Here is a 264902-nt window from a genome sequence, read left to right on the forward strand (position 1 = left end):
TGGTTACACACAATCCACAGACACACACAGACTCACACGTTTACACATAGTCCACAGACACACACTCACAGGATTACACACAGTCCCACAGACACACACAGACTCACACATTTACACACAGTCCACAGACACATTCAGACTCACACGGTTACACACAATCCACAGACACACACAGACTCACATGATTACACACAGTCCCACAGACACACATAGACTCACGGTTACACACAGTCCACAGACACACACAGGCTCACATGCTTACACACAGTCCACAGACACACACAGACCCACACGATTACACACAGTCCCACAGACACACACAGACTCACAGGGTTACACACAGTCCCACAGACACACACAGGCTCACACGGTTACACCCTGTCCACAGACACACACACAGGCTCACACAGTTACATAGAGTCCAGGGACACACACAGGCTCACGTGGTTACACACAGTCCACAGACACACACAGGCTCACATGGTTACACCCTGTCCACAGACACACACACAGGCTCACACAGTTACATAGAGTCCAGGGACACACACAGGCTCACATGGTTACACACAGTCCACAGACACACACAGGCTCACATGGTTAAACACAGTCCACAGACACACAAGCTCTCATGGTTACACACGGTCCACAGACACACAGAGGCTCACACGGTTACACACGGTCCATAGACACACACAGGTTCATGCGGTTACACACAGTCCACAGAGACACATAGACTCACAGTTACACACAGTCCACAGACACACACAGGCTCACATGGTTACACACAGTTCCACAGACACACACACAGGCTCACATGGTTACACACAGTCCACAGACACACACAGACTCACGCAGTTACACACAGTCCACAGACACACACAGGCTCACACGGTTACACACAGTCCACAGACACACAACTCACATGGTTACACACAGTCCACAGACACACACACAGACTCGCACGGTTACACACAGTCCCACAGACACACACAGGCTCACACAGTTACACACGGTCCACAGATACACACAGGCTCACACGGTTACACGTAGTCCACAGACACATACAGGCTCACACGGTTACACACAATCCACAGACACACACAGGCTCACATGGTTACACACAGTCCCACAGACAAACAGGCTCACACGGTTACACAGAGTCCACAGACACACAGACTCACAGGGTTACACACAATCCACAGACACACACAGACTCACACGTTTACACATAGTCCACAGACACACACAGACTCACAGGATTACACACAGTCCCACAGACACATACAGACTCACACATTTACACACAGTCCACAGACACATTCAGACTCACATGGTTACACACAATCCACAGACACACACAGACTCACATGATTACACACAGTCCCACAGACACACGTAGACTCACGGTTACACACAGTCCACAGACACACACAGGCTCACACAGTTACACCCTGTCCACAGACACACACACAGGCTCACACAGTTACATAGAGTCCAGGGACACACACAGGCTCACATGGTTACACACAGTCCACAGACACACACAGGCTCACTTGGTTACACATACTCCCGAGACACACACAGACTCACACATTTACACACAGTCCACAGACACATTCAGACTCACATGGTTACACACAATCCACAGACACACACAGACTCACATGATTACACACAGTCCCACAGACACACATAGACTCACGGTTACACACAGTCCACAGACACACACAGGCTCACACAGTTACACCCTGTCCACAGACACACACAGGCTCACTTGGTTACACATACTCCCGAGACACACACAGGCTCACACAGTTATACACAGTCCACAGACACACAGAGGCTCACACGGTTACACACAGTCCACAGATACACTCGGGTCACACGGTTACACACAATCCCAAGACACACAGACACAGTCTCTCCAGAGGCACACATGCAGTTTGGGACTGGATGTAGCCTGGGATTTCCTGACCAGCCTGAGGGAGAAGTTGCTTAGCCGAGAGACCCCCTAGGCCTGTTTCCAGCATCCCCCCTTGGGTTTCATTTGGGATCATGGGGCCCCCGTTCTGCCCAGAGATGCTCTTCCTGAAAGGGACACATAGTGCCCAAACCCCACACCCAGAGCCCCTCAGACACATATCCACCAACATGGGGTCCACACCCAGAGAGCAGAAGATGGCTCAGGCTGTGAGCACATGCCCACTCCACACATACACACAGCCCAGGTGGCTGGCCAGCAGCCCCTAGACCCCTGCAGCCCTGAAGGGCCAGGCAGGTCCGGCTCACAGGCCAGCTGCCCTGTTTCAGTCCCCTGTCAGGCCCTGAGCATGTATCTCCCCACGGCCAGGCCCTGTACTTCTCCATGGACCCACCCTGATCCTTCCCCTGGAGGTCTCTCAGCCTATAGCCCCCCCGCCCCACTGACTACCATCTGCCACCCTGAGGATTGTTCCAGAATCACAGCAGATCATGGCCTCCAGCACTCTTGGGGCGAATCCTGACCAAGCCCTGCCATCCTGCCCAGCCCCCGTCAGCCCCCTGGTTCCACACACCAGCGTGGCGGGGTCTCTGGGGCAAGGTCTGTGCATGGAGCTGTGAGGGCCCCAGCCCGAGAGCAGCAGGTGTGGGTATGATCACCACTGCCTCTTGCCCCCTCCCGCTGAGCCCTCGGGCCAGCCTAACACTGGTCCAGGAAGTCTGGTCACCAGCCACCACGGCACCAGCCTCGGCTGAGCTCTCCCGCCGTGACCTGTGCCCCCAGCTCCAGGGGACTGGAGAGGTACAAGGCACCCTCGGAACGCAAGGCCTTCCTTCGGGGGGAAGGGGCTGCTCTGGGTGCACCTAGGGTGGGTGTGCATCTTGGTTTGGGGCCCTATGCTGTGAGAATGGGACATTTCACAAAAAAAGGAACGATTTTTCTGCCTATCCTGGGCAGAGCAGAAGCAGGGGCAGCCAACCTAGGTGCCTTCAGTGAGTTTGGTCCAAAGAAAAGGGAAGGACAAATGGTGACGAGCTCCAGGGGCCAGGAGGGCCCACGAGGGGGCGGGGCAGGCTGGGGCCAGGGGAGCCTTTGAGGGTCCCATGGGGATGGCAGGTCTGGGCACCGCCCAGAAGTCTCCACTCTCATCTCCTTCCTCCTTCCCAGCCCTTCCCCCATTGCCCTTTGGCTGGTGGGAACAAGGTTCTGGTGACCCTGGGGGTGGAGGGCACTGCCCTCAGAGCCTCCTGCTAGCCCCCCAGCCCTGCCCCACCTGGGAAAGGGAGGGGCTGCATGCAAGACAGGAACCCTGGGACACTCCCAGGACTGGCTGGAGGAGGGACCACCATCCTGCCACTTAAGGGGGGCCATTCACCTGGCCTCACCACAGGCTCTCACTGCATGGTTAGAATACTGATGTTGTTTTGTATTTTTCTGTGTTGAAAACACTAACTTCTAATACTGCTCTCATAAAACTTGGAAACCACCTTATCTACAGAAATTATTCAATAAATAATTGTTGAATAACTGAAAAAAAACTTTGAAACCATATAGCACAACTTGCAGTCATGCACACACTTTGTGATCAGATTTTCCCAAAGGGAAAGGAAGACAAGCCCCAGGGGTGTCCTCACTGGAGAGGGGCACATCTCCAGCCTTTTCCACAGATCCAGTGTGTTACCTTTCCAAATATAATTAGACACAGGGGGGAGCATTGTGTCTCCAGCAGGGTCTCTGGAACAGCCCCCTACCCAACCCCAACACCCCATGGGCTGGGGGCTCCCTCCCAGGGCCCTTGTCTGGGGCAGAGGTCTGGTAAGTTGGAGGCATAGGTTGGGTCAGCTGGGGCTTGGGTTGGGTGAACTGGGGCCTGGGTCAGGGGAATTTGGGGCAGAGGTCTGGTAAGCTTGGGGCCTGGGTCTGGTGAGGCTGGGGCCTGAGTCTGGGGAGCCTGGTGCCTGAGTCAGGGTGACCTGGGGCCTGGGATATGTGAGCCTGGGGCCGGGGTCTGGCAAGCCTGGGACCTGGGTCTGGTGAGGCTGGGACCTGGGTCTGGTGAGGCTGGGGCCTGGGTCTGGTGAGGCTGGGGCCTCAGTCCGGTAAGCCTGGGACCTGAGTCTGGTAAGGCTGGGACAGAGATCTGATAAAGATGGGGCCTGGGTCTGGTAAGGCTTGGACCTGGGTTGGTAAGGCTGGGGCCTGGGTCAGGGTGAGCTCAGGCCTGTGTCAGATGACCCCGAGGTCTGGGTCGGGTGAGCCTGGAGTATGGGTCATAGGTGACCTAGAGCCTGGGTGGGGTGACATGGGGCCAGAGTCAGGTCAGCTGGGGCCTGGGTTGGATGACCTGGCACCTGCACCCAGTGACCTGGGGTCCGGGTCAAGTGAGCCTGGCACTGACCTCAGTGCACCCCCCCCTCCCCGGCTTTCTGGTCCACTCCCAGCCTGGGCGCCCAGCACAGCAGCCCAGGAGCTGGACCTCAGGCACCTGCACACGCCAAGCTCTGCTGCCCCCATGTGGCCGTCAGCAGCACTGCATGCACGCTGCCAACAAGGCGCTGTTCCCAGACCTGGGACCAGGGCAGGTGGGGGAAGGGAGCAGGGGCGAGAAGACACGGATCAGGGGCAGGAGGTGTAGGTCAGGGGCAGGGGCAAGGAGCGGGGGATGAACAGTGCAGGGGGCAGGGGACATAGACCAGGGGGCATGGGACATGGATCAGGGCGCACGGGGTACAGACCAGGGGACAGGTGGCATAAACCAGGAGACAGGTGGCATAGATCGGGGGCAGGGGGCATAGATCAGGGGGCAGAGGGCATGGATCAGCGTGCAGGGGGTACAGACCAGGGGGAAGGGGGCATAGACCAGGGGGCAAGGGGCATGGATCAAGGCACAGAGGGCATGGATCAGGGGGCAGGGGGCATGGACTAGGGCACAGGGGACATAAACCAGGGGGCAGGGGGCATAGGGGCTCAGCCCCAGGGGAGACCTGCCGTAATACAGCCCATGGTCTCACACCTCCGGTGTCCCAGGAGTTAGAGGGCCAGGACAGGCCAAACGGAAGACCCTGGCCCAACATCGGGCTCGGCACAGACCGCGCGGGCTCAGGCTCAGGCTGGGGGCAGCCAGGGCTCATTCCGCTGGGTCACACCGGCAGGCCCACCTGCTCAGCCACGGTCCATGCCCAACCCAACAGTCTGGCCACAGCAGCCACACTGTGGGGTTCGGGCGCCCCCCGGTGGCCATCCTGTGCCACCGCACGTGCCCCAGCCGGGCAGGACAGAGCAGGGCAGGGGGCTTCTGCTGCCACCGCCCACACCCCGCAGCGCCGCCTACGCGAGCCGGACAAAAGCGGACACTTCACACGACCAGCGGCGTGCCCGAAGCCAGAAGATGGCCCTGGAGGAGGCCCCGAAGACCGGGCAGACAGAGGACCCGGAGGAGCCGCGCCCAGGACCCGTGGCCAAGCGCGGGGCTGAGCCATGGACACGCCAGGAGGGACGGTCACGTGGCGGGCAGGCCTGCGGGGCGGCCAGGGGCCACGGTGCACTGACCACACTCTGCCTTGCTCACTCTCAACCACGCCCTGAACTCTGTGTGTGCACGTTACTGGGGTCACCGTATTGCACTCGTGCTGGTTACTCATCACATGAATTGTACTAGGAAAGAACAGCCCTAGATCAGCTAAGTCTGTCCAACACAATGACACAGGGGACTGAAAAGAACTGCCACCATCGGCTGGCCCCGAAGCCACCACCAGTCAGAAATGTGTCCAGTGGGCGGTTCAGCACATGCCCCAATGCTCATGTGTGCTTACACAGAACATCCCCTGGCACACACAGTGCCCCTCGGCTAGGCGTGGTTGTGTGCCTCTGCTCTGCACAGCACGGCTGAGATGCTGCCACGGACACCACAGGCTGACCTACTCCATGTCCAGGGCCAGGGTTCCGGGTCCGGGGTGACAAGCATCAAGTTCATGTGCAATTGAGCTCAGACACTTGATCTATGATGAGGACCATCGGTCAGGCAGACAAGCCCCACAGGCTCGCACAGTTACACACGGTCCAAAGACACACAACTCACACGTTACAGATGGTCCACAGACACACAGGCTCGCACGGTTACACACGGTCCACAGACACACACAGGCTCACACGGTTACACACGGTCCACAGACACACACAGGCTCACATGGTTACACACGGTCCACAGACACACACAGGCTCGCAGTTACACACAGTCCCACAGACACACACAGGCTCACACGGTTACACGGTCCACAGACACACACAGGCTCGCAGTTACACACAGTCCCACAGACACACACAGGCTCACACGGTTACACACGGTCCACAGACACATACAGGCTCACACGGTTACACACAGTCCACAGACACACACAGGCTCACACGGTTACACACGGTCCACAGACACACACAGGCTCGCAGTTACACACAGTCCGACAGACATACACAGGCTCACACGGTTACACACGGTCCACAGACACACACAGGCTCACACGGTTACACACAGTCACACACAGACACACTGTGCACAGAGAGGCAGAAGCAACAAAGTGTATTCTTGCCCTCACTCCATGTCTTGCATGGGTCTGCAGGATAAGCCCCACATGGCCACTTGGGGACCCAGGATGAGGAGGTCACCCTTCTTCAGTGGCCCCCCAAACTCGCAGCTTTGCAGGTCACTACAATTCAGCCGACGGCTTATGCATCAGCCCAGATGTTACACACAAGCCACTTCTGTCCTCAGCCCACTGGCCAGGTCCTCGCTGCAACAGGGCAGCCAACGGGGGTCCGGCGACCATCCCCCAGCTCTACCAGACCAGAATCAAGGTCTCACTGACAGGTGCACCTGTGACCCCTGGGTCCGCCTGGCTGAGATGAGGCTCGGGAGCCCCCTTGAGGCCAGCCCTTGCCATTGCACGTTCTGCCAGCAGGCCGGGGCTCTGGGCAGGTGAGCTTTGTGGGCAGGAAAAGGTCCCCCCTCCCCCGCGCCGTCCCCTAGCCAAACCTGCCCCTGGTCAAGCCCCAACAAAGCATCCCCTGGTAGGGAGGCTGCCCCTGCTCTCCCTTGCATGGCGCTGACCACCCGCCTGCCGAAGACCGGTCTCTCCCAGGCCCAGAGCCTCACCTCCCAGGGAGGGACAATCGGCACAACCTCAGCACCCAGCGATGACCAGGGGCAGGCCCTCAGGTGCGTCGTACCTGGGTCTGGGGAACACACAGGCCCGCGTGCGGCTCACAAACCCAGGGCGTCTCCGCTCTCTCCATACTGCCCTCACACCCTTCCCCATGCCCTCCGTTGTCAGCCGCATTCATCAAAATAGTAACGGTTCTCTTCCTCATCGATTGTACACTGAGGACTTGATTCGTGGCTAATGTTCGCTTGCACCCCGTCTCGCCGAATCGAGGCTCCCGTCACCGTGGGCTTTCTTTCGTGGCCTCAGTGACTGTCCAGTGTGACCTTCCTGGGTAAAATCTGGCAGCAGCAAATTCTGGGAGAGACTGTGGGCTCCCTGCCGAGGCTTGGCGGAAGCAAGTGTCCCCGTGTGCGGACTTACGCTCTGTCGTTCGATGCGTTTATTGTTTCACACACGATATACCTCTTCGATGTAATAAAAGGTTGAAAGTTTGTTTTTTGAGACTCCCAGGGGAGTGTAAAGGCTTGAATGTGTGCATCACTCGCGCTCTCGATTTCTGGCGCAGAGACATCACTGCGCTGGGCCCCACGGCGGAGAGAAGCAGAGCCGCACACAGTTGGTGCATCAAGAACATGGTAGACAAATTCCCCACGAAGATGCAGCACTCTTGGAAAGCCATGTGGCATCGCCTCGTGACGGGTAACATCCCCTTAGCTGCGCCCTGCCTGGTCGACTGCTGAATGTGTGCAGCCAAGAAAGTTCGCCCGGTAGGAGGGCTGTGCACCGGTGCAGTGCCCAGCGCTGCTCACGCCGGCAAAACCCCGGGCAGAACCACGGCCCAGCCACGGGGACAGAGCGCGTGAGAGGGGTATGTGCACACCGTGGAATTAACCCAGACCCAAGGCAACACAGGTGCACCTTCGTAAAATGCGGACCGAAGAGAGGAGTCACAGAAGGACACAGCATGACACCCTTTCCATGAAGCTGAAGCAACTGGAACCAAACGCGGCTCGCGAGGATGTGTATGGATTCTGTCTGTACGGAAGGAAGCTCCTGGCCTCCGGGTGAATGAGGTTCGCTCCACGTGGTTATTATCAAGTTTCGGGGGGTTTGTCTCCAGAGGCAGAAGATGCTCATCCTCGGGAACCCTCAAGGCCAGGTGAGGGGGACAGAGCTTCTGGAGCCCCCAGACTCTCCTGCCAAGAACGCAAATGAGGGCAAAGGTTTTGGAGGGAAAAAAAACTAAAAACTGTAGTCAAATTCCGAGGCGCTGCTCTCTTGGAGACCCATAAGTGTCCCCCCACACACACAGAAGCAGAATGTCACCCGGACACCTGGGCACCTTGCAGCTCGATGCGCCCACGTGTCCAGGGTTAGGACGGCGGGGTGAGAGCCATGCAGACGTCCCAGTGAAGGAGCCGCAGGAGCAGGCCTCACACAGAAGCATGTCCTTGACAGGCTGGGGGGGGGGGCACCCAGCCTGGACAGCCTGCCGGACTCGCATGCAAGAGGGGCGTGAATGCCCACGTCACCCAGTGGCCATCATCCGGGGGGACACGGACAAGGCCACGGTCAGTGGGAGGCTAGCGCCTTCCCCAGCGACTGACAGACGGAGCCACGATCATCAGAGAGGATGCAGTCGGTCCCAGACTGACCGCTGGGCTGAGGAGAGACACAGGGGCGACCCCGGGGCATCCATGGCAATGCCCGGCTCGCAGCCCAGTGAGCACCACCCCGGCCGACCTCCCTCCAGCACCCAGTCCGCCCTCTGCTGTGCCTCCCACGTGTGGGCTGCCACCCCACGGTCCTCCCTCCGCACTTCAGAGTGTCTGCGCGGGTGTCTCCGGAAGAGATGGGCCCCACGTCAGTGGACACAGTCAGGCAGGCGGCCCTCCCCAGCACCAGGAAGGATGAGAAGGCTCCGGGAAGGGAGCACTCCGTGCCGGAGCTGGGGCAGACCTTCAGGCTTGGACTGAGCTGCCCCACAGGCTCCCCTGGGCCCCACCTGTAGACCCAGACAGTGGGATTTCCCAGACCCCAGGTCTCCTCACACCTCCGTGGTCCATCTGTCCCAGGGGCAGTTTCCCTGCAGGACGCTGACTGACCACCCACCTCCAGAGCCTCTGCCCCTCCGCCCTTGGCGCCCGAACAGCTCTCCCTGCAGCCGCTGCCGGGAGGGATCCTTCTGAACGCGGCTGTTGCAGCACCAGAGCCCCCACCCCAGGCTGGACCCCTCAGGCTGTTTCTTCTTAGTCTCGCTGGTTCCACGCAGTTACCTTTCCAGGCATGGCTGCTCTGTCCCTCCCCCCTTGGCCTGGGGCCACCAGCCAACTGGCCTCCCCCACCCCGGGGAGCAGACACGGCGACCACCCTGAACTGGACAGGGGTGCCCACGCCATCAGTGAGTGCAGCTCGAGCACCCAGCCGCACAGAACGAAACTGATGGAGTGAGCAGTTAGCAACTCAGTGAGCAGGTTCGATTTTGCCAAATTGTGGCCATTTTGCTACAGAAAGTGTGAATGTGCTTTGGAGGGAAGATGAAGGGTCAGAATTCACGTGTTTTGTCTTTTCAAGTGACCGGCCTGTATCTGCAGTGTGATGTGCCCCACAGGCAGGTGAAGGTGGGTCTGCCCCACCCCCCGCCCAGGGGGAGGACAGGGGCTGGGGGCGGGGGGGGGGGGGAGGCGGGGCTCTGGCCAGGGACACCCCAGAACCTCCCAGAGGCTCAGTGGCAGCTCGAGCCTTGCTGTCAGGAGCACTTGGGAAGGGGCTGAATAGCATGATGGTGCAGACCCCCGAGAGTGAGTGGCCCTTTGGGGCTTCCCTGCAAGTTTCTCCATTTGGGGACTTGGATGTGTGCTGGCGTCATGCAGAAAGTCTCAGCACCGGAACTGGGGATGAGTACGGCTTCGACCCGGTCAGAGGTCTGCAGGGGAGCTGGGCCCACCTCGGACACCTCCGAGACGACCCCGTCAGCGGTGTGCCGTGCACCCGCTGGGCCCTCCCCTGCCCCCCCGCGGGCCCCTGAGCAGAGAGACCAGCTGGAGCTCCTGCTGCACCATAACGAGGTCCCGAGTCTCGGACCCTGCGTGTCGTCAAACCCCAGGCCCAACAGGTCACGAGGTCACGGCCCCCCAGGCCCCGCGGCCAGCTGTCAGGAGAGGGGCCATCAGAGGAGCCAGACCTGGACCGTGGGGCCCGAGGGGACCCACGCTGGGGACTTCAGAAAAAGATTTTCCTACCAACAGGAGGGGCCTCAGCCCTCTTCTCCTGCACTTGGATGCTGCTCGGGAGCTGATGTGAGCACGGTGCTGTGTGGACCCTTGGGACCACCCAGGCAGACATCGCCAGCCCTCCAAGACAGGAAGCACACGCACACAGAGCCTGGTCCTGACTGACGTGGCCGACCTGCTGAAGCCACCCTGGGAGGGCTTGCCTCAAAGTCTGAGCAAGGTGACAAATGTTCTCAAGGCCACAGTCTGACCTTCCTACCTGAAGCAAGCTAAGGCCAAGCTCTCTGTTGGAGGTTATGGGCTGGGGCTTTCTCAGAGCAGGACCGGTGGTCCTGACATCCCAGGGGCCCACCGAGCTGGGGCTGGAGCACCACGGTGGGCAGCGAGGCCCGCTGGGGACCTCAGTGTCCAGACATGACTCATCCGGTGGGCTCGGGACGGGACCTCAGATCCTGATGGGGCCAGCTCCCCGGGCGTCTCTGGCCAGGACAGCCCACGTCGGGAGGAGGGCACACCCCAGTCCAACACACGGGCACAGATCGCGTCCAGCTCTTATCATATTGGGGTTTTCTCCTAGGACACTCCATGCACTCTCTTGTTGGTAGAGGATGGGGGAAGGACGTGGCATCTGACCTGACCCCGGAGACAGGCAGGCTGCACCCATGGGACGGACACAGCTCCCAGAAACACCCCTCCTCTGGACCCCACTGCCCAGGTCCTCCCCTCTGCCCCCCTGCTGCCCCTCCCCACGGAGCTGGCCACACCCCCCTCACTCTCCTTCCCACTCACGCCTGAGCAGCCCAGCCCGCTGCCACCCGGAATCTATGGGTGCAGTTCTGTCGCCAATGGCCTCCCAGGTGGACCATGGGCGTCTCAGTCCACCCCGTGTGCCCGGCCCACCTCTAAGCCCCTTGCCCTGCTGGCCCAGTCCCCACCACCTTCACCCCAGCCCCTCCACCGACCGTCTGAGAAAGGCCTCCCTGCTCTTCCCAGACCCAACCCCTCCCTGCAGGAGCCTCGCACAGGGTCTGGCCAGCCCACAAGTCCACCCCCACCTGCACAGGGACGGTCTCTGCCTGGACTCAGCACCAGGGCCTGCACAGGACCAGCCCCAGCAGACACTGCATCAGGACCTGGGAGCTCACCAGCAGGATGATGAGGGACAAGGGACCAGTGGCTGGCTTCTCTGCCACATCTGGCCACCACAGGCCACCTCGGGAAGCCAGAGAAGGGCGGACTGGAACGCAGCCAGGTCCGCATCTTGTTGCCAAGGCAGACCCCAGAGAACAGACACCTCAGGTCACAAGCCTGCCAGACGCCCCCAGTTCCCGGTCCTGCTGCAGCCAGAGCCTAGCTCCCCCATGAAAACAGTGGACGCCGGCCACAGGCCTCTCCGCAGGGAGGAGTCCCTCCCTCGCATCCCCCACATCTGTCCAGATGCCCTCAGAGACCATCAGGAGGGCATGTGGGCCCCTAAACCAAGGCAGGACAGGGTGGGGCCCGAGTCCTCCACACTAAATGGCCTGCAGAGGCCAGCGGAGCAGAGATGGGAGGCCATGACCAGTGCTGAGGGTTTACTTGGAAGTCTGACCAGTTCCCACCTCTGACACTGGACGCAGGGCCTCGCAGCAAAGCTGAGCCCACAAAATGTTCCTCAACCCGAGGGCCAGCAGGGGTTCCTCTGAGAACGGGCTTCCAAGGTAAGGGTCAAAACAGGCCGTGGGGAGAGGGCAGCAGGAACCCGGAGCCTGTCAGCCCCCCTCTCCCACGCACCCCTCACAGCATCCGTTTCCACAGGACTCACCAAGGACATACCCCACAGAGACCAGGGTCGGGGGAGACAGGGTGGGCAACACTGCCCCCGCCCCAGACCACACACTCCCAAGACCGCACCCACCCTTTGCCGCACTAGCAGGCTGGACCCCTTGCAGCCCCCCACTCTCTCCACATCTCACCTGTGGTCTTTCCAGGACAGCTCCCCACCAGCGCCCCCTCTGCTCCTCCTCCTCACCCCCCTCGCCAACCCAGGAGAGAGCACCCCTGCTCCCCACCTGGGCTCCCCAGGCTTAGAGAGACACCGCCGAGCTTGTGGTCAGAAGGTGGAGCCGAGGGACCGTGTTGGAAGACACGAGCAGGGCTGTCGCCATGAGTAGTCCCTGGGCATCTGAGGACACTGGTCCCCCAGGCCCCTGGCTGGGAAACACACGACTCCCAAAACCAGACCCCAGGCAACCGCAAGCTGGGGGAGAGCAGAGATGGGGGGCAGGGAGCCACAGCCTGCTGAGGGGGCCCAGTGACCAGCCTGCCACGCCCTGAGCAGTGGTCAGCAGGAAGGGGGCTCAGTCACGACCCTGCTCTGCACCCACAGCTCTGAGCCCTTCTGGGAGCTGTTGGTTCTAGACACAGACAACGGCGATGGTGGGCCTTGCCCCCCAGCAGGGCAGGTGAATGCAGGAGCACAGGCCTGGCCCGCCACAGGGCTCCACAATGGGGGCCGCCTGGCATCATCGGCCAGGAATCTTGTAAGGTGTCCTCAAACAGCCACCTCAACAGCCTCCTAAGGACTGAGGCAAAGGGCCCCCTCCCCAAATGCTATCAAAACCGTCCTTGGCTGGGTGGGTGCCCAGCGCCACATCACAAGGACATGGCACCAGGCAAAGGCCAGGAGAGAAGTCATCTGCACCTGGTGTCCTGAGCTCTCAGTGACAGGTCAGGCAGCCTCAAGCGTCCTCTCTGCCCCACCAGGGCCCAAGTGGCTTAGGCCACACTGCTGTGGGCTCCATGGGTGTCTGTCCCCGAAGGCCCAGGTGAGGTGGGGCCAGGCTCCATGCTCCCGGCCTCAGCCTACAAAGTCCACCTGGGAGCAAAGCCCAGACCTGCTCTCACACCCTGCCCCCCCCTCCCTCTTCCCACCCCTGTCGCTGCGGAGAGAGCCAGGGGCTCGGGGTCACTTCTGGGGCTCAGGTGTGGGGGCGGGCACGCGGTTAAGGTATCCCAGGAAGTGCAGAGTCGGGGTTCTGGCAACTCTGCGGGTGCGGACGGTGAGGTTGGGGGGTCAGGGTATCTGTGACAGCGCGGCAATGGTCCGGCACCCAAGAGCTGGCCCAGACCCCTCGCCACCGCCCCCTCCCACCCCCTCCTCCCACCCCCTCCTCCCACCCGGTCCAGCTGCCAGAAACAGGACTCAGGAAACACAGGCAGGGCACGGCGGCTTTGGATACAAAACTGTAAACACGAGTCTTTAAAATGACAGCGGCCTCCCTGGCCCCAAACTCTGAGCCAGAGGCCCCCACCAAGGGACCCCCAAGGGACCAGACCTCCGCCCGCTCTGTCCTCCCTCCTGCCCCAGGCCCCCACAGGAGGGGCGCGCCCAGGCCAAGCACACACCGGCCCACGCGCTGCGGAAGCGGGGCTGCGAGTCCACGGTCCAAGGGATTCCTGAGATGAAGAAGCGGCCGCGGGCCCCGAGCCCTGTGGGGAGCCCGCCCCCACCCCATCCCATGCAAGCCGCGCGGGCCCTGTCACGTGCCCAGGGCGTCACGCGTGGGCGAGGGCCCGCGGGGGCGGCCAGGCGGACCGTGCAGCGGCGGGGGCGGCGGCACGGAGTTGCGCTGCGGGGGCGGCGGCTGCAGCTCCAGCGCGAGCGCTGGCGGCGGGAAATCGCGCACCTGGCGACGGTACTCGAGGAACGTGCAGGCCTTGGTGGCCAGCGCCACCACGTTCTTGCCCACGAAGATGGCCGAGACGCGGCTGTCACGGAAGAGCGCCATATTGGCGGCCCGCGCCAGCACGGCCACCACGTTGACGGTGGCGAGGCTGAGCACGGGGTAGAGCATCATCTTCTGCGGCGCGATGTGCTCGCCCTGCATGCTGACCTCACTGAGCGCCACGCACGGCAGCACCAGCAGCAACATGTAGCAGTAGAAGAAGGTGAGGCCCTCGGCCCACAGCGGCAGCCCGGTGCGCGGCGGCTCCCACAGATTGGCCTGCATGTCCAGCAGGTCCAGCAGGTCCAGCGCCACCCAGAAGAGGCGGCCGCGCAGGTCCTCGCGCTTGCGGAACGTGCGCACATACTCCATGCGGTCGAGCGCCACGAGCAGCAGGAAGAGGCCCGGCACGCACACCGACAGCAGCAGCGTCAGCGCCTTGCGCGCCACCGGGTCGGCCGCGCCTCGCCGCGCCGCCTTGTAGTTCTGGAAGATGAAGTAGAGCTTGATCTCCAGCACGAAGATGTAGAGGAACCAGAGGATCATGGCGTACCCGCGTTTGGCCGTGCGCACCTCGGCGCCCACCCACACGGCCACGTAACGCAGCACCAGCAGGAAGCACACGTCGCCCACCAGCACGATGATGCACACGCCGATCTTGCGCGGGCCCTGGTTCTGCTCTACCAGGTACGCGTCCATGACGGCCATGCTGCCCATGATCACCAGCGTGGTCAGGCACACGTGGCGCCGGTCCGGGGGCGGCAGCACCATGGTCGGCCGCCGGGGCCCCGGCCTGGGCGCACCCGGCCCCCACGGGAGGCGGGACGAGGCCCTACGGCGGCGGCGCTCAGCCCGCGGGCATGGCGCGACGGGGCCTGTCCAGCCGCTCTGAGGGCGCCACCGCTGCGGCGAGCTCGGAACCTGGGGAGACCAGAGGACACAGTAAGGGCGCAGTGCCGGGGCAGCCTCCGCCCTCCCCGGCCCCCGCGACGTGCTTCCTGCGCGGGGCGCTGTGCGCGCGCCGGGCGCCCGGGGCCTCTGTGGCACGCAGGCGCCGAAGCGCGCGGGGGACGGGGAGCCGGGAGCAGGGCCTCCAGGGGGCGCTGCAGCCCCACCTGAGACCCGAGACCTGGTTCCCGCCGCCGCCAGGAAGGAAATGGAACGGAAGTGGTTTCTCCCCGCTGCGCGCGTCCCCGGGCCCCACTGGTTTGTCCCTGCTGGGCCCATGCCGCCGGCCCTCCGGCGTTCTCTCCCCGCCGGGCGCCTTGCTGGGCGGGGAGGCGGGCCCGCGGCCTCCGCTCTGCGCGCTCGGGGAGCGCCGGAGGCCCACGGGGGCCCAGGCCCCATCCCCGGCGCGGCGCCCGCGCTCCCGGCATGTTTTCTGGTCCGGGACTGAGGATCCTCTCCCACAAGCCTCCTGCCTTGCATGTCTTCTCCCTGCCTCGGCCGACTCAGTACCCCCTACACACCCGTCCACTCTCCCCAGGCCGTGTAGACCGTTCCCAGCCCCGCTCCCACCAGGGCTCCCCTTGCCTACGGAGGCTCGCGCCCCAGCCGCATCTCCCGCCAGGTACACCGCCCCGCCTGCGCGCCCGCACACCCACACTGCCCTGTTACTGTGAAGGGGTGGACCCCTTCCAGTCCCTCCCCTGCACCTTTAGGGCCATCTCAGGAAGCCCGCCCTCCGCTGTCCCCACCCGACCTTCTCTGGGCTCTGCAGCCCCCTGCCCCTCTCACAGCCTTGGCACACAGGCTGTCATGACTGCGCGGGTCGGTGTCCCGCTGCAGACTGGGTCCCCACACCTGGGCCCACAAGCCCGCACCCTCTGACCGTCACTTGCAGACTCGCTTGCACGCACTTCCAGCCAGGCCCCCTCACCCCGCCTCCCCCTTCCGCAGCACCCCTGGCCCTGGGCTCTGTTTACTGCCCTGTCTAGACAAGGACATAAAATTTAATGTCACCCGTGACTGTGAAGCGAGTGCTCAGCCTGACCCTGGTAACACCACTGCCCCCAAGACTGGGGAAGGAGGCCCTCCTCCAGATTGGCACCTCCATTCCCGACCTCAACGAGGCTGCTGCCCCACCCAGCACCCACCTCCCAGGGGCCCTGCAGCCCCACACAGGACCCCCACACTGTGAGTTCAGACACCTCGAGTGGAGGTACCTTGCTACCTCCAGAGTTCCGGGAGCTCCTGCTCCCCACCCATACACTCAGCCCATCTTCACCGACCAGGTGGAAGCCCCCTCCCACCCGGGCCTCCTCGGGCCGCAGCAGCCTTCCTGCCAGGCCAAGTAGCCAGAGAGCCACTGCACCGCTAACCCCTCCCCATCTACTCCTCGGCGTTCTTGTTCCCTCTCTCGGTCACTCGTCACACCCGGGCTGAGGATGCCAGGACAGACCCCATCCCGACGGGAGCCCGCAGGGGGAGCCCCCGCCCCTGCCCCAGGAAGCCAGAGCCAGGGCCTCACCACCCCTCCCGCACACCCTTCCCGGCCTCTCCCCGGGGACCTGGCCCCAGGCCCTCCTGCCTTGGCTGTCCTGGGCCGGCCTTGCGGTCTCCCGCATGCCCCCTGCCCGCTCCCTCCGCTAGCCACCTCCTCGGTGCCCACTGGTGGGGGCAGACAGAAAGGGGCCTCCAGCCCCGACCAGACCGAGGCTGCTCCCGGCAAGCTGCGTCTCCGCCCTACTGCCCGCACTGCCCGCGCCCCCGGCCGGGGCCCGCCCTGCAGCATCGCTGCGCATCCCAGCCCCAGCGCCCGGGCCCCTGCTCGCCCCACTCCCGTCGGCGGCCCCGCGCCTACCCACCGCCGGCCCGCGGAGCCTCCGCGCCGGGCAGAGGCCGCGCTCCCTCCGCTCTGCTCGCTCCCCTCGCTCCTCGGCACGGCCCCCACCAGAGGCCCCGCCTCCGCCCAAGGCCCCGCCCCACGCGGTGGTGGTCCCGGCGCGCTACCCGCGCCCCGCAGCGCCCGTTGCCACGGCGACAGCCCTGCACCACGGCGGTGCCCGGGAGCCATGGCCCGGGGGAGCTGGACCCCGCCGGATCCGCGCGCCATCCCTGGGAAGCCTCTGCACCTTGCTTCACCCCACAGCCGGGATTGATCGCCCCGCGGACCCTCAGTCCCTCTCACGCTCTGAAATCCCACTGCAGCCCCACGCAGGCCGCCCACCAGGGTGACCCCACTCGCCTTCGACAGACAGCCTGAGGACCCCGTTCCCTGCCGCGGAGCTGGTCCCGACGTGGGGCTGGGCTGACCACTGGCCCTCTGCAAGTGGCCTGTGGGGACAGAGAAGTGCGGTGGGCCTCTGGGCGCCGCATGTCAAAGACGCCCCGAGTCCTGGATTTCTTCAGACTTCCTGACTTTCTTCTGAGGGTGGAAGACAGGAGCAGCGGGTGGTCCTCGTCTTCTTGTGCCATCCTGGGGCACGCTTTCCCCCAACCCCAGCATGTCCACCCTGAGCCCCCACACCCCACCCTGTCGCTCTTACGGTGGAGGAGGGGAGTGCACCTGCTGCTCTCCCCAGAACTGCTCCGACCCTCCCTCCCTCAGAGAAGGAGATGCAGGATCAGAGAGGTGAAGGGTCACCCAGGATCCCCCTGATGCACAGGGGTGAAGCATGACTCACACCCACGTCTGCTGACATTGAGGCCCTGAGCGCTTCCTGGGTCTGTGCAGGTGACCTGTCTGGCCACCCTCCCTCCACACCAGGACCCCAGGGACATGTCGGTGCCGTGGGAAGCGAGGATAGCTGGCCACTGTGGCCATCCAGGAGCCCCACAGCTGAGGTGCTGTGAGAAGCTCGAACCCTCGGGATAACTGGTTGGAAAACCAGCCCCCACACCCACTCACACAGTCGCCGCCACTTCCCTGCCTTTGTGCCCAGGGAGGGGCCCCACAAACCTCGGCATGGTTCATCTCTCCCAGGGAGGCCTCCAGAAGCCCCAGGCCTCAAGGGACAAAGGGCCTGCATTGAAAGGCCACACATACAGCATGGAGGGAGGAGGCTCGGAGGCGGCTCGGGGCATACAGGTCCCACCTGGGCAGTGGGCAGCTCCAGCTGCCCCCGGGGCGGATCCACCTGGCAGGCCCAGGAGGCAGAGGAGGGGCAGGTGGAGTAGGAAGAGAGCCAGAAGCACCTCCCTGTGTCCTCCACCCTCAGGGAAGGGCTGCCCCCCCATCTCAGCAGCCTCTCTCCCTCTGCCCTCCCCCACATCCCCCAAGGGCATGCTCAAAACCCTCGTCTTTAGCCCCAGACCTGCAAGGCTGCTTTGGTGCCCCCACCACCCCAGCACCCTGTTCTTGCCTCCAGTTAGGTAAAGCCCAGGCCCGTGAAAGCCTGCCCTGTAGTCTGTGCTGACTCTGTGTTTCCATCTCCTCCAGGTGGAGGGGTGAGGGGGTGGGAGGTGGAGGGGTGGGGGGTCGGGGGGTGCAGGGGTGAGAAGGTGGAAGGGTGGGGGTAGAGGGGTGAGGTGGTGGAGGGATGAGGGAGCTGGGGGGGTTGAGGGGGTGGAGGGATGAGGGAGCTGGGGGGGTTGAGGGGGTGGAGGGCTGAGGGGTTTGGGGGCGTGGAGGTGTGTAGGGGTGAGGGGTGGGGGATGGAGGGGTGAGGGGGTGAAGGTGTTGTGGAGGGTGAGGGGGTGGAGGGTGGAGGCGAGGCCCTTGAGGGCAGGCCCAGAGCAGTGGGGGTTGCAACCCCAGGCAGGGGCAGGGCAGGCTCCTGGGGGACAGTCCGTTCCTTGGCTCTTCATGCTTAGGCTTCCTCAGCTTGTGGATGCCCCACCGCCATCTGCCATGGACACTGTGGGGCCTTTTCCATGTGGTGAGGACACGTGTCATGCCGGAGAGGCCCACCCTGGTGACCTCATCTTCACTTGACAACGTCTGCAAAGCCCTTGTTTCCAAATAAGGCCGCCTTTGGACGTGCCAGGGTTTAGGACTTGAAAGTACATTTTGGGGAACATAGTTCAACCCTGAAACGTTTTCCCAGCTTGCTGGTCTACCTCCCACTCCTAGGCCTGGCTGACACACTGCCCCTCAGCAGGGCTGGCCCTGCCAGCCCCCCAGCCCTGTCTCTGATGACAGCCCCCCATGGCCTGGCCAGGCCTCGTTTGCCCACCACGCACACTGTCCTGGCGTCTCCCCGAGCTGCAACACCACTGCCCTCGTTTGCGTGCAAGCCCGGCCCCACGCACCTCACTCCAGGCCAGGCTTCCACCCAGCTGCCACCTCCATGCTAGGGTCTGGCCACCTAGCCGCAGCCCCTCCCCACTGGCCAGCGCTCGGTGCGGTGACCCGGCCCACCTGGAAGGCTCATGACGCTGAACCAAACCCACAGGGAGAGCGTGGGGAGCCTCACGGTGCCTGGATTCCCCCAGGAGAGAGCAAACCCTGTTTCTGGCCACTGTGCCAACTGAGCTGAGTGCAGGTCATCAAGCTCTTGGAGGGCCCAGGGTGACAGCAGCTCGGCCCAGAGGGATGGGGTCTCGGGCCCTGACCTGGCTGCAGGTGACTGGGCGGGCCTCACCTCCAGTGCCCAGCAGGAGCACTGGAACTGCTCAGGGACAGAGGGATCTCCACACAGCCCTCAGGCATCCCAAACACAACAGGCCAGCACACGGGCCTCTGGGATCGAGCCAGCAAAAACACTGACGGAAGGCGACAGAGACTGGAGGCGCCAGCCAGGGTCCCGAATGGGGCCCTGGAAACCGTGCATGCCACGGAGAAGACCAAAACTAAGGATCAAAGGAAGCGTTAAGAGCAGAGTGGACATCCTGGGGGAACCCCGAGGATGGAGAAAGGGTGGTATGGAGGGCAGCGCTGGGGACCACGGAGGAAAGAAGCCATGAAAATGGCTGGAAACTCTGCCCCGTGTGTCCTTGGAAGCCCAAGGCGCCCCCCACCCCAAGGCACAGTGGCACTCTGAGGAGGTGGCTGAGAGGTTTCTCTATCTGTTGAAAGCTGCCAAACCCCGAAAAGCCACCCAACCCCTGGCATTATTAAAAACAAAAACAGAGCTGCACACCTCATATAATCTTTGTCTTTGCTGAAAACCAGAGACAAGGAGAAAATCTTAAAAGCCGTCCGATGGCAGAAGTCTGAGTGTTCCGTGACGGCTGACTTCTCGGCCTCAAGAACAGAACCCGCCCAACAAGGGGGTGACTGGAGTGACGTCTTCCATCCGCTGAAAGAGAATAATCGCTGTGTCGGCAGAGTAACTGCCCCAGAGACGCCCTAATCCCCGGCACGTGGGATCGCACTGCTCAGCACGGCAGCCGGGACCCACGGCTGTGATGGGAAATTGTCCGGGGAGCCATGAGGCCGTGAAGGCTTTGCGGCGCTGGCAAGACGGAGGCTGGGCCATGAGCCCAGGAGTGTCTCTGGAAGCTGGGAGGGCAGGACAGCAAAGCCTGCAAGGGGGTGAGTCCACGTCCCTCTCACGCGAGACCCCGCCATACAGCTGCAACCCCTAGCTCACACTGTTGCTGGCCAACAGCACTTCTTCACTCAAACAGGAACCAGGGGCATCTGCAGCAAAACGGGTGTAGAAGATGACCTTCCGGCGAAGAAGAAAATCCCAGAACGAGGCCAGGCAGGCAAGGAGAGCAGAGAAGGTGTCGTCGTTGTGATGAAATGTTGAGAAATGATAATGTGTAGAACACGCAAAATTAAAGTGTGACCCAATGGCAGCACATCAGGCCAGAAGGAAACTGGAGAGGGTGTCAGAAAGCTCTGGGGACAGAGCGAGCCCCTGGACTTCCCGCTGCAGCAGAAGGAGCCCTGTGGAAGTGTTCGTACAGTCGGCCCAACAACAAATGACGGGGAAGAGAGAAGGAGCAGGTGTGGAAACGAGAAAACCGTTTAAAGTGGCAGATGGAAACGCTATTAGCAAATAGAATCAATCAACATAACAAAAAAGTAGCGCAACCACATGGCCCGTGTCCCAGGAATGCAAGGCTGGTTCGATCCAGGAAAACAAATCAGTGTGGCCCACCATGTCAACATCTAAAGGAGAAAGCATGTGATCCTCGCAGTTGATGCAGAGAAAGCATCGCACAGAATTCAACACCCATCCATGATGAGCACTCTGAGCAAAAGGAAACAGAAGGGCATTTATTTAATCTAATAAAGGGCATCTACAAAAAGCAGCAACAAAACCAAACAAAAAAAACTACAGCTGACATAACACCGAAGGACCAAATGCTTTGCCATAATTATGTATGAATTAACGAGGACAATGTACGTTCTAGTTAGCTACAGTAGAGGAATCTGGCAGATGCCGTTCCGACCGCGTAATAAAAATTAGTGGCACCAACCGCAGGGGCAGATTGGCCTCATGGGCTTCCTGGCGTGGCACACTGAGAAGGCGTGGCATCCCTCATGTAATACCCGTGCCCACCAGTTGGGGGACACGATGGAGGGGCATTCTACAGACGGGTCATGAAAGTCAGGAACACACAGAGGAACATTCCAGATGAAAGAAGACTAGGGAGCGGTGACCGGCAATGCACACAGGAGCCAGGCCTGGTCATGGACCCACGAAGGACATGGGGAAGCTTGCGTGGCCTCTGCAGATTAGACGGGGACACTGGCCCCAGTGGCTTCCTGATTCTGAAGGTGGAACTGAGGTTATGCAGGAGAAAGTCCTTTTGCTTCTGGAATACTCTGAGGTTTAAGGGGAACAGGTGTATGTCTGCAGCCAGCTCCCCAGAGGTACAGAACCACACGTGTACAACGTACTTATACATACTGTTCGTAATACCGAGGAATAAATCTAACAAAGGAAGTATAATACTTCTATCCAGAAAACCAGAAAACATTAATGAGTTACACCTAGACAGATGGAGATGTGTTCATCAATTGGAAGAATCAATATTATAAAGCTATCATGCCTCCTCAAACGGATCTATACAGTCCACGTAATTGCAAGCAAAAAGCCAACAGTTTTTCCCAATATGTGACAAAGTGATTCTAAAATATGTATGGAAATGCGAAGGGCCAAGAAGAGTCAAAACCTTCGTGAAGGGGGCGCCTGGGCGGCTCTGTCGGTGAAGCATCCGACTCTTGATCTTAGGGTCGTGAGATCGAGCCCTGTGTTGGGCTCCACGGCAAAAGTAGAACAGGACAAGCTTACCTAACACGGGTGGAGACCTGCAGTAAGGCTGGGGTCATGACCACTGCGTGGCATTCACGGAGCGTGGGGAGAGAACGGCAGATGCGGCCAGGCACGGAGGCACACCACCCAGATGGTAAGAAGGCAAATCACAGGCAGGAGGTGCTTTCTGCAGCAAGAAGGAGCGACAGAGGACTCCCATCCAGAACGCACTAAGAGCCTCCACCTATCGGTATGAGGAAAGACAACCCAAGGGGGAGAATGGGGGGAAATGCAAAGAGACACTTCCCAAAGGGTCAGTCGTGAGATGGCCAACATCTCTCGCCATCGGTGGGGCTGCAGTGAGACCCCACCGCACACCCCCGGGCGTGGCCGCACAGCCGAGTGTGGACGGGGGTCTGAAGCCGCTGCAGCTCTGCATGCCGATGGGGGGTGAGCCAGGGCACCTGCCTAGGAAAACGGGCCTCGCCTCCTGCAGCCGAGCACAAGCACACGCTGCGGCCGGGGTTTGCACGGTGGGTACACACGAGCCACCGACGGCCGTGGAAGCATTCCTTGAAACCACTAAAACTGCAAACAGCCGTGTGTCCCCCCAGCACGGAAAGAGGCCGATGAGCCGAGGGTGTCTGCACCTGCATTCCGTGTGCAGTGAAGATGATGGCCGTGCAACAATATGCATGAAGTTCACAAAGGAAAGAAGCCAGACCCAAGGAAGCAGAACATAGGACTTCCTGAGGCTCAGGAACAAACGAACTAAGTTACAGCGTTGACAGGTGCATGCTTAGGTGTCAGCCATGCAGAAAAGTGCTCGAGCTCCGCGGACCGTGTCTAGTTCCTGTCCCGCGGGGGTCCCACGGTGTTCGTTTGGGGTCACTCACTGAGCTCCGCCCCGAGAATTTGGAGCTTTCTGTACACACATGTGCTGTCATTCACAGTAAAATGCTCCAAGGAAAAAATTAACAGAAAAAGAAGACAATGGATAAAACATTTTTTTTTAAGATTTTATTTATTGACTTGAGAGAGAGAACGAGCAGGGGGAGGGGCAGAGGCAGAGGGAGAAGCAGGCTCCCCGCGGAGCAGGGAGCCCAATGTGGGACTCGATCCCAGGACCCTGGGGTCACGACCCGAGCCGAAGGCAGGCGCTTCACCGACTGAGCCCCCCAGGTGCCCCAGTGGAGAAAACATTTTTAAGTATGGCTCAGTCAGATCCCGGCAGCAGCTGCAGCGGCTCTCATCTCTTCTAACTCTCCTTGCTCTCTCCCTTTCGCTTCCAGAAACATGGCCTCGGGCGTGGCGGTCTCTGACGGCGTCATCCAAGTGTTCAGTGACGTGAAGGTGCGCAAGTCCTCAACACCAGAGGGGGTGAAGAAGCGCAAGAAGGCGGTACCCTTCTGCCTGAGCGAGGACAAGAAGAACATCATCCTGGAGGAGGGCAAGGAGACCCTGGTAGGGGATGTGGGCCAGACTGTAGACGACCCCTACGCCACCTTCGTCAAGATGCTGCCAGACAAGGCCCGCTGCTATGCCCTCTATGACGCAACCTATGAGACCAAGGAGAGCAAGAAGGAGGACCTGGTGTTTATCTTCTGGGCACCTGAGTCTGCAGCCCTTAAGAGCAAATGATTTATGCCAGCTCCAAGGATGCCCTCAAGAAAAAGCTGACGGGGACCAAGCAGGAATTACAAGCAAACCGCTACGAGGAGGGAGGTCAAGGACGGCTGCACCCTGGCAGAGAACCTGGCGGGCAGTGCTGTCCTCTCCCTGGAGGGCAAGCCTTTGTGAGCCCCCTCCGGGCCCCTGCCTGGAGCATCTGGCAGCCCCAGACCTGCCCATGGGGGTTGCAGGCTGCCCCCTTCCTGCCAGACCGGAGGGGCTGGGGGGATCCCAGCAGGGGGAGGGCAACCCTTTCACCCCTGTTGCCAAACAGCCCCCCCTCGCCCCCTGGACCTTCCTCCTCCCTCCATCCCTGACGGTCCTGGCCTTCTCAAACTGCTTTTGACCTTCTGATTCCTCTTGGCTTGAAGCAGACCAAGTTCCCCCCCGGGCACCCCAGTTTGGGGGGGGCCTGTATTTTTTTAACGACACCCCAATCCCCCACCTGTTCCTCCCTTTTCCCATGCCGCCAACTTCTAACCACAACAGTGACTCCGCGCTTGTCTGTTTAGTTCTGTGTATAAATGAATGTTGTGGAGATGAGCCCTCCTTGCGCCACCTGGCTCCCCTCCCCTTTTCCCCTGGTCTTGGCCACCCATGGAGGCAGGACCAGTGAGGGACCTTCAGTTAGAAAAAAAATTCTGTTTAAGTATTAAAGGGAAATAACCAGGTGCCTGGCTGGCTCGGTGGCAAAGCGCACGACTCTTGATCTCAGAGTCATGGGTTTGAGCCCTGTGTAGGGTGTAATGATTACTTTAAAATATTTTTTAAAATAACAATAATAATAAAGGAAAATAACTCTGAACCTGGAATTTTATATCCAAACAAGTGTTCATTCACATGGGGGGGTGTGACGGAGGTATTTTCAGGCACAAAGGGGCCCGGAAAGTTTGCCACAACTGGATTACTTGAAAATATGTGTGGATTCAAAGCAGAAACAAATCTAAGAGATATGAAAAGTAAGGATAATCACAATTTTAGTAAAGTTTATGGTTATCTTAAAGAAAATATATTCATACTAGCTGAGGACTAAAATCTCATACAACACAAATAAGAATTTGGGAGAACAAAGGACATGAAAACATGCTGAAGTATTTATTTTGTTGGAAAAGGTAGAAATACAGATAAGTGTAAAAAAGTCATCAAAAGACATCATAAGACAAAAAAGTCATCGGGCGCGTGACTGGCTGGGTCGGTGGAGCGAGCGGCTCTTAGTCTCAGGGTTGTGAGTTCGAGCCCCACACTGGGCACAGAGATTACGTGAAAATAAAATTTAAAAAAAAAAGTCATCTGTAAATAAACATGAGAACAGCTTTTAAGTTAGGGCAACTGCCATGAAAACAAAAACAAAATATATGATGTTCAAGCCAACAAAAGAAAACTAGATCTACCCAATGGAAAGCAGAAAACAAGAAAAAGAAGGAGACAAAGAAAAGCAATGAAAGATAAAAATAAAATGCAGGGGCGCCTGGGTGGCTCAGTGGGTTAAGCGTCTGCCTTCCGCTCAGGTCGTGATCCCGGGGTCTGGGGATCGAGCCCCGCATTGGGGTTTGCACTGAGTGGAAAGCGTCCCTCTACCCTCTCCCTCTGCCTGCCCCTCCCCCTGCTTGTGCTCTCTTTCTCCCCCTAAAAAAATAAATAAAATCCTTTATTTTTTTTAAGATTTTATTTATTTATTTGACAGAGATAGAGCAGGAACACAAGCAGGGGGAGTGGGAGAGGGAGAAGCAGGCCTCCCGCCGAGCAGGGAGCCTGATGCGGGGCTCGATCCCAGGACCCTGGGACCATGACCTGAGCCCAAGGCAGACGCTTAACGACTGAGCCACCCAGGCGCCCCAAATAAAATCCTTTAAAAAATAAGTGTACAATTAATCAGTTAAGACACAGAGATTCTTATGTTGGAATAAAATAAGTGAACAATATGCTGTATAAAAAAAAAGTCATGATGTTTTTTAAGACACAGTAAGGTTGAAACATAAAGGGCAGACAAGCCTCTACCAGGCAAATATGAACCAAATAAGAGCTCTCATACCATCTCAGTATACAGCTAAGTATACCTTAAAGCAGAAAAATAGCCTAAAGGACAAAGAATGAAGTTGTGTACTGGTAAAAGGAACACTAGGGGCGCCTGGCTGGCTCAGTCGCTGGAGCATCTGACTCCTGATTTGGGCTCAGGTCATGATTCAGGGTCGTGGGATCGAGCCCCACATCGGGCTCTGTACTCAGCTCAGAGTCTGCTTAAATCTCTCTCTCTTTCTGCCCCCCACGTACACACTCTCTCCCTAGAATAAGTAAATCTTTAAAAAAAAAGTGGGGCACCTGGGTGGCTCAGTCGTTAAGCGTCTGCCTTCGGCTCAGGTCATGATCCCGGGGTCCTGGGATCGAGCCCTGCATCGGGCTCCCTGCTCGGCGGGAGGCCTGCTTCTCCCTCTCCCACTCCCCCTGCTTGTGTTCCCTCTCTCGCTGTGTCTCTCTGTCAAATAAATAAAATCTTTTAAAATTAAAAAAAAAAGTTAAAATAGGCCTTTTTACAGGAATGCAGGGATGGCTCGACGTGGGAAGGAGTGTTGGTGTAGTTGATGCAACGTATTTCATTACAAAAGGGTGAAGGAGAAAATCATATGATTGTCTTGATTAGTGAAGACAAAGCATTTGAAATCTATGATCTAAAAAAGCCCTTGGGAAAACAAGAGTGGAAGAAAACTTTCTAAAAGTCACAAAACTTCACGGAAAGCACACAGCGAGTGCAGCAGCTAATGGAGAAGCCTTGGGTGCACGGCCCCCGCAGAGGGAGATAGGAATGCCTGCCGTCCTGCTGCCAACGGGTGGAGCGTTAGCCCCATGGCCAAAGTGAAACCACAGCCGCCACGGAGGCTCTCTACACCAGCAGTAACGGGGCATTTCGCGTCTCTTCGCCCGGAGCCCCTCCTGCCTGTGCTCAGCAGGCTGCGTCCTGACATGGAAACAGAGCCGTGGGACAGACGGGAACTGAATTTGGAGGACGGGCCAGGGCAGATCAAGGAGGAAAGGGCACGTCTGCGCGGAGATGGTGTTTGGGAACTGGCTCACCCTTTGGGAAACCAGGACACCACCCACATGGCAGACTCTGGAGGACAGAAAATGTGAGAGTGAAGGAAAAACCCGGGGAAGGAAACAAACGGAGAACATGGTGTAGGAGAGGCGGCCTGTCTCCAGACGCTCGCCAAAAGAACCAAGAAGCAACAAGACGATCGATCTGGTGAAAACGGAATTTGAGCTCTCTGTTCAGCAAAGCGGAAGTACCAGCAAGCGTTTAACCAGATGACAGAATGGAGAAGATGCTTACAATGAGTGAAACCAGGGAGGGATGTGCAGTCCCAAACACAAGTGACCAAATGGTTCACGCAGTCACATCAGAGGGCGCCTGAGAAGCGAAGCAGGTGCCGGTGAAGACGCTCCCGGTGAGTGTGCGGATGTCAGGTAAATTCGGAGACCGCTTGATGCCCATTCCCCCGCACACCTGCGGAAGCCAGACTGTGCTGAGGGAGGCTCTCGGGGACAGGAATGTCATGGCTGGTCGGAGTGGGGGCTGGAAGGGGGCACAACCAGGCGTCCCCAGCCAGGTGCAGGGTCCCGCTGCTCTGTTCCCGGGCTCCTGGCCCTTCTGTGAGGTTTGAGAAGGCGCGCAGAGCCTTGCAGGTTCCGATATCCTATGGAAGTCATTCTAGAGATGTAAGAACTCATGTTTTCAGTTTATGGGTAGTTGGGTTTTTGTTTTGTCTTTTTCGGAACTGCTGCTACATTGTTAGGACCTAAATATCTATTACACTTTTGGGTCCCGATGAGCAGACCTGTTAGATATTTATTCCGAGCAGTGGGTACTGGGAAGAGCCCCGGGGGAGAGCAACGCCAGACCCCAGGACGTGACCTTGGGGGAGAACCACCTGCCGCTGCCAAGCTCCCCCCAGGGAGACAAGCCCCAGGCCCATCCAGCCTCTGCTCCCGCTCACATCCTGGTGTCGCCATCACAGCCACATCTGGCCCTCGACGATCCAGACAGCCGGAAAACTAAACCAGAGGAGGGGTGTTTGCAAAGCCAGGAGCACCACGGCATTATCCACAACAGCCAGCGGCTGGGAGACGCAGAGGGAGATGTGGTCCGTTCATAAGTGGAATCTTCCTCACTCTTAGTTTAGGGGAGAGTCCTGAGCCCTGCAAGGCTGAACCGCGGGGGCACCGAGCACGGAGTGACCTCAGCCACTCACAGGACGACACACACCGTGTGACCCACTCATCGGACGTCCCTAGAGGAGTCCGTCCACACGGACAAAGTGGGGTGGGGGTGCCAGGGGCTGGGGGGGGCTGCGTGTGGATGGGGCCAGAGTAGCACTTGGGGAAGATGAGAAGGTTCCGGAGATGGTGCCTGGGGGGCTCAGTCGTTAAGTGTCTGCCTTCAGCCCGGGTCATGATCCCAGGGTCCTGGGATTGAGCCCCGCATCAGGCTCCCTGCTTCTCCCTGTCCCACTCCCCCTGCTTGTATTCCCTCTCTCGCTGTGTCTCTGTCTCTGTTGAAAAATAAATAAAATCTTTAAAAAAAAATTAAAAACTGTCCCCAACGGGGAGGTAACAAATCTTGGGTGTTATAAATAATAATCTGAGTAAACCAGATGGAAAAACAAGAGAGCCATCAGTTCACATGCCACACAACCAAGACAGCCACAGACCCTGGATCCAAAATCTACCAGAACCCACCCAGCCCCGCCTGCCCCCCCACCGCCTCCTCGGTGACCCCCAGCACGTCTCACCCTCCCTGACTCCCTCTCTGAGCACTGTGCGGCCCCACAAATACAGACCCCGTTTCCTCTGTCTGACCACCCCCTGGGCTCACTCGGTGCCCGTCCTCTAGGCCTCTGACCACCACACTAACCCCAATGACATGGCCGTGGCCACCCTGTTTATGGGGTTTAGTCTCTGCACCCCAGGGCACTGTGTGAATCCTGGTTGACGGATGAGTGGGGAATGGCCAGTTCAGCCAAGAAGGGGCAGGGAGGGGAGGGTGGTGCTGGCCTCGCTCAGAACCCAAGACCCTGTGAGGACACAGGAGCATGGGCACCCATGTAGGTCTGGGGGCCACAGCCGCAGGGCAGGACCCGGCGGGGGGTGAGGGGGTGGCTGTGCACCAGACCACCGGCTGTGTCTCTCGGGAACACCTACAGGTGTCCACAGGAGGCGTCCTGACTGCCCAGGTCCAGCCAAGGTCGACCAATGGTGTGAGGAGGCCCTGAACTGAAGGGACAGGAAGCGAGCCAGTGGGTGGTGAGGTCAGCGCCAGAAGCACCCTGGAGCTGGCACGGGAAAGGTGGCCGTGGTGCAGCCAGTGAAGTGGATGCACCTGTGTGCAGGGCTCGCCCGTGGGTCCTGCTGGCACTGTATTCAATAAAACACCAAAGAGGGCGGCACGGGTGCAGCAGACGCAGGTCCACAAAGCCCACGGGCCATGCCACCGAGACCCCTCCCCGGCCTGTGTGGCTCCCGCTCTCGGGGTCTCCTCGTGGGTCACCGTCTGTGACCTGCTCTGCCTCCCACGTTCCAGGAGGCCTGGTCACCGTGCTGCCCGCGGTCCACTCCTACCGGGCCGGCTGCTGTGCGGGCGGCCATTGGCAGGTCACAGAGCGTTTCCCAGCACTGGCTCAAGCCCCCCGCCCCTGGCCTGCGCTGGCCCTGCGCCCACCCAGCGGGTCTGGGTCACATCGTGACCCCGGACCCTCTTCTCTGGGGTGCCTGCCTCTGTCTCTGCACAAGTCTTCACAGGCACAGGGGAATTCTACTCTGGCTCATCTGTCCTTGTCTCTGTGGGGTCTTCTGAGAAGCAGGTCTCCGGTGTCCCTGCGGCAAATGGAGCGTGGTGTCCTTCCCTCCCGCGGCCGCACTGTCCTTCACATCTCCCTGGGGAGCCGGGGGCTCCCACTGTGCCGACCTCACAGAAGCCTGCCTGCCCAGAGCAGCCCGCTGCCCCTCCTGACCCCGCTGCCCCCCGCTGCACCCCCCCTGACCCCACTGCCCCCCGCTGCACCCCCCAACCCCTGCTGCCCCTCCTGCCCCCCGCTGCACCCCCCCTGACCCCTGCTGCCCCCAGCTGCACCCCCCTGACCCCTGCTGCCCCCAGCTGCACCCCCACTGTCCCCCGCTGCCCCTCGCTGGCCAGGCCAGGCCGCAGCCTGCACCTGCTTCTGTTCCAGTGGCTGTCTCAGGCCGGTGGACCTGTCGCATCAGCGTAGGGGAGGCGGGGGAATGTCAGACGGCAGCCTGTGGACAGACTCGCTGGTTCTGCCCCGCGCCTCCTGCCCACCACTAAGTGTTTGCTAACTTACCATGGCCTTCATAAGAGCCACACAGGGCGCACCTGCTCCCCGGGCCACCATGAGTGTGCCTGGCCTCCCCCTAGACTGGGCCTCTTGGGGCCTGTCCCACCCACATACCCCGGGGTCCACACCAAAGTCACAGACACCATAGGGTTTTGAGTGGCATGTATTGGATCCACACATCAGCTTGACAAGGGGCAGCTCCGTAATCCTGAGCTTGCATGTGGCTGCTAAACCTCAAGTTCCCAAGGGCCAATGGGTGTCCTGGCTCAACAGCGGTCCCCAGAAGGCAGGGGGCTCTGGGTGGACTTGTTTCCCAGATGAGGAGGGTCCCATCGGTGGTTGGGATGGCTGAGGGCGTGGCAGGCAGAGAGGGGCGGCTGCAGGGAGTCCAGAGGGACTTCACACATTCGGAGGGCTGCAGGTGGAGGGTCGAGGCCCTGCGGGCCCTGGACCACAGCTGGGGCCCTGAAGAGGAGCTGGGAGAGGGGCTGTGGTTTGGAGGGAGGGACCCCAGCCCAGAGACTGTCCAGGGGCCAGGCCTGTGAGGAGAGGGTCAGGGATGCCCTCCTGACCAGTCTGCCTGGACTGACCAGTGCAGACGGAGCACTGGTGTGTCCCCCAAGGGACGGGGAGGGGCCGGGGTGGCTGAGACCAGCCCGGTGCTTCTGGGTGTGAGCGGTCACTCCAGCAAACCCCCAGCCAGCCAGGAAAAGCCAACGAGAGAACGTTCTGCCGTGTGTCCTTGGGCCTGACCTGGCCGGCCAGAGGCAGCCAAAAGGCCCCTGTACTAGCCCCGCAGGAGGCTGGGGTTCAACTGCCCTGAGCCAAGGGGAGCCTGGCGAGGGAGGCAGGATGAGTCTGTCTGTGCCTGCTGGGTGAGGGGTGCCGAGAAGCTGGGCCCTCTGGGATGGAGGGGGGCCTGTTCCGGCAGGCTGGGGGCCACATCCCCCGGACACAGATGGCTCTTTGTCAGGGCCGAGCCCAGTTCCCCGAACAGTCTCATGCACAAAGCCCCCTCTGTCCACAGTGGCCTCCCCCTCACCCCCAGCACCACCCCCAGGAAAGGAACAGCATCCCCCACCCCCAGGCTCCCAGCCAGCATCCCTGCCCAACACACGCACACACACCAGGCACAGGCTCAAGGTGGGGCGTGCAGTGGGGCCAGGACGCAGTGTGTATGGGGGCATCCAGGGCTATCCCTTCCCCCAGGACCCTGATGCCCAGCCCAGGCTGCAGGCCGTGCCTGACCCTCCAGCATGGGGGCAGCCCTGGACCAGCCCAGCTTTGGCCAACCACTACCCAGGGTCCCGTTCCCCTGGGCCTGAGCACAGACCTGACCCTCCCCAGGCAGGAACCTGGAAGGGTGGCCTGGGGAGGCCAGGGCAGAGCTTCACCCCTGCAGGGAGGCCTCTACAACTTATTTCTGCATACTCTCTTGATCCTGAATGCCCACAGACCCCACACTGGGCCTGTCGTGCCTGCCCCCAGTATGGCTAGCCAAGGGCCCGGGCTGTGCCCAGAGCAGGGACATCCAGGGCTCAGGGGAAGCACGCCACAGGGTTGTGCCTGCATCATCCCTGGGGCCACCCTGAAACCTGCCCCTCTGCGGCCCAGCCAGGGCGTCAGGGCAGGTCCCCCTCAAGGAGGCCACACCCATGGGCCCTCAGCGACCGGGTGGCAGGATCCAGAGAAGGCCGGGCCGGGCTCCCGCCAGCCTGGTCAGCTCCTGCCAACACCGGGTCTGCAGCCGGCCCAGCACAGCCTCCAGGCAGGTTTCCCGGCTCCTCAGCACCCCAATCAGCTCGGCAGCCCGCAGGCCTGGGCCCCCCGAGGCTCCGGCGTCTCTCTTCACCAGCCGGCGGGGCCCATGGGTCTGGGCCAGGGCCTCACCTTGCTCCCAGGCCCGCTGAAGAGTGGCCAGCTCCCGTCCCACGGCCTCCTGTGAGGCCCGCTGCACAGCAGTCCACTCTGGCCCCCAGCCTCCAGCCTGCATGGGGGAGAAGGTAGCTCTGGAGCCTGCCCAGGACACCGGCTTTGCGCCCCCTTGGCCCCAGCACCAAGCCCCAGCAGCGCCCTGAGAAGGGCTGACAGCCCAGACCCTGCTCCTTCCCGGGAAAGGGGCCGGCCCCAGTGCCAGCTCTCCGGCGCCGCCCTTCCAGCCTTCACATCACCGGCTCCGGAGCCCTGAGCCAGCAGAGGGGCCCCGGGGACACAGCCAGCAGCCTGATCCCCCGAGGGCCCTGCAGCACTACCCAGCTGCAGGCCCCACCCGCTCACCCAGGCCACCAAGTCCTCCCGGGGCCCGTTCAGAGCCAAGCAGACCCTCGAGCCACACCCCCAACACTACCCAGCACGCCGGGGTCAGTGTCAGCCTCGCACACCCACCGTCCTCTGCTGAATCGGCCTCTCCCGCCTTCCCAGTGCTCCCAGGACAGGGGAAGCATGCAGCAGGGCTGACCCAAGGGGACACTGCCTGCATTGGCCGCTTCTGACCCTCCAGAAGGGCCCGTCCCAGCTGGCCTGGGGCGGGGCAGTGAGAAGAGGCTGTGCCCCCAGGTGGTGGCCCTGACCCTGGCCCTCGGTGGGCTCTGCCCCAAGGACCTGCGCCGTGGCGGATGGCTCGTGTGAAGCGCCCACAAGCATCAGGCACGCCCCAGCGGCCACCACAGCAGAGGGGAAGGGGCTGCTAGCAACACCCCCGCCCCTCACAGTGTCCTGGAGACTTTAGGGTTAAACTGCCCGCAAGTTCCTCAAGATGCTTCAGAAAACTGAAGGGGCTGTGGCCTGCGCAGTGCAGCGTGGGCAGGGCTCACGTGAGGACACTGGGGACTCCTCCTCACGCACCCCCCCTAGGCCGCTGCAGTCGCCCTCCCAGCTTCGGACTCAAGGTGAGTTCCACGAGGGGCTGTGTCAACACACCCTATGTCAGCGCCCCAAGCCCTCACCCTGGCCTCCCAGGCCACCCGCCGGGGTTCTGCCACTCCCCGCAGCTCCTCATGCAGGGCCTGCAACTCCCGGGCCACCAGCTCCAACTCGCTGGCCCCCACCGTGGGGATCCTGGGCAGAAACGTGGGCTGTGAGGCCTCCAGGGGGCAGGCGCCCAGGACCGTGTCCTGCAGAGAGACCCAAGTAAGAGGCAGGCAGCAAGCCCGGGCCTCGTAAGCACAGGCCCAGGCCCAGTGGCACAGCCAGCGGGGACAGATGGCACAGAGGCCCGGGGACAGTGCCCACCCCCCGTGTGGACAGCCACCCATCATGCCAGCAGGCCTGGAGCCAGGGAGGGCACAAAGGCCAGACTTCTGGAAGGCTGGACCCCTCAGGGCAGGTGAGGGGACAGACATCTGGGAAGGGCCCCTGGCTCCAAGCCAGCAGGCCTGGGTCCTAACGCCAACCACACAGTTGGGTGTGCATGTGGCCTCCCCGTCTCCTGTCCTGTCCGGGAAGGAGGGAGACGCCCCCCGCCCCCCCAGGAAGGCTGTGGTCAAGGCTGGGAGCAGGGAGAGAGCCAGTCACACCATCCACTTCCAGAAGACCAGCTCCTGCCGCCACCACACCAGGGCGGCCTCCAGGCGCGCATTCTCACTCTCCAGCCTCTGAAGCAGCTGTAAAGCAAACCATAAGCCGTGGCCAGGTCAGAACCCCACTTAGGACCCCCAGCACCAGCAACGCAACCAGCATGCCCACCAGTCCCTCTGGCCTGCCAGCCGGTCATGTCAACCACCCACCTGCAGAGCCACCTCCCCACAGGCAGGACAGGGCAGCCCCACCTCCAGGCACCACCAGGCCGACCACACCTGCGGCCCCCACACTGGCCCCAAACGTGAGTCCCCATAGGGCCAGGAGCTGACATGGAGCACCCTCGACTCGGGACCTCTGCCCCACACTCTCACTAACTGGGCGCTGCACCCAAGACACAGGCAGAGAAGAAAGCCCCAGTCTTTCTTCTCTGCCTGTGTCTTAGAATGGGGAGCCCCTCCTGTGGGACCTAGGAACCCCAAAGGCAGGGGGGAGGCTGGGCCTGCACAGCCCCACACCTGCAGACCCCACACAGACACGGGGACCCACAGACAGCCAAGTGCTCTGGTTCTGGCTGTGGTAACACCTGCCCAGCCTTGGCCTCCAGAAGCTGGGGGCAGGGGGAGGGAGGAGGCAGGAGTTAGGAGTCCCACCACCAGAGGGCCCACTGACTGCTGTAGAGGTGCAGCGCAAGCCGGCCCCATCTCCCCCGCCCCGCCCCTGCCACCCCCACCAGGAAGCCACAGGCCTGCCCCTGCTCCTCTGTGAATGCAGCAGCCAGCACACACCGGCCAGGCCACAGGCTCTGCTCCTTCTAGGAGAGAGGTGCTGGGCTTCCTGAACCCAGGACAAAGGGCCAGCTAAGAGCTCTGCCAAGCCACCACGCCCGAGGGCTGGCGCACATGCCCCACACAACCGGCACGCATGGCCCGGGGTCCCTGCTGGCCAGGAAGGGGCCCCTGCTCCACAGCAAACAGACGGCCAGCCAGGCAGCCAGGAGCCTACTTGCTGCAGCTGGAACAGGGGCTCCGGAGTCAGGATGGAGGCTCACCCGCAGAAAGAACCACCATGGGCCTAGGGGAGCACAGTCTGGGAGTGGGGCATGGGGAGGGTGCAGGCCACACGCATGCACACAGTTCACGTGGCTTCCGACCACAGACCCCAGGTGCGCCCCAGCTCCCCGGCTTCAGGCAAGGCACAACAGGAAGAGGCAACAAATCCCCTGTGCCCCCCCACTTTCGGGCCCAGTGCTGGAGGCTCCTAAGGCAGCCACCACCCTGGGTCCACCCCACTGCCCTGTGGCCAGGCACAGGGACGTGAGAAGGCTGCAGGCCCAGCTACTCTGCCGCATGCCTGGTCACGCACAGCAACCACAGATCACTCCAGAAGCTTCTGGGACCCATCCCAAGAGTGCAGGTCCTTTGGGGACACTGGCCCAGGCTTCTGCCAGTCCCCCCCTCCAGAAACCTTGGAAGGAAGCCAAACGTGACCCCATCCACCTCAGGCTGTCTAGAGTCCTGCGGCACCAACACAGCCCAGCTTCAGACAGGAGGGGGAGCCACACAGGCCCCCACGCCACAGGGCCCAGGGCCCCAGGCAACACCTGGCTGGAACTGGTGCAGTTTCTGCTCTGCTCCAACCCGGGGCGGGGGGGGTGGGGGGGCAGGAAGCCTGGGCCTCGCTGAGTCACCTGTAGAAGGGGACCTAGCCAAGGGCACCTCAGGTCACCGAGATCCCGCCTCGACACCGTGGAGCCCTGGACAAGTGCAGCCCTGCCTGAGCAGGGCCAGCCAGGGATTGGCCGGGGATGCAGGCCTGGCAGGCACCCTCAGGTGGCTACCCCAACCCCACAAAAGGGAGCACATGACCCCAGAGCTGGGATCTGCGGGAACTGGAAAGAGGGCCCACACCAGCCCTGAGCCTCAGCCCTCCTGCCTGGCCAAGTGCCCCCAGGCTGGACAGTGCCAGCCTCACATTCTGGGCCAGCCAGAGCCCAGCCCTCAGGTGACAGCCAGCCCTGGGCCTGCCCCAGGACACCCTGGCCATGCCAACCCAAGAGAAAGAAACAATCATGACAGATTAGGGTCTCCTGAAAAGAAAGTCAGCAAAGTGTGGGGCATGCTCAACAGCCCTCCTCTTACGACCTCGGTCACCAGACAACCCCTGCATGGGCTCCAGGCCCCAACACCATACGCTTGAACGCTTAAGCAGTCTTCCTTAATTCCAGAGGCTCCCCCCTCACCCAGCTGCCAGCCCAGCCTAGACACCTGTGCCTCTGGGGCCCTAACCATGCCCAGCCACATGAACACACAGCAGCTGGTCTGGATTCCTGCACCACTGGATGGTCTAGGGAGCTGGGGGAGGCCCTGAGGACGTGCCTGTCCCCCACACCAGCAAGATGGTACGTTGGGCAATCACCCAGAGCTCATAGCTGGTTGGCTGGGTCCTCCTCAGGCCCCTCCCCACCTCAACCCCCACCACCTCACATCTCTGCAGTCCTACACACCAACACACACCAGCCTCAGACAGGAGGGGGCCCCACGCCAGCCCTCACCTGCCGGCCGCCCTCTGGGTCCCTGAACAGCTCCGTCTCAGCAACAGACAGGTGGCCAAGGCTGCGGTCACTGTGGCAGCCACGGGTATAGGAGTGGATCTGAAACAGGCAGTGCAAACCCCAGGATGAGCAGGAAGGGGCACCTCTCCCAGCACTGAGTGAGGTTTTTGGAGCCTGCCTTGTAGGCAAGGAAATGGGCCACGCCTCACCAGGGTGCTCCAGGGAAGGCCAGGGTCAGGCTCAGGAGAGTAGTCAGTACTGCTGGGCCACTGGTCCAGGGCCCAGGCCCCTCCAGGAGGCCCCTGCAGTGGGAGGGGCCTGGGCAGTCCCGCCTATAACCTCCCCATCCCACGCAGTTCCCGGGGGTATGGTGGGGATGGAATGGGGCACCAGTGCTTCTCCCTAAGCTCACTGACTGCCAGGTCCATGTGGCGGGAGAAACAGCCTCTGGACGGGCTAGGTGGTCCAGTGGAGCCAATGGCGGGGACAGAGAGTGACTGTTTGGGTCTGGGGGGCAGAGAAGGCTTCCCAGCAAGATAAGACCTGAAGGCATCACAGAGGTTAATGAGTAGCTGTGTCCCAGCAGGAAGAGCAAGTAAAGCCCAAGTCAAGCAAGAGAGACACAGGTTCCAAGAAGGGCTGAGGATGCAAAAAGCCTTCTGCAGGGGTGCAGGGGTGTACAGGTACAGAGGTGCAAGGTGCAGAGCTCAGAGATGCACAGGTGCAGGGTGCAGAGGTACAGGGTACAGAGGTGTACAGGTGCAGCATGCAGAGGTACAGAGGTGCACAGGTGCAGGGGTGCAGAGATGCAGGGTGCAGAGATGCAGGGTGCAGAGGTGCAGGGTGCACAGGTACAAGGTGCAGAGGTGCTGGGTGCACAGGTGCGGGGTGCACAGGTGCAGGGTACAGAGGTGCAAGATGCAGGGTGCACAGGTGCAGAGGTGCAGGGTGCAGAGGTGCTAGGTACAGAGGTGCTGGATGCAGAGGTGCAGGGTGCACAGGTGCAGGGTGGAGAGGTGCGGGGTGCACAGGTGCAGGATGCACAGGTGCGAGATGCACAGGGGCAGGGTGCGCAGGTGCAGGGTGCACAGGTGCACAGATGCACAGGTGCTGGGTGCAGAGGTGCTGGATGCAGAGGTGCAGGGTGCACAGGTGCAGGGGTGCAGAGGTGCTGGGTGCAGAGTTGCAGGGTGCACAGGTGCGGGGTGCAGAGGTGCAGGGTGCACAGGTGCGGGGTGCAGAGGTGCAGGGTGCACAGGTGCGGGGTGCAGAGGTGCAGGGTGCACAGGTGCGGGGTGCAGAGGTGCAGGGTGCACAGGTGCAGGGTGCAGGGTGCAGAGGTTCTGGGTGCACAGGTGCTGGGTGGACAGGTGCTGGGTGCAGAGGTGAGAGGTGCACAGGTGCAGGGTACAGAGGTGCAGGATGCAGGGTGCACAGGTGCAGAGGTGCAGGGTGCACAGGTGCATATATGCAGAGGTGCTGGGTGCAGAGGTGCTGGATGCAGAGGTGCAGGGTGCACAGGTGCATATATGCATAGGTGCTGGATGCAGAGGTGCAGGGTGCACAGGTGCACAGATGCACAGGTGCTGGGTGCAGAGGTGCTGGATGCAGAGGTGCAGGGGTGCACAGGTGCAAGGTGCACAGGTGCAGGGGTGCAGAGGTGCAGGGTGCACAGGTGCACAGATGCACAGGTGCTGGGTGCAGAGGTGCAGGGTGCACACGTGCAGGATGCACAGGTGCGGGGTGCAGAGATGCAGGGTGCAGAGGTGCAGGGTGCACAGGTACAGGGTGCAGAGGTGCTGGGTGCACAGGTGCTGGGTGCACAGGTGCGGGGTGCACAGGTGTGGGATGCAGGGTGCACAGATGCAGGGTGCAGAGGTGCAGGATGCAGGGTGCACAGGTGCACAGATGCACAGGTGCTGGGTGCAGAGGTGCTGGATGCAGAGGTGCAGGGCGCGCAGGTGCTGGGTGCAGAGGTACTGGATGCAGAGTTGTAGGGTGTGCAGGTGCAGGGGGCACAGGTGCAGGGGGCACAGGTGTACAGGTACAGAGGTGCAGGGTGCACAGGTGCTGGGTGCACAGGTGCAGGGTGCAGAAATGCTGGGTGCAGAGGTGCTGGGTGCACAGGTGCACGGGTGCAGAGGTGTGGGGTGCACAGGTGCAGGGTGCAGAGGTGCTGGGTGCACAGGTCAGGATGCAGAGGTGCAGGGTGCAGAGGTGCATGGCTGCACAGGTGCAGGGGTGCAGAGGTGCTGGGTGCAGAGTGCAGAGGTGCTGGGTGCACACGTGTACAGGTGCAGGGGTGCACAGGTGCAGGGTGCAGAGGTGCATGGGTGCAGGGTACACAGGTGCAGCGTGGGGGGGCCCAGCACTGAGGAGCCCTATGCTGGTGGGGGTCCCAGCCTCCCTGCCCAGCCACTTCTCAGCCTAGACTTTGCACTAGACCTGTAAGAAAGACCTGTGCCCCCACAGCTAAGCCTTACCAGCCCTCAGGAACCCTACAGAAGCTGCCCACTGCCCATCAGCCTACACCCAGGATGTGGCAGAAGGAAGGGGTACCTTCCTCCCGGAAACAGGCCCAGGCAACAGCGGCTCCCCCAGGGCCCAGAGCCCATTTCTGCTCAGAGACAGAGCCTGAGGCCCCTGATGACTTCCGGGTCCATCCAGGCCTCAGGCAGAGAGGGAGCTGACAGCCTGTACCACGGAGAGTAAGTGTTCCTGGGTGGACAATCCTCAGGTGACAATACCTTGCCCAGGAGGGCACACTGCTCCTGCTGACTGGTGATCAGGTTTCGCCACTGGAACCGCAGCTTTCCCATCAGCCACTGCAAGTGGCGTATGTCCACAGGGCCATCTGCTTCCTGGCGGGGTGGGAGTGGGCCAGCACTGGCCAGGGCTTCACACTGGAGAGGGCACAAGGGTCACACCCTGTTCCCATATCCCGTGCGGAGACCCCAAGGGGGACAGAGAAAAGAGGCTCCTGGAGGGAGAGCCGTGGGCCCCCAGGGGTGCCAAGGGGAGACTGTGAGCACACACACCCCACCCTGCCCGAAAGGAGGGGCAGGGGAGAAGGCAGGGGCAGGGGGATGGCAATGCCGACCCCCACAGGGCTGCCCTGAGGGCCGGCCCAGGCTGAACCCAGGCTCCCCACCAGGACCCAGCCCCACGCCCCCTTACAGCATACGCACCTCGCACAGGGGTATCTCGTCGCCCAGCCGCACGCGCGTCTGGGCCAGCAGCTGCTCGAGCAGGGGCCCGCGGGCCAGCAGCCAGGCCAGGGCCAGCAGCAGCTCGCGGCTGCCCTGGGAGCCGTCCTCGGGGAGCTGTGCCAGCGCCCTCCTGGGGTAGCCCTGGGAGCGCAGCGCCGACTTCACCAGGTGGACTTGGGCCTCTGGGGATGGGGGACCGCCTGCTCAGGGGGCTGCCCACTGGGAGAGACCTCGCATGACTCCCAAGCAGAAGCCAGGTTTGGAGGGAACGATCGGGACTCAGGATGAACGGGCCGGGGCTAATACGGTGGGCGGGGCTTTGCCCGAGCAGGTGGAGTGGGCGGGGCCAGGGCCTGCAGGGGCGGGTTCTTACCAGGGAGGCGGGGCTAACCGGGCTCGAGCTTTACAGGAGGCGGACCCAGCCACAGGGTCTGTGAGTGGACAGAGCTGGAGCCCGCAGGGGCGTGACTTAATGTGGGGGCGGGGCTAATTGGGGCAGGTGGGCTAACCGGGGGCGGGGCTTGCGTGAGCAGGTGGACCCCACGGTGAGCGGGCAAGTCTTACAGGGAAGGCGGGGCTTACCCAGGGCCGGGGAGGTCGGGGAGGCCGGGGAGGCCGAGGCGCCGTCGGCGGGCAGCGGCGAGAGCACGCGGAAGAGCAGCTGCCAGAGCGCCGGGGCCTGGAGGGATCAAAGAGCGGCATTCAGCGGGGCCGGCCGCCTCCCTGCGTCCGCCCGGGCCCCCGCCGCCTGCCCCGCGGGCCTCACCGCCTCCGGACGGTCGAACTTGGCGCGGCGGAAGATCTCGGGGCTGGGCCCGGCGGGCAGCGTCTGACTCAGCGCGGCGATGGCCTCGGGCAGGGCCCCGACCGCATCTCCCCGGTGCCCCCGGAGCCGCCGCCGCCCCATGCAGCCGGCTTCCCTCGGATCGCGCGCCGCGGCCGCCGGGAACTCCCGGCGTCCAATCACCGCGCAGGTGCCGTCCCTGCTGGGCCGTCGCCCAGTCACCGAGCGGGCGGGGGCACGCCTCCAGCGCCGGCCCAATGAGCGGTGCCGAGGCCTTTGAGTGCAGTCTGTTCTGTCCAGTGTGGAGGCATTTCCTGTGCGGCAGAGACCAGTTGGCGTCGATAGCTCCGCGGGGTCCACCCTTGCGGCCCAATCGCGTCGACACCCGACACCCGCCTAGCTCAGACCCCACCAATCAGCGCCTCAGCCAACCTTGAGCCAAAAGGCAGCCTAGGAACCGCCGGAGTGCCCGCGGCCCCGCTCCGGGCGCCCCCTGCGGCCGGGAACGCAGCGCAGCCGGGCGCCACCGACCCGCGCGGGAGCCCCTCGGCTTCCGCGAAGCCCGGCCCGGCCGGCGCGCCAGGGGCTCCTGCGGGATGCGGGCGGCCCCCTCCGCACCCCAAGCCCACACCCGGACTCCGGCGCTGGCCCCCCGGCCTGGCTGCGCTGCACGCTGAGCCGCTCCTTCCGCAGCCGCCTCGGCGCGGCCACTGGCAGAGCAGTCTGGCGGCTGTCGGACGCGGTGCTCGCCGCCGCTGTGGCGGCGGTCCCAGAGCCCGGCAGTGCGCACGGACGCCCCGGCGCGTGAAGGAACCCGGGCGCGCAGCGCTGCCGCGTGTCTACGGTGCGCGCGCGAGATGCCCCAAACGGCAGATGGCCCGCACGGACGGCGCTCGGACACCAGGGACGGCTGCAGAGCCCTGCGCATTGGTTAAAGCCGGCGAGCCGCACGGGAGAATTTTGAATGTGTGGCGTGTAAATTACACCGCCCCGAAGCGGTGGAAGGGACCGAGCTGCCAGCCCTGCCCACGCACCCCTCCACCCGCCGGCCGTGGCCACACCTGAAGGAAGTGCGTCCGGGCGGGTCCCGGCGGCCCGCCCCCGGTCCTCACCTTCGCCCGCTTCCCTCTGGGGCACTGCCGGCTACTACCGCAACCTCCCAGGAGGCCCCGCCCCCGTGGAGCCGCTCACCTCCCCCTCCCCGGCCCCCACCTTCGGCCCCCTTCAGCTCGGCCCGGTCTGGTCTCCGCAGGCCACTCTGCGGACGCCAGGTGGAGTGCCCCGGGGCCTTCAGGATAAAGACCACATTCTTGACCCACCCGCCCAGCCCACCAGCCCTTCTCTCTGGGCCTTCCATCAGAAGCGCTTTTCTCCACCTGGTCCTGACCCCCTCCGCCCGCAGGCGTCAGATCTCAGCACTCACCCTGCATCTGCCCCACCTGGCTGCGAGCTACACCAGAGCCCAGCCCCAGAACCGGTAGGAGGCGGGAGCCTTGTTCAGCCCTGCCCCTCCCAGCACTTGGTGCAGATTTTCCTGTGTACCCGGACTCCTCACTCTGGCACAACACCCCACTGAATCTCCAAGCCCCCAGCCCCCACCCTCCCACTGTCCACTGAGAAACCCTGCCTCACCTTAGCACCATCTGTTCCTTCCCACCCGGTCCCTGCAGATGAACTCTGGCTCCCACCTCTTGGAGTTCTGTAAGTCACCCAGTAACCTAACCCCACCCTACAAGTGGCCCTTGAGACCCCTCAACAGACTGTCCAGCTCAGGCCTGCAGCAGGGCCGACGCCTGGGAGGGGTGGCCCTCTGCCAGGGCTGGAGTCTGAGTGGCCAGGGGGGGATGGGGAGGGCTCTGAGTGAGGCCCAGTCTGCAGATGCTGCCAGAATTGACATGGGAGTTTCCAGAAAGCCCCCAACTATGCAGGCCCAGCCAGTCCTCCAATTCTCCATTTAGTGGCTGGCCACTCAGTACTGGGGGGGAGAAGGGGGGGTGTCCAAGCGCATGCTCCAGCAGGAACGTGGCTGGCCTGGTCCATCCAGGCCGGTGGGTTAGGGGGACAAGGGTGGGGCAGGAAGTGGAGAGAGCAGGCAACGACTCCCCACCACAACTCCCCCAGAGCTCAAAAACGGAACCAGGGTGAGCACAGCTGATTCACCCTGTGGCCACCAACCACTGACTCTTGGGCCTCATGTTGACCCTCCCTCTTGGGCACATCCCAGAACCTCTGGAGGTCTGGGGCATTTGCGGAGCTGGGCGCTGGAGAGCTGAGCCACATGGGGCCTTCCAGGGTGGCCAGCCGCCTGCCTTGTAGAGGAAGCTTCAGGCTGAGGTGGCCCCCAGCACAGCACCCCGCCAGGACGATGGGCAGCAAGGCCGGCTGCTGCAGGAAGAGCCAGGGGCCCTGGGAGGGCTTGGAGACGGCCGCAGCCCCCTCCCCCAGCCCCCCCCCCCACCTCCACACACGAGGGCAGGGCTTCTGAGTGTTCAGCTTTATTGAGGGCATGGGAGCCGACAGGGGGCCCCGGGTGCCTGGGGATAAGGCCTGCAATCAGCCTGGAAGGGCAGTGGCCGGGTGGGCAGCCAGGGATAGCGTTTCCATGACCTGCGCAGAGAGAGACAGAGACAGAGGTGAGTGCAGGCCCAGTGAGCAGTCAGACCGCATTCGGGCGTGGGGGGGCCATCCCAAAGGCCTGATGGTCTGGGCTGGGGGAGATGTACCTGGGTTTACTTGAAAGTGTGACTCTCAGCTCCACCCCGCCCAAAGCCTGCAGACAAAACAAGTAGGCAGGTTAGGGGTGGCCAGGGGCTGGGTGGGGGGCCAGGCCAGGGGCCGGGGAAGCATACCTTTAGGCCCGAACATGGAGGCATAGCAGGGGTGGTTGCAGTAAGGCTTGCCTTCATGCTGCAGAGAGAAGGGCCATGAGGCGCTGTCCACCCTCACCCTGCACCCCTGCTGCCCTCCAGGCCCCACACCTACCTCAGCGTGGCCCCCTGATGTCAGCGTCTTTCCACATTTCTCACACTTAAGGCAAGGCCGATGCCAGTCCTTCCCCAGAGAGGTCACCCGCTCAGCTGCAGAGGCACAGACAGCACCCCCCACCCCCAGTATGAGACCCTGCTCTGGGGTCACAGGGCACACACACCAGCCTTCACCAGTTGCCTCTGCCCTTGGTCTCACCCATGCCCGCCTGGTGGCCCACCCCGGTCTCAGCCCTGTGCCCCGTCAGTAGGGAGGGGCATCCCCAGTCCCCTAGGCCAATCCGGCCAAACAAACGGGAGGGGGCGCTGGGTGGTACTGCAGGAGGAGGCCTCGAGGGCCAGGGGTGGTGGCCTGGGTGACCCCCCGTGGTGTAGTGGGTGGGGAGTGCAGGGCGCCCTTCTCAGGGGCGAAGGCGGGAGAGACACTTCCCACTTCCTCCCGCCTCTCCCCTGGGTGGGCCCCGGGGCGCGGGACAGGGAGGCTGCACCCGGTCCACAGCGCGCCCGGGATCACGCCTCGGGCGCCGGTTTCCGCGTCTGTTTCTACTTAGCGATGGGAGGGGCGGCTAGAACGCAGCGTTTCTCCCTCTGTCGCGCGGTCCCCTCCCAGGGCACGCCGAGGGGGGACGGGAGAGCTGGGGAGCCCCAGCGACCGGGAGACCCGGAGAAGGAGCACCCAGACAAGGGGAGACCCAGCGGGACCGAGAGGAAGAGACAGCGGGGCGGAGACACCGAATCAGCAGAGACAGAGGGCCATCCCACGCCGGGGTCCTGACCCGCACACCCAGGCGGTGGGCGGCAGCGCTGAAGTGTCGGCTCTCGGCACGCAGCCCCAGGGTCCCCCGGCGTGCCCGGCCCTCCGGAGAGGCCCGGCCGGGTCGTCCCTGGGCCGCGCTTCCTAGTGGGGGCGGCGCGGGGCGGCGCGCTCCCGGCCGGGGGTGAGCTGGGGTAGGCGGGGAGCGCTCACCAAAGTACACCTCCTTGTCGCACTTGGGGCACTTAGGCATGGCGGCTGGGGGTCCCGCGCGGACGTCTGGGCAGGAGCAGACAGGAGAGCTGGACTGGGTGGGTCCGGCCGGGTGCGCGCCTTTCAAGGACCCCAAGACCCCGCCCCTTTGAGACCCGCCCTTCGAGACCCGCCCCCTGAGTCCGGGATCTGGACCCAAGGACCTGGGTTCCAGGCCAATCAGCTAAGAAAGGTCATCTGGTCCACCCCCACCTTCGGGCTGCACCCGGGCCTAGCCGACTACCGAGCGGGGGTGGGGTGGGGTGGGGTCGGGGGGGCGTGTCCAGGGAGCGCTCGGGATCCGTGGGGATGTACTGAAGGGGCGGGGATCCTCCCGGGGCTGCAGCCCCGCCACTCGCCTAAGGTCCAGGATCTAGGGAAGGGGCTCCCCAGGGCCAGGAAGGCGCTCCCCAGCCCTAGTCCCAGCCCGCCGGCACGTGCCCGAGCCCCCAGATATTTGGGAGCCAGGGAGGGGACGAGTCACCGCCAAAATGCAAATAGATGCAAACCAGCGTGGGCGAACTTCTCCCCACACACTTTGACCCGACCCTGTCCCAGACAGAGAGTTGGGGACAAATTACCAGGGACGTCTCAGCCTGGTAGCCCCCCAAAACTGCCCGCCGGCCTTAAGCACACGTGGAGCCAGGAGGCCCGCCGCTCCCCAGTTCCCCATCCCCACGGGACATCCCGGGCTCTTCGAGCCCCCCACCCCCGCCGCTGCCTGGGAAGACCATTGGACAGCAGCCCGGGGAATTTAGAAGAGGGGACTCCGAGACGGGGAGTCCCCTCCCTCCGCGGTAACAGCGATCCGTGCGGGGGCGGGGGACTTTGCTGGGGATGGTGGACGCGGCCACGTCCAGGGCATCTCGTGTAGGGAGGGCTCCTTATCTCTGCGGGAAGCGCCCCAGCGGGCACGGCGGGAGTGGTTCCTGTCCGCCGCCCAGGGCAAGTGGGGGCTGGTGCCAGGTGGAGACAGTCCGACACCCTGGGAGAGGGCCCAGGGGCCCGGTGGGGTCTCCCACCCTCCTTTTAGCCCAGGCCTGGGTGGGTGGAGTAGGGCATTGCTTCTCTGAACTGTCCTCCCTCCTGGTCGCTGGCAGCCAGTCCACCTTCCCCCCCTCCACTGGGGAGGGGCCGTCCCCCCTCTCTGAGGACCCTTCACCTCCCCTCTCAGAGGCCCACACCCAGCTTCTTGGCTCTTGGGCGCCTACTCCGCTTCTCTGTCAGTCCAGGCCCCAGCGAATCTGCTCCTGCCCTGCCTCCCCTTTGTCCGCGGCCCCTCCCTTCAGCTACCATCGTCCTCATCTCCCCATGACACACCCGTCTCTCAAAACAAGAGGGCTCAGCGCCTCTCCAGGCCCCATCTTCATGGAGACCATCCTCTAACAGGACCCAGGGGCTCCTGGCCTCCCACAAAGGCACTCAGCCCTGACAGCACCCAGTGCCTCCAACCTCACCCTCCCTAAAGCCCACCTACCCCCCATCGGCCCCTTGCCTGGCACTGGGAGAGGGGAGGGAAACCGTGGGTGCCCCCATCCCCCGCGCCCCTGTGGGGTCTGGCTTGGGGTGAGGGTGGCAGCCCCCGGGGTTTAAGGGCCAAACCCCCTGTGAGGATGGCACACCAGACCCCACACCCTCATGCCCTGCTCCTCACGCTTCCCTCCAGTTGCCCCCTGCTCCCCGGGACCCCCTTTCTGAGGCCACAGCTCTGCCCCCACCTGGACTCGGCAAGCCCTGGCGTCTGCAAGGCTTGCACCACATCCCAGAAACCCTCAGTGGCTGGCTGCCCATTGCCCTCGGGAGCTGGGGGGTGCAGCCCATGCACTGGCGGAGCCCACAGACTCCCTGCCATGGACACTGGCCTGCTCCAGCCTTGAAGCCTCGACGCTGTCACGTCTGTGCCCGGCGCTGGAGCACCTCAGTATGGGTTCTGCAGGTAAGACCACCAGCCCAGCCTCCCCCACCACCCCTGCCAGTCCCTCGGTGTGTCCCTGGCCTGCGCCCAATGCTGCTGCAGACTGGTGGGGGTAACTGGGCTGGGTCCTGACTTCCCTCACCTCCTGGCTCCAGATCTGGGGGAGAGCAGGAGAGCGGAGGGCGAGGCAGAGGGACTCACAGAAGCACGGACACAGCAGGGGACAGAAGTGTAGACAGGCCAGAGAGGCAGGGGCGGCTGCAGGACGCCAAGGTCCCTAAGGCCCAAGACCACTGGTGAGGCAGGGGTGGGGGGTGGGCTTCTGTCACAGTGGACCCCGGGGCTCTGGCCACACTGGTCACACGTACCCCCTTGCAGCTTCCTGAGAAGGCTGCCCTGCAGGGGTGCGCTGGGCGGAGGCCTGGGCTCCAGGCAGGGCTGCCTCCACCTCTAGCAGGATGCTGGACCACGCACGGGGTGCTGGCTGCGCCCACGTGGGTCCTGCTGTCCGCGGACACGGCTGTGTATGAGTGCATCTGTCTGGGCATCCCAGCTGCCTTGCCATGTTTCCCCATCCAGCCCACACCCCCAGCCCACGTGCAGGCTCCAGGCAGGTGGGGCCGGGAGCCAGCCCTGTCTGCTTCTCCACCCACCTGCCGTCCCAGGGATGCCCCGCCTCACTGTGACCACAACCCCGCCCACCATAGGGGAGCCCCCCCTTTGAAAACTGGGGTGATGAGGTTCTTGCCAGCTTTCCTTGTTGTTGTTTCCCGTTGCCATGGTCACAGGACTGCAGAGTGAGGGGTGGATGCCAAAGGGGGCCAAGGGCCATGTGACTGGCCCTCTCGTTGGTACACAGCACAGTTGTTCCAGACACTCAGACACACTCTCACGCACACACACACTCACACTCACTGAAACCCTCCCAAATCGTCAGCCACAGACTGGCATGCTCCTCCAATCCCCCCGAGCTCCCCAACCATCTTGCCTGCCTGTGAGGATGGGACCCCCTCAGCAGCAGCAGCCCCCATCACCCCCCAGACTCTATGTCCAGGCGCACCCCCATCTCAGGCTTGCCTGGGTACCAGTCGGGGCCCCAACAGCCTACCTGGAGACCTGGGCCCCACCGCGTGCAAGACCTCCTGCTCCCATCAGCTCACCTGGCTCCAGATGCACCTGTGGCCCAGGCGGTCAACCTGACCGAGAAACCCCAGCCAGTTCAAGACCTAAATCTACCCTGCCCAGACTTCCACCCCTCACCCCACTCCTCTGGGGGTGCGGTTGGCCTTTGTTACCTGAACAAATGGAGGACACAGTGAGCCTCCTCTAACGTGCCCTGCTCCCTCGCCCCTCCCAGTGCGGCCAGCAGGCACAGGGGCTGTGTCTGGAGCCTGAGGGACAAAGTGGCCAGGTCAGAGCAACTCAGCGGCTTGCCCCAGGCTGCCTCTGCCCAGAAGGCCCCGCCTGGCACCAGAACAGCATGAGGGCACCCCAGGACCCTGAGACCTGGGGGAGGCAGCGGTGGGGTTCTGGGTGCACCAACCGAGGCCCCCTCTGTCTGCTCACCCTTCCCTCTGCACACCCCCATGGCCTTTCCTGTCCATGCACCGCCCAGGCCTGGCTGGGGACCCAGATGGCAACCCAGAGGGACCTGCCCTGCAGGACAATTGCAGACAGGGCCCAGAGGCAGCTCCCCAGCAGTGCTTGGGCTCCAGGCACCTGAGAACCAGTGAAGGCAGGGCCGGACCCCAGTGACCACGGAGGAATGCACCCGTGGGGCCGGCCACCCACCCCCACTGGTAAAATTGTGCTGCTGGAGCTGGACAGCCCCTCCTGCACTCCCTCCCTCTGCCGTCTGTGATACTTGCTCTGGCCTCCTCCACCATCCTCCAAGCCCCCACCTCCCAGTGCACCTTCCAAGCTCCCCAGGCCCCTTCCTCAATGTGGACAAGTGGGGCTGTGGACAGGTGTAAGGTTGTTCCCTCCTAAGGCTGAATGGCCAAATGCCCCGGGGCAACTGCTGGGCTCTCTCTCCAGTGTCCACCCCCTGCCCCTCCCCCAGGCTTGGCTGAGTCATGGACACTCAGACATTCCCAGGGCCTATTTTCAGCTGCTTGTCCCCCGGGACCCCCTGTCTGCTCTGAGGTTCCTGCCCCAGAGTGGGTCTGCTGAGCCCTGGATGGCCCCTCCTTGCCCCCTCAGACGCTGCACTTTCCCAGAAGGACTCTGCTCCTGTCCACCCGGGCCTCACCCAGGACAGGTGAGAGGGCAGTGCCCTCTTGGAAGCAGGAGTGGCATGCAGACACAACCTTGAGCTCCCTCCGGCAGCCCTGCCTGGGATCCACAGTCTGGCCAGATCGGGTGACTCCTCCTCTCCCTGAAGGCTGAGCCTTGTTCCAAGAATCTATGTCCTGGAGCCAAAGCCCATGCAGATTCTAGCCTCACCAGTCCAGCGGCTGAGCCTTTTCATGGGCCCCGAGCCCCCTCCCCCCACTCCGGGAAGCCAGCCAAGCCCTGGGAAAATGTACTGCCTACACCTGGTTGTCCGGGTCCCCTGCCAGTCTTCACCTGGCCCAGCCCCCAGCAGTCCACCGATTCCTTGACACTCAGCCCCCGGGGGCCGCAGCTGGTGGCCAGTGAGCTGGTGCTTAGAACCAGGGACAGAAAGCAGTCCTGCCCCCCTCCAACAGTCCCAAAGAAATTCAGGGGGGCTAGCCTGAACTGGGTGGGGTCCTCAGGGAGGCTCCAGCTGGGGAAGGGCTGCTGAGGGCTGATGCTTGGGGGGTCACTGACCCAGGGGAACCTGGGCAGGGCCTGGAGGGAGCTGGGCTAGGGATCCAGGACCCGGGAATCTGGGATCTGGACCTCAGGGAAGTGGGGGCAGAGGGAGGTGCAGGCAGAGCAGGCCCCACAGCAACTGGGGACACCAGCCAGGGCCACCCTGTCCCAGGTCAGAGGTGGAAGGCACACCACCTTGGAGGGGCAGGGCTTTCCCAAGCTCTAGAAGCCTGGACTGGTGGGAGGTGGGGTTCAGTTGGGGAGCAGGTCGGTGAAGCAGGCCTGGGCGCCACGCGCAGCCCTGGGCTTCTGGACGGGGAAGGAGGCTGTTAGATGGCATTTCAGGGCCGCCTCACTGGCTGGCATGGAATGGAGGGGTGGAGGTGGAGGCCGGGCGAGGGGCAGCGGCCGAGGCGAGCGCCAGAGCACACAGGCCCATTCCCGCGACCCCTGCAACTTGCCGGAGCGTCGGGGGCTGCGGGCGTCGGAGGAGGCACCTGCCTTGTCGGGGCGTCTTGGAGCTGGTGCCACCGAGGTGGTCCCGGCAGCGCAGCGGCACGGGCTGTCCCACCGACACGCCTAGCGATGCGCGCCCGACCCAGGGGAGCGGCACCGCCCCGGTTTCCATGGCAACCGCTGGGACACAAACAAGGCAGCGCGTCATCCTCGGCCCGCAGGAAATGGGACGCGCCTTCCCCCGCCAGCGCCGGAGGCTGGGGCGCACTGTGTCCCGGGCGGGGCCGGGGTTCGTCTTCCCTGAGGCGATCCCTGCCCCTCACCCCGCGCTGCCAAGCGGGCTTTCACCCACAAGAGGCCGCGGCCGCTCTGGGTTTGGGGAAAGGGCGCGCTGCCTACCACGTCTCCTCCCCACATAGTTTCCACTGGAGGCTCCCGAGGGAGGGCCCGAGCTGTGCCCTTAGCAGCTCCCCACGCAGCAGGGGGCAGGAATTTCCCGTCCAACACCATAGCTAGGGTGGGCAGCCTGTGCTCAGGAAGTCTGGAATCTTCCCCAAATGTCCCCCCCGACCAGGAACTCAGGCCTGGCCGTAGGTGGCGGCTTTCTGCTGAGCTTGCCCCAAGTGCCCGTACCTGCCTGGGGTGGACGCTGGCTGCCCCTGGGGTACCTGCTCCAGTGTCGTACCCACCCCCCCCCCACCGCAGGCCACTTGCCCAGCACATTCTGGCTGCATTCCCAGGCTGGCCAGCTGGGAGGAAACACTGCTGCCCACAGTGGGCACCTGGATTGGACTGCCTAGAAGGAAGGTGACCTGGCGTCGCTGGACACTGGAGCCAGCCGATCCACCCCCAGGGACACGGATGGCTGTTTGCAGGACAATGGCCACTGCATCCAGCTCGGCTAGGTCTGAGCCAGTGGACTGGGGGTTGGGCCAGGGAGGGGCCAGTGCCAGGGGCTGGGGCACAGGGAGCTGGTCCTGGGGAGCAGGGTACATGAACCCGGAAGGGCCAGGGTGGGTCCGCCTGGTTTCTGCCCCAGCGCCAAGAAAGAGAAGCTACGCCCTCTGGTGGGTTGTCCAGGAGCGGCAGATAAAAGGGAACAGGCCGTGAGGAGGGGCTCCTGGCAGTAGCCAAGGGGTCCTGGTTCAAAGGGCAGAGCCGGGACTGCCTGGGGAGGCTGGGGGTGACTCCATTATCACTGCAGACCCAGACACGGGGACACTGGTTAGGCGGGAGCACCTGAACAGGGGCACTCGAGCCTCACGTCCTGGCCTTCAGACTGCCCGCATTCTGCCCCCGCTAGTGCTGAAGCACGGAGACCAGTCTCATCTGACCACTCCCCTCCCCCATCCAAGCCACTGCACTTCCGGGCTCAGTTCTGCACTGAAGGCCCACCTTGTCCCTGCCTACCACTGCCCAGCTCCCTGCTCTCCCGAAGAGGACCCCTCCTCTGGCCCCCTGCCCCGTCCCCCACGTGCCAGGCCCTGGGCTCTTTCCCGAGGCTGACCCCTCCCTTGCCGTGGGTCTCTGATAGATCCAGGCGTCTCCTGGCAGTTCTGGGGACCAGGACCCCAAGCCCAGAGCGCTTGCCATGCTCCCACCTCTACGTGGCCTGGTCCCCATCTCAGCTGCCTTTCCAACTTAGTGTTGGTGCCACAGCCCAAACCAGAGTTTCCCTGCCTCCCACCCACCCCTGCCCACCTTGGAAACAGGACCCCACCCCCACCAGGTGTCGGGAGCATCTGGGGATGGCCCAAGAGATGCTGTCCTGGATTCACATCCATCCCACAACCAGAGACACAGCGCTCGGCCCCCCCAGTCCTCGAACCTTTTATTGACAGTCTCAGCAGGTTAGTGTGAGCCACGTGAGGGTGTCAGACAAGCGCTTGCAAGGCAGTGTGGGTGTGGGACGTGGGCGGCGGGCTCCTGGCAGGGACACCCTCAGTCGGCCCAAGCAACACCGTGAAGAGCATGGCTGTGGCCCTCACCGGCAAGGGGAGCAGAAAGAACACTGTGGGGCAGGGCTGGGGCAGCAGGAGGGGAGAGAGGGATGGCCACCCCAGAGAGACCCACCCAGGGCCACGGAGACACACACACAAGGGACACACAGGGACACATGGGTCCATGCGGACACAGAGCCATGAAGACACAAAAGAGGATCAGGGGCGGGGGGGGGGGGGGGGGCGGGGGGGAAGGCAGACACAGCCAGAGAAACGGGGATGGGCGGGCCTGGTCTAGAGACAGCCCAGCGGGGTCTCCTCCCCCACAACACGCAGGCCCTGGGCTTGCAAGGCAGGACGAGCCGAGGAGGACGGGACAGCTAGCTGCTGTCCCTCACGGGGCCAGGCGGTGGGCTCCGGAGCAGGGGCCGGCAGGGGGCGGATGGGCCCATGCCCCTGGGAGCGGGGGCTGCTGCAGGCCTAGGGCTGCACTTTGCCCTCTGGGTCTCTGTCGTAGATGTAGCTGCCGACAGCTCCAGTGTTCACCCCTGCAGACAAAGGCGCAAGGTGGCGGGGCGCCGTGGGGTCAGGGCGCCCGAGCCCCCGCCCTCCCAGCCACACTCACCCTTGGGTCCGAAGAGTATTCCATAGCAGGGCTTGTGGCAGTAGGGCTGGCCATCGTGCTGGGGGCAGAACGGGGACTGAGCGGGGACTCCAGTCCTCCCCCCCAGCCCCCCCAGGCCCCCTCCCCGCCCCACTCTCCCGGTGGAGAGGGAGGGGCCTCGGAGCATCTGTGCACCCGCGGGCCCCCACTCTGGCCACCAGGGGGCAGCACGCGCGCGCGGGTCGCGCGCACGCGCGCGCGCAGCCCTGCCCCCACCAGGGCGCGGGCGCTCCCGCCCCTCACCTCCGCGTGTCCGCCTGGAGTGAGTGTCTTCCCACAGCGCTCACAGCGCAGGCACGGGCGGTGCCAGTCCTTGCCCAGGGAGGTCACCTTCTCGGCTGGGAAGGGGGTGAGACGGTGAAGCTGGGGACCCTCCCGGGCAGACCCCCCAGGGGCTGCTGCGGGGCGGAGTCACTCACCAAAGTAGACCCTCTTGTTGCAGCGAGGACACATGTTGGGTTCCCCCGTGAACGTGGTGACGCTGGAGGCTGGAGGAAACACCGCGAGTGGCAGCCCGAGTCAGGGCGCGGCCGCAAGGACGCCCCTCCTCCCCCACACCGAGCCCAGCCCACCTTTGCTGGGCCCCTTGGGAGGACCGCTGGCCTTGCGCTCCTCAGCCCGGACCACAGGCACCTCGATGGGGCCAGTGACCTGAGGTCCTTCGGCGGAGGGCTTCTCATAGATGTAGGAGCCCGCGCCTCCGATGTTCACACCTGTGGGGAGCTAAACGCTGTGGTGGGGGGAGGGGTGGCCAGCGGCCACGCCCACCCCCAGCCCCCACACCCCATCCGCCTTCTCAGAAAAGGGCCCTCCACAGCCCACTCTGTAGGGTCAGGACCCCCCACCCCGAGGGTGCCGGCCGGCCGGGTAGATTTCTGAGAAGGGCATGGAGGGTACTAGAATTTCAAGGGTGGAAGGGATTGCGGGGGAGGGTCGAGAGCGGGCAGGGGGAGAAGGGGCCAGGGGGCTGTGTGGGTCCAGGATGCACGCTGGCCGCCCCTCCTGGTGCCCTCCTGCTGCCAGTTCTCAGGCTGAGGAGGGGGACCGAGCTCACCTTTGGGCCCAAAGAGCGTGGCATAGCACGGCTTGTGGCAGAACGGCTTCCCGTCGTGCTGGGCAGAGGAGCACCGAGTGAGGGCTGGCCCACTGCCCACAGCCCTGCTCCCCGCCCCCAGCCCCAGGGGAGGGGGCTCACCTCGGCGTGGCCCCCGGGGGTCAGCGTCTTGTTGCAGCGCTCACACTTGAGACAGAACTTGTGCCAGTCCTTGCCCAGAGAGCTCACCTTCTCAGCTGGGGGCAGGAGGGGAAGTCAGGGCCAGGGCCCAGAGCCCTCCCATGGCAGCCGCCTCACCCCTCCTTCCACCCCACACAGGAACCCCCAGCGCCCGCTGCACGCCCTCTGCCCCTCAGGGTGCCTGCTCTCTTGCTGGGTCTCGGTCACCCTCCCACCCCAAGGATCCCTGCTGGAGCACCTGTTAGTCCTCTCCGCATCACACCTCAAACACCTGCTTCCCATTCAACACACCTGGCCCTCCCTCGCAGATTCCTGAACCCTCCTAATCGGGCCCTAAAGGAGTTGGCAGAGCCCACCGCTGAGGGGAACGGGGGGCCCCCTGTAGGGGGACTAGTGCCGTGCCCTCCCACCCCATGGGGTAGAATGCCTACCTGCCTATACTCGGTTTCCTCGGGATAAGCCCTGAGAACCCCCACCCCACTGCCTCCAGCTGCTAGGGGCCCAGTCACCACCCCCCCAGCCTCCCCGCCACCACCCCGCCGGCTCACTGGGCCACCTCCTAAAGGACGGAAGTGTGGGGGGCCTCCCCAGGAGAGCACAGCAGGAAAAGGGTGGTGGAGGAGAGGGCAGGAAGAAAGGCTGGAGCCAAGCCGGAATTCCGAAGGGAAGGGGCCTGAGCAGAAGCGTCAGGGAGGAGGAGGTCAGGCGCGCTGGGCCCCTGCCACCCTGGCAGAGCCCCAAGAGGAGGCCAAGGACCAGCAGATATCTTCTGGTCCCCTCACAGAGAGTTTGCAAGCCAGGCTTCCCCGAGGGCCCCGGCAGAGTGGGCAGGAGGGTCTGGCCAGCTCACTCCCCGCCCCCAGAGGCCCATGGGTGCTGCTGCTGGTGGCCCAGGCTCAGGGCCCTGGGTGCTGGCTCCCCACAGCCCTGGCAGAACCTGCTGGGCCCAGCCAGGCCAGGGCCAGCCTCCAGGACCCAGCCCCCACTCCCTTCCCAGAGGCAGCACGGGCTTAGATCCCCATGGCCACTCTACCCAAGCATGCTGGGACAGGCTGGTCAGCCACCCCTCCCATGTCCAAGGCGGGCTTGGGTCCCCTGGCAGCCCCGCACCCTCTCCCAGGGCTCCTGCTGGCCAGCAGCGGCCGTGGCAGCTGCAGCTCAGGGTGGCCAGAGCCATGCTGCACTGGCTAGCTCTAGCATTCAGCCATGCGGGGGCACGGGAAGGACCCTGAGACCCACTGGGTGGGTAGATGGCCGCACATTACCAGCCCAACTGGGAAGAAAGAATTGATTGGGTCTATCGGCTTAGAAGGGAGCTGGTTCCCCACTGGGCTGCACCATTGTTAAGGACACAAAGGCAAGGCATTCTGAGGTCATTCTGGGGTGTCCTGGCCCAGGTTCCACTCTGCTGAAGGGTGTTGGCTGCTGTTGGGGGGCGGGGAGGGGGAAGAGGTGCCTGACTGGGGGATGGGCAGGATCCCAGCCCAAAGGCTCCCTCCGCCGCCCCGCCCTCCGCTAGCGCCTTCTGCCCAGGACAGAGAAGCCTGCCGAGAGTCTGAGCTGCCTTTGTTTTCTGCTGGGAGCCAGCTACCGCCCAAGCAGGCAGAAGCCCTTTCCAGGCTGTCCACAGGACTGCCGGCCCCAGCCCTAGAGAGCCCTGAGCTGTCCTGGCTGGGGGCAGACTCGTGGGCAGTGGCGCTGGCAGGAGGACCCTAGCGCTGTCCCCTCCCCTGAGCCTTGCAGGGATGAGCCCCCTCTGGGATGGGGACCGAGGACTGGGCCAGCTCCTGGGGAGGCAGCCGGAAGCCCCTAGGCTCCCAGCCAGGCCAGAAGCACTCCAGGCCAAATCCGGTCCCTCCCCTCTGGGAACAGCAAACAACCGTCCACCTCCTTCTCCCTCCCGTGAGCAGGGAAGCCAAGTGGCTTCCTTCACCTTGGCCTTTCCCCATACCAGACACTGACGACTGCTCCCACAGTGACCAGGGAAGGGTCCCCTGTCTGCCCCCACCCTTCTGACACTGTGTGCCCCTCTATTGAGGGTGTTAGTGGGAGGATCAGGGGGGGCAGAGCCGGGAGAGGATCAGCCAAGAGGAGAGAGAGTGGCGGAGTAAGCCAGACAACCCGGAGTGAGCGCCAGGGGTGCCGCATACCCAGGGGGCACATCGGCAGAGACCTGCTGCCCCCTCCAGTCCCGGGCTGCTGTGACCTTGAGGAGGCAGGGGTGCTCGGCCACCTGGGCTCCAGTGCCCTTTCACGCTTGTGGGGCCCCGCTTGTCATCCCACCCCACCCACAAGAAAGTCCTGGAGGAAACTCCCGCCAAGCAAGGGAGCACGTTGGGACACGCAGGAGTTAAGAGGCCAAGGTCGCCCCCGCATGGACTGAGTCCAGACAGAGCCCATATCTGGCCTGGCCCGGTGTGGGCAGAGGTCGAGTTGGAGGTTGGGGGGGAGGGGTCACTGCTCCCGGCCACGCTGTCCCGGCCACGTGTCCGCGGAGAAGGGCCGTGAAAAGCAGGAGCGCAACGGGAGGCTCCCACAGCGTGAGTGCGCCCCGCCCGACACCTCCCCGCTCCGCCCCGGCGAACCCCCAACCTGACCCCCAACCCGGCCTCATCCCGAGGATCGCGCACCCCCGCCCGGCCCCACCGGCCGCTGCGGGGTTCGGGCGTGGCTGCCCCCACCTCGTCCAGCTCCACCCTCCGGCCGCACCCGCGTGGGCAGCGCGGCGGGCCGGGCTCGGGGCCGCGCATCCCGGGACTGCGCATCCCGGGGCGGGGCGCGAGGCTCTGCGGCCGGGGGCTGACGGGCGGAGGGCGGTGGACGCTGGTCCAGCCCAGCACTCACCGAAGTACACGGTCTTGTCGCACTTGGGACACTTGGAGGCCATGGTCGGTGCGCCCGTCGGCCCGCGCCCTCAGCCCGCGCCCGTCTCCGCGCCGCCGCCACCGCGCCGCTGCCCCGCCCCGCCCGCCGGCTGCCCGCGCACCCATTGGCTCCGCGGCCGGGGCGGGGCCTCGGGAGCCCGCTCCCCGGGTCCGGCTGGGGGCGCCGCGGGGGCGGGGGCGCACCTGCCGGGGCCGCGAGGGTGGCCCGACCTGCCAGGCGCCCCGACGCCTGTGCCTCGCCCGTGTCCATGGCAACGTCGGAGCCGGGGCGGGGCGGGAGGGGGTCTGCAGCCCCCACGGTTCCGGGGCATTCCTGGCTGTAAGGGCCTCGGCCCGGAAGGCCGGCCCCTGGACACGCAGACGGACGCCGGGCTTCGGCGCCCGGTCCCCACCCCTGGAGGACCCCACCTACCCCGCTGCGCGCCCCCCCCCCCCGCCCCGCCCCGCGTCCCTTTGTTGCTCGGTTTCTATGGCAACGGCCGCGCGGTGGGATCGGAGCCGGATTCCGGGCGGGCGCGGCCACCTGGCCCGGTCCCGGTCCTGCCCCGCCGCCCGCCCCCGCCTGACACCGTCGATGGTGCTGACGGCTAAGTGGGTGGAGGGCAGGGCGCCCATCACTTCCAAAAACAGCGGGAGAGAAACTGCTGGAAGCGGGAGAGGGGGAGGGCGCCACGCTGTGAGGGGACCTGGGCGTGCCGCAGGCGCGCAAGGCACTGTCCCCAGGCTCTCCACCCAGGGGCGGTAGGCAAGGGGTTAGAGCCCGGGCGTGCTCGCTGTGCAGGCGCTGTGCCCCAGTGGGCTGGTACTGCCATCTTCTGCCTGCTCCCCCCTCCCCACGACTCCTGACTCCCGCCGTGGGCACCCCTCCTCTGGACCCACTAGCTCGGGGCCCAGGGCCTCTGACCTCCAGCTTCCAGGCCCCAAAGCGGCAGTGCTAGGCATCCGCCAGCACTCAGGGTCCCCCTTGCCGGGCTCCACAGTCCTTCTCCCAACAGGGGCGTTCCTGACCCCTCCCACCCCTTCCTGCCTCCATCCCCGGGCCTGAAGAACCTGGTCCTACCCCCCCTGGGGTGGGGGACCCAGGAGGACCACTTCCTCTCCTCCCTGGGGCTCTGCCTCCCAATAAGCTCTTCCCTGGGCCTCCAGCCCAGCTGAGCCTCAAGTCCAGCAAGTGGACAGAAACCCCAAGCCCAAACGACCCCACCCAGTCTGGGCAGCTCCCTCTGAGCACCCCTTCCCCCACCCCCCTTTCCTCTGCCCCATGTACCGGCCAGGCTCCTGGGGTCAGGTGTATTTGCACACTGGAGGAGAGTCTCAGTACCACCATCTCCAGAACCCAGACTTTCACCGCAGCCCTGCCTTGGCCCAGCTCCCTGGGGCCCCCCAACCCCCTGCACTCACACCCTATAGCCACTGCTGTTCCTGCGAGGACAACAGCCCAGAAACGTGTGGTCCCCCCACTCCAGCCTGATCTGACCAGCCTGACCAGCCCCCCTTCCCGTGCGCAGCCTGACTCTGGCCCCTTGCCAGGCAAGGCAGGAGATGGGGGCGGGGAGGCCTCAGCAGTCCTCTCTTCCTGGGCAGGATGGCCAGCCGTGGGGCTCCCCCACAGGTCAGGCATTTGCAGCCCACTCCTTGCTGAGGCTAGGCATCAGGTATCTTCTGTAAGGAGGTTATGTGTGGGAAGAGCCTGGCGCCCAGCCCTGCGGGGACAGTGATGGGGCATAGCAAAGTAAAGGCGTTGGAATGGGCCAGGCACCCCTGGGCAGAGTGGGGGGACAGATCCCTCATGTGACAGGGCTCTTCTGGATCAACGGACACTGAGTAGCAGTGTCCACCTCTGAAACCACAGAGGGCTACAGGCGGGGGCAGAGACAGGGCAGGACAGGCTCCCAAGTGAGCAGGACGGATGGGGACAGCAGGGTTCCAGAGAAGCCCACCCGTGGCGGGGCCAACCAGCCAGCCAGGTGTGGGGGCAGGTCTGTCCCCTGGAGCCGTAGTGGCGTGGTGTCCTGGCAACGTGGGTAAATAGCACCAAGGACCATCTTGGCTCTGTGGCAGGGACCCCCGGGCAGGACGGGGGCGGCGGGTTTGGAGGTACAGCCCCTGTGGGTCTGCAGGCAGGCCGCTCCTGGGGATGACTCTCGCACCCGAAATCCCCCGTGTCTGGGGAGGGAGGAGATCCCTGCCCCGTCTTCAGAGCCCAAGGTTGGGAAGGGGCTCCTAGGCAAAAGCTCCTTGCTGAGACACCACAACTCAGTCTCGGGGCAGGGTGGGGGCACGAGGACTCCAGCCGGTTACAATCGGCTGGGAGGGGCTGCTTTTTCAACACCCTGGCCTGTCACCTGACAGGGCCCCATCACGGGCTGGGGGTGAGGAGCCAGGACTCCCGTATCTGTCTCCAGCGAGGAAGCAGAAGTGGTTTCTATTTTAATTCCCTGGCTGAGATGTGAACACATCACGGCAGGACTGGGGGGCAGGAGGCAGAGCTCACGGAGACAGGAGGAGGGAGCCCCCCCCCCCAGGGAGGGCCCAGCTCGCCCCTCTGCTGGAGGGCTGGGATGGCACAGACTGAGAGGTGTCCCCCCCAGACACCTCTCTCCACTGGCCAGATAGCTCCGGCTTGCAAGGGTGGGTGCAGAGGGATGGCCAGAGGTAGAATTTCTGAGAACAACGTACTTGCTGAAATCTGAGCAAATCCTCACTCTGGAAACTCCACACCTGCTGGGGGTTGGCCCTACGGCTCTGGGCAGAAATCCTCGGACAGCTGGGGCAGGGCTGTGCCAGGAGCAGGGTGGTGGGCTGGCCTGACCCAGCTGTGTTGGCTGCCCCGGTGGGAGGGAAGCCACGCTGAGCCAGAGGAGCCACGCACCTGCCAGTCTGGGTCCCAGGCCACGTCTGGGCCACCCACCCCCGTCTCAGCCAGACACAAGGGGTCTCAGCTCCACTGTGGGAGGGCCCTGAGCTCTGGCGGGCCCTCTCCCGACCTTGGTGGGAGAGAGGGCGTCCTGGGGCCAGACCCTGCACGAGGCAGGTGTGTGGGACAGAGGCAGAGAGACGACAGAAACCCCAGCCCAGCCTGGAGGCCAGGAGAGCCGAGGGTCCCCCGGTGCTCACGGGGGCTTTGCCCCTGGCCTGGCGCACTGGCGGGCCCGGGATGGCCGGAAGCCCCAGGCAAGGGGAGGGACGGGGGACAGAAAACACGGGAAGGGCTAGTTGGTTTTTTCTTTTTATGAGTTTTTTTTCCTTTGTTTTTTTTAATATGAAAATTACTTGAAAAGACCAGGGGCCAACCCCACCAGGCAGCTCGGCCAGCCGCTGGCCGTGCCGATCCTAACATTCCAGATGTAAGTTACAGAGCTTAAGTTCATCTACAAAAAAAGTAATAAAAATAAAATTTAAAATGGCACCTTCAACAGAACACAACAAAACCTCCGGCCGGCCCGCGAGGCCCGCAGCGCGGTGCAGGCGCGCAGGGCAGCTCCTCAGCTCCGCTCCGGCCAAAAAGTAAACACAAAGCTAAAAACGAGTCCTCGGCATTCTGGGAAGCAGCTAAACGGTACTTCTTCCCGAGGTGTCCCGAAGGAGCAGTTTCTCTGCAGTGGGGGCGAGAGGGGGTACTACCAAAACCGGGCGGCGGCGGGCGGCGGGCAGGGGGCGGGCTGTGGTTGCGGTGGCCTCGCGGGGCAGCGGGGCGCCTAGTCCTCGATGACGATGGGCTCATCGTTGACGGGGGCCGGTGGGGGCGGCCGCAGCGGCAGGGCCTGGCTCTGACGCAGGGCGATGGGCTTGTAGGGCCTGCGGGCAGCGCGCTTGGTCTCCGAGGACGATAGCAGCTTGCGGATCTTCCTGTGGACAGAGCGACGCCCCCAAGTGACAAAGGTGCGGCGGCCACCCCCCTGCTCACCCGCGGCCTCGGGGAGACCCCCACCTGGTTTCCTCGGTGGCCATGTAAAACACATCATCAGGGGCGTCGATCCAGTTCATCCTCCGCCGCTTGACGGGGGGCAGGGAGCCCCCCCGGATCAGGCGCACTTTGGTGGGGTAGGACTTCCCGTTGAGCAGGAGGTTTCGGCTTGGTCCCTGCAGCAGGGGGAGGTGTGAGGGGGACACCGCGGGGACTGCACGCTGCCCCCGACACCCAGCAGGAGGCACGCGGGCCTGGCCATCTGGGCCACCTCCCAGACTGCCAAGGGAGCGGTGTGCGAGCAAACGTCGTGTGCCCACATGTGCAGGGGTAGGGGTCCTACTAGGCCCCGTCCCGTCACCAGCTCGCCCTCTTACCATGTGCCTGGTCTGTCCGTGGTTCGCCAAACCTGACAAGAGGAAGAACGGAACGTGAGGCCCGGCAGCCAAAGGGCGGGAGACCTGGAGCCACAGCCTGTACCCAGGGGGCGCCTGGAGGACACGGGTGCCTCTGCCTTCCCCGGCCCCGGCCCAGCCCAAGCAGCCCCCAGGTGATCCCACAGCTGCTGGGGGCTCTGAGGACCGCCTCTGGCCTGGCCAGTAGGAGGGGCACCGTCTCGGGCTCGAGACAGAAGGCCAGGAGGCTCGGGTCTGACAGCCCGCTCCCTGGCACGCAGGCCGCCCGCCCAACTAGGCTGACACAGATGAAGCCTGGTTTACACAGTAGCTGAGCAACGCCGAGCCCTGCTGTAAACACCGTGCTACCAGAACCCCCTCTGCAAGGCGGCCCCTCCTCAGGCAGCACTGCACAGACCCTGGGAGGCCAGGCCGCACTGGGCTTCTTCCCAAGGGGCTCCAAGCACCCCTCACTGACCCCAGGGCTCGCTGCCTTGGAGGAGCGGATGGAAGCATCTAGAAGTGGCCAGAGCAGACGCTGCCACCCTACGGGCTGGGGGTCTGGAGCTGCAGGTGTCTGCCAGTGCCTCCAACTGAGAAGGCACCGTCCTAGGGTCGTGGTCCACATGCCCCCAGAACCCAGCCAGGTGACCCCAGGGCCATCACTGCCTCCCCGGCTCTGCCTGCAGCAGTGAGCGCACGCGTGTGGGAGCGTGCACACGAGCACAGGAACACACCCGTGTGTGAGCATGCGAGCCTGTCCTGCCAGAGACCTTCCAGAACTAGCTCTTCCCAAATACGCTTCTTGGCCGAGGGCTGTCTCTCAAGCAGCTAGCCAGCCCCCCCGGAAACCCCCTGCTGGCTGGGGGGGGGGGGGGGACGGCCCTGGGCAGGGCGAAGGGAGGGGCTGCCACACCTGGCCTGCAGCCCCCAGGCCCGGTGCTACTTACCCAGGTAAGTGCCTATCAGAGCAACCGGTGCAGAGGAGAGAAAACACACGGTTAGTGTTGGTTAGCACGTGCACTGCCACGGGCCGAGGAAGGTAGGTGCGGAGCGGACGTGCCTGGCTGGGCTGGGTTAGTGGGTTAAGGCCCCAAGGGTGCCCCGCAGTCTGGCACTGCCCCAGGAGGCCCTGTGCTGTCTCAGGGGGGCCAGCTGTGGCCATCGCAGTGCTCCTGGGGGTGCGCCCACCAATGACGCCCTTGGGGCCCCGCATACTGCAGCTCAAGTAGACACGGAAGCATACCGATGTGGAAAACCGAAGAATACGAGTAAATTAACCTTATCCACCACACTGGCTACCAGCTTTTTACAAAACAAGCCCCAAGCCCAGAGACGGCGGCTGACTAGCACTGGCTTCCACTTCCGTGGGACGTGACCCGGTGGTTCCCGGGGCGTCTGCAGCAGAGGGCAGGCGAGCGGGCCAGCCCCTGGTGCTGACGCAGGGCTCGGTGGCAGGCCCTGGCTGGAGGGCTGTGGGGGTGGCTGCCAGAAGGGTGGGCGGGGCCCGGGGCAGCATCCAGGGGCTGGGCCAGGCTGGACGGCCGCTGCCCACTGCCATCTCGCAGGTCCCTGGGCCTGGCACACACCCCCTCAGGGGCAGGGGACTCTGGGCACATCCATGCTCGCTGGCCCACGGTGTCAGGGTGCCCACACATGACCCTGAGCCTCCCATCACCAGGGGCTCTGAGTGCATTTCCCCCTTCCTTCCCTCCGGCCTGCTTCCCCTCCGCCTCCCTTCTGCACGGATTCTGCCGCAGGCTGACCCTGGGGAGCCGGAGCTTCTGGGACCCACAGGCCCCTCGCTGCCACCACGGCCGCCCCTCCCTCAGCACCTCATTCTGGAGCAGCCTCAGAGCCCACGGACGCCCCTCGCATCCATTGTGGGGGGGCCACTGTGGATGGGTCTGGACAATCAAGAGTCCAGCTCCTGACGCGCTGACAGCCTGGGCACCTGAGGGTGGCAGGTTCCCACCTGCTTCCCGTGCCCCCTCGGCCAGCCTCTCAGTCCCTTCCCCTGGGACCCCACCCCTGCGGGGCCGAGGCCTGGACATTTACCTGGGCCTTGAGTATCTCCCCAGGCCGTGCCGACCACACCCACCACTCGGTCCTATCTGCCCTCTCCCCCACCCCCCCCACCCCCCCGCCCCGGAGAGGCCAGGGTCCCGAAGCCCCCCCACCGGGCAGGGCGCACAGGAGGGCCATAGGCACAGCACGGCGGCCCCGGGAGCAGAGGCTGATGGCATGCGGGCGATCACAGCGCGGTGGCGGAGAGTACAGGCAGGCGGGGGCGCCAGGGCTACCCGAGCGAGGACAGTCCACTGACCGGGCACCGGGCCGGGGAGGAGGGGACAGCCCATGAGCCAGAGGCCCCAGGGGAGGACACAGCACTTGGGGGCCTGTGAGGCAGCACTAGGCCCTCTGCCCGGTGACACGGGAATGGGGGGGCGCGTGGGGAGCGGGGTGCGGCCCGGCCCGCGTGGACTGCCCCATGGGCGTGCCCGGAGCCGCCCGCCGTGCACCATGCACGCAAGAACACAGCACGCAGAGGCACCGCACGGGGGCTCGCACGGCACCCTCACCAGCGGCCACCCCAGGCCTTACCCCTACTGGGCATCAAGAGGCGCTTCTTCATGTTGCCTGCCAGCGCCCGGCGGCGGGAGAGAGAGGAGAGAGAACACGGTCAGCAGGCATGGGCGAGGCAGGGACGGGGCTGGGCACCCCGGGGCCAGCAGGCCGCACCGGCCGAGCGTGGAGGCCCCACCTGGCCGCCCCAGCAGAGACTCACCGTCCACCCCGTTGTGCTGTTCATAGCTCCTCTTGCCCAGGATGGTGGGGGAGCCGTTGTTGATGACAGGGGCCGACTTGGCAGGGGTCAGGCCGCCGAGCACGCCGGACACGCTCTTCACGGGGTCGGGCTTGGGGGGACGGGGATGGGTCTCTGTTGGGAGCAGCACGGGGGGGGGGGGGGACACGCTTTGTGGGAAGCAAATGGCAACAGCCGCCCCCCAGGCCCCACCGTGACGGGGGACGACCACGGGGCCCACCGGGGCGGAACACAACCAGTCCTGCCCCTCAGCGTGTCCTGGGAGCAGGGAAGAGCCACGTAGGGCCGGGCCCCACAGGCGACTGGGCGCCCGCCAGACACAGCCCCATAAACAAGCAGGCCCATCAGAGGTGTCCAGGTCCGGGCCACCGGCGTTGATGGCAGGGGGCTGGCCGCTGGCCAGACGATGAGTTAACAGCCAGGCCGGTCCAGTCAAGGACACGCCCCACGAAGGGCTGGGCCACGGCAGGCTCAGGCCTCTACCTGCCAAGGCTCCCCAGACTCTGGTGGCTCTCAGGATGGGGCAAGGCCCAGTCCCACGATCCAGAGCCTAGACATCCGATGACGCCAAATCCACTTGTGTCCACACAGAACACACTTAGCTCATGGTTCTGGAATGTCCTTCACAGAAGGTCAGCCACCTCCATGCTGGGAGGGACTGGCTCACTATCCTGCCCTGAGCCCAGCGAAGTGGCCGCCCTGCTCCCTCCTGCCCTAGCTGCCAATGGCTGGCTGAGCAGTGGGTAAAGCTGAGCCAAGTGCTGGCCGAGGGCCCCCTTCACCCCCAGCCCTGTGAGCTGCTGACCAGGTGTGTGTGCCGCTCAGGCAGCAGTGGACCTTCCTTTGGGGTTGGGGGTGAAGAACCGTCCTGCAGGTGCCTGCAGTGGACGCCTGTCCTGGATGCATCAAACCCAAATCCTGGGCTCCCCCAGGGCTCCCCCCACCTTGGGCTGCAGCAGGATGTGGGGTGGGGGGACAGGGACCACGGCAGCTCAGGCCCCAAGGGCCCCTCCAGGCCTGGTGCGGAGCAAGGTACCACAGAGGCAGGCCAGGGGCCTGGGCAGCGGTTGGGGCTGTGGGGGCGCTCCCGCCAGGCAGCAGCAGCATGGGGGCTGGCTCCCTCCCTCGCGGGCGCCTGCGCACACATCACCCACACTGTGCTGGGGTGGGGCGGGCTCACCGAGATACCGGAGCACAGCTTCCAGGGGCTTCCGCACGGCCTGCTTCAGCACCAGCGGGCTCTGGGAGGCTTCGGGCAGCCGGGCCGTGCCTGTGGGGGCCCCACACGTAAGGGGGGCCCGGGGCCAGGACTCCCGATGTTCCCTGCCCCCCCCACAGGTGAGCCCCCCCTGCAGCGACAGAGCCCGGGGCCGGGGGCGGGGGGACGACACTCACACTCAGCCTTGATGGCCGCACTGTTGATAGGCATGTAGGGGTGGCGGGCAGCGTGCCACGGGCGCAAGATCTCTCGGCACAGGCGCCGGGCGATGCGCGTGAGCTTGGTGGTGTGCAGGTAGAAGGCCTGTCTCGTCTTCATTGCAAACTTGGGACTCCCGCTGCTCCGGGCTGGGATGCCGTGGGGGCTCTGCGGAAGGGGGCGCGCCGCCCCAACACAGCGCCATGACCATGGGCCGGGCGCCCGGCCATGCGTGGGGGTGGGGAGGGGTGCCCACTTACCATGTTACTGCGGTTTGGTCCTGGCCTCTCTCCATCTAACCGGGTTGGCATTTTCAAGCCACCATATTTCTTCCAATATGTCCAGCAAGATGCGCAGAGGCGACACTGCATGTTAGGGGGACCCCAAGAATACCACTGGTAAGACTGGGCGGCTACGGACAACAAAGTTGGAAATAGACGGGTCCTTAAGCAGAACCAGTGACGGCAGAGAGCATTACACAGTGTTGCCCGCCCACCCACTGAGCCACCCCGCCGCGGGCCCAGGCACCCCGCAGACCCGCCAGGAGGGTTTCCCGGGGAGGGAGTGGCCCCCGCCCGCCACGACCCCGGGACGGTGCAGGGCGCCCAGTGCTGCGGGGGCCCCGATGCCGGGCGGCGGGCACTTACTGTAACAGCTCTCGCAGGCTCGGCCGGCCCCAGGGCTCTGGCCTGGCGCCCCCGCGCCATTCACCACGCCTGCCTTGACGTTATTGACGCTGATCTGGTTCGGATTTGGCTTGTTACTTAGGGTAAGGGAGAGAGGGAGGGCGTCACGGGAGCGCCACGCCGCTGGTGTACAGCTCCCAGGGAAGCGAGGCTGTTGGGCACTGGCAGCCCCCACCCACGCGAGGTGGGGGGGGGGGGGGCAGCCTCCCCTGCAGTCCTGGACGCCGGCTGCAGCGAACTTCGAGCCCGGTCTACACCCCAGCTCTGGCTGGCTCGAGCTGTGTTTGGCTCCGCGTGGAAGCGCAGGCAGGGTCGCGTGGGCTTGAGTCCTGACACCCGTACTAGCCGGGGGCCACTGCCCACCCGCCCAGCCCGCGGTCCCCAGGGCGGCGAGGACACACCAGGGGCGCACGCCGGGGCCGCACTTACTAGTTGGGAATATACACTTGCTTTAACTTGCTCTCCGCTTCAGCTGCTTTCAAGCGTTTCTGGAAATGGGAAACAGAGTCAAGGGCCTGGGCGGGGGAAGGGCTGCCCGGCGGGCGCAGGGGCGCGGCTGGGTGCTCACCTGCTGCACGTATCTGTCGGTGGTCTTCCACATGTAGTAGTACTCAATGATGCTGGTGAGGGACTTCCAGGGGAGCTGCACAAGAGGGGGCCGCGCGTCGTGGGGGGGGGCCCTCCCCGAGCAAGGAGACCTCCCCTGTGGCAGCGGCGCCCCGATCCCTCCTCCCAGCCCCGCCCGACGGAGCTCCGCCTGAGGTCGGCAAGGTCCCTGTCACGCCGCTTTCCCGGGCCTCCCAGCCCTTCCTGCTCCGCCTACAGAACCAGTGTCCTCTGAACACAGTGGAAGCATCTGTGGTGTGGACGGAACCCTGAAGCCTGCCTCACCGCGTCCAGGATTCAAACCCCGTCTATACTCAGTCCACCCGACCTGCCGCTGAGGCGGCCGCATGCTCACAGTGGGGTCCCCGCCCCGCGGCCTCCGTGTGTGTCTGGCCGTTACCTGCGGCCCCATCTTCTGGCTGTCACTCTTTTTGGGGAAGGTCTGGCTCACTGTGTCTGGGATGTCAGCAAGTGACTCCACCTCAGACTCGGGGTGAGTGAGGACAGGGGCTCCCCGCTCTGCCCTCCGTGGGCCTCTCTACCTTTGGCGGGTCCCTTCTGCCTTCTGGAGGCTTATCAGGATCCCGCCTGTGACCTGTGATACTCCTAACTGGACACTGGCCTGCCCGCCGTGTCCCGGCCCCGCCCAGGGGCTCCTGGCGGCCCTGCCACCTGACAGACGCGCTCCCCGCGGGGTTCGCTGTGGAGGCGGCGGCGCTGCCCTCAGCTGAGCACTTGTGTGGCTGAGCGGAGCACAGGGGCGGGAGGGGTGCGTGAGGGCACGGGCCCTGCCTGAGCTGCAAATCCCACAACACAAAACGAGGACGTGTGAGGAGAGGCTCAGCGGCTTAAACAGAACCAATTAACTGCAACAAGCCAGGAGGACCCCGGTGGTGCCCGGCGCTGACCCCTGACCTGGCGGCAGGAGCAGCTCTTAGCCCGGGGCCTGCTGGGAGCCGCAAACAGATGCAGGGGCGCCGCGCACAGTGGCTCTGGGGAGGGGTCCGGCACCCGCCCTGGGGCACTCACGAAGTCCTGCTGAATGTCTGTGAAGTCTTTCCCATACTTCTCCAGGGCCTCCTCAAAAAGGCTGGCCTCGGAGGCCGACCACTCCTCCATCTCGTCCCTGCAGAGCACGGGCCCGCCCTGCGGCACCAGCGCCGAGATGGCTTTGGCGACGTCGTACACGCTCTTGTGCAGTGTGTCCATGGCGTGGAACTGCAGCGGGACACACGGGGGTCACCCAGGCTCACCCACCCGAGAGGAGATGGGACAGTCCGGGAGGCAGCTGGGGGTCCGCAGGGGTGCAGGTGGGCTGGCTCCTGGGACGAGCCTGCTGGGCTCTCCCGGAGGGCAGGGGGTGGACGTGTCCCAGCCACATGAGGCCAGCAACAGACGCTCGACCTGCTTCCTCGCCGCCATCTCGTCCCCACCTGCCCTGGCTCATGCGGCGGCCCGAGGGGCACATGTGCTCTGGACGGGGCAGGGATGGGGCAGCCCAGGCACGGCAGGCCCCGGGCAGGTGAGGGTCCTGTGCAGATGGCCCAGCATGTGGCCCACTCACCAAGGTGATGTCCCGGGAGGCGGCTGCAGCGCTCATGTGCAGGCTGGGCTGCCGGACGGAGCTGCTACAGTCCAGGGCTCGCGCAAAGGTGCCCACGGAGCTGGGGGTGGCGGGGAGACTCTGACCACTGGAGCCCGACGCACAAAGGCATCCCAGCCCAGCCCAACCCACAGCACACCAAGACCGTAGGACACAGTGGGCCGGGAGGCCCCAGGGACAGAGCGTGGCAGCCACCGCCTGCGGCTCAGCTTCCCGAGATCCTGGTAGGGCACCCCCTCCATAGTGAAGGCTCAGGGTCCAGCTGAGAAGCAGGGAAGCTCCCTGCACCCTCACAGGGACTCCCCTCCCACTGGCCCTGCCCCAGGGCTCCACGGGGGGAGGGGGTGGGGGTGGTGTCTTCCTTGGAGCACTGCCTCCCTCATGGCCCCAAGGCCCCGGGTCCTTCCTTCTCAGCTACGCCTCCGCCACCCTCCCCCCCGCCCCAAGTCTGCAACAGCCCACAGCTCATCCGAAGATAGACACGCATCTCTGCCCAGTCCCGGGGTCCTGGGAACAGCCCGATCTGTGCCCGGCTGCTCGCCTCTGCAGGCAGCGGCCCCACAGGGACGCGGGCGGGTGCACAGGCCCCACCTCTCAAAGCCGGAGCCGCCCCCAGGCTCCCACAAGCAGTGTCCCTGTCCAGGAACGGGCAGGGCAGGGCGGCCATTTGGTGCCCAGGCCCAGGGTCCGGGCAGTACCCCGGTGCCCAGAACTCACCGGGCCACCACCAGGAACTGGTCGATCTGCTTGTCTATGAGCGGGTTGTGCGCCTCCCACACCTTGGTCTCCAGCCTGGACTGGTCCCGGCCGTCCTCCTCACCTGCAGGCACCAGAACAGTGACGCCAACGAGACCCGAAGACCCCCGCGGCTTGCAGCAAGGCCTCTTAGAGCCGAGGGTCCGCCTGCTTCCGGGGCCCCGGGGGACGGGCCTGAGGGCCACACATCTGCCTCCCTGGCGAGCCCGGGAGGTGAGGCTGCCGTCGGTGTGCACGCACACTTCCAGGCCTGCTCGGCACACAGCGCCCCGCGGCTGCCCCGTCAGCCCGCCTGACGGGGCGGGGCCAGGTGAGCCCCGTGCGGCACATGCTGCAGGCCGAAGCAGCCAGTTGTGACGACAGGGACGGAGGAGGCTCGCTTTGGCTTTGCCGATCACGCTCCCGATCCGGAGACAGCACAGAGGTCCTGCAGCCGTGGCAACAGTGTGCCCGTCGACCAGGACACGGGACGCCGACATGACCGCGTCCAGCGCGGGTGTCTGCTACAGTGCCAGACACGGTGCACTCACAGTGCCAGGCAGGCCATGTTTCCATGTACCCCCTTCACCCTGCAGACACGAGTTGGGGCAGGGCCCCACCATCCGGCAGGCACAACGGCTTCTGGGGAAGGACGCTAACTGGCAGAGAACAGCCCAGACACTGCAGAAGACGCTGGGGAGGGTTCGCGCCCCTGCGTGGCCAGCCCCGCGTGAGCAGGACACCCCACAACCGTCCCTGGCCACGGCCACAACCAGCTCAGGCTCGCAGGCTGTGCATGTGCCGGCAACCCACTCAGTGCCCCTTGCTGGCGGGGACAGCAAACTCCAGACCAAAGACAGGGACCCTCACGGCCGTGTCCCACCCATGTCAGTGCCCAGCTAGCCCACCGTGGGGCCTGCATGAGCAGGTGGCTCAAGCTGGGCTCAGAGTTGCTGGGGAAACACGTACTCCCTCGCCTCAGGGAAGGTCAGGCCTTGCGGACCCATCTGGGGTCACGGCACGAAGGCCGCCCACCGCAGGGGTGCGTGACAGATCCGGGGCCGAGGATGCAGACATGGATGGCCCAGATGGAGGCTGGGGTTTTGGGGGCCGTACGAGGTGCAGGTTGAGTATGGGTGGGGTGTTCCCAGGGTCATAGGTGCTGTCCTTCCTGGGGGGACTGTGCGCTGAGACCCCCCCCCCGCAACTGGGGTCCAATGCCTCCTGGCATCGAGAGTCTGGGGGCCACCCTAAGCTAAACCTCTTAGCAATTTCATTCCCTGGGAGGGTCCTGGGCTCCAGGGCGTGTGGAGACCCCCTCGCTGCGGCACCCAGGAGCTCACTTGACCCAGGTCTGGGCCCCGCACCCCCGAGGCAGCCCTCACAGCTCAGCACCCAGGTCCCTGCCCAGAAAACCGAGAGCCTCTGACATTCAAGCCACTCTGTTGTCACCAGAACCATCACCCTCAGCCAGAGAGGGAAGGACAGAGGTTCGGAACCTGTATGCTTCCTGGCTCCCCCGCCCCGACCTCCAACTGGCAGGACCGCCCCCCCCCCCCCCCGACAAAAACCAACCACCAAAGAGAGGAAGCTGGCGTGCGAGCGCACATGTGTACACATGGGGTCATGTGGGTACGTACGTTGGGGGGGGCACACGTGCATAAAAGAAAGTAACACTCATAAGCCGACGCCAGACGTTTTTAAAAAAAACTAGACCAGCCTCAGAAAAATGGGACATCGCATGCGTGGAGGAAACAGGAGGCCACGGGAAGGGACCATCCACACTCAGAACGTGTCCGCAGAGAAAAACAGAGAATGGCAGACGTCGGAAAGGAGACCCGGGACCTTGTCTGGCCGGCCCAACAGCACAGGGGGCCGGCCGCGGGGCCCGGAGACCCTGGCTGGGCCTGGAGCAGGGGTGCAACACTGGGCGTGCTGAGAGCAGCAGAGAACGCAACGCGGATGGGGGCTGGGCCAGCTCTGTAGGAGCAGCTCAAGTGATGAGAACCCCCAAAAAGATCATCACGGCTGACTGGCCGCGTGGTTAGCTGCGGGTCCTACGTCATGACCGACGACTGTTCAGCAGAGAGAGAAGCAAGGGCAGGAGGGGCGATGGGGGACGGGCTGGAGCCGGGGAGACCGGCAGGGCAGTTCCCCAGCAGACAGACGGCCACGGGCAACACCTGGCCGTGAACGCCCCAAGCCCAGCACCCCTGCGCCATCTCGTTTCTCAGGGACCAGCCACTGACAGCCGCGTCCCGCCCACCAGCCGTGCCAGGCCTCCACCTCTACCTGCCGCCGACACAGGATGCGCGGACCCTCCGCTCACTGTGGGCTGTGCTGGGTCACCGACGGCACCGCCCACTGGCAGAAGTCGGTGACACGGGCAGATTCATTCAAAGAAGTTTTTTCAGAGAAAAAGCTTAAAAGAGCCTCCCAAAGGAACCTCACCCTGCTCACCCTGCTCACTGGCTGCCGCCCTGCACCCTACCTTCCTTCAGCAGGTCAGTGATGTCCGCCTGGTACCGGTTTCCCACGCGGATCTCTCCCTTATCAGCCAGCAGGGTCTTCTGCTGGGGGTCGTAGACTAGAGAATAGAAGAAGAAATCCTGAAAGACAGCACACGAGACCACGTCAGCAGGGCGCCCCAAGGCCTTGCCTGGAGCCCGCCCCGGACACAGGGAGCCCACTGCGCGGCCGCCGCACAGGACCGTGGGACTGAAGACCGGAGAGTGTCCAGTCAGCGACACAAATGCCACAGCGCTGCTCACGTGCAGCCACCCCAGGACACGCACATGCGGGGCCGCAGAACGTTCCGGACCGGACGCCCAGGGCTGCCAGCCCTTCTGACCCCAGCTGCTTGTGTCCTGACGTTCAGCTGTGTTTCTCAGAAACCGCGTCACGCTGGCTGGCTTGTTTCCCAACGACAAGCTTGCTGACCTAGGCCACAAGCGGAGGCCGGGCCGGCGCACATTTGGGGTTAGGGCGCCTGGGCCTCCTGCTCACCCCTGGATGCTGCCGTGACCCTGTGTCCTTGGCCCCCTGGAGGCCAGGCACGGACACGATTCACGGCATCTTCACCACGGCTCGGCGGCCTGTTTTCTCCATTGTGAGAACAATGTGCTTCCTAAGCAGGTGAGCGGACACTGGTGGGAAGAGCCAGGCCCTCACCCTCGGGACACACACGTGCTGCCGTTACACCATTACGTGTCACAGCGGGCCATCGTGCTCAGTCTCTGCACTGTGTCCCGTGAGCCCCCCCACCACGGGGACCCTTGGAACAGCAGGCAGCACCCCCACCATGCTCCCTCCAGCCCACCGGCGTCCAGCGCCTTCTCCAAACATCTCCCTGCCTGCTCTGCGGGACTGACTGTGGGCTTGTCCCCTCCTGGTGGCTTCCCGGGCCCCCGACTCTGAGTCAGGCCTGCGCACAGCCGCACCACGTCCCCCTGCAATGCACCAGGCTCTGCACGGTGGGAGGGGGCTGTGCCTACAAACACAGGTGCCACACCTTGGGCCACCCGCCCCTTACCTGTCCCTCTTGTCGCTAGTGTGCCCCCGCCCCTCCAGACCCCACCTGGCCTCCCCCGGGGCCGTTTCTCCACCACCTCAGTACAGCCTCTGCCCAGGCCATGCTGCTCCCCAGGGACACGTGCGTTGTTTGCAGACATTTTTGGCTGTCACACTGGGGGGTGGCCTCGGTGGGTAGCATCCTACAAATGCATGAGGTCCCCACTCGTCTGTGAAACAAGAAGGCTGGTTCCATGGCCCCAAGCCCCTGACAACGTGGATGTTTCTGGTTTTGCAGAAGTAGAAACCCTTCCTGTTGCCTGGCCAACATGGCTCTGGATCAGCACAGTGAGGGCTCGAGGTGGCAGCCAGCGTGGGTCCCTGTCATGATCCCTCCAGGCCGTGCCCCTGCCAGTCCTCCAGAGATACAGACGCGACCCCGGGAAGCCAAGCAAAGCACCCAGCACCTAGCCCCAGGGTGGCTGCAAGCCGCGAGGGACTGGGCCCTGAGGGACGGAGGCAGGGGTTGGGGGGCGGCCCCAGGGCCTCTGCGGCTGGCCTCACCTCCCGCTCCAGGTAGGACTTGAGGGACTCCGTCTCGTTGAGCAGGGTGACACTGCACTTGCCTCTGCAAGAGGAGGGCGCGCCGTCAGCGAGGCAGGGCGGCCCCCGGGCACCCTCCGGGCCGCTGGGTACCTGATGTGAGTGGCAGGCAGCGACTCCAGCTGCCGGGACAGGAACAGCTCCCGATGCCGCAGCTGGTGCTTCAGCTTCTCGGGCAGGTCCACCATCTCGGGGTTCTCCATCTCCTCCTCCATCTCTCCTGACGGGTGGGGGGGTTCCTGTGAGCCCGCTGTGCGGCGCTGGCCCTGCCCGCCTGCCCACTGCCCCCGCACCGCACAGATGGACAGAGCAGCGGCCATGGGGCGGGCAGGTCAGCTGCTGCCGCCCGCCCAGCCGGCACACGAGGACCCCCCCCACGAGAGCGGCTCACCTTCCTCGCCGTTGTCGGTCCCCGGTCCGGTCTTATAGCAGACTGACAGGGCTAGACAACAGACAGACAGCGCCCAGACGGCGGGTTAGCAACAGCACCGCCCGCCCGTGGGCCGAGGAGAGGAAGCAGGGAGGGTGGGGTGGACACGGGGTCCAAGGGGCGGGCCCAGGTCAGGTCAGCGGTGCGTCTACCACCCCAAGCGCACCGACCCGGGGGCCTCGGCCACACCTCCAGGGCTGGGACAAGGATGCCCACTGGGAGCACCCAGGACTCGCGTGTGTCTGCACACGTGTGCGTGTCAGGGTGCAGGGCAGCCCAGCTCACGGCACTGGGGGTGCGGGGCCCCTGGAGGCACAGTGGAGGTCCGGGGCCGTGCGGGGGCCGTGGGGAGCCATGCCAGGGCAGGGGCATGCAGAGGTCAGCCAACCCACGGGGCTGCGGCACCTAGGCAGCACCTGGGCAACCCTGGGTCTCTATCCCGGGGCCCTAAGCCAGCACGCAGCCCTCTGCCGCCCCCCTGTGGTGACTGAAGGGAGTTCCCAGGCCCCCCGGGGCTCAGACACAGGTGGGTGGGCCACTGGAGCGGAGTGTCCACACTGCTGGCCTTGCACCTCCCTGCCCACTCCTGCAGACCCCACAAGCACCCTGCACCCCCAGCCTGAGGACGCCATCATGTCCAGACACCCACCAGTCAGCCCACCTGATGCTCGCGCCCGTCCTGGGACGGCACCACGGGCCTGGGCAGCTGGCTGGGAACGGGCCAGAGACCGTCATCCTGGGCCGCTCCCCAGCCTGATACAAGCGCACCGTGGCCCCGAGACCCCACCCATCAGAGCTGCCACCAGCAGGGGTGAGGAGTGGGCAGGGCTTGGGTGACATCAGCACCCCCAGGAGACGGGCAGAGAGAGCCCCCCACAGCTCTGTGCCCCCCACCCCAGCGCTTCAAGCCTTCCTTCAGGCCCGGTGGACGCTGCAGTGTGTGTGGTGCTCGACCTCCAGGAACCCAGGGAGTCACGTCAGGGGCGGCACAGAAAACCTGCCTCTGGGATCCAGTGTGTCCTGGGCTCCGAGTGGGGGGCTCTGTGCTCCCACCCCACCTAGCTCTGACACACACCCCAAGAGCCCCCCACAGCTCACTCTGGGGCGTCTAAGGAGGGCCTGTCAGCTGTGCCTGCCGCTCTCCCAGGGCCAGAGGGCCCTGCTCTCGGGACAGCTCTGCATGCACGTGTGTGTGCAAGCGCAGGGCAGGGGGCCGTGGCCACTAGGGGCCAGGGCTGAGCAGAGTGGCTGGAGGATCCCAGGAAGGCTTCACTGCTGCGAGTCACCCATGTGGCCCGGGGGCATCTAGCCGATGCTGGGGCTGGAGGCCTGGCCGTGGAGGGCGGGGGCTTCTGTCTCCCGGGCCCCCAGACCCAGAAGAAGCCCTGGTCAGCTGATGGGCTGTTTGGGCCAGAGGCCTCCCTGAGCAGTGGCCTCCTGGTCTCTGGCCAGAAGAAGGCGCCCCAGAGTGTCCTCACACCTGCCCCTGACGCCGGGCTGGGGCCTGGGCAAAAGGGCAGACCCGTCTCACCCTGGCTGCACCGGCCGAGACGGCCCCACGGAACATGGTTTCTGGGAAAACCACTACAAGACAAGAGAAGCCCTCACAGAGCACGGGGACACCAGGAAAGGGCAGGCAGGGTCCTGCCCTGAGATGGACCCCGTCATGCACCCCACTGCAGCACTTTGGGGGGCCTCGGGGCCACCGCCCATCCCATCCGCTCCTACCTGGTCCATCCGGCAACACTGCCCCCCCACCAGCTCCCTTCACGTAACACTAGCCCAGCGCCCTCCTGGAGCTGCCCTCCACGGCGCCCCACAGCAGGAGAGCCCGGCCATGGGGCCACTCTGGGCCCGGGGGTGAGGACCGCGGCACTCTGGGCCAGGCAGTGGACACGGGTGAGGAGATCCTTAAGCACCAACACCCCAAGTCAACAGTGACCCCCGTGTCCCACCTCTCATGATTCCCCCGGGTGGGCAGCTTCAACATCTACGGCTAGACCCAGAGCCACCTGCATCACAAGCACACAGTGGCCCATGAAACCAGAGGAGGGCATAAAACGAACCGAGGCCCAGACCCACGGCAGCCCCCACGAGCACAGAGACGCCCAGTGGTATCACCTGGGAGGCCAGGCACGGCCAGCCAAGCACCAGCTCTGCTATCCACCCCTGTGTGGTGCAGGGGCCTGTCCTGGGGCCCAGCTGAGCTGTGCTAATCCTGGTGAGGACCCTTAAATGCACCTCAGTGCTTCGCCCCCTCATCCCTGAGGCTCTGGGAGACCCAGGCCTGGACCGACCGCCTCGAACCCCTCCAGGACCCAGGGAGAAGGCCGGTATGGCCTGAGTATCCAGTCCCTCACACCAGCATGCTGGGGGCACAGGCTTGAGTCCTGCCTTGACCTGGGGCCCAGAGGACCAGGTGGGGCCTGCACCCGCCCAGACATACCTGATGAACTCATGAGGACAGTACCTGTCCCCAGGCTGGACAGCCCTGTAGACAAGCACCTGGGGGACCAGGGGCAGGCACATTCCACGCCTGCTGGGAGCCGCCCCCCCCCCCCCAGAGGCCAGAACCCCCACCCAGGCTCAGGCAGATCCCACCCTGAGGACGGGGGCTCTGGAACTCCTCCCCTGTCACTGCTGGCTGGAGGAGCTGCGTGGGACCCCAGGGCGTGGAAGCAGGTACAGGCCAGGCTCCAGACTGGGAGGGGGATCCCGGTGCTCGTGCTAAGCTGCTGGGAGTCCCTGCACGTCCACGCTCTGACACTCAGGTTCAAACGGCAGAAAGATGGGAGTTTGTTTTTGAACACACTGCCGCAAATAGCAGTGGCTTTTGGTGAGGTCAGCAGGAGCAGCAGAGGGCCCCACCCCCGCAACATCCAGGGAGTGCTCCCCAAAATCAACCATGCGAGAGAGAAGCCCCAGGGCAACGACACCGGGCCGGGTGTCCTCAGCCTATAGCCAGCAGGCAGCAGGGCAGGTGGGGGCCGATCCTGGGGAGGGCACAGGGCAGGTGGGGCCCGCCGCAGGGTGGGACGCCCCCCGGAAAGGCCAAAACTCACTGGCGTGCTTGTCAGCCAGGGCGATGAGGGTGCTGGAGATGTCCCTCCTGCGGTAGAAGCACACCACCTTGGCCTCCACGTTTCCGTTGGCCGTCTGCAACAGCAAGGCAGGGTCTGAGGAACACGCCAACCTACGGCTCCCCGCAGGGCCAGCCCCAGACAGGACCTGGGTGGGACCACAGCTTCCCGGGACCTCAGACCTGGGGAGGGGATTAGCACGGCGCACCTCCACCCTCCAGGTCTGTCTTCCCTCCACCCCTGATGCCAACCTGTGGACACAGGTGGACACCCCAGCCCGCCGGCCCAGGTTCCCTCCTGTTGGCCCCTGTGTCCCTCCCCCAGGTCTTGCTTGCTCAGGACCAGAACCTGGCGGACATCTGGCCACCAGAAAGGACAACTGTGCCCAGAGGTCAGCCAAAGCCTGCCGTGCCTTCGGCCTCTGGGGCACCTGCCTTCCGGCACCCCTCTGGGCCTGATCAAGGCCAGCACACCCCGAGCAGACCCTGGTACCAGGGGCCTGGATCCGTATCAGCAACAGAAGCAGCCAGGGGCGCCTGGGGGCCAGTCGGGTGAGCGTCCAACTCTGGATTTCAGTTCAGGTCCCGATCTCAGGGTCGTGGGATCGAGCCCCACGTCGGGCTCCACGCTCAGTGGGGAGTCTGCTCTAGATTCTCTCCCCCCTCTTTCTCCCTGCTTGTGCTCTCCCTCTCCCAAGTCAATCAGCCTTGAAAAAAAGAAACAGAAGTGGCCCACGAGGGCTTGGAGCAAGCAGTGGACGCACCAGCCCTGGGGAAGAGGTCGCCATCCCAGGGCCCAGGGACGCCTTTAAGGACTCGAAAGAGCTCCACACACAGGACAAGAACAGGACGCGGAGGGAGTCTGCTGGGCGGAGCCTCACAGGAAGGATGGACCTTCCCTCAACTCAAAGGACTTATAAAACTTTAACAGTAACACGAGGCTGATCTGCCGCAACTCTGTACGACTCGGCACGCGGCCACTTCTACCGTCGAACAAAATCGTCGTTGCAACCTGAAGTTTTAGTTATTTAATTCCACGAAGCCAGCAAGCTTTCAAGAAGTCTGGGGGCTGTTCACACATGGACATGAAGTGGAGGCAGGACCAGCTCTTGGCCCCGTGTGCTTGCACACGCACACAGAGGGACATGCACGCGCTCGCACACACGGGCAGGGACACGCACGCATGCTCGCACACGCACGCACAGGAATACACACGTGCAGGGACACATATGCGCAGGGCCATGCCCCGACAGCGACGGCCCTCCATCGGGAGAACGAAGACTCTGTACCCACTATCAAGACGAGGGCGGCACAATGCTGGGTGGCGCCCTAGTCTGCAGTGCACGGACGCTAAACCGCTAAAGACACCATTTGTCATGATGTCGGCTACAGACCTGTGGACACCTTGCATCCAAAGGCTTCACAAGGCTGCCCAAGCCACAGATCCCAGATCACAAAGTTTCTCCTAGGAACGGTTCCAAAAACTGCCTGCCGGGCTCCAGACGACGAGCCACATCCACTGGGCCAGGGGCACCCAGGACCGTCGTCAGGGCCACACGGGCGTGGAGGGGGAGGTCTGACATAATGGCCACCGGGACTTCATCCCTGGGATGGGACGGCAGCCTTGTGTCTGCAGGGCACAGCCCGCGGCTCCCACCCCCAGGCCCTGCTGGGGTTCCTGCACCCCGGCCCCCGGAACGGGTGCTGCTTTGCACAGCCTAGCCCATGTGAGGCCTGGCTCGGGCCGGGCCCTGCAGACCCAGGACGTCCAGGACTCCCCCTCCCATCAGCTCCCCCCACTGGTGCTCAGGACTCTCAGGGGCCCCACCCGAGCTGCGGTCTGCACACATCCAGGCAACTGTCTCCTGTCGCAAGGGCAACATGCAGGGCCGGGGGCAGGCACTCTGGGCAGGTCCCCAGACCCTCCCTGTGGGGGCCACAGCCCCAAATGGTCTACCTTCGGTGCTTTGTTGTACTTTTCTGAGACTCCCACATCCCATGTTCCAAACCAAACACCGATCTAAAATTCAAGGATTCCCTGTCGGGCCTCTGCTGCCTTCTGGGCACCTCTGGCCTGGCCGCCACTCCAGACCCCTCCCCACACCTCCTCAGCTCCCCTGCCCCAGGTCCCTGCTCCTTTTCTTCCAAAACAGCAAGTTCCCCCAGTGCCGTGCAGACCCAGCACACTTCTGAGAAGAAACCGTGACAACTACTTTGAAGGTCTGCGACAGCCCAGGGTCACTGCGCTAACACAAGCCAGGCTTCGCAGGAGGCCTCAGGGAAGGAGGCCCCAAACGCAACACGACCATTGCTACGGTCTGTAGAGAAGACTTACTCTCAAACTGTTTTTCCATTTACAGAAAAGGGGTGGAACATGGTGTCTCTGCCCCGACACCGCCCCCGCCCCCCGGGACCAGTTCTGCCCAGCCCCCACCTGCCACCCGGCCTGGTTGTTGGGCCTGGGCTGGTCTCCTGCACTTCCTACTGACCGCACGCTGGACTCTGGGTTTCCGGGGGCCCTCTGCTCCTCAGCTAACCCCGGGCTCTGGCTCTATTCATGCCAACAGCTCTGGGTCCTCCCTCACACCCCGGACCTGCTGCCCCGCCGCATCCCAGGACCCTTTCTCTGAGGCACCAGCGCTCCTGCCAGGCCCTTCATTTCTTCTGTGGCTGGTCCGCCAGCTCCTCTCTGTGAGCGTGGACATGGCTTTCCATGTTCAAGGCCTTCCTTGAACGCCCGGCACCTCTGGGCTGTTTCTCCTGTGCCTGAGGGGCCCTGGGGTCCTAGGGGCCCGTGGGCAGGGTGGCCCCACCAGGAGGGCCCGCAAACTGACCTCGTAGCAGCCTCCACTGGAACTGTGCCTGCCGGTGAGGCCTGGAGGCCGAGGATGCGCCCGACCCACGCCCATGCCTATGGGCCAGCACCCCTGCCCCGCTCAGCAGCCCCCACTCTCTTCGCCCTCTCTGGTGCAAGGAGGGTCCCGAGGCCTCCTGCCTGGAATGCCCGCTGCTGGGGCTATTTTGCACCGCTCGGGGTCCCCCAGCCACCCACCCCCGACCTGACCTGTAACGGTCAGGCACACAGATGCGGATGCCAGCGTGGGTTGTGGCCACTGCTGGGCTGGGCCCCTGCTCTGTCTGTGCCTCACTATCACCCACTGGCCGCCACAGGCAATGCGACCTGCCCTCTCGGTGTCACATCCAGAGCGAGGGGCAGGGCTGTGCTGGCCTGCTCAAGAAAGCCACCTCCAGCCACCTGCCTGGCCCCAAGACCCACCGTCCGCGGCAACTCCAGGGGCAGCCCCCGGCTGCCCCCACCATGCTCGCCACTGCCATGGGAGGGGTCCCTGAGTCAGCACGTGCCGACGGGTGGCTGGGTGACCACGGGCACCTGTCCAGCTGAGATGCCGCCCGCCCCTTCTCCTGCCGGCACTGGCAGGCGGCCAGCGGGTTCCCGCCAACAAGGCGCCTGCAGGGCACACGTCCCAGCAGGGGCCCCCCCCCCCCGACGTCCTGGCGCTTCCCTTGGCCCTGCCACCTCCGGACATGGCCCCAGGCTTGCCCCTCCCCCCCACGTGGCACGTGCCACAGGAGGCTCTCGGTGAGCAAGGACAGCGAGTCAGGGCTCAGCTGATCTTCGGGGGACCAGCGCCCTGATCGCCCCACCCCATCCTGCCTGACCCCAAAAATCCCCAGCCACACTGCCAACCCAGCCTGAGGTCCCAGAGAGCAGCTCCTCGAGGGCTGGCCTCACGGAGCACGGCGAGGTTTCTCCCCGCCCAGTCAGGGACCACAGGTCTCTCCCCAGGGTGGAGCTGCAGCAGCCCCGCCCCACACGAGCCAAGGGAAAGGGGCTGCGGGGCCAGGGACTCTGCTGACCCGGGGCCGCGGTGGCCCTGCAGGACCTGCTGGCCTCTCCCCCGGCACTGCCCAGAACGCCTCCGATCAGGAGGCCAGCAGGAGAGGTGGGGAGGGTGGCCGGCGGCTCACACCTCTGCACCTGGAGTGAGGGGGACGAGAGCGCCTCGGGGAGTGGGAAAGAGACAACAGGTGCGCAGGGAACCCCCAGCCGGACGCTCCTGTCCTGCTCGGGGCATTGCAGAGCACACCCCTCTATGAGGCCGCAGGGACTCCACTGACCAGCTCTCCAAGGAGAAGGACCCAGGTCTAGGCAAGTGACCCTGGGGACAAATGGACCAAAACATCTGAGGCAGCCCTGAAGCCCCAGGAGGCACCCCAGCCCCACCCCTGCAAGGCACGCCTGCACACACTACCTTGTTGAGCTCCTCGATTCTGCGGATCAGGTACGGGTTGCTGGAGGAGTTCTCGAAATAGACGTAGTCTGCAAACAGGAGTAGAGAGTGAAACCCCATAGCACTGAGCCCCGGGGACCAGGGGAGCCCCAACCCCCCCACACCCACACGCTCAGTTCTAGGGGCCAGGAAACTGGAGGCAGTGAAGGAGAGGGTGCCCCCGCCATCTCGGTGGGGAGCCGAGGGAACCAGAGACATGCTGGTGGGTGCTGGGCACGGGTCCAAGATGGGGGGGAGGGGGCTGTCCCAGGCAGAGGCCTGCAGCCACCCTGCCATCCCGGGGGTCCTACACTGGCTGCCCCCAGGACCTCTGTCCCTCCTGGGAAATGCTGTACAGGTCAGACTGCAGCCTCTGCCGGGGGACAGCTTCCCAGGGGCTGCTGTGGGCCTGAGAGGTGGGCCCCAGTCATGCAGGCTGGTGGGCAGACAAGCGAGCGTGGCCAGCAGCAGTCCCAAAGACCACATCAGCATGTGGGGGGGCTGCCGGGCCCCTGCACCTCCTCCCCCGGCCCCATGTGCCCCTGGCAGTGAACGGAGGCCAGGGCTTCCTGAGCATCCCGGGTGGAGGCAGAGCTCAGTGGCATGGGGATGGCGTCAGGTGCCAGAGGAACGCGGTCCAGAGGTGCGGCCGCCACCTGCCAGGTCCCCCAGAACGCCATGTTGGCACGAGCATCCCTCTGGCTCCGCAGTGGGCAGCCTGGGCTCTGTCTCAGGGTGGCTGGCAGTCACCCGAGATTTCCCAAGAGGCTCCTGGAGGGAGGCTGGCAAGTTCCCACGGAAAGCCCAGAACAGCCATGAGGCCACCCAGTTGTCAGCCTGGCCGCCGGGCTGACACCTTGATGTTGCAGGTAGTTCAGAGCAGGTGGGGGGGAGTCAGCGCCAGGAAAAGGCCAGGCTGCAGTCCCCACCAGTCTGCACCAGGAACACCTCCCCCCTGCCCCTTGGTGCCCACACGGAAGGCCTGCAGTCCCTCCCCAGGACAGTTCTGCAGGGGACGGCCAGGCAGGAAGCTCGTCTCAGCTGGAACCCACTTAAGGCCTGGATACAGCCAAACGCCCACACCGAGCAGTCTCTCCCGAAGGGCCTCAGCCAGCTCCAACCCCAAAAGAGGTCCTAAACAGGCATCTGCCCCCTGCTGCGGCTGCGCACCTGCCCTGCACCTGTCAAGGCTCACCTGCTGTGTGCACTTACCCGGTACCTGTCAGGGCTTACCTGCCCTGCGCACCTGCCCTGCACCTGTTGGGGCTCACCTGCGCTGCCTGAGGACACAGCTGGCTCAGACGTGGCTGTGCCCTCACAGAGACTAAGAACCCACAGGGACCATGGCTACAGTGCTCAGAGGGATGTGCTCATAGGGTAGCTGAAAAAAGGGAGGTCTACAGGAGGGGACCATTGACGGGCACGAGGTTGGCTTGAGGGCAGTGGAAACGCTCTAAACACAGACGGTGGTGACGCCGTGCAGCTCTTGAAATACGAAAATTCAGTGAACTGCATGCTCAGGATGCGTGAATTTTATCACATAAATCATTACTCAAAACGCCGCTTTTATACAAAGTTACATCACTCTTCAAAACCTTCATTCTAAGAAACCAAGGAACCAATTAAACAAAGGCTGTTATTCACGTCTAACCTGGTCACAGCCCAGGAGAAGCCCCACCGCACTGACGTGGTGCTGCCAATGCCTCCGAGCCCGTGTCCTGGCTGTCCTGGTGGGCAGTCCCACCCCTGCGAGTGCCCCGCCCACTCCCAGAACTGTGCACTTCTGAGGAGTGGGTTTGGCTGCTCTCATAGGTTATGCTTTAGTAGACGGGAAAACTAGCAAAACAACAACACAGTGAAAGCCGAGCAAACACCAGTGCACATGAAAACATGCTCAACAGGGAAAAACCAAAGGAACCAAAGCTGCTCACGAAAACCAGCGGTGAGTCGATAAACCTCAGGTCGGGCTGACAAAGAAGAGAGAGAAACTACAACCAGCGTGGGCAACGCTCTGTGCCGGGAGGTCTGGCAGCTCAGATGCGATGAGGCATGGGCCGGACAGACACAAACCCCACAAGCTCACCCCGGAGAAACAGGTAACACTGCCCCGTTGAAGAAATCAGGCTCAGGTCGTGATCCCGGGACGCTGGGATCAAGTCCCATGTCGGGCTCCCTGCTCAGCAAGAAGCCTGCTTCTCCCTCTGCCCCTCCTCCCACTTGTGCTCTCCCTAAAATAAGTAAATAAATCTGAAAAAAAAAAAAAGATATTGGCTCATAAATGTAAAAAACCTTCCAATGGCAACCAAGAAAGTAAAAACAAAAACAAAGAAAGGAAAGAAGGAAAGAAAAAGTGGCCCTCCAGGCCCAGGCGGCGGCCCTGGTGAATGCCGCCAACACCGCAGGGGGACCTGACACCAGGCCCACGCCCGCTGGGCCGAGAGCAGACGCAGAGACCACGCGGGAACCCCACAGATGCAAGGGAATGGGCAAGACATCGCAGCCACCGGGATCCATCTGAGAACACGAGGCTGGCTCAACATCGAAAATCACAGCAGCGCAAGGAGGAAGGCAGGCCGTGCAGCGGTCCAAGCAGATGCGGGAGAAACATGCGGTGCTGACAAACTCTCCGGCAAACTGGAACGTAAAGGGAGCATTGTCACTCCCGCCACAGGTGCACAGCGCACCTACGGCTAACACCGCACTTCTCGCACTCCTCCCAACCAGGAAGGGATACGGGAGGCTCTCTCTGCCGCATGCACCGCCAAGTCCTACGAGGAAGAGAAACGACACGCAGCAGGCACAACCCCGGGCGGGTCTCTCCATGCGCAGAGATCCCCAGAGTCTCCACGGAAGCGAAGGAAACTCGTGAGGGTCTGGCGAGCTCACGGGACACACGCAGCACCATTTACAGGAGCGCCGAGGAGCATCCCTTTCACCAAAGACGGACAGACCTGTAAGACCCACGGTCCTGTGCAGAGATGTGGGAATGACAAAACAGCGGGGGAGGGGGAAGAAGGAAGAGACAAAACAGCGGGGCAGGGGGGAGAAGGGAGAGCTGCACACACAGGACGGCTGAGGGGCCGCACGCGGGGTCGCACGCAGGCTCACTTGGTCTGGGGCCAGACCAGGCAGCAAGGGCCTGGGGCCCGAGGGGCAGGAGGCTCCGCCCAGGGATTAACACAGTATTGCACACGCCTTCCGTCCATGACGGGCAAGTAAGACATAAGAACCGGCCGCAGAGCTTCAGAACAACACCCGTCCACTGAGGAGGAGAACCGAGGGGTTTTGGGGGGAGGACCCTCCGCGTCCCTGGGGTCCAAGGCCAGTGCTGTATGCCATGCAGACCGACCGTGATGCCCACTAGTGCCGACATGGGGTGCAGCCGACGCGTCTCATCCTCGTGTCCGATGAGAAAACCACTGAGTGTGTCAACAACATCGTGACCATGTGGCCGCCTCGGGCAGGCGTCCAGAGAGTCACGTGCTGTCCATGGATCCCTGGGAGAGGCCTGGGCCCTGACCGGAGTGCTCTCTCCTTCTGCTGACTTTGGCCTGAACGCTGCTGCCATAACCAGCCATGGCGAGGGGCCTGCGGTGGACGCGGCGCCGACAGTCACCACCGAGCCCCCTGAGTGCCCGGGTCGGGAGGGCCTGCTGCAGCCCTCGATGAGGCCCACGTCCCTCCCTGCGGGGGTCGGCTGAGCTCCACCTCCCGCTGTAGCCTCGACCGCGCAAACACCCCACAGGGCAGCCTGAGCTTCGAACGAGGTTAGTTGTCGCCACGATGGCCTCACCAGGTGTAAGTAAGCGTGGCTTGGGGGCAAGCGCGCAATCACACAGGGCCTCACAGAGGACGGTCGGCAAGGACCGCCAAGAACTAGTTTCCACGGGCACACAGGGAAAGCGGTGGGTGGCAGCAGTCCTTCTCCTTCCCCAGAGTTTCAATTTTTGCCCCGGATTTAAGAAATCGCAGCAAAATTTAACCCCTGAGCTGCTGCATGGCAGGGCAAGTCAAGTGAAGACCCTTGGTGTCTACTTGGGGTCAGAATCCACAGAGCTGAGGACAGTGAGGTGCACGACGTCAGAGGAGGTCGTGTCGCCCACAGGTTCCACGAGGCAGGAGAGACTCAAACACTCCCCACAAACCACCGGCCAGGAGCACAATGGCTCTGAGCACGCGCACCATCGGGAGCCTCACACCTGTGCCAGCCGGGCCCCCGAGACACGGCCGGGGCAGGATGGTCTCTGGCCGTGGCCCACGGCGGCTCCCCTCCAAGAACAGCGTCTGAGCAGGCCCACTGCCACGTGCCAGCAGACCCCACCCACAAACTCGCTCGGGTACAGCTGGTCCACGCACACCCCTCGGGGCCCACTCCTATGTGACTTCGCGCCACCCCGCATGCGACAGTGAGCCCGTCGGCACTGCCGCGGTCACGTCCCCATCCACAAGCGGCCGCCCTGCTGGCTGATCAATGACGGTCCGGAGGCGGGGACGGCAGCGTGTTTCAGTTACTTCCGAGAAGCTCAGCCGTGACGAGACGCTCCGCTGTAAACCTCCCACCTTTCCTGCCCATTATCTGCCCGAGAGCAGGAGAAACGCGGTGGAGCCAACACACACACACGTGCTCTTGCAGCACAGCAGATGCACCCCCATGGACAAGCATTTACCCCCCCCCCCCCCAGCCAACTAACTGTGCTGCCTGCACCGCTAGGGTCAAAGTGCACGCTCCCTCCCTGCTTTCCGGGATGGGGCGTCCCAGCATGGAGGCCCACATGGTGCTCCAAGCGCCGCCGAGGCACGACCGTGTCCGCGGGAGTCACGGGGTGGCGTGGCGACCGGCCGCAGGTGACCCCGGTGCAGCCACTCAGCCCACCATCGTGGCTCAAAAGCAGCCATCACGTGGCCTGTAACTGCACCGGCGAGGCTGCGTCCCGAGAGAATTTACTGCGGGCACTGAGACAGGAGTCTCACGGAGCTCTTGTGTGCAGGACACGACGCCATGCTGCAGGTGTCCACTCTCCGCAAACGGACCTACACGACAGCACGCACCATCCCAATCAAAACCCCACCAACAAGCCAACGCTAAGCCTCGCGCGGGAGATCCAGACATCACAGCCAGCAGGATGAATGGGGCAAAGGTCGGAGAACCCGCGGCAGGAACCGCAGACACGTGGGCGACTGATCCGACGGAGCCAGCACGTCCGGTGAGAAAGGACAGTCAAAATTCCAACAAATGACAAAGGACCACAGGACGTTCGTGAACATGCAGAAAGAAGTGAGAGCCTCACAGTTTACCTCACACAAGACCTAACCTAACACGCATCACAAACTTCAAAGTAAAACCCACGGGGGGGCGCCTGGAGGCTCAGTCAGTTGAACATCTGACTCCTGATTTCGGCTCAGGTCACGATCTCCCGGTCCTGGGACTGAGCCCCGTGTTGGGCTCCGCGCTCAGCAGGGGGTCTGCTTGTCCATCTCCCTCTGCCCCTCCCCCTGCTCACGCGCACACACGTTCTCTTACTCTCTATCAAATAAAATCTTAAAAAAAAAACACTGAAACACAAAACTACAAAAATTGTGAGAAACAGAATAAAATCTTTGTGAACCTAAATCAAGCAAGTTTCTTAGATACGCAAAATGCACAAATTATATAAAAGAGAAAAATCTGCAAAGCACACACGTGAAACCCAGAATCATGAACAAGCTCTCAAAACTCAACAATAAGAAAGCAAATAACCCAAGTTTTAAAAAGGGAAAAGGCACGTGCACACACGTGAGGAGCAACTCAGGGCCACTGGCCACCAGAAAGGGCCAGCAAGGGCCCAAGGCGCTGTCAGCCGCAATGCGAGATGGTACACTCGCCGTCCGGCCAAGCAACTCCAGTCCTGGGTGTTTTCATCCTTGAGAAACAAGGATGTCTCCACAGAAGCAGCACAGAAGCCCACACTGGCTTTCCTCGTCGTCACCAGAAACCGAAGATGGCCCCGCCAAGATCTGCCCATCTGTGTGCCTCCAAAACGCACGCCGAAACCCTAGCCCTCCGCCCCGTGACGGTCCAGGCGGCAGGCCCCTGGGAGGTGCCATGCGTGGGATCCGGGCCCTCAGGAGCGACCCCAGGATCCGCTCACCCAGGAAGGCGGCCTCTGGGGCTGTGAACATCAGTGCGTTGTTTACAAGCCACGCGGCATGTGGTACGGTGTTGAGGCGGCCTGAGCGGGCGGAGACCAGCCCGAACGTGCACCGGCTGCGGACATGCGCGAGAGCGTCGGACATGGCACATGGCACACACAGTGAATGGGGCCGACTTGGAAGGCTGCGTCCGGGGCCTCCATTTCCAGGACGTTCTGCATGGCGGAGGCTGGTGGGGCCCGGGGCGGGGGGGGGGGGGGGGCGCGGGACAAGGAAGCTCATGGGGCTGTGGAATGTTCTCTAGCGCCGCAGAGGATGCACTGCCGCGTCTGTCAGAACCCAGGGCTGTACCCACGGAGCGCGTGCGGCAGACGGGCCGACTCCAGCAGGCCTGACTGTAAGTGGTAAGACCGCACACACGGCGCGCGCTCAGCACACAGTCCCCGCTAACACCAGCTACAACCCTGGAGGACACAGGGTCAGGGTGGCCCGCCTGATCAACATGTGACCCGGTGCCGTGCGGGTTTCTGCTCAGAGACACCTTAGTGTGCGCAGCGGGCTCGCTCCTTCCGAGCTCCGGCCAGCCGCTCTGTAACCGGCCCCTGAAGGAAGCCTCCTGACACAGGTGTTCTCAGGACGCGTGCCCCAGCCATTTCAACGGCGAAATCTCCAACAAAAGGACAAAAATGTGGAACACACGTTGCTGGACAGGCGGAGAAGGGCCCTTGCTCACAGTGTGGAATGAGACCAGGAGGCAGGGCGTCGCCTCCTCCGGCCTCAGCTGGGGACCTGCTCGTCGGGGATGCGAGTCTCAGAGCCCGGCGCAGGTGCCCGGAGTCCTGATTTGGGTCACAGATCAAGGTGGGGAGTAGGCAGAGGCAGGGGTATGCGCTCCGCAGGAGTAACGGGGACGGTGCCCGAGGGAGAGCAGAGCCAGCGCGGCAGAGAGCGGTCACAGAAAGGAGACTAGCCCACGGGGTCAGGGGCCATGCGCAGCCGGGGTGGGGGACAACAGGAGGTCCCACAAGAACACGGGTATAGCTCAACCATAGCCAGCCACCACGGCAGGGCCCGGCCGACGACCACCCGCCCACCACGCCCCACTTGTCAGAATCCCTCCAGAAGCCACTCCCACCGGCTCTGCTGGGGACGGGAACCCCCCAGCCCCAGGCTCCCCCTCTGCTCCTCCACAGTGGGGACACCTGCAGGCCTAGCATTTTTTTTTTTTTTTTTCAAATTTAGGGATGGAGTCGAGAGGAACACAAGCAGGGGCCAGTATCCCCAGCCTGGCAGGGGCAGAGCAGGGCTGGGCACACAGCCCTGGAACACAGGACACTGGGGGAGGCCTGACTCCTGTCTGCAGGACCAGCTCCCAGACGGTGCACGGGGGTCCCAGCACTTCTACCAGCTAAACCTAGGCGCCCCCGCAAGCCGAGGGCCTGGCCACCCTCCTGCAGGGACCCTCGCCCTGTCCTCACCTGCCGGGCCTCCCACCCACACACCCTACTGGGCTGGGGCACAAGGGGACCTTGTCACCCAGAATATAGTGGACAGGCCTGCAAGGGCAGCCAGCAGCGTGGCCACATCACCGTCCCCACAGAAGCCTGGGGAGCAGAGCCTGCCTGCAGGGGGGTACGCAGGCCGGAGAGGCAGAGGCCGAGGTCTACTTCGGGCAGGTGGTCAGGCAGTGGAGGGCTCACAGACACTGGGGCCTGAGTGGGGCAGGGTCCCCCACGTTCCTGAAGACACACGCGCTGGAAGGCACTCCCCTGTTCCCACCCAGACCTCCTCTGCCACCCCCCCTTCTCTGAAGATCCTGCTGGTTCTGCTGCCTCCAGTGAAGGGTCAGTGGGAACTGCGCCCACGGTGGCCCACCGCGGGCTCTGAGGCTTCTCCCGGCCCATCACAGGGGCGCCCTGGGAAGCCCTGCCCTGCAGAGGGCGGGGCGTGGGGGGCTGTCCAACAGGGCCAGCCCTGTACCTGGGGGCCTGCAAAGGGTCACTGCACAGGGGCGGGGCGGGTTACGAGGCTTTGGACTGGACACTCTGCTCCGCGGAAGCCGTTAAGCAGTTCTAAGCAGCGAGACAGAGCTTAGAAGGATCATCTCCTCAGACCGCAGAGCCAGGGGCCAGCCCGGGGGCTGCCAGGCAGCTGAGGGTCAGGGCGGGGCCGCAAGGGCCCTGAGAAGCGGCACAGCTCCCACCCCTATCGCACTGATGAGGAGGGAGGAGGCCTGCTGGCCCCAAGAACCTGGACCCTGCGCGTGGGGAGGGCAGGCAGTGGGGACTGGAGCACCTAGCAGCGTCCTCAGAGCCCAGCCCAGACCCCCTCCCATCCCCGCTCCATCTGCGCAAACAGCCCTCGGGAGCCCTGGGAAAGCTGCACCCCAAGTCTGTTACCGGATGGGCGGGGGGACACAAGGGTCCCAGGGAAGCCGGGACCCTTCAGAACGTGAAACTCGGCAGAGCCGGCAGGCTGGGGCCCTGGGAGCAGAGCACCAGAATCCTGCAGGACAGGCCAAGTGCAGCCCCTTGGCCACCGCTCCGCCCCGCCCCCAAGGCCCCCCACCAGCCCAGCGTGGCCAGCCCCGCATCCACACCCCCAGACACCCGGAGTCCTGCTCTGAGCTGGCGGCCCCTCCCAGAGGCGCCAGGCATGAGGGATTCCCTTCTTTGGACCATTTACTCCAACTCCTTGATCAACAGCTTCTTTTTTATTAATCCTAGAGTTTAATGGCCAAATTCTTCTCTCAGAAGAGACATGGAAGCCAAGGCAGCGCAGGCTGGCCGCTGAGAGCCCACACGAGGGACAAGACAAGGGGCCGCAGACGCAGCAGGGGGCCCTGAGCGCTGTCCCGACACCGGCCTTTACAAGTTCGGGGTTTTCACAGGTGTGGACTTGTCACCTGGTCAAAAGTTTAAATCACACAAAAAGCAACAGAAGTGTGTCTGACGAGAGGTCGGGGCCGCAAGAGGCACAGAACTCAGAGCATGGCCGAGGAACTCTGCCCGGCGGCCAGGAGCCTTGGCGTACTCCTGTCACCTTTTTAAAATACATTTTTAAAAAAAGCAAATTACCGTCCAAAAGAATGGGTGTGAACTCCTAGCAATGAGAGGAAAAAGGGGGAACCCCAAGGGAAATGGTTACAGTCTGTCCAGCAGCGAGCGTCCTGGCAGGTGGCTCGCGGCCCCGAAGCCCTCCTCCCACCTCTGTGTGAAACGTGCGCCAGGAAGACTCACCCCACGGTGCCTGCGGCACACCGCCCGCCCCAGAAGCCTGTCGAGGCCTCGGGAGGACAGACCCCAGAGGAACAGAGTTGTGCGCCCTGACCCTGCCGCCCACAGCCGGGCCCCGCCTTGCCGCACTCGGAGCCGCCAACAGAAGGCCTCTGTCGGCAGCCAGGTCACTTCCCTGGGAAGAAGTAGGCCCCGTCCCCTCCCAGGCTGACCCACTCCACCCAGCTGGTCAGCTGGCACAAGGCGGCCACCGGGCCTCTGCCCCGCCCAGGCGTCCTGGCAGGGCCTCGGAGCAGCCTGCCAGGTAAAATACAGGACGCCCAGATAACGCTGGATTTCTGCTAGGAGTTTTCTAGCGTAAGTATGTTCTCTGCAATATTTGGGACGTAGTTAGACTCAGAAATCGCTTATGTGACATTCACATCTAGCTGGCGTCCTTTATTTCCCTCGCCGAATCCGGCACCTTTGCAAAAGGCTCTGCCCTTAGGGTTCTGAGTGGAGATAAGAAGGTGGGGGGGTGCCCCCTTCTCAGAACATCCCTGCAGCACTCCCCCAGACCAGAGCTGCCCAGACGGGGCCAAACCCCGGGCCGCAATCAGCTCTGAGAGACAGGGGCACGTGTTCTAGCGCCCCTTTCCTAAGCAAGCCGCACCGAGGGGCAGGATGCCAACCGGCCCTCTCCCCACCCACCATGACCACCAGCCCTGCCAGGTCCCCGAGTCCCCATCCACAAGCCACGAGTCAATGCAGCTTCCTCTACAGAGACCCCTAGGGTGCTCCGAGGGGTAGCCTGTGGTCACACCTGCGGAGCTCAGAGGGGGGACCAGCAGACGTGGGGCAGGCCAGGCCTCTCCTGGAGAAGATCCTCGTCCACTGTGGAAACTGAGGCAAGGAAGGTCTGGGGGGTGGTCAGGCCCCGCCAAGTTCTCAGCCAGACAGGCCTAAAAACCAAGCAGCACAGCCCACACAGCAAGAGGGCCTATGGCCTGGGTCGGGGCTCTGCTCAAGCCCACTACCCCAGAAGGCGGGAGCCAGTGGAGGGCCGCCAGCGCCGTGCAGGGAAGGCGATGCCCAGGGGCCCACAGCCCACCACCCTGCCAGGCCCCTCTCTCATCGCCCTCCAGGAGCTGGGTGCCCCTGTTCTGATGATCATGCCTTCATTTATTCAACAGACCTCCTGGCCCAGACAGCACGTGGGGACCAGGTGTGGGCTGGGGACCTGCAGGGCCTTGTCACAGTCAGTGGGAGCTGTGGCCTCCCACCAGTAAAGAGGAGTTCTGCACTGCAGAAAGGTGGTTCCAAGCGGGCACGGAGAGGGGGAACAGAAGAGAGGGAGGAGCCCTGAGCCACAGCAGTGGGGGGAGGGGGCCTGAGGAAGGGGCTGGTGGCTACTGGGGTATGGAGGCAGGTGAGTCACCCCTGGGGTCTGGGCATCTGTCAAGGTGCCTCCCTGACAGTGTGTTGGGGAAAGGACCTCTGCGGTGACACTCCCGCCTTGCCCCCAAAGTGGGAGATGAACAGCCCCTCCCTGGCAGGGCCCCTGCACCCCTGCCTACTGCCCACATCTGTCCCCTAGGGGCCTGCTGCTAAGTGGGGTGTAGGCCCCCATTCCCATGACTGCCCCTGAGCCAGAGAGGGCAGGGGAGAGCCTGACGGCCAGGCGGGTGCTGTGCTGACCCACTACACAGATGAGGGCAAGCCCAAGGTCACAAGGCTGGCCCGGCTGGCCGGAGATGTGAGTCCCAGGCTCTCGGGGGGCCAGCCAGCCAGTGAGGAGGGCAGACTGGGACAGAGATGTGACTTAGAGTCTTCTCACCCCTGACACACTCCGCCAGAGAGCCAGTGAGCGTCTGAAAGTCTCAGAGATGGTGGGCACCAACGGAAAAGGGGAACAGTAAGGGTACCCCAACCCCCTGTGGAGGAGCCAACTGAGGACCGGCCCAGGACCCCAAGGCACAAAGTGGGGCAAGGCCCAAAGCTGGGGGCTTCCTAGGACTCAAACCAAAGGAGGAAGTGAGGGAAGCCCCCAGGGCCCCAGCCAACTCAGCACCACCCCCATCCCCACCCAGAACTCCTTACCTCTCCCCAACCCTAGCAAAGTACCTCCTTGCTGGGCTGGGGCAACAGAAAGTAATGAAAAGTTTGGGGGTGCAGGAGAAGTGTGCTCAGGGTGAGCCGGCCAGCTGCTGAGGGCTCCCGGGGAGGAATGTGGCCCAGAGCATGGGGCTCGCCACCCCTGCACACCCCAACGGCCCCGAATCTTGGTCCCAGGAGGTCAGCCAGCACCTCCCAAGGCCATGTGCTTCAGCTCAGGGGGAGTGGGGGCTCAGGCCAGCCCCAGCCCCAGGAGCTCAGCCCCCGCAGGCCCAAGGATGCTCCGCGCTGCCCAGCCTGTCCCCCCAGCTCCTGCGCCGGGCCCCCAACAGGTGGGCAGAGCACACCGCCCCCCCTCCCGGGAGCCAGCTCGGCCACCAGCACCCGCTGGCCCCCACTGGGGCCCGGCCAGGGGCCATTTCGGGCTGCGGGCCGGGGCGAGCAGGGCCGGGGCCGAGGTGGCGGTGGAGAAGCAGGCTGCTCAGAGAAGATGGAGTGGGAAGGGGAAGGCGGCGGGGGTGCAGCAAGGCGGGGGGGCCGCCAGGGTGGGAGGAAGGATGGTCGGCGCTGGGGCGGGCCTGCGGTGGGGGAGGGGTGGAGAGGTGGAGGGAGGGGACCAGAAGTGGGCCGCGGGGGGGCTGTGCGGCCGGCGCGGCGGGCGGAGCGGGTGGGGGAGGGGATGGAGGAAAATGGGGGAAGGGGAGGGACGAGCCGGGGGCCCGGGCCGCGGTGACGGGTGCCGGGGTGTTGAGGGGGGTGGGGGGGAGGGATGGCGCGGGCCCGGGGCGGCGGTTTGAGGACGGAGGCCCGGCGGGGGCGGGGGGCGGGCGGCCGGTGGGGTCGGGGGCAGAGGGCGGCCGGCGGGGGCCGGGGGCCGGGGGGCCGGGGCCGGGCCCGCGGCGCATAAAGGCGGGCGGCGGGCGGCGGGCGGCGGGCGGCGGGCGGCGGCGGCCTTACCTCCGACCCTGTACATGTTGGCGGCCATGTCCGGGCCGGCGGCGGCGGAGGGCCGGGCGCGCGGGGGCGCAGGGCGCGGGGCCTGGAGGCGGAGGCGCGGGGCGCGGGGCGCGGGCGCGGGCGGGGGGCGGGCGGTTTAAAGGGGCCGCCGCCGCCGCCGCCGCCGAGGCCGCCGAGGCCGCGCAGGGACCGAGGGCCGCGGCGCGGGCGGGAGAGGAAGAGGAGGAGCGGCCGCGGGCAGGGGAGGGGCCTCGGGCGCCACCGCCCACCGCGCGGCCGTTACCCGGCCGGCCCTCCCCGCGCCTCCGCGCGCCCGGCCCCCGGCGGTCGGCCCTGCGCGCTCCCCCGGGCGCTTCCTTCCCCCGGAGCCCCTCGCCGGGCCCTCCCCGCGTCTCCGCGCGCGCCTGCCAGGGTGAGCCCTCCCCGCGCGCCCCCTCCTGGGTGGGTCCTTCCACCCCCCCCACCAAGGTCTTCCCTGTGCCTGGGGCTTCCTGGCGTCCCCGGCGCCCTTTCCCCGGATGGGTCCTCACCCCCATCCTACGCCCCCTCTCCCCAGGTGGGTCCTCCCTGTGCCTCCACACGTGGGTCCTGCCAGCAGCATCCCTGGTGCCCCCTCACGCAGTGGTTCTCATCACACCCTCCACGCTGGTCCGGAGTCCTTTCCAGGGCCTCCCGCCCCCTCGGTCCTACTCTCCCCTCCCTGGGGAGGGTGGCTCTCCCAAGTCCCCCACTGCCCTGAAGCTCAGTTGCCCAGCCTTGACCACATGGCCCCGTTCCACACCTCCCTTCCAGGCCTGGCTCTCTCCACTCACCCCAGGGGTCTTTGTCCCGGCCCTTACTGTCCAGCCCCCATGGCCATGCTTGGACAGTGGGGGTGCCCCCAGCCACCACCATGTGGGCTAGTTCCGCAGCTGGTGCGGCCTCCCTGAATTGCGGCCGGATGAAAAAGCCAGAGGATCGGAGGTGCTGCTCCCAGAGGACACCCTTGTGGAGCAGGCAAGACTGGTGGCCCCGGGCAGGACGAGCATGAGGTGGAGGGTTGGAATCCCCCGGTGGGGGGGGGGGGGGTTGGGGGGAGAAGCAGGCCCCAGCCAGAGTTTGGAGCCAGGAGGGACATCACTGCTGGGGGGCAAGAAAAAGGAAGTGTCTGGGCTCCTAGTTGCTGGTCTGAGCGCTACCGTGGGTTAATGCCCTTTCCTCAGAGGGGGCAGGTGTGTGGCTGGAGGGGATGATGTTGAGGGACATACCTATGGGGCAAGGAGGGAAGCATCCAGGGGACAGGGCTCCCCAGCGGTGGGGGAGGCCCCCAGGGACAGAACCCACAGGCCCCTACAAGGGACTAGGAAGGTGGGCAGGAGCCCAGAGCAGGTGCTGGGGTAAAAGCCAGGGGTTCCAAGGAGGGCAGTGGGCTGCAACCACAGGCTGTTGAGCAGCCCAGCTCTCCAGAAAAGGAAATGCCCACCATGCAGAGCGGGCCACCAGCTGTCTGAGCAAGGGCAGCCAAGGGAGCAGCGTTGATGGTGTTTGGAAGGGGAGAGGAGAGGAGGGGTTTAGGTACGGGGCAAGGGGTGAACAGGTTGAGCAGGTTCTCCAAATGGGGAGGTGGTGGTGGTGTCCCTCCTTCCCCGTAGGCCCCCTTGTTAAGGCCCTGGCCTGAACTCCGAACCTCCTCATCTGGACGGTGACGCTGCATCATAAAATCTTCCAGTACTCAATAATTGACTGAAAAGTTAGAACTACCAAAAGATACCCAGGCAGCCTTTAGTCATGGAGAGAGCCCGAAACATCATGCCTTGTGAAGAGCCTGCTTCCGCCTCCATCGCAGAGACAGGATGGGCTTCATCCTGAGAAGGAGGGAAGCCGACTGAGAGGTGCAGGCCGACTTCCTCCCTGCGATGCGGACAGAGGACAAGCGCGGCTGGGGAATGGGCAGCAGGGCCACTGGGGTCCAGGGTCTCAGGGAAGACATCCAGACCCCAAGCTTCCCCAGGAAGGGTAGGGATATGCCCCTCACAAAGCAGAGTGACATTTACTAAGACCTGGGACCCCACGGAGCCCGGCGGCTCCGGCTGGGGCCTGCTTTCTCCCCTTTCCAGACTAACAAGAGGAAAGGGGACGTTGCATGCAGTGCCCTGCCCTGCTCTGAGGCAGTCAGTAGATCTCAGATGGGTTGCAAATGAGATTTAGGAATCCATTCATTTATTAGCAGGGCAAATAGACGTTCAGGAGATGGCTCCTCGCGTCAGAACAGGAATGAAGGCCTGGTGGCCACCTCCAGCCACCTCCACGCATCCAACAACAGAGAAACTGGAGGAGGGAGGGGGCAAGGGGCCAGTGGAAACCCTGCAGGAGTGCCGGAGGTCATGGGAACGTGGTCCACACATGCCATCGGTCATCAGAAGCTCCAATACTGGATGACAAAACAGCAGGATGGGAGTGAGAGTTAAGAGCTGAGGAAACACATTTCCTCAAAATCACACCATTGCTAGAATAAGTCAGGAACAGCAAGGGGCAGAATGTTGGATTACTAGTGTGGGAAAGGCCGGAGATGATCTGGGGGCGAGACAAAGCAAGTAAAACAATAACTTATTCAGTTATGACTTGTTAAGCACCTACTTCATGCCACACTGTTTAGACGGGGCAGGGGGTGGGGAGACAGGGTCTCTGCCCTGGGGGAGCATGCAGGCTAGTGCGTCGTAAATAATACACGGATGCCAAAAACGACGAGGGCAAGGGGACAGAGTGGTCATACTGAGGGGCACGGTTGTTGAAAGAGATCAGGACATTGGGGAAGGAGGGACCCGCGGTGGAGGCGGTGGCCACTCGGGGGGACTACGGTCCTGTACAGGTGCAGCGCCCCATGGGGCCACACTGAGGGCTCCGAGTGACCGTTCTTCGGGGGCCCCTCGGCGGCTGCGTAGTGAGGGCTGGGAGGAAGCGGGCCAGGACACACAGGGAAGCACGTGGCGCCAGAGGCAGAGCCTTTGGAAATCTGCAAGTGAGTCCGAGGGGCCCGCACGCCCTGTTCCAGAAATCCCGACGGAGTGGCGTCCGCACTGAGGCCCATCTTGCCTGAGTCACCGGACTTTCGGAAAGAGCAGGTCACGTGCAAGACAGACCCGCCGCTGGGCCTGCGTTCCTGCCCAGCACTCAGTGTGCGAAGCCGGCTTGGAGGGAAAGCGAGCAGCGGCTAAGGAAGGACGGGTCACCCGCCCCGACTCGCGCGAGTCGTACAGGCAAACGTCTGTAAGCCGCGAAGAACCCGAGGGACGAAGTCTTTCATGGAAAGCCAATGAGGATACAGGCAAAGCAAAGACTGAGTGGCCACGTGGGGGTGGAGACCTCCCCACGGCCTGCGCGGTACAGGGGGACTGGTGGGTGCAGGCCCGAGGCCGGTCCAGCCCCGAGTGGGAATGACGGCCTCGGCGGGCGGGGGCGTCAGCTCCTCAGCACTTGAAGCCGGACGTCAGCCAAGGCTGTCTGAGGGGAGGGCGCTGCCAAAGCCACGTGACACCGTCTCTTGATTTTTGCAATTTCTAAAAATAATCTTAGGAGAAGCTTTTAAACTTGGGGTGAAGACGCATTCGTCTAATTCAGCAATCATGTTTTCCCTTAAAATTAAAATCTTTTAAATTTGCAGGGAGGAGCTCTGTACTTATTCTGTATTTCCACATGCTCTCTCTTCACTGCCTAGATCTCTAGAAATACTCCGAATGTCAACAGCCTTATCTTGATGAAATTGTGGGCGAGATTTTTAAAACTTCAGTGTTGGATTGTTGAATAGTGAGTGTGTTCTTGCAAAGCCCACGAAGTCATTTTTTTCAGCAGGGGCAGTGCTGGGTCGTAGTCGTCTGCTGGCCCTCACTCGGGAGGGCACAGACGACACCCCCCAGCACACACCTCCCTTCCTCCTGTCCTTCCTCCTCTCTCTGCTCCCTGCTCCAGGCTGGCCTCCCTCGTGAGCACACACAGGTGCAGGGCGCGAGGGACATCATGCAGCCAGCCCGGGCAAGCCTGCGTGTGGGACACTGTCCGCCCTGCCACCAGAGCACCCAGGGATGTCCCCAGATGCCCCCCCGGGATGTCTCTGAGAGTCCTGGGGAGGTGTGTTCCTCCTGGAGCTTGAGGAGAGACCCACCTGGCTGAAAGGGAGGGAATGGGCAGTGACGAATAGACATGGGGGGTAGCGTCTGGCTCTTGATTTCAGCTCAGGTTGTGATCTCACGGTTGTGGGGTCGGGCTCTGTGCTCACTGGGGAGTCTGGTTGGGATTCTCTCTCCCTCTGCCCCTGTGCCTGCCTGTGCTCTCTCAAAAGAAATACAGAAAATAAAAATGAGACAAAGAGTGGACGTGGGGGGGGGTGCTGCAGTGTCCGTGGCCGGGGGTGGCCCAGGTGATGTCCTCGCCAGACTGATGCTGCCCCAAGACTCTCCCTCTCTGCTCGTCCTGCTGACGCCCACTCTGCTGGGTGGACCCTCTTCCCTTCCTGGGACTCTCGGCGGGAGTACTGTTCCCATTTGGGGCCCGATCATCCTTGGTTGTTGGGGGCAGTCCTGTGTTCTGTGGACGTGAAGCAGCGATGCCAGGAGCCCCTGTGGAAGGCACAGTGCCCCCCCCCCCAGACGATGTCCACGTCTCACCCCAAACCTGCGAATGTGCCAGCAGGAGGACTGCTCAGCCATGACCGGGGCCTGGCGCGGCTCTGAAGGCGGAGGGAGGGGCCCCGTGCCACGGCATGCGGGCAGCTTCCAGAAGCTGGAAAAGGCCAGGAACAGATTCTCCCCAAGGGCCTCCAGAAGGGCAGGCAGCCCTGCCCGCGGCCTGCTCTTAGGCTGGGAGGCCCATTTTGGACTTCTACAGAGCCCCCAGCCAGGGAATTTGAAGACATGAAGTCTGCAGCGGTGGTCGGTTGGGGCAGCAGTAGAAGCCAGCCCTCCCGGTGACAGCAAACCCGTCCCTGGCTGGTGAGTGACACCTGTCCTGGGCACTGCGCTCTACAGGAGGAGGCCACCGGGCTGGTCCTGAGGCCTTCGTAACCACGGTAACCACGGAGGAGGCAGCAGAGGATGCTGCCCAGCTGGGGGCCTCAGCCCTCCCAGGCCCCTCCGCTCTGCCGCCGTGGTGGGAGTGCTGGGTGCTGGGCCCCCCGGGCAGCCGGCTGCCTGCTGGGCGGAGGCACCGAGAGCACGTGAAAGGCAGAGAGCTGGCCATCCGGGCATCCTGGACTCACCACCATCTGACTGCAGCCTCATGACCCGCCCCAAGCAAGACCAGAACTGGTAGGTCAGCCGGGTGAACCACCGGATCTCTGGTGCCAACATGGGAGTCCTTTAAAGCCACTCCGTGACAAAAAACTCCAAAGCCCTTGTCACCTCTACCCCGACTGTTGGCACTTTAGCTCCCACTCTGCACTGTGAGCACTAGTTGGGGTGGGGGACTTCCTGCCCAGCATGGAGCCTGGCCCATGACGCCCACCCCCCACTTCATCAGGGTCCCTGAGGGGGAGGGGGAGGAGGCCTGCACCTCACCCCTCAGGACACTTCCAGTGACCTGTGGGCCAGCAGCCTCTCAGAAGCAGGCTCCAGGACCAAGGGAGGCCACTACAGGCAGGTGCCCAGCTGCGTGCCCTCACCCCAGGCCTGGGGTTGGTCACCTCCTCTTACCCAAAGTCCCCTCCAGCCAGCTACCCCCACACAGGAGCCCGTCAGGCCCTGAGAGTCAGGGGCCAAGTCCCGGGGAGGGCACACCCCGCCGCCCCCCGCAGCTGTCCTTCCGTGGCCCCTGAGGGCTGGGAGCCTGCATCGTCCCCTCCTTCCCTCCTCCAGCTTCCTCTCCCCGAATGCAGCTCTGCCTCGTCACCCCCAGCTCAGAACCCTTCCGCCCACCCCTCAACCTCCAGAAGCAGACACCTCTGCGGGCCCAGGGCCAGCTCCTCACAGCTTCCCCAGGCCCTCTGCCCACGCTGCTTTCTTGGCCTGTTCACCAACCACTGTGCTGAGCTGGGGAGGCACCACCTCGTCCAGGAAGCCTCCCTCTGTGTTCAGCAGCCCCTGACTTCTGCTCCCCCGGGGGTTATGTGTGCCCTTTTGGGCCTCCCACAGGCAGGGCCCAAAATGAGACCCAGTGCCCCCAAGCTGGGTGGGCATCAGTACCCAGCAGTTCATGACCTCAAAATCCCCATCCTCCTGGAGGAACAGCAAAGGAGTTGGTCACGAGCCAGGCTCTGTAGGGGGGCCCCTGAGCCATCATGGCCCCCTCCCTGCTCCCAGGCCATCCGCAGCTGCTTGACCCCAGGAAGGTTCGGGCAGGCTCTCCAGGTGGCAGAGGGCTCTCCTGGAAGGCCCCACTCTGCCCTGTCCCCCAGGCCCCTCCTGGTGGCCTCCTGGAGGCTGGGCCGGGGCAAGGCACCCCTCCCTGAGGTGGCCTCCAAGTCCTCAGGGCTGCGCATTCTAAGGAAGGGGCAGCCAGAGGGTCCTTCTGGGCCTGTGTTCTCATCCCTGGGCTCACGAGCCCCCGGAGGGAGGTGAAGAGGACTCAGCCGCCGCCTACCCCAAGACCCTCAGGAAAGGCGCTGCAAGACAGACACTGGGCTAAGTCGGCTCTCGGAAGGGTGGTGAGCTCGAGACCTGCGCCTCCAAAGTCACGGTCCGCCAGAAAGGCGCGCTCCGGGCCAGGAAGGCGTGGAAGGCGTTGGCGGACTCAGGAGACCTCAGAGGGTGGGGGAGGAGCACGTCCTTGTCCACGTCCTCGGACACCAGCTGGGCCACGAGCTGCGCGATGTCCTGAGGGCAACCGCGGGGTCAGGGGGCGGGGCGGGGCCGGGAGGGGGCTGTGTGTCGCCTGAGCCCGTCCCCGGGTCCTCCCCCCCCCCACCCCCGCACACCCTGCACGGGGTGGGGGGCGGGTAGCGGTGCCCGGTCTCTCCCAGCCGCCCCGCGCCCCGCCCCCCCTCCCCGGGCCCCCGGCCGCCCCTCGCACACCCTGCAGTAGCGGGGAGGCCCGCCGGTGCCCGGCTCCTCCCAGCCGCCTTGCGTGGCCAGCCGCCGACGCTCGTCGATGCTGACGCTCCAGTGGCGGTTCGGGCACCTGCTCTCGGGCGGCTCGCACACCTGCGGGGACAGGGAGGCGGTCGGCGCTGGCCACACCTGCGCGCCGCGGGTCCCGCGCCCGCCGACCCTCCGCACTCGGCCTCCAGGGGCCGGGGCGCCTGCCGTCCCGCGGCCTGTGGCGGCTCTCCGCAGCGGCTCTGCGCCCGGACGCCCAGGCCCCACCCCTCCAGCCCGCTTTTCTGCGCGAGGGTCGGGCCGGGCACTGGGAAGTCCTCACAGCGGCCACGGCCCTTCCCGCTGGGGCCAGGAGGCGGCAGGCGGTAGCGGTCCTCCGAGCTGGCCTGCGAGAGCCTCAGGAGAGGTGGGGTGGGGGGCGCTCTTCCTCAAAACCCCTCTAAAGTAAAAAAAAAGCCACAGGAGCCGTGAGGACACACCGAGGTGGCAAGGGGCCGGTGGAGGAGGGGTCAGCACAAGGCAGGAGGCTGGAAAGACGTCAGTAACGGAAAGGCCAGCAGCCCGCCGCACCCATGCAGGACTCCCCCCCACCCCGCCCGTCAAAGAATTTCCTAGGTGGGCTGTCTGTGAAAGACCCTCGGAGAGCCCCCCAGACTCTGCCCAGCCCTGGGGGCCCCCTGCTACCTCCTAGGGGGGTGAGACAGCCAGTCACGGTCTGGAATGCCATGGGGGGGGCACGCTAAAAACAGAGGATAAAGACAAGAGCAAAGTCCCCATTCCTCAAAAAATTAAAACTAGAATTTATTAGACTGCTCATTAGAATGAGCCAGCAGTCCCACTTCCGGGTATTTAGCGAAAGGAACTGAAAGCAGGTCTCAAGGAGATACTGCATGCCCAGGTCACGGCAGCATGACCCACAACAGACAAAAGGTGGAAGAACCCAAACGGCCACTGATGGGTGACAACATTCCCCAGTGTGGTAAGCCCACAGAGTGGAATATCATTCAGACTTAAAAAGGAAGGAACATGGGCGGACCTTGAGGACACTATGGCGAGTGACACAGGCAGGTCACCAAAGGACAAACACCCTGTGTGAGTCCACTCACAGGAGGTCCCGGGAGGGCTCAGGTGCACAGGGACAGGAAGTAGATGCGGGTGTTGAATAGGGACAGCATCAGATTCGCAAAACAAAAGAGTCCCGGAGATCTGTTCCCAACAATGTGAATATACTTCATGCTGCTGAGCCACACACTCAGAAACAATTAGCAAAACCAAAACCAAACCCCCCAAAGTGCACATCAGGACCCAGAGACACACACACAAGGAAGATGTGAGGGACACAGACAAGAGGGTCAGCTACAAGCCGAGGAGGAAGCCTGGAAAAGGGACCAGCCCGGCTGACACTTGCGCTTTGAACTTCCAGCCTCCAGACTTTGAGACAATACGTTTCTGTGGTTTAAGCATCCTCCTTCCCCAACTCCCGCAAAAAAAAAAAAAAAAAAAAAAAAAAAAGTGAAGTCCCCAGCCCCTCTTCCCACTCCACCACTCTGCACCAAGATCCGCAGGGCCTGGCTATTCTCCCTCTCCTCCCAGCAGAGGAGGGTTCCTTTCTGGGGGGGATGGGCAGCCCAACAGACCCCAAGGGTGCGGCGCCCAGGGCAGAGCCCCCAGAAACCTGCCCCAGCCCAGCCCGAGTGCCTGACTGCTAGCAAGGCGGCACCTGCGCACGTGGAGCCTCCGCTCTTCAGCACTGACCAAGAGCAGGTGCGGCCTCTGCCAGGGATGAGAGAGACTCGGGGGACAGGAAAGAGCCCCCCGCCCCATACCTGTTGTTCTCCTAGACACGGGAGTCCATGAAGCAGAAAAGGGGGTGGTGTGGGAGAGGAGAGCTCCGACGGCAAGCCGGAACTCTTTAAACACGTAAGTGTGGTGTCCGCACGGAAAGTTCCCTAGCAGGTGTGGAGGGGGTGGGGGGTCCCTCCCTCCCGCCTGGCAGTAGCGCTAGACTAGACCCACTACACTGTATCCTGCTCCCCCACGGGGCAGGGTCAGCAGAGCACCTGCCCAAAGCCCACCTCTCAGGTCTCCGCCATCCACTATGGGTGCAGCGTCCCCCGAGGACCTCTGAGACTGGGGGGCAAGCCGAGGACACACAGATTCTGCAGACCTCAGACCCCTGATGGAGAGCGAGAGCAAAAGTGCGCGGTTGTGGCTCAAGGAATTCGTCACAGAGCGTCATCACACAAATGCTGACTGATAATGCAAGGGCTGGCCAAACACCAAAAACGAAGACATGGTGAACGGGTAACAATTCATGAGAAAACTGGAAAATCAACCATGTGGGCTGACATCCAGCTAGTCAAATTTCCAGGAGAGAGAGCCGAGAAAATGAGTGCACAACACACACTTCCCAGAGACAGAGGGGACACGGCTCCAGACCAGGAAAGGAAACCCCTGCAGCAGGGGTAGTATGGGAATTCCAGAAACCTGCAGAGATTGACACGCAGCACACGTGCAAAGGACCCGAGGTGCACGCCGTCTAGGGCATCACGCAGCAACAGCAGGGCTTAGAGGCAACAGAATAATACCTTACAAGTCCTGAAAGAACATGATTTTCCACTGAGAATTTCCACCCACGAAAGCACCACGCAAGTGTGGAGGCAGAATAAAGAAACTTGAATAGCTTTACAGTCGAGAACTCAAGCATCTCCCAGGCCCTCCCAAGAAAGCTACTGGATGAGGCGCTCCACCCAAACAGGGGAGTAACCGGAAGTGGGGGGACCGAGGGCCCAGGGACTGGGGTCCTGCAGAAGGGGGCTGGCAGGGGCGCTCCGGATGAGCAGCCTTGGGGAGCAGCCCCCCTGGGAACAGAGCTGGCCCCTGGGCTCCCCCAAGTGTGGCCTTTGGGGCCCCGGAGCAACCATGGGCCGTTGTCCGCATGCCTGGGGCTCTGAGGAGGACGGAGCTGTGTTTTCGGCGTGGGGCTTCGTCCCCAGAGATGCACCAGCTCTGGCTGTGGCTGGTGTCCCCAGTGAGAGTGTGCACAGTGAGGACAGGCCCCTGAATCTGGAATCACAATTCGCGGTGGGGACAGCTGCGAGAGCTGGAAGCGATGGGCACCGGGTCGTGCCGCTTGTGACCCCAGGAGCTGGGGCAGAGCCGTTGTTCTCAGTGAGGTGTGCACCTGTGTTAAAAGCAGCCCAAATTTTTAAAAATAAAGATTTAAGTGCTTAAGCAGAGTGATCTAATAGACACAGAACATGCACACACCTCTTTGACGCACAATCATGCTCTCACCAAACAAATGGATCATTGCACACATCAGCCACCAGCCAAACAGATGTGCAACTTGGGACTCGTCTGGGTCACATCAGGCAACCGCAAGGCAATGCAAGTAAAAATTAACAGCAGAAGCACATTGGGGCGGGCCTTCTGAAGCACCCCTGATCCACCCCTGAGTGAAAGGGAAAATCAAGGCTGCGAGCTGGCTCACTTAGAAATGAGCGAGGGTGCAGGGCACACCAGCTGCAGCTGTCCTGTGAAGACAGAACTCCAAATGCTGGAAAATTAGGAAAAAGTCCCGGAACAGGTGAAGCAAGCAATTCAAGCAGCGAGGAAAAGAACAACCAAAGAACTTCAGTGAAAGCTAGAGGTGGGGGCGCCTGGGTGGCTCAGTCAGTTGGGGGTCGTCTGTCTTCGGCTCAGGTCATGATCTCAGGGTCCTGGGATCGAGTCCCGCATCGGGTTCCCTGCTCGGCGGGGGGTCTGCTTCTGCCGCTCCCCCTGCTCACTCCTTCCTCCCTCCCTCTCTGTCAAATGAATAAATAAAATCTTTTTTAAAAAAAGAGGCAAAAGGAGGAAAGATTAATGCGTAACTTAAAAACAAAAACAAAAACCAACAGCGGACAATTCTCAGCAGTTGGTTCTCTGCACGCCAACGCAACAGAAGGACTGGAGGCCTCGCAGGCCCAGGCACATCACGTCGCGCAGCCTGTCTCTCCCGCCCAGTATCCGTTCTGCTTCCTTCATGACCTGAGTCACACGCCTCGTTTTCTTCCAGAGTTTTGTGTCTTGGCACCAACCTTTAAAAACTGCAGTCAGACTTGTAGGATTTCCTGTCGTGGATTTAGCACGTGGCCCCAGGTGGGAATTTTCCCCTCCGAGATTCTGACGCTGCTCTGGCACATTCTCCTGGCGTGTCTGTGGTTTGGTCTTAATGTTTGGTGCATGTCTGGTCTTCTAAAGGGGCAGCCGGTCACCGCACCCCCACTCATGGAGAAGTCTGTCCCCACGGCTCCGCACTGCCATGCAAAGCCCACATTAAGTCCCCAGACTCACACGGGGACCCATTTCCGGACTATTTGCACTGCATTGTGGATCACTTGCCCGTGTCTGTCTGCCCCAATGCCATACAACTTTATTTTACTTTTTAAAAGATTCTATTTATTTGTCAGACAGAGAGAGGGAACACAAGCAGGGGGAGCGGCAGAGGGAGAAGCAGGCTTCCCGCTGAGCAGGGAGCCCGACAAGAGGCTCGATCCCAGGACCCTGGGACCATGACCTGAGCCACAGGCAGGCACTTAATGGACTGAGCCACCCAGGTGCCCCTATGTCATACAATTTTAATTGCTGGAGCTTAGAGCAGACAAGCAAAACCTGCTCTTATCTTTCAAAACCCTTGCATGGTTTCTTTTCTATGTAAACCTTCCCCCCCCAAAAAAAAATCCTTATTCTTTTGAATAATATCTTTACCATGCAGTAATATATCCACGTTTTTGAACTCTGACTGAAGGAAGCCACACTGCACACATCATGCCGCTTGCTTCTTTCACCCACGACTACGTCTATTGGGTCACCCTGCTGCCCGTGGAGGGGCACCCACTCGCTCTGACTCCAGGCCCAAAGGCAGAGCTTGGCACCAAAGCGCGCCAGGAACAGATGGGAGGCTGTTCACGGGAGGTCTCCATCCCCTGGGGCTGGAACATTCCCATGTTCGCTCCGTGCACGTTCATGTGCAGGTCGAGGGACTGGGTTGTTTTTAATCCGCTCTGGCGACGGCTGCCTTGTGAGTGGGGTGACATTGGTCACTGCACCTGCTGCCAGACCTTGTGCTTTGTCTTCCAGTTCCACAGACCCTTCTTTGGCCTCTCCTCTCTCCGCCACTTCCCCTTCACTTGTTCAAAAGTCACTGTCTCTGCTCTCTTGGTGTCAGCCCCGCGTGCATGCACACTCAACCAAGTCTAAGTTAACAAACGGGCCCCTCACCTTCTTGGGACCAGACGGAATCTGGAAAACTTAGCTCCAGTGACAGACCCCGTCCTGATGCTCGTGCCATGGTGGGTGCACGTGCTCGTCTACCCTGAGTCTTCGGTGTGTGGACCCCGTGGGGTGTTGTGGTGCCTGTCCACGTTAGTTTCCATGTGCCCCCACGCAGAAGCTGCCCCCTTCAGTCTGAGCTCACCTTCAGGCTACATGAGCTCTCTTCTTCACATCGAGGGTGAGGTCCTGCTGGGGCAAATTTTTGTGCATCATTTTATTCATTTATTTTTCCCTCTTCTTAAAAGATTATTTTTGATGGGCATGAAGTTCCAGGTTGACGGTTACGTCCTCCACCGTACCGAGATCTCTCTGCTGCTCCTTTCAAGACTCTGTCTTTCCTCTCTGATGGCTTTCGAGAGCTTATCTTGACTGTGATGGTTCTGGGGACAGATTCCTTTCACTGCTCCTGCTTGGGGCTGTGGTTGGACTGCGCGTGTCAGCCGGCCTCTGAGTGGCACCCGGTGAGGAGCAAGGCTTCCCGCCCGAGACCGGCACCGACTTGCCAGCCACGTGAGCCAGCCTAATCCAGCTGTCCGGCGACTGTGGCTCTAACGTCCTGACAGACCAAAGCCACCCCCTGAGCTGCTCCAGAGTTCCTGACCTACAGAAACTGGGACAAACGTATTTATTATGGTTTTAAGTTGCTAAGTCTCAGGGACATTTGTTAGGTGCAACAGATAACTAATACACGGACAGAGACGTAGGTACATTTAGGATAAGACTGTCAACATTCATGAAGAGTTTGTTTTTTTTAAAAATTGGTATTGCACCAAATCAGGTACTTTGGGGAAATTGGGCAGGTTTAAAGCATTAACTCGTCCCATCAGATGAGATGGTATAGTTTTCCGTTAGGCGTGCCTACGCTCCTCCGTTACAGTGTCCTTCACAGAACACATTCGGTCTTAAGCGCTTTGCAGTATCTGCTGTTAAAGGGAATGGGTCCTTTTCTCCCCACTACATTTTCTGGTTGGCTATTTTTGGTATATTGAGAAACTATTAAGTTTTATTTTTTTAAAGATTTTATTTATTTATTTGACAGAGAGAGAGCACAAGCAGGTGGAGAGGCAGGGAGAAGCAGGCTCCCCGTGGAGCAGGGTCTCGATTGCAGGACCCGGGAATCACGACCTGAGCTGAAGGCATATGCTCAACTGACTGAGCCGCCCAGGTGCCCAAGAAACTATGAGGTTTTAAGTGGAGATCATCTCCAGCCTTCCTCTTAGTGGTCTTCTTTCTTAACGGGCTCACAGGGATTTTCTAAACAGACAATAGATTAGCTGCAAATAGTGACCATTTCATGTTTTCTTTTCAGGTATTTATAGCTCATTTCATTTTCCTGACTTCGGCACAGCCTCGGTGTCTGACAGGCTCATTGTCATGGCGACACCCCGCACCTGCTGAAACACTCCTGGGGAAGTCCCATCAAGGCTCTTGATAGCTCCCTTTATCTATCAGGTTACAGAAACGTCCATCTCCTCCTACCTTACTTGGAATCAGTAGGTTTTCACTGGCTTAATTATGCTTCAATTAAAAAAAATAATCAATAGGTTTTTATGTTTGTTTTAAGGAAAGATACTGGAATTTATTAACATTATTTTTCCATATCTATTGAGATAATCATGTGGTCTTCCTCCTTTGTTAATGTAGAGAATTTTATTAAATGGATTTCTAAATTCGTTCGTCCTTGGGGTACAGTTTTTCCATATATACACAACTTTATCTATTCACTGAGCACCTACTCACCACTCACGCGCCAGCACCAACCTCGGCACTAGGAGGATGTGAGAGACCAAGTCCCTGCCATGCTCGGGGCAGAGGTGTCAGGGGCTGGGGGCATCACGGTGGTGAGGTTTAGTCTTTTAGAGGCTGCCTGGTTTTTGTGTTTTTTTTTTTCTTCAAGATTTTATTTATTTGACAGAGAGACACAGCGAGAGAGGGCACACAAGCAGGGGGAGTGAGAGAGGGAGAAGCAGGCTTCCCGCGGAGCAGGGAGCCCGATGTGGGGCTCGATCCCAGGACCCTGGGACCATGACCTAAGCCGAAGGCAGACGCTTAACGACTGTGCCACCCAGGAGCCCCGATGCTGCCTGGTTTGATCTATTTACCACATATTCAGGATTTTTCATTCTGTGCCACAGCTCTATTGGCGTGTTGTTTTCTCTCTTTCCCCCTCTCCTGCGGCACTGGTGTCAAGGTGAAGCTGCTCCACGTGAGCCAGCAGTGACTCTGGACAGTTTCCACCTCCCTGGTGGGGGGACTTATTTCCTAGCTGCCTGGGAGTGCCCACCTGTAGTTCCTTCCCTCAGGGAGTTTCTGGGACCACTTTAGAAGTTTACTGTGTTGTCATCGGTGTCTTCAGGTTTTTAAAAGTTCATTTTGTTTAAAAAAAAAAACTGGGGCGCCTGGGTGGCTCAGTCGTTAAGCGTCTGCCTTTGGCTCAGGTCGTGATCCCAGGGTCCTGGGATCGAGCCCTGCACTGGGCTCCCTGCTCCGCGGGAAGCCTGCTTCTCCCTCTGCCCACTCCCCCTGCTTGTGTTCCCTCTCTCGCTGTGTTTCTCTCTGTCAAATAAATAAAATCTTAAAAAAAATAAAAAAATAAAAGTTCATCTTGGGGGGTCCCCGGGTGGCTCAGTCAGCTGAAACTCTGACTCTTGGTTTCGGCTCTGGTGGTGACCTCAGGGTCATGAGATGGAGCCCCACGTCAGGTTCCGTGCTGGACGGGGAGGCTGAATGGGAGTCTCTCCCTCCCTCTGCCTCCGACCCTCCCCACTCTCTTTCTCCCTCTCTCTAAAATAAAATCTCTCCTAAAACGTTCATCTTGGTAATACAAATTCAGATACTCACCTTTCACCCCCGCTGACGACGCGAAGTGCTGTCCTGCCTGCACCACTCGGCCGGCCCGCCGGTCTCTGCCCCCGAGCGGCTCCTTCTGCTCTCGTTTCTCATCTTTTCTCCCACATCCCACTTCGTGTCTCTCTTCCACTTTCCAGGCGACTTCCTCAATTTCATATTCCGACCCCTCCCCCGAACATTTCAATTCTGTTCTATTTATGAAGAGCTCTTTGTGATTTTCTGCATGTTTCTTTTTAAAAAAACAGAATCCTTTGCAAGTTGGACGGAGCGAGTGTTTCCCTTCCACTTCCTGGGGTTTCACTGAATGATTCCGGAGGCTTCTGCCCCCTGCACGGTGCGCCCCTCGCCCTTCGAGTCCTGCTCCACGGCCCCTGAAGGGGGCACCCGCCGCTGCTGCGAGCTCCGCGGGAGGGGCAGGGCCGGTCATCAGAGGGGCGGCGGCAGGGACATGGGGCACCCCTCGGTGCCCTACCCGCTCCCACTGTCCTCTCTGGGGGATGTTTCAGGGCTTCAGGAGGGACGGGGCTGTGTGATGTGCTGACTCCCTAAAATCCAACGGAAAGAAAAGGCAATTCTCCACTTGCTGCGCTCAACATTTCGGCACCAAGTAAGTCAAACGTGTTGGCAACTGTGCTCCTCAAATCTACCGTGTCTTCTTTTTTCTTCACTGACTTTGTCACTTGGTCATTTTCTTCAGAGAAAGTGTGTGAAATCCACTGGGACTGGGACTTTGGTCGTTTCTCATGGAATCACTAGAACTTTATGCCTCAGGTATTTGCAAACTCGATCGTGAGGGGCCCCCACCCTGGGCCTCCGGGCGCTGCACCCGGCTGCTGTCTCGGTGCCTGCAGGCGAGGGAAGGGCTCTGTCCACCGCCTGGGTTGGGGCGTCCCTGCAGCCTGCCCTTGGAAGGGCTCTCCCACCCCAGCGGGGCCCTAAGCCTGAGTTCAGTGTATAAAATGGAGAACCACCACCACATGGGAAAAGTAGAAATGATTTTAAAATGCAGGAATCCACTATCCAAAGTGAACGAAGCCGTATTTGCTTAGCTTTTTCTCCCTAAGAAATAGATCATGACTGAGAAGAACTCTGTGTCTAGGATTCCTCCCCCGGCCAGCGGCGCTGAGCCCCAGGGCCAGCTCCAGGCCCGGCCACTTTTGGCCACAGTCATAAACACTAGGAGGCCCGGCGCTGGCCCCACGATGTGGACGAACGGTCCCACAGCGGTTCCCCCGCCTGCTTCTCACCCTGCATGCTTCTGAGATGCTCCCAAGTGGGTTTGGGGGGGTTCACTCCAGGTCCACGCTCCGCCACCGCACGGCCACGCAGGCTGCCACCAGCAGGGGGCACTGGCTCTGCTCCCCGCACCCCTGCCCACACCTGTATCCGCCACCTTTTCACACTTTGTCCAACGACTTCATTTATAGCCCTGACACTGAACACCTTTCACTCCCTCCCAGCGATCGCCTGTTTGCTGCAGGTGCGCGTGCCGCACAAACCACACGCGGTCTCTGCCATCCAGGTTCGTGCCTGGTGACTTCGTCAGGGGCTGGGTGCCAGGGCAGGGACTCGCCTGGGGGCAGCTCCCGTTCGCTTCCGTTTCCAGGACAACCTGCCGGCCTCAGTTGCCCCCGGGGCCAGTTCAGACTGGCCCAGGCCCTGCAGGGTCAGCTGGGGGGGCGGCCTCGCTCAGTGTCCCCCTGTCCTTGAAGAACTTCTGTTTGGCACTCGTGGCTCTCCGGTTCCCCTTGGTGCCTGGAGCTTTGCTTCCACGCCCGCCTGCTGTGTCCTGAGGTGTCTGGGACCGGCAGCAGCTTCGCCCTGTTCCCCATGGGGAGCTGCATGTCCCCAAATGACGTCTTCCCCATCTCTTCTCCTCTCATGCTTTCTCGTGTGCTAAATTACACGTAACTTTTACCATTTTAAGGTGTACAGTTCAGGGCCACTAAAGCACATTCACAGTGTTGTGCAGCCACTGCCACCGCCCGTCTCATCTTCCCAAACTGAAACTCTGTCCTCCCCACACACTAAGTCCCCAGCCCCTCCCCAGCCCCTGCTGCCCCCACTGTGCTTCCGGAGTCTGACCATTCTAGGGGCCTCACGTAAGTGCGTCATACGGCGTTTGTCCGTCCATGACGGGCTGATAATTTAGCACAATGTCCTGAAGGTTCATCCGTGTCGTGACATTTGTCAGAACAAACTTCCTTTTTTAAGGCTAAATCATATTCACCGCACGTACACTTCACATTCCTCCTCCGACGGACCCCCGGGTTGCCTCCACGTTTTGGCTATGTGCATAATGCTGCCGTAAACACGGATGTACATCTGTGTGTGCGAGTCCTTCCAGCTAAGCTCTGGAGGACGCCATGCTGTTTCCCACAGTGACTGCACCGCTTCACACGCCCACCAGCGCTGCACAGGGTTCCACTTTCTCCACATCTTGGCCCGTACTTTTCTTTTTTTAATTAAAGACTTATTCATTCATTTATTTGAGAAAGACAGAGAGAGAGCACAAGCAGTGGGAGCGGCAGAGGGAGAGGGAGAAGTAGACTCTCCGTGGAGCAGGGAGCCCGATGCGGGACTTGATCCTAGGACCCTGGGATCATAACCTGAGCCGAAGGCAGATGCTTCACCTGCCAAGCCACCCAGGCGCCCCCCTTTTTTTGAGAGGAGTTACGGTCCCGGGGCGGGGGGGAAGTGTTGTCCCCTGTGGTTTTGATTTGCATTGCCCTAGGACTGATGATGTTGAGCATTTTACATACTTGTCGACCCCTGATATAACGGGAGAAATGTCTGTTCAAGTCCTTTGCCCATTTCTGCCTCAGGTTGTTGTTTGGTTTAGAGTTTTAGTTCTCTATGCATTCTGGACACTAATCCCTTACCAGGTATGTGATGGGCACAGGTTTTCTCCCACCCCACGGGCTAACTTTTCACTCTGTTGATGGTGTCCTTTGAGGATCAAAAGGTTTTAATTTGATGAACCCTCATTTATCTACTTTTACTTTTGTTTCTGGAGCTGTTGGGTGTCATCCAAGAAATCAGGGCCAAGTCTAATATCATGGAGCTTTCCCCTGTATTTTCTTCCCGGAGTTTTGTACTTTTATGTCCTTGATCCATTTTGAGTTAGTTTTTGTACGTGGCATTAAGTAAGAGTCTGACTTCATTCTTTTTGCAAATCCAGTGTTCCCAGCACGGTGTGTGGACATGACCGCACCCCACCCTCCCCCCAGCGTCTTGGTGCATTGATCAGCTACCTCTTTGTTCGTGGTGTTTTGCCTCCCTAAAAGTTTTGTTGGTTTTCCACAGGTGGTTAAATGTAACCATCTATTCTTTCTTGGCTTCTGGACTTGGACGCTAGGTTAAAAGTCTGCCCCTATGCATCTGGGGTTCATCCTCGTGTTCAGTGAGAGGCACACCCACAACTATCTGTCTTCTAGATAGCTACACCGTTGCCCCGCATGACAAAGTCCATCTTCCCCACTGATCTGAGATATCATCTTCATCCTACGCTAAGTGTCTGTGGGCATTTGGGTCAATTTGCAGACTTACTTTTCCGTCTTGATATTCATGCATCACACGCCAGGACCCTTGCTTTGCTAACTGACATTTTGTGATATGAATTCACATCTGCTAGGACTGAACCTATTTTTGATTATTTTTTCTATTTTACCAGTTTGGCATACTGAAAAAGAGAAGACAAGCATTTACCTTTTTTTTAAGTTTATTTTTTTCTTAATGATCTCTACACCAAATGTGGGGCTCAAACTCACGACCCCAAGATCAAGAGTCGAATGCTCTTCTGACCAGGTGCCCCAAACATTTAGCATTTTTACTGTTGATGACACTGAATTGTGAAATCCCTGAGGAGGACCCCTGGTGCTGGGGAGTCTTCCCCTCCAAGAACTGGGTGTCTCTTCCTGTTGCCAAGGCTCTCGGTAATGCTCCAGGATGTTTTAAAGGTCTGCCTGTTTCCTATTAAGTTTATTCCCATTTTCAGATTGGCCTTTTTCATTTTTCTTCTGGAGTCTGTTTATAACCATGCAGGCCACTGCTTTGCACGAAGTTGTGTGGACCCTCTTCCCGAACCCTCTGCTGTAGACTGGTTCCGGTCCATTCTCCTACACTGAGCAGGCACACTCACATTCCTCCGTGGTGCTGCATGGCCAGTTCTTCCAAGATGGCACAGGTCACCGTGAGGATGGTGACTCGCCTGCAGCTCTGTTTTGTTTTGCTTGGCACTGCTGTGGTTCTGGTTGTTTCTAGTTTTACTCCTTCAGGATAGAGATTTTCTGCAAATGCCTGGTGCGCTTAGCCGTCAGTTGGTATGGAATAGGGCACCAAGACTGGATTAGCAATGTGGGTGGACTGGGGCTCAGTAGCTAGGGCAGCAACCTGTTTCTGCTGCACCCCACCACACAGCTCTGCCCAATCTGTGACTGCCCACCAGAATGTGACTCCTGTTGACCAGCCCTGCCATCCTGTGCTGTTCTGTGGGTTCTTGACTTCTTCAGAACACTCTGCGGTCATTTCAGTGAGATTGTTAGGAAGCATAAGCTTGTCTAGCCCTTGCTGAGAGGCTGGATGTTGGCGGACCCTCCGTCGGGGGAGGTCTCCTTAGACCTTGGCCTCAGCCTGAGCTCCTTGCCCCTTTGTGAGCACATGGCCTCACTGTGTGAGGCAACGGGGGCCCACGGTGAACACTGCAGATGAAGGTAGGTCTTGTGGGTCTTAGGATAGGATGACACAGGGACGAAAGGAATGGTCAGCCAGGCTGGAGGCGATGCCTGACAAGGGGCCAGCTGCAGGCCGGCCTGCAGGAACAGCATTCCACACTGAGGAGCACAAAGAGGAAGGACACCATGCAGGACAGTGAGACAGAGAGTAGCCCAGGGAATCCCTCAGGCTGCAGTGAGCAGCTGACATTCCCGGAGGGCTGGGAGCAGAGGAGGGAAACAGGGAGGGGAGAGGGACTCCCTGCCCCCAAACCAGAAACCTGAGAGTCTGCAGAGATGGGTCTGCACTCTCTTCCGGCCGCCACCCAAATCCCTCCCCTCTGGACACCACCCACCGGGCCCTTCTTTCCCACTTCCCTGCGGCCCCACTGGCCCCCACCCAGCTCTCAGAACCTCGAGCTTGGGGGCGGGGGTTGGCTCTGCCCAAGAGCTGCCAGGAGTACGATGGTCCCTGCCACCCATTCAGGAAGGGGGCCCCCGAGTCACGCCCTGCCTCCTGCCAGGTGACACATTTGTGTGTTTATGTTCTGGTCCAGCAAGTCGAGGGGTCTGTGGCTTTGGCCCTCCAGGACCCTCACAGCCCTCACACGTACTCGGGCAGGGGCCGCGGCTGGAAGAGCACACGGTGGCCACAGGGGGCAGCTAGGAAGCCTGCTTTCCTGCCACCTTCTTACAAAAACCTCGGACCACAGCGAGTGTCCACACACACGAGCCTAAGCGCACAGCTTGACAGGCTCCCACTCGCCACGCTGGCCACCCCGTCACACTTGGCATGTGTCCGACCTGGCTCTGACCCTTGCACAGAGGGAACCACACACAACTGCAGGCGTCTGGCTTCTGTGGTCCTGAAGCATCCCCGGGGGCTGGAGTAGCTGTGCCCCCTTTCGTGGCTCGGTGGGAACCAAGTAGCTGCTCACCCAACTGGTGTGAGACAGGGGGACGGAGAGGTGCCTCCAGTTTGGGGCTGTCACAAGCAGAACCCCTGGGAATGTTTTGGTCACCACTTTTGGTGACAGTCCTGCTGACTGCCTGCTTACCTTGTCCCGGAGCTCTGCTGTGGGGCAGAGGTCCCTGTCACTGGCTCCCTCCTTGGGGTGCCACCCTCCACACCCAGGGTGCAGGTGCTAGGGAGACCGAGGCAGGCCCCTCTGAAGTGCCCAGCAGAAACGGCCAGGGCCCAGTATGGGAGGCAGAAGGGGCCACCTAGGTGCCCACTCAGGGCCCCGGGAAGAGAGCTGATGCTCTGTGAGCCTCCCAGCAGGCACCGTTCAGCCCTCCCCAAGGCCCAGTCGCTGCTTCTGCATCCCACCCGGACCAGCCCACCTGCAAAGCTGGTTGCTAGGCTTCAGCTTACCCAGTCCTGCGTCTGCGGCTGCTGCCTTTCGCCCTGGGCACCGGGCTGGTCCCAGGCCATGGTCGGGCTCAGAGCTGGAGAGGGCTCTTGGGGCAGTGGCAATTTGGGCTTCTTCCCCAAGAGGGCATTAGACAAGGGCTTCAGACGGTCCATCTCCAGCCCCACAGGCTGCGTGTCTGCACCTCCCGGGCTCTGGAAAAGGTCACCACCGCTCCCTGGGCCCCGCAAGCAGATGGAGACAGTGTCAGGCCCTGCTAGGCTCACCTTCCAGCTGCTGGCCAGCCAGTGCCGGGCAGGCCTCAGGCCAGTGGGTGACCCGGGTCCCCAGCTGCTGCTGCCGTTTTTCTCGACATGGTAACCCTGGCAGGAGCAGCTACTGCACCCCGCGCTGTCCCGCCCCCGGGGCCCAGGCCTCCCACCTTGGCTCCAGCCCTGCGGGCATGTGCCCTCAGTCGGCTGCTGAGGACCCGCACAGAAGACCCAGACAGAATGAAGGGCCCTGGGCTCTCCCTGCCTCCCCACTCCCGCCCCCTGTGACCTCACCTCGACGCCGCGCGGACCACACCCCAAGGGGGGCCGTGAGCCAGACGATGCTGCCCGTCTCCCCTCCAGGGGCTCTGCGGGCAAGGAGTGGGCTGAGGGGGGCTCAGGACAGGGGTCAGGAGGGCACATCGTGGAAGGTTGGCAGGAGGGAACCATTGGGGGTCCCCACTGATGGAGGAGCGCGGTACTTGGGGGAACCGAGGTGGGGGAGCGGCTGGGTACGGAGGGGTGCAGGAAGGGCGGGGTAGGCTAGAAGTACGTGCTGGGGTGCGCCGGGCGTGCGGGGCGGGGAGAGGTGGGGCCTGCGGGGAGTGCGGGCTGCAGGGGCGGGGCAGGCCTGGGGTGCGGGGAGGGGGCCCCCCAAGAGTACGCGGCGCACAAACGCGGAGAGATGGGGTACCGAGGCAGGGAAAGGTCGGTACACTAAGGAGCTTCGGGGGGGTACGCCGGGGGGGTACGGAGGCGGAAGGGCGGGTCCTCCACGGGGGGGGGCGGTCAAAGAACAGGGGCGTGGCGCACAGCGGTTCGGAGAGCCTGAGGAGGCGGAACCGAGCCCGGCGGAAGTCCCCCTGTGGCTGGCCCCGCCCCGCCGTTTCCGCTTCCGGCCTGCGCCGCGCCTGCGCTGTGGCCCAGGGGCCCCAAGGCTGGGGCCTGGTGGCGGGCTGGTGTGGAGCGTGACTCCGCGGCGCTCGGAGGGGTCACCTGTCAGATGCCTCCCTTCTCCGCCTCTGGGGAGTCTCCGAGGCGTAGTTCAGGGCCCCTCGGCCGGAGCCCCGCCCCCCGTTCGGCCTACAGGTTCTGTACCCTCCGTGGCCCCCCGCCCCCCCGGGCGGAACCCACCGGCCGCACCCACGCCCCCCGGCGTCCCCCCCACGTACCCCCGCTCCGGGGATCGGTGCCCCCCACGCCCCCCGGCGTCCCCCCACGTACCCCCCGCTCCGGGGATCGGTGCCCCCCACGCCCCCCGGCGTCCCCCCCACGTACCCCCGCTCCGGGGATCGGTGCCCCCCACGCCCCCCCACGTACCCCCGCTCCGGGGATCGGTGCCCCCCACGCCCCCCGGCATCCCCCCCACGTTTCCCCGCCCCCCGGGAATGGTGCCCCCCACGCCCCCCCTGTCGGAACCCACCGGCCGCACCCACGCCCCCCGGCGCCCCCCCCACGTTCCCCCGCTCCCCCGGGCGGTGTCCCCCCATCCGTTACCCGGGGGCGTTCGCCCGCCCGCGGAGTGCGCGCCGGGGGTGGAGCCCCGGGCTCTGCCGGCTGTGGGCCCTGGAGGAATCACACAGTAGGGAGGGAGGAAGGCCTGGGGGTGCCCCCAGGTTTATTAGTGTTGCATCAGCACCTTAAAATAGTCCACGAGGTCACATACGTGACAGATTAGAATCTGTTCCCCAAAGAGGCTATTTACATTAATCCTGTTTTCCATTTAATAAGAAAAAAAACTAGCAACACGTACATCCTCGAAACTAAACAATGCACGGTGAGCTGGACGGGGTCTGCAGAGACGTAGGGCGGCCCTCCTCGGCCTACAGGTTCAGGTCCCCCGCGGCGGCCGCCAAGCGCAGCCTCGGGCTCCCGGCTCGCGCGGGCTCCTGCGGGGGACACGCTCTCCCTCCTCCGCCCACGGAGGCCAGGTGCGGAAAGGGGCGAGGGGCAGGCACAGGAGCTCCGGCAGCCCGCAGAAGCAAGTGGCCCTGTCTCCTAACGAGGAATCTGCTCCAGGACAATGGCCAAACCCCAGAGAGTACTCTGGTCTTCCCATCTGGGGGCAAGGACAGTGCAGCAAGGCTGTCCGTGGCCATCCCCAAGACGCAGCCATGACACTGACTCAGGACCCTAGCCGGCCCGCCCTGGGGAGACAGTGACCCAGGGGACGGGCGTCGGAGGAGCGAGGAAGCAGTGGGTCCCCAGCCGGCCTGGCCCAGCGAGGCCCAAGTTGCAACTGGTCACCTGGTGGGCTGAGAGCCCTTGCTGTGAGGGGGCTGCTTCTGCCCGGGGCCCACACACCTCACCCCCATGCCAGCCCCACGTGCTGACAGCTGCATGGTTCTGTCACGGATGGCTTTGGCTCCTGCATCCTCTTCCTGGGAGGGACAAAGTGCTTTTCCGTGGATCCTCAGAATAGCTCCATGAGGTAGGCAGGGGAAATGTGACCATCCCTGTTTAGCCATTGGGGAAGCCGAGGCACGGGGGTAAGCGCAGCCCAGGTCTCTGAGGGAGTCACGGTGCCTGGGGCTGTGTGCGTGACCTCCTGGGCCTGGGGACGGTGTGGCGGGTGTGCCCCATGGCACTTAGGAACAGGACAGACCGCAACTGGGCTCTGTAGGCCCCGGGGCAAAGGCGCTCCCCTTGCATGGATGAGGGCATAGCTGTATGAAGTGGATGGGGGGGTGGGGGGAAGGGATGGTCCCAGGAGAGGGACTGCCCCCCATTTGGCCCCTTCCTCTAAAGTCAGTTCTGCAGCTAGAAAGTGAAGTCAGGAGCCTCACCTGTACCTCCTTCCTGCTGAGTGTGACTTTTGGAAAGGAAACTTGAGGCCCAGTGACCAAGGCCCTGAGGCCCAGTGGTGGGAACCAGGGCAGGGAGGCTCAAGGTCCCAGGGCCTGCTTCTGAGGGTACAGGCCACCCGAGGCACTGGGGCTCAGGGGCCTGCACCCTGACTCCGTCTTCCAAGCCAGGGTTTGGCTTAGGGCCCCTGGTCCCAGGAGCTGTCAGGGGAGGAGTCTGGGCCCTCATGGGGAAGGCCCTCTGCCCAGAGGCACCCCCGAGGCAGAGCCATACACAGGGTCAGGCCCGTGTCCTCCTGTTCCCTAACTAGCCCAGGGCCACTGGCTGTGAGGCTCGCCCCCTGTACTGCCTTGGGGGCGGAAGGAAGCCGGTAGGTCACAGCCAAGAAGGGTGGGCCATTGCTCACTCCCCCAGGGGCCGACCTGTCGGTGCCATGGGCTGTTGGTGAGGCCTGTCCTCTGGAAGAACAGGACTGGCCTGCAGCCTGCCCTGCATTTGGCACTGTGTTCTGAGCATAGCCAGCGTGGCCCGCTGGATGGGCTACCAGGATCCCAGGGCCACAGCTGCCAAAGGGTGGGAACTGGTGGGCTCTTCCCATGCAGAGTGGGCTGCAGGGTTGCGGGGGAAGCCGTGGGACTGGGTTGGACTCACTGCAGGTCGGGATGTCTCTTTCCTGTTGCATGGAAAGGCAGGGGGTGATGCTACCACCCAGGGTGGGACCCAAACCCAAAACCTTGCTCTAGGGAGCGTGGCCCAGGGAGGCCAGGGCTCTGTGCCTCTTCAGGGTACCCCCAGCTGCACCTACAGGTCCGGGGGTGCCTGGCCCCTGAGGCCAGCCTGCCCTGCCTGAGCTTTCACTGGCCACGTAAGTGCTGTATGGGCCCAGACTCCCCCCCCACCCCCACCCCTGCCAGCCGGCCTGGGGGCCAGGTGGGAGGAGAAGGCTGAGTGGGCTGGGGCCAGCTGTGGGGGCCACTGTGCTTGCTAAATTTGGGGCAGGGACAACCAGCAGAAGCATAGTGATGGCTCAAGAACAGCCAGAGGGAGAGTGAGGCGGGTGGGGGCTGGGACGCTGGCTGGCTCTGCCCGAGCCCCAGGGGCCACTGGGACAGCGGAAGAGCACTGTCTGTTTGGCAGCTACATTATAACGTGTATTTAAAAGCATTAAAAATATCTGCTACTATAAAACCTCCACTGCCCCTCGAGGCCGGAGTTTATTGGGAACCACAAGTGGGCGGTGCTGGGGCATCTCTCGGCTGGTGGGCGGCTGGGCCCAGGCCTGGGCTGCCCGACCACCATATTCTGCTCGGGGCGCCCCCAACAGGAGGCCGGCCTTCAGCCTCTGGTCACCCAGCTCTGTGTGTGGGCACACAGGCAGCCCGTGGATCTGTGTGGCCGCCCGCCTGGCCCCAGCTCCCTGAGGAAGCAGAGTCCTGGCTTTCTGGAAGGACGGGACACGAAGGCGAGCACCCTTCTTGCGGGGGGGCTCGGGGGGGTCCTGAGGCCAGAACACACCTTTCGTGCCTCTCAGAGCTCAGCGCTGTGCACCTGGCCTCCCACCCCGCCGGCACGTCTGGTTAATGAGCAGAGCAGTTAATGGGCTCCGGGGGGGCAGCCTCCCCATGAGCTTCCAGGTTGAGAGCACGTTCATACTTAAGACTGTTTCTCTTTGTGTTTGTCAGGGTCTCTGTAGTCAACTGAAATGTTAACACAAAAGCCGCTGGGCCCTCCCGGCGCTCGCCATCCAGGGCTTTGGGGCAGGGCTAGCAGGCGGACTTGGAGTGTCCGAAGATGCAGATGGGGAAGTGCTTCACGTGAGAAGACCACTGGGCCGCCAGCTGGAAGAACTTGACGTCGTTCCACTCCACACCGTCGATGAGGACTGTGGGGACAGACCGGCTGAGCCGCCCGCCCGCCGCGCCCAGCACCCCCGGGGGCCCCGGGCGCCCACGGGACACCTGCCGGTCAGGCCTCCGCCCGCCCGCCCTCCCCTGCTTCCTGCCACCCGTGCCAGCTTCTCCCTGGTCTGGGGGACCTGCTCACCCACGGCCCCCCACCCCAGCAGGGGTCTGCAAACTGGGTTCAAACAGCCTCCGCTTAAACCAGAAAAGCCACGGAGGAAGGCGGGGCAGTTCTTGACCACAGTGGTCATCGGACTCGAACTCATGAAGAGAAGACCGTTTGGGCTCCATATTCTGAAATAACTAGTTATAGAATATCTCTTATAAAAGGTCTGAGATGTATAAATCAATCTTAAAAGAATGGAAAGGATTGAGAAATTATTTCTCAGGATTTAAAAAGCTGTTCTATGCGTACAAACGCTTTATCAAAATGGGTTCGAAGCTCGAACTATGTGATATGCATTCCATAGCAAGACAAAAGTGTTTCCAGAGATGAATTTTAAAAAGCAGTCCAGCCTCCTCTGGTTTCTTTTCACATGTCAGACACCTCCCCACAGGCTCTGCACTGAAGGAAGGACATCTGCACAACTGGCCCCCCACGGGTGCTGGGCCCCGCGGGTGCTCACCCCTCAGCATGTTCTGCTGGTGCTTGGCTGTGCAGATCAGGCGGCTGATGCCCTCGATGCACTGGCTCTTGGACTCCACATCCTTGTCCTTGGTTTTCTTGGGCAGAAACATCACTAGGAGGGAGAGGGCTGCAGGGTTCAGCCACGGCCCTCGGAGCCCTGCTGTCCTGTGCCACCCACGTTCCACCGTGACCATGGCTGCCAGCCCTCCCAACCTGCCGAGGTGACCTCCGCTCGCTGCTTGTGGCCGTGGTCAGAAGCGGTCCCCAGACCTGTGGCAACCTCAGGGCCTGCATGGCCACCCCTCCAGTTCCCCCAGCAGTCAGCCCATCCCCCCACCTCACCCTTCTTGTTCTTCTCCTTGGTGACCACGGTCATGGACATGGTGGGCGTGGCCGCGGCCTCGCCACTGCTGGGCAGCCTGCTGACCTGGAGAGACCGGAAGGTGCACTTGAGCGTGTTTTTGGTGGCGGGCAGGTCCTTCTTCTCCACCTCTCTCTTCCTGTCTGCAGGCAGGGCTGCCGTCCAGTAATCCACCTGCAGCCCCATCAGCTCAGCACCGATGCCCTGGCTGCAAAAAGCAGAGGGGACCTCACTCCTCTGTCCTCGCCTGGCGGCTGGCACAGGCAGGAGGAGTTGCCGGTTGGCGCCTGTGTGGCCCACTGCCGGGGGGCCGCCTGCGGCAGCTAGCCTGCAAAGGGGAGCCCCAGCCCTGGAGCCTACTGCAGTCCCTCCCTGGCCTCCGGGGACAGCCCAGTCTGTGTCTGTGGGTGGGCATGGCTACAATGCTGATGTCACCCAGGAGTACCTGGGCCTGCTGCCTGTCTGCTCTCAAACCACCCCTTTGAGTCTGGAGGGCCAAGGTCAACCAGCCTCATCTGAGGTGTGGCCTCCATGGGAGTCAGGAGCAGCCCTAGGACCCTGTGGCCCATGGGGGTGTGGGTGAGTTCTGCTCACCAAAGACCCGAGGGTGGCTGGGAGGGGCTGCTGACCACCCCACCTCTTGGCTCCCACAGCTTCTACCCACACATCTCAGTCTCCTGAGCCCCGTCTGCGTGCAGAGTCCCCCATTCACTTACTCCCTGTGGTTTCTGTCCCTAGTGCCCCCAAGGCTGGGGGGAGGGGGACAAGTCTCCTAAGCCAGCCAGGACCTGGGCCACCCCCAGCCAATGGGGCACCTGGCCCCAGCAAGCCCGTGTCTTCCCCATGGCTGTTCTGAGCGCCCCCTCCGGCCAGACCCTCAGCTTGCTGGCATCTCAGAGGTGCGGCCACGAGTGGTTCTCAGTGCTCTCTAACCCAAGGCCCCGCTGCATCAGGGGTGCGCTCAAGTCAGGATGGGGTGGGGTGCCTGCCTCGTGCGGCCCCGTTTACCTGGGGGAGGACAGGCCCCCGCTCACTGAGGGGGAGGAAGGCGGGGTGGGTGAGGCCTCCTTGGCCGCGGGAGACGTGGACGGTGGGGTGGATGAGAGCACGCTGGAGCCCGAGGGGGCCGCGTCATCTGAGTCACCTTTGGGAAGGAGTTGGGCAGCACTGAGCTCCCCTCTGCCTCTGTCCCCCCGAGCAGCCGCGGGGGGAGGGGAGGGGCTGCCAGGCCTCCCACGGTGGGGCGCCCTCCCCTTCCTGGCCCCGTGGGCAGGGAGCATGGGGCTACCTGACGTGGCTGAGGATGGTTCCACTATTCCAACTTTCACCACCTGGAAGGCAACGGGACGCCGGCTGGCAGCAGCCTGGGGAATCACCAGCCCTCCCGCCCGGGCGCTGGGCTCCAGACAGACGCCGAGTGCTGTCTCCCCTAGGGCGCCCAGCTGCCATGCCCCACCCTTCTGGGAGCTCCAGGGTGGGGGCAGGGTCCCGGTTCTTCCTGTCCTTGCAGCACAGCTGAGCCCAAGGTGGCATGGGCCGTGGATGCATGTCCCTGTGCGGGACAGGGCTGCAGAAGCACCCTCCCAGGTCATCCTGCACACCGGGGTGGGGGCACAGAGCCCACACTGCGGCCCCTCCACAAACCCTGAGCCCACGGCTGGCCTGGTATGAGGGACCCCTGCCCAGCTAGGGGCCTGCACCGGGCACCGCGTGGGCTGACCGGTGTGGGAGCCACGTAAAATTAAATGAAGTGACAACTTATGTCTCAGTCATGTGGGTGCTTCCAGTGTCCACAGAGGGTTTGGAGCTGCTACAGAAGGTTCCCCGAGACAGGCTGCCCTGGACTAATTCCGTCCCAAGAGGGCCACTAGCTGCCCTGACGGCTGGCCAGGGTAAGCGACAGCGTGGACATCCTGCTCTGCCCAGTGGCCCCGTCTGCCAGACTGCCCGTGGCTCTTATGGCAGATGCTAGGGCTGGAGGCCACGCAGCGAGGTTCTTGGCTATGAAAACTCACGGCAGTGGCCCAGCCAGCACGGAGCAGCTGTTAATCGTCAGCCGTGGGAGAAAGACAAACCTCCCAATTCACAAACCACACTCCCAGCTGGGCAGGCTGGTACGGGAGGCACCCCTTCCTGTCCTATAGCTGCTCCTAAGGGACAGGAGCACCCCTCCGCCCCATCCCGGTGGGACCTATCCCCAGACCCTGCTGACACTGGGCGCCCACCCACAGCCGAGTCTGACACCGCCCGTGTGCCCAGGACGTGCTGAGCACTGAGCACTCGCCTCCAGGTGAACTGTGTGCTTGCACCTGTCAGCCTCCAAGCAGAGCTGGGGGCAGTGACCACCTCTGGGCCTAGCCCTACTCAACATGGGAAGGAAACAATGAGTTTTAAGATGGGGGGGTTGATTTAAAGGAGCACTCAGCTCAAATTGGTGAAGAAGGCTCTCGAACATATCAAGTTAATGCAAAACCAGACATTATAAAAAAAAGTTTGGCAGGTTGATCATTTCCCACGCAGGTAAAGCCAGCCACACAGGAGGAATGCCTCGGGTACGGCAAGAGCCCCACCAGAGAAGTACTCACCCCTACGAAGGGAATGAACTTTTGAGAGGACTCTTCGTCAGGGCTAAGAACAAGAAACACAGACAATTACCTCTCACTCCACCGGGCAGGCAGCAGCCAGGGCCTCATGCTGCCCATGCCATGCCCACACCCAGCCCTGCAGTGCCTGGCCTGGCCCTCCGACCCTCAGCTCAGCTCCCTGCAGCTGAGGTCAAGAGGCCCGTGGGAAGCCGTGTAGGAACCAGCTTCTCCAGGCCCAACTGCCTTTCTGCTAACCCTGCAGGCCTCCGTTTCCACACAGCTGCAAGACGACAGCTTGCGGCGTGTGCCCCAGGACCCGCCATGGGACAGTCTGGGCTTCCTCCAGCGACTGGAGGCAACCAAAAGCCAGAGTGTGGAGGTTGTCTCCTGGACAGTCTAGGTAAAATCCACACCAGCCAGAGAGACGGGGCAGGGGTAATTTCCAGGCCTCCGGCCTCAGGGGTGGGGTGCACACACCATGCTCTGGCAGAGTGCCACCCCAAGAGCAGCCTGAAGGGGAGACTGAGGCTTCGGGGCCGTGCTGCACTGTAGGAGGCCGGCCAGCATGGGCGGCCGTGAGGTTCTGTCTGGACCGGGCACCCCGTGTCTTCTAGGAGAGACTCAGATTCCCTGGGATCGCTGGGGCAGGCAGGCATGTCGGAGGGGACGCAAACCAGCATCTGAGTTCCGTGGGCCAGGCCAGTCCTGCAGCTCATCCCTGCAGCTGGCTCTGCAATGACTGGTCTCCACCATGGGGCCGGGGCCTGAGTGGCTCTCCGGGTGGGGGATGGGGTGCTCGGGCACCAGGCTCCCAGGCTGACTTTAAGAGCATCTCCTGGCCTTTGGGAAAATCCCCCGGGCAGGGCCAGTTCTGGGCCTCCTGTGACCTCAGAGAAGGGGGGCGGGGGGCGCCTCCTTGCCCCAGCTTCCCTGGCTCTCAGGCCATCCCCCAGCTCTGCTCCTGTGGGGAAGGAGGCGGGCGCCTGGCCAGTGCTCCCCAGGCAATGTGCCCCGGGGCCGGCACAAAACGCACACCTGGCGCCCAAGGCCGGTCCAGCAGGAGGCACTGTCCTCACCCTGCGGCACAGCACCCACACGAGGGGACCAGGCTGGCAGGCCCCTGGGCGCCACCTGGACACAGGGACCCGTGGCCTCTGCCCTGGCACTGCCCATCACACCCGAGGACAACCTGGCAAGTTTCTGGATAAAAGAACCTACAGATTTGGGCCATCCTGCTGAATATGGCCACATCCCCAGCCTTTCTGACCTGAAGGGAACAGAGCTTATCCACAGATAACACAGCAATTCGAACCCCGTGCCCAGGCTGGCTTTCGCATGCAAGGTCCTCATGGGCCCCCGGCCAAGGGCGGGGGAGGCTCCAGCCCACAGGGGTCCAGGACCCTCCCCATGAGCAGCACGCAGGGAGGCAGGTGAGGGCCTGGCGGGGCCGCGGGGGAACGCCACCATACAGGGATGCTGCCGGACTCTGCGAAGCCAAGCTGAGCCCGGGCCATGCAGACAACATTCAGCACTTGACACACGCCCAGCGGGACAGGGGTGACACCGGCTTGCCACTGAGACCTCGCCACCTGAACTCTGGACGCAGAGGGAGCACGCGTGTCTTGGGTGGGGCACAGGTCAGAACTCCTAAGGCTCATACGTGTGGCTCCATGGTGGGGGCCCCTGGGCCTGTGGCTCATGAGACCATGTGGGGGGAGCACAAACGTGCCTCAGCTCAACACTGGGAGCACAGAGCTGGAGGGCACTGAGAACATAGTGCCCTGGATGTCAGCCCACCCCCAGGTGCCCCCAGGGAGCTGTCGGGGCCGCACGCCGCAGGTGTGGTCTGAGGTCAGGCCAGGAGCTGCGTGCGGTCTGGACCCTCCCTGCAGTGCTCCCATGGGAGCAGGAGGAGATGGGGCCCCGAGGGCCATGTCCACCGCCCACCCTCTCCTGGGCCTCCTGACCACTCTGTCCTCTGTCACAGCAGACAGAGATGACCTGCTGACCTCCCGGTCCCGGGCTCTAAGGGTGGCCAACACACTGGGCCTTCCTGGGGCCCCAACCCAGGTGCTGGTGCCACCACTGTGACGCAGAGGTGGGCGCAGGAGGCACGGGACGAGGGCCAGGGTCCCCTAAAGCCCGGGCTGGAGAGATGTGGGGCTGGTGCCAGGCAGCAAAGCAGGCTGCAGGCGTCCGCAGCATGGCGCCCAGGGCGGCTTGAGCAGTCACGGGGCACTCCTCGGCTGGTCTTTCTTTAGCTCACAAAGGCTCGTTTAGCAGGACCACGTAGGGACGCAGACCCCTCCTCCTGGTCTGTCCAGCAAGGAGGCTGCCTGGGGCTCAGCGACCCTGGGCTGGCGGGCTTTCCCAGGAGAGAAAGAAGCCAAGACCCAGGGTGGAGCGATGCCCCGAGGGGGGCCCGGCAGGCAGGCTGCCAGGACAAGAAAGGGGAACCCCAAACGAAAGGGCAGTTCTGGAGGCGCCTCGGAGTGTGGCTCCCAACATGTAGGTTTTCAAGGGAGGAGCCACCTGGCGGTGAAAAGCCCCTCACTGCACGTGGGGATCTTAGCGGTCTGGCCACCTGCCCAGTTGAGCCACAAAACTCAGCCGGGAGACCCTCGGTGCCGTTCTCTGCAGCCCCGGGCGCAGGACCCAGAGCCAGGCTGGGAGTGTGTGCCATCCGGTGGGCCCCCCACCCTTTGGCCTGCACATCCCCACGTGTAGAATCGGCAGCAATGAGTCAGGTCATCAGCTACAACGTGGTGGGACAAAAGTCCACACACAGCCAGTGTGGCATCAGTGGCCAGTGGCTCGTGGTAAGACCCCAAGCACCTGCTTCTACTGTAAGAGGTGGTGCCCAGGACTTCAGAAACAGACACTCACAGGGGCAGTCAACTTGGTCGCTTCTTCAACTCAAACTCTGGACTGCGGCAGACAGAGGACAGCCTGCCCTTCGAGCTCGGTGGGGGCCAGAGAGCAAAGTCCTGGCTCGGGGCGCCCACCCGCCTGCCGCTCGGTGGAGGGCCCTGCCTGACGGGCAGCAGGGTACGAGATGCCCCCCAGCTGCTCATACTGCTAAACAGCCCTAAAGACCAGCCTGGGGACACAGGGGCGCAGACCCAGGGACAGCGGTACCTGAGGGTAAAGTCAAAATGAAAGTTCTTTTTCCTTTTCAGAAAGCCACCAAAAAAGAAAACACAGACATGTTATTAAGTGCTCAGCACGCACGTCCCGGCGTGGCATGGCCGCCCGGCTTCCAGCTCGGGGCTTGCACGGCCGCTGCGGCTCGCCAACACGTCAGCTGAATGTCCTACCCCCACGCCGGGAGAGCCGCAGAGCGTCCCGCGGACGGGAGCCCAGACGCTTCGCAGAGTCGGCCCTTCAGCCCACCCTCCCTGCCTGGCTGTCCACCCTCGCGGGCCCGGCAGCCAGACCTCCGCCCAGCCTCGGCAGTGGCCCCCCCCTCCTGCCCACTGTCCTGCCCAGGGTCAGGGCGAGAACGTGTCTCTGGGCCCGGGAAGCCCAGGAGGTTGAAGGAGCCCAGGCCTGCGTTCCCGTGAGCAGGTCACCACTAGGACGGGGCCGCATGATAGTTGATCCTTTAACCTTCATTATGGGAAATTCCAACATACAAAATAGAGAAAGATTGACCAGCGCCTTCTAACCAACTCAGAGGAGGACCTGGGGCTGCCAGGCCCGCTCACGGCATACCCCCCAAGCCCAGCCTGGGTTCCGTCCCTTGGCCAACCAGGTCTGTCCCTAATGACCATCCCGACGAGCCCCCTGGTGCTGCCCGAAGGCTCTGAGACCAGCAGCAGGCAGGGAGGCCCACGGAGGGCCGGCAGCTGTGGGCGGCCTGCGTCTGCGGTGTGGAGCCGGTGCCCCCGCCCTCCCGCACACCCTGCCCTGCCCGGGGCCCAGCGAGGTACCTCTTCTGCTTGTAGGTCAGCATGGCTTCCGCGATGGGCAGCTGGTGGGCACAGTTGGCACCTGCGATGTACTGGGTGATCCTTGACACAATGTCCGGCGTGTCCTGCACTGCACGAGAGGGCCGGGCAAAGTCCGTGGGGTGCCACACTCCCCCCCCACCCCACATGGGGCCCCCAGGGCTGCCCAACTCCCAGCCTGGGAGCAGTGGGAATGCTGGGGGCAGCCGAAGGGCCCCCCCCTGCCCTCATGGCTCCTCCGGATCCCTGGGAGCCCTCGTCCGGGGCCCCCGGGGCCAGCTAGGTCTGAGGCCCATGGCGGCCAGTGGGGAGCAGCAGGCTGAGGCCCCACGTCTGCTCACGGAGGTGTGGCAGCTCATGGAGGCGTGACGGCAGGATGTGAGGGCAGCCCTACCCGGCCGGCTGGCCCCAGGCCTCACCAGCACTCTGGGCCTCCAGCTTGTTGAACAGGTCTCTCCAGGCCAGGTCCTGGAAGAAGTTGTTGTAGCGGTAGTCCACGGAGCCCAGGTACCTGGCCACGGGGTGGGAACCTGCGAGCCCAGGGGAGAGGGTCAGGCTGCAGAGCCTGCTCTGTGGCCCCTCGCAGCCCCTCCCTGCTCCTGGGGGCAGGGGCACCGCTGCAGACCACAGAGAGTGCTGGAGTGCCAGGCAGCCCCTCCCCTGGGACCCGGCGCCTCCCAGTAACATGTCATGCAAGCCACAGATGCAAAGCCACGTTCCACGGGGTTTGATCATTTACAAGGGTTTGCAACCACCCTGCCTTGCTTCTGACAGTGGCATCGAGTTAGCCCGACGACGGGGTGCGGGGCCCCAAGAGTGCCCAGCGCAGGGACAAGCGCTCCACGCCTGTCCCCCCGCAAAAGCCCCTCACCCAGCGGGATGATGAGAAAGCGCATGTAGCCCAGCCAGTCGGGGGTCTTGTGGGACAGCTGCTCCACGAACAGCCGCAGGACGGCACTGAGGTAATGCTGCGCTCCCGCCACGGCTATCTTCACGGGGGTCGGTGGCTGCGAGTTACAGTTGCAGCTGCGGCCCCGAGGGCAGGACAGAGAGGGGACAGATGCCTCAGGGAGCCGCGCTTGCAGCCAGGTCCCCCCCGCCACAGGGACCCCCCCACCGCCCAGATCTGGACGGAAGATGGGGCTGTGGAGAGCCTGTGGGTGGGCACGTCTGCAGTCCGCCACCGCCCCCGGGACACAGCCCCAGGTGACCCTGGGATGTAGGGACCCCGACAGACGCCCCGTGGCAGCTGGACTCACTATCTCTGTATCCTCGAGACGATGGTGCTGAAGGCCGCCTGGACGTCAGCGGCAGAGCATGTGCACACCACGGGGAGCGTGTGCTTCTGCAGGACTTCCGACAGGAACTGGGGCGAGGGCGTGCGTGCGCGGAGTGAGCCTCAACGCTCCACCCAGCCTCCCGTCAGCGCCACCAAGCGTGGGCTCTCCCCCCGCAGAGAGGCCACCCCCCCCGCGCCCACTGCAGATAGTATACCCCCGCTCCCCCCGCAGAGAGGACACCCCCGCTCCCCCCGCAGAGAGGACACCCCCGCTCCCCCCGCAGAGAGGACACCCCCGCTCCCCCCGCAGAGAGGACACCCCCCCTCCCCCCGCAGAGAGGACACCCCCGCTCCCCCCGCAGAGAGGACACCCCCGCTCCCCCCGCAGAGAGGACACCCCCGCTCCCCCCGCAGAGAGGACACCCCCGCTCCCCCCGCAGAGAGGACACCCCCCCTCCCCCCGCAGAGAGGACACCCCCGCTCCCCCCTCAGAGAGGACACCCCCGCTCCCCCCGCAGAGAGGACACCCCCGCTCCCCCCGCAGAGAGGACACCGCCGCTCCCCCCGCAGAGAGGACACCCCCGCTCCCCCCGCAGAGAGGACACCCCCGCTCCCCCCGCAGAGAGGACACCCCCGCTCCCCCCGCAGAGAGGACACCCCCGCTCCCCCCGCAGAGAGGACACCCCCGCTCCCCCCGCAGAGAGGACACCCCCCACTCCTGCTGCAGGAGGACACCTGGCTCCTCCCCACCTGCCCCTGCCAGTCAGAGGTGTTGACGAGAATGATGTTTTCAGGGAGCTGGTCATCAGAGATGAGTATGTGGTTTAACTGGTCATACACGGTCTTCCTGGGGATCTGGAGACACAAGGCCCATCCACACTGGTGGGAGAGGTGCTGCAGCCCCTCACCTGTCCAGCTGACCCCCACCCCCCAGCAGCCCATCTAGCAGTGGGCAGGAGAGGCCGGCCCTGTTCTTGCTCAAGAACTCGGCTTTCCACTGGACAGGTCACTGGGCTTAAAGCACCATGGGACCGTCACAGCCCGCAAGGTGGCCGGGCCGCCTCCCCCTTGAGCTGCCAGCACTGGGTCAGTTCTGGGCAGCCGTGGCCTCTGCCCGTGACCTGTCCTGGAGTGCGCACCTGCAGCTGGCTCCTTGTGTCCGGGCAGCGCTCATTGTCCAGACTGTTGGCCCGTTCGTTCTGTGGCCGCGCAGGCTGCCGCTCCTTCAGGGATGTGCTCCGGCCCCGGCGGCCAGCCTGCTTCCCCTCGGACCTGCCAGGGAGCAGCACAGGCTGGGGCAGGCCCATGTGCTCGCCGCCCCAGGGAAGGGGGCTGCTCAGCAACGGGGCCGTGGTAGGTTCACAGAGGGTGGCAGGGCAGGTGGCAGGCAGTGTGGGCTCCTCTGAGGGCAAAGGGCTGACGTGGAGGCCACGCGCACACTAGGCACATGCGCTTTCCACATGGACATAAGGCCTGATACAACACGTGAGTTCTGGCAGCACGGAACCCAGGAAGGGGGCTCCATTGTCTCCCTGCAGAAGGCCCCAGCCCAGCAGGTCTCAGGGCAGGAACGCAGGTCCTGGGGGGAGCGGTAGTACGTGGCCACACGTTGTGGTACAGAGGGCGCTGGGAGTTCAACCAGGTGCCCAAGGAAGGTGAAGACAAGACAGGCTGGGGAGCATGTCCCAGGGAGGGGCTCAGAGAAGACCCCCAGGCTGACGGAGACGGCAGTGGGGGCAGGTAAGAGATGCTGCGGGAGTGTCCTCCACTGGGAAGCTGCCCGGGTCCTTGCCACCCAGACCCCCACCTCTGTGATGCCCACCACGAGGGGCAGGGTCCTGGCCCCGCAGAGCTCCCATGCCGGACCCAGCACCACTGCCCGGGGGCTGCTGTGCTTGACCACACTGGACTCTGGGCCCAGCTGGGCACACTCCTCCTGCACCAGGGCTACACTGGTCCACAAGGTGCCAGTGAATGGTGCCAGGGGCAGGAAAACGTGAGATGGGCAGCTGGGGCCACACCTCAGCCCCAGAAGGCCTGCTGGCAGCTAGCTACAAACAGGGGTGTGTGGGGTCCCATGTGGACCTCTGGGGCGGGCCCTGAAATCTCTGTGCTTCTAAGTGAGTCTCATCCAGTCATGGGGCCCTGCCCGCCACACTGGCTTATGTGGGTGATGCCTGGCCAACAGCCTCCCCAGGGCATCCTGTCACCTGGTGGAAGGGATGACGAGGGACTCCGTCTTGGTGATCCGCCCGCTGGGCGGCAGCTTCTCGGTGAACATGTCCAGAGCAGAGGTCTCCACCTCCGGGCTGTCCTCGGGCTGTGCGGGCTGCTCCCCGGGGGCGGGTGTGCCCTGAGATGCAGAGAAGGGGGCCCGATGGTAGGCATGTCCTGTGGGAGCCTCCCCTCGGGGGCCAGTCTCAGGCCCGAGAAGCCCCTGGTTTGGGTGGGGTTGTGTAGGGTTGTTTCAGGCTGACAGCTCTCCACATGCAGCACAGACATGCACTCCGCTGAGGAGCTGAGCTGACCTCTGCTTCCAACCACGGGGCTCCCGGTCCTGGCTGCCAGGGGAAACCAGCACCAAGCCTCCCCCAAACCTCCCTAAAACCTGCCCTGCAGCCCAGGACACTTTCCTTGAGAATGCCCACGAGGGCAAAACAGGAATCAACTGTAGTGTTCACGGGGCCTGTGCTCAGCAAAGCAGGGGGACACCCCCTGTCCTTCCAGAACTAGAGTGATTCCGGGGGGCCCTGACCATCCCTTGGGGCGGGGGTGAACCCAGGGGCGCCCTCATCGTGGTCTGTGCACTGGTCCTGGGAGGGGTGAGCTGAGGACCCCCATGTCAAGGCCTATCCTGAAGGCAGTAAGTGGACTCTGTGCTGGACCCAGTGCACATGTCCCGCGCCTGCTCACGTGGGTCGTGTCGGAGACGCTGTCGCTTGGCTGCTTGCCTCCCAGGGCTCGAGTCTTCTCAGGCACGTCAGCCTGTGTGGACGAGACGGACATCAAGATGTGTTCAATGGTGGGCACAAGGCTGGCTCACCTCCGGGCAGGGGGCTTGGGGGCAGCCAGGGGTGACTGGCCGGGGCTTTCTTAGACCATGGGTGTAGGGTCACCCCAAGACAGGCATGTGGCATTGGGCGGGGGATTCCGGCCACATACAAACCCAGGAGCACAGTGGACACCAAGCGTGAGTAACACTCTGAGCGACCCAGAGAGACGGGGCGATCGGGACGGCCCACTCTAGTCCCGAGGTCCCACCAGGAGGGAGGGGCTGCCGGGTCTGGCCTGCTCACGGGACTCGGAGGCTCCTTGTGGCTCCGGACACTGTGGATGCTCCCGATTTCCGTCTGCGAGCTGGAGTGTGACAGCCCTTCGAAGTAGGGCCTGGGTGTGGGGAGAGAGGTCATGCTATAGGACCCTCCCCACACTGAAGGGTCGGCCACTGTGCTTGTGGCATCTGGCAGCCATGCAGGGCTGGGAACCATGGCCCAGGGGAGGATGCTGAGCACCACGCAACCTGCAGCCCTTCTCGGCCCCTCCACCGGCTTTGACATCCGCAGAAAACCTGCATCCCTGAAACCCACCACCCCTGGCCTTTACCCTGGGCAGGGCAGCCAGCGATTCGGGTGGGTGACTCCACCAGCAGGAGGCTGGGGAGCCTCAGGCCCCATGGCCAGCTCGTAGCAACACAGGGACGTGCTCAAGGCCGCCACAAGGGTGCCATCTGCAGGCTCCAGTGACCCCAGGCCAGCAGGCCAAACACCCTGCCCCCAGCAGACAGCCAGGCGGGGGGGGGGGGGGGGCTCAGACTCAGAGACTCAGAACAGTTCAGGCTGAAATGGTGGGCGGGGCTCAGGCAGTCTGGTGACAGAGCCCCCCAGGGACAGGGAAAGGCGAGGGCAGGGCCAGGGCTGGAGATGCCTAAGCCCCGCCCCCTGGGACTGTGAGTACCAGCTGGCCCACGACCAGCCGAGGTGACCCCACGGACAACAGACGGGTCAGCCAGCGGCCGAGGTGACCCCAGGGGCGACAGAGGCAGAGACCTGTTCCGTGAAGGCAGCAAAGCCCAAGGTGCCTCGACGGCCTTGCCAGCTCTGTTGGTGGGGGGGGGGTGCTGCTGGCAAGACACAGGGTGGGCTGAGCCTGTAAGTGGACCCCCCAAGCTGCATCTGCAGCGAAGGCCAGTGGCTGACACCTAGACCAGAGCCTACGGATGCCACAGGTGTGCCCACACGGGGCCGGCCACAGTGGGGCGGCTGGAGGTCAGCAGCTGCGCAGAAAGCCCACGCTCCCCATGGGTATCTGTGTCCCACTGACTCATATCAAAGAGTCCAGGGGCGCCTGGGTGGCTCAGTCGGTTGAGCGTTGGCTCAGGTCGTGATCCCAGGGTCCCAGGATGGAGCCCTGCATCGGGCTCCCTGCTCAGCAGGAAGCCTGCTTCTCCCTCTGCCTGTGCCTCTGCCCCTCCCCCCCACTCCTGCTCGTGCTCTCTGTCTCAACACACACACACACACACACACACACACACACACACACACACACACACACACACACACACACACACACACACACACACACAAAAGCATTAAAAGCAAAGCCAGAATGCCACAGATCTTCTGGATGCCAACATGGCCCCCACTTGGCTGTTCGGTCTCGTGGGCCAAGCCTCTCCCGACCCCAAGCCCGGGGCCTCCTGCCCTCTCCTGCCCCAGCCAGGATGACACCTGGCTCCTGGGGGACAGGGATGCTCTGCAGTCCCCAGCTCCCCATGTCCCCAGTGCACAGAAGAACCCCATGGCCCCCCACCTGCTGGCTGCCTCCTGTGACAGGTGCCGCGCTCGACCCCGCCGAGACCCTGGGAAGACCGCCTTTCCCACCCAGAGCTCTCGCCCCTCCACCGCTGACACCGCGACCTCTTGCAGGGATGACCCCAATGCCTCCTAACCGGTCTCCTGTCTTCATGCTGCCAGTGATTGCAGAGAGACCTCTCCAGAAGGTAGCCGTGACCCTGGCACCTCTCTCCACAGACACCGCAGACCTGGGCCGCCCGCTAGGATGCACATCCACCCCCCCGGCCCAGAGCCCACGTCCCCACGTGCATGACTCCCTGTGGCCCCTGCAACATGTGGGACGGCGTGGGTGTGCCTGCTGGGGCCCGGGGCCAGGCGGCAGACAGAGGTGGTGGGTGCGCTTACCTGAGCTTTGGTTTGGGGGTGCTGAGGACGCTGTCATCATCCTCCAGGTCTGGGCCACTGTCACTGGGGTTCTCCATGTCCAGCGTGTCATACAGGAGGTCCAGGTCCTCCTCTGCCTCAGGGACATGCTCTGCAGGGTCCTGCTCTGAATCCAGGACCTAGAGGGAGGTCAGACGTGTGAGGGCTGGTCTGGGGGTTCCCCTTAGCAGGACAGATGGCAAAAAGGCATGGCGCCACCAATCACCCTCTCTCCGGCATGTGCCACCAGCCCAGTTCTGCCAGACGCTGGGGTGACCTCTAGGACCTCCAGTCACCGGGTGCCGAGCATGGCACGGCCATTCTGCCCCTTGTGGCTCCTACTTCAACAGAGAAATGCACGGCAGGAGTGCAGGGCAGGGAGCCCACCTGGGACAGGCCCGCACTGCGGTCAGGGCTTGGGATGCCTCCCTCCCCAAGGCCTCCCCGCCCTCTCACTGTCCCCCCCCAGCCCTGAACTGACTTCCGTCCCCATGCATGGGCCTCCTCCAGAACATCACAGAAATGGTTACGCAGGTACAGCCCTCGGCATGGGGCTCCTCCCACTCAGGCACGCCTGTCAGGAAGCGTCTGCACTGTTTGCCTCCAGTGACGTCCTCGTCACCACCTGCCCGCCCGCCCCTGAACGTGGGCTGGGTCTAGCTGGCCACCAGTGGATGGACGCTCCAGGCTTTGCTGCCACAGACGAAGCTCCTGGGACTGTCTGTCCCTCAGTCCTCATGTGGACATCCTGGATCTCACGGGGTGAGTACCAGGTGCGGGACCGCTGGGGCGACCACTGGTTAAGTGTGAAGTTGACACTTGGAGGAACTGCCAGGCTGTCTTCCGCGGCAGCTGCCCTGTGGGGTGTTCCCGTCAGCCCTGCAGGTCTGGCTGCTCCCCCCGACGTCGGCGCCCCCACACTCTGTCCTGCGAGGTCACGCCTACCCTCTGTGGCCTCAGGAGGTCGCCCTGCAGCTTCTCAGGGGCTTGCTGGCTATCCAGGTCCCTCCTCAGAGAAAACCTCTAGTCCAAGCCTCTGACCAACTCTTGAACTGGGCAATTAATTTCTCTCTGGATTGTCTCTTTATTTGGGGCTGTAAGGGTGCCTTCCATCTTGTGGGCACGGGTCCCTCACGGGAACTGTAATTGGCAAACACCGTCTACGTGACTTTTCATCTTCCTGATGGTTGTTCAGAACACAGAGGCGTTTATGTTTTGATGTGGTCTGACTTACCGTTTCCCTCTGGCGGCTCGTGCGTCTGGTGTCCTGTCTAAGCCACATGGCCCGGCCCCTGGGCGCCAAGATCACTCCCCTGAGTTTCGTCGTGGAAGCGCTCACGTTTAGGTCTTTGATCCGTTTGGAGTTAATTTTGTACATGGTGTGAGGTCCTTTTGCATGTGGACACCTGGCTGTACTCTGTCACCTTCTGCTGAAAAGCCTACCTTCCCCAATTGAGTGGTCTTGGTATCCTTGTTGGAAACTGACCTCTAGTCTCTTGCGTGGTCTCGATTACCGTACCTCTTAGAAAGTGTGAGTCCTTCAACTTTGTTCTTTTCCAAGACTGTTGTTTATTGCGGGTCCCTTGCATTTCTGTGCAGGTCTGGGGACCAGCTGGTCTGCAGAGAGGGACCCTACAGAAGCTGTGGACGGATCCGGGGGAACTGAGGCTGAGACGGGTCTGTTTCCAGCTCCAGCGTCTGAGAAGAGCCGCCGCCACGCCCGCAAGACCCTTCACGTGTGTGGACGAGTGGCCGTCACCTTCTGTGCAGCCAGAACCACGTGTGGCGGTGACACGGGGACACTTACATGCCGCCTCTGCTGGGTGGATCCAGGACTGCGGGCCAACTCTCTTACACCCGCGTTAAAAAGAAAACTGAGGTATTTTTCTTGGGGTTATGAAAGTTACACAAACCCATCCTAGCAAATTTGGAGAGTGGAAAACAGCTAAAGGAAGAAAGCTGCAGGTCTGAGCGTGTCAATGGGGGGCTGTGCGTGCGGCGGCGGGGGCGCGCAGAAACTAACCGAGAACAGCCCCAAAATACGCTCAACTTAGAATGACACAAAACGCAAAACCCATGGTCACACCCCCAAATGACGTCCAGCCTCCCCCCGGGTCTGTCCCTGGGGCTGTGATTGCAGACACGGGCTGGCAGCCTTGGCTTGGCCCTCGAGGTGCCCCGGGGGTGGGACGGTCAGTGGCAGAGCCAGGACGAGGCCCAGATGCTTCCAGAGCCCTGGTCTCACAGGATGCCACGGGCCTGGCGGGGTCACTCACCTCATCTGACACTTTGAACCTCCGCAGCAACGCCACGACCTTCTGCTTGAAGTTTTGTTGCTGCAAGACAAGCAGGACAGACTCAGAACCCAAGGGGCCAGCTTCCCTTGGGGGGACGTGGCAGGCTCGGCAGGAGGGAGGCACGGTCCCCACGGCTCGCACGAGCCCCGCTCTCGGCAGCCTGCAGCGCCAACTCCTTTACAAGCATTTGACACCATAGCTGCACTTGGATGTAGGACCAGACCAGGGAGGAGCCGGAGGAAAGGTGTGCGCTGTCTCTCCCTCCAGAGGCCTCCATGTGAGCAAGGCTGCCGGCCCTGCCCGAGGCACCACCTCACCCCAGCGGGACTCAGGGCTGGGCACACGGTATGCAGGTGGATGGCAAGGGCTCAGAGGGAGCCCAAGCTCCACCGTGCCCAGTGCTGCCCTGGGCCTCAGAGGCTGAGCTCTGGCCACTGAGTGAGGCAGCTGCCCCTAGCCCCCCTCAAGTGGGTGACCCTATAAAGGACTCCCACATCCCCTCCACAGGTGTCAGGCTCCTGAGCCTGGAACCAGGCTCACACAGGTGCTGCCATGCCCCACCCACTGTACCGGGACCAGGCTCAGGCCTCCCAGCATTGCCAGAGGAGGGGGCAGAGGTTTCTGGGGCTGGGCTTATGCCCCAAGGGTTCCGTGGCCACCCACTGCGCAGCCTGGGCCTGGGGCCACAGCCCCGCACACAGGAGCAGCTTGGCCCTGGGAACTGTCCCGGGGCTCTGTGCCCAGTGGCGGGCGTTCTGTGATGGGCTAAGGCCTCCGCCTGGAGCTTTCCTCCTGGAGGAGAAGCAGGACGGCCAGAGCCCAGGGGCCACTGTGCTGGGTGAGCCAGACGCTGAGCAGAAACGAGGGGCTTGTCTGGGCACAGGCGGGAGGTGGACAGCCTCCCCAGCTCTGCTCATGGAGCAGCCTGAGCAGGGCGGCCGTTGTCCCACCTCCTCCCTGCCCTCTGGGCCAGGGGCAGCCACCCAGGATGAGCAAGAGGACCCCGCCAGTGAAGCTTCCCGGGTCGATGACCAGCACCTCGTAGCCCACCCGCCAGTACAAGGCCACGGGGTCTCCCTGCCTTCAAGCCCCACAAAGAGGCTGGGCCTCAGGAGAAGCCAGCAGAGCCAGGCCACGGAGGGGGCGTGTCCCGGGATGGCCACCTCCCATCCCGACGCCCAATCTGGGGCCCCCAGCCCCCCAGCCCCGCCCTTCCCCAGTGTTAGTAAAACCAGTTTCCACCGACCCTGGTCATGGACGCCGTTCTTACTATCGATCGCCGCTGCTTCTTGGGTTTCCCCACATCGAAATCCTCCTCGTCCAAATCCTGGGAGACAAGCACAGGGGCTGGCAGAGGGCACCCCCAGAGCGTCTGCGGGTGCGCAGCGGGATCCCGGGGCGCACGCAGTGGGCCAGCTCCCAGCCTCCACCCCCCTCTTGGCGCCGCCCTCATTCTGGCAGCTCAGGGGTCCCTGGCCGTTCACACCCCGAGCTTCTGGGGGCCCACACGGCCTCACGGTCCTGTGCAACGGGCCCTGGGTTACCTGCCCTTGTACGGCATCGTCACTGGCCTCCTGCTCAGAGGAGAAGCTCTCATACTCCTCCTCGGAGTAGTTATCTATGGAATAAGCAAACAGAAGGGGGAGCACCTTGAGATTCCGACTGGTGTCCTGGCGATGAGGCGGTGGCCAGAGGACGGGCCCCTGGACCCGCGGGGAGCCATGCACAGCCCCCCGCAGGTAGACATTGGGGAGGGGGCAGGCCAGTGCTTCTCACTCCCACAGTAGCCCCTACGGACCTCAGGTGCTTCAGCCTGGATCTCAGGCCCAACTGGGTCCCCTGCGTGCCCTCCCGCACCTCAGGGGGACAGCGGCCACCATCGCGACGGTGCTGACAGCCACGCCAGGACCTGTGCCCAAACCTTGGAAGACACCGCAATCTAGCCCATGACCTCTTGCCTACCGCTGAGCTCGCACGCCCGCAGCCCAGGCTCCCAGAGCGTACACAATGCTGCTTGTGGAGCGTGCTCACTCAGCCCAGAGAAACCCGTAAACCCTCGTGGGTCCCTCCCCAGCTTCTCAGACCCAGCAGGAAGGGGGCCCGGAGGCAGCCAAGTGGAACGCCCTGCAGCTGTACTCACCTGCAGACTTGGCCTTGGGTCCTGCCTGCATGGCACTGTCCTCGTGGTCAATGGGCTGGCTGGACAGGGAGAAGATCCAGATCTCGGCCACCTTGACTGAGGCCTCCTTGATGCTGCTGCAGAGGCTCAGCACCTGGCCGCCCTCAGAGGGGTGCTGCATCACCTGGGGGCAGGGCTCAGCTCTAGAAGGTGCCAAGGCGGAGGGCCAGCACCCAACAGCACCCCCTTCTGGGTGCATGGGAGCAGGGGCATGGGGCAGGCAGGAGACGCGCCCGTGGGGCAGGAAGACACCGGCCAAGACTCTGGGGTCGGCGCCAGACTCAGCGACTGGGGACTGAAGGCTGTGGAGGAGGAGGGGGGGTTCTGAGCCCGCCTGTCCAGAGGCTGCAGCGTGGAGCAGACTGTGTGTGAGGCTATGGCTCGGGGCCACCAAGCCCCAGGATCTGTGTCCAGGGATCCGTGTCCGTGGGGGACCAAGGAGGACTGGCCACCTGTACGGGCTGGGGGTCTTGTGTGGCAGAGCCGACACCCACCAGGCCGGTGAGTCCTTGGAGCCATTCGGGTCGTGAGAGATTTCAAGCAGACCAGGGACAGGGACTCACACCCCTTCACACCCCCTCGCGCCCTGGCTGGTGACAACTCCGAGGACGCCCCTGCAGGCTGGAGCCTCTGCATCCTACAAGCTGCCTTTGGGGTCATTTGACCAAATCCGAATTTTGGGATTTCATGGACCCAATTATGTTTAATTTGGGGAGCCTGATTTGGGGTGCCAACTCTTGAGTAGAGTACGAAAATGAAATTTTTGAGAAAGGTAACATCCGCGACTGCTACCATCTCAGAAACCAAATTAGGAAGGTCAGCCAGCACCCAGACACGCCCCCTCTGCCTGCACGTGTGCGGAGCTGGACAGACAGGCGCACGGGCTTCCTCCTCACACCCTGCACAACTGTGCCACCTGCCTGAAGGATGCTTGTCGAGAGTGTCGGGCACGTAGGGTCTGAGGGGAGAAAGGGGGCCTGCAGGCTTGACCAGGTGCCATGGGCACAGGGGTCCTGGGCCAGAGGAGCAGGGCTGAGAGGTGTGGGGGGCAGCCCTGCCCTGCCCCAGGTGGGCACCAACACAGTTCCGTGTTCCTGAGCCTCACAGGTGCCTGGACAGCCCTGAATGCAAACCTGTGATGGTGAAGGCCCCGAAGCACAAAGGACATGAGGGGCCTCGGCTGCCAACCACAGCTCGGGACAGCAGGTCCTCCGGGACACGGTGGTGTCGGCTGGTTGGTTCCATTTCCATGAACTTCCCCTCCTCGCCTCACCAGGGAACTTCCTTACGCTCACATCCCGTGCCCCCACCCCACAGCAAGCACGTGCCGCCTGCCTAGGCAGCCACGGGCCGGGGAAGGGGACGCAGATGTCCCAGGAGGACGCTCTCCCGGGTAGGGGCACAGGACATACCCACGCTGGGCCAGAACCCACAGGCCATCGGGTCAGGCATGACGGGGACCTCTGGCTGAGTGGGGACGTGCTCACCTCGGCCATGTTGATGGAGCCCGCCGCCAGTGTCTTGTAGCCCAAGATCGTTCGGTTTTTGTATCGCTTTCTCCGCTGCAGCAAGATCTGGAGCTTGTTGCCTTCTCTCTTCAGGAAGTGAGGGTACTGCAGAGAAGGGGGGTCACGGCTGCCGTCTGTCCCAGTGGCCACGCCAGCACAGCACCAACGAGCCCCGGAGGCTCACTCCTCGCTGGGCCGTCGGGGGCCTCCGTCGGGGACAGGAAAAGCCACTGCCGGCAGATGTGAGCAGCTGGCCAGGGCCTCTGGGTCATCAGCGGGGTCAGCCAGCAACCCTGCCCACGACGTGGACGGCAGGGGCGTGACCCCAAGGTGGCGCTGGTCCAGTGGCCCATCAGAGCACCACGGGGGCTTCTGCAAGAGCAGGGCTCGTGTGCATGAACAGAGGCTCGCAAACGCGTCCCTTAACCTCACAGAAGCCAACATGCCTGTGCCCGGCTGGCCAGCGCTTAAAGACCGTGAACTGCACGTCTTGTAAACCACACTCCGATAAAGCAGATCCCGCAAAAGAAAACTTCCACGCGGGCGCCTGGGTGGCTCAGTTGGTTAAGCAACTGCCTTCGGCTCAGGTCATGATCCCGGAGTCTGGGGATTGAGTCCCGCGTCGGGCTCCCTGCTCGGCGAGGAGCCTGCTTCTCCCTCTGGCCCTCCCCCCTCTCATGTGCTCTCTCTCTCTCATTCTCGCTCTCTCAAATAAATAAATCTTTAAAAAAAAAAGAAAAGAAAACTTCCATGCAAACCCCAGAAGCTCCCGCGGGGGCGCCAGAGCTGGGGTCACGTGCCCCCGCCCCGGGCACAGCCAGGCCGGGGCAGGGAGAAGCGGCGGGGTGGGAGGTGGGGTCCTCACAGGGAGACGAGATTTGAACCGGTTTGCAATGGGCCGACGCTAAGCCCAGTGTGTTAAGCACGTCTGCAAATCTACACAGCACCCACCTTAAACAATTGTGCAATGAGGAACAGAGGCAGGAGGAGCACCCTGAGGGTTGGGGCCAGCCTGCTCCCACACCCACAGACCTGGGCTCTGGAGGGTCTGTGGGGAGGAGGTTCTGTTTCACGCTGGGGGGCAAGCAGGGGGCACCTAACGTATTTCCAAGGGATCAGAACTTACAAAACTGAGGTCCCCTGTTCCTCCCTATCTTCTCTGAATATTGGAACCAAATGGCCTTTTTCCTTAGATTTGTTTGTTTATTTATTTACTTATTTAAGTAATCTCTACACCCCATGTGGGGCTCGAACTCACCACCCCAAGATCAAGAGTCACACGCTCTCCCGACTGAGCCAGCCAGGCATCCCCAAAATGACCTTCTGAGAGTGAGCTCGGGCCTCACTACGTTCTTTAGCACAGGACTGGGAGGGAAAATGCGATCTAATAAAGCATGCACGTCTTCTAACATTTAGGACAGCGCACTGAGGGAGAACATCACTGCAAGGGGGGCCGCTGCCCCCTGCCCACGTGCCAGGCCCACCTGCAGAGAGAAGGTCAGCGCCAGGTCGGTCTCCACTTGTCCACTGGGGGGCAGCACAATCTCATGGGACCGCAGGATCCGTTTGGAGCCCTGGAACAGAACCAAACGGCTGCTCATTCCCAAGGAGGCATCTCACAGTGAAACCCACTCCCCTCAAACTCTCACGGTGAAGAGCCACAGATCAGGCAGTGGGAGGCATAAGCTCACGGGATTCCCAAACGCACCCTTGGGGAGATCTGTCAAGAGCCTTAAAAATGTCCCCACCCTGTCACCCTCTAAGTTCTCCCCTGGATGATGCAGATTACTCACTGCCACATATAATGTAACTGTCAAAAATGCAGCAGTGGGATGTGGGGGTCACAGGACAATGCTGGGGTGTCATGGGACAATGCCAGGGTGTGGGGTGTCACAGGACAATGCTGGGGTGAAGGGGGTCACATGACAACACCAGGGTGCAGGGGAGGTCACGGGACAATGCCAGGGTGCAGGGGCTCACGGGACAACGCTGGAGTGCAAGGGGTCACGGGACAATGCTGGGATGTGCGGGGGGGTCACGGGACAATGCTGGGGTGCAAGGGGTCACGGGACAATGCTGGGCTGTGGGGGGTCACAGGACAATGCTTGGGGTCACAGGGCAATGCTGGGGTGCAGGGGGGTCATGGGACAATGCTGGGGGTCACAGGGCAGTGCTGGGGTGTGGGGGGTCACGGGACAATGCTGGGGTGCAAGGGGGTCACAGGACAATGCTGGGCTGTGCGGGGGTCACAGGACAATGCTGGGGGTCACAGGGCAGTGCTGGGGTGCGGGGGGGTCACGGGACAATGCTGGGGGTCACAGGGCAGTGCTGGGGTGCGGGGGGGTCACGGGACAATGCTGGGCTGTGGGGGGTCACAGGACAATGCTTGGGGTCACAGGGCAGTGCTGGGGTGCAGGGGGGTCACGGGACAATGCTGGGGTGTCACAGGACAATGCCAGGGTGTGGGGGGTCACAGGACAATGCTTGGGGTCACAGGGCAATGCTGGGGTGCAGGGGGTCACGGGACAATGCTGAGGTACAGGGGGTCACGGGACAATACTGGGGGTCACAGGGCAATGCTGGGGTGCAGGGGGGCCACACCACAGGGCAATGCTGGGGTACAGGGGGTCACGGGACAATGCCTGGAAGAACCGGTGTGCTAGATGCTAAGCATTTCTGAAAAAATGGACCAGTGAGGGGTGACGGCCTCCCCAGAAAGCAAAATGTGGTACAAGGGTGTAACAGGTACAGCATAGCCGCTCTGTGTCAGGGACAGAGATGCGAAGTCAAGAAACACATCTGAGAACACACAGACGTGTATAAAAGACAAACGTGCCGCATGATAACGAGCCTTCACGTCACCAGGAAAAATTACTCTCTAAATAATAAGTAACAAATCATTCATATAAAACGTCCAGATCCTCACCTCAAATCCTATCTCAAAATAAATCCCAAATGGATTAAAGATTTCCTCATAGCACTGTTTTAAAAATGGCTGCCCCCACATGCACGGAGCAGAGACTGAAGGCTGGGGGCAGGAAGCCACGAGACGGACACCATGTGGCCCCCTGCGAGCGGGGCACCGACAGCCGTCGGACTCAGAGCCACAAAGACCAGCAGCCACCAGGGTGTGGGGGCTGGGGGCTCCGGAGGCATCCGACAAGATGAGGGTGCAGAGAAGCGGCTGAGGGCAGGAGTGGGGTGCGGGTCCAGGGCAGAGAGCACAGACGTGCGGGCTGACCGGAGAGACGGGCAGGGGTCCTGGGCACAGGTGCGGGGCTGGCTCCACTCGGGCATCCTGAGACACCGCCCGGTGGACGCCTCTGGGCCACATGGCACCCTGTGCGGGGTCTGGCTGTGGCCCCCAGGCCTCTTCCGCACCAGATCCCTCAGGGCACCTGGGCGGACCGGCCTCTGCTGGGTGAAGGAGGGCAGCGAGCACAGGCGAGCAGGCCGGGGCCGGTGGGGAAGGCCAGCAGGTCCGCTCCCTCTGGGAGCTAAGACGCAGGGCCTCAGCTCAGAGGAGGGGCTGCTGAGGACACAGGAGCATCTTGTGTCTCGCGTCCCGGGGAGGACGGGCGGAGGGAGACGGCCCAGCGGGGGGCTGACTCCTCCAGACTTGCCCTGCCCCCCCCCCATGCAGGGGCACAGCAGGGGGGCGGCAACCGACCCAAACAGAGGGCGACGCCCAGGGAGGGCCTGCAGGATGGGCCAGGCACCTGGGTGGATGCTGAGCTTGTGGGGGGACAGGGGGACGGGCAGCCAGTGACGGGGCACCCGGGTCATCTGGAAAGGCGACGTGGGTCCCAGAGCCTGAGTCTCGGAGAGGGTGAGGTCTGGGGAAGGGCTCCAGGAATGGGCCAGGGGTGGGGGGCAGCCGTGTAAGGGGTCAACAGTGGCAGACTCAGGGCTCAGGGATGGGTGGGCTCCACCCTGCTCTGAAGCCCTCCCGTGAGGCTCTCCCCTGAGCCCTCCCTGCCTGGAGGCCCAGGGCACAGCCCGGGCCTCGGGAAAGGCTGGCCCCCCGTGGGCACGTCCCTGTGGCACTGGCTCGCAGCCGTGCACGCCTGGCTTTGATGATAAGTTACAGCAGCATCTTCAGGGGGGAAAAGAGTTTCTCCAGATCTTTACTTAAAAGATGGAGGCAACTGACGGGGAGACTAAAGACGGGCCTCAGGCCTCCTTGAACTCGGACCTGAGCTCTCAGCCTGGAGAGAGCCTGACTTGATCGCCCGGAGATGCACAAGCCAGCGAGCCCTGGTGAGCCTGCCCGGGGAGCCCCAGGCCGGGCCCCTGGCACCCCTGCGGCCCGTAAACGTGGGCTCCAGAGCCTGGGGCTGAGGGTGGAGCAAGACCTCAGCTGATGGTCTGGGGTGCTGGTAGGCCAGGCACCGACACCTCCCATGGCTCCGCCGTGGGGGCCATCGCAAGGACCCAGCCACACGTGGAGGAGCCGGTGCCCTGGGGGAGGGAGGGGCTGCTGTCTCCCTTGGGGGGGGTGGCCCTCCTGAAACACTGCTATTTGTTCCAAGGCAGGAACCTGCAAGGCCCAGGAGCGTATGGGAGGAGACGTGAGCACGGCTGGGCCAGCGCTGGGTCAGGGGCCGGCGGAGAAGGGTGCACTGGGTGCGCGTGGTGGGGGCAGGGAGGGTCTGCACCACAGTTCTGCTCTGCACAGGCCCATCTGCAAGTGACCTGCACACACTCCCTTCTCCCCACATTCCGAACACTGGGCTGCCTGCCCTTCAGGGGGAACAGGACTGTGCCCTGGGTGTGCTGGGGGGATCCAATCCTGCCAGAGCTTTAGGAACATCTTCCAGGTCAACCAGCCCAGGCAGAGGCTCCCCTGCATCCTGGGGCAGAACCAGGCTCCCTAGCCTCCTGCACAGGTAAGGGTCCAGCGGTTGGTGTGGCTGTGCCCATTCGCACCCCTAGGCAGGCACAGGCACCCTGCACTCGCTGCCCCGGGACAGCAGCCGAGGGGACCCTCACCTGCATCTTGACAGCAATCACCACCGAGATGAGCTCCTTCTCCAGCTCCTTGAAGACCACCAGCTTCTTCAAGGTCAGGCTGCACAACCTGCAAAGGGCAAAGGCCTGCTCAGCCTTCAACCACACCTTCCCACACCGCCTCGAGCCCTAGGAAGGCCCCACCCTCGGGAGCACCAGCCTCAGACAAGGCCCTCACATCTCCTGGGGGCCCTCAGCTAGGCTCAGGGGCCCCTCAAGAGTCCCTGCGGGTGGTGGATGCCACTCAGCATCCCTTTGCTCCAGAGGGCCCCAGAGGGTGGGTCTCCCACCTGTGGGGGAAGCTCAGTGCAGGTCTGTGGGCAGGCAGTCTGGACAAGGGCACTCAGACCAGGAGCCCCCAGGGACCAGGTGCCAGTCACCGAGCCCCACTCCCAGCTTCCAGAGCACAGGCCTCTGCAGGCCCCCCCCAGGCCCCACCCCCTCACCTCCACCCTGTCCCCCCACCAGTGTGGGGTCTCAGGCCCGCCCCCACCTGCCCTGCCCCCCACCTCTGCAGGGTCCCTGGAGACACCACCACCACCTCTGGCGGCCCCTCTGCACATGCTCACTCCCCCAGTGCCCATGTCCCTGAGCCCACGGTGAGCTTTCCCTGAACCCTCACACTGGGTTCACCACTCTGAGTGTGGGGTGGAGGCGGGGCATGTGGGCCCTGCCTAGGGAAGGGGGCCTGTGTCCCCCATGGTCCTCTGGTCCTCCGGTCCTGGTCATCTAGTGGGGAACCTCCCCCTCCTGCCGGGCCTGCCTTGCAATCCTGGCGCGCAGGACCGCTTAGCCGCACGAAGCTTTACCTTCCCGGAGGCAGCAGAACCACCCCACCAAGGATTCCAGGCAGAGGCGCTCAGGGTGTTGTGTAGGGGGCTGCAACATCAAAATCAACTGGGACCCCTCTGCAGTTCCTTGAAGCCCTGGCTTATTTTCCCACTCAGACGTCAGCCCGCAGTTCACGGGAACAGCGCTGGTCCACATGGGGGTAAGCACACCACTATCCGCTGCCCACACAGCCTCAAGCGCCAGGACCAAGTCGCCAAACACCTGTGTTGGAGTCACACGGGTCCTACTTGGGAACTCCACACTCTCCATGCCCACCTACACCCCAAGCAGCAGGACAGATGCTGACATGGTGGAGAGAGCAGGAGTGGCCCATTTCCTGACCACAGAGACTCCACACTCCTCTGTCTGCCTCAGAGGACGCATGGGGACACGGGCGCCAGAAGGAAGACCCCAGGCCCCCTCATCTCACATTTCTACATCCAGGCAGCAGGGAGTGACAGGGTAAGGCTGGGGAGCTCAGGTCTGGATATAGGGCCTGGGTCTGGTCGACAGTGTGGCTTTGGAAAGTTTCACAGGCTCCGTGAGCACCTGCCAGCCACCCATGGAGCAGCGACACCCACCACCATCCTGGGCTTCGTATGGAGACGCCACCACCATCCTGGGCATGGAGCAGAGACCCCATTGCCATTCTGGGCATGAAATGAAGACCCTACTGTTTTGTGTTTTATTAGATTCTGTATTTGTCTATTTGACATCCATTAATTATAGGGCCAACCGACAGCCAGAACTGTTTACATTTCCCCTGGATCCAGAGCCCATACTCTGAACCCCTCCTTATCCAACCCTCAGCACCAACCTAATATCCCCCTGCCCTACACACCCAGGCCCAGGAAGCCGACAACTAGGGGCAGCCCCTGGGACCTTGTGCCTTAAGGTCCACCGGAATGACTCCAACTAGCCAATCCTAAGCCATTTGCCCTGCCATGCTGCACCTTTCCCACGGAAACCAAAGGCTGTGGTCTGGGCTTCGCCCGCAGTCCCTCTGCCTCCTGAGTGACCCTGGTGCTTCCCCGTGGCCCCATGTACGGTGCCTCCTGTTTCTAGGGGGCGGTGAACATCAAACTCTCCTCTCAACGGCACTGACCTCTCTGCACCGTCCCTCAGTCACCTTTATAAACTAAGACCGGCACAAAGCTCCGACTCCCATCCTGGGCCTATGGCCAGCCTGTCACAGTGCGGCACTTGGGGCACATGGAGGATGATGGTGACAGCATATGCACTTGACTGAGCCCAGACGAGCCAGGAGACAGACACCAGGGCTTCCCCAGGCAGCAGGACCCCTGACTCGGGCAGCAGGACAGCTCCAGGCTGGGGGCAAATGGGATTGTTCCTGACAGCCCCTGACATGCAGGAGCCCAGGGGAAGACCAGCTCACTCTGCCCATCAGGCCACTCTGCCTCTGCAGGAAACAAACCGTGAAGGGAAAAAAATGGAGAAAGACGTGGGTTCTAGGGGCTAGCATCTACCGGGACCAACCACGTCCTGGCCACAAAGGAGCACCAGCACACTTGAAAGAACTGAAGTCAAGGGGTGCCTGGGTGGCTCAGTCGTTGAGCGTCTGCCTTCGGCTCAGGTCATGATCCCAGGGTCCTGGGCTCGAGTCCCGCATTGGGCTCCCTGCTCAGCGGGAGCCTCCTTCTCCCTCTGCCTCTACCCCTCCCCCTGCTTGTGCTTTCTCTCTCTAATAAATAAAATCTTAAAAAAAAAAAACAAACAACTGAAGTTGTGTAAAGTATGTTCTCTGACCACGACAGACTCAGCTAGAAATCAATGGTAGAGAGGCGCCTGGCTGGCTCTCTCAGCACGTGACTCTTGATCTCGGGGTCATGAGTTCAAGCCCCACGTCGGGTGTGGAGCCTACTTAAAACAAACAAACAAAAAGAAATCAATAGTAGACAGAAGGCCAGAAACACCAACCACTTGGGGCAGTAAGTAGCACCCGGGCCCAGGAGGAAAACTCCAAGGATCCAGAAATATTTTGTGTGGATTCGAGCCCCACGGGAGATGCACTCATACAAGAAAGTAAGAAAGGCCTCAAATGCAGTCTGAGCTTCACCTCAAGACACCAGGAAAGGAGCAAACTGAACCCAAAGTGAGTTGGAGCAAGGGAGCAACAAAGACAAAAACAGAAACCATGAAACGGAAGATAGGCAGGAGAAAGAAATATAAAATAAAGTATTTAAAAAACCCCAAAACTGGTTCTTTGGGGAGAGCAGTAAAACTGACAAAACCTCTAGCCCAAAAAAGAAAAAAAGAAGAGAGGACAAAATGAGCCATATCAGGAATGAAAGAAGGAAAATCACACAGTTTGCACAGAGGGGGAAGCTGCAGACAGCTGCCACACATCAGTTTTGGGAGGTGGATACAATGTAACAATACATATCAACATGTAACAATGCCCCAGCCACAACCACCAGAAGCACCAGGATGAACACATCATCTGAACAGCCTAATCTATCAAAGAAATTGAATAGTTTAAAACCTTCTGAAAAAGAAAGCTCCAGGTGGATTTAGCCAGATATCAAAGGATGAAACAACACTAATTCTACATAATATCCTCCAGAAAACAGAAAAGGGTGGAATACTTCCCAACTCATTTTATGAGGTCAGGAATCACTCTGGTACCAACACCAGAGAACAATGTACATAAAAGAAATCTACAGACGAATATCCCTCTATGAACATAAATGTAAAGATCTTCAATAAAATATCAGCAAACTGAATTCATCATATATAAAAAGGAATGACTAACACACCGTGACCAAGTGGGGTTTGTTCCAGGCTGGTCAACATTTGAAATCAATCAGTGAAATTCACGCCATCAACAGGCTAAATTAGAAAAATCATAAAATCTCCTCAAATGATTTTTAAAAACTTGACAAAATTCAGTTGCATTTGTGATTAAAACTCTTGGTGAACCAGGGACAGAGGAGAACATCCTGAATGGCCAATGTCACGCTGGCGGCAGGATGGAAACCCCCCTCCCCCAGCCGGAGACCAGGAGGCTGGGCCGCACCCACACACCCCTGCAGCATGGCACAGAACGAAAGGCTTGCCCTGTGCAATAAGGCAAGAAAAGGAAATAAAAGGCACAAGGACTGGAAAGGAAAAAATGCAGCTCTTCTTTGCAGACAACACAACAGTTTATGCAGAATACCCCAAGGAATGTGGAAAAATGTGAAAGCAAGCCCCCAGAACTAAGAGCTTAGCAAGATCATATGATACAAATTCGACATAAAAAGTGGTTCCATTTGTACACACTAGCAATGAATGATTAGAAGTCAGTTTTTTGTTTTTTAAAGATTTTATCTAATTATTTGTCAGAGAGAGAGGCAGAGCACAAGCAGGGGGAGCGGCAGAGGCAGAGGGAGAAGCAGGCTCCCTGCTGAGCAAGGAGCCCGATGTGGGACTTGATTCCAGGACCCTGGGATCATGACCGGAGCTGAAGGCAGCCACTTAACCGACTGAGCCACCAGGCATCCCAAAGTCAGTTTTTTAAAAAAACTTCCATTTATAGTAACTCCAAAACAAAGAAAATACCTAAATTTAACAAGATCAGTGCAGGATCTGCAAGCGAGTGGAAGGAGCCAGCAAAGGGTTGAGCAGTTGGAGAGATGAGCCGCCGCATGGGCATGAGTGCTCCCCAGACCAGATCTAAGTTTAGTTCCCAGAAATCCCAGCATGACGCTTTTGTAGATATCAATAAGCTGGTTTTTAAGTTTACATGGAATGGCAAAAGAATTGGATAATCGAAAGGACTTTGAAAAGGAGATCCAAGGAAGGTGGGGGCCGTCCAGACTTGCGTGGAGCTAAGTACTCAGGGCAGTGTGGTGCTCCCGGGGCAAAGGCAGGGAGGTCAGGAACAGAAACAGGAAATCGGGTAAACTGGACTCCATCAAAATTTCGTGAAAGAAGGCTGAGTAGCTAAGGCTGGGAGAAAATACTTGCAAACTGCATATCCCACAGAGGGTTTAATCCAGAATAAAGAACCCTCCAAACTCAACAACAGGAAAATAAAGAACCCAATTTAAAAATAGGCAAAAGATTTGCAAATGCTTCACTAAAAAAGACATATGGGCAGTAAATTAGCACATGAAAAGATGCAACTGAAAACCACTAGGAGTCAGGAGTCACCACCTCACACCAATGTCCCTGGCTGAAAGGAAACCAAACACCGCTTTTGGTGACACCCAGTGCTGGCAAGGAGGCGGGCGACGGGGCACTAGATGTGGTCACACGTGCCACCCAGACCAGCACCGCTCGGTGCGTGTGTCCACAGACTCTACATGGACACTCACGGTGGTCACGTGTGCAGCTGCCCAAGCCTGGAGACACCCTTCAAGCAAAGCAGGAAGCGTGCTCGGGGACAAGAGGGCCAAAGCATCAACACAAACACGCACGTGTGCAGAGACACACATGAGCACACAGGCGTGCACACAAACACGCACACCAGACACACTCACGTGCACACGCACAACCCCCACACGCGTGCATGCACACACAGTGGCCCGCACCGGCCCCCCACGCGGGAAGAGAAGCCAGAGCCAAAAGGCTGGGCCCTGCACGTTAGCCCACTAATGTGGCGTTCTGGAAAGCACACAGCAGCAGTGCAGGGTGCTGACAGCCATGGCTGTGTGGGGATGCTGGATCTGGGTGGAACCGTCCACTGTTCTGAGCCTGGTTGAGGGGCTAATGGGCAAGTCTGGGTTGTAGACAAACACGGGGGCAGGCTGAATTTTACTGAGTTTCAAAAAGTTCTTTTTCAAAAGTTAAAAAAGCCACAAGACCTAAGGGATATATCAGCCAATTGCAAACAGGAGGCCTTGTCTGGATCTTGCTTTGAATGAACTAATTACCAGGAATGCCTGCCCAGCCCCTATTTGGGATGGGGTCTCGCTCTCAGGGCCGTTGCGACGCCTGTTTCTAGACAATCTGTTTGGGCAGGGGCCAGGGGTCGGTCCAGCATTTGCTGCCCACAGCTCAGAGAGGCTTCTGTCTGGGAAGCACGGTGGTACCCCCACGCTGATGTGTCCTCGTCATAGGGAAAACTCAAGAGGCCACGAGCAGAGCCATGAGCTCTGTCAGAAGGGAAGTGTCTCTGCTCCGGCAGCCTCCTAGAGCTGAGCTTGCAGCTGCAGACAGCCCATCAAAACCAGCACGGGCCTGCTTACTTCTTCACAGTTGTGTCCCCCGTAGGATGGGACTAACACCACGAGCCATTTGGGTTTTCCTTTCTTTTTTCTCTCTTCTTCTTTTTTTTAATTCTAAGACACAGTCAAGTGGATGCTACTTGTGCAAACAACACTAAAAGTATAAAAAGAATCATTTGCATACAGAAATTGGGCCAGACAGAACACACGATATTTGCTTTTATACAAGACTGGCTCTGAGAGAAAGGCCTGAGGGCTGGAGTATAGATTATAGCCAAGGACGAGATTTATTGCATAATACCTGGCCCTGAAGGAAATCATGAGCAAATACACTAAAAAAAAACCCACAAACGATGATTCATCACTAAGCCGGGACTGTTACTGTGTAAGACGCCCTGCAATTGTACTAGACTCAGCAGTAACAAAAAAGGAAGCCAAGCGTATCTTAAACACACTGTCAGGATAAAACACAATCCCCTCGACGGGCAGAAACCCAGTACCCTGTCCAAGGGGCCCTGGCCCCACACTGCGCGCTCTCTCCTTCCTCTCAGATGGTGTCTGCTCAAAAGAGTGGAAAGCCAACTTCCATGCCTAACCCTGAAGAAGCAGTGTTCTGGTTTTCTGAAACCGGTAAGTGTGGGGCTTACAGGAAAACCACAGAGAGGGATGCCACCAAAACCCACGTATCCGACAACAAGAACTAACAAATGTTCTCTGCGCTGACTTGAGATCTTTTTAAGGAAATTGGGACCAGAACCACAGACATCCACCACGCGCTCCCCACCCCTCCCTCCTTGCGCTCTGCAGGAGCCACCATCTGGAGGGGTCTCCTTCCAGGGGACCGCCCGCTGTGCCCAAATCAGCCCCCCCACCACGTTAGCTGGGGGTCCACTTCACAGCCAGACACCAGTCTTGCCCGGCGGGGAGCTGGGCAAGGCCACTGAGAAGCCCAGGTGGTGGCAACCTGAGCAGAGGTGATGCGTGCATGGGGTGGCTGGCTCGCCCCTTGCCCATTTCCTTCTCCAGGCTGCAGGGGCACGGCCACCTTGGACCCCCACATGGACACCACGTGCTGAGGACAGCAGAGCCTGCACGGGCCCTGGATCACAAACACCTGCACGCTTATACAAGACAGACATCGGCACTGGCTCGGGTGGCTCAGTTCTTCTCCCTGTTAATGAAACGTCCACTGTGTGCCAGACTGCCAGGCATATGCAGCCATGCACCCTTGTTTCTTGAGGCGGCCGGTTCACATCACACTGCCTACACGTCCGTGACATGTCCTTGCCACAGAACAGACGTGCACGCCCCTGCCCACTGTGTGCTTCCTTACCGTGCAAGCACATGGCTTCCCCACCCTTTGCCGGTGGCTGCTCAGGCTGGTGCCAACGATCTGACACCACAGACCTGCTCCGCTGTGGGAGTGGCGCGGAGGGGCGGGGGCATCGCCCCCCAAGCGGGGTTGCAGGGTCCAGGCTCTGTGCACTCAGAGCCTGCCCAGGGTACTGTCACACCGTGCTCCCGAGTTGCCCAGAGGAGTGTTGACTCCCTCATGCCCCGTGTCTGTGTCCTCTGGGTGACCGCTGGGGGCGGGGGAGCCCCTCCCGGGGGAGCCCCTCCCTCCCTCTTCACATGCCTGCTCTCGGCACACGTGCACCCTGGTGTCTCTTCCTCTTCTGACAAGGACACCAGTTATATTGGATTAGAACCCACCCTAACGGCCTCATTTCCCTAAATCTCCTGACAACGGTCTCATCATGTCAATTTGATCGCCTCTGTAAGCCTCCAGCTCCAAACACGAATTCCGAGGTGCTTCTGGAGTCAGGGAATCCTGTGGATTCGAGGGGGACACAGTGCAGCTCTAGACACCAATGGCCCGAGGGAACAGGGTCTTTGGGTCTGGGGCATGTGGTGTGTGTGAGGCTGTGGGGGCGTGTCCGGGGCCCCGCCTGTCTTCCTGCTGGACTACTGTCCTCATTTGCTCTGGAGAAGCACACAGCAGAGATCACGCCCCGCTGCAGGCCATCACACGAAGGTGTTTCTGAAGTGTGTTTACACAGTAAACTTCCGTGATTTATGCTTTAGGGTACGCTCGATTCCCTAAGCCCACCCTCCTCCCAGCAGCACCCCCCCCCCCCCGCCTGCGCTATTCACAGCGAGGTCCTTCATGAGCCCGGGCGTTCGGCGTGCGGTGACACAGCCCCCTCCGTGGGGTCTGCTCACCCCCAAACCACCTATTCCAGAGCGAGTCCTGTCCTCTCCCAAGCATGCCACGGCCACACGCGGGATTCTGCGCCATCGTGTTCCACGACTGATCAGTCTGTGTTTCTGCCAATTTCATATTATTCAATTAGTGTAGCTTATTTAAACAAACACCTGTCTGCTAAGGAAAGTGCTCCCCGGCACAGACACACTCCACTTTTCTTTAAAGCCGTGTGCCTGTTTCACAGAAACTGTAGCGTTAGCTCGCCAGGTTCCTCCCCCACGTGGGGGCCTCGTGCGCCTGACCTGGGTTCAGGGGGACCGGGGTCTCTGCACCCCTCACTCAGCTGTTTCATGTCCTTGAACAAGCGCTAGACACTTCCCCTTACAGCGTCTCTGATGTCCTAGGTTCACTTTTTTCCTAGGTAGCTACTGCTTTTAGGAATAACACTGTTTTTCTTATTTTCAAATTGATTACTGCCGGCGATCCTGACATCACAGAACCAAATCCTCCTGTTTTCGTGATCCTACCGCCCTGATAAAGTGCACAGCTTCACCTCTACTCTTAACCTCTAATCTCTGCAGCACTTCATATGAGATAGGACTTATTTCTTCAAGATTTGGTAAAATTCACCAATAAAACCATCTGATGCTGTTTGGGGAAGAGGAGGTTTTAATGTAACTTAATTGTCGTGTAATTCACATCTCCTCTTGCACTAAGTCAGTTACTGATTCCTAATCTCACAGAATTGTCCCATCAAGTTTCATCTTAATGGACGATGCTGTTTATCACGATCTTTGACTTGCTCTGTGGCTGTTCATCCCCGACGGCTGAGCCCCTCATCACCCTTGCCCAGCAGTGAGCCTCTGGCTGCTGCTGACCTTCAACACTGTTTCTATTTCATTAAGTTTTGTGCTTTATTATGTTTCTCTATTTTTTTTAGACTTACGCTGTCCTTTGTGCAACCTGAGCTGGATGATGTGCCCGTGACGGAGGGCTTCCCACAAGGCGTGTCAGGGCTCAGAATCGACGCTGGCACGTGACACCGACCCGGGCTTCTGGACTCCAGGTGGCGGCCACCGTCCAGCTCACAAGGGCGACCTCCTTGCCACCTCGGGGTTCAGGAAGGGTGGCCCCTGCTTCACAAGAGCCCAGCACCAGTACAACGTCCCCAGCACCAATGACGCTGTGTGTCACGGGTATCCTCGGTGTGTTGGGGAGCGGGCGGCATCTTGTGAAAGGTGCCTCTGTCCTGGGAAGGGAGTGCCTGTATCTCTGGGTGTGAGGGGCCCTGAACACCTCAACACACACGTCAACCCTTGAGGTCTCTGGCTCCTGCTGTGCAGGAGAAGCCGGCCGACAGAACTGCTGCCAACATCAAGGGACGTACAGGGACAGCCACGCATCCCCAAGACCTGGCAAAGCAGGGGCCAAGGAGTGCCTGTGGGAAGCCAGCCATGATGGTCAGCGGAGGTGCCCACGGCCCAGGACAGCTGGATGCCCAGGCTAGGCTGTCACCGGGCTGGACACAGGTGCCAAGCCCCCGCCCCTGGGTCTCTGTCTCTCCACACCAGCTCTGGGTGCCATGGCCTCTGCATGTTCTCAGGTCAGTGGTCCTCATGGAGGGCAGGAGGGTGCCAACAGGAGGGAGCTCCTGGACCTCGAGACGCTAGCACGCCTGGAGGGAGGGCAGGCCTTGGGGGAGGCAGTCCTCCTAGCCCAGGGCTGCCGTGAGAGCCACCCATGCCCAGGCCATGGACAACTGGGTCGTGAGGGCCTGTGTCGGGAGGAAGACAGCGGTACTGGCAGGGTCCGAGGGGACAGCGAGGGTGGAAGGAAGGACAGGAAGGCACCCTAGGAGCGGGGTCTTCTGAGGCCGGGCCACGACCACTCTCGGGGTGACCTGTCTAGTGAAGGCACAGGACCTGGAGGGCAGCGGCTCAAGTACAATGTGGAACTGGATGAGGGGTGGGCCGCTGGGACCGAAGGCCAGTGGGGGCAGCAGAGCACCCTGGGAGAGGGGCCTCCTGTGGGGTCACCCAACAAGGCCCCACAGGCTGGAACCCACACAGCCAGGGGAGAGGGACAGGTGCTCTGCCCTGGGGCCAGGGAGGGCATCCTGGGACGCCTGGGGGGAGAAGGCAGCAGGGGCAATGCTGCTCCCCAAGGGCGTGACACGAGGGGGGAGGAGCAATATCCTGGAGCCCCCTGGGTTTTGTGAGTTGCAGAGTGACATTTCAAAAAGAGCACAGAAACCTGGTTTTGCAGAAATTTCCACACACGCAAGTCCTGCCAGGCATTCCCACTTTCACCAGTGTCGTGTGCTTAAAGCCCTGCAGGGCCTGCTGGGAGGACGCCCACCCACCCCTCCCCCAGGCCCGACCCTATGGGACCTGCGTGCACGCCCCACAGCAGGAAAGGAACACGAGGGGTCCCCCAGAGCCCACTCCTCCTCCAGAGCCCAGGCCAGCCCCTGTACCCCGTCCCGAAACAAAGACCTCGGCCCACCCGCCTCCAGAACCTCAATTCCACATCTGGGGGGCAGAACACCCGAGGGGGGAGACAAAGCCAGAAACAGCACAGGCGAGACGAACACCCCCCCATCCTCACGTGCGTGACGCAAGACAGAGACTGGAGCCCAGGGCCCTGCTGCCCCTGGGGGTGCGTACGCGGGGGCCAAGGAAGCACCCGCTGTCCCCTCATGTCCTCTAAGCCACCACATTCCCCAGCTCCTGGGCAGCAGTGGGCACTCGCAAATAGCTGGGGGGGGGGGGGGCGTCCGGGCGGGACATGACTGGGGTCCTTCCGGCTCCAGGTTGAGGGACAGAGGAAGGTCAGTCGCCACTTGAGGGTCTCCAGCTGCTCTGAGGCTTTGGAGACCACGCCTCCCTCGGAGCAGGAACCCAGGCACAGCTGGGCTGCTCCCTGGGCTCCAGCCAGGCTCGGTGAGGGTCACTGCTGGTTAACACCATGGATTCTGGTTTTAACTCACCCACCCCCCGCCCCGTGGGAGTGTGAATCTCCACGGTCGTCTTTTGGGGGACAGCATGGCAATGTCTAGCTCAGTTTTTATTGTGGTAAAATATACACGATATAACATTTACCATTTTTAATTACGTAGCTCCGTGGCATTAAGCACATTCACACTGTTGCATGCCCATCACCACCATCTTCGGAACTTTCCATCTTCTCAACCCGAAACTCTGGCCCCATCCACACGCAGCCCCCCCCAACCCCTGGCGCCCCCACCCCACTTTGTCCGTGTGGACGGACTCCTCTAGGGACGTCCGATGAGTGGGTCACACGGTGTGTCGTCCTGTGAGTGGCTGAGGTCACTCCGTGCTCCGTGCCCCCGCGGTTCAGCCTTCCGGTGGCAGGGCTCAGGACTCTTCCTTTCACGGCAGGATGATGCTCCCCTTCATGGACGGACTTCTGTTTGTCCGCTCACCCACAGACGGGCCCCTGGGCTGCCCCATGGCCTGGCTCCTGTAAACCACAGGCGTGTGTGTTCAGACCCCGCTGCCAGGCCCTGTGGGCTTCACCCCAGAAGTGGGACTGCCGGTGACTCCGTGCTCGTTGTGTCTGCAGTTCCCCGAGGGCTGCGCCATTTCACGTTCCCACAACCTTGGGAGGCAAGACTGTCCCCCTGACTGCCCTCCAGGCTGCCCGGGGCGTGGGGAGACCTGTGTTCATGCACCAGCTGAGAACGCTGGGCAGACAGTGTGTGGAGAGGACGCTGCTCCCTGGGGCCGGAGGAGCCCACGCGTCAGGAGGGACTGGCAGGAGGGGCTGCGTCCCCGCCCAGACCCTGCCTGCAGTGGGCGCAAGCGGTAACGCTCGGCGCCTGTGCAGCCTGGGGAGGGAGCCCAGACGACCGATCCCGCCCGAAAGAATGCCAAGGCCCCTGCCTTCTGCATAGGCGGTGTCTGTTTCTGGGATGTTGGGGCTCCTGCAAGGGGCCCCCAGGCTCTTATCTTTTCTGTCCGTTTCCACCCTGTTGCTGCTCGGTTCTCCGGTTCTTCTGGGCTTTGTCTTGCCTCCTGTGCTGAGCTTTCTGTCTGCCATCAAGTTCTGGCGCTCATGATGGAATGTTCTGGAATGTTCTTTCACCAGGGCCTCCCATTCCACAGATGCAGGGATGTGCCACTGTTTAGTTCTGCCCCCTGCTCACCTGCTCTCCCTCGCTCTGCTGGCCCTGGACCCGGGTGGTTGCTGGAGGCCAGAGCGAGGACAAGGAGGCCAGCAGGCTCCACCCTCTGCCCGGGGCCCGTGTGTCTTGGCTCCTCTCCCTGCCGCCAGCCCAGCGGCCCTGGTCCTCCTCCCGGGGCTACGGCCCTTCATGGCTTTGCCGGGCTTCGGGAGGAGGTACAAGTGCCTGTGTGTGTGCATACCACCACCTGCGTCCACTCTGCTCTTCTCCACATTCTACCTAAGATGAGAACTTCCCCAAATGCAGCCTCTCTCCAATGTGTGGCCCGTGTCTTCAGGACCACCCAGGGCTGAACCCCAGGCCCTCCTGCCCTGACCGCTCTCCATCTCCTAAAAGCCCTCTGTTCTCTCCTCCTCTCCAGCTGCCCCGTGGGCCCTGCGGTCCTGTTGGTGCCGGCTGGTATGGAGATGCCTTTCTGCCAAAGCCCAGTGCCCGCCTCCATCCAGCCTGTGGGCAGGCCCAATGGGCAGTGCCACCCGAGACCCCCTGCATTCCAGGCCAGGATCCGAGCCGGCCCTTCACCTCCTTGTGGTCCCCTGCAGCAGCAATCAGGGCCATGCTGCAATGTCACCGCCTCCCTCCCTCCTCCCTGAGGGCACTCAGGCCGGGAAATGCTCATTCCCCACCATCTGGACTGACCCCAGGGCCCAGAGCGCGCCCGGCACAGGCAGGCAGGTTCTCGCCAAGGAAGAGAGGCCAGGGACACCATGCCGCACGGGGGAAGGCACGAGACCCCAACGCAGAAGACCCACTCGTCCTGAGATGGGAAACGCGGACGCTATCGCGAGCAAAGTCAGACAACAAATGCAGGAAAACAACTGCGGGCGGACAAAGGACTAATGTCCGGGGCACAGAGCCTCTTACAGAAGCACAACAAAAAGACAAACAAGCCACAGAACGTGGGCGATACCCACAGAAGTGCAGACCCACAACCTCGATGACCTCAGGCTCCAGAACCTTCCAGGGCTGCTGTCCACCCCGAGGCCTGGAGCCCGAGGGCAAGGGCGGAGCAGGCCACGCCCACCGCCCAGCCCTCCCTTCTCACTCTGAGACGCTCCAGCCACAGGAATGTCAGTGGTTCAGTGAGTGTCCCGCCCCCCACCACCCAGGCGCCTCCCGTGTGCACCCAGGATTTCCGGCCAAATAGCCAAGAGTGCGTCAGGGCATCAGGACCCCAAGCCCCTAGTGAGGACCCCCCTCTCCTGAGACATCCACGGCCCGGCCACCTGCCCCGCGCAGCAGCCCGCCCCTGGCAGATGTTCCCGAGCCCGTGAGCCTGGGGTGCCCCCCACTGCTGGCAGTACACAGTGCAGGTGGGCCGTGCATCACACACCGGTTCATCTGCTGCCATCCCCTCGAATCTAGAACCATCCTTGCCCCCTCTTCCTTAAGATTACTTTTGGTTGTGGTGAAATACGTATAATGTAAAATCGGCCATTTTAAGGTCTTCAAATCAGTGGCACTTAATAGGTTCAATGGTAAGCAGCTACCACCTCTAACTGTGGAAGGCTCTCATCAGCCTCCGAAGCAAGCCCTGCCCCTCCACTGTCACCCTCATGGTCCTGCCCCAGTGCCTTCTCGCTCCGTGGCTCCTCCTGTCTGGACGCCCCACAGAACGGGAACTGTACAGCCTGTGGCCTTTCATGCCTGGCTTCTTTGCTGAGCACGTTTTCCAGAGCCGTCCATGTTGCAGACCACATTCCTTTTTAGGGCAGAGTAACAACCCCATCTCTGGATGTTTTGCTTACGTACCCCCACCGATGGACGTGCAGGTTGTTTACACCTTCTGGCGACTGTGCAGGACCCCGTGGTGGACATTCGGAGGGAGCCTCCCCTGTCTGAGGGGGACAGGCTCCGAGACCCCCAGTGGGTGCCTGGAACCTCGGGCAGTCCTGCCCCACGTACACTCTGCTTCCCTACATGTACACACCGACGATGAGGCTGAACTTCCACGCCGGGCACCGTCTGTGCTCACGCGCCACGGATGGTCAGAGGACAGTGGTTGAGCTACCCCGCGGGGGAAGCGCCGGGAACGCGGTCTGAGTACCATCCCGTCCCACACGCACCCTGCCCGGGCTAAAGTGAGTGCCATTGGCCTGTGACGAGCACGAGGCTGCCACTGCCCTCTGGCTGACACGAAACACCCCACATGGCCAAGGAGGGGCTCTGCCAGGCCCGGCTCCGCAGATGGCACACGGGGCCTGCAGGGCGCAAGGGGACATTTCATGGGTTTCCGCAAAATGGACCAGGACCCGGGCTGGCCCTCTGAGCCAAAAGCTGACTTGCACAGTTTCTCTCCAGGCACGGGGGAGTGGTTAACACGGCAGCCACGCGTGGGGCATACCTCTGTGGTCCCAAACGCGCTGACTGTGTGTTTGGTAGGAGGAAAAACTAAGGGGCCTTTTGTGTTCAGAAGCTGACCCGCCTGTGCGGTCGCATGTCTGCGCTGGTGGGAGCGGAGGCTCTGTGGTGGCCACTGGCCAGGGGCCCCCACACTCGAGCGACCTCTTGGGGATCAGCCAGCCCAAGAGCAGGGCCACCAGGCCCCACTCAGGCTCCAGATGTGCCCGGCCACCCCCGGTCCATGCAGCCCAGTCTCGGGGCAAGGCCGGGGAGGTAAGGCCTGGGGACCAGCACTCAGTCCAAAGTGCTTCCTGTAAAGACAGTCCGGCAATGCAGAGCGGTGGCCCGACAGTTCGAAAGAACAAGTTCTGCCAAAGGCTGGGGGCTCCAGCTCCGCCCACATCCTGAGCACTGGTCATCTTGCCCCGGGAGCCTCAGTGGCTGCCAGCTCATGCCGCCAGCTCAGCTTTCCCTGGCCTCCAAGCCTGCTCAGGACACGGTTGCTTCCTGCTAATCAGGAGGCAAGGTCAGACAGAGGTGACTTCTCAGTGTCTCTGCTGGTCAGCATAGGGGGCCATGATGGCCTTCGTCACCGAGGCCAGGAACCCTGGAAGTGAGGGGAGGGAGGAGGGGCGGCTGGGTCACTGTGAGCCCACCTTCTGGCCCCAGGCCAGCCAGCCTGCCTGAGGCGGGGCCAGGGCACAGAGGAAGGCGTGGGAGGAGCCAGCCCCGGGAGGTGCTGCTGGCGGGGGGCCAGCGTGGCCACCTGGAGGGAGGAGTCCGGTGCCTGCAGAGAGCACTGCATGTCTGTTGGGGGGGTGCTCCAAGGGGCCCTGGGACCCCAAAAGCTCCAGCCAGCCAGCCACGAGACCATTTTCCACAAGAGCATTGGCCATGGGCCACTGCCAGCTCTAGGACCAACCAGCCATCAGGAGCTCTCCTCCTGGGGCTGCATCCTCCACGCTGGCTACCCAAATGTCCCAGAGGTCGCCCCAGCCCCAGGCATGCAGGTGCACCTCACCAGACACTGGAGGGGAGCCCCACATTGTCTCCAGCAGGTGAGACCCTGCCCAGTGCTGTCCTGGAGGGAGGCTCACCTGGTGATGTCCCCAGGCTAACCCAGGAAGGAGCCAGAGCCTTCTCTGCAGGGACAGCAAGCTCCCCATTTCAGGCAGTATGGCCCTCAGTGATGGGCTTCTGCGAGGGCCAGGAAGAGGGGGGCCCACGGCTGATGGCAGAGCCCTGTGCTGCGTGCAGCACCCCCACCCTGGGCAGGCTCAGGAGAGGGACAGATGGGCATCCCCGCTGGGCATGGGCTGTGGCCATCTGGGAGGGCACTAGGTGGTTCCGGGTTGTCCAGTAACGGGAATGTGCACAGGTCAGCCCGACTCCCCAGAGGGGAAGGGAGGCAGGGGAGCCCCAAGAGGCCGCACAAGGGTGGGAGCCAGGAGCAGACGGAGCTGGTGCGGTCCATGCAGGCCTGAGCCAGCCGAGTCCCGGGCTCTGCGGGGCTCCGGGTCCACGCAGATAAGGAGTGACGACACTACCCACAGACAGGTGTGGTCTGTGGAGGGGGCAGTGGAGATCTGTGATGGGGATGAGAGTGTGCACCCCCCAAAACACTGGGGGGTAGTGGGTGCTACAGACTAAATTCTGTTTCTCCCCAAATTCATGTCGAGACCTGATCTGCAGTGTGATGGCATGAGGAGGTGGGTCTCTGGGGGTCAGGCCCGGGCGGGAGAGGCCGTGGCTGCTGGCCTGAGACGTCCACAGGCACTGATCCACTGGAGCCACGCGGCCTCCTACAGAGCAGCCTCCCCAAGGAAACCTGTGTACCCCGGAGGCCCACCGGGGATGACAACCCTGCCATGCAGGCTCGGGTGCCTGCCTACCTGCCCACACAGCCCTTGCTCTCGCCCACAGCCGCCTCTGGCCAGTAGAGTGTCAGCACAGCCTCGGCTTCTGTCCGGGGCTCCTGAGACCCCACTGTGTCCCGTGTGCCCAGGGTCACCCCAGAACAGCAGCCTGCCACCCTGACAGCCCACACTGGCCACCAGGGGCCCCTGGAGGAGGCCCGGGGGAGCATGTGTACTCCCGGCCACGTCAGGAACGCTCCCACTGAGCCCACGGAGGACAAGGAGCAACACACGGGCTTGTATTTGGCAGCGTCGCAAGGATAGGCCTGCTGGTGATGCACCAAACCCAAGAAGCCCTTCTGAGCAACCAGCGAGACCATGATTCCCTGCTGAGGAACCGGGAGCAGGATTATCTCAAACTTCTCAAAACCACCATGGAGGCCCGAGGCCAGAACCCACAAGCGGCCGCAGCCGGAATTCGGAAGCCCGGACGCTGGTCCCCCTGTGCACAGGGGCCGGGGGCCGGGGCAGTAGGGAGGGCACTGCTTTCCCTTCAAGGTCCCTAAGCATCACTTCACACAAGCCAGTGACAGAGAAACAGACCGGAAAACACATTTCCTGGAGGAGTAATAAAGGAAAGCCAATCCATCTTGATCAGTTTCTGAGGAAAAAATGACCAAAATAGCAAAGGAAAAGCATAACAAAGAGAAAATGACAGACAGGAGTGCCAAAAAATCAGTTGCCACAGAAATACAGTCTTGCCAGTTAAGAGTCATCTGGGTTGGGCGCCTGGGTGGCTCAGATGGTTAAACGTCTGCCTTCGGCTCAGGTCATGATCCCAGGGTCCTGGGATCGAGTCCCGCATCGGGCTCCCTGCTCCTTGGGAGCCTGCTTCTCCCTCTGCTTCTCTCTCTCTCTCTCTCCCTCTGTCTCTCATGAATAAATAAATAAAATCTTTTAAAAAAAAACAAGTCATCTGGGTTTTCACAATACTTTGTAAGCGGCAGGAGGCTGACCTCATGGGCTGGGCGGGGCCACACCGGGCGCAAAGGGCACCACGATGATGTCAGGACGTGCTTAAGATGGAGAGTGGGGTTCGAGCAAACAGCAGAAAGTACAAGGGCCCTGCCACCAGGAAGCTGAGCCACGGCCAGCTCCGGCCACCTCCCGACCTCCTGCAGAAGATGCGAGTGCTGGGTCCGGAGGGGGTCAGGTGCACGGCCCCCGTGGTGACCTGGGCAGTAGCAGCACCCCCCAGGGCCAGGGTCCACAGGGAGATGCCACTTGCCCCGTTGGCCAGGGGCATGTGACCAGAGGCCTGCAGGAAGGGAGCAGGACGTGGTCATCACAATCGTGGCCTCGGCTGGGAAGGGACACAAGATAAAATTCCAGCAAGCTGTGTCTGCCCCCTCACAAACACGCCGTGGGCTTCTTGGCACATCCAGCCCAGCTCTCCGCTGAAACCACCCGGTAGGCACTCCAGCCCGCCTGGGTGGGGTCCTGCCCCAGAAGCCACCACGCTCCAACCCCCACGCACACATCACACCACCTCCACCAGCACCAGGCCCCCCATCCTTCCCTCCATGCCGCACCAGCCCGGCGCCCCTCCCTCCCTCCCCGCTGGCCCCCTGGGCACACCCACGTCACCAGCAGCTCTGCACCCGACATGCTGGACATGCGCACCAGCTGCCCACCCAGCTCCTCCCCAAGGCCTCCCGGGTCTCTCCACTGCACTCCCCGGGCCGCCATACGTCCCCTCCCACACCCTGCTCTTCCGAGAAGCGGGATGAACTCGGGAGTGGCTCCTTGTGCCAGGAAGCACGTGGCCACCTGCTCCTCAGGGCCTGCAGCCCCCGACCCCCCACCACTCGAGGCTCCCAGACACTGCCTGCAAGCCCCCTCCAGCTACCACCACGACCCTCCTCGCCCAGAGGTGCCCACTCCCTCCAATCCTCTCTCGGTCACCCCCCACCAGGCCCAGCTGCAAGCAGCGAAACCCCCAGGGATCCCAACAAGGGATCCGTGCTCACACATCTCCGTCCAGGAGCAGCCTCCTGGAAAGCCGGCTCTCGGGCCCCTAGTGTCCAGGCACGTTCTCACCCCTCCCACCGCTTGGCGCCCTGCAGCCCAGCGTCCAGCACTGAACCCATCCTCAGCCACACCCCTGCCCTCAGGCCGGAAGGGAGCACGCTCAGGTTCGCCAGAGCAGGGTCACACCGAGGTCAGGCCAGCGGTCAGCTGCACCGGCCTGCAGCCTCCATGGGCACAGCAGTCATTGCTCAGGACCCCTAGCTCCCCGTGCAAAGCCAGAGTGTAGCTCACGGCGTGAAAGAGCCAAGAAGTGCCACCACACCGGGTCAGGTGGGTCCGGCCTCATAGCCCTGCCTCCCTGGAGGGTCTGCGAGAGCCTGAGAGGCGAGGGGCAGAGCTGGGTGCCCGGTGGGGCCGGCATAAGGAGGATGTGGATGCAGGTGGGCCCTTGCCTCTCCACGTGCCTGTTGGGGTCTATAGTGAAATGAACCCCGTGAGCCCACCAGTCACGGGGAGCCTCAGGTCTGGGGAGCACGCTACAGGTGGGCCCCCCCACAACAGAGGCTGCCTGCCCCCCCCAGCCACTTCGAGCAGCCCTCTGGGTGCTTACATCCCAGCAAGCCCGCAGACGGTACCCAACGTACCACACTACAGAGACCGACACTCTCCTAGAGCTCCCGGACCCCCGCGTCCCCCCCAAACCATCAGACAGGCCGGTGCCCAGGATGGCGCTGGAGGGCTGGGAGCAGCGGGGGAGAGAGGGAGGGGAGCAGGCTGGGCCTGCTTCTGGGGGACAGCAGCCGCAGGGAGCAAATCTGAAATGAGGACCGCAGCATGGAGCTGGGCACCTGGCGCAGGAGGGCCGGGCTGGGGCCGGACATGAGGGTCAGTGCGCGGCCCTGGATGGGGGGGTTGGACGTGAGGGTCAGTGCCCAGCAGAGAGGGGTGTCGGACATGAGGGTCAGTGCGCAGCTGGGGGGGGTGGTTCGGACATGAGGGTCAGTGCGCGGCCCTGGATGGGGGGGTTGGACGTGAGGGTCAGTGCACAGCAGAGAGGGGTGTCAGACATGAGGGTCAGTGCGCAGCTGGGGGGGGTGGTGCGGATGTGAGGGTCAGTGCGCGGCCCTGGATGGGGGGGTTGGACGTGAGGGTCAGTGCACAGCAGAGAGGGGTGTTGGACATGAGGGTCAGTGTGCAGCTGGGGGGGTTCGGATGTGAGGGTCAGTGCGCAGCAGGGGGAGGTTCAGACATGAGGGTCAGTGCGCAGCCCTGGATGGGGGGTCGGATGTGAGGGTCAGTGCGCAGCTGGGGGGGTTCGGACATGAGGGTGAGTGCGCGGCCCTGGATGGGGGGGTTGGACGTGAGGGTCAGTGCCCAGCTGGGGGAGGTTCAGACATGAGGGTCAGTGCGCAGCTGGGGGGGGTGGTTCGGACGTGAGGGTGAGAGAGTGGCCCTGGATGGGGGGGTTGGACGTGAAGGTCAGTGCATGGCGAGGGGGGGGTGTCAGACATGAGGGTCAGTGTGCAGCCGGGAGGGGGGTTCGGACGTGAGGGTCAGTGTGTGGTGGGGGGGTTGGACGTGAGGGTCAGTGCACGGCCCAGGGGGTCGGACTGAAGCCCGCTGACCAGGTATCTCCCTGCTTGTGCGACTCTGGGTCTGCCTGCCTTTCTTCCTGGGCCAACAGCCGCAAAATCAGGCCACCAGGCTGCATGTCCCATGAGCGGGGGTCTCCTCATCCCCCCCCCTTTTTTTTTAAGATTTTTATTTATTTATTGAGAGAGATAATGAGAGAGAGAGAGCACGAGACGGGGGAGGGTCAGAGGGAGAGGCAGACTCCCCGCCGAGCAGGGAGCCCGATGCGGGACTCGATCCTGGGACTCCGGGATCATGACCCGAGCTGAAGGCAGTCGCTTAACCAACTGAGCCACCCAGGCGCCCCTCAATTTTTTTTTTTAAGATTTTATTTATTTGCGAGAGAACGAGAGACAGAGAGCATGAGAGGGAGGAGGGTCAGAGGGAGAAGCAGACTCCCCGCCGAGCAGGGAGCCCGATGCGGGACTCGATCCCAGGACTCCAGGATCATGACCTGAGCCGAAGGCAGTCGCTCAACAGGCTGAGCCACCCAGGCGCCCTCGTCCCCCTCCTCTTAAAGGTAATTGGAAACATGCCTAGTGGAGGGAATTCTCCAGGCACTCTCTTCTAAACAAGGCTAATCAGACACGTTTCTGTTTGTCCCAAACACAAACAGCTTAAATGGAAATTCTCCATACACCGTTGCCCAGCATGCTCTGATTTACAGGAAAGCGGGTGGCGGGGGCCGACCCTGAGGGTCTGTGTGGCAGGGTTTTCTTGCCCGCCTGGCCAGTTGTGCGCTCGAGAGCCCTCTGCTCTGGGAGAGGCAGCCCACGGCTCTATTTCAGGCACAGAGCACACGCGGGACATCCCAGCTTTCCAGCGACCGTGAGGCCAGCACTGCACAGTTTCCTGTGCCCCCTCCCCCACCCTGTGGCGGCTGGTGACACGGCTGGCCCCTCCCCAGTGGCCGCTGGCCCCTCCGCAGCGGGCCTCTGCGCTGTGCCCGCACAGGATGGAGCGTCTGCCTGTCCGGACTGCAGAGCGGGAGTAACCTGACCCCTGCTCGCCACACGCCCCGGGGGAGGGCCATTATCACCCTTGTTGAGGAAACTGTTCTCTGAGAGGCAAACTAGGAAGGAGGAAAGCAGCTGTGGCCAACCCCTGCTCAGATCTGGAAGGCGGGGGGCTGGGCCTAGCAGGGCCTCACAACGGGCGGAGGGCACGGGGCGCACCCCCAACCACACCAGCTCCCCCAACAGAACCTTCACTGTGGCCCCCACAGCTGGTCTGCTGCCTGCCTGAGGCTTTTTCCTGCTGAGACTGACACCATGGGGGACTCCCGGGGGGCTTGGTCATCAGCAGTCCTGCTCCAGGGCTGGGCTACAAATCAACACACTTCTGGAAACTTCCATGACCTGCCAAGGCCAGAGTGGCATAGTCTGGAACCCATAGAGAGGTTCTGGCCCATCCTCCCTGGCACATGCAGGCAAGTCCGGGGCAGAGGCGTCAGATGCCCCCCAGTGCAGACCCCAAGGCCTCAGCCTCCCGTCTCCTCGCCGGGGACTCACCGCAGGGCCCTTCCCTCAGCTGTGCAGCAGCACAAACCGCGAGGCTGGGGCACAAAGCAGGAAGGCGGCTTCCACTCTCATGGCGCTGCCTGAGGGGCAATTCACTGGTAGGGGGCCCTTGTGTGCCCACTACCCGCCAGACCCCCAGCCTCCCCGATGTCCCTTCTCCTCTGGGACGCCCCCGCCGTCTTCCCTCCCAGGGGCTTGCTCTGAGCAGGGCCCTGCCTGCCCTCCCTGCCATCAGCTCAGCCCCCGCCCTGCCCTCACGCCTCTCTCGGGGGCCCCACACCCACGAGGCAAATGCACCCACAAATGAGTTCATCGTCCTGCCCCTGGATGCTCCATCAGACAAGCACTGTGTTTGTAAACACACCCCACGCTCGCTCATTTCCTGGCAGAGAGAGGTGTGTCATTCCCCATTACCCTCCCAAAGTGTGATCACCCTCCACTTTTGTTAAAGCCTACGCTGGAATCCAGCAAGAGCCTGCATGCTCTGGAGGACCGGCCGGAACGGCCTGGGACCCCCACGGGGACCCCAGGGGACAGTGAACTGGTCGCAGGCTAGGGCACCAGAGCCCACGACCCAGGACAGGCCTTCACAGCCAAGGTGCCCCCACCAGCCTGGAGCAGATGTAGCAGGGCAGCGCCTGGGCCACTGCAGAACCCAGGAGGGCTCCCCAGCCCCCATGTCCTCTCTGGGCCCACCGCAGAGCATCTCCAGGTGGCCTGTGCCCAGGCATGTCCCCAGTGGCACTCAGGACAAGCCAAACTGCCCGTGCAGAGGGACGCCCTAGCACAGCGACTCACTGACCAGAGCACCGCCCCCCGCCCCCCGCAGGACACCCGGCCTGAGGCACTTTCAGGTGCCCCGGAGACACCCAACGTCCACTCCCAGATGGGCAGGAATGAGCCTGTGAGAGATGAGACACCACAGAGCACCCTGCCGAGTTCAGAAGCGTGGGGACAGCCGCCCTCCTGGGGCCTGGGGACACCTGCACGGAGCCGTCCCTCAGCTGCAGCAGCTGAGGCCCAGGAGAAGCTCATCTAAGACCAGGGTGGTGCTAACCGACCATGACACAAAGATACAAGGTCAGCAGCCGTCACACTGGAAAGTGAACCTCAGGTTAAGTGAAAGATGCAGGTGCCCCCGCTGTCCCCAGTCTGAGGCTCTGACTCACACACAATCACCCCAGAGGTCACCCGAGAGGGTCTGCCTAGGGGGCACCACCACTGTCCCAATGCGGACGTGTGCCCTACAGTTGAGCAGTTGGGGACAGAGGAGCCCACACCACACAGAGGAGGCTGGAGGCTGCAGACCACGCAGAGCAGAGCCAACACGCTGGTGAAGGGCACAACCACTTCCGGGCGGAGGGAAGGGCCTCGGAGGGCCTGACCAGGACTGGGGGGCAGAGACAGGGGCCAACCCCCTGCCAGCAGAGGCCAGGGGGTGGTCGTGCGGATGGACTCCCGAACCTGCGCTGCTCAGCTGGGCCCGCACCACGTGTGCAAGGGGCGCGCGCTGGAGCAGAACAGCCACATGGGGACGGGACACGCAGCCGGCTGACAGCCAGCCGTCAGACATTCGAGGCACCTCCCTTTCTGCCCAAGACCCAGCACGGAGGAGAAAAAGGCTGGGCCAGGCTCCTCCCGAAGCCCACCCAGCCCACCTGACGACGGGGGGTCCACACGGCCCTCCTGTCCCAACATCAGGACAACAGTGCCCTCAGGGCAGGGCCACCAAAGGGCCTCTCCTTGCACCTCAGGGTGTCAGCACCATGGCTGGGTGCTTACCTGGGGCCTGGGCGTGCACACGTGTGCACACGTATGGGTGCCACAAGGGGCACTGACGGCCCACGTCCACCCCACAGATGTCAGCCCACAGGCCATGGACGGCGGAGCCGGCTTCCTCGGTCTCTCCCTCAGAGCAGACTCTATCCTTCAGACACTGCAAGCACCCCAGTCCACTCTCAAACGCCTGCCCCACCTCCACCCGCGCACACATCTGACAACGCCAGTCGCCAGCCAAGTCCACAGCTGACGCAGCCTGGGGCCCACCCTGCACCGCTCTCCAGCACACACCCTCAACGAGGGCGGTGGCTTCCTCCCAGCTCGAAACAGAGCTCACACTCCTGAGCAGAGCACCTCCATTCAGCTCCAGGAGCGCTCACCAAGTGGCCACTCCATGTCCATGCCGAGCTCTGGACAGGGCTGGGAGACGGCGCAGTCCCCGCCAGCTGCAGCAGCCCTCGTGCAGAGGCAGCAGGACGTGCGCCGGAGTAGAAGGAGGGGCTGAGAACTGGCTACCATTACAGGGACCTGTGAAACCTGCCCAGCCCATGCTCACCAAGAGCACCCAGTGGGAAGGGTTACTGCACATCCAGATGGCAGCCCAGAAGGGAGGAGAGAGAGCATGGGGCAGATGCAACACTTCCCCGCACTGGTAAAAACCACCAATCCACAAAGTTGGAAAGCCCAACCCTGACTGTGACGGTATCAGGAGAAAGTGACACCTGGACATAAAGCCACCAGGGAGAAGGACAGACCTTCAAAGGACTCTCGCCTGACGGACCGCTGACTTCTCAAGAGCAAAACTGAGCAAAGTCAGGGAATGTGCATCTTCCACATGCAGAGGGGAGATGCCTCCTGCACCCCACGCCCCCCAGGACACCTCCTGCACCCCACGCCCCCCAGGACACCTGCATGTACAGAAGGGAGATGCCCCCTGCACCCCTACGCCCCCCAGGACGCCTGCACCGCCATGCCCCCAGAACACCTGCACCCCCACGACCCCCCAGGACACCTGCACGTGCAGAAGGGAGATGCCCCCTGCACCCCATGCCCCCCAGGACACCTGCATGTGCAGAAGGGAGATGCCTCCCGCACCCCACGCCCCCCAGGACACCTGCATGTACAGAAGGGAGATGCCCCCTGCACCCCTACGCCTCCCAGGACGTCTGCACGTGCAGAAGGGAGATGCCCCCTGCACCCCTACGCCCCCCAGGACACCTGCACGTGCAGAAGGGAGATGCCTCCCGCACCCCACGCCCCCCAGGACACCTGCATGTACAGAAGGGAGATGCCCCCTGCACCCCTACGCCCCCCAGGACGCCTGCACCGCCATGCCCCCAGAACACCTGCACCCCCACGACCCCCCAGGACACCTGCATGTGCGGAGGGGAGATGCCGCCCGCACCCCCACAGCCCCCAGAAACAAGGGTAAGCATTTTGAGAACACGGAAAGAGCAGTTAGTTATCAATACATCCTCACTAAAGAAAATCCTAAAGATGCACTTTCAGATATAAGAGGCAGAAAACAATTCCAAGTTCTGAGTTGCCAGAAGAATGAAGAAAAGCGATGAGTTTCGAGGTTAATCGGGTGCTCGCAGAATAAAGGAATAACCTCTTGTGCGCTTAGCAGGAAAATTAAAATATACTTAACAAGGGTGCATGATCTTGAGAGAGTTGGGTCAAAATAACATGTTGTGAGGTCTGTCCCTGCGTCTAATGTTAGGAACAGGATAAAGACGAATTAACTTTGAAATACAGCCAGTATGGGGGGGCGCCTGGGGGGCTCAGTCGGTGAAGCCTCTGAGTCTTGGTTTCAGCTCAGGTCATGATCTCAGGGTCGTGGGATCGAGCCCCGCGTCGCCTCCACACTGGGCACACTGGACCCTGCTGAAGATTCTCTCCCTCTGCCCCTCCCCCATAAAATAAATACCGCCAGTATGCAAATTACGATTTACACAGTAACCACTAAGACACAGAAACAGTGGTAAGTTTCAAACTAATATATGAGATGGAAACAGAATAAGGAAAAAAAATCAGTGCAAAATAAGATAAAACAAAAGAGAAAAACAGACATAAAAAAAGGAAAATAATAAGCACAAAAAATAAAATGATAGGTATGCACCCAAATATCAATAATTTTGATAAATGACAACAGACTGAATGTTCTAGTTAAAAAATAAAGATTGTCAGATTGAACGAAAATGAAATCTAGATCCATGCTGAAAAATAAAAGGCACATCTCACGTGTAGGGTACAGAAAGGTCTAAAGAAAAAAGATGAAAGAAGAAATAGGGAAATACTACCCAGAACTATCCTGTCACCAAAATGCACGTTCAGACGGAAAGCATCACCAGATAGAGTCATAAATGCTAAAAGTTCAAAACCCCTGGAAGGCCTTCTAACCCAAACGTATATGCCTAGTAATATAGTTTCAAAATGACAGAGCTCCAAGAGAAGTAGATAAATTCAGCACCAGATTAGAAGGTTTTAACACACTTCTCCAGGAGACAGAAAGGGGGACAGATCTGCAGACCGCAGTGAACCAAGCTTGTTGTGCATGGACAGACATCCAACACCGTCCACTGCCAGACACACATTCCTATTCAGTACAAAGAGAGCAGCCACGAAAACTGACTCAAACTGAGCCGTAAGGCAAGTTCCGAAAAACATGAAGGACCTGGTGTCATACTGACCACTTTCTCTGACCACAACATGACTAAGTCAGAAGACAACCATGGGACGGGGAGAGAGAACTGGATCATGGAAAAGTAACTAGGAAAAAAACCTGTATGTTTGCCTGTTAAGAAACTTCGAAATATCCTGACAGGCTAAAGAATGATGGGAAATAAAAAAATATACACATATCTCAAGTGGGACGACTCGCCACGTAAAAGCTTGTGAGATGCAGTTAAAGCAGGCTCTTGTTTGGTAGGTATGGGTGCTTTGTACAAAAGGAAATGAGGAGGAAAATAAGGAGCCATGCATTTATCTTAAAAAATTAGAACAAGAACAGCAAAATAAACCTGAGAAGCATAAATGGCAGGAAATAAACAACTAGCATTTATTTTTAAACACTGATGAGCCCCTGGTAAGACAGATCAGAGCAGAGCGTCCCTGTCCACCTGCACAGTCAACGGAAGGAATTGAAGGGGACAGCTCTACAGATCCTGCAGCCATTTAAAAAACAAAAGAGTATTATGAGCAACTTTGTGCCAATAAACCTGAAAATCTGGACAAAATGGACAAATTCTCAGAAATACATATTTTTTAAAAAAACAACTTGTGGGGGGGGTGTCCTCTGCCCACTAAAGACACTGAATCCGGGTTGCGCTGCCTACAAAGCAACCCCAAGCTACTTTATGGGTGACTTTTCCCAAACATTCAGAGGATACATAGTTCCAGTCTTTTATAAACGACACCACGGCACAGCAAATGAGTTCATGCTCTGAAGCACACCCTACAAAGTATCTTGGTGCCAAAATCCGGTGAGATCATAGACCCTACATACACACAGGAGTCCTAGATCATAATCATCTAAACCCACCAATGAACAAGAAGGGTAACGCTGCATGACTAGGCCAGAGTTTTTCCAAAGGATGGAAGGTTAGTTCAATACTAGAAAATCCATTTACATAAGGTAACGTTATGTAAGGTAACAGCAAGTCAAGGAAAACCACATGATGCTCTTAATTAAAAAAAAAAAAACGTGTTTGGTTATATTCAACATCCACTCCCATCAAGCACAGAATAAAGTCTCAGGAGAAGCCATCATGCAGCTGTCAGACGGCTGCAAGTCAGAAGACACGGCGTGAAATGTAACAGAGCCACGGTGACGGCTGCCGATGGTGACACCACTCCAGAAAACGGCAGTTCCTCCCGAAACTGACACACGCCCACCTCCCCCACGGCCAGTTATTACCAAAGAGAAGTGAAAGCGTATGACTTCCAAAGTCCTGCACCCAAATGGTTGTAGCAGCTTTGAACCCAAGAGCCTCGAACTGCAAACAACCCACCCACCTACCAAAAGCAGCGGGTTTACACCAAGTGTGGTTTACTCCTGCAGTGGGACGCCACGCACGGGGAGGAAAGAGCTGTGGAAGCAGACTCCGCGTGGGTGAGTCCAAGAGCTGCACACTGGCCATGCCACCAGGCAGAAGGCCTAGGACAGCAGACGGCCTGCAGGTGCACAGCGCCGCCAAAACTAGAGCAGCTGGACATCCCTCCACCACGTAAACCAAACCACAACCAGGTCCCTCAAACGCACCAAGGATGCAAACAAGGAGTTCGGAGAAGTAAGATTTGACTGAATGATATGCACAGGAAAGGATGAGCAGCCTCTCAACAACTGGTGAAAAACCCCCAACAGGAAAGAAAAAATAGTAGGAAGCTCAAGGGTGTGAAGGGACCCAGAACCTGCTGAGGTCCAGGGTGGGGGCCCAGGAGGCCACTTTGGGAACCCCAGCAGTGCGGCACGCCTAGGAGGCAGCCAGGAAGGGTCGGACACCGCTGCTGATGGCGACAGGGGCGGAGTGCGGCCTGTAGCGTTTCCTCGGGGAAACCCACACAGTCAGGCCTCCCTCGAGTTACAGCCCCAACACCTGGCAGGAGCCCCTGGGAAGAGCAGAGAGCTGGCCACCACAACCAGAGGGCCGAGCCAGCCAGGCCCAAGGCAGAGGCACAGACCTTGCAGACCGCCAAGAAATTCACTTCGTTGGAAGGAGACTGGACACTTCTGGCTGGGGAAGGATTACCGTCCCCTGAAGAAAATGCCCAGACTCAAGTTGGGGAGAAAAATCAAAATGAGAAGGAGAAAGAAAAATTGGCCAAAGAAGTGACCTGCAATTTCGCTGACAAGTAAGTGCAAATGGCCTGCATTAGTAATCAGAGAAATTCAAATGAAAACCACAATACCATTTCACACCCACCAGACTGGCAAAAATTAAGTCAGGCAAAGTGTTGGCAAGAATGCAGAGCACTGGGGACACGCATCCCCGCCGGTGGGGGCCGGAGCTGGCACAACCACACTCCCTGGAGCCGCCTGGTAGTAACACTGAGTACACACCCCCAAACCCTACTACGGGCATGTGCTTACGACAGGCCTGGCCGCCCACAGCCACACACGTGGAGAGGACCGGCACTCGGATGCCGACAGCAGCACGGATGAAACTGGCTGCCACCTGGAAATGAGCCACAGGTCCCCTGACAGCGGGGACCCACACCATCATTTTGCAGGGACCACCACGTGGCAGCGGCAGCTACCGGCGCAACGTCACCCCGAAACGTAAGGACTGGGCAAAAACAAGACGCGCAAAGGCACAGAGAGGGCATGGCCCCTTTTACAGAGAGCCCAGGAGCACAGTAAGAACAGCCCGTCCAAGGACTCACGCACAGGAGGGACAAGCAGGGGACCAGCACCACCTCTCAGGGAGGGGCCCCACTCACCAGGAAAGTAGGGGGGCATTTGCTATAACCGACATTCTGTACGTGCAACCCATCAACTGCCGGCCTATCCTGACGACTCGTGGCCACGGGACACAAGCTGCCGTCACCCCTCCCCCCTCCCCCGTCCCCCACCCAGGCGGAGCCACGGAGCCCCCAGCACCTGTGCTGTCCAGCCCAGCCCTCACATCCCCCTCACACCCTCCCCCGCACTCAAGGGGTGGACTTCCCAGGCCAGCTCCAGGAGAGGTTGACGACGCCCCTAAGCTCTGACACCCTCCCGGCATCTCCTGCAACCAACCCCCCCACCCCCAGTTAAATTTCAGTGCTCTTTTGGAGGAGCTCCAGGAAGCTGCTGAGGAGGAGCAGCAAAGATAGGCCACAGCCCCCACCCTGTCTGTGGGCACGTGCAGTAGCAAGGGGGGCACAGGCGTGGGTCTGGGGGGCAGTGCCCGGAGGAGGCAAGGGGGGACAGGCGTGGGTCTGGGGGGCAGTGACCGGAGGAGGCAAGAGGGCACAAGCGTGGGTCTGGGGGGCAGTGACCGGAGGAGGCGAGGGGGGACAGGCGTGGGTCTGGGGGGCAGCGACCGGAGGAGGCAAGGGGGGCAGGCGTGGGTCTGGGGGGCAGGGACCAGAGGCAAAGAGGGGACAGGCATGGATTTGGGGGGAAGGAGGGGGATAGGTGTGGGTCTGGGGGGCAGTGACCAGAGGAGGCGAGGGGGGCAGGCGTGGGTCTGGGGGGAAGGAGGGGAACAGGTGTGGGTCTGGGGGGCAGTGACTGGAGGCAAGGAGGGGAAAGGCATGGATTTGTGGGGAAGGAGGGGGACAGGCGTGGGTTTGGGGGGCAGTGACAGGAGGAGGCAAGGAGGGGACAGGCGTGGATTTGGGGGAAAGGAGGGGGACAGGTGTGGGTTTGGGGGGCAGTGACAGAAGGCAGCCAGCACAAGAAGTCCACTGGGTCGTGGTGGTGGTGACAATGCATAGGGGGGCAGACAGAAGCAGCGGGTTGGGAGGTGCGGAGGGAGTCCACAATGACCCTAGCTGTGGGGCTCCACGCTAAGGCAACTGCCCAAGATGGGAAAGGGTGAGCAGGCTGGGCCTGGGGAGACGCTCCTGACCTTGGCTACCAGGCCCAGACACTTCCCAGAGAAGATGCAAGCAGGTGGATCTGGAGTCCTTGGCCCCAAACCCTGGCTAACACTGACCCTCAGGTCACACAGGAGGCCCCATGCAGATCTGGCAGGTGTGTTGAGGGCCCACCCTCTCCAGCTGGCACAGCCAATACTCTGACCTCCCAGCCCTCAACTCCTGGAGGGCAAACCCCACAGACTGGAATCCCCAACACCTCACTCTGCAACACCTGTAGGATGAGCTGTGGCTGCGTGTGTGCCACCCCCCCCCAGCAGTTCACCACCCACTCCCTGTGCCTGAATGGCAATCCTGAGGTCCTCACCAGGAGGTCTCCCCAGAGAGCACTCTTCCCTGCAGCCCTCGAGGCCTGGTGTCCACTCCACAATAGACCCTGGTGCGAGTCTGTCTCCCCCTCTCAGCCTGAGAGCTGCATCATCGGGGGCCACTGAGTCAGGAAGAAACCAAGAGAGCTCCAAGCTGGCAAGAAAAACAGGGAAGCTGCCAGTCCGAGTGGAGTTGATCTGGCTATAGCACTGGCCTGTGGGCTAGAGCTCGACCAGCTGTTGCCACGGGGGTCCAGGCGTTTCCCCACCAAGTGAGAGGGAGGTCTTTTGCCATGGCGAAATTGACAGCCTGATGCAAAGAGCCCTGCTCACCAACACGCAGGTGTGTCTAAACGAGGAAGCACAGTGCAAACAGGTAAAGGGCCAGCAGGACAGAGCAGGCCCCCAAGGCTGGGAGTAAACAGGCGTGTGCTGGATGAAAAGAGTACAATCATGGTCCCAACTTTAGGTGTTCTCTGGACACTGCGGGCCCTGCGGGTCACTCCCAGGACGCTCAGGCTTGACAGGGTGGCTGGCCGCAAAAGGAAATCTGACAGCAGTGGAGAGAGAAGACACCTGAGTCAACTCCACCAGCACCGCATCAGTGGACAGGTGCAATGAAGCAGCCAGGGAGCGGAACCAGGTGAGCTCCCTGAGCCTCAAAGACCGCGGGGCCGGAGAAACCCGCGCCACTCCCTCCCGGCGGTGCCAGGACCTCAGAAGCCCTCCACGCGTCAGAGATTGCTCCCACAGAATGCGCAAGCCGGAGTGGGGGGGCGCAAACGCGAAGCCCGTGGTGGGGGACCCTGGGCAGACGGTCGTGCGTGCGGGTCTTGGGTGGATCGACCCGGGTGGGGGCCCCGGGTGCGAGGTCCCGAGGGACTGCCCCGCCGCACTGTCCCCGCTGCCCCCCCTCCCCCAAGCACGAGGTCCCTGGTGGAGTCCCGGGTGGGGACGGCCCGGGGCGCAGGTCCCGGATGGACAGTGCCGGGCGGGGACCCCGGGCGCAGGTCCCTAGTGGACGGTGCCAGGCGGACAGTCCCGGTGGGGACGGCGCGGTGCGCAGGGCCCGGATGGACAGACCCAGGCGGACAGTCCCGGGCGCAGGTCCCGGGTGTCCGGCAGGTGCGCGCGGGAACAAAGCGGCCGGGCGGCGGCGTACCTGGGCACGCAGCTGGGGCTGGAGCCGTCCACCTCCCAGGTGGCGAACAGGTTCATGGGCACGGGCGTGTTGAGCGCGGCGGGCGCGCCGGCCAGGCCCAAGCGGCCCCGCTCGGCCATGGCGCCGGCCCCGCCGCTCCCTCGGCGGCCTGGGCTGCGGCCGGGCCGCGGACGCGCGGCGGGCGGGCGGGCGGGCGGGCCGGGCGCGCGGAGGGCGGCGGCGCGGTCACATGGCTGCCGGCGGCGGGGACGGCCGGGCGGGCGGCGGACAGGCCCGCGGGCGGCAACCAGGCTGCGGCCGCCCCGCCCCGCCCCGCGCCGCGCGCCCCGCCCCGCCCCGCGCGCCCCCGCCCCCACCCCGCCCCCACCCCGCCGCCGCCGCCGATTGGCTGGGCGGGAGCGCGCTCGCCGCCTCGAGCCCAATCACGGCCGGCGGAGCGCTCGCCGGAAGTGCGGGGACGCGCGCGCTCCCTGCCGCCGACCGGCGAGGCGTCCCTGGCCCGCGGCCCGCGGGAGCGCGCGCCCGCGCCTGCGCACGGGCCCCGCCCCGCCCGCCCCACCCCGCCCCGCCCCGCCCCCCAGGAGCCGCCGGGTGGGACACCGCCCCACCCCCCACCCCCCCCACCCCCCCACCCCCACCCCCCCACCCCCCCACCCCCCCCATACACACACCCTCCCCCCTCCCCCCTCTCCCCGGGGTCCGCGCTCCCCACGCGTTCCCGCGTCCCCGGCCGCCCGCACCCGCCCAGCACCCCAGCCCCGCGCACTCGCGTGTCCGCGGCGCCCCCCAGGGGCACTCATTGTCGCCCGGTGTGCCCCGTGTCCCCACGCACCGACCCCGGGGCCTCCGCGCGTCCCCACCCCCCTCGCGCACTGCCCCTGCCCCCGGGGTCCCCAGTACCGACGCCCTAGCGCACCGGGCCTCCTGTCCGCTGGAGGCTCTCCCACCCCGCGAACTCTCCGTGCGCGCCCGCGCCGACCCCGCAGGCCTCCAGTGTCCCTCGTCCCCCGCGGGGCCCTGGCGGACTCCAGCTGGGGCGTACAGAGCGCCTAGCCCGCCAGGGGGTCCTGCCTTCGGGGGCGCTGGGGCGCTGCGACTGGCCCGGCGTATGGAGCTGATCCTAGGCCGACTGGTCCGCTTGGCAGCGCGCTCTCCCCGCCCGAGCCCCCTTACTACCCAGCAGTGCCCCTGTGCGTTCTTGACGGGAGAAAATGGAGAACAACGTCCGGGGCAGGGGCGGCTCCTGACCCTGGGGCTCGCGGGGCACTTGGGGACCCAGGCCGGTAGGAGACCGTGACCAGGGCGACCCACTGGGCCTGTGGGGCAGCGAAGGTGGGGAAAGGTCGCAAGAAAGGCCATCTAGATTTGGGGGCCCGAGGAGGAATGTCCTGCCCCATCCTTTGGTGGTGGTTCTGGTCAGTCACCAGATGCTGCTCTGGGATGTAGCAAAGCTTTTCTGGCGTCCCTTCTGTTTCTTTGTATCCACACTGTTACACAGTTGCTTCTCTTTCTGTCCCTGTGTTTTGTTGTCTACAAGTAGTTTTCTTGAAGCAAGTCCAGTCCAAGCAAACCCTCTTTCTTTCCATCCGGGGTGCCGCTGTGTCCGGCAGGGGACCCCATGCTGCTCCCTCCCTGGGAGAGCCAGACCTCCAGCTCCAGCTGCGGCCCCCTATCTGCAGCTACAAACAGCCAGGCCACATTCGGGAGAGAACAAGAGGGTCTGTGTTTCCCACTTGCTCCCGCCCCTGTGGGGTGGCACAGCCGAAGCCTCAAAGCTTCGAGGGCCTGTGTGTCCTCAGCCAGCCGACCGAGTAGTGGTGCACTGAGAGCTGGCCCCGCCAGACAGAGCGCCTGGGGGTCTCCTATGCGGTGGGGGGAGGGGGACAGGACGGTGCTCAGGGAGCACGCAGCTGTCCCCGTGAGCACAGGCTGCCTTTGGTGGCGGGGCAGAAGCAGCCAGCCATCGACAGCGTTGGGCGCACGGCGCTGCGGGGCAGTCGGCTGGGTGGGGTGCCCGACACTCCACGTCTGTGTGTGTCAGCAGCGCGCCCAGGCAAGGGGTACAGCGAGGGGCCACGTGAGGAAACATGGGTGACCACGCCAAGCACATGGAGGCTTGACACCGGCGCCCATTCGAGGAGAGCCGGGCACCTCCTGTGTGGCAGCCGGCATCGCGAGCCCTTCCCGGACCTGACGGTCCTGTCCGCATTCCCCCTTGACCGCTGAAGAACCTGAGGCACACACGTTATGCAGCTGCTAAGGGGAGGTGCCCAGGTGTGTGTCCCACAGTCGGGCCCAGAGCCACCCCAGGTGACCATCATGGTGGAAATTCTTAAATACTTCTTCAAGTCAGGGAGGCAGAGACAGCACATCCCCCACCCCACCCCGTGCACTCTACCCGTGACGCCGTCTGTTCTGTTTTTTAAAGTGGTACTATGTGAACACCGAAATGTTAGTGGGGATGAAATTGTGGCCTTCCGTGTTTTCCAGATTTTCTACAGTGATGATCAGAGTTACGTTTTTGGCCAGACCTGTTATTTGCATTGTCATTCTCTGTAGTTGAAAATGAGTCTATGTTCATCTTCCACTTGTGGAATATCCCAGGATGAGTGCCTTGAGAGCTGGGAGGACACCCTTCCATAGAAGCCCGGCATGGTGTCACACACACACACACACACACACACACACACACACACACACACACCCCAAATGTTGGGAGCACATCTGCTTTCTGATGGTTGTTTCTTTAAAGCAGGAACTAAGGGCGCCTGGGTGGCTCAGTCGTTAAGCATCTGCCTTCGGCTCAGGTCATGATCCCAGGGTCCTGGGATCAAGTCCCACATCGGGCTCCCTGCTCGGCGGGAAGCCTGCTTCTCCCTCTGACCCTCTCCCCTGCTTGTGTTCCTGCTCTCACTGTCTCTCTCTCTCTGTCAAATAAATAAATAAAATCTTTAAAAAAATAAAAAAATAAAGCAGGAACTAAGTTCAAAAGGAACTTCTCTGGACAACTGGGGCAGCTGGGTGTGGTTGGGGAGGAATCCTGGAGGAGGGGTTGTCCAGAACCCCAGAGCCCCAGAAGGGCTTCGTGACGACCTTTCCTGAGGACCTGACAGTCTGGCCAGACCTTTCTGGGCCTGCCACCATTTTTTTAAATGAATTAAAGCCTCAGGTTTCCAACTGGTGCAATGGACTCCTGCTGTGTTGCAGGTTGGAGGAGGTCAGGCTCAAAGCCCCTTTCATGGGCGCCCCCACCATCACTGAGAGCCCCTCTTCCTGCAGGTCGGGGCTCTGGCATTTCTAGTTGGGCAGTATGGACCTCTGGCTCTTTGGAAACTCATTTATCTATTCAGCCTGACTTAGGATTATACACCCCAGGTGTGGGGACATGATGAGGCACCAGGCAGGTGTGGCCCCTGCTGGCAAGAGAGTCCCCTGTGGGTGTGAGGACTGCCAGGCTCCCCTTAGTCCAGGAACCGGGCATGCATCTTCCCACCAGGAAAACTTCAGGCTCACAGGCACATTTGGCAACAGAGGGTGCCAAACCTCTGCTGTGCTCACATGGGGAGGCTGGAACACTCCAGTGCACTGAATGGAGGGGGGGGGGGGCGGCTCAGACTGTCAGGTAGGTGGCTGGGGCCTCCTATAGGGCCCGGGCACCCGTCAGCTGCATGGCCTCTGCCTGTTCCAGCCTGCAGCTTTGCTGGCCTTCTCTTCCTTCCAGGAGCCAGGCTGAGGAGACTGCCCTTGCTGGAACCTGTGCTTGTCTAGTCTCTGCTCCTGGCAGAAGGACTCTGAAACTCCTGCATTTGGCCTGTGTCACAACCATTGTGCTGGACGGAACAGCGGTGTGCCCGAGCCCCCACTGCTGAGGTAGGCACAGAAACTCCCTGCACAGAAGGCACAGCAGGCTTCCAGGAGTGTCCAGGGAGGCAGGCCTCCTGCAGGGAGAGGAACACGGGTCTCCAGGGACCCAGGCAGCCTCCTGATGAAGGGCAGGTACACAGGGGATGGTGTGAATGGGAAGTCAGGCTGCTAGCCCCCGGGGCATGTCTGAGATGCTCCAGGAGGACTGGAACAGGGGTGTGGGCACTTGGTACACGAGCGGCATCGGGTGTGTGTGGACTCACTTTAAGAGCACTATCAATGATCCATCTGTTGGTATTCCAACCCCGTTACGCACTGCTGCTGACTCACTGCTATAGAAGCTACCAGTTCCCTCAGGAGCTACCCAGCCAGCACATCCAAGTAACGGTCACAGGGTTGAGTCCAGAGGTTCAGATATTTCCTCATTTGTTCACTTAATAAATGATGATCGAGCCAGTTTCAAACCCTGAGAACACAGGAAAGAAAACGGAGGACAGTTCTCACCCTTGTGGAGCTTACATTCTCCCAGACAGAGAATATGAATGGGTCAACTACACACAGAAACATTGTACTTGCAGATGGGAGGAGTATAACCAGGGTGTCCTGAGACAGGAGAGTTTGAAAGGTTCAGTGGATGGGTTACAATAGCAGATTAGGTGCTGCTGAAGGCGAAATTGGCGAAGCAGAAGACAAACCTGGACAAATTCACCAGATTGCATGGCGAACAGAAATTACAGAGGAGAGGGCTCCTGGGTGGCTCAGTCCTTAAGCGTCTGCCTTCGGCTCAGGTCATGGTCCCGGGGTCCTGGGATCGAGCCCCACATCGGGTTCCCTGCTCGGCGGGAGGCCGGCTTCTCCCTCTCCCACTCCCCCTGCTTGTGTTCCTGCTCTCGCTATCTTTGTCCCTGTCAAATAAATAAATAAAATCTTAAAAAAAAAAAAAGAAGAAATTACAGAGGAGAGGTAAGAAGTGTGGAGGAAGGTAGGAGGTGTCTGATATATTCACCCAGACATCTGGAGTGGAAGGAAAGGGCTGACAGGGGAGGCCATCTCACTAACAGGACCCCTCCAAGCGGCGTAGCCTTGGGGCGGAGTGTTCTGAGCAAGAGAGAAGAGCAGACGTTGGGTGCGGAGGCCCACAGCCAGAGCTGGCGCCGTCCTGGCAGGAACAGTACTCTGTAGGAGACGGGCAGAGAGGTGGGCAGGGAGGAGTCCATCAGCCACAGGCGGGGGCTCTCCTCTCCTCTGAGGAGAGGCCACCAGCTTCCTGCTCCCTGGTTGTTCTGGGGAGAATGGACTGTGGGGGCGAAAGTGGGTGGAGGTGACCCTGGCGGGGGCATGGACAGAGAGGGAAGCAGGGAAGGGATGGGCATGATTGTAGGTGGCAAGGGTTTTGATTGGCGAATAAGCTGGACGAGGAAGATGAGGGTGTGGGGTGCAGATGAAGATGGCGACCACCATGTTGCTCACGGCAGAGGGTGACTGGGAGGGTATACAAAGGGGAGGCTGTACCCAGTCGGCAGGTGATGACGGTCATAATGGACCCATTAATAATGCAATGTTGATAACGACCACAGTGTATTTGGAGAAGTCCTACCAGCAAACACTCCACCTGGGGGCGGGTGTAAGGGAAGCCCATGCAGGTCAAGAAGGGGCCGGGAAGAAGTCACAGAAACCTGGAAGGAGGGAGCAGCATGGGGGGCCCTGAACAGCCCGTGAAAGCTGACCCACCTAGAAGCCCGGAGACAGGGGGCCTGTTCACTCAGAGTCCCCACTTGTCGGGGGAGTAGCTCCACACATGTCTGTTGAATGATCAAGTGGGTGAGGAAGATCTCACAGAGGAGACGGCGAACCAGGGTGTGGCCGCCCATCAGCCAAAACATCAGCAGGTGGAAAATAACGGCAAGCTGGGATCCTGTTCAGAGGAGCAAAAGAACGATAAAATTCCTGGCGACAAACTTTGTCAAAGTTAGAAAGTGTTAAAATCCTACTGCGGAGAATAAGAGAGGTTTATTCAGTCCTAACCTGAACCTAAACTGGGATCGACACCAAAATGTCAGTTTGGATATAGTCAAATTAATTCTCAGATGTACGTGCAACACTGATTGTGAGTGAGCATGTGGCCAGGACGCTTTTGCAGAAGAGGGAGAAGGGGTTGTATCAGCCCTAAGGATGGAGTGACTGGGGTCACGAAGTAGGGATCAGCTGGGGGTGGGGGAGAGGCTGAGAGCCAGGAACGCGCCTCAGGCGCTCAGGACCCCCAGGGGGTGGTGACAGCTGTGCAGGGATTACCAGGGAAAGATAGGTTACCCCCAAAATGGTGTGGGGACAACAGGCTGCACTCTTCTTAAAAAACTTAATCTTTACCTTGCCTTTTACACTAAAATAAATTCCAGACGGAGCAAGAATTTAATCATGAAACATGAAACTATAAAGGCGCCAGAAAAAAATTAGAAAGAATAGTTTATATTTTTTTTAGTGAGGAGGGTTTTTACAAGCAAACTGCAAAGCTCTAAAAGATGAGATTCATAATTTTGTCTACGTTCCTAAAAAAAAAGTCAAAAGACCACAAACTTGGAAAAAATGCAAAAGATATATCAAAAGAATAATTTTTTAACACATAAAGAGCTCTTGCAAATCAGTAAGTTAAAAAAAAAAAGAATCAAGGGGCGCCTGGGTAGCTCAGTTGGTTAAGCGACTGCCTTCGGCTCAGGTCATGATCCTGGAGTCCCGGGATCGAGTCCCGCATCGGGCTCCCTGCCCAGCGGGGAGTCGGCTTCTCCCTCTGACCCTCCCCTCTCTCATGTGCTCTCTCTCTCTCATTCTCACTCTCTCAAAATAAATAAATAAATCTTTAAAAAAAATAAAAATAAAAAAAGAATCAAGTAGAAAAATCTGCAAAAAATATGACCCCCGTTTCACAGCCACTATTAAAAATTAAATTATATAAATTTACAATCAAATAAATGTTACAAAAAATAAAGGTAATAAATACACGGTATTCGTGCTACTAAGTGTAATGCATTTTTAGGACACTCTGTGCTGCTTCTGGCTGGTGAAAATGCTGCTTGCAGCTCTCGCCAAGCTCACGTTCAGGGCCAGCCCTTGGGCGGCTTGAAGTTGGCCGTGTAGGGGCGTCTAACTACAGACACTGGCAAACACCCGGGGTTGGAGTCATTGCTCTCTCCGTGGCAACAGCCAGGGGGCTCATCCCACGAGAACTTGCCTCGGGTCTTGTCACCAGCCGCCCGAGCTCCCACAGGCTTGTGATGTCCTGCTTTCTGGATGTTTCTCCCGTCCCAACGAATCCTGTCCCTGTCAGGAAAATGATGTTGAAAAGAGCGTTGAACACAGTGGCAGATGCACCACTTGCCGGAACAAGAGACAAAGGTCGTGGAACAAAGGCAGCCGGGTGGTGCCCTGGTCGTTGCTGAACGAGGGGATGGGAGAAGAGCTCATTCCCTCCTCCTGCGCTGAGCACCCTCCCGGAGTCATCTTCACCCCCAAACCCCCGAGGTTGGGTGCACAGCCTGAGATCCAAGATCCCGCACCTGGGCCCCTCCTCCAGCGCCTAACAGAAAATGAGCAAAGGACACCCTGCATTTCACAGAAAAGAGGCCTCCGAGGATGGCAGCCTTGGCCAGGAAGGAGGGGCGTGGACAGGGCACTCTGGGGGCTGGGGGAGTGTGCTCTGCCCCCCAGACTTTATGTGTGCACAGACCACGGCCTCCGTCCAGCTACCCCGTCCACCACCAGGTCTTCCTAACTTCGGACGGTGGGTGGCTCCCGCCCTTCCTGAAGGCCCCTGGCTGCCCCTGCCAATGGCCACCCAACCCTCCTCTCCCGTGGGCCAGGGGCAGCTGCTAGTGGACATGGCCTGCGTGGCTCTCAAGGCTGGGCCGGAACGGGCCCCTTGCTCTCGGGCCCTCTCCCTCCCCTCAGCTCCTCCTCTCTCCCTGTCTCTGCATCCATCTCGGCCTCCCCCTCTCTCCCTCCCTGCCTTGAGAGCACAGGGCAGGGAGGCCTCCTTCTTTGAGGCAGGGACAGAGTCCTCCCTGGGAGCCTCATTGGCCAGCACGTTGACCTCAGGCTTCCAGCCTCCAGAGCTGTGAGAAACAGATGCCATGTTCAAGGCGCCCCATCTGTGCTGATTTTCTCTCTCTCCACTTATCCTTGGAAGCCAGCCACCCTGCGTTGCTGCAGACATCATCCTTGGTGGATTTTTTTTAACAGCTTCATTGAGGTAGAATTAATACGTAACAGAATCCATGGGGCGCCTGGGGGGCTCAGTCAGCTAAGCACCCGACTCTTGATCTGAGCTCAGGTCAGGATCTCAGAGTGCTGAGATGGAGCCCCACATCGGGCCTGCACTGGACGTGGAGATTGCTTAAGAATATACAACAAAATCCACCCATTTGGAGTACACGGTTAGATGATTTTAGCAACTTTGTAAAAGCTGTACAACCATCACCACCAATTTTAGGTCATTGTCAGCACCCCCAAACTTCCCTTGTGCCCATTTGCAGTCACTTCCGGTTCTATCTCCAGCCCCTCGCAACCGCTGCCTGGTTCTGTCTCTACAGATTTGCCTGTTCTGGACATTTCTCATAAATGGAAGTGTGCCATATGTGGGCTCTTGAGTCTGACCTCTTTCACTTAGCATGGTGGTCCTGAGGTCCTCTCATGCAGACCTGGGAGTATTTTGTTCTTTTTACGGCCGGCCAAGTAATATTCCGCTGTAGAGATGTGCTGCCTTTTGTCTGTCCATTCACCAGTTGGTGGACGTTGGGACTATCAGGGGAAATGCCGCCATGAACATCCACGTACAAGTCTTTGTGTGGACCTAGGCTTTCAGTTCTCTTGGGCAGATTCCTGGAAGAAGAACTGTATAGTATGGAAGCTGTTGACAAGTGAGACTCTTAAAGAAACTTGTAAAGACCCTTTTAAGACTTTATGAAATGGCCAAAGTCTTTTTCCAGAGTGACTTCACCATTTTCCATTTTCACCAGCAACACGTGAAGGTTCTCGTTCCTGCACATCCTCAGCAACACTCGCTGTCTGTCTTTTTCATTATACTAGTGGGTGCAAAATAGTATCTCCCCATGGTTTGATTTGCATTTCCCTAATGATTAATGATTTGAGCATCTTTGCATGGGCTTCTTGGCCATTTCTGTGCCTTCTTTGCTGAAATGTCTACTCAAATCTTTTAATTGGGTTGTTTATATTTGTATTATTGAATTCTTTATATATTCTGGATAGGAGCTATCCATCAGATTTGTAATTTGCAAATATTTTCCAATCTGTGCTTGTATTTTCATCTTATTAATGCTATTTTTTGAAAAGCCAAGTTTCAAAGTTTGGTGAAGTTCAATTAGTCAGCTGGTTCCTTTATGCATTAGGTGCCAGATCCATGAACTCCTTGCCCAACCAAAGTTTCTGAAGATGTTGGTTCTGGTAGTTTCTATGTGGACTCTTTAGGATTTCCCACATTTATTTTTTTTTTAAGATTTTATTTATTTGACAGACAGAGAGAGAGAGAGCACAAGCAGGGGGAGCGGCAGCAGAGGGAGAGGGAGAAGCAGGTTCCTCGCGGAGCAGGGAGCCCGATGTAGGACTCGATCCCGGGACCCTGGGATCATGACCTGAGCCGAAGGCAGACGCTTCACCAACAAAGGCACCCAGGCGCCCCTATGATTTCCTACACCATTAGATTCAGTGCTCTTCTTCCTGTCCAGTCTAAATGCCATGCTGCCACTGTTTTTTCCCCCTAATTTTTATCTTTATTTTATTTTAATTCCAGTATATGACGTTAACATACAGTATTATGTTTCAGGTGTATAATATAGTGATTCTACAATTCTATACATTACTCGGTGCTCATCATGATAAATGTACTCTTAATCCTTCACCTATTGCACCCATTCTTCCCATCCCCAGCAAACTTCTGTTTCTTCTCTATATTTTAAGAGTCTGTTTTCTCTGTCTCATTTTTAATTTGTTTGTTTTGTTTCTTAAATTCTACATATGAGTGAAATCATACAGAATTTGTCTTTTTTTGTATATATACATATACATATACATATGTATATATATCACCTCTTCTTTACCCATTCATGCATCAGTGGATACTTGGGCTGCTTCCATAGTTTGGCTACTGTAGATAATGCTGCTATAAACATAGGGGTGCATGTGTCCCTTTGAGTTAGTGTTTCTGTATTCTTTGGATACATACCCAGCAGTGCGATTGCTGGATCATAGGGTAGCTCTAGTTTTCCAGAGTGGCTGCCCCAGCTGCATTCCCACCAACAGTGCAAGAGGGTTCCTCTTTCTCCACATCCCCGCCAACACCTGTTGTTTCTCGTGTTGTTGATTTTAGCCTTTCTGACTGGTGGGAGGTCGTATCTCATTGAGGTTTTGATTTGTATTCCCCTGCTGCCAAGTGATGTTGGGCATCTTTACATGTCTCTGTTGGCCATTTGGATGTCTTCTTTGGAAAAGTGTTTGTTCATGTCTTTCACCCATTTTTAAATTGGATTATTTGGTTTTTGGGTGTTGAGTTGTATAAGTTCTTTATATATTTGGATACTAATCCTTTATCTGATATGTCCTTTGCAAATATCTTCTCCCATTCTATAGGTTGTCTTTTGGTTTTGTTGACTGTTTCCTTTGCTGTGCAGAAACTTTTTATCTTGATGAAGTCCCAAAAGTTCATTTTCACTTTTCTTTCCCTTGCCTTTGGAGACCTGTCTTGAAAGAAGTTGCTGTGGTCGATGTCAAAGAGGTTACTGCCCGTGTTCTCCTCTAGGATTTCAGTGGTTTCCTATCTCATATTGAGGTCTTTCATCCATTTGGAATTTGTTTTTGTGTGTGGTGTAAAAGAGTGGTCCAGTTTCATTCTTCTGCATGTGGCTGTCCAATTTACCCAGCACCATTTATTGAAGAGGCTTTTTCCCTTTGGATATTCTTTCCTGCTTTGTCAAAGATAAATTGACCATATAATTATAGGCTCATTTCTGGGTTTTCTAGTCTGTTCCATTGATCTGTGTGTCTGTTTTTGTGCCAGTACCATGCTATCTTGATCACTACAGCTTTGTAATAGAGCTTGAAGTCCAGAATCGTGATGCCTCCAGCTTTGCTTTCTTTTTTTTTTTTCAAGATTACTTTGGCAATTTGGGGTCTTTGGTGGTTCCATACAAATTTTAGGATTGTTTATTCTAGCCCCGTGAAAAATGCTGTTGGTATTTTGATAGGGATGGCATTGAATGTGTAGATTGCTCTGGGCAGCACAGACATTCGAACAATAATTGTTCTTCTGATCCATGACATGCTACTCTTGTTTTGAGCCACTGCATTGGGGGCACAGAGTAAAGTAAAAGGGGGGGAAAACAGAACTGTCAGCCCACTGTCCTGAGAGGCCCTCAGGTAGTTCAGGGGTGTATCTCTACAGTCTCTTTCTATGCATACATCCTTTCCCCCCCCCCAAATCTGGGTTGAGGTATACAGACTGCATTTTTTTTCCCACCTAACAACATACCATGAGCATTTTCTATATCCCTGAATGCTTTTCTGGAGTGTGGCTCAGTATCTGTGATATGGGTATAATGTAAACTGTTTACCCAGATGTCCATGTGGGGCATTTAGACCAACATCATATATGTGGCAAAACATTACTAGCAACCAATTAAAATGGCCAGTTAGTCCCTAAAACATTACTAAGAGCTATGGGAGGGAGGAGCTTATATTGTCACTATGAATAAAATTTGGTTATATCCTGACAAAATGCAGGATGAAACCCAGAAAGTGCTGGGACTAACCAGAACTGGAACTTAAATGCTACGAGGAATAATGGGAAGGTCCATCCCCCAAACACCAGGCAATACAACAAAATACCTCTCGCAGCAGGACCAGGGTCTGTTCTCTCCTCTCCCTTGGGACAGCCTTCCCTTTAGGGCTGGACACAAGGCCCCCGCAGAAGGGAAACCCCCTTTCTTAGTCTTCCAGCTGAAGCTGGAGGCGTGTGCCTGGCTTGTGGAGGAATATTTGAGTGTGTGGATTAGCGATACCTTGTTTCTCAGTGAGGGGACTGATCCAAAGAGGGTGAGGGTCCCTTCGTGTGTCGGTGGGACTGGCCACAGGCACCTACATCAGAATTCCTTCTGGGGGGTGTGTAGGGGGGTGTTCCCCGGGAGACCGGCATGTGGGTGGGGTCTCGGGGAAGCAGGTGGCTGTCCCAGGGTGCCGGGCCCCATCCAGTCCAGGGCCCAGATAGAACTAAAGGTGGAGGAAGGACGGATGTGCCCCCTCTTCCAGCCTCACGGCTGAGGGGAGATGCCTCGTCTCCTGTCCTGTCCTCAGACCGCAACTCACACCATCGGCTCCCCTGGTTCTCAGGCCTCTGGACTCAGGCTGCATCACACCACGGGCTCCCCTGAGCCCCGGCGCGCAGACGGCAGATTGCGGGACTTCTCAGGGCCCCGTGGTCCCACGCACCAGGTCCTCATCATATGATCTCATAATGAAGCCACGTACCTCCTGTGGCTTCCGTGTCTCTGGAGAACCCGGACTGCCACAAGAAGCTTAAGAAGTTGCTGATAGGTCCAACAGGAAGGAGAAATACGTGGTTGTCCCTGAGGGCCGTCCTAAGTCTTCTCACCAGAGACACGGGTGCTCGCTGTGCCCTCCCGCCTTTCCATGCGAGCAGCCACACTCATGGGTGTGCACCAAGTGAAGCTTATTATCACCACTGTAAGCACACTTTGGAGGAAGGCGATTATCCTAACCTAAGTGTAAGTGTCTCCCGAAATGGCCAGGGCCAAAGCTGTGCAAGAATCCACGAGGAGACCAAGGCACGGTTCAAGCAGTGATGGTCTCTCCTCGGGGCCACCTGCAGGAAGATCAAGTTTCAGCCTCCCCCCCACATAACACCAGCAGGAAACCCAGACGGACCTCACAGTGAAGAAGGAGAAGCATCAAGCACAGCAAAGCCACTTTCAGACTCTGGGGGCTTTCTGAGTGTAGAAGCGCCGAAGGACACTGCTGGGCTGAGAGCCTGGAGGTGTCAGATGTGTCCGCAGCCAAACCCACTGTCAGCAAAGTTAGGCGGTGAACGGGAGAAACGTGTCTGTGATTGCTAGCACCGTAGCCTCCTGCGAATAGATAGGGACAGTGCAAAGCCTGGGGCAGGCGCCCCTGCAGACGGTGTGGACCGGCTGGAAGTCACGGGGGAGGGTTCCCACACGCGGAGATGCTCCTGTTCACTGTCAGATTGTGGGGGTTGAACAATAGGGTCTCTGCGCTGGCGCCAGGGGGAGGGGCGGAATGGGGGCCAGCGCCCTGGAGGGGCTGCATCAGGCCCCAGGAGGAACCTCTGGAGGGCGGGTCAGGAGAACACCCTGCAGGTGGCAGCACCCCGCATTGACACTTGCCGGTGACCCCGAGGTCACCGTCAGACCAGCGGGGAGCAGGGTGTGTCTAGAGACCCAGCCGGTGCGGCTCCTGAGAGTGGCCACCCAGGGTCACAGAGCAGGGCGTGGTTGGGGCCCATGGCACAGCTGCCCCGGCAAACACGCGGCAGCCGTGAGAAACGGTAAGTTTGCAGAAAGCTAGAAATAGAATATATAGTATGATCCTATTTGGCTAACAAACACGTGCGCAGGTGGAATAGATATTTACACGTAAGCCATGATAGATGTGGAAGATGTATCTTCAGGTTAGAAATGAATCTGACGTGTCAAGAAATTTCCTCCGTGGTGGGCATTCACTCGATTTAGTTTCTCCTCTTTTTTTGTCTTTATTTCCTATTTTCTCTGCAGACGTGTACGAATTGTGTACTAAAAATAGAGGAAAAGAATACAGGCTCTGTTATCAGAAGCCAGCAGACCAAGCCTACTGCTGGCCTGGCATCGGGTGCCATCTGGCTGGGACTCTTTAAAAGATTCACAAAAGGTGTCAGATGGAGACACCGTGTTGCTCATTGGCACCAGCATCAGGAATTGCAAGTTAAAACAAGGTGCACGTCTCCCCGCGGGGCACAGGGTCGCCACAGAATGGAGGCCCTCGCAGTTGTCCAAGATGGGCAGATGCTCACTGCACATCACTGTGTGAAACGTCAGCACGCGCAGCTCAGCACGTGGCGTGGCCCAGGCCCTGGAGTGGTGCGTAGAAGCAGCACCCGCGGACAGCCTCCTGCCTCTGCCCTGAGAATAAGACCGCTTCATGTCTAAACTTGAATCCTTCTCTGTGTTTCCCACAATGGAAACATTTTCACCGTTAGCCACTACAGCAGGTAAACATTGGAAAAGAAAGGAAGCAGTGAGGCCCTAATACACACGTCTGCAAAAGATGCTCACGGGTAATTCACTAAGGCGGGAGGGCAGTGGCCAAGGTGCCTCTGAACCATCCGTCCCACTCAGGGAGGCTCAGATGGCTGTGGGGCTGATTTCTGGTTTTCTTTAGGGCTTTGTTTTCCTGATGCTTTACAATTAGCAAAAATTTACAATTAGCAAGATCACCAAATGATCTTGGTGATCTGAAGGCAACAGTATTTTTCAAGTCAAAGAAGTGAAGGTGGGCCCCGACGGAGGTGGGCCCCGGGGGCTGGGTTTGGCACCGTAGTAGGGCAGAGGTGGGAGCGAACCACACAGTTCTGAGCAAAACGAGGCCTGAGTGACACGCACTTTTCACAGCTTTGTGGGACACGGTGTGGGAGGCCTGGGGGTGCCTGAGGGTGGTGCTGCCCTGTTTGGCCTGGGTGGAGGCTGTGGGGTCCAGAGGAAGAGCCACGGGGAAGAAGCCTGCCCATGACTCGGTGACACTCGGGGCTGTGGCCGGGGCAGAGAGGAGGACCAGCCAGCTCGGGGCTGGAAATGGACAGTTCCCAGGAGAAAGAGGAAATTCAGGAGAAGGAGACGCGGCGCAGAAGGCCACACGCGTGCCCACATGCACACGCATGTTCACACACGCGCATGCTCACACACGCACACACATGCACGCGCGTGCACATGCACACACGTGCACACGCACACGCATGCTCACACGCACACATGCACGCGCGCGCATGCTCACACACGCACACACACGCACACATGCACGCGCGCACGTGCACACACGTGCACACGCATGCACGCGCGTGCACATACACACACGCATGCACACACACGCCACACGAGCGTTTGGATGGGGAGTGGTGCGCTGGAGGTGCTGGTCTATAGCACCCGTCTGCAAAGCAGCATGGAGTCCCACAGATACAGAACTTTTCCTGGAAACTTCCAGACACAAACGGGTGGGAGTCGCCCCGACAGGTTTGGTCAGCGGAGGGACAGGAGGGAATTGATCAGTGGGCCGCCTGCCCAGGGTGGAGGCATGACCACGAGCTCTGTGGGACCAGGCCGGCCCAGAAGAGAGCAGGTGTGGTGTTGCCCTTTTCCAGGGAAGAGGTCCTGTCCACCCAGCAGGTAACCAGTGGGCCAGGGAATCATGCGTTTGTACACAATTTTATAAATTTTGCCATAGTCTGGGAGTTTGCAAATGTAGGTCCAGCCATTCTACTAACGTTGCACGCTCACCTGTCTAATCCGGAATGACCCTGGTTCAGGGGCTGTGTCACCGCCGTGATGTCCCGTCTCCCCAGGTCGTTCCCTTCTTGGGACATGTGTTGGGGTCATTGGGTCCACCGAGGCCTGGAGACATCAGGACATCCTGAGAACCCCAGTTCTTGATCCCAGTTGCAGAGGTGGGGTGGCTGTGCTGGGCCTGGACGTGAGAATGCGTGCCCTGGCCCTCAGCTCCCTTGGAGGAGGACGGACTGAGCCCCACCAAGCCTCATGGTGAGGGAGGTGTATTCTGAGCTGTCTGCAAACAAAACTACTGTCTGTGGGCTATTGGTTGCCCCCCCCAGTGCACCCCACAACGCTAGGATGGGGGTGCCATCACCCCTATTATGCAGACGGGAGAGGGCAGCTTGGAGAACTGGCCCGTGGCCATGTACTGGGTGGAAGGGCGGGGTGATGGGAGCCTTAGGATTGGTCTCTGGGCTGGAGGGGTGGCCTCTCGTGGTCTGGAACCTGGCCCTGGGGTCGTCCAGGGCAGGGGATAGTGTCCTGGACTGCAGGAGCGGATGAAACGGGACAGACGGGGTCTGTGTAGGGGTTCGTTGGCTTGTGTACCAAAGGAGAGCTCAGGCTGTTTGCTGTCTCAAGGAATGAGCTGACCCTGGGTCTGCACGGCCACAAGACATCAAAGCATCATAAAATATAGAAAATGAAAGCAACAGCATGATGAATACAGAAACCACGAGGAGTGGGCAGTTTGCAGAGCCTCATCGCTCCCCGGGCCCTGGAACCGCCTGGCCAGGCTGTTTCTCAGGTCCTGCGGTAAAGAAACCCTTTCTGCTTCGTCTCCTCGTTGCCTCAGCTTGGATTAAAGCCGGTGTCCTTCCAGTCTGATGGCCATGCTGCTTTCTGGGGTCCCCTGTAATAGCCGTGCCCTGAGCCCCCAGCCTGGGCCCAGCCTGTCTGCTCATGTGTTCCTGGAGTCAGAGAGAGCAGGAGGAAACGCAGGGCCCTTTTCGTGGTTGACTGGAGAACATGGCCTGCCTTTCCCAGGCCTGACTTCCACTCCCTTACCTGCTCACACGGGTGCCCTGGTGGGTGCTCAGGGTGGGCATAGTGCCCTCCATCTCCCCGCGCTTGGCTCTTTGAGCTTGTCAGCACACGTCGTCCGTCCTAGGTGTTTAGTTGAGCATCTTCTGTGTGCTTTTGCTGCAGGCCCCCTCCACCCCCGGCGGGCCTGACAGGTATCCCTGGAAGGCAGATTGCCTACATTCTCGCTCTACACCGGCTCCATTCTTTGTACCCTCACTCCACCTTGGGGTGGCTCACTCAGCTCTGTGGTCCATCTGAGCAAAGGCTTCTTGGCCCAGGAGCACCTGGGGGGCTCAGTCAGTTAAGTTTCTGCCTTCGGCTCAGGTCATGATCCCAGGGTCCTGGGATTGAGCCCCGCATCGGGCTCCCTGCTCAGCGGGGAGTCTGCTTCTCCCTCTCCCTCTGCCACTCCCCCTGCTTGTGCGCTCTCTCACACTCACTCTCTCTGGTTCTCTCTCTCAAATGAATAAACGAAATGTTTTTTTGTTTTTTAAAAAAAGACTTCTTGGCCCTGACAGCACCCACTTCTCCCCATCACCCAAACCAGCCACATGCTTCAAACCTCTTGACCTCAGGGGTGCTGTCATCCCCACCCCCTGCCCCTTTGTTCAATGACCCCCCCCCCCGCTCGGATGCGGCCCCCAGGGGGGCCCCGGGGCCTCTGCACGTGTCTGCCCCTGGGAGCTTCCCCGTGAGCCCTTCTGGTGCACTGGGTGAGAACAGGAGTCAGCAGCCAAGCGGATCCAGTCTGGATTCCACTTTGTCTCCTGTTGGTTGTGTGATTTGGGGCTGTCACCCCTCAGATTCTCAGGAGGTCCACCATGAAATGCAGATAACAGGATCTGCAGCAGTGTTGCCACAGGGACTGAATGCAGCCGTGCACGGGGAGAGCAGCGTACCGAGGGGAAGCAGTCCCAGAGAGAGATTTGAGAAAACCCCAGATCCCATTCCCCAAACTAAACAACAGGTTTCCAAATAAACCTTGGGTCCAAGAAGAAATCGAGAGCGGAATTAGAAATAATTTCAGATTGAACAAAATGAAAACCGAACACGTCGAAATTTGTGGGATTCTGCTAAAGTAGCACTTAGAGGCGGATGTCTAGCCCAGAAGGCCTGTGTCACAGAGGAAGGAAACTGTGTTGATGAGCTCATCTCCTCCCTACAAAACCAGGCAGAAAAAGAACTAATTAAACCTCACTTAAGCAGAGGGGAGGGTAGAATAAATGCCAGAGTAGAAATCAATGAAATAGAAAACAGAAAAACAATAAAAGAAAATCAGTAAACCCAGTATGCCTCTTGGAGAGGGCCAGTAACATTGATACACCTCTGGACTGATCAGGAGAACAGACAGAAGACAAAAATGGCCAATTCCAGAGTTGCAGACACAAGGGGCAGGAGGAAACATTTTGCTCATTGTGTTGATTGTGGTGATGGGTGTCAGCACTTATCAAACTTACCAAATACCCCCTGGGCCAAAGCAGACACCAGAAGGGAAATGCATCAAATTATACACTCTATTATGTGTGGTTACTACATATCTGTTATACCTCAATAAAGCTGTAAACAAAACCCAAAAGCATTTTTGGGAGAAATTTAGAAAGACCTAAATAAAAGGCAAGGGCGGGGGGAAGGCAAGCAGAGGTATGGGAAGTCTCACAGAAAGTGGAGGTCAAGGCTTGCCCTGCAGGGTCCCGGGTCCCTGGTGACTCCTCAGACTCGGGGTTTGGCCCCTAAAAGGCAATGCCTGCAAACAAGAAAACAGAGCACCCTCACAAAGCCTGAAATAAAGCCTGGAATCCTATCAATGCCTGATTGTATCAAGGAATGGGCCCCTACCCTATTTGACTGACAGAATAAAAATGAATTGTCTCTGAATAGCAAAGACATCTCCCACAGCCTCAAGGTTTTCCATCAGGGTGATCATCATTTATCCCAAAACGATGAGGTGTGCCAGGAAACAGGGTCCCACGAAGCAAGAATAAACAGTCGACATGAACCCACGGGTCACCGGATAAGAGAATCACTGCAATGAACCTTAAAACGTGATTAATATGTGCAAGAAAACAAACGGAAAAAAGGGAGAATTTCACAGGGAATTGACGTCTAAAGAGAAAGTACCGGATGGATGTTAGAGAATTGAAATCTAAAATAACCAAATCAACAACCGAATAGATGGTTTTAACAGATTACAGAGAGCAGAAGAGGGGATTTTCGGAGTGGAGACTGGGTGAGCAGAAAGTACCCAGGGGGAAGCGCAGAGGGCAAATGCAGAGTAAAGATAGAGAGCAGAGTGCCCGAGGTGTTAGGACATAGCTAACGGAGCCTGGTGTAGCTTGGAGCCTGGGTTGTCGCTGCCATCCCAGAAGCAGAGGGCCGACCCAGGACAGTGCAAAAGCAATATTTGAACGATACTGGCCAAGAATTAAAAAAAAAAAAAAAGAAGAAAGACAAAAAACATAGATCCAAGACACTCTGTGAATTTTAATTAGCATAAATACAAAGAAAATACACGTAGGAACATCCTAATAAAACTGCTGAAAATCAAAATTTAAAAGCATGCAGGAAAAATTGGTACATTATCCCCAGGGTGCAACAGAAAGAGACAACGCAGAATTTTTCAACAGAAATGATGGGAGCAGGAAGACAATGGAAGGATGTCTTGAAAGTGCTGAATGGTAAGGACCACCAACCTTAAAATCCGCATGGGGGGGTGGCTACAGCTGCCCCCCCCCCCCCGGCCCGTGGCCCAGCGGCTCCCTGGCGCCCCCCCTGACCCCACACGGCGGGGACGCCCCTTGTGCCCTCTCACCGTCCCCTGCCTCAGGGCTGTGCATCCTGGGCCTGTGAGGTCTGCAGCCAGGCCCCAGAGGGTGGGCTCCCCTCCAGATGCCCCCCACTCCTCTCCCTGTTCCCAAGAGCTCCCCGCAGGAGGCCTCTTGGGGTCAGCAGGGCCGCTCTCTCTGGAGGCCCACTGCGCCCACTCCAGGGCTCCTGCCGATGGGGAGTCCCACTCCACACTGGGAACGGCATCCTCTCTGCAGGTGCTCAGGACAGGTGCTTCCCGGGCTCCGCGGCTGCCCTCTTGGGCTCATCCCTATGCTCTGTCCCCTTAGCTTAGCGTCTGTCTGTCCTTGCGTGGGTGAGTATTTCCCTCCCGCCCCCGGCCCCAGTGTGTCCCTTCCACACTGGCCCTCCCCTCCCAGAAGCCTGCAGCGCCCGGTGTGGCTGAGTCAGAGTGACTGCAACCTGACAGGAGACCCCGAGCCACAGCCGCCCCGCTAGGCTTTCCCGGATCCCTGGCCCTGAGAAATGGCGGCACATGACAGATGTTTGTTGTTTTAAGCCGCCAAGCTTTGTGGCAATTTGTCAGGCAGCAACTAGTAATTAACACACCGCCTGGAGGGCAAGCATAGTCTGCACTCCCGGGTGCTCCCCTGGGGTCTTCGTGGGGATGCCCACATGCTGGGGCCACAAACCCAAGGCTCACCCCTCAACGACCCCAGTTTCCTAAGCAAGAGAGGTGTACAAAATCCCCTCTGTGGTTTCAACCATTGACGATGCAGCAGTGGGAAAGACTGTCTCAGGTAAGTGGACCTCAGCTTCACTGGGGAGGAGGGGACACCTGTGGAAGGCTCTGTGTGAGGTGGTTTGTGTACATTTTGCAAACATTCAAAACCACTGCTTATGAGGAGCATAAAACCCGCTTGGGAAGCTTAGCTATGCACTCGCACTTGATTCCGTCAGGCTCGGTCTTGTTTGGCTACCAGTGCTGAATGCTACTTGGAATTTATTTTCAGAGCAGTTGAGGTTGGGGCTCAATTTACCCTGTTCCTACTCTACCTGGAGGAGAATGCAACAGCACTGAAGAGTCTGTCTTTTCCTTAGTGGCTTGCGGCCCCTAAAGTTTTGTGTGCAGTTGGGTTTGTTTGTGGACTGCTGGTTTCATCCCACTGTGTCCATCTGTTTGTCCCTGTACAAATGTCACGTGGTTTTAATGCCTGTAATTTGATATAATATTTTGATGTACAAAAGGGCAATTTCCCTCTCCTTCCTTTTTTTTAATTTTAAAATTGTCTTGACTATGCTTGTGAATGATCTCTTCCAGATGACTTTGGGAATCAGCTTTTCAAGTTATTTGAAAAGCTGGTTGACATTTTTGATTGGGATTAAACCGACTTTACAAACTCAGGAGCGGCTTATGCGTTTGCCACTTGGCTTCCAAGCGGGCAAGGGGCGTTTTCTGTTGGGAGTCAATTTGAGCTGCGGCCATGTCCTACAGCGAAACTTCAGTGTTTAAAAACTGTGGTCCTGGGGCATCTGGGTGGCTCAGTCATTAAGCTTCTGCCTTCGGCTCAGGTCATGATCCCAGGGTCCTGGGACCGAGCCCCGGCATCGGGCTCCCTGCTCCGCGGGGAGCCTGCTTCTCCCTCTCCCACTCCCCCTGCTTGTGTTCCCTCTCTCGCTGTGTCTCTCTCTGTCAAATAAAATCTTTAAAAAAAAAAAAACAAAAAAACTGTGGCCCTATTCTCAGGGACGCATGGGTGTTGATGGGTGTTGCGGTGACTGCGAATGGCACCTGCAGATATTTGCGGGCGTGCGTGGGTGGGGGGCACGGAAACGTCACTGTCAAAGGTAACAGTTGCACACAGAACTGTCAGGAAGTGGGGACTTCTGCGGGGACACGACAGGGGCTGGGGGCGCAGGCGGCCGGGCACCGTCAGGCGGAAGCCGGGGAGCCGGGGCGAACCGCGAGGCGGGCCTGCAAGCTCCGGCGAAGGGGCGGGCGCCCCGGCCGGGGGCCCTCGGCTCTTCACCAGCCCCGCGGGGCCAGCCCCAGGCCTGCCCGGGCCCCGCCCACCGTCCTGGCCCCGCCCACGATTCCCGGTCCCGTCCTAGGCGGCGCTCCCCACCGAAGCCCCGCCTACCGACCAAAGCCCCGCCCACATCTCCGAGCCGGGTCCCAGGCGGCGCTCCCCACCCGAAGCCCCGCCCACCTCCGTGGCCCCGCCCGGCGCTCCCCACCGAAGCCCCGCCCACAGCCCCGGCCCCGCCCACAGCCCCGGCCCCGCCCGCTGCTGACGCCTGCGCACGGCCAGTGAGGCCTACCGGTTAGTGGGTCTGAGGTCCGGTAGTGGCGCCCGTGTCCGGAGGTGGCGGGTTCGAGTCCTCGCGGCCGCGCCGCAGCCCCTGTGCCCGTCCCCGACGCGCGGGCGCGACCGTTAAGGGCGGCGCGGCCGCGGCGTGCGCGGCGAATCTGCCGCTGCGAATCGGCGGGCTCCGCGGCGGCGGCGGCGGCCTCGCGAGAGTCGGGCGGGCGGACGCGCGGGCGGGCCGGGGCCGGGGCCGGGGCCGGGGCCGGGGCCGGGGCCGGCGGGCGGACGGGCCCGCGCGGGAGCCGCCGGCATGACGGGCCGCGTGTGCCGCGGCTGCGGCGGCACGGACATCGAGCTGGACGCGGCGCGCGGCGATGCCGTGTGCACCGGCTGCGGCTCGGTGCTCGAGGACAACATCATCGTGTCCGAGGTGCAGTTCGTGGAGAACAGCGGCGGCGGCTCGTCGGCCGTGGGCCAGTTCGTGTCGCTGGACGGTGGGTCTGCGCGGGGGCCGCGGGCGGGGGGGGCGCGCGGGGGCCGCGGGCGGGGGGGGCGCCGGCGACCGCGGGCGTGGGGGGGCGGCCGGGGGCGCGGCACCTAGGTCTCCGGCAAACGGGCGTCACCTGGGCGCAGCCCCGGGCCTGTCAGCGCTGCGAGCGTAAAGAAAGTTCTACAGCCCCCGTCCCCCGGCGCGGGCTCTCCGTGCCGCCCTGTCCCCAGCCGCGCCGCGCGCAGGGTGTGCTGCGGGCCCCCGGCTTTGGGGACTGGCCTCTCCGCTCTGCCCGCTGCCTGTGACTTGGCCCAGGGTGGCCCCAGTGGCAGCCCTCGGGTCCTGTTGCGGCTGGGTCGTGCCCCCCCGGAGGATGGGGGGGAGATGTGGCCGGCGCTTTGGGTGGGGGTCACTCGGTGGCGGCGAGGGACAGCGCTGCCGCGGGCATGGCGGGGGCTCGGTCTGTCCGCGCGTTTTCGTTTCCCCAGGCTGCGCACCTGGGCTACAAACTGAGCTCTGGGCAGGCGTTCATTGTTGGTGTGTGGCAATATGGTTGATTTCTGTTGTCGGCCCGTTTCCTGCGAGGTTGCTAAACTTAGCTATTAGTTGTGGGAGGTTTTGAAATAGATTTCTGGGGATTTTCTATTTAGATAGTCATGTTGTTTATAAATAAGGTCTGTTTTATTTCTTCCTTTCGTTTCTTTTTCTTGCCTCGCAGCAGACATGCTTGCCTTGTTCCCAGTCTTCTGGAAGCATTCAGTGTCTTCCCATTGAGTGAGTGTTGTCGTTAACTGTAGGCTTTTGGTCCGTAAAGTTGAGGAGGTTCCCTTTCTACTCCTAGTTTGTTGAGTTTTGATCATGAGTGGCTGTTGAATTTTGTAAAAGACTTTTTCTCTATCGACTGACCCCGTCATGGTTTTCTTCTTTACTCTGTGTGGCTGATTTTTAAACGTTTGACCCTGCCTTTCCTTCTGGGGTAAACCCACTTGATCGTGGAGTATTATTCTTGTACGTGTGGCTGGATTAGACATGCTAACGTTTTGTTGAGGGTGCTTCTGTGGAGTGTGGGTATGTCTTTGGTTTGATATGGAGGTGCTGCATCTCATGGAAGGAGTTGGGAAATGCTCCCTTCCCTTTTTTATTTATTTTTTTAGAAGAGACTGTGTAGGATTGGTGTTATTTCTTCCTTGAATCTTTGGTGGAGTTCACCAGTGTAGCCATCTGGGCCTAGAGGGTTTTTTTTTCCAGAAGGTTTTTAACTACAGAATCAGTATCTTTAGTAGTTGTAGGTTATTGTGGTATTTTACCCTTTTCCCTGTGGGTGAAGTTGTGGTTTTGAGGATTGGGTCCATTTGTTCTAAGTTGCTGAGCTTATGCGTGCAGAGCTGTGGGTACCCTTCCTTTACCCTTTTGATGTCTGCAGGGTCTCTAGGGACGCCCTGTTTTCCCGGCATCACACTTCCTTTCACATCCTCGCTGTTCTTCCCTCTGTCTCCCTTACTGGAAGTTTATCACTTTAGTTGATCTTAGCAAAGATCCGGCCTTGGGTCTGGTTGGCCTCTCTCTCCCCATCATCTCTGGTGCAGGGCACACATCTTCGTGCCCTTCTGGGGCGACTTCTTGGACTGCCGGGGTGGAGGCTCCACAGCGCTGTGTTGTGGGTTTGTCAACGTGGTCAAACTGTCCCTTGAGTCACTGGAAAGAGAGTAAGGACAACAGGAAGAACAGATGGTTGTAGGAGCTGACGCTTAGGGTTTCCCATGGAAAGGCGCTGTGCTGAGTGCACCCCTCACCTGATGACCACCTGCCCCCACTGCAGTTGGGGAAGCAGGTTGCAGAGGAGAGGGATACCCCGAGAGTCCTGGACGTGAGCGACGTGCTCCCACCTGTCTGCAGTAAAGTCGGTCACAGAGCCAGGTGCGGTGGGAAGGTGTGATTTCATGGGTGTGAAGACCCTTCCCCAGCCCAGCCTGGCTCTGTCCTATGGGCTTGTTCTCTGGAGGGTCTGCAGGGAAGTGCTGCAGACATGCGGTGGTTTCTTAGCCCCCCCCCCCCCCCCCCCGTGGGACCTCCGTCAGCCGCCTGCTCCCTCCCCTGCATCAGGGCAGTGCTCACACAGGCTGTTGACTTGGGTTACTCTGGCGCCCCCGGCAGAGGTGCATGCCAGCTGGCTCTTCCCGGGTCCTCCTTCACTCCAGCCTCGCCCTGAAAGCTGAGCTTGCTCCCTCAGCTGCCCTCATCTGGGGCCCATGGTCACCATCTTTCCAAAGCATTCTTTCTTGTTCCTTGAGAACTGCGTATGGACAGTTAGCTTAGGGGTGTACTTGCGACTCTGTAAATGAGATGCCGGGGCCGTGAGGCCAGAGGCCCTTACTCTGTGGGCTTCTGACCGTCCAGGGGTCTTCCCTGGTGAGTACCGATTGTGTGCCAGGCCTGGCCTCTAGGACTGAGGAGCTCTGGTCCCCGATTCCCTGGAAGATGTTCTTGGACCAGCAAAGTGTGAGGCTGACATCCAGTGGTGGTGGCACGAGTGGTCCTGGGGACATCTGGGCCGTGGAAGGCCCTGGAAGGCAGCCAGCCGAGAGGAGGGATGGGTGTGTGATTTCGGCATGCAGCTCCATGTGGCCAGAATGTCAAGTCAGTGGGCAAAGCTGGACTGGCTGGGGCCCTAGTGGGCCCTGAGGGACGGTCCTGCCGCTCCCCTAGGGAGGGGCTCCCCCAAGTGTGGTGGGGACTGGAGAGCAGGGTTTCCCAGCAGGGTACGTGTGAGTGTCTTGTGCCATGTGTCCACCCTGAGGGCCTCAGAGCTAGCAGCTCTTCCCTGAGCGTCCCCTCTGCCGTCGATGGTGCCCACCCCCTGTGGGCCTCCCCCCGGAGTTGTCAGCACCGCTCCCATGACATGCAGCCTGGAGGCAGAGGGAGCTCCGGCACCGGGCAGCCTGTGGTCCCTGCTCCCCTGGGGTCCTCCCCTCTCTCTGCCGGGGAGCGCTTTCCATGGTTTCCATAATCACAGCTTGTCATGGCTGCAGATTCGTCTTTTAAGTGAAGACGTCTGTGAGCGCTGGTGTAGTCACAGGTAGGAGTGGTGAAGTACTTGCCACACGTTTGTGTTGGATGAACTCTCCCCAGCCGTAAAACAGTGAGAAAGGTTTGTGGCCTCCAGCCCTGGATGGGACGGGGAGGGCCCCCAGGAGGGGAGCCGCTCTTGCTTGCTAAAGAATGATGGGACCTGCACCAGCTGCCTAGCCTGTGCCCTGCCCTTCGGGGGCTCTCCCAGGCACAGCCCCCCTGTGCCTTAGGTCTCTGAGCACAGGATGGTGTCCTGGCTGCGCTCTGGTCCCAGAGGTGGAGATTCTGCAGCTCTGCTGCTATCCTGCGGCCCCTCAGAGCCCCGTTGAGTTCCTGGCCAAGGTGCCTGTTCTCAGGAAATGTGGGCTGAACTCTGTGCTAGGGGCACAGGGTGAGACAGGGCTGCTCTTTCTAAGATGTCATTTGCAGCTTTTTTCATCTACCACGCTCCACGCTGCATGGTTTCCAAAATCAGAATTGTAATCCCCACGAAACAGGCTCTTTGGGAGCTGCGCTGGGTGGAAAGGAGTCTCCGGTGCTGCCCCGCTTAGCTCCCTGTGTCACGACAGATCCATGTCCGGGCGGCGTCCTGGTGCGCAGCAGTCTCCGTGGCCTGGTCCAGGGTCTCTCGGGAGCCCCAGAGGGGCTTGTGTCCATGTGGGGGCTCCGGCTGCAGGACCTCTCTGGAGAAGGGCTTACATGGCAGCGACAGAGATCCTCCCTTTAAGTCAGATTCATATGACTTCTTGAAGGTGTGCTTGCCCATGTTGGGGGAGCTTGTGGGTGTAATGGGGGACAGATGTGTGCAAGGCCTTCCTGGGGTGCTGAGGCCCCTCAGCCCAGCCTCCCTCTCCCTAGTGCTGAGGTGTTGGTGTTGCTGGCTTTGGTCCCCGTGCTCACAGTGGCCAGGCTTGCGGCGGCCCCTCGGGGTCCAGGGTCTGCCGTTCCGGGGTCTGCCAGTAGCTGGCGGCACTGGGCCAGGCATCGGGCCCTCCGCCGCAGGCCACGAGGGGGCGCTCTTGGCCCGGTCGTAGTCCACCCTTAGTTCCGCTTGTTGTGGTTTTTTGGTTGCAGGAGCTTGTCACAGAAGGTTTCTAATGTTTTTAGAAGTTGAGAGAATAGCGTGAAGGGGGTCTGAAGGCCAAGAACATCCTCCGTTGGCAGCTGTCATTCAGCTTTCCTTCATGCTTCAGGAAACATTGGCCTCCTGGTCTGACGGGGCACTTAGGCTATCCGCGCGCGTGTTCCAGATTTTATCTCTTGTAACAAACCCCGGTGGGTGGTGTTTGCTGAGTAACAGAATCTACCTCAGTTTGGCAAGAGCCGGCTTGCACCCTAGCCCCTTGCCGCAGAGAACTGAGTCTATGAGGGGACAGGGTCCCAATGTCTCCTGGGGGCCCCCGATGCCCTGGGGCTACGCACAGGGAGCTCAGAGAGCATGGGGCCGGTGTGCGCACGTGTGTGTGTGAACAGGGGTCAGGAGATCGTCCCCAGGGTCGGAGCCGCCCCAGGAAGACTGGCCGGGTCCTCAGGGAGAGGCAGGGAAGGACAGCACAGGAACAGGAAGTAGATGTCTTGGAGGCACAGCGAGGGGGGTAGGGGTCCTGGGGGGGTGACCTCTGGCAGTTTTGCGAGATTTCGAGGAATAAGGAGATTGCATTTAATACTCAACCAGAACGAAGTTCCACTCTTCTTAATTTTCTTTTTCAAAGATTTTATTTATTTGAGAGCAAGAGAGCACAAGCAGGGGGAGGGACAGAGGCAGAGGGAGAAGCCGGCTCCCCGCGGAGCAGGGAGCCCGATGCAGGGCTCCATCCCAGGACCCTGGGATCATGACCTGAGCCGAAGGCAGATGCTTAATGACTGAGCCACCCAGGCGCCCCCATTAACCTTTTTTTAATGCAGTAGTCCAATTATTTATTAAAAGTACACATCCGTTTTAATTAAGACAACATGGTGATTTTTCTCTTTTCCTAAATTAAACGTTGGGGGGTTGCTGGCTAAGCCTAAACATGCTTAGATGTGGCTGTCATGGTCAGGTGCTATGAGTGAGTGGGCCTTCCTCAGTGGTTCTTGTGTGAAAAGATTGCAAATGTAAAGATCCCCAAGTTGTAAGAAGCCACCACCACCAAAACTGGAGGGTCAGAGACGCAGAGCCCTGATCTCAGCCCAGCGAGCCTGTGCCGGGATCCACAGAGCTGACAGGTGCTTTTGGAAGGCCCTTGGTGCCCGTCCAGGTGGATGAATCTCCTCTGGGCCCTGCAGCTCTCCAGCCCCCTGAGGACACGCTGCTTGCCCTCTCCCTCCCCACACTCTGTGACCAGCTTCTTGAGGACATGAAGTCTGCAGCGGTGGTCGGTTGGGGCAGCAGTAGAAGCCAGCCCTCCCGGTGACAGCAAACCCGTCCCTGGCTGGTGAGTGACACCTGTCCTGGGCACTGCGCTCTACAGGAGGAGGCCACCGGGCTGGTCCTGAGGCCTTCGTAACCACGGTAACCACGGAGGAGGCAGCAGAGGATGCTGCCCAGCTGGGGGCCTCAGCCCTCCCAGGCCCCTCCGCTCTGCCGCCGTGGTGGGAGTGCTGGGTGCTGGGCCCCCGGGCAGCCGGCTCCTGGCTCTGCTCCCAGCCAGCCCACCTCAGCCCGTGGCCCGGCGGCTGCCCAGCGGCTGCCCACCAGTTGGTCTTTTCCACATTCTCTTGGCTTGTCTTACTTCTTTTTGTTGCCGGCTAAACTTGGAAACCATTTTACTGAGATCTTTAAGGAATCTCGTGAGTGTTGGTTTGGGATTTGCTGGAGGTCGTGCTTGTTCTGCGCTGTCTGTGCTGCTGGCTGCCCATGGGTGACCCCGAGGTCCCTGCTGGCCCCGGACGTGGGCCCTGTGCTTTCCCTGGGGGCCTGTTCCCAGACGTGGTCTGGGTTTCCAGGTCCCTACCGCAGGTCTGAGTTTCCATTTCATTGTCGCATGGGTCCTGGTCCGTCCTGCAGGCCTGACGTCCTGTGGCTGAGGCTGTGAGGTGCCCCCTGACTGCAGAAGCCTCTAATTCTTCGCTGTGTATTTGCTCACAAACACACCGGCCCGTGGGGTGGGCGGCACTTCCCAGCTCCGCTGCCTTCTCTTGGCTGCCCGAGCATTCTTCGGCTTCGGTGGTGGGGCTTGTAAGCCCGGCAAGCAATCCAGACGTCTACCTGGCTGTCTTTGAAGGGTAACAGGGTGGAAGTCCCAGCCCCACTGCCTTGCAGAGCAGAGTGCATGGCACTTCCTGGGGCATCTCAGCACTGGTGGGAGATCCAAGGCCGAGCGCCTGCAGGTCTGGCTGTGGCCACCCTTTAGGACCAGGGTCCCTAGGCTGCTGTTATGTGGGTGGGCAGCACACAGGTGGGTAGAGGTGTGATGTGTCCTGTAGGCGAGCTGGCTCACGGGCTCTGGGCCACGGTCCTGTGGGTGGTGGGACAGGTGCCATTGACCAGCGGCCACTGTGCAGGTGTAACTCCTGTGCATGGGCTGGGCCTGGGTACGCAGAGGGCCCCGGGGGATGCTGTAGTTTGCTGGTGAGCTGTGCTCTCTCTGGCTGCCACGCGGCAGTGTGAGCTCTGGAACGCGGTTAGAGAGGCCACACGCGCACTGGCATGCCAGAGGGAGGGGAGGTTTGCCGGTTGCTAAGAATGGCAGGGGGAGGCCCCAATTCTCCAACCATGAACGCTGATCCCACTGTATCCATGCTTCAGATACACCCCAGGCGGTGAAGGTTGCTGGGATGGCTCTTTCCTGCCAAGTTTTGACTAATCAGTCTGATTTGTTTTTCTAGGTGCCGGCAAAACCCCAACCCTGGGCGGCGGCTTCCATGTGAACCTGGGAAAGGAGTCAAGAGCACAGACCCTGCAGAATGGTATTCCCCATGGCGGGGGCTCTGGATGAGGGCAAGTTCCGGGGGTGAAGGGCAGGAGTGGGCGGCCTGCAGTGACCCCTGGCTAGCGCTTTCTAACCATGTTGAACAGGAGTGTCTTGCTCCTGACTTCTGGGGAAAGCGTCCAGTCTTGCACCATTAAGGAGGACGTTGGCTGTGGTCAGCTCAGGCAGGAACACGTTCTGCCAGCCCCTCTCAGACATTTGCATGAGGCCACTGTCAGGAATGTCAGGCCATGGAAGAGTCCTCCCGACGCGCTGCATCCCCTCGCTCTGTGGTCTTTGCGGTGGACCTCGGAGACGCTGCAGGTTCCGTCCAGACCACCACAGTAAAGCGAGTCTCGCGGTAAAGTGAGTCACATGGACTGTTTGGGTTCTCAGTGCATTCCAAAGTTATGTTTACACCACACTGTAGTCTGTACATGTGCAATAGCATTGTGTCTAAAAAGTCAGTGTTCGTAGCTTAATGAAAAATGCCTCATTGCTAACAGCGCTCACGGTCATCCGAGCTCTCAGCCAGGCACGGCCTGTCTGCTGGAGGAGGGTCTGGCCCCCACGGTGCTGGCCGCTGACTGGTCAGGGGGGTGGGGGGCTGGAGGCTGGGGTGCCCGCGGCAGTTTCTTAAAATAAGACAAGAAGGCAGTTTGCCGCACTGATGGGCTCTTCCTTTCACCAGCGGTTTCTCTGCAGCAGGCGATGCTGTTCGACAGCATTTTACCCACAGGAGAACTTCTTCCGAAATGGGAGTCGGTCCTCTCAAACCCTGCTGCTGCGTGATCGAGGCAGTTTTTGTGAGAGTCTGGTCCTTCGCTGTCACGTCAGCAGTGCGCACAGCGTCTCCAGCAGGAGCAGTTTCCATCTCAAGAACGCACGTTCTTTGCTCACCCAGAAGAGGCCTCTCCGCCTCCTTTCGGGTTTTATCGCGAGACTGTAGCAGCTCAGTCCCATCTTCTGGCCCCACTTCTGATCCTGGGTCTCTCCTGTTTCCAGCGCACGTGGGCGGTGACGTCCCCCACTCAAGACTCGAACCGCTCAACGTCATCCACGGGGGCTGGAATCCACTTCCTCCAAAGCCCTGTGGATAGGCGGAGCTCTTCCCAGGAGTGCGAATGCTCTTAATGGCATCTAGAACGGTGAATCCCTTTCAGGACGTTTCCGTCTACTTCGCCCAGATCCATCAGAGGAGTCACTCTGTATGGTAGTTACAGCCTTCCGATATGCATTTCTTGATAATAAGACTTAAAAATCAAACTGACCCTCGACCCCTGGGCTGTAGGATGGCTGGTGAGGTAGCAGGCATGAACCCTGCATTGATCTCATTGCATGGCTCCGTCGGAGCTCTTGGGCGCCCCGGTGCAGCGCCCCCGAGCAGTAAGGTTTGGAAGGAAACCTTTTTTTCTGAGCAGCAGGTCTCAACATTGGGCTGAAAATATTCAGGAAACCATGTTGTCAACAGATGTGCTGTCATCGAGGCTTTGTTGTTCCGTTTATGGAGCACAGGCAGAGCAGATTTCGTAGGATTTTAAGGGCCCCGGGTTTTCAGGACGGTAAATGAGCAGTGGCTTCCCCTTAGAGTCGCCAGCTGCCTCGCCGCTAACGGGAGGCTTAGCCTGGCGTCCGAAGCTTTGCAGACGCACCGAGCTCGCCTCTCGAGCTGTGGACGCCCTAGACGGCCCCTTCTTCGGGTAGAAGGCCGGTGCGTCCGCGCTGCAGGTCGGCCACTGAGCGCAGCCACCTTCCCCAGCGAGCCTCGCGCGATCTTCGGGAGAACGCGCTCAGCTTCTCCATCGCTCAGCTTCTCCATCGGCGCGGCTGCTTCACCTCGCACGCGTACCTTAGGGAGCCGGCTTCTTTCCTCAAGGCTCCTGAGCCCACCTCCGCCGGCTCCGGACTTTCTTCTGCCGGCTCCTGCCCTCTCAGCCTCCGCGGGGCTGAAGAGTCGGGGCCTGGCTCTGGACCAGGCTTGGGCTGCAGGGAACGCGGTGGTGGCCGGTTTGACCTTCCATCCCGACCACTCCGACTTTCTCCGGATCAGCGCGAAGGCTGTTCCGCTGTCTCATCGTTCGTGTGCTCACTGGAGTGGTACTTTTCATTTCCTTCAAGAACTTCGCCTTTGCACTCACAGCTTGGCTCCCTGGCTGGTGCAAGAGGCCAGCCTTTCGGCCTCCCCGCCTTCCACGCGCCTTCCTCACTCCGCTGACTCATTTCTAGCTTTGATTTAAGGTGAGAGCCAGGCGGCTCTTCCTTTCACTCGAGCACTTAGAGACCACCGTGGGGTTATTAACTGGCCTAATTCCAATATTGTTGTGTCTCAGGGACCAGGGACGCTCGAGGAGGGGGTGGGGGGAGGAGGGAACGCGGGGGGGGGGGGCAGTCAGGACACACAGGACATTGACTAAGTTCACGGTCTTCTGTGGGCGTGGTTCGCGGCGGCCGGAAGCAATTACAACAGGAACATCAGAGATCACTGGTCGCAGATCGCTGTAATGGATAAAACAATTAGAAAAATTTGAAATATTGAGAATTAACAAAATGTGACACAGAGACACATAGTGAGCAAACGTGGTTGGAAAAATGGCGCCCAAAGACGTGCTGGAGGCAGGGGAGGCTGGGAGCCTTCCGTCTGTGAGAAGCGTAGCGTCTGCACAGAGCAAACAAGGTGCGCCGGTTCCCACCTGCTGGGAAGGCGGCCAGGCGAACTGTCGCACTCAGGGACCCTCCGCCACTGTGGGTGTCACACTCAGGGACCCTCCGTCCACGGCCCTGGGCTTGTGGTTAGCACATCAGACTGTGCATTTCCATTGTGCTTCTTCCTTTGACCCGTGGTTTACGAATAGTGTGGTTTGTTCTCATTCCAGATCATACTGTTTGCAGGACCTCCGTCGTTTGAAATGGTGGAGGCTTGCCTTATGGCCCAGCACGTGGTCACGTCTGGGCCACTGGGCCCTTGAAAGGAGCATTTTTCTGCACACGGTCTGTACCTGTCACTCAGGTCAGGTTTCCTTGTGATGCTCGCTCAGTTTGGTTGTGCCTGTCCTGTCCCTGGAGGGCATGTGAAAACCCCCATGATGACTGTGCGTCCTCCCCGTAGTTTGGTCAGACTTTTGTTTGACCAGTGTGAAGCCCATGTTCTTGGTGCGTGCACACGCGGACTTGTTCCTGGCAGGCAGCCGACCCTCTGTTGGAGGAGTGCTCTGCCCTTGGCCCCCTCGGTGCTGGCCCAGCCCCACCAACTTCCTTCCAACTGCTGTGGCCACACTGTGCGCTTTTTCTGTGGCTGACCTGAAGATCTTCTGCATGTGAAGAACCATTTCCCGGTAGAGAACTCGTATTTCTAAAAACCGGCATGCTGTGTTTACTAGAGTTGTGCGTGCATCAGGCCCAGATAAGTTGTAAAGAGCAGCATTCATGCTGCACACATGTGGCAGTAAAACTGCAGACTAATCATAAGGACAGAAGCAATCCGTCCTATTAGAAATAGTGATCTCTTGGTTCAGTAAAAGAGAACTCGCCGCATCCTCAGAGTGGGGTGTCAGCGAGGGCTGAGGCCGACGTATTTGGGGAAGTGCTAGGCGGCCCTAGGAGCCTGCAGTCCTGAGAGGACCCTTGCCTGTTGTCCTCTGCAGACCTTCCTGCGGGGCTCCTGCCCGGGGACGGCGGCCCCTCCTGCTACTGTCAGCATCCGGTCTTTGCCCAAGTCGGGGCTGTGGGGCAGAAGGGGGCCGGCGGGTCCAGTCCCTCGTTCTGTTGCTTTTGATGAGAGCTGTCTGCATGGCACTTGCGGCCCAGCGCAGTCGTCACTCGGCAGTGAGCCCGCACTGTGTTGACCTCCTGTCCTTGGAGATCTTTCTCTTCTCTTTGTGCTGTGGCAAGTTTATGCCGATTTTATCTCCTTGCCATTTTCTGTAGCTCTTGGGGCAGATTCCGACAGGTCTTGCGCATGTTGTCTGAGGTGTAATTGGCGCATCTCTGATGTGTGGTGCCCCCTCCTGCCCCACGTGGAAGTGGTGTGCTGACTGCCGTGGAGATGCATGTCTGTGGGCGTCTCTGCCGGGCAGAATCCCGCCCGCTGCCCCACCTGCCGGGTTTGGGTGCAGTCTGGGAACCGAGCTTCCGCTGTTGTGGGTGTGTTACGTGCTGCTTGGCCGTTGGAAACGGGAAAGCTGGGAAGTGAGCAGACTGACAGCATCTATGGCCCTGGTCGGGACTGACGCTCACGCGGGGTTTGCCATCTCCTGGCCTCCCTCCTGAATGGTGCTGGTGCCCACACCTTTCCTGGGTCCGTCTCTGGTTCTGTCGGGAGTGCACTCCGACTGTGGTTCACAGGCAGGTCGGCGAGGCGGACCGTGCGGGCCCCTTGTCCGCGCTCTGGGTGCGTGTGGAGGGGCCCCACGGGCACCCCACAGAAAGCAGGAGCCAGCGATCCAGGGCCGCCAGCAGGGAAGGTGACTGCTGGGCTGAGTGTTGATCTCTCTCATCATCTTTCCTGACTGGGTCCTTTTGGGGTTTTCCCTCTGTCTTTGGAGTTGGGATGCGCCACTGGGCTGAAGCTTTCTGCATGACTCGATGAGCCCTTTTATTGGGGAGACATTTCTGTACTATTCTTTCTGTATGTCTGTTTCTCTTGGTAAAATATATGTAGAGTAAGGTGCATAAAACGCACTGACCTTAAGTGAACTGCTTGGTAAACGTACATGAATGACGTGTGCCTCACAGATCAGGGAGCACGTGCTTCTTGAGCCCAGGAAGCTGCTCAGCACTGGGATCCGTGCTGTGTGGGGACTTGATCATGTGGATGCACCACTTTGGGGACATTCGGGGCTTCCCTTCCGTCCACGCCCGTGCACGACGTCCTTCGGTGGTGGCTGCCGGTGGGCATGTGCCTGAGAGCGGCACCCGGGGCGGCGGGTGTGTGTGCTCATCTGAGTGTGGTTGTGCCGCTCGCCCGCCCTCCCGTGGCCGCCTGAGTGCTGGGGCCGCGGTGGTCCTGGGCGTCCGTCGGTCTCGCACCCATGGCGATTTCGCTTGCTTTGCGGCTCAGTGACGGCGTGGGCCGCCTGTGTGTGCTTTGGCCGTCGGGAGAGCCTGTCCTTGGGAGGCGCCTGCCCGTCGTGTCTTTGCACAAGTGTTTTGAGAAGTTGAGCTGCCATTTTGTTACTGCTGGGGTTTGATGTTTTCACACATCCTGGGTTCGAGTCCTTGCTTGAATGCACGTACCGTGAATCCTTTTCCCAGTTGATGGCTTGGCTTTTCACTCTCTTGTCTCTTGACAAATAGAAGTTTCTTAATTTTAATGAAGTCTCAATAGGTTGTTTTTTATGGTTAGGGAGTTTTGTGACTTAAGAAATTCTTGTCTATCCCAAGATCTGAAGACACCCTCCTGGGTGTTTTCACCCAGAAGCTTTGTTGTTTTCTAGTGCGCATTTAGGTTTGGGATCTACCTCAAATCAATTTTGTGCAGATGGTGTGAGGTAGTGGTTGAGGTTTACATTTCTCACTGTGGACTTCCTGGTGCCCCATCCATCAGCAAGACCGTCCTTTCCTCGGGACGCTGAACTGGTCCATTAGTCCCAAGTGACTGAATGTGGAAGAGTCAAGTCCAGCTCTGCTGTGACACCAAGAGTCCGTGGTGTCTCTGGAACCACGCCCCATGGGTCTGTGTGTGCCGAGGCCGGTGTGTTGTTGCGGAAATCCCGCGTGAAGCTCTCAGCTCTGTCCCCCTTCACCATGGTCTCGGCTTCTCTGGCTCCCTTGTGTGGCAGAGAGTTGGAATCATCTCGTTGGTTTCCACAGGAAAACTTGCCCGGAGTTTGGTTGGGATTGATTCCGTGGACTCTGTGGATCAGTAGGTGGAGAGCTGCTGCACTGACTCAGAAGTGTGGTCTTTGTGGTGGCTGCCTCGTTGGCAGCCCTGTGATCTGTGACCCATCCCCCCTCCCGCCCCCATCTTTGCGCCTCACTCCGGTCCAGGGCTCTGCGGGGTCTCCTGCCGTGGGGCTGCTGTGCGTGCGGCAGGGGTGACTGTGCGTGTCCTCGGCCGGCTGCTGACCTTGACGTGACAGTGGCCACCGGCGTGTTGTCAGCAAGCATGGCGTGTCTGTTGAATGATTATGTGCGTTTTCTCTTTATCTTGTTACTGCGGTGAATTGCCCTGATTTTATGAATGTTATGCTCCCCTCGCACTTCTGGGAGAAGCCCCGCGGGGCCACGGGCGCTCTGTGTGCTGTCTGCACTGACTCCGGTGTCCTCCTGGACCTGTGGGAGGACGTGAAGCCGTCTGGGCCTTGCCTGGGCCTTCAGTTTTCTTTCTCACATTTAAAGATGAAAGATGCAGTTTCTTTGATGGGTCGCTTTTTCATAGGGTTTTAGTGGACCAGTTAGATTTTCTCTTCCTTCTTGTCAGTTTTGATGAGACGTCCTTTTCGGATTGACGGGAGTAATTCCGACACAGACTGTTGTCAGGGTCGCTCATAACCCTCTTCCCGTGCTCCTGGGTCTCCCGATTTGGGGAGACGGCCTTTCTTCATTCCTGACCTTGGTAAGCTGTGCTTTCTCCGTTTCCTTACTTGGCCTTGCTAGGGATTTATCGGTGTAGCAGCTGCATTAATCTTCGCAGAGCGTCGGCTCGTGGGTCTTCTGTGCTGTTTGTCTCCTTCTTGATTGGAGTCTTCTGTCCGTTACGCCCTCCCTTCAACATCTTCAGTTCCCTGTTCTTTTTCAGCTTCTTAACATGGAAGATATGGTCACTTTTTCAAGCCTTCTGTTTTTGATGTTCGCAGTTACCTTTGCTACAAGCTTCACCTCTGCTGGAGCCCACAAGGTCGGAGATAGCGATTCCTCCTTTTTGTTCTGTGGGCTTTTTCAAGTTTTGTTTTGAACTATCTCTGGTCTCCCGGCAGAGTTGCAGAGACAGCTCCCTGAGCATGCCCTCCATCAGCTTCCCTAGGGCACACATCGCCCACAGCCTGGCCACAGGGTTGCTGTGAGCCGCCTCGCCGTCCTGGGCCTCTTCCCGTCTGCGACCATCTCTCCCAGCCTGGACACACTCGAACAGTCCTGGCACTTCGGAGTCTGCTGTGGATTTGGGGTGATCCCTTGTCTTTGCCCCACGTAGGGTGTACCTGGGCTCCCGGGCCTGGCATGCTGCCACGCTCCTACCTTTCCCATGCTGTGCTCTTTAGAGACCAGTCCCCGAGGCCGGCCCACACAGACGGAGGAGGTGTGCCTGCGCCAGGGGGCGAAGCTGTGGGCAGATGGGCCGCGCTTCTCCTCCAAGTGTGGTGTGGCCCCCGCGCTGCCCTGCTGTCCGCCTCCCTTCTGCAGCGCAGTGCTCACGCCCGTGGCCCGCCCCCAGGTGTGTGTGTAGAGCCCTTGCTCCGCAGGACTGCTGCCCCATGGCGTCCGTTGTCCTTATGCCATGTCCTTGTTCTTTCTGATAACCTCCTGCAGGAGTCTGCGCCCCGTCTGGAGGGAGAGGTCTCTCGAGCCAGCTGCGAGCCTCCCCCGTGGACCCCGCCGGCAGCCGCTCTTCCTCCACCCCCGAGCCCACTGTCAAGGTCTTTATCTGTGTCTGCTCAGCCGTTCGGTTCATTTTGAGTTTTGTTTTGTTTTATTTTGTTTTTAAGTAGGCTCCACGCCCAGCCTGGGGCTTGAACTCACGACCCTGAGATCAAGAGTCAGACACTCGACTGACTGAGCCACCAGGAGCCCCTAATTTTGAGTTTTAAAAAAAGTTCAGTGATCATATTTTTAATTGTCAAGGGCTGTATCTTTTTAATTATAGCCCTTTGATACATTTCTTTTTTTTTTTAAGATTTTATTTGTTTATTTGACAGAGCGGTTGAGAGAGAGCACACCAGTAGGGTGAAGGGCAGAGGGACAAGCAGACTCCCCGCCGAGCAGGGAGCCCGATGCAGGGCTCCTTCCCAGGACCCTGGGTTCATGACCTGAGCCGAAGGCAGACGCTTCACTGACTGAGCCACCCAGGCGCCCCAGATTTTATTTATTTGAGAGAGAGGAGAGAGCAGGGGGAGGAGCAGAGGGAGAGGGAGAGAAGCAGACTCCCCCTGAGCAGGGAGCCCGATGTGGGGCTCCATCCTGGGACTCCGGGATCATGACCTGAGCCGAAGGAAGATGCTTAACTGACTGAGCCACCCAGGCGCCCCTCCCTTGATACATTTCTGTGGATTGGTATCTTTTCTGATATTCTGGAGGATGTCATGGGCTTTGAAAGCTTTTTTCCGTTACCAGTCTGCTTGTGGAGCCTGGTGTTGCTGTTCCCTTTCATTGCCCTTTCCCACGGAGGTTGCTGATTCTCGGTGTCTGTTGTCATGTCTGCAAAGGGCCTTCTGTCGCGGGGTGCCCCTGGAGCTGGTCACAGGAGTCGCTGTGACGCGTGGCCCTGCTGGGGCACCCCAGTGTCCGCTGCACTGGCCTGACCTTGGGGCCCAGCTGGTGTCACCAAGGTCCTCCTGGTCTGGGGGTTTGTGGGGGGGTGTCCTGTGGATGGAGAGCCTGAGACTCAAGCAGTTCTGACCGAGACCCTTCTTTCTGCATGTTCCTGGGGCACTTGCCTGGCCCCGGCCCTGCGCTGGGTTCATTTTCTTGCTCTCCTGGCCGTTGCCACTGGCTTGAATGGAAAGATGGGCCTAATTTTCACAAAATGCCAAAATGTGGAAGGCAACCATGTGCTAGTGTGTTTACTTTTAGCATTCATTTTTTGGGAGGAAGCCTAATGAGAATAAGCTATGGTTAGTTGATCAGGAATGGTTTTACAAGAATTTATACTTATTAACGTTGTACAATTGTACGTGCATGTCTGCATCATGGGATTTATTCAGTTTGCCTATTGTGCTTGCTAACCTCGCATGGAGTAAAAAATTACTTGGGGGTGGCTGGGGGGTGACTGCTAATGGGCACAGGGTTTCTTTTGGGGTCATGAAATATTCTGAATTGTGATGAATATGCTAAAACTATTTTTTTAAAGATTTTATTTATTTGAGAGAGAGCATGGACACATGTGCACACAAGTGGGGGAGTGGCAGAGGCAGAGGGAGAAGCAGGCTCCCCACGGAGCAGGGAGCCCGATGCGGGGCTCCATCCCAGGACCCCGGGATCATGACCTGAGCCGAAGGCAGACACTTCGCCAACTGAGCCACCCAGGCGCCCCTAAAATGATTAAATTGTATACCTTAAGTGGGTAGATTTTACAGTATGTGAATTATATACAATATATTATAAGATAACTGCAATCAGTCCGAGCCCCCAAGCCACCGGGGAGCCCCCCACTTTGTTCCAAGAACTCCCAGACGGGCATCAGCTAACAGGTAGGGGGCTCACAGGCCCTCCACCGCAGGCGTGCTGGGCTGAGTGTGTGTGCCCTTGGGGAGCCAGTGATAGGCCCCTTTCTGTCCAGTCAGTCAGGGCTGTGGTTCTGTGTCGGTTCAGCCCGGCTGGAGGGCTCCAGGCAGGGCAGGGGTGCTCCACTGGGAGGGGTGCTGACCATCTGGCCCCCCAGCTGCCAGAGCACATGCCGGCTGCTGGTCCCTCGGGGCACTGGCTCCCGGGGTCCCCGCCTGTGGCTGGCGGTCTTTGTTTGCCGCGTCTGTGGGGCGGGCAGGCCAGGCCGTGGGACCTGAGGAAGCCACACAGCCCTCGCCTTCCCCAGACTACTGTCCTTGTCAGAGGGCAGGGGAATCTGCACGTAGCTCTTTGTGGGCAACTTGCACGAGTCCCTGCCTTCTTTCCCTGGCCCAGCTTAGGGTGGCCTTCACCAAGAGAGAGTGGATCTGGGGAGCCAGGGCTGCTGGGTGCAGTGGGGAGTCTGTGTGCTGGGGTCCACGGTGGTCGCTGGGAGTGGGCTGTGGGCGGGTGCTACAATCTAGCTCTTGCTCTGTCCCGATGTGGGCTTTGGACTTCCTGGTTCTGTGCTGTGTGGCCCGTGGCCCGCGGCAGCCCTTCCTGTCCACACACACAGCGGGTGCGTCTCCTCTCCTGCTGCCGCCCACAGCTTGTGGGAGGGGCTTACCCAGGGGCAGGAGTGCACATTATGTCGCGGAGTCCGCAGACATCCCGGCAGCCCCTTCCGTCCCCGAATCTGCCAGGTGCTGCCCCTGCCCTTGCCCAGGCAGCGCATGGCAGGCTGGAGGCTGGCCTGGGGGCAGCTGGCCAGGACGCATGGGTCCCTGCTGGGAAGGCTGGGTGGGCATGGCCAGGCTCCTGGCTGTTGGAGCAGGCCCAGGGCACGCAGCTGTGGGGCCCATGGCCGTCAGGCCATGTCATCAGCCCCTGTCGGGAGGTCGTGTCTGTGTGGAGCACGTGGTGATGTTCAGCGGTGAGGAGTAGCCCCAGCCTGGCCGACACACAACCCTGTGCAGGCACCGATGCCGTTTGGGTGCAGAGAGGAGTGCGAATCCCAGGCCCCCGTGTCCACACAGAAGGCTGGGGACACATGAGAAGTGAACCCGACAGCTTAGAAGGGGGAGGGCCAGTCTGTGTCCTTCCCGCTGGGAACCAGTGGTAACGTCTCATGTTGTGTCCTAGGGAGGCGTCAGATCCACCACCTGGGGAGCCAGCTGCAGCTGAACCAGCACTGCCTGGACACAGCCTTCAACTTCTTCAAGATGGCCGTGAGCAAGCACCTGACCCGCGGCCGCAAGATGGCCCACGTGATCGCGGCCTGCCTCTACCTGGTGTGCCGCACGGAGGGCACACCGCGTATCCTTTGCTGCGGGGCCTCCACGTGGGCCGTCCTCCCTCCGACCTGGGCTCAGTCGGTCCAGTAACCCGCTGTTTATGAGGCTTCCTGGACTCGAGTGGCTTTTCACCAGCTGGGAACTGGGAAGCTGGGCACCTTGGCGAGGACAGAGCGCACTCCGCCTGTGGCTGGCTGCTCTCCCGCTATCCTCCTGCCCCCCGCCGTTGGCTGGGCCTTCTTGGAGAGGACGGGGGTCTGTTCCACTCTTGTGCTTGGACCACCTGCACCCCTGCATGGCGCCGGCAGAATTCTGGCTGGTGCTTCCCCTGGGAGAGCCTTCTGGGCTTCCTCGCCCTCCACCCTGGCTGTCCGCCATCCCTCTGGGCTCCGTTCGCCTCTGGTCCCGTGTCCTTGTTTCATGTAGCACGGCCTCCGGTGGTTTCCTGCAGGTGGTCTCCTTCCACCAGTGCTCTTGGGGACGGCCTGGTGGACTCCAGGATTTGGACAGCAGTGCCCACAGTCTTCCGCTCCCGGGCTCCTGTCGAGCAGCTGGGTGCCCCAACCCTGGGCTCTGCCTGGGGTGGGCGTGCTGTTCCCTGGAGGCCTTTGTTCTCTCCGAGCTGTGGACCCAGAGTCCCTGCCGCGGCCTCTCGAGCCGCTTACGGTTCCTCCCTTGGCCTCACTCTTGCTCACGGCACAGCCCGCCATCTGCCTGCTCGCGTGTTCTCCTGGCTCCCACTTCCCCTTCACTTCGGGGGACTCTGTCTCCTGCCACGTCTCTTCATTGCTGCTCCCGTGTCTCCAGCTGGAGGAGCTCTTTGTTTCTTGCTTGTTCAGAGGGCAGCACAGGCCGGGACTGTCCCTTCTGCCACCAGCCCCCAGCCCACCTTTACCTGCTTCCCTCTGCCCCTCCCTGTGTGTCTCCAAGGACAACCAAGGAGTTTAAAGAAAATGTTTTTATTTTATTTATTTATTTTTTAAATATTTTATTTATTTATTTGACATAGAGAGAGAGACAGAGTGAGCACAAGCAGGGGGAGTGGCAGGCAGAGGCAGAGGGAGAAGCAGACTCCCCACAGAGAAGGGGGAGCCCGATGTGGGACTCGATCCCGGGACTCCGGGACCATGACCTGAGGCGAAGGCAGTTGCTTAACCGACTGAGCCACCCAGGCGCCCAAGAAAATGTTTTTAAATAACTATTTTCTAGATGAGTTTTAGGTTCACAGTGAGATTGTGGGAGAGGCACAGCGATTTCCCGTGGGCCCCACCCCCCACGCACGTCCCCCTCCGGTGCAGACACCCCCCCACCCCCAGACGGTGCATCGGTTACACCGATGAACCTGTGTAGGCACATCAGCCCCGGAGTCCGTGTTCACTGGGAGCTCACTCCTCTGATGGGCCCTGCTGGGTGTCTGTGTAGCCGACAGGCCCGTGGTTGAAAGACGGCCGCGGGACGGCTGGTTGGCATGTGTGAGAGGCGGCTGGTGTCACTGGGCACAGGAAGTTGCAGATTCAAAGCCACCAGACGCTGACGTGGAGCGGGCTGCCTGCACCGCGTGCTGGCCAGCCGGGGGCTTCTGGAGCCCTGGGGCTGCTGGCCCAGCAGGTCAGTCCTGCCCTGAGCACTGTGCACGGCTGTGTCCTGGGTCCAGGCCCGGGCCAGGTGTCTGTGTGGCAAGTAGCCTCCCCTCCCGGCTGCGTCCATCCTGGTGGGACCTTCCTGTGGGCAGAACTCTAAGTGAGGCTCACCTTCACGTCGTGTCCTTTACGGCTGATGTGTGCACCGCTTTGCCTGCCCCAGGTCGTGGAAATACTCTCATGGGGTCCCTTCCAGAAGCTTTCGGTTTTACGGGTCTCCTTGGAGTTTAGGATTTCTTTTTTTTTTTTTTTTAAACAGACCATTTACAGTTTTTTTTTTTTTTAAGATTTTATTTATTTATTTGACAGAGACAGACACAGCGAGAGAGGGAACACAAGCAGGGGGAGTGGGAGAGGGAGAAGCAGGCTTCCCGCGGAGCAGGGAGCCCGATGCGGGGCTCGATCCCAGGACCCTGGGATCATGACCTGAGCCGAAGGCAGACGCTCAACGACTGGGCCACCCAGGCAGCCCAGAGTTTGGGATTTCTGAGGGGTCGGGTTTGCTTCTCTGCATGGGCCGTCCAGCACACGGTGCGCGAGGGTCTGCCACCGGCGTCTCAGAGCCCTCCTGTGGTCCGCTCGCCTGCCTGTGGGCCAATAGCAGACTGCCAGAGCTGCGGCTCAGCCATGATCTGAGGACCGGGATGGGGAGGCCTCCAGCCACAGCCGCCCTGCTGCCTCGGGCGTCTGCACTGCCCTTGGCCCTCTGTCCTTCTATGCAAGGTTTTGAATCAGGTTGTCTATTCCTATGAGAAGTCTTGTGTGATTTTTTGATTAGGGTTTATGGATCCACTTGTGGGGGATTGAAAAAGACATTGATGTGAACGATATTGATTCTTTCAATCAGTGACTATCCCTTGTTTCTTCTGGGGTTCCCTACTTGCGGCGACCTTGTGTTACTTTGGACAAGGGGCCTTTCCCATGCTTTGTTCGCTTTATTCCTGAACAAGTGTTTGCATGAACGTCGACGGCCTCTTGGTGATGCACACAGGGACCGTCCAGTTTCATACATTGATGTTATGCCCGAGAGTACAAAATTCAGTTATTAATCTTCCTGTTTGAATGTCGGGATCTCTCGTTTCCTTAGCGTGCCTGTGTGCGGCCAACTCTAGTTCATCCCTTCCGATCTGTGTGTCTGTCACCTGCGTGGCGTGCCTGCCACTGAGGGTGGCATCCTTGGCTGTTCCTGGGCCACGGATGGTGCTGTCCACGCCCACTGTGGAAGTCTGTGGGCTCTGGCAGACGCCCTTTATCAGGTGGAGGACATGTCCTCTCTCCTGCTGCCGAGGGCTCTTGTCAGGAAGGGCGTGAGTCTCCCACGTGTTTGTCAGTGTGACCATCATGTGGGGTCTGTCCCTTAAAAGGTGCTGAGCTGAATCGCACTGACTTTCAGAAGGTAAAGCAGCCTTGGCCGTGGCGTGTTACCCTCTGTAGACATTGTCGGGCGTCTCTGCCCGTGTCGCATGGGAAGTTGTGTGGTCGGTCTGTGTTGCTGTTCCTCTTGTTGTGTCCTTGTCGGGGGGATGTCGCACTCGGTGGCTTGGAGGCCGTCAGCGCTGTTTCTTCTTTAGACGTCTGGGCGAGTCCACCACAGAGCCCTCTGGGCCTTCAACATTTTTGTGGCAGTGTCGCAATTATGGATTCCATTTCGGCAACACGCACAGCAGCGTTCAGACCTGGTTCCTGTCTGTCAGTTGTGCTCCATTTTATCTTGCAAGGCACCGTTCCCATGATTTCAGACCCCACCTGTGTTGGTGTAAAGTCATCATACCTACTCGGCACGCTGCCCCGCGGTACAGGCCCCCTCCCTGTCTCCCGCCGGTGCTCCCTGCTCCTCTTCCTTTGCTCCACCTTGCTGGGACGCTGCCAGCTGTATGAGTCTTTTTTTCTGGGTGAGGGTTTACGGAGATGTAACCCACATACCGCGCAGTTTACCCAGTAGAGCCCAGGACTCAGCGGGGCCCTTGCCCTGTCGCCTGGGAAGCAGCCCCGCCCCGGAGCCCCCGTGTCTCGGGCCACGGTCTGCGGTCTGTCCGGCTCTGTGGGTCTGTTCTGGGAGGCTCAGGGGGTGCAGGCGCACGCGCAGGATGTCGTGGGCACTCCATGTTAAACCGTGTGCGGCACCACTAGGTGGTTGTGCCCATCCCCACCCACGGAGGGGGCGCCCCGGTGTCCTCCCGAGGAGCCAGACTTCTGCTTGGTCATTGACCTGTGGTGCACGCTTATTTTCTGTGTCATTGATTTCTTTCTGTTTTTCTTCTCCTTCTGTTTTCTTTGGGTTTGACTTACTATTTTTCTTGCTTCCTAAGACCGATGCTCAGGTTCTTGATTGTAGTCTTTCTGTTTTTCTAGTAACAGCACTTGAGACTCTGAATTTCCCTCTAGACAGAGCTTAGTGACATCACACAGCTTTGATGTGTCACCTTCTTATCATCACTCTGCTCCAAAATATTTTCTGATTGACATTGTTACTTTGTCTCGGGTCCCTGAGTCCCGTAGAAGTCTACTGAGTGTTTTGAGAACAGTTGGGGGTTTTCTTATCTTTGTATGATCAGTTTCCAGCGCAGCTGTGTGTGGGCCCGGGCATCCACCGAATGTGGTCCCGCATTTCCTGTGCCTTGATTCGCAGCTCAGCGCACGGTCCACTGGTAGTGGTATGTTTCGGGAGAATGCCTGTCCATGGTTGCTGGGCAGAGTGCTCTTGGAATACCAATCAGGTCACGGTCACCTCATCCCTGCTGACATCTGCCTGCCAGACGAGAAGGAGAGCGCTGAGCCTCTCGCGTCTTTCCCCCGACCCCGCTGGCTCCCGTTGTGCTGGGGCGGCCTTGTTGGGAGGACGCAGACCGGACACGGTCTCTCCCCTGGGGGGGATGACTCTGAGCCTCACGGAACCTCCCCTGATGACCCAGCACCTCTCCCTGCGATTCTCCTGCATCTGACGCGGTCCAGGGACACCTGCTCTCTCTCTTCGTGTGTGCGCGGTCCGTCTCTTCCATCTGGAGATCCGGTCCCTCCTGACATAGTTCACACTGTCTCCTGTGAGCAACGTATAACTGTGTGTGTCTCTAATTTTTTAATCCAGTCTTAAAATATTAAACGTCTTACTGGTATATTTGTGTTTAATTCCACCACTGTTTTTCTGTTCGTTCCATTTGTCTTTGGTTCTCTCCTTCTCACCACCTGTCAGAGAAGTCGGGTATTTTGTCCTGTTTTCCTTTAAACAGCTTGTCTGTTCTGCACATACTTGTCACCGTTTTGCCCACCGCCCTAGTGGTTCCATCCTGTGCCGTGACTTCGCAGAGTCTGCCTCAGCTGCAGCGCCCACGCCCCCCGGGTCACACGGACCACGTGGACCCCACGGCGCTGCCTCACCGTTGCCGCCGCTGCCTGATCCTGTAGGCTCATTCACACTTCCCCGTCGTCACCTTTCCCATCCTGATTTTGTGCGTTGGTCCGGACCATTCTCCTCCGTGTTTGGTCTGCCTGCTGGAAAGATTTCCTCCGCTCTGATTTGTGTGGAACATCTTCACTTGGCAGATGTTTGGGGTGGCTGGTGGTCGTTTCTGCGGCACCCGCCGGCCACCCTGCTCCCCAGCTCCCTGTCCTGTCGAGGGTCCAAGGGACTCTGCATCTTCTCTCAGCTCCCCTTGCTGCTGCTGGGAGGGGGTACCTTTGTCCTGTTGTTTGTAGAACTGCTAGGATTGGTGGCTTTGTGTATTTTGTCTGTTCTGGGCGAGTCGGGGGCAGCGTGCTGTCCGGTCCAGTGTGTGCCCCCCTTTCCCTTCTGGGCTCCAGGCCCACGCACAGCATCCCGTCCCACCTCGGGTTTGGGGGTTCCCGTTCTATTTGTTTTCCTTCCCTCTCTGTTTCAGTCTGAGTGTTCTCCAGTGACCTGAGTTCCCTCGACCTTTCCTTGGCTCTGTCTAACCGTGTATTAAACCTACCTATTAAATAACTTCCTAATTTCAGTTATCACTTTTTATTAGATTCTAAGTCTTTGGTAAAATTCCCCCATCTCTTAAGTTACGTGAAAGTCTTTAATAGCCCACAGGAGGGTCATTGGTGGTTCTATTTTTACTGGTATTTATTTGGTCTTGCCTGCTCTCATGCTTGGTAAGTTTTTATTGAATTGATGGATATCGTGTTTGAAAAACCGTGGGGCCTGTGTGTAATTGTTCCCCGGAGGGGGTTTCACACCCTGTGGCGGGCAGGCGGTGAGCGGGAAGCTAGGCTGGCCCCCTCACCGTGAGCCTTGGCTGTGCGCTCGCCTCAGGCCCTTTCCTCCCCTGTTCCCGCTCTTCCCACCCTTCCACACTCACTGCTGCTGGGTACGGTCTGCAGGGAGCCTGTACGCACGCCGTTTGGCCCGCTTCTGGCAGGTGCTGCCTGCTCTTGACGGTCCGGCCCCTTGAGCCTGGCTGTCTGGGAAACACCCGCACCCTCAGCGTCACCTTCCCCCCAGCAGGACTCTGTGTGCCCCAGGCCTCTGTGCTTGGCCCTCTTTCTTTTGAGGGTCTTCCCCACAGGCGTGGCTCCTAGTTGCTCTCCTGCGTTGTGTCTGGCTTTTTGGATTGCTCTCCTGTGCGTCGTGCTGGAGGGCGACGTTGCACGCTCTCATGGTGGTGAGCCACAGCCCCTCCTAGCCTGGCATTCACCCCTGCTGGCTCTTTCTGCTTCTGCGGCCAGGCCCTGGGTGGGGTTTGCCTCCAGCTGCGGGTGAGCCTTCCCTGACTGAAGGTCAGGCCTTGCTCCCTCCTTGCCTGGACTCCCTGTGGCTCTCCTCATGGCTCTCCCTGTGGCCACCAGGCTGCAGCTTCCGGCTCCAGCCTCCCTTCCCCTCCCCTCTTCTCAGCCACAGCAGCTCCTAGCATCAGGAGTGCTGACCTTCCCAGAGCCCCCCAGTCAGAGATGCTGGCCTGCCTCCAGCCAGTAGGGAGTGGACACCTGCAGCACAGTGGTCAGTGGGATGCCTGAGTGAGGGCTGCACCAGGGCTCGTGCTGCTTAGCGCCTCGCTGAGCCTGAGCCCCACGCGCAGGTGTGCTGAGCTGGCAGCCGCCAGCACAGGATGGACCATCTCTGTGCGCCGGGGCTGCGGGCCTGAGCTCTGCCCTCCCCCAGCAGTCAGGGAGGCAGGGCCACTGGTGGGCTGGTGCACGCAGCTGACCTGGGATCTGGCCCGAGGCCCTTCCTACACTGCTTCCTGGCCCGGGCCCTGGCACAGAGCTGGGAGGGCGGGCTCCAGGCACCTCTGGACTGTGGGCATGGCATGCAGAGTGATGATGGTGGCCTGTGTCGATTATCTGGAGAGTGACTACACAAGGGAGACCCCACCACAGGATGCCCCTGCCGGGGCCTGTGTCTGGGAGCAGGTGTACTGTGCCGGGGATGTGGACTGTTCCGGGAGCAGGATAAGTGTACACGGGAAGTGGGCGCCAGAGTGTGTGTGTGTGCATGCGCGCTGAGTGTGCACAGGGAGCGCGAGCCGGTGTGTGTGCGCGCGGGGAGCGTGAGCCGGTGTGTGTGTGCTGAGTGTGTGCACGAGGAGCGCGAGCCGGTGTGTGTGTGTGCTGAGTGTGCACGGGGAGCGCGAGCCGGTGTGTGTATGTGCTGAGTGTGTGCACGGGGAGCGCGAGCCGGTGTGTGTGTGTGTGTGCTGAGTGTGTGCACGGGGAGCGTGAGCCGGTGTGTGTGTGCTGAGTGTGTGCACGGGGAGCGTGAGCCAGGTGTGTGTGTGTGAGATGAGTGTGTGCACAGGAAGCATGAGCCGGTGTGTGTGCTTAGTGTGCACGGGGAGCGTGAACTGGTGCGTGTGTGTGCTGAGTGTGCACGGGGAGCAGGCGCTGGGGTGTGTGTGTGTGTGCTGAGTGCACGGGGAGCGTGAGCCGGGGGTGTGTGTGCGCGCGGGGAGCGTGAGCCAGTGTGTGTGCGTGTGTGCTGAGTGTGTACGCGGGGAGCGCGAGCCGGTGTGTGTGCTGTGTGCACGGGGAGCGCGAGCCGGTGTGTGTGCTGTGTGCACGGGGAGCGCGAGCCGGTGTGTGTGTGTGCTGAGTGTGTGCACGGGGAGCGTGAGCCGGTGTGTGTGTGTGCTGAGTGTGCACAGGGAGCGCTAGCCGGTGTGTGTGTGTGTGTGTGCTGAGTGTGAGCAGGGAGCGTGAGCCGGTGTGTGTGTGCAGGGAGCGTGAGCCAGTGTGTGTGCTGAGTGTGCACGGGGAGCGGGCGCCCGTGTGTGTTGTGCTGAGTGTGCACGGGGGTGGGCGCCGGGGTGTGTGTGTGTGCTGAGTGTGAGTGTGGGGAGCGTGAGCTGGTGTGTGTGTGAGCGTGCTGAGTGTGAGCGGGGAGCGTGAGCCGGTGTGTGTGTGTGTGTGTGTGCGCTGAGTGTGTGCGCGGGCGCCGGCGCCCTGCAGGGTACTCATTCTTCTGCCAGGCGCAGCTGGCGCAGTGGCAGGGCCTTGAGGGTTCCTGGTGGCCTCTGTCCTTGCTGGGGCATGGCTGTGAGTACCTCTCTAAACAGAGACGTGCTGGGCCCATAAATAAGTGCCACATGGTGTGGCTGCCTGGGCAAAGATGAGTCCGAGCTAGAGCTGCCTGCGGAAGGGGATGTGGGTCGGACAGTGCACAGTGGACGCTGCTGGGCAGGTCACGCTCTTGTGTCAGGTGCAGGGGTCCGCTCCTTGGTGCTGACTGTGCCGCCGTTCCCGACCTCCCTGTCTCTCTCTGTCGGGGCTGGGAGTGACAGTACCGGCTCGTAGCGTAGCCACCCCACTGTCCCCACCGTCTGCTGGACGCACACGCACCGCTTGCCAGACCTTCTGTTGGACTGGACGTCAGAGCTGTTTGTCTGGTGCTCCCCTCGGGCACCCTGACGGAGGACGCGGCGCGAGGTTGTCCAGTAATCTCGTGTGCTTTTGCCTTTAAATCTGTCTACTTTTCTACTTACTGAAAACGGGCCTGAGTTTAAGTCAAGTCTGATGGTTCTTCGGAAACAGCACACAGACCAGCCAGATGGTGTCCTGAGGGCCCTGGCATGGCGGCTGGGAGCGCCGGCCCAGGCACACTTCCTCAAAGCCCGCTGGTGGTCTGCAGGAGCCCCCTGCGTTGTGGTCTGTTTGGACTCTCAGGAGTGTCTAGAATCTTCTGACGGTGTTTTGTGTGCCGCCATTCTCTGCATTTACGCATCTCTTCCAGGGCCGGCACTCCAAGCTGGTGCTCACTGAGCAGAAGTCCCACCGGGCAGGGCACGTCAGGGACCAGGAGGGAGGCTGTCAGATGAGCTCAGCACCAGCAGACAGGCCTCATCCGTGCTGACTTTTTTAGGATTCCAGCAAATTTGGAGGTCTGCTTGGTGTCCCTGTGCCAGGAAGGTTAGGAGTAGCTGCTTAGCAAAAAGGGAGAGACACAGGCCCACTGGGCCAGGCCAGACAGAAGACTTTCCAAAGCCACTAGAACACCCCTAAAGGCCTGTGAGTCGGGGGACCCGCCGTGGGCTGGGCCCTGAGGGCATGAGCAGGCTTGGGCCCCAGACAGGTCACGAGGGGAATGTGGATGCCCATGTAGGGACACACGCGGTTGAGCCTGCCACTGCGTCCAGGTGGCCAGTGCACACCGGCCACGTGTATTACCGCCTCTAGCATCTCAAGGACGCCAGGCCTGTGCACGCGTGTACGATGTGAACTCCAGTCTCCTCTGTGAGATACGCGCGCTTTCCCTGTCATTTTACCATGGGGACTCTCAGACCCCTGGCAGGGTCGAAGGGACCACACAGTGGACACCTCCCCCCCCACTGTTCCCCCAGCCTCACGCTTTCCGGCACAGGCCTCTGCTGTTCCCCATAGGCCCTTCAGCTGGCAGGTCATTAATGGACTAGATTTCGGTATTGCTACATTGCTCATTTCCCTTTTGTGGGAAAATTGGCATAAAACAAAATACACAAGTATTAATGGTACCATTAGAGTTTTGCCATATGTGTGCATCTCTGCAACCAGACCTCCCAGCAGGATCCGGGTGACACCAGCCTGCAGCCCTTTTGGTCAGGCCGCCCCCTGCCCCCGAGGCACCCACTGAACCCGTTTACCGTCTCTGGAGCTTTGCCTCCGGGCTTGGTTTCGTGCGTCTGTCTCGACACCACGGGTTTCCGCTCAGTCCCATAGGACGGCTCCTTTTGCTCCCTGCTCTTCTTTCCATACCTGGCCCTGCCAGCTGGTCAGTCTGCACCTGTGCCTTCTGTCATCTTGTGGAGACCCTCCCGCCCGAGTGCATGCCTTCAGAGACCGAGAAACAGGGTGCCTTTTATTCAAGGGCCTTCGAGGTCGTGGTGGGGGTATCTGGGACCTCGTGGGACCTGTGGCATCAGGGACTTTCTTCTGTGTTTGGGCCCAGGGTCTCCCTCCCAACACCTGGTCTGGCTCTGACTCAGTTACCATCTCAAAGGCACAGCAGACCCATGAGTGACACGACGTCTCGCTGCGTCTGACCAGGTGCCTTACTCAGCGTGTGAGTGTGCGTGTCCAGCTGCATTCCAAATCACGGAGGATTTCATCTGGTTACTCTTTAGTCATCTGCTGACGAGTGAGGACAGGTCCCATGCCAGAGTCCCTGCAGCCGTCCCCACCAGCACCGGCACCGCAGAGGTGCCCGCCGGCCACCAAGGGTGGCCCACTGTGCGTGTCTGTCCCCCAGGAGCCACGCATCATGGGGCAGACACCACATGCTGTGGCTGGCAAGCTCTCGGCAGCTGCTCGAGGGATGGTGTGAGTGTCCATGCTTCTGGTCAGTGCCCCATGGGCTGGGGGCCCCTCTGTGAAGGCCGCGCGTACTCTGAGGGCTGTGCCACTGGCCCCGGGAGTGGTTCACAGGTTCCAGTCGGCCTGACGCCTCACTCCTTCTGGGAGATCTGGTGCCGAGCTCGGATTCACACCAAGGTCCTGTGCTGCGTGTCCGGTCTGCGCCCTGGGGAAGGGGTCAGGCAGCCGGAGCCCGTGGGCTTGGGTGCAGACATTCCTTGACTCCTACCACAGACATGCTCCTCGACCTCAGTGACCTGCTCCAGGTAGACTGGTTTCCTTCCTGAGCCCCGTTCCCAAGGGAGGCTGGGACTGGGGCTTGTGCCACCCAGGCTGGAGGCTGGTCCACAGAACAGAGGACACACTGGGGTGTGGTCTGTTTCCAAACCGGTGGGGGGGGCAGTAAACACAGGGTCACAGCGCTGCCCTGGGAGCTGGGTGGCCCCGGCCTCAGAGCCAATGGAAAGACCCAGGTGAAATTGGTCTGAGGGGAGATGCTTTGAGAGAAAAACAAAGGGACTCACATGCATGGATCTTCAACAATATAAAAAGCCACATTATCGTCTATTTGGGGACCCTGTCTGGGTACCAGGCAAGCATTTTCTGTTGCATCTGTTGTTTCTAAACTACTGAAGGTGATGGAAAAAGACCCAGCAAGAAGCACACCTGTGTGGGCGGGACACTTACAGGGTGGGGCCATCGAGGTTCTGCATGTGTCCCGTCCCTGGGGACAGGGGACTGGGGCAGGCAGGGGGATCGCTCCACGGGGGACTCGGAAAGAGCAGGGGGTCACGGAGAACAGACGTGACCACAGTGTGAAGGGTGTGTGCAGGACTCACAGAGATCCCACGCCTTTGAGGAAAGCTTGGTCGGGTCTGGGTGCCCTAACACACCGCAGGGCCCCCCCGCACTGACAGCTCAACTTCCGCGTAAGCCAGATGCTGCCTGTGGGTCTGCCCTCCCAGCTATCTTTATAAATGGCATCTCTCAGGAGTCCTGTTGAAACAGTCTGTGGCCACGCTAATAATAACCTGCTGGAATCATGGAAGCCCAGGGCTCCATGTGCGGTGCGCGGTCAGGGCGTATGCTCATAGCCTGTCCCCTCCTGGGCCTTCCCAGCAAGGACACAGGGAGCTGGTGCAGGGCCGCCAAGGGCTGACACAGGCTCAGGGTTCAGCTCCCGCTGAGCACCCCCTGGCAGGAACTGAGTGGGGGGGGGTCCTGGCACCCCATGAAGCCGTGGCTGGCACAGGGCCACTCAGGGCCGTCTTCGTGCAGAGCCCATCCGCCCGTTGGACAGGAGTGGGAAGGCTGGCCAGCCACACCCGGCTGTCACCAGCCGCCTCCACGGAGACGAGCCACAAACACAGGGAGGGGTCCTCAGAGTCTGTGTCACTGTTTCTAATGCCTGCCGATGAATGTCAGCATCTCTGGCAGTAACATGCGTTGTACAAGCCTTTAAACATTGAACTTTTCCAGAGAACCCTTCTCTGCAGCATCCAGGTCTCCATGGGCCTGGGACAGGGTCAGGGAGGTGGGAGGTGGGGAGGGGGCAGCACACTCCGGGCAGGTGAGTTCCACTCCGGTCCAAAGGGGCATGAAGTCGGGAGGGTGAAGACGCAGGAGCTTGGGGTGTTCCTAGAAGATGCACGCTTCCACACGCACACACAGTGACACACTCACACACTGTGCGTGCACTCTGGTGGGCAGGCCAGGGGCAGAATCCCTTCAGAAGGCGAGGTCTGTGAGCCACCAGCCCTATGAAGGGGGCTTCCTGGAGAAGGAGGCCTAGGTGTGGAGTGCTGGCCCCCCGCACCGCACTGCACCCTCCATCTCCTCCAAGTGGACTTTGTACCATTTTTTAGTGCTCCCTGACGGCTGCAGACGCCCACCTGTGCTGCCTGAGAGCCCCGGATGGGCGCTCTTGATGATTCTTCGCAGTCTTTTCTGGTGGCTTCTTTGGGCGTGAGGCTAAGGGGCCCTCATCCGGACCTCACAGGCCAGGCTTGATAAGGCAAAGGGACTCTACAGGGAGACCAGAGGCAGGGAGCCAGGGCCAGGACACTGAGACCTGCGAGTCCCAGGGGCAGGGCAGGGCTCTCCAGCTCAGGTGGAAGGGGCTAAGCTTGGGCTTCTCCCAAATCTGCACCCTATCCAAGCAGAACAGCTTCTGCCATGCCTGTCGTCAAACACGGCTCAGAAGCCCCTCCTCACAGCCCCCCCCCCCCCCACCAGGCCTTGGTCAGCACAGGACCGGCCCTTAGGACACCTCCAGGCTCCGCCGCACTGGAGGTCTGCACCCTAGAGTCCTTGAACCTGTGTTCAGTTGCAAGCAGTCTGGTCAGGCGGTGGACTCCACAGCTGATTTGGATTTGACGGGGGTGGGGGGAGGGGTCACTGAGGCCTGCAGAGACCCATGGCCATGACGGAGCTGGTCCGCGGGGACACAGCCAAGGATCCCAGTAGGGAGCACGCAGGGTGCAGAACATTCTGAATGATGCACAGCGAGCTCTGGGCTCTACCTCAGCAGTCTCCCTCGCAGCAGATCCACTTGTTGCTGAGACAGTGCAGGGTCTGAAAAAGCTGCCTGGGATTGGGAAGCAGGGTGGGCCTGGGGGTGGGGCAGGGCTGTCAGAGACTGAACGGTGAAATGCATGTCGTAAGGAACAAAAGCAGACGTGTCCTGAGTCCCAGTGCTGTCCTCAGCTGTGGCTTCTTCCCTACAGGTGAACGTGTATGTGCTGGGGAAGACGTTCCTTCTTCTGGCAAGGGAGCTGTGCATCAACGCGCCGGCCATCGGTACGTCGGGCGGGAGGGAGTCCTGTGCAGGGACGGGCTCCACCAGGTCCTAAGAAATGTCTGAGAAGCAGCTGGGAGGCGGACAGTTTGGGGGTTACTTTTGGTTTGGAACCAGAGTGCCCATGGTCAGCCCCCGGCAGGTTGGAGGAGGGTACAGAGGGAAACGGGACCCATCTGTCCACCTGTTGAGGAATACACCTGGTGGCCGGTGCCCCGGGGAAGGCAGGGCCTCTGCAGATGGAGAGGTGCTTTCTTAGCCCATTCTGCCTTCCCTGGAGCTTTGCCGAGAGGATTGTTTTCACGGTCTGCTTGCGGGGGCTGCTCTGCATTTTGCCCGTCATCCTCTACAAGTGTATTCTGTTTCAAGGAGGCAGAGTGCAGGGCCCGGGAGGGTGGGCTGGGGGTGCAGTCCCGGATGACCCACAGGATGGTACCCTGGGGCCGGGAAGGCAGGGTCTGGCAGGGTGGGTCAGGAGAGGGGTACAGCTGCACTAGGCCTGGGGGTTCACCCCCAGCTGAGACCCTCCCCCAAGAGGCCGCGTGCCTGTGCCGAGTGACATGGCCCCTCCCTCCGGGGGCCGAGCTGGGGTTTTTCAGAAACGAAGCAGCCAGCCACAGAGTGTGCAGCCTGGGAGGACAAAGGTAAGGGGCTCAGAGAGCCTGCTTTACCCCGAAGCATGCCTGCACAGGGGCCATCTGGGGCCCGCAGAGAGGCCCACCTCACCCTGCCACCCTCAAATCGGAGTCCTCCAGTAGGGCTTTGTCTGAGAGGCTGGGATGCCTCAGGAACCACGGCACAAGCAGACACCCGGCCTTTTCCAGAGTGTTCTGGCCACAGACCCACGGTGGAGGCCAACAGACAGGGAGGGACAGACACGCCTCCCCAGGAGGCACTTTGTTTCCAACCAGGAACCGTGGCTTAGCACTGGAGGCTTTTTCGTGTGCTGGAAGGGACACGCCATTCACAGACACATAGGAAAGCGCGTGCCTCAGCTTCACACTCTTTCATTCGTTTCTCTCTTGATAGCTTGTTTCGTTGAAAGCTTGTTACGAAAATGCAGCTAGACGTGGACTGTTTTAGGTGCCTTTTCCCAATTTTGGATTTGAAGGGAAGGTTTCAGGTTAAGCATAGCAGTGCTGCGAATTCATGGGGGTGGGAGGGACGGCAAAGCCCACAGAGCAGGCCAGGGGGGCACCACAGGTTGGGGCCTGCAGGAAGGCCGCCTTGTGCCCCACATGTGCCCAGCGGCCAGGACTCAGAAGCCCTGGCTCTCGCCGTGTAGGAAGAGCACCGAGTTCCAGCTCTGGGCTGCCACTGACTACGAACGAAAGAGAGAGAAAAAGGAAGCGAAGCCTTTAATGGTGTCGGTGAGGCAACCGGCCCGGGGAAGGGGCCTGCTGCACGTCCCTTCCCAGCGGGTGCACCTCCTCCCAATGCGCATCATAGCGCGTCCATGCTACCCCCGGCAGTTCAGGCATAGAAGATGAGCTCGGGGATCTGCCCACCCTGGACCCCGGTCCCGTTGGTGCTGTCTGAGGAGCACTGGAACTGGAAGGTCACCTTCCCACACTGTACTTCTGTCATGCCCTCCTGCCCAAAGTAGCTGAGCTCGCTGCCGTCCAGGACGGCGCTGGCCGTGTAGAAGGTGTCCTGCTCCACCTGCACGGGGTGTTCAAACCACACTGAGAAGGTATTGCTGGAGCCGTCCGACACAAACTTGGTCAGGTTCTGAGCCAGGACCACCCCCAGCCGCTTCAGTTCAATCTTGACGCTGTACTCGGCTTTCCCGGAGCTGGACCCGTACAGGCCCAGCCCCGCGACGAACACCCTCCTGTCCACGGCGAACTGGATGCTGTCACAGCGCCCACGGTAACGCCACTGATTGCTACGATAGGCAGAAGACTGGAAGCGGTGGCACCGCTGCGGGGCCAGGCCCTTCCTCTTGGTCAGGGGGAAGTTGAGCAGCGGCTTGTTGGCCGCCGTGTACCATAGGAAGATGTTGTGGGTCTCCTCCAGGGTCAGGATGTCTGACTGGGCAGCACCGTTGGCAAACTCCTCCAGGGTCATGGTGGGAATTCGGACCAGGTAGAGGGCAGGCCCCAAAACGTGCCTCTTGTTGCGCGGGGTGACCGGCAAGCCCTGTCTCTTGCACTCTGCCTCAGCCCAGTTCAGGACGGCCTCGAAGACCACTGCCTCCTTGGCATTGAGGGCCTCCCGTGTCACGATGATTTCCAGCGTCTGCCAGTCGATTTCACAGAAGCCTTCAGACCTCAGGGCCATCTCGGCCTGTGCATCAATGACCTCCCAGCAGCGCTGGGTCAGCTCCGGCTCCTCGAACAGCCGGCTCTGGGACAACAAGATGCAGGCGTTCTTGGCTTCCAGACTCGTCTCCAGAAAAGTGACACAGGCTTTCGCTAAAGCGGGGACGATGTACTTCTTGGCTGCATAAAGGGTGGCCAGCACCGTGTCGGCTTCCAGGTCAATCTCGTCACTGTACATGTACCTGGGCAGGGTGGAGGCCGCGTCACAGGCTGCTCTGCGCGCGCCAGGCAGCTGCACCCACCCCCTCCCTGCGCCCTCACGCAGCGCACTTACTTTAACAAGATCAGAAAAGCTGCAGGCTCCACGTCGGGGATGTGGATTTCTGACTTGATTTCTGCCAAGTCGCCGTAAAACATGGCATAGAAGACAGAGCTCCCGACAGCCAAGACATACTGCGGAGAGACAAGCTGCCCTGAGCCCTCCCTGCCCCCAGCGGATGCCAGGATGGGATGCCAGGACGCCACACCCGAGGGGAGGGCACAGTCGCTGCTCGGGACCTGGGCCGAGCGTCCGCTCACCTTGTGGGCAGGCACCCTGCGGGCCGCCCCCGGGGGCCCCACGATGAAGTGCACGTCGGCCATGAGCTCGTTGTTGAACATCAGCGCGTTCCTGCAAAGGGCAGAGGCACACGGCTCGGGGGTCGGGCCGGGGCGGGGGCGCGGGGCGCGGGGCGCGGGGCGCGAGCGCGGCCCGGGCTCACCTCTCGCGCAGGGTCGGGTGGAAGGACTGCCAGTTGGGGCTCTCCAAGTTGTTGTTGTCTGGCACGGGCGGCGCGGGCGCGGACGGCGGCGGGGCGGGCGGCGGGGCGCTGGGCGGGCCCTTCCTGCCGGCGGCGGCGGCGGCGTTGTTGCTGTTGGCGATGTCCGTGACGGTGGCGGCCGCGGCGCCGGCGGCCGGGTACAGCTCCGCGGCCATCTTCGCGGGCAGGGCGGCCCCCGCGCGCGCCAGCGGTGCGCCGTGCGCCCTTGCGTCGCGCCGGGGCCGGGGGGGCGGCTCTGCGAGCACCAGGAGCGCCGTGAGGCACTGCGCCACCCGGCCGTGCAGACAGGCCAGGGGCAGCAGCATGGGGGCCGCGGCGGGCGCGGCTGCCTCGGGCCGCCCCGCCCGCCGGCGCGCAGCCCGCAGCCCGCAGCGCGGCCGCAGGGGGCGCCGTCCGGCCCGCCCTCGCCCCTGCCGCCGCGACGCCCGCGCGTCACGCCGCGTCACGGCGGGCCCCGCCCCTTCCCCCGCTCGGACGACGTGCGCGCCCGGGGCCTGGGCGGCACCGCCCCGCGGGCTGGCGCAGGCGCAGGCCGGCGCGCTGGGGGGCCCCCGCTCGCGCGCGCACGGTCCGCGCCCGGTGGCCGGCTGTGCGCCCGCGGGCGCGCGTGCACACGCCCGTGTGTGCACGCGCGGGCGTGCGAGGCGTTCGCGAGCCCTCGTCGGAGGCACGGTGCGCGCGCGCTCCCTTGTGTGTCGTCTGTGCGCGCTGTTGTCGCCTCCGGGGAGCCCTTGCTGGCGCGGTGTGCTTGAGCCCCGCTCCCCGCTCCCCGCTCCCGTCGGCCCCCCGGGGGCCTGTCTCTCGTCCGGGCCCCGCGCCGGCTGCTGGCGCTCCGGTAGTAAAATCCTTTGCCCGCCGCTGCAGCTTCTCTGCCCCTTTCTGTTTGTTCTTTTCTGCTCACTTTGGGCATTTTTCCTGTGTTGTTTGTTAATGTTTTGGTTCATCGTTTCTGTCTTTAGGGATTTTGAGAGCGAGCGAGCACGAGGCCGGGGCAGAGGGAGAGCACGTTAAGTAGGCTCCATGCTCCACGCGGAGCCCGACTGGGGCATCATGACCTGAACCCAAGTCAGACCCTTAACCAAGGGAGCCACCCAGGCGCCCTGGTCACTGTTTGGAGGGGAGGGGATCGTACTTGTCTCTTTCTTTGCTAATTTGTACTCTTTGGGCCCTTGAGGCGGAGCGTCCTGGGAGGGTTCCCTCCCTGCGGTTTCTCGAAGCTTTCCTCCCTGCTGCACAGGCTTCGGAGAAGCATGGCTCCTCTTTGCAGGGTACTGAGTAAACGGAGCCGGCGGTGATGCCAACCCACTCCTCGTTTTGTCCTTTCCCTTCACCGTCTGTTGAGTTGGACGGAACCGTGTTAAATCTCACACGGCTGTGGTTTTCGGATTGCTGTTTCCAGCGCCCTGTGCTGCGTTCTAGCTGCCGCTGTGTTGGATGCGTCCACAGGCGTGTAGTGGCCTCCTGTGAGGTGGCTTGCCCTCTGGCATGAAGTCCTCTTCTCAGCCCCTTTCAGGGCCCCCTGCCCCGCGTCCCTGCAGCCATGTAACCACCCTCTCTCCTGGGTGGCGAGTCACGTTCCATCTCACGCTTTAGTGTCTCTTGTAAACAGCGCGTCCTGGGTTTTGCCTTTTTCTTCCAGTTGGTGAGAGGGTTTCGCCTAGACTGTGTGATGTGTTGGGGTTTATTGCCTTCCCTGTACAGGGTCTGCCTTCCCCATCTGGTCGGAGTGTTCTCTCACCCCTCCCGCCACAGGCGGTCGGCTCTGAGCCTGGGCAGTCTGGAGCGACGGCACCCCTCTGCCACGGGCCTTTTTCTGTTTGGTTGGGTTTTTGTTTGTGATGTGGTTGCTAAGAGACGTATTATGGGGACAAAACAGAAGTATTTCAGAAGTAATATCACTGGGGTTTCAGACTGTTTTCGATGAAATGTAAATACCAGAGCCAGAAGTGAAAGCTTTGACACTGCTGAATTCTTGAAATACAAGCTCGCACATCTAGAAGCTGCTCGGGACAGTTTGGACACAGATGCACCAGGAGACTGTGCTGGGCTGCGCCTCTCGGTCCTGCTGCCCCACCAGAGCTCTACCTGCCGTCCAGCCTGCCCAGCACAGGACCCACCTTTCCAGAGACCGCAGCACCCAGGGCCTCAGGGAAAGGTGGATGAGTGGCAGCCGCTTGCCAGCTCAGCCCCTGCAGTCGGTGTGGGGGATGTCCCTCGGATCCTTGCCGTCCTTGGGGACCCAGGCTGCCTCAGGGGCTGCTGCCCATCTCCCATGGTCCTTTACGTGAGCCAAGACGGGCAGAGGGAGGAAGGGGTGCTTGTAGCCCCACATGGGACTTCCAGGGGCCAGAGCTCAGTGACGTAGATGCCGGGAGGCCGGGAGAAGTGATTGGGCCGAGGCCCCGAAGGGGGGTGCTTGGTGTTGGTGGAGAGCAGGGTCCTGCCGGTCACCATCTGCTAGCACATGGCTGCTTTCTGGCTGGCCCGTGGCCCCCTCAGGGCACCCCCTCTTCAAGCCTCAGCGAGGCCTTCCCAGTGAGCCTGTCCAAAGCAAGTCTTGCCCCTGAGGTTCTGTCGGGGGCCCTGCATGATTCCTTCCGTGCTCCTGTGGCAGCGCAGCAGGCTGCTGGATTCATGAGGTTACTTGGCAGCTGGATTCTCCCTAAAGCCTAGGCCAGGGGTCTTCCAGGGAGCAGGGCACGAGGGACGGAGAGTGTGTGTGTGCATGCATGCACGGGTCCCTCCTGAGCCTTCCCTTGCTAAGGAACGTATGGTTGTTTAAAGAGCTGCTTGCATGCCTGTAGACAAAAGGGCAGAAAATACAGCTCATGTTTTGTGAGAGTTTGGTAAGAAACAGGCTCTGATTCAGTCGTGATCCGCAGAACGCCGAACAAAGCAGCAAGGTAGTGTGTATGCGCATACACAAGCACGTGGGGTGACCCCACACAGCAGCTGTGGGAGGGATGTGGGCGAGCAGCCCCCAGCCGAGGATCAGGGAAGCTGTGCAGTGGACGGACTGGGAGGGTCGCCCTGAGGGTGGGTATCGCGCTGTGTGGTTTTCGTGTGCCTCCCGGATCTGGAACACGCACGTTCCATGAAGCCTACTGAGCGGGGGGTGGACGCGTCCTGGGCGGCACTGAGGCACGTGTGTCTGCGGCAGACCCGTGCCTGTACATCCCACGCTTTGCCCACCTGCTGGAGTTTGGGGAGAAGAACCACGAGGTGTCCATGACGGCCCTGAGGCTCCTGCAGAGGATGAAGAGGGACTGGATGCACACTGGCCGGCGCCCCTCAGGCCTCTGCGGAGCAGGTAGGACAGCCTCGGAGTCAGGCTGGCCAGGCCCTGCTGGCCGTGGATGGGGTGGGCTGTCTCCAGAACTAACCTGGCCCTCAAGGGCTCCCGTGCGGCCAGCCCTGCTCTGCCCCCAGTGCCGAGTCGTTACTACAGAGGGTACTTCCCGGTCCCCCAAAGGGTAGCTGTCCGGTCTCCCTCTGTGTCCTCCAGCTCTGTCCCCGATGCCTTGGGGTCTGACGTAGCCCTTGGGCCTGGAGTCCTCCCCGGCAGGCCCTTCCTCCTTTCTGGTGGCCCTTACCTCTCGACGACCGCCCCCCGCCCCCGGGCTCCAGTGCTTCCTGGAATGCCAAGGGTCTGCGTTCCCACGCTCAGCTACCAGCAAAAATCGTCTCCCAGTGTGCTGCCGACTCTGGACCGCTCCTGGTCCGCCCGGCTGCGGCCACCACACGGGGCCCCTGTTCTCCCCAACCTGGCTGTGTCTCCAGAATCCGTACCTCCGTTGCCAGCTGGTGTGCCTGCTTGGGTCACCTCGGAGGTGGCTCACTGACTGTGAGGGGTCACACAGAGTTCTCGATGTGGTTTTCCTTCTCTCTGTGTTTGACACAGAACGTGCGACACAGCACTTTCTGTGATCCTCAACCATGGCGGAGTTGCACACCAAGCAGTGAGTGGCTTTTGGGTATTGGGACCCTCGCACACACTGCATAACCGTTACCCACCGTGAGGCCGGGGCCTCGCTCCCTACAGGCCCCCGGGCAGGGTCTCACCACCCCGTCCCGAGGCTTGACTCCCCGTCCACGCGCTCCTCTCCAGCACTTCTGGTTGCAGCCAGGATGCACGATTTCCGGAGAACCGTCAAAGAGGTCATCAGCGTGGTCAAGGTGTGCGAGTCCACACTGCGCAAGAGGTGGGTGGCTCTCGTTCGTGGCTTCCTCTGTCTGCTGGTCAGACCCACGTCCACGGTCCTGCCACCTGCTGGTCTGGCCAGGACCCAGGACAGCCCGGGTGCTAGAGGGGCTGCCCGCCTCCCTCCTGGGTCTTGGTCAGTCCTCCTGGCGCCACGCAGTGGGGCTGTTGCACCCCTGGTTGGTTGGGGTAGGTTGGGGTGGACCGAGAGCCCCAGTGACTGGCCCCACCCCTGGGGAAGCCAGGCTCAAGCAGAGGGCCAGCTGCCCACAAGCCCCTGCTTTGGGGTGCGGTGTTGGTGGGGTGGCGGAGCTCAGCGCCGGCGTCGGCTGTAGTGGGATAGTCGCGAGCCCGATCAGTGGCACGCCTGTCGTTGCGGTGTTTTCGCCTAGGATCTGCCACATCTGGTGGCGGTTTCTCAAGTGAGATCGTATCCTGCGGCACTTTTCAAAGGCAGAAAGAAAAGCATTTTGCGTGTTTGACCTCTAATTCTCTTTAAAAATTTTCTGTTGAAAAAAACTTTTTTTCCCAACGTAAACGTTTTGTAGGTCGTGTAAGACGTGAGTAATTAACCTTTAGGTGGTGACCACCTAGGGCTGCCGGCTTGGCCTCCCTCCCCCTGGGCCTTGTCTGAGTCCCCAGTGGGAGCGACAAGTGTGCGTAGCCTTTCCTCCCCGGGGCCCCGCTGTTGGCCACGGCAAGTAGGGCTTGTGGCTGAGTGTGGCCGGGCTGCCGGCGGCTCTCTCCAGGGGCCCTCTTGTTGCAGGCTGACAGAGTTTGAAGACACGCCCACAAGCCAGCTGACCGTGGATGAGTTCATGAAGATCGACCTGGAGGGGGAGTGTGACCCCCCTTCGTACACGGCAGGGCAGCGGAAGCTGCGCATGAAGCAGGTGGGCCCCACGCTGGCCTGGCCACGCCAGCCCTGCAGCACATGGCGTCTCGCGGCGTTTTCCAGATGTCGTGTGTCTCACTCTTACTTTGAACCAAGTGGCTTAGTTACAAAGGCCAAACTGGGTCTGTGTCCACACGGTGTGCAGGGAGAGGCGGACAGACGGGTGGGGTTAGGGGATGAGCCTTGGGGGTGCAGGAGGGGCACACCTGCCGCTGGCTGGGGGGTGGCATGCAGGGTGCCAGGTCCCTCGATGGCCCCATGCCTTCCCTGCAGCCGTCCTGGGTGCTCCAGGTACAGTTCCTGTGGGGCACCGGTGGGGGTGCGTGTGCCTGGAGGGCTGGGGACCCTGGGCACTGTGAAGCATGCTGCTTCCCCACATGGCCGCCTCGTCTCTTTGCTGAACATTCTCGTTGCTTTGTTTCAGCTTGAGCAAGTCCTCTCCAAGAAACTGGAGGACGTTGAAGGTAACCGACTGATCTCGCAGTGACAGGCGCCCCGGGGCCCCTAGAGAAGTGCGTTTGTGCTTACTGTGTGCCGTCACTCACTTCAGGTGAGATATCCAGCTATCAGGATGCCATCGAGAACGAGTTGGAGAACAGCCGGCCGAAGGCGAAGGGGGCCCTTGCCAACCTGACCAGGGATGGTGAGTCCAGCCGTGTCCCCCACGGCCTTGTGGGGCCGGCCCCGCTCGTGTCACCCACGCCAGGCACTGCCCCGCCGGCTGACCTCCACCCCTACCTGCTGCCACCCGTCCAGGGCCGTGGGCTCCTCCTTTACAGGGTCCCGGCCGCCGGCCGCCTCCTGGCCCTGACGTGCTGCATGCTGAGTGTCCGGCTGCCCCCCCGCCCCCCGTTCCCCCAGGTTCTAGCCCTCAGGGGGGAGCTGCTCCTCAGCACCCAGATCTTCCTTCCAGACTGTTCTGCCGCTGCCCGCTCTGTGCCTTCCTCGGCTGCTGCGGGGCTACCTCCTCCCCGTCGTGGCTGCCACGCATCTGTTTCCAGCCTGGGGCATCACAGGGCTGCTGTGCGTGTTCTGCGTGGATCTTTTCCGCACCCTGTGCTCCTCTCTCTCCCGGACGCTCCCACGTCACCTCCCTTCCCAGTCCTCGCGGCCCTGTCTGTAGGTCTGCAGCTGGGCCCCGCCGTACCGTCTCTCTGGTTTGCCCGGCCTGGTGCTGAGCTGGTGTCGGAGCCCACGCTTACTGCCCACGTCTCCGACAGTCTGCCCGCTGCTCCCCCAGGGTCTGCGGTCTTAACTCATTTCCTCACTTGCTCCTGAGACTCCTCTTGCTTGGCTGGCCCAGCGCCCCGTTGACCCTGTCCCAAGAGTGGGCATCTCCCGCCCCATAGGTGTTCCCCAGCTGCCTTGTGGACCAAGCCCCTTGCCCTGTGCTGCCGCCGTGAGCGGCGTCCTTCCCCTGGTGTCTGGCTGCTCGGTGCTGCTCCAGGTGCCGCCTCTGTGTGCCTGTGGGCCAGGAGTTCTGTTTCCGCTCTTCTGAGGGTACGTGCTTGGTCGTCGGGTTTTCCACGTGAGCAGTCGTGTCTTCTACAAAAAAACGCTGCTTTGTGCTTGCCACCGACCTTCGGGCCCCTGATGTCCCCCAACGCCCAGGCCATGGCCGGGCCCCCCAGCACCTGCTGAGTCGCAGTGGTGGCAGTGGGCACGTGGCCCGGGTGCCGCCCAGGACATGGTGCAGGCTTTGGGCTGAGGTGCCACGTTGCCCTGAGATGGATGCGCCCACCCACGGTTTTCACTGGGTGTTTCCTCGGCTGTCGGTGAGTTTCTGCAGGGCCTGGGGAGAGAACGTAGGGTGTCCTGGGCTCAGTGAGTGCGACCTGCCCCCCGGGGGCGCCTGGCATCCGGCCCACACACGGTCTGCACGGACTTGGGCAAAGCCACGTCTCGGGATGTGTTTGATTTTGTCAGTCGCGTGAGTGTGTTTTTTCTCCCCATTTGTTTCCCTGGTTTTGTGTTCTGGTTTGTACTGATTTCTCACGAGTGCTGCGTCTGCATTGATTCGTTCAAAATGCGGCCTCCTGTCTGCTGAGTCGGCACCTGCTCCTTCTCCCTCTGTCCCTTCCGGCCTCACGCACGTTCTGACCTTCGGGGTCGCTGCTTGACGGGTTTGCTCAGGCGTTTCGGGCGTATGCGTGCAGGAAACCCATGAGCCGCACCGGAGCTCTGTGCTGCTCGGGGTCTCGGCTCGTTTCTCTCTGATGCTGAGGTTCCCGGGGGGGACTTACCATCCGGGGGGGGCGGTGCCTTTTGTTTTCTGGTCACCGTGTAAACGTCCACACTTATCACCGTGCGTGGGCGTGTGGTCGGCTGTGTTTGTGGCTGGGGATGCCCGTGGTCCCTCGAGGACGGCTTGCCCCACTGCGACACCTGCAGCTGCCGTTCTGTGATGGGCGGGCGCGTGTGTGGAGTCTGGCTCCGGGGGATGTGGGGTCCCTCCGCCAGGGTGCACGTTCTGCTCTGCTCCCTGGCCCGGCCCCTCCGCTGGGCCCTCCTCTTCCGGCCAGCACGGGGTTGGGTGCTGCTTCGTGCCCCAGCCGGAAGCGCTGCTTCTCTAGCGGTCGGAGCCTGTCTCCATCCGCCTGTGACTTGGTGGTGGTGCTCTCTGCACTCTGGGGGGGGCCTGGCTTTGCACCCAGGGTTTTCTTCATGCCATTTCCTGGGCAGCATCTGCGTGCACTGCCCCGGCTGCTAAGAAGCTGGCCGGCTGTCTGCCACCAGCAGGCCACCCTGCCTCCTGCCCTGGGCTCAGCTTCTCACACCCTTTCTTCTGACGAGAACGTCAGGGACGCGTCCCTCTTCCTAGCTCCCCATGGTCTGGTTATCCAGACCCTTTCTGTGTCATCGGGATGGCAGACGTTTCATCCCCTCTGTCTGGACCGAGCCCAAAACTAGGTGGGGTTGTCCAGCTGCCTTGGGTCACAGGAGGTCTGACTGACAAGGAGGCCACAGCTCCCATGACGTGCCATGGTGGTGCAGGCAGTGGGCCACCCTCCTGCCAGCCTCCCTGCAGGGCCATCAGCTGACACGCAGTACTGAAGGGACCGGCAAAGGCAGGCAATGTTTCGGGAGAGGCCTGGGGAAGGGAGGGAGCCCTGCAGCTGCATGGGGGGAGGCTGGTGCTCACATGGGGTGCAGCGGGGGCCATAGGGGGTCCCAAACGGGGGCCAAGGGGACAACACGGTCTGACTCAGGCTGAAGGGGAGAGTCGTCTGTGAGAGTGGCAGGGGTTTGGGAGCGATGCGGCCTGGGGGAGGCTGGACTCTGCAGGTGCTCCTGGGGCCCAGCTGACAGGACGGGAGTGCGGACGTCCAGGGCACGCGGCAGCCGAGGCCTGGGCCTGGCCCTCGGGCAGGGGTGCCCAGACATCAGGGCAGAGGTGCGGCAGATTTATCCGGAAGGATCATCACCCTACACGATTTTCCTGCTCACAGGGAATTGGACGGTTTTCTGCCTCCAGAGAAACATTCACGCAGATGTAACGTCCTCGTGCTTGTGGGAGCCTTGGTGCTTACTGTGAACTTTCAGTATTGCACGTTAAAAACTGGAGTAAGGGATTCTGAGATGTACTTAACCATTTTGTTGGGTGAGTTTTTAACAAATTTCTTGGAGGCGTAATTCACGTACAACAAATCGCAAATCTAAAATGCAGCCCTTGGTAAATCTCGACAAATGTGCACATCACAAAATCATTGCGGTGGGCGAGATCGTGGCCGAGATCGCGAATGTGCACCCCCAGGGCCCTCAGGCCTTCGCTGCCCCCAGAGTCAGTCGTGCTTTCTGGAGTCTCGTGTCCGTGGGATGGCGTGGCGTGTCCAGATTCCCCTCTGGCTGCTGTGCTCTGGGTGACGGCTCTGGCCGGCGAGCACAGCTCCCTGTCTGTGGTGCCCTAAACGCACGCAGGTGGCTGAGCCAGCCGGAACTGCAGCACATTTGGGGTGTTTCTAGGTTTGCGTGGTTGCACACACGGCACTTTGAACGTTTGTGTGCGAGTGTCCCTGTGGACATTTACTCGGTCTTGTCCTGGGCGTGCACCCCAGCCTTCGCAAAGCCGCCCAGCCTTCTCTGATGCAGCCAGGCTGTGCGCGCCCCACCAGGGTGGGAGCTGCTTCCCGGCGCTGCTCCTGGCCTGGTGGGAGGGAGGTGGCGCCCTAGGCCTTCTGCTGGGGTTTGGTCGTGTCGCGTGGTTTCGTCTCACGGAGCCCTGAGCGTTCTTTGCGTGCTCCAGACACAGCGGCGCTCATGGGAGGGCAGAGGTCTCGTTTGACGCGATCCTGCTTGGTGGTTTAGGGGTTGCTGTCAGTGTCCCATCCAGGAAGTTTTGCCCAATTCAAAGCCACAGGTGTTTTCTGCCGTCGTTTTCCAAATGGGAAATTTCTTTCTTAGCTGTTCTGTTTATTTTGAGTTAATTTCTGTGCAGCATGAGGTGTGTAGGCCAAGGGCTCTTTGTGGGTGCATGGACGTGGGGCAGCCTCGGTGACAAGGTGTGTCTCGGTCACTGAAGTTAGGGAAGTAAATGCCTTTTGCAGCCGGCGGCCGTATTTGTCTGCACAGAGGTGGGACTCTGGCGCTCTGCCTGGTTCACAGGCTGTGTGACGTTGTGTCCGTAGGCTCCGTCGAGGACTCCACGTCCAGCTTATTTGGTGAGGAGGACCCCGAGGATGAGGAGCTGGAGGCTGTCGCCAGCCACCTGAACAAGGATTTCTACCAAGAGCTGCTTGGTGGCAGCATTTCCAGCAGCTCCGAGGTGGCAGGAGACCCCGAGGGGGGCAGGGGGCCCCCGGCCCTGGAGTCCCTGCTCGGCCCCCTGCCCACGGCAGCCAGCCTGGGCATCTCGGACTCCATCCGAGAGTGCATCTCCTCCCAGAGCCAGGACCCCAGTGAGTGCCCGGGAGGCCCGGGGATGGGTGGTGGATGGGGAGAGGGAGGGGGCTCCTCTGGCGGGTGCAGTGGTACCCCTCCCCATCTGTGGAAGATGGAGGTGCTGCTTTTGGGGTGCAGCCTCACGGAAGGGTGGGCAGGGGAGGGGCGCCGTGCCGGGTGGTGCAAGCCGTTGTTGACCCCAGCGTGTGCGGACACCCCGAAACCCATCAGGGCTTGTTGCCGCCTCCAGAACCCTTGTCCACTGGCCCACTGGCTCAGGGCCCGGCCGGAGCCCTCTGTTTGCTTGGGTTGTGGCCGCAGGCTCCTTCCTGTCCGTGTGAAGCCTCCTGCACGGGGACAGGGACTGGCTTCCCTGCCCGCCCTGCGTTTCTCTGAGCCAAGGGCGAGTGCTGCCTGAGGGCACAGTCCCCACGCATGGCCCGATATCACCCGCCAGGCTCCAGCATGGGCAGCGTGGGGGTGCCTGAGCAGGAGGATGGCCTGGGGTGCTGGCAGCTCTGGGAGGAAGGCCCGTTTGGTTTTGCCGCATTTTACTGCCGAGAGCGGGTTCTGGCCATCTGCCAGGACTGACCCCCCTCAGGTGCCCCCAGGCTGCAGACAGGCCCTGCCTTGTCCCTGGGCGCCTAGGGCTTGGCCTCCGTGTGCCAGGGGCCCCCATGAGGGTGCGCTGCACAGACGTTTATCACGTGTCTCTGAGCCGGGTGACGAGCAGGCACGCATCTGCCCTGATGGCAGTGGTGTCTCGGGTGGGAGGGGCCGCAACACGGCGCAGCCTGAGCCCGTCCGTTAAGCACATGCAGGTTGTATTACGAGGTGAGTCCCGCGGAGGACCGGGCAGAGGGCCCGTGCAAAGGCCCCAAGGCAGGGACAGACCGTTCTTGTAGGAACCAAGGAAGGGTATGAGCAGAGTGTGAGCACCAGGGGAGCCTGCCCGGGGCCTGACTGCGGAGCATCCCGCCTATAGCCCACTGGGTGTAGGCGGGCCACCCCCGATTTCCAGGCTGTGCAGGTTGTACTGTTGACCCGGGCGGGGACGAAGCGGGTGGCCAGCAGGGTGTGACGATGTCCAGAGCACATCCTGAGCACATCACTGAGGACTCACTGAGGACTCGCTGAGGGTCTATCTCCTGGGCCGGTGGGTGGAGAGCCGGACAGCCTGCTCTCCTGCTCTGAAGGCGCCTCTGTCGTAGGGAGTCCCGAGGTCTGGTGGCTCTGGTTTAGCGTCCTTCCTGCACGCAGTCCTGGGGTGGAAGCCACACACTGTGCACATGGAGCAGGGCCGGGCCTGTCAGCGACGAGGGGGCTTCCCTCAGCCCGTGGCCAGAGCCGAGGTCCCAGAGGAGGGGCCTCCTACCCTGGAAGGGGTCCTGAGACCGCCCAGGGGACGTCTACGCTTGCTCACCAGAACCTGACCCCAAATGACCCTGGCGCTGTGCTTCCCCGTAGCGGACGGGTGCGGGGATGGCGAGCTGGACCTCAGTGGCATCGACGACTTGGAGATCGACAGGGTGAGCGTCCGCGTGCACTCCGTGGGCCGTCGGGGGCCCCCGCGGCCGTGTCCGCGCACTCTGGCTGGCCCGGCCCCTGTGTCCGCGTGCCCGTTTGTGGACACAGCCCCCGCTATCGGCCTTGGAAAGGGTGGGGGAGGACAGATGTCCCTGACTGGCTCCCAGGAACGAGCCTGCAGCCCTGCGGGTCAGAGGCCCACCCTTGGCCGGCTTGTGCGTGTGGCAAGCGTGTTGGTGGCCGAGACCTGAGTGTGATGCTGTGCTCTGCCCAGTACATCCTGAACGAGGCGGAAGCCCGCGTGAAGGCCGAGCTGTGGATGCGGGAGAACGCCGAGTACCTGCGGGAGCAGAGGGGTAAGCGCCCGCCCACCTGCCAAGGGTCCTGGGCTCCAGGGCCCCTGCTGATCCTGCCATTTGGGGACTTTTTAGAGAAAGAAGCAAGAATTGCGAAGGAGAAGGAGCTTGGCATCTACAAGGAGCACAAGGTAGGGCTCGTTCGATGTGTGTGGAGACCAGCCTTGCCCCTCCCCAAGTCTTGCGAGGGCCCCCAGGATGGCAGTTCCTTCACTGAGGGACTTGCTGCACCTCTGGGACCCTGCTTGTCACGCCCATCCAATGGGTGGTCACAGAGATGTGGCTTGGCTGCTTCTGTGTGGCTGGACGGGGACTCTGGCTGCAAGGCTGAGCTGGGGAGTGGTTGAGCCTCTGAGCAAGAAAGGCAGGAGCCAGGCATGCCCAGACCGGGTCGCTGGTCTGCTCAAGAACCTTTCCGGAGGAGGGCCTACAGCTTGGGGTCAGGGCTTGGGGCCCCTAGCAGCGTGGTGGGCAGGCTGGTGGGCAGGAGGCACAGCTGGGCTCCTGTAGGTGGTGCAGCACCCAGGACGAGGTCCCTCCGTGCTGGGTGACCCATCCCGAGCACGGCACCCTACTCTGCCCCGTTCGGGTGGCCACAGCGTCCAGCACAGCCAGGTGTCCATACGGGCTCGTGGGCAGCTCAGCGTTTGCTTCTGGGTGACCCCTCCCGAGGGGCTCACTGAGCTGGCCGCACACCCTGAGACCTGCCCACAGCTCCCCCGCTGATGGCCGGGGGCTGGCTTCCCCCTTAGGAGAAGGTCGGAGCCGTCCTCTGGGGGCCCGGGCCCTGCACACCTCAGCTCCTGGGGCCAGGGGTCCTCAGCAGACTCTGATTGCCCGGCCCCTCCCCCCACGGTGTCCAGCTGGCGGTGCCCCCCCCATCCCACGAGGCACCTAGCAGGTCTGCGGGCATTGAGATCCCCAGGGGGCGGTAACTCTTCTGTTTCTGTTGAGCCCAAGAAGTCTTGTAAGCGACGGGAGCCGATCCAGGCCAGCACGGCCGGGGAGGCCATTGAAAAGATGTTGGAGCAGAAGAAAATCTCCAGCAAGATCAACTACAGCGTGCTCCGGGACCTCAACAGCAAGGGTGGGGGCAGCCTGCAGGGGGAGGACGCGCAGCCCGAGGAGCGGGCCAGTGCCCGGAAGCTGTCTCGGAGGAAGATGCCTGCCGGCAGGAACGGAACTGACTCCATGAGCAGCGTGGGGAAAAGGTACCGCGCCAGGCAGGCCAGGCGTTGCATCTGGGCAGGGGCGGGAGGCCTGGGGGTGCAGTCCCCACCTGGATGCTGGGTCTCACGTGGAACCCGCTGCCCTGGCTGGCTCCTGTTTGTGTGCAGGGCTGGGGGCTGAGGAGGGGGCCCCCCATCTGCAGGGTGTGTTCTGTCTCAGGGAGCAGGTGAGCCAGTCTGTTTTCCTGGGAGGGGCCCTCTGTGCACCCCTCCCCTGGCTGCCGAGAAGGAAGGGCAGAGAGCAGACTGCCGAAGGGGGTGAGCAGGACGGGAGAGAAGCCGTGGGCTGTGGCCAGGTGCCTCTCCTGGTGGGGCAGCACCCTGCACAGACGGGTCCAGGCAGCTCTGCACGGCTCCCCGCGCTGGGGCCTGCCCTCGGGCGGCTGCAGGCAGGCACTGTGGTCCTGAGGGTCCCGGCCGTGCCTGAGCTGGTCCTCGAGGTCATGCACCCAGCGCAGAGCTGCCCCTGGGTGGCCTGGGAGCTTAGGGGCTGCCTGGAGGGGCGGCCTGGCTGCATCCCACCCACCTCTTCCCCAGATACCCGTCATTAGCAGCTTCTCACCGTGATTCATCTGAGAAGGAAAAAAGTTCTAGTTTGCCTTTTTTTCTCGTAATTCAGAGTAAATGTTTTTCATGGTTTTGTGACTTTTTTTTTTTTTTTTTAATTTAAGTCATCTCTACACCCAGCATGGGGCTTGAACTCACAACTCCTGAGATCAAGTGTCATAAGGTCTTCCAACTGAGCCAGCCGGGTGCTCCTTGTGACACTTTTTCTATAAGCGGAGGCTTCCACTTTCTCGTTCCCCAAGCCCCTGAGTCCCCGAGCACCCAGCACAGCCTGTCACTGTCTGGCATCCCTGTGTTCCCTTCTGACTGTGGTCTGGGGCCTGGGGAGATGCACCCCCAGCCTGGCTTCCGCCTGCTCAGTGGACTCTCAGACCGTGAGAAGCAGCTAGGGGACCCTGAGCCCTCGGGAGCCCTCGGACCACAGGGTCCCCCTCCTCTCAGACTGCCCCTTGGAGGGGGTGCATCACCCTGTCTGTGGTGCAGGGGGCTGCTTTCCTGGAGCCCCGGCTCTGCCTCTGGTTGCCAGGGGACAGTGTGTGGGCAAGCCTGTCTCATGGGTCAGCTGCACCCCACCCGTCCTAGTGTGTCTGCCATCAGGCTGAGAGGGTGAGCGGGTGGCGCTGTGGGCCCAGGAGGGGAGCGTGCTTTCCACGTGTCCACAGGCCCTCCTACGGGGCACAAACAGCTGCCGGGGCTGCTTGGAAGGGGTGGGGGGTGGGCATGGGACCCAGACACAGACACACAGCCCCACACCCCCCGCTGGCTGCCTCACTGACCACCATGACCCCTGTGCAGCCAGGTGGGTGGACAGGGCCAGCTTCCCGCCTCCTGCGCTCAGGTGGCCCTGGACTCTTTGGGGCCTTGAGGGGTCGCTGCTGTGGCATGAGCCCATGGAAGCCTCCCACAAGAGCTTGGAGCCCCTGCTGCGGAGGGCCTGTCCGCCTGCTGGAAGCTGTTGGAGCATCCATTCCCAGTGTCCCCAGGGCTTCTTGGCATGTCACAGTGGTGGATATCTCTCAGTCATCTGAGCCCCTCCTGGATGCCTCTGCCCCCACAGGCCCTGGGGCAGGGTCCCTGAGCCTGGATGGTGTCCGTGGCCAGGGCGTGGAAGGACAACCCGCCTCCTCTCGGGGGCGGGGGGGCGGGGGGTCCCACCCTGGGCAGGTCAACATCCCAGGAATGTGGCTACGATGCCGTCTCTCTTGGTTCCTTGCAAGGGATGGTGTGGAAGGTGTCCTGGCTTTGTTTGTGTTTGGAGGGTCTGGAGGAGAGAGAGTAGAACCTCCCCGCTGGCCTCCCCTCTTCTCTAGCCGTAGGGTGACCAGGGCCGAGGGTGGCCTGGGGGCCGTAGGGTGACCAGGGCCGAGGGTGGCCTGGGGGCCGTAGGGCTGACCAGGGCCGGGGGTGGCCTGGGGGCCGTAGGGCTGACCAGGGCCGGGGGTGGCCTGGGGGCCGTAGGGCTGACCAGGGCCGGGGGTGGCCTGGGGGCCGTAGGGCTGACCAGGGCCGGGGGTGGCCTGGGGGCCGTAGGGCTGACCAGGGCCGGGGGTGGCCTGGGGGCCGTAGGGCTGACCAGGGCCGGGGGTGGCCTGGGGGCCGTAGGGCTGACCAGGGCCGGGGGTGGCCTGGGGGCCGTAGGGCTGACCAGGGCCGGGGGTGGCCTGGGGGCCGTAGGGCTGACCAGGGCCGGGGGTGGCCTGGGGGAGGTGCCTCCCACTGCGGCCACTCCCTGCCACCCCCACACATCCTTCCAGAACCTTGACCGAGAACAGCTGGGCAGACAGCCTGGAGAGCCCAGGGCAGTACGATTTTAGATCACGTTTTAAAAAAATTTATTTAAGGGCGCCTGGGTGGCTCAGTTGGTTAAGCCACTGCCTTCGGCTCAGGTCATGATCCTGGAGTCCCGGGATCGAGTCCCACATCGGGCTCCCTGCTCAGCAGGCAGTCTGCTTCTCCCTCTGACCTTCTCCCCTCTCATGTGCTCGCTCTCTCTCTCATTCTTTCTCTCAAATAAATAAAATCTTTAAAAAATAAATAAATAAATAAATAAACGTATTTATTTTGGAGAGGGGGGCGCGAGAGCGCGCACAAGCGTGAGCAGGGGGAGGAGCAGGGGGAGGAGACGAACGGGAAGGAATCTCAAGCAGACTTCACGACTCTGAGATCATGACCTAAGCTGAAATCTGGAGTCAGATGCCCAACCCGCTGAGCCGCCCAGGCGCCCCTGGTTTTAGGTTTTTATTCATCAAATGACAAACGTACATCAGATCTGCCCAGGGCTGTCTCCCATTGACCCACATAGCGTTTGAACTAAAATTCGGGTTTGCTGCCAACATTAAAAAGGAAGTTTTCATAGAAGAACCCTGATTTCCAGTTTCTGGCAGCCACCCCTCTCCCATCCCCATTCCCAGGCCTGCGCCGAGGCCTGGGGTGGGGGGGGTGGCGATGCTCACGCACGTCGCCGCTTGGCCTGTGGGGGCGGTGAGTAGGGCCTGCTGCGCTGTCCGGAGGGGACGGGTGTGGTCACTCAGCATCCTTGTGTGGCGGGCACGCGGATGTGTGTCAAACACAGGCTAGGGGCTGTGTGCACGTAGGATCTGCGCTAGCAGAGTAGGCGCGGGGTGGGGGTGAGCCACGGCAGAGGGGGCGGAACTGCTGGGGGAGCTGGGACAGGTTAGGGGCCTGAGGCCTGCGGGGTCCGCCGGGAAGAGCGACATCAGAGTGAGCCCCGGGAGCGGAGTCGGAGAGGGAGTGCCGCCCGTCCCCACCCCAGGGCTCGGCGCTCAGTGCACTCTGCAGGCGGAGTGGTGGCCGCGGCATGGGCTGAGGCCGCCACCCTGGGCTTTCTTTTAGGCTGAGGCCCATGGTGTCTGCACAGCCAGCCAAGAAGGCAGCCGTAGGAGAGGTATGTTGTGTGGCCACAGCCGGGGGCAGGGGCCCTCGCAGGGAGGGACCGGGGGCTATCCTGGCCCGTGCACGGCTGTCCTGAGGCCTGCGGGCGGCAGGGGAGGGGCCCTGGGGGCGGGTGGCAGGGAGAGGCCTGCTGCATCTGCCTCATGCTGTGCTGTGAGGCCCGTGGCAGAAACAGAGGCTTCCTGGGCGTTCCTGGGTGTGCACAGGCTGGACAGAGGGGCTGCTTGGGAGCTCAGGGGGCTCTGAGGGTGGGAAGTGTCCAGGAGACGGCGGGGGGCCGGCGGGGGCCCAGGCTGGCGCTGTGATGCCCATCCCCCAGGGCAGGCAGCTTCCCAGAGCCTGCCCCCCCCTGGCTGCAGACCTCGCTCCTGAGCTTGCCCACCCTGGGAGCCGCGCCCGACAGGCCCGCAGCAGTGGTGGAAAGCGGGCCGGTGTCCTACCACCCCGAGGACGACCCCGACGAGGAGGACCCCGACGAGGAGGACGGGGAGCCCTGTGTCAGCGCCCTGCAGATGATGGGCAGCAATGGTGAGGGGGCCCTGCACACCGGTCGGGGGGCGACGGGCGCGGGGTGGGGCGGGGTGGGGCGCTCTGAGGAAGAGGCACAGACTCTCCGCTCCTGAGCATCCCCTGAACTCTGGCCTCTCAGCTTCAGATGAAAGCTTTTCACTCCGGAAGGAGGTTGGGACTGAGACGCGTGCTGCTCAGCTGTGTCTGTGCCGCGGGGGGGCCGCCCCCATCACACGGGTGCTCTGCCGGGAGGTGAAGGGCCCTGCGGAGGTGAAGACGCCGCCGTGGCAGGCCTCACCGAGGGGGGGGGGGGCCTGAGCGCCTCCAGCAGGGTGGGCAGCGCCGCAGGGTGTCCACCGCTGTCCTCTGCGCCCCACAGATTACGGCTGTGATGGCGAGGAGGATGAGGGTTACTGAGCCCGCCCTGCAGCCAGCAGCGTCTGGCGGGGCTCAGACGGGGCCTCCACGGGCCCGCCTGCCCTGCAGCCCTCGCCACGGCCGCTTGGCACTCGCCGCCGGGACCACATCTGGAGCACCGTAAGGAGCGTTTGCCCGCGAGGGGACTGGACCTGTGTGTGCATCCCGGGAGATGTGGGTCTTACAGCCCGGAAACCCTCGCCGGCGGCACCGCCCTGTCCCGCGGGAGGACACCGAGCACGAGGAGGCCCGCTCTTGGAAGTGAGTGCCGGACTGGGGGCGCTGCAGCCCCCCACTGGCTGCCCCAGTGGAGTCTCGGCCCCCACCCAGCCCCTCCCACGCTGCGTCTTCAGCTGGACCCGGACTGTCTCGTGCCTGGCTGCAGCCCAGCTGCAGGCGACCTGAGTCAGCCGCACTCTCAGCAGACGTGGGATGGTTGGCTCCACGCCCCCGGGTGCACAGCTGCCCTGGGGGCTGCCCTGCGCAGCCCGTGTGGCTGGCCTGGGTGTTGGGCTGGCCCTGCACCGAGCCGGAGTCAGGCAGAGCGGGGTCTTGTTTGAGCTGGGGTCTGGCTCAGGGTCCGCAGAGGGATGGTGGGCAGAGAGGGTCCTCGAGCCTGGCCGCACTGCTCTGGAGGGTTCCCGCTACCCTCCACCGCCCCTGGGGGCCCAGGGACCACTTTCAGGGTCTCGGCGTGGGCATCGCTGCTCTGGACACGGCCAGGGAGGCAGGACAGATGCTTGTGCCCCTCAAGGCCCCAGCCTTGGCCACCCTACCCCTACAGTGGCAGAGCCAGGCCATGTCCAGGGTGTGGCAGTCTGCAGGTAGGGAATTCTGAGGTCCTTGGCTACACGTGTCCGGACCTTGCAGCTCACCGGGCCCCTAGAAGGCTGGACAGGACCATGAGTTCGGTGAAACAAAAGCCACTACTTGAGCAGACACCCACTGAGCCTCTGGCCTGTGCTTTCCCGTCTGGCTCCGTGGCCTGCCCTGGAGGGGTAAGGCCACGGCAGGGCGCCCGGCCACTGGGGGTGGGAGAGGTGCACAGAGGCACCTGGCCCTGTTGTCAGACGCATGATGGGGACGTGGCTTGGACTTCATCAGCGCCCCTTTCGTGCCCACCGCTGTAGGAAGTCCCCGAGTGTGTCCGTGGCTTGGGCTGTCCCGGCTGGGGGCCCCCCGTGGGAGGGAGGGCTTGGCCGCAGCGGCTCTGCACCGGCTCTCTGGCTCTGGGGTATGCCGTTCAGGGGGCAGGGTGCGGGCTGCCTGGCCGGGATGGTGAGCCCCCGGGACTTCCAGGTGCAAGGCTAGCGGTGGCTCTGGAGGGGACAGAGTCGCCCTCTGGGACACAGGGCTGCCCGTGGAGTGCGGCGCACGTGGCAGGTTTCAAGACGCCTCGGGCGGGACGCCTCCGCTGGGAGCCGGGGCGAGAGCAGGTTTCTGGGCAGAGGCCGGTGGGAGAGCTGAGCCCGCAAAGCAGGGGAGGGAGGGGGTCCCGTAGGGGGTTTGCGGAGGGGGAGGGGATTTGAGGGAAGATGCAAGCACTCCGGGTGGCCTGCACGGCCAAGGCCCGGAGGTGAGGGGACATAATGGGGAGGAAGCCCAGGGAGGCCGGACGGGCAGGGAGGTCTGGGGATGGATGGCCGGGAGCAGGTGTCTGGCTGAAGCAGGAAGGGTCAGGCCCCCAGAGGGCTGGAGATGGGCCCGGGAGCAAGGGCTGGTGGGAAGGACTGTCCCCTGAGAGGGTGTGGTGAGGAGGGTCACATGGGTGGGAGGGAGTGCTGGGGGGTTCGTGCTTTGGCGGTGGCCAAGGTGCTGGCGAGGGATGAGGCCCCAGGCCAGCAGCCGGCAGGGTCCTTCTGGCCTTGTGCTCGGTGTGCCAGCTTTTGAGGGGGACATGCAGGCCAGTCTGCACCTCTGTCCCACATCTGCATGGGGCTCTTCCAGCTGTGGGCACAGTGTAGGGGGCTGTCTCTGGTGGGTACAGGCTCTGGCTACAGCTCCCCGGCATTCTGCAAAGCTCAGCCCCTTCAGGGTCTTCATGGCACAGAGCGGACCCTGCAGCTGCTGGGACGGGCCCCCCCGGCACCCGCTTCACCACCACCTGACCTGTGTCCCTGCAGGGTCGGCGGCAGGAATGGGCACCCTAAAAGCTTGGAGAGGCCTGGGTGCCCGGGCCAGGGAGAGAGGCAGGGCCCTCAGGAGCCCCCCCCCCCCCAGTGTCTGAGGGCCAGGGGCCTGACTCAGGCTGGGGTCCAGCCCCGAGGAGGGGCATCCGGCAGTGGAAGCAGGGACGCCTCACCCTCACTGCACACCGTTCCCTGCTGGCGAGGCCCCTCGGCGGTGGGCTGCTTCTACCCTGGGCCCCACAGCCTTCCCAGTGTCTGGACACGTGTGGACCGCTTGCCCTGCTTGAACCGCAGCACAGGTACCGAAGGGCACAGAAGTCGGCACGGAGGTGGCCTCCCTGGCCCGCGTCCTGACAGCCACCCCCTTTCCGGGGGCCAGGGCTTGGCCAGCGACCGCAGGCTCGTCCTGAGAAGAGCACAGGGCTTTCCACTACCTCACCGCAGTGCTGGGTGGAGCAGGGAGGAGGCAGCCTGCTCCCCACGTGCGAGCCCCTCCCCAGAGCCCTGGAAACCTGTCCGTGCTGACCGTCCACGGAGCCCGTGTCCACCTGTAAGCACGCACACGTGCCCGTCCCTGAGCCTCCAGAGCTGGAGCCCCAGGCCTGCCGGGCCGCTGCCCCTCCCAACACCAGCGAGGCCGGGGTCCCTGTGTGGGGTCCCCAGGCAGCAAGCAGACATGTCCGGCCCCGTTCACGCTGCCCCCCGCCCCGGTCCAGCTCTGCTTGGCCAGCAGGCCCCCTCCCCAGAGTCATGTAGGGAGGGCTTGAGTGACGGACGAGCCAGCGCCAGCCCGGGCAGGGGGCAGTGCACAAGGACACGCCTGTCCCCACGCCCCCCCGTTCACACGTGCGCCACCCCCTCGTGCCGGTGCATACTCGCCCTGCACGCGCACGTACGCATTCACGTGGCCACCGGACCCCCCTTCCAGGTGCCAGGCCCGGGGTGGGCCGGCGGGCTCCAGTGGGGTGGGGGCTGTGGTCACATCTGAGATGGCGCTTCTCCTGGCAGGGCGCCCGTGTGCCCTGGACCCGCTCCCCGGAGAGGAGGGGGACGCCCAAGACCAGGGGCTCGTGTCCGTGTGTGTAGCACCTGCCGGTCACCCGCCCTGCGCCGTGCTGTGGGACCCATGGCGGTTCCACCCCTCCCAGCCGTAGGGGTGGAACTACGGGTTACCGTCTGAGAGGGCTTTGGCAGGGTGGGTGGGGCCCCGGCCCCCCGGCCCCCGCCCCCCGCCCCCCGCCCAGCCAGGGCCCTGGCCAGAGCCTCCAGGGCCACCCCGGTGTCCCCAGCAGGCCGCAGAAGCACGGAGGGCGGGGACAGGTGGGCGGGAGGGAGGTTGGAAGAGCTGTCTGCAGTGGACGACATCTGTCTACTTGCTCCACAAGGCCACCGCCCCACACCTGCCCGGCCAGCCCCCGTCCGCAGCGGCCGTGGTCACACCAGCCTGCTCATCCCCCGGCCTCGTGTGCGATGGACCGGCACGACGTGCCCTGCCACCGCCACTCCCTGCCAGGTGCCCTCCTCCAGCCCCACAGAGGCTCCTGGCCCGGCCGGGCCCCGGAGTGCTCGTCTACCGACTGCTTCCAGAACCTCCTGAGCGCAGTGTGGGTCTTTGGGAAGAGGGGCAGGGGTTAGGCAGCCCCCAGGGACGGAGATCCACTGAGGCAGGGTCTGAGCTCTGCCACGGGCTGCCTCCGGCTCAGGGAGCCCAACGGGAGCCCTGCGGTGCCTGCTGTGGGGGTAGCACACCTCGCCCCTGCGCCCTCCCAGGACCAGGCCTGGGTGGCAGCAACGCCTCTGTGCACCTGCTCCTTCAGCACCCCGGTGTCCCCTGCCCCTCTGTCCACGCGTGGCGGCTGCAGCACCGACTGAGTTGCTCCGTGGCGCCTTCGCGGCAGAGCCTCGCACAGCTCCGGGGGCTGCGTGGGGTGCGGGGCTCCCGTCGCGGGTGCGGGTTGAGGCCGGCTGCCCGCTCCCATGTCGGTGCAGCTGGGCCCTGGGAAGAGTGTAGGGCGCCCAGCGCCACCCCCAAGGCTGTAGACGGCCCAGCGGGGCTCTCGGGGACTCGAACTGCAGGCCACATATGTAACTGCCAGGCGGACGGGGCACCTAGCCATCTGTCCTCACCCCTCCCTGCCCCCCGGCGGCCACTTGGGCGCCCAGGCCAGGGCCTGTCTGGCTTCCCACAAGGCCTCCCACCCCCTGGGAACCCTGCATTCCCGGAATAATAAAGACTGGGAGCCTCGAGGTGGCAGGGTGTCAGCCTGGGTGTGCAGTCCTTGTCCACGGTGCGTCAAGGCAACGGTCACAGCGTTGAAGGGTCCACCTGGCTGGGCCCTCACCACACATGGGCATCATAGGCTCACCATCCCCCATACGCTGGCCCTGTCCCTTCCTGGGCCTGAGGACTCCCTTGCCCAGCAAGGCAACAAAGATTGGCACGGAGAGAAGGTGGCTCGAGCCCCCAGCCCTGGAGGTGCAGCAGGAGCCTGGGAATCTGCTGGGCCTCTTGGACCCTCCTCGCGGCCCTGGGCCTCCTGACCGCCCCTCCATGCGCGGCCATGCCCAGCAGACCATCTCAGCTCTCAGTATGCAACCCACTGGACACGACACCCCAGCTGCCTGCAACCCTGGAGAGCCCCCGGTTGTGGCCCCCTCCCCCCCCCCGCAGGGCTGGTCCCTGTTAGCCAGCCCCCATCCTGCCCCCGCACTCCTGGGCAGCCGGGCTCAGGGAGGCCTTGCCCTGCTGCGGGCAGGACACTTGGCTTGTGCCCTGTCCTGCGAGAGGACTGATGGCCCTTCTTGTGCCCTCCCCAGCTCCAGCTCCAGCTGCCTGCCAACATCGGGGCCCCGCGCTGCCCCTCGGCAGGACACTCAGCCGCCCTGCACGTGTACCCGGGCCCCTGGGGGATGCCAGAGGGGCCGGCTGGTTCCCGTGGGGAGGGCTCTTGGGTCAGGCTTCCAGGCTTCACGTGTGGCAGGCAGGTTCCCTGCCTACGTGCCAAGAGGGTTGGCTGCTCCCTGGGGAGCCCTGGGCCCCAGCCAGGCTGGCAAAGGTTAGGGGCCAAGGGACTGGCTCCAAAGCTGCAGGCCCTTCAAAGGCGACGTGGGCGGTGGCAGCGTGGAGACTCTTTATGGCCTTCCTGTCGGCAGAGGAACCTGGCTCAGGAAGCCATTGTCCCCCATACAATGGGCCCAGCTGGGCCCTGTGAGGGCAGGGGCCCCAGATTGGTGGAACCTGACCTTGACCCTGATCCACCACCGATAGTCCCCAGCACCCTGTCATGGGCACTGCGGCTGGCCCTGGCCAGGAACGTGGACGGGCTGCTCCCGTCTGAGGACTAGGGCACCAGCTCTCATGGGTGGGCAGCGAGGGACTGTCCCTCACAGAGAACAAACTGCTGAGGCCACGAAGACTCACCAAGTGCCCAGCTGTGCCTGATCTGTCGGGCAACGTGGGGGCCGCCCTTCCCTTGGTGGGGAGGGGCCTTGGCACCAGCCAGCCTGAGTCATCGCCGCCCCCCTTCGGAGGTCATTGTCTGCCAGGTACCAACTTGGAGGGGCCTGGGAACATGACTGGCCGGCCCATCGCAGGGGGTGAGCAGCACAGCCCCTGCACCTGCCCTCCGCAGCGACCCGGGGCGGAGCAGGCAGCTACGGACTATGCCTCGGGCCGGAGGCCATGGGGCACGAGGCCAGTGTCCCAGCAGGGCCTGACTGCAGGTGGTCACGGGGCCTGGCAGAGGACAGTGGGCCCAGAGCTGGAGCCAGGACCCACCTGGGCACCACATCAGGTGCACACAGAGACTCTACTCCCACGCACAGAGACACATGCATGTCACGTCCATGATGGAAAATGGAGATGACGCTTCACGGCTCTGAACCATCCCTTCGCGGCCTGCGCTCACCCACCCCTAGATCTCCCCGAGGCCTCGCCACCTCTGGGCTCCCTGCAGAAGCCCCTTACCCGAAGGAGAAGGTTTCCTCCAACCACACGCAGGACTCTGGAGAATACAGATTTCCCATCCGCTGGCTCACAGTTGTGTCCGTCCAGCCAGTGTTGGCCAAAGCTTCACAGCAAACTGTTTACTCTGAGGTGGGCCGTGGGGACATGGCAGGGAGGGAATCGGGAAATCCAGCAGACGGGGCGGGGGGCGGGGGATGCTGAGAAGAACAGGTGTGCAGCCAACCAGACCACGGGATGGATGGGGAGCCCGGGCAGGGTCTGAGCAGGTGGGCCCCGTGGGGGTGGGGGCGGCAGGTTTGGGAGTCTGTAGAGTGTGCGGGCCGCTGGTGGAAGAGTCTAGGATGACAGGCCAGAGGAAAGGGGTAGACCTCTGGAGCTCATCGGCCCACGGGTGGCGTTCAAGGCCCCCTCAGTGCAACCCCAGCCTGGCCCTGGGCGGGGCTGCTCTTCCTCTGACCCCAGTCTGGGGATGTGAGTGTTGGGGGGAGGGGGCGTGGCCACAGGGCTGGAAGGATCACGCATGCACACAAGGTTCACAGCCGTGCAGAGCGCCCCGGCCGTGCCCTGTGAGCTCAGGGGTCCTGCATGGGTAGGGGCCGCCGGCCCAGCCAGCAGGTGGCGCTGCAGGACAGTGAGGAAGCGAGCCCTCGCGCGTCTCGTGTGTGCATGCGCACGTGTGGGTCAGAGCCCTGAGGAGCCCACCCCGATGCCCTGCTCCTCTGCCATTTACATTTGCACCAGGTGGTCCCCTGATAAGGGCAGAGGTGCTCGTCGTGATCAGACCAAGAAGACCTCCCAGGCCCTCTCCACTCTCGCCTCAACTTTGCTTCCTGTGTCACCTGCAGTGTCCCCAGGCACGCTGGGTGAGGGGTGGGTTCTGCAGTGGACAGCAGGCTCTTCAGTGGTCCAGTATTCGTGGAAGCTTCCAAGTTCCATGGAGTGGTGATAACCCTCGGGAAGTCCTGGGGTGTGGTGGGTGTAGGGGTTAGCCAGGAAGACTTCCTGGAGGAGGAGGGGTCCACCCTGGGACCCAAAGGGAGAGAAGCTGGTCGAGGCACAGTTGGGCACAGAAGAGCCAGGTGGGCTGCTGACCTGGGGTCAGTGACAGAAGGCAAGGGTGAGGAAGGGGAGATTTGGTAAGAGCTTCTGAGGGTGGGAGGGGTCAGGGTCCCAGAGGATGGGGTGTCACGTTTCTCGCAGAATGGGGGGGAGGGGACTGCCGAGCAAGCAGGTGGGGAGCAAGGATGTGGCCAAAGAGGTGGGGGGAGGAGGAGGTGTACGCTAGACGCAGGTGGGCCCTACAGGCCTGACTCCTCACCCTACTGGCTTTGGGCAACTTGGGGTGGCGGGGAGGGCAGACAACCCTGGTGGCTGGGGCTGGGGGAGGGAGGGACCGACAAGCATTTCCTGAGGGCAGAGCTGGCCCCTAAAACATGGGGAAGATGGTGGGTGGAGAGTGGCAAAAGGGCAGTCCTAGGGCACCTGGGAATGGGGTTCAGAGTGGCCTTGCCAGGCAGGTGCAGGCTTGGGTGGGAGCGGGGGAGGCACAGGCAGGGGAGGGGTGTGTGTATGGGGGGGCAGGGTGTCCCCAGGCCAGGCTCCCAGTGAGTCACTGCTGACCCGTCGTCCCGGCGCCGTGGGGGCCCAGGCTAGGCTGGCCGCAGGAAGCTGATAAAGGGCCAGAGTCAAAAGCCTCCAGGCCTCCCACTTCCTGCAGCCCCAGCGGCAGGGCGCGGTGTTGGGGGGGAGGCGGGGGGCTGGCAGGCATCTGCCTATGCAGGCCCAGGTGTCCATGGCCTGGCCTGGATGACCCACAAAACTACACAAACCATGACCCATGACGGCCCAGCTGTGCCTGTACAGGATGTAGTCAGGGTCGCCGTGGTGGGCGCAGGGAGCCCCGGGCAGGAGGGACAGCTGCAGTTCTGAGGAGTCAGATCAGGGGCAGAGTGGAAAGGGTGGCCAGGGCCAGGACGGGGGTTGCGGAAGAGCATGGCAGGCAGGCCAAGGTGGGTGCGTGTTTACCTGACAGTCGGGCCGCGTCCACCCCAAGGTCAGGTGTGTGACCACCTGCCCAGGCTCAGAGGGGTCAGGGTGAACTCAGATCACCCAGGAGTTGGGGTGCTGGGGGGAGGTAGGCGGGGCAGGAGGGCAGTTGGCAGGTGTGCCAAGGCACCCCAGGGCACCACTCCCAGCGACTGCAGCCCTTATGCACCCCAGCACGTGTGCCACGCGCCGCGGGGACAGCCCCCCAGCAGGGACGTCACCGTGAAGGACAGCGACCTCCCCCCATGCCACTCCAGCTGGTCCTACTTCACCGGGGCCACATGCCAGCACCACCACCCCCACAGTCGCCCCACCGACCCAACCTCCAGGACCCTGGCAGAGTCACCACGCGCGCGCCCTCCCTGCCAAGGATGGCAACCAAGGCCACCTTCTCCAAAGCCACTGCCACTATCACGGAGACGCGTCCCACCCAATCCAGGCGACGGACGCGCAGCGAGGCGCCGACGTGCCCAAGCATCAGGACTTCGGATGCGTTTGGGGGGAAACAGCAAACGTCACGCCCTCTGCACAGCGTGGCTTCCCCTCGCCCGCGCGAGGGCCCGGCTGCCGGTACGCGGTCCCGCACTTCCGGGGCCCGGGTCAGGGGCGGGGCCGCTCCGCCGCGAGTCCCTGGATTGGCCCCCGCGCTGCCGGCAGGGGCGGGTCGGCCGCCCATTGGCCCGCAGCCGGAGGGGCGGGGCCGCTGCCAGCCCCGCGCTGCCGCCGCGGCGGGCCGGGGAGCCGGGCGAGCCCGCGGATGCCGGGGCGACGCGGAGGGCCGAGCCGGGCGTCCGTCCCCGCGCCGGGCGCCCCGGAGCAGGGCCTTATCAGCGCGGGCAGCTGGCGGCCCGTCCGTGCGCGAGCGCCCCGGCCCAATTCAATGGCCATTGTCCGCCGGCCCCTTTGTTCAGGAGGCGGCCACTTCCTGCGAGGCCGGGCTGGGACGGGCGGGCAGGAAACGCTCCGAGCCGAGCCGAGGCCCAGACGCCGAGGCCGCCCCAGCCCGGGGTCAGAGGCGACGGCCACCTGCCCGGGGGCGCCCTGGGCTTGGGGCCGGGGTCGCGGCAGGGCTCAGCCCCGCGCTCAGCTCGGAGTCGCAGGGGGCCGCCGTCGGCAGAGTGGGCGCACCGGGCGCGGGCTGGCGCGTCCCCTCCTGGGGAGGCGGGGGTGGGGGCTGGGCCTATGAGATCAGATCCTGGAGAGTGGGGGGGAGGGGTAGAGGAAGCCGCAGGGATATCCTCAGGCACAGGGTGCCCCTCCCAGGTCTGCTCTCTTCCCCGATCCCTGGCGGGGGGTGACAGGCTTCCAGAGGCTAAGAGAGCATCAGGCAGGACTCAAAGTCCAGGGGATGGAAATCCAGCTCCCTACTGCCTCTCTACGGGAGGAGAGGGGGTCCACTCCAGACTCCAGGACTGTAGCCTGGGGCGGGGAGGTTGTGAGGGAAATAGGGCCCCCCCCAGGGGCTCCCCCAGGCAGGGCCAGGCCTCCTGTTCTGCCTTCCCCTGGGCTCTGCTGCGCAGTCCTGCCCACCACGGACAGGCTGTCTTACGGGCCCTCTCCAGGCCTTCTTGTCCTTCCCTCCGCTGCAAGGCTGTCCACTCACCAGGGCCCTTGGGTCAGCCCAGGGCAGCACTCCTGGTTGGCCAGACCTCAGTCAACATGCTGACCCACAGAGGGAGCGGGGTCTATGGGGTGGGTGGGAGACGGGAGCTGGCCCAGCCCCAGAGCTCACGGTTCCTGTCCCAGAACCAAGCCGGTCAAGGCACAGATGGCCACAGCCTGTCCCACCCACCTGGCAGGGACCTTCCTTGGCCAGCCCCCATCCTGCCCCCCCTCCCCAGTGCCCTGGAATCCTTTGCACTTCCTTCCTCTGAAGCCCCCATGTGGCCTGCCCTGCAAAGCACCCCCCCCCCCCCACACTCAATCCAACTCCATCAGAACAAAACTGCCACGGGCACTCCAGTGGCAGAACTCAGGAGTTGGGAGCAGAGGGCTTGGAAGGGCTGCGAGGGCAGCGCCACAAGGACAGTCGGGCAACCCGGAAATTAAACGCTACAGAAGGCTGCTGCCCGGCCCGAGGAGCCAGTGGAGGGTTGAGTCCCCGGAGGGCCAGACTGCTGGAGGTGCCCTCTGTGACCCTGGGCAAGCTTTGTTCCCCTCTGAACTCGTAGCTGTGATATGGGGATTCATGCAGATGAAGCGAGGTATCAGCACCCAGCACGGCGCTGGAACATAGTAGGCGCTTTACAAAGGGCAGCGGCCATTTACCAAGGGCACCCACCAGGGAGAGAGGGGAGCCGTGCCACCCCGGTGCCTTGGCCTTAGCAGCTGGAGGTCACAAGTTCGGGGAGAGGCTTGAACTTGAACTCATCCGAAAGGCCGATGCCAAGTAGGCGTAGGGAGACAGGGCTGTGAGCGACAAAGGGGATTGGGCCAGAGGGGTGGGGAGAGCCCCAGACTCCACACACGGAGCCTGCCCCCAGAGCGCCCCCTCCATGCGCTCCATGGCTCTGCACCGGCTGGGAGTAGCCAATGCCGTGTGGTCCAGAGGGCATCCGCCAGGCTGTGCAGCGGGATTTCCAAGAGGAGCCTGGCCCATGTGGCCAAGTGGGCCAGTTCCACACAGGCGTCAGGGATGCTCAAGGAAAAGGATTGTGTGTCACCCAAAGCAAGGTGGTCAGTCCCACTGTCTCTGTACTGTGGGGGCCCCAAAGTTCCGGGAGGGGCAGGGGATGGAAGAAAGGTGTGCCCGGGGAGGACCCCAGAGCTCCAGGGGAGAAGTGGTCTGGCCACAGTGGGTCTTGGTGTGGGTGTGGCAAAAGCCTCAGGAGAAGGCAAGAGGGTGGTTCTCAAGGGCCTTGCCCAGGAAGACCAAGAAGTGCGCGTCCAGAGGGAGGGGCGGTGGGCTGGCGTAGTGGCTGGGCTCCTCGAGGTCACGTGGGGCCTTCGACCCTGGGGACCGCAGAAAGGTTAGAATATAACCAGGGGCACCTGGGTGGCGCAGTCGGTTGAGCGTCCCACTCGATTTCGGCTCAGGTCATGATCTCAGGGTTGTGAGGTTGAGCCCTGCGTCAGGCTCTGTGCTCAGCGGGGACTCTGCTTGAGATTCTCTCTCCCTCTGCCTCTGCCCCTCCCTACCCCCTGTGCACTCTCTCTCTCTAAAAATAAATACATCTTTAAAAATATACATATGGGGCGCCTGGGTGGCTCAGTCGTTAAGCGTCTGCCTTCGGCTCAGGTCATGATCCCCGGGTCCTGGGATCGAGCCCCGCATCGGGCCCCCTGCTCAGCGGGGAGTCTGCTTCTCCCTCTGCCCCTCCCCCTGCTTGTGCGCTCTCTCCCTCTCTCAAATAAATAAATAAAATAAAAATAAAAATATACATATGGTCAGGAGATGGCCTGAGAGGCTGAGTGCCCTGCAGAACACATCAACGCTGGAAGGTCACAGCGAAGGACTCTGAAGAGCCTGCAGCCTCTGTCAAGGGTAGAGGTGGATGGAGAAGGTCAGCATCCTTATCGTGTTTCCGAAGGAGAACAATTCAGTGTGAGCCTGGCCCAGTGTCTGTCCTGGCCGCCCTGCACTTGGCCGCCCAGTCGCACCCCTGCCCCTACAGCGGTACAGGGGTCAAATCTCCTGCCCCAAGGTCCCCCCCACCTCTTCTCCATAAGGGAAAGACCCCAGGGGGTGCCCTCGGGATCCTCCTGCTACCACGAGGGACTCTCCCCAGCCTACGAGCGGGTCCGACATCCCCTAGGGTCAGGGTCTGCCTGCCTGGGCCCTTCGGGGCGGCATGCGCCCAGGACCAGTGGCACCTTCAGCGTCAGCCCCTGCATATGGTGGGCCTCGCGGGCCAGCACTTCTCAGCCTCCCCATGTCCAGGGCTGCCCCCCCGGCCACCCACCCCCTCACCCAGAATGCAGAAGGAGGCCCAGGCAGTGCCATCCCCGCGCCTCCCTCGGCCCTGCCCCCCTCTGCCAGTCCTCACCACGGCCCACAGGCACCCCGTCCCTCACTGCTCGGGAGCAGGGACCCGCTGTCCCCCAAGAAGCTCTCCTCACGCCCCCGGTGCCTGGCTCCTGCACAGCTGTCAGCCCTCCGCCCGGGTCTCCCTCCTCTGGGAAGCCCCCCCATGGCATCTCCCAGCCCTGTGGCTGCCTGTCTAGCTCCAGCCCTCCGACAGCTGGGGGTGGGTTGAAGCCCGGAGGCTGGCTGGCTGGTGGGCCTTGCCTGCCCCGGGGGTCCGGGGGGTGGGGCTCCAGAGGCACCCAGCCCGAGCAGACTTGGCTAGAGGCTCCTCTTTGTGGGAGGTCTCTGTGTGAATCACCCCTCGGGCCCAGGCACAAATGCAGGAAATCGCCATTCTATTAGACTCTATTTTCTCCCACAGAGGGGAAAGTCTGTCACACGAAGGGCATTGTTCCCCAGATTGCATTTTCCATGCTTTCCGGGTGGGCTCGGGCTGTAATGCGGCTTGTGCGTTCTAGGGGCTTCTGTCCGAACTGCTTCCCTTCGAGACCCAGGGGCGCCTGAGGCTGGGAATGCGGGGCCACCGTGCAGCCTCCAGCCTCAGGGAGACGTGGGTGTGCCCACCGGGCAGTGTGTGTCCCAGGAGCCCGGGTCTGCACTTTGTTGAGGCCCGAGTGAGGTCAGGGCCAGGGCTCCACACGCCACCCACATGCTGTCTGCCTGTAGGCCTTGGGGTCCTGCCTGGGCTCCACCCCAACCCTGCCTCCTTCTCGCCAGGAGGGCCACCCCAAACCAACGCTGCAGCCCCGCAGCCTTTGAGACCTGGCTGGGGCCTGCTGTCCTGCCCCCAGGTCAGCTTGGCTCTGGCCTGCATGAGCCCTGCTGTCCTGGGGAGACCCTGCCACAGCTGGGGGACAGGGTCGAGGGGGCCCCCGGGGGAAGTGGAGGGGCAGGCCGCCCTCACATGACCCCACCCCCTGCCAGTCTGCCCCACTGCTGCCCTTGGGCCAACATCAAGTCCCACATGGGGTACATGGGGTAATGTGGGGTAAAGGGGTGGGGGTGTTGCTTACATCTCAGCTCATCTGCCACGAGCCCCTGAGAAGCGCCAGCCAGGGCTTCCTACAGCAGGTGGCCCACTCCTCACATCCTGCAGGACCCTGTGAAGAGCCCGGGAGCCTGGGGGGGCAGGAGCCCCAGGTTAGAGGCGGGAGCAGTGAGAGACGGGCAGGGGCTTAGGCTGAGTGTGTAGGGAGCCGTGCAGCCAGGAGGGCAGGCCCGGGGTGGGCGTCGGGCCTTAGGGGTCGGGGAGCGGCCTCGTGAGTAGGAGGAGGCCCCAGCCTCTGGCCCCAAGCGCTCAGTCCCAGCTGGGCAAACTCTGTGGCGGGGGCAGGGTAGCCAGGCCAAGGAGGAGCCCGGCTTGAGAGAAGAAAGGAGCACCGTGGCCTGGAGGTTCTGGGCAGGGCAGCCAGACCAGAGGCGGGAGCCCCGGGCTCAGACAGAACCCAGCGGAGGCACGGATCCCCACGGCGCTGAAACACGGGGCTGGGGAGGTGTCCCCGGAGGAGAAGGAACCGGGAGAGGTCACGGCGAGGCTCCTCCTGGAACAGGGAGGGATGCAGAGTGGGCAGCCCTGCCAGGGTAGACACGGGGGGGGGAGGGACAGCATGTGATCGGGTTTCCCTGAAGGACAAACTAGAGAAGGGGAATCTTCAGTCCAAGGGTGTGCTGAAGTTACAGACCTGGGACTCAGGTGGAGAGGGCCTTCGGGGGGCACAGGGGGCAGGGGGGTGGTGTTTGGTGACCTGTCCCCGCGCACCCCCATCTCTTTCGCCACCGCGGGTCATGCAGAAAACCCACTCCTCCATCCTTCCTGCCTCCAGCCCCCACCTCTCCTCCTCACCCCCCACAGGCCTCCTCCCACCAGCTTGTTCTGAAGCAAACCCTAGGTATCGCTTCGTAATTCAGTCTGTGCCGCTAAGAGACTGTTTCCCAGAAAGTGACTAATGCGATCGGCACACGGGTGCCCAGTCAGGGTTCCAGGCTCTGGCACGGCTGGTCTGATGAGGGCCCGCACGCGGCCCACGCGGCCCACGCGTGCTAACTGCCTGACGAGCGTCTCGAACCTCCGTATCCTCACGTTCTCCCTCTCGCTGGAAGAAACCCGATTGTCTTGTGCTTGCCCCGCCCACGTCTGCCCGAGACGGGCTGTTGAGTGCGGGCTGGGTCAGCGCGGCAGCGTCGCTTGGCAGTGCGTTCTCCTGTTGGGAGGTGCGTGGTCTCTGGTTCTCGTCTTACTGTATTTTTTTATTGTAGTAAAATATACCTAGCACACAGCTGACAGTTATAACCATTTTAAAGTAATAGCGTCACGAAGGACAAAGAAGAATGCCAGTACTTGTGAGATGACTGGCAGATGAGAAAAACATAACATATATGCAACCAAAAACATAGCTTCAGAAGACAGAAAGCCACAGATGGCCAGTGACCCGTTCCAGCTCCTCTCTGCCCGTGGACAGCTCCAGCATCTGCCAGCAAAGATGTGGATTTGGAGAATGCAACAGATAGAGGGAAGCACACTGTTGTGTAGTACAAATGGGGCGTTCTCCAAATCAACATGTTTTGGGTCCCCAAAGAGGCCTCAGAACGCCTCCAGACGTGGAAGTGGCCACGTGGGAGGCAGGCACGGAGCGAAGCCATGCCCTACCCCCGCCCGTGCCGCCGAAAGTGTCTCTGCCCTAGCATTCCATACCCAGCCCAGCCACCACTGAGTATGAAGGGACAGACATCTTCAGACGCGCCAGGAGCCACGCTGTATCTGCCAGGCGCTCTCTTGAGCTCCCGGAGGACCTGCTCTGTTACAATGAGAGTGTAAACTGAGCCAGAGAGCCGGCCGCAGCCCCACGCAGGAGCCGGAGCAGGGAGCCCCCGAGGGGGTGGGGGGAGAGGTCTGCAGGACAGCTGCGTCCGGTGAGCCTTGGCCGTTCAGATCGGACAGCTGGGGACGAGGCTTCCCCAGGAGCGCCGGCTCTGACACGCGTCTGACCCGCGCCAGAGGCCAGGAGGACCCCAACGGGGTTAGAAGCAGAAGTGCAGGGCAGCCCGTCCTCCCGGCCCTGCCGGATGCCCTGGCTGTGGGGGCCTGAGTGCCCCTAGATCATCCGTGTCCCCGCCCCCTGACGGCCCCAGTGGCTCCTGAACTCTCAGGGAGGCTGAGGCCAGACCCCGCCCCTGAGGCTCTGCAGCCTCTCTCCTCCTGGGGCCTTCAGCTGAGCACTGTCAAAACAAAAGAGGATGTAGCTTGGGGACATACTCCACGCGCTAAAGGGGAGGGGACAGTCCACAGGGTCTGCAGGAGATGACTTGGGGAGGGGCAGTCGTCCCCCCCCCCCCCCCCCCCCCCCCCCGCAGCAACCAGGCTACTAAAAATGTGCTATTTCATAACTGGCTCCTGCACGTCTATTCCACTGTTTTCCTTCGAACCGATCTTTTCTGCTCTCTTCTGCACGCACAACACATGTCACTCGGAACCATCTGAAAACCAGCGGTGCGCCTTCCCGCGGCGCTCATGCGGCAGGACACGGAGTAGGAGCGTCCACACAGCACGGGGACAATGTGGGGCGTGCGGATGCGCCCGCCTGCAGAGAGGCACGCGGCTCTTCTTCACCCGAGAGGCCGGCAGATCTGAACGCAGGCGGAGGCCTGCTCTGGGCGCGCGGCGAGCCTCCGAGGCCCGAGCCTCTCCCGGGTGATCGGCAGACCC

At 61.5% G+C, this 264902-nt stretch overlaps 10 protein-coding genes and 1 pseudogene across 32 annotated transcripts; 3 read left to right on the forward strand and 8 right to left on the reverse strand.

The window, feature by feature from the left end:
- Window positions 1-13608: 13608 nt before the first annotated feature.
- TMEM121 (transmembrane protein 121) lies at window positions 13609-16941 on the reverse strand. Its single transcript, XM_027572591.1, has 2 exons — window positions 16885-16941; window positions 13609-14998 (listed from the first exon to the last, which is right to left on the reverse strand). Exon 2 carries the CDS (start codon window positions 14846-14848, stop codon window positions 13892-13894), a length of 957 nt encoding a protein of 318 aa, XP_027428392.1. The 5' UTR covers window positions 14849-14998; window positions 16885-16941; the 3' UTR covers window positions 13609-13891.
- Window positions 14718-24084, forward strand: LOC113910404 (annotated as a pseudogene).
- A 3088-nt stretch (window positions 24085-27172) lies between these two features.
- On the reverse strand, window positions 27173-41375 carry TEDC1 (tubulin epsilon and delta complex 1). 4 transcript variants are annotated; one of them, XM_027572590.1, is made up of 10 exons: window positions 41310-41375; window positions 40231-40562; window positions 40047-40143; window positions 39444-39646; window positions 39003-39158; window positions 36256-36354; window positions 33701-33787; window positions 33131-33298; window positions 32076-32172; window positions 27173-27340 (listed from the first exon to the last, which is right to left on the reverse strand). In XM_027572590.1, exons 2-10 carry the CDS (start codon window positions 40369-40371, stop codon window positions 27297-27299), a joined length of 1092 nt encoding a protein of 363 aa, XP_027428391.1. In that variant the 5' UTR covers window positions 40372-40562; window positions 41310-41375; the 3' UTR covers window positions 27173-27296. The 4 variants fall into 4 exon arrangements, with proteins under 4 accessions (XP_027428391.1, XP_027428388.1, XP_027428389.1 ...); XM_027572587.2 differs by lacking the exon at window positions 27173-27340 and having other exon boundaries at window positions 31815-32172; XM_027572588.2 differs by lacking the exons at window positions 27173-27340; window positions 41310-41375 and adding an exon at window positions 40681-40736 and having other exon boundaries at window positions 31815-32172.
- Window positions 41376-42727: 1352 nt separating this feature from the next.
- On the reverse strand, window positions 42728-47319 carry CRIP1 (cysteine rich protein 1). Of its 2 annotated transcripts, XM_027568853.1 has the most exons (6): window positions 47262-47319; window positions 44200-44265; window positions 43231-43325; window positions 43098-43155; window positions 42972-43018; window positions 42728-42855 (listed from the first exon to the last, which is right to left on the reverse strand). In XM_027568853.1, the coding sequence occupies exons 2-5, from the start codon at window positions 44237-44239 to the stop codon at window positions 42978-42980; spliced, it is 234 nt and encodes a 77-aa protein (XP_027424654.1). In that variant the 5' UTR covers window positions 44240-44265; window positions 47262-47319; the 3' UTR covers window positions 42728-42855; window positions 42972-42977. The 2 variants fall into 2 exon arrangements, with proteins under 2 accessions (XP_027424654.1, XP_027424653.1); XM_027568852.1 differs by lacking the exon at window positions 47262-47319 and having other exon boundaries at window positions 44200-44353.
- A 3874-nt stretch (window positions 47320-51193) lies between these two features.
- On the reverse strand, window positions 51194-56529 carry CRIP2 (cysteine rich protein 2). Of its 4 annotated transcripts, none has more exons than XM_027570875.2 (8): window positions 56294-56529; window positions 53187-53281; window positions 53046-53103; window positions 52564-52704; window positions 52411-52479; window positions 52235-52329; window positions 51953-52028; window positions 51194-51875 (listed from the first exon to the last, which is right to left on the reverse strand). In XM_027570875.2, the coding sequence occupies exons 1-8, from the start codon at window positions 56358-56360 to the stop codon at window positions 51808-51810; spliced, it is 669 nt and encodes a 222-aa protein (XP_027426676.1). In that variant the 5' UTR covers window positions 56361-56529; the 3' UTR covers window positions 51194-51807. The 4 variants fall into 4 exon arrangements, with proteins under 4 accessions (XP_027426676.1, XP_027426677.1, XP_027426679.1 ...); XM_027570876.2 differs by having other exon boundaries at window positions 51953-52010; window positions 56294-56521; XM_027570878.2 differs by lacking the exon at window positions 56294-56529 and adding an exon at window positions 56070-56221 and having other exon boundaries at window positions 51953-52010.
- A 2804-nt stretch (window positions 56530-59333) lies between these two features.
- Window positions 59334-92744, reverse strand: MTA1 (metastasis associated 1). Of its 8 annotated transcripts, XM_027571153.1 has the most exons (22): window positions 92617-92744; window positions 80183-80250; window positions 75892-75985; window positions 72791-72841; window positions 72493-72619; window positions 72361-72424; window positions 70778-70895; window positions 68269-68371; window positions 67513-67612; window positions 66978-67166; window positions 65911-65985; window positions 65772-65830; window positions 65304-65419; window positions 64917-65068; window positions 64635-64824; window positions 64420-64509; window positions 63201-63353; window positions 63017-63052; window positions 61363-61374; window positions 60395-60426; window positions 60042-60193; window positions 59334-59959 (listed from the first exon to the last, which is right to left on the reverse strand). In XM_027571153.1, exons 1-22 carry the CDS (start codon window positions 92642-92644, stop codon window positions 59809-59811), a joined length of 2160 nt encoding a protein of 719 aa, XP_027426954.1. In that variant the 5' UTR covers window positions 92645-92744; the 3' UTR covers window positions 59334-59808. The 8 variants fall into 8 exon arrangements, 5 of the variants coding, with proteins under 5 accessions (XP_027426954.1, XP_027426955.1, XP_027426958.1 ...); XM_027571154.1 differs by lacking the exon at window positions 61363-61374; XM_027571157.1 differs by lacking the exons at window positions 80183-80250; window positions 92617-92744 and adding an exon at window positions 76402-76496.
- A 6460-nt stretch (window positions 92745-99204) lies between these two features.
- TEX22 (testis expressed 22) lies at window positions 99205-114603 on the reverse strand. 2 transcript variants are annotated; one of them, XM_027569374.1, is made up of 4 exons: window positions 114420-114603; window positions 113877-114091; window positions 99597-99725; window positions 99205-99398 (listed from the first exon to the last, which is right to left on the reverse strand). In XM_027569374.1, the coding sequence occupies exons 2-4, from the start codon at window positions 114027-114029 to the stop codon at window positions 99207-99209; spliced, it is 474 nt and encodes a 157-aa protein (XP_027425175.1). In that variant the 5' UTR covers window positions 114030-114091; window positions 114420-114603; the 3' UTR covers window positions 99205-99206. The 2 variants fall into 2 exon arrangements, with proteins under 2 accessions (XP_027425175.1, XP_027425176.1); XM_027569375.1 differs by lacking the exons at window positions 99205-99398; window positions 99597-99725; window positions 114420-114603 and adding an exon at window positions 111211-112621 and having other exon boundaries at window positions 113877-114404.
- Window positions 114604-115714: 1111 nt separating this feature from the next.
- On the reverse strand, window positions 115715-175649 carry PACS2 (phosphofurin acidic cluster sorting protein 2). 7 transcript variants are annotated; one of them, XM_035727895.1, is made up of 25 exons: window positions 175476-175649; window positions 143827-143914; window positions 140319-140408; window positions 138814-138939; window positions 137288-137450; window positions 136692-136765; window positions 136418-136474; window positions 135127-135186; window positions 132833-132990; window positions 130931-131021; window positions 130548-130619; window positions 129845-129987; window positions 128774-128906; window positions 128385-128489; window positions 127615-127721; window positions 127227-127381; window positions 126775-126885; window positions 126338-126446; window positions 125544-125576; window positions 122406-122448; window positions 121109-121151; window positions 120829-120964; window positions 119802-120028; window positions 119458-119571; window positions 115715-118812 (listed from the first exon to the last, which is right to left on the reverse strand). In XM_035727895.1, exons 1-25 carry the CDS (start codon window positions 175592-175594, stop codon window positions 118694-118696), a joined length of 2676 nt encoding a protein of 891 aa, XP_035583788.1. In that variant the 5' UTR covers window positions 175595-175649; the 3' UTR covers window positions 115715-118693. The 7 variants fall into 7 exon arrangements, with proteins under 7 accessions (XP_035583788.1, XP_035583787.1, XP_027425173.2 ...); XM_035727894.1 differs by having other exon boundaries at window positions 136394-136474; XM_027569372.2 differs by lacking the exon at window positions 125544-125576.
- Window positions 133021-135120, forward strand: LOC113908847. The gene is made up of 2 exons (XM_027569373.1): window positions 133021-133612; window positions 134450-135120. The coding sequence occupies exons 1-2, from the start codon at window positions 133060-133062 to the stop codon at window positions 134770-134772; spliced, it is 876 nt and encodes a 291-aa protein (XP_027425174.1). The 5' UTR covers window positions 133021-133059; the 3' UTR covers window positions 134773-135120.
- A 21669-nt stretch (window positions 175650-197318) lies between the features above and the next one.
- On the forward strand, window positions 197319-256219 carry BRF1 (BRF1 RNA polymerase III transcription initiation factor subunit). Of its 2 annotated transcripts, XM_027572771.2 has the most exons (19): window positions 197319-197567; window positions 204440-204520; window positions 215080-215253; window positions 225890-225921; window positions 228382-228454; window positions 234698-234847; window positions 235646-235739; window positions 236505-236631; window positions 237058-237097; window positions 237184-237276; window positions 241259-241528; window positions 242979-243040; window positions 243313-243394; window positions 243470-243525; window positions 244349-244605; window positions 248044-248095; window positions 248463-248631; window positions 248993-255255; window positions 255868-256219. In XM_027572771.2, the coding sequence occupies exons 1-18, from the start codon at window positions 197384-197386 to the stop codon at window positions 249028-249030; spliced, it is 2034 nt and encodes a 677-aa protein (XP_027428572.1). In that variant the 5' UTR covers window positions 197319-197383; the 3' UTR covers window positions 249031-255255; window positions 255868-256219. The 2 variants fall into 2 exon arrangements, with proteins under 2 accessions (XP_027428572.1, XP_027428573.1); XM_027572772.2 differs by lacking the exons at window positions 215080-215253; window positions 225890-225921 and having other exon boundaries at window positions 197537-197567.
- Window positions 229786-231903, reverse strand: BTBD6 (BTB domain containing 6). The gene is made up of 4 exons (XM_027572773.2): window positions 231478-231903; window positions 231296-231386; window positions 231051-231169; window positions 229786-230958 (listed from the first exon to the last, which is right to left on the reverse strand). Exons 1-4 carry the CDS (start codon window positions 231840-231842, stop codon window positions 229926-229928), a joined length of 1608 nt encoding a protein of 535 aa, XP_027428574.2. The 5' UTR covers window positions 231843-231903; the 3' UTR covers window positions 229786-229925.
- Window positions 256220-264902: the final 8683 nt, after the last annotated feature.

The sequence above is a fragment of the Zalophus californianus genome, chromosome 6 (genome assembly GCF_009762305.2).
Source record: "Zalophus californianus isolate mZalCal1 chromosome 6, mZalCal1.pri.v2, whole genome shotgun sequence".
In the NCBI taxonomy this organism is placed as follows: Eukaryota; Metazoa; Chordata; class Mammalia; order Carnivora; family Otariidae; genus Zalophus; species Zalophus californianus.

Excerpts from the sequence above, each read along its gene's own strand:
- TMEM121 (XM_027572591.1), bottom strand. The coding sequence starts at position 14,848 with ATGGTGCTGCCGCCCCCGGACCGGCGCCACGTGTGCCTGACCACGCTG.
- TEDC1 (XM_027572587.2), bottom strand. The coding sequence starts at position 40,371 with ATGGGGCGGCGGCGGCTCCGGGGGCACCGGGGAGATGCGGTCGGGGCC. Across the intron at positions 40,144-40,230 it reads AGTTCGACCGTCCGGAGGCG|GCCCCGGCGCTCTGGCAGCT; the intron begins GTGAGGCCCGCG and ends TGATCCCTCCAG. Across the intron at positions 39,159-39,443 it reads ACGAGATACCCCTGTGCGAG|TGTGAAGCCCTGGCCAGTGC; the intron begins GTGCGTATGCTG and ends TGCCCTCTCCAG.
- CRIP1 (XM_027568853.1), bottom strand. The coding sequence starts at position 44,239 with ATGCCTAAGTGCCCCAAGTGCGACAAGGAGGTGTACTTTG. Across the intron at positions 43,156-43,230 it reads CATCAGGGGGCCACGCTGAG|CATGAAGGCAAGCCTTACTG; the intron begins GTAGGTGTGGGG and ends TTCTCTCTGCAG. Across the intron at positions 43,019-43,097 it reads CTCCATGTTCGGGCCTAAAG|GCTTTGGGCGGGGTGGAGCT; the intron begins GTATGCTTCCCC and ends TTTTGTCTGCAG.
- CRIP2 (XM_027570875.2), bottom strand. The coding sequence starts at position 56,360 with ATGGACACGGGCGAGGCACAGGCGTCGGGGCGCCTGGCAGGTCGGGCC. Across the intron at positions 52,705-53,045 it reads CACGCTCTTTGGGCCCAAAG|GTGTGAACATCGGAGGCGCG; the intron begins GTGAGCTCGGTC and ends AGCTCCCCACAG. Across the intron at positions 52,330-52,410 it reads CAACAAGAGGGTCTACTTTG|CCGAGAAGGTGACCTCCCTG; the intron begins GTGAGTGACTCC and ends CCCCCTTCCCAG.
- MTA1 (XM_027571153.1), bottom strand. The coding sequence starts at position 92,644 with ATGGCCGCCAACATGTACAGGGTCGGAG. Across the intron at positions 72,620-72,790 it reads GACCGACAACGGCGAGGAAG|GAGAGATGGAGGAGGAGATG; the intron begins GTGAGCCGCTCT and ends CCCACCCGTCAG. Across the intron at positions 65,986-66,977 it reads CAGACATTCAGCAGGACTTC|CTCCCCTGGAAGTCCCTCAC; the intron begins GTGAGTGCCCCA and ends CCTCTTGTGCAG.
- TEX22 (XM_027569374.1), bottom strand. The coding sequence starts at position 114,029 with ATGGACCGTCTGAAGCCCTTGTCTAATGCCCTCTTGGGGAAGAAGCCC. Across the intron at positions 99,726-113,876 it reads AGCCGCAGACGCAGGACTGG|GTGTGCGAGCCGCCCGAGAG; the intron begins GTAAGCTGAAGC and ends CTGTCCCCGCAG. Across the intron at positions 99,399-99,596 it reads GGCCTCCCCGCTACTGCAGG|GACATCGCGCAGCTCGTGGC; the intron begins GTGTGCGAGGGG and ends GGTTGCCCTCAG.
- LOC113908847 (XM_027569373.1), top strand. The coding sequence starts at position 133,060 with ATGGCGCCACCAATCACCCTCTCTCCGGCATGTGCCACCAGCCCAGTT. Across the intron at positions 133,613-134,449 it reads GACATCCTGGATCTCACGGG|GTCTGGGGACCAGCTGGTCT; the intron begins GTGAGTACCAGG and ends ATTTCTGTGCAG.
- PACS2 (XM_035727894.1), bottom strand. The coding sequence starts at position 175,594 with ATGGCCGAGCGGGGCCGCTTGGGCCTGGCCGGCGCGCCCGCCGCGCTC. Across the intron at positions 131,022-132,832 it reads ACCCCCAAACCAAAGCTCAG|GCCCTACTTCGAAGGGCTGT; the intron begins GTAAGCGCACCC and ends CCCCACACCCAG. Across the intron at positions 121,152-122,405 it reads AGTTCATTCCCTTCGTAGGG|GTGGTGAAAGTTGGAATAGT; the intron begins GTGAGTACTTCT and ends GTTGCCTTCCAG.
- BRF1 (XM_027572771.2), top strand. The coding sequence starts at position 197,384 with ATGACGGGCCGCGTGTGCCGCGGCTGCGGCGGCACGGACATCGAGCTG. Across the intron at positions 234,848-235,645 it reads CTCAGGCCTCTGCGGAGCAG|CACTTCTGGTTGCAGCCAGG; the intron begins GTAGGACAGCCT and ends GCTCCTCTCCAG. Across the intron at positions 236,632-237,057 it reads GGAAGCTGCGCATGAAGCAG|CTTGAGCAAGTCCTCTCCAA; the intron begins GTGGGCCCCACG and ends GCTTTGTTTCAG.
- BTBD6 (XM_027572773.2), bottom strand. The coding sequence starts at position 231,842 with ATGCTGCTGCCCCTGGCCTGTCTGCACGGCCGGGTGGCGCAGTGCCTC. Across the intron at positions 231,387-231,477 it reads CACCCGACCCTGCGCGAGAG|GAACGCGCTGATGTTCAACA; the intron begins GTGAGCCCGGGC and ends TGCCCTTTGCAG. Across the intron at positions 230,959-231,050 it reads GCTTTTCTGATCTTGTTAAA|GTACATGTACAGTGACGAGA; the intron begins GTAAGTGCGCTG and ends CACCCTGCCCAG.